This window comes from Dipodomys spectabilis, unplaced genomic scaffold, assembly GCF_019054845.1.
Source record: "Dipodomys spectabilis isolate Male_0828 unplaced genomic scaffold, ASM1905484v1 ptg000141l, whole genome shotgun sequence".
Lineage (NCBI taxonomy): Eukaryota > Metazoa > Chordata > Mammalia > Rodentia > Heteromyidae > Dipodomys > Dipodomys spectabilis.
The window spans coordinates 9,703,835-9,923,522 of NW_024870818.1; the positions used below are offsets into that span (position 1 = coordinate 9,703,835).

The following is a 219,688-nucleotide window of genomic DNA, read 5'->3' on the forward strand; positions in this document are numbered from 1 at the left end:
CAGCCAATTACTTTTCTACATCAAATTTCAAAATACAATTGAATAACCTCTGTCACCAAGTAACCTCACTGTTAAAACTTCTCGGAGAGTTTACTAAATGTGCAAGAATTGTCAGAAAGCTCACCAAGAGACAGACTTTAAACAAAAAGTCCTTGTGTGTAGGAAGGATGGGTTTTGCAAGGCTACAGAGGCACAGAAATAGTAAAGAGAGAATAGGTCAGAACAAATTAGCCCCCAGTGCAGCAGGACCACTCTTGCCTGTGTACAAAGTTACCTACAGTACACATAAATTAGGGCTTGATTGAAGCCTCTCCATGTTTAATCAGTCTAGTGATTTTTCTACATTTGGATATCACTCTCAAGTGAGAGCTGAGAATGGTAACATTTAAAAAAAAATAGCCTAAGAATTTCTTAGAAGGTATTTTACTCTTAAGTCTCCAGGGAACTATATAAGTAACTAAAATCTTTTAAATATTTATGCATAAACCTGGCCCTCCACCCCATCTCCAACACTGAATATATAATATGAGCCTACAAAAACCATTGACTCCCAAAATGATGGTTTTCATTTATCCCAAAGCTTGTTCCTAATCACAAGTCACATAAAGAGTTCTGAGATGCTGACATCCACTGATGCAATTTCTTTTATTTATTTATTCACTTATCTATTTATTTTATTTTGTATTTGGGGGTTTGTTTTGTTTTGTTGTTTTTTTGTCGGTCATAGGGCTTGAACTCAGGGCCTGGGCACTCTCCCTTAGCACTTTTCAAGGTTAGCACTCTACCACTTTGAGCCACAGCGCCATTTCTGGTTTTCTGGTGGGTAATTGGAGATAAGACTCTCATAGACTTTATTAACCAGAATTGGCTTCAAAACATAATCTTCACATCTCAGCCTCCTGAGTAGCTAGGATTACAGGCATGAGCCACCAGTTCCTGGCTCCTTTTTTTAAAAATATGTTTTTATTATAAAAATACTGTGCAGAGGGTTTACAGTTACATGAGCAAGGTAATGAGTACATTTCCTATCAAGCATTGTTACCTCCTCCTTTGTTTTTCCCCTACCATGCTTTCCCTTCCCACCTCCACAACTACACTCCCTCCTCCCCCCCCCCCCCAACCTAAATTGTAAAATTCGTTTTTCAACATAGTGTCTTGTACATCTCATTGTTACAATGGGTCAACCTGTATCCCTATTTAAGCATTTTGTTTTTCCCTTCCCCTCCCCAAATTAGAGAAGTGTATATACAAGATCCCATATGCAATAAGGTTTCCCTTATTTGCAATAACTAGTATATGTCTGGGACAAGCAGAAAAGATCAAAAGCTATGTACATATGACCAGATAAGATAATGTTAAGCAAAATGAACCCCAAGATAGGGACACAAGTGTTTTTTTTCTTGATTGCTATTGTTTTTAAAATGTACCATGTGATTTTTTTTTGTTTCTTTATATGTTCCTCCCCCACAGTATAACCTCTGTTTTCACTGTATTTGATGTAGGTGTCCTGGCTCCTTTTTTATTTCTAACTCCGGTAAATACATGTCACATGAAATTCACCATTTTAGTGCATATGGTTTTAAGTGTTTCACTGGCACATAGCAGCCCAGAATGTGGTAGGAGTATTGACACTACTTCATAGCATTTTCTGTACTGGAAAATAAGGTCATATCCCTTAGCACTAACTCCTCCCTTTCCTTTGTCACAAAGCCCAGTGGAGCTGTCACTAATTTATATTCTGTCTCTACAAATCTGTCTGTTCTGGACATTTCATATAAACAGGATCATACAGGATATGGTCTTTTGTGTCTGGCTTCTTTTACTCAGCATAATCTTTCCAAAGTTCAACAAGATTGTAGGATGTTTTAGTACTTCACTCATTTCTGTGCCTGAATAATACTTTATTCATCAGTTGATGGACATCAGTTGATAGACAGCTTCCACCTATAAATCCTTTTTATCTTGGTTGTCAAAAAGAAACTGATTCCATCCACTATCCATCCACTAATTTCACAGCTTAACTGATCCATTAAATAGCAAGTATACAAACATAGAAACAAAATTAATTCATAGGAACAAAACATTATAGCTTTGAGAAGCTGTCACATGAGAACTTTAACAGGTACAACCATCCTCACTAAACATAAAAATTTCATGCTTAATTAAAAGCTTAATGTATTTTGGAATGCAAGCTAAAGACACCATCCAAAATCATATCCAAGCATTAAGAGAAAGCCCTACTTTGTTTCAAACTATGCATGACTCCATCTTTCTGTGCCCCTTGAAAGTCATTGACCTCAACTAGTTCCCATAGTCAGGAATTATAGAAATGATTCATTCTCACTCATCATTATCCTTTTTATCTTAACAAAATTTGCTGAGACATTTCTATGGTGATTCTTTCCACCTCTTAACAGTGATGTAGTGTAAAAGAACCAGGAATCTAGTGTCCATTCTAATGTTTACCAGCCGAGAGATTTTGAACAAGTCATTTCAAATCTCAGTGTCATGCTTTCATTAGGTATAAAATGAGGATATTTAAGTAAGGTGTTTTTATAGCTTTAATTCCTAAATTAGGAGTGCATCAAGAGAAGACACATCTTTCACACATTGAGTACTCTTCAAATGTAGTAACTATTAGGAAGCATTGAACATTGGAGGAAGAAAAAATTAACAGCTCCCACTTAAAGACAGATTTTTCACAATGTGGGCTCATAACATGAGAATAAAAGAAATAATCCAAATCCACTGTAATTTTTTAAATTTTCAACATAAAATATTTCTTTTATTGTTCACTTCATTAAATTATATATTTCTCCTTTTTTCCACTGATACTAATTGAAATATGGTTCATCGTGTTAAACTAAAAGTCATTCTCCCTGTTTCACCAAGTAGAAAAAAATGCCAGTCATGGATTCTCACCGTTTGTTTCCTCAAGGAGTCTTGGTAACAAGGACTGATCAAGTTATTAGCATCTCTTCCCCATCTCAATGCTTGTAGTCTGAGCTCAGACTTCCATGCTCTCTAATTGGATGGAGTAATTTTCTGACAATGGTTAGGAAAGGCCTGTTGCTGCTTAATTCCTCCCAAAACAAGATAACTTCCCTCAACTGTCAGATTTTGTCCCTTAAACAGTTTCTTTCATAACCTGTAATCTCCATTCCCTCTGAATATAAAAGTCTCTCCTATTATGCAACTTTATTTTTAATGATAATAATGGGATTCTAGAACTTAGATATCATCTTGTCAAGCCTTCTTGCTTTGAAGACTTGCTTGTGTCACAAGATGTTGAGCCCGACTACTATGTCTAAAGTGCAAGTCACAAGATTTACATGAGATTTATGTTAGAGATTTTTTTCATTGACCATATTCTAAATTTCAACACCATCAAGCAACACTTTTCCTTCCAAACTTCTACTCTACATCATGAGCTAGCCTTGCAAGGCCCATGACAGGAAGTCACTGTACTTTGAATGGAACTAAAACAACATAGATACCAATCTGATATTGATTTACTGTTTCAATCTAAAGCTAATTATTTCTCTTTAACTCTAGAGAGACAGAAGTATTTTATACATTATATTCCTAAGCCCTACCAATGAAATACAAGAACCAATAATACAGATCTTACTAAACTTGTCATGACAGCAATTTTCAAAAGGAAAAAATAAAAACCTATTACTAAAGGTTTCTGCATGGAGAATTTTGAGAGAGAAAGAGAAAGAGAGATCTAATGCTGAATGAAACATTTAGATCCTGTCATAAGAATCACTGGAAGGTATGAAGTTTATGTAAAGAACACTGTCATCCGTGGACATGGGTAATATTCCTCGAGTTTTTTTTTTAACTCAAGAAAAAAATGTATACAATAAACATTTTTACCTTTTTTTCTTGTGTTAGAGACCTGGAGTAAAATATATCATTTAATTAATAACTCAGTCAACATTTGAGTCTTTAAATCTTTTGCAGCATGTTTAAATAAGTCAAAACTAAAAAGCTATTTTTTAAACACATAGATATAGGAGACTAGAAAACAGCTAAAAACAGACTCCACAAATAATAAATGCAATCATCTCCACCACCAAATCATGGAATAAAGAGATTGTTCAATATCAAAAGACCACCTGAACATAGCTCAGTGGGATTATTATTTTGAGAGAAGCTTCACAAATAAAAGCTTATTGTCAAACTTTGTTTCCATGACTTCAAACAGTTGCTTATATTTTGAATAGCTATATGTGCTCCTAACTTTCTAACTCTCCCTTTAAAATATAGACCAGCTGCTGGTTTGCTCATACACATTATGTATAAGCAGGAGATGAGGGACAAACTTTCCATTAATATGTCGAATTATTTTTAACACACTTATATTTCTATCCTGAATCATCATCCCTGAAACATGGCAAGTTTCCATCTTCCCAGCTGGGGGGAGCACCTGCAAAATACAAACTCAAAACTGTGACACATCTGGAACAAAAAAAAACAATCTTGTTTCATCTGGCCAACAGACTAAAATATCAAGATCATTGAACAGAAACAAGGCAAAAAGTTAACTGCCTCTTATATGTAGTCAACACAGATGTCTAGTTAAGCTGTTTATATTGTAAGCACATGTGTATGTTAATAGAGCACAGACCTCTTTAATAAGCCAGAGTTGGAATATAAATTCAGGAGAATTTTAAGACCCAAATGCAGTAATTCAGTTCTTTTTTATCTTCTAATAGAAACTAAATTAGTTTCTACAAACCAGCATTATCTTTAAACAGATGCCTATTATACAAATAGATGGGTTTTAATGAGTTCTTTATGTATCTCTAAATTGCTTATTTCCTTTTAATAACAATATTTCATGGTGGGGGGTAGTGTGTTTTAACATTTACATGTTTCTTTAAGTGGCAAATTACTCACACATGGTTAAAATCAGGTGTCTTGGTTTGCATGGTCCCCAAAACAGTTTTTGATGCAAGAATTAAATTTGGATACTTTGAACACTCTTGAGAAAGTAAGGAAAGTGAGTCAAGGAACGGAGAGATCGTAGGAAATGAGTTAATGAGCAAGCTATCTCTACAGGCAACTGGAGCTCATTTTTTCTGAGATCCTCTGAAATATCCTCTGGAACTCAACTCAAAAGTAAATATTCTACCAGAAGCCAAAGAGGCTGAAACTAATTACCTAGCAACTACCATCCCTCTGATAAGAGTTGCCCACACTGAAAGAATTGCCTATACATGGGTGAGCCCTCAAGCAGACGAGGGGACAAGGCCTAGATACACTACAACAAGCTAGAAACTTTTGCTGTAGCCCCCAGTAGACCATGGCTGAGAGAAAGTGAAAGAGGTGAATGCAATGCTTGGTGACTGACCGCTCAAGTTTGTTTTACTCACTGGCTTATTGCCTTCTTATCACATACTCTAAAACTCTTCCTCTACCTTTCACTACTCATTCTCCCATTTTTTCCCCTCTCTTTCCCTCTTTTTTTCCCTCTCCCTCTCTCATTTTTATCTGTTAGTTGTGGGGCTTGAACTCTGGGCCTTGGGTGCTGTCCCTCAGCTCTTCAGCTCAAGGTTAGCACTCTACCACTTGAGCCACAGTGCCAATTCCGATTTTCTGATGGTTTATTCAAGATAAGGGTCTCATGGACTTTCCTGCCTGAGCTGGCTTTGAACTGAGATCATCAGATCTCAGCCTCCTGAGTAGCTAGCCACCAGCTCTCAGCTCTCTTTCTCTCTTTTACTAAAATTTTCTTCTCCTCTAGGAACTACTGCCTCACACGTGCATTCATTTTAAAGAGTATTAAAATAGCCTCTGTATAAGAAAATATGGAGTGATCCAAACTCATGCAGACTTTACATGACACAAATTTGATAGATTTGACATTAAATTTGACATTAAAACTTTTTATGACATGATAATAAGTATTTATGACATCAAAGAAACCTTTATAAACCATCAATTGAAATATATAACCATATGAGGAAAATCACTCAATTTTTATTATATCTATAATGATTTAAGATTATTATAATTAGGCAGAGTATGTAGCCAAATGTATACAAAAAATTATCATAAGGAAGTGTTAGGAAGGCTAGAATAGTGGTACATACCTGTAATCCCAGCTGCTCTTGAAGGAAGACAGTTCAAGGCCAGCCCAGATTTAAATTTTTTTAAGTCAATGAGACCCTATATCCAGCTATGCAGGAGGCATAAGCAGAAGAATCAGTGTTCAACGCTGGCCCCAGTCAAAAACTACAAGAGCCTATATTAATTTTTAAAAAAAGAAAGTTTCAGAGTGTGGCTAAAGGGGTAGCACTCTTCCTAGCTAGTCAAAAAAACCTGAGTTCAAACCCTAGTACCAAAAGAAAAAAATTGATATGTTCTCAAACATTGTAATCTTTTCCATATTTATCAACTTTATGGTGATTTCTTTTGCGATTCTATATAAAAATTTATTTTGTGCATAATTTTGTACTTATAATTTTGCATTGCTTCTCCTGAAGAGAATCTCCAAAGCCTAGATATATCCCTGGTAATAAGAACCCAAAGATTCCATTGTGCTGATACACAATGTTGCTTTTGTGAAAATGAGAAAATGATACTTTCTTAAGTCCATTTGTTGTTGCTATGACAATATACCTGAGACCGGGTACCTTATTAAAAAGATGCCTTTAGCTCACAGTTTTAGAGGCCAGGTATCTCCCTCTATTTGGCCTCTGATACGGACCTTTTGACCCAGTCATAACATGGTATATGGCATCATGACAGGAATGACTACAAGAGTTTTATGAAAGTGACCATATGGCCAGAGATGAAGTAAGGGACTAAGGAAGGGCTGGCTTTACTCTTATAAGCACAGTCATTCTCTTAGGAACAAATCTGCTTCTGCAACATTCTGTGAAAATGGTATTGCTCCCTTTGTAAGGATGGCCTTCATCCAATTGCTTCCAGTAGGCTCTACCTCCTAAATATACCTTTCAATACCGTTCAATAGCTTTTCTTTGCCAATCCTGGGACTTGAATTCAGGGCCTGGGAACTGTCCCTGAGCTTCTTTTGCTCAAGGCTAGCACTCTAATACTTAAGCCACAGAGCCACTTCCAGCTTTTCTTTTTCTGTGGTACTGAGGAATCAAACCCAGGGCCTCATGCATGCTAGGCAAGCATTCTACCACTAAGCCACATTCCCAGCCCAATAGCATTACTTTTTCATACTATTACTTTGAAGATCTCTCAACACTTTGGGAACCAAATTTCAATATTAGTTTTATAATACAACTTCCAAAATATAGCAAATGCCTAAGCTAGGTCCTGAAATATTTGAATAGTTAGAAAAAGGTATAAGAGAAGGCCCTTTGCTTTACACTTCCAGCACCACATACAGATATTATTTAGTCTTGTCAATAGCAATTGTGTATTTCAAGGTAGTAATATTTCACTGTTTTTGTCTTACTTTTAAAGCGTGTATTATTATATTAATTGTAAAAGATTATATGGGCTAACACCTATAATCATAGTAACTCAGTAGGCTGAGATCAGAGAATCAAGGTTCAAAGCCAGCCTGGGAAGAAAAATCCATGAGACTCTTATCTCCAATTAATCATCAAAAAGCCAGAAGTAGCAGTATGGCAGAGTGCTAGCCCTGAGCAAAAAAGCTTAGGTACAGGCCCTGACTTCAAAGCTCCTCCCCACAACTGGCAGAATAGAAAAAGATAATGGATTTCATTATGACATTTTCATACATGTATTTAATTTTTTTCCATATTCATCCCCATTTCCCTCTACTTCACTCTCACTCTCTATTTCCCTTCCTTTTCCCTTATAGCACCCTTCTACTTTCATTTCTTTTAAAAAACAAACCTAGATTCTGCATATGACAGCAAAATGTGGTATTTGTCTTTTGAAATCTGGCTTATTTAACTTAACATAATGATCTCTAGTTCTCTTCTTTGTGGCTGAATCAGATTCTGTTTACATAAATATATATACATATCTCTTTATATATGTATGTATGTATGTTTACTGTGATAGATACATAGATACACAGATAAATCTACACCTATAAATACCGTATTTTCTTTATCCACCTTCTATTGATGAGCACATAGGCTCTTCCATAACTTGGTTAAGAGGAATGAGATTGAAGCAGTAGTAAAGTGTCCCCCAACCAAAACAATAACAGAAAAAACCCACACAAATCCAGGACTGGACTAACTGCTGCATTTCACTAGATCTTTAAAGAAAAACTGATATCAAAGTCTCTCAAACTACTTCATAGTCTAGAAAGAGATATCATGCTACCAAACTCATTTTATAAAGTTAGTATTACCCTTATACTCAAACCAGATAAAGACCCAACCAATAGAAACAATGGGCCAATTTCTTTGATAAATACCGGCACAATAATCATCAATAGAATATTTGTGCACTGAATTCTTCAGTGCACTAAAACACACACTCACTCAATTTTGTTTCTGTGCAGGAATGCAAAGATGATTCAACATATGCAAATTAATAAACATACACAGAAAATAGAATAAAGGAGAAAATTTACAAGATTACTTTGATAGATGAAAAAGCCTTTGAAAATTCAATTTCCTGGGGCTGGGAAGGTGGCTGGGAAGGTAGGGTGCTTGCCTTGCATGCATGAGGCCCTGGGTTTGATACCTCAGCATCACATAAGCAGAAAAAGCTGGAAGTAGTGCTGTGGCTCAAGTGGTAGACTACTAGCCTTGAGCTGAAGAGCTGAGGGACAGCGCCCAGGCCCAGAGTTCAGGCCCCACAACCAACAAAAAAGAAAAAAAAAAAGGAAATTCAACTTCATGAAAAAAAAATTCTAAACTGTGAATAGAAAGTCTTCTACATGTGGGTATCCAAGTTACCCAGCACCATCTGACAAAAATCTGTCTCTAACATGCATGCCTGTGGTGTATGTTTTGACATTGTTGTCAAGAATGAGATGGCTATAATCATGTAGGCTTATGTCTGGGTCATCTGTTCTGTTTTATTGGTATGTATATCTGGTTTGTGACAGTACTGTGCCAATTTTATTATAATGGCTCTGTAGAGCAATTTGAAGTTAGCTATTGTAATACCTCCAAGCATTGTTCTTTTATGCAGAATCACTTTAACTATTATGGGTCTTTTGTAGTTCCATGTGAATTTTAGGATTTTTCCCTCTATTTCATTCATCCATTCAATAATAATAGCAAAGTTACTGAGCACCTGTTATATATTATACATTGTAGCCTCCCATTGTGTTAAATGCTTTATGTGCTTTACAGATACAGCTCAGTGGTAAAGTACTTGCCTGAAATAGCAAGACTTGAGTTAAAAAAATTTTAAAATCAGTTAACTTAATGTATAAAGATTTCTTCTTAGTACCCCTAACATCACACAATGGGAACTAGAGATGACTCTAGTACCAAACCAAGATCACTCCATACCTAAGCAAGACACATAGGGGAGAGGTGAAAATTTTGTAATAGAGAAAACTAAGGCAGCCATGAAAATTAGTGTGAATTCAGGAAGAACCTAAAAATAATACATTAAGCAGTGAAAATCTCTAATTACAACTGAAATATAACCTTTGTATGATGTTTCTTGGGATTGCCAAAATGCATCTCTTTGAATCCAATAACCAAAGATGTATTAAATATAAAATGTAAATATTATCAAATCCTAAACAGGGCATGGAGAATATGCCTGTAATTCCAATACCTAGGAAGCAGAGGCAGAAAAAGCTGAAGTTTGAGGCCAGCCTTTGCTATATAGTGAGGCCAAGCCTCAAAAAATTTATTTAGTGCAGTAAGTACTTCTATGGATTGGAATGTATATTTAAGTGTACAAGACAAAACAATGGACAGAAACAGTATACTATTTTGTTAATACTATACTTTTTTGTATGCATTGATTAATGCATAGCTATTGAATAGCAGTTGCAACTTAACTGCATCTGGAGTATAAACTTGTTCAACCACTTTGGAAAGCAGTATGGAAGTTTCTCAAAAGACTCCACATAGAGCTCTCCTATGACCCAGCAATCCCACTTTTGGGCATTTACCCGAATGATCACAAACAAGACCATACTAAAGCTACCAACACAACAATGTTGATTGCAGCATTATTTACCATAGCTAAGATATGGAACCAGCCCAGATGCCCCTCAGAAGATGAATGGATCATCTTTTTTTTCCAAGCAGTAACTGTCATCATTTTCCCGAGATTTTTCAAGCACTATGATGAAATTATAGAAAGGAAACAAAGTAAGTGAGGTTGTTACTATTACAAACGGCAGTACGAAGTCTCATAACAGCCCATGGAAGAAGGTGAACTTAAACATCTATTCAAAGATACCAATGAAACTTTGTTGTTCCTTTGGTTCATTTTTAATGGTCTGAGTGCCAATTTGGAGATTCCATTTTCAAGTCTCTAAAATTATATCAAGATAGCCATTTTATTCAGTAAGAATGTTCAGAGGTAGGTAGGCAAGTTTCCATGTCTAATTAATCAAAGTAGATGATAAATAAAAAGTAATAAATGAAAAATGATGCAATACAAAGCTATTTGGCTCTGCCAGATGCTTCTGTAACAAAAAAGGAATCTCAGCAAGTCAGATACATGTCCTGTTATCGTCCCACTAGCTTCAATAGTGAGTTATTTGGTGTGGAAGCAAACTTGGGCCTCAGCTCTTGACAGTTTTATAGTCCTTGGTCAAACTTTTCAACAGTGTTTGGGGCAGGCGTGACTAGGCAGCTAGATTATACATACTGACTTTCCACTTGCAGATACACAATATTTACTTTTCAGGGCGAGCCAATAAACCATCTGACCAATTAGGCCATCGATTGCGGGGGAATTCGTGAAAGCTAAGCAAAAACTCAGAAACACATGCATGTTGGGATTTCATCTAATGTACATTCGTATAAGCTTCATGAAAATGACTACCAATAACCTAGTATCCTACATGATAGCCACTTATGTGTAAAATCACCAACTGTTCAACGTGGAAAGTTTAGCCCTGTGGATTTCTATGGACCTACACTCAGATAAATAGGATCAAATTTCAAAAAATGGAGGCAAAGTTTAACAAAAGGCCTGCTAAACTCTTCTACCCTACTAGTCATTTGGCCTGTCGTTCAAATTTTTCCACAATTAATTTTCTAATTTTTAAACCAATATTTCCTCAAATAATCCTCTATTCTAACCAGACCCATCTTCTCATGGTCTAAATAGGTACTGCACCTTCCTGCCGCTCTGCCTCTGCACAGACCATTAAAACACTTAGAATGTCCTTATTCTCCCCTTCCTATCTCCCTTTCCCCCATAAATCCCAGGCCTATCCCTTACTTGCCACATTTAAATGCCACATCGTATGAACATTTCTTGGTCACAGTACTTTCTCCCTTTTCTGATCTAAAAACAGAATTAATGGCTTTTACACTGATTTGATGCTTACACAGCTACATCATCATTCTCATGTCATTATATAACTTTTCATCTATGTTTGTTTTCCCTCCCCCCAAATTACTCAACTTCCAACTAACCATCATACTGTAAGTAGAACAAATCTACACACAAATCTGATTTTCAGAATCATCATCTTTATATTCAGCGAGTCTCAAGACTGTATAATCACTTTAAGTCTCCTTCTTTCCATATTTCCCATGCTTAGTCACCAGGACTTGTGAATTCTAGCATTGTTGTATCTTTGTAACTGCCCGCCTTTTCCATTTCCACTGCCAGCTCCCTTGTTTAGGCTTTTATTTCCTTGCCTGGACTATTTCAAAAGTCTTCCACTGGTCTCTCAGACTCCACTTTTCCCACCTCCAATCCAGTCCAATCTAAACACCCAACCAGATTAATCTTCCTAATACAGCTCTGACTCACATTATTTCTCTGTGTAAACACCTTCTATGGCATCCTAAAGCCTATCAAATAAAGTATAAATTCTTCAGCCTGGCATTAACTAGGTCCACTATAATAGATGCTTTGATGTGCAATTCAGATTCCTCCATATGGAGACATTTATTCCCTAAGATGTCAGCAATGTTGACTACTGACAGGTCACAGTTAAATCGCTCTCCAAAAATTGCCCTTGGCAACAGGAGCTGTTTGTCCCAAATTTCGATGCTTCCCCAGCTTCTGAATGTCACATGGGATCAGCAGAGGACCCTTGTGTGTCTTCCCCCTCTGCCACGTCCTGCCTTTCTCACTCTTTCCTAGACATAGATTTCAAAAACCTTCCCCAGGTAATTTCCTGCTCTAGAATCTGCACCTCAGAATTTGTGTTCAGGGACTACAGTGTAAGATTCCCAGCTATTTTTCTCTCATATTATTTTTATGTTTATTTTATTTATTATCTTTAAGTAGTTGTACAAAGGGGTTTCAATTCAATATGTCATTTATGAGCCCAATAAATCTTTAGCAATGTTACCCCTTCCCTCATTTTTTTTCCCCTCAAGTTACCTGGTTCATTTTTCACATATGTACTTGAATATTATTGTAATCACCAACCTTCCTCTCTTCATTCATCTACCCCCCTTCCTTTGACCTCTACCTCCTCATATTGTTGACGTCTATCTTTCATCTGTCTTATATTCCAGTCAAACTGGATGGCTTGCTAATCCTTAAAGATACTCCATACTTCACAACTCATTCACCCAAAAACTATTTATTATCTAAAATGTTATAGGCTCTAAGGAAGGTATCAGCATAAAGAAATATACACATGTAAACAGATAAATAGAATATATTATCATGGTGGAGCTGCTCAATCTTAAACGTCCAAGTTCTAAAACTATGAGCTAAATAAAACTTTTATTTATAAGTTTCTCACTTCAGGTATCTTGTTATAGTGAAAGAAAATAGAATAATACAGCAGTTATTTCCCAGACGAGATCAGAAAACAAGGGAGAACAATGTGCTACATAGAGAAGAACATGACCAGAGGTCCTGAAGGTATAAAAACTCACTTGACGAGTAGATGAACTGTAACCTCAAAACTTCGAAATGACTGATACTCAAGAGATTTGGGAAGTTGTGGCAAGCGGCAAGAAAAGGCAGCAAAAAGGAAAGGAGAGGAGCAGGAAAGGAAAGGAGAGAGAAAGAAAAAGAAGGCAAGGCAATGCAAGGCAAGGCAAGGGAAGGGAAAGGGAAAGGAAGGGAAAGGAAGGGAAGCAAAGGGAAGGAGAAAGGAAAAGGAGCCTTATATACAGATCTAGATACCACCTTTAGGTCAATGAGGAGACACCAACAGGGATTTAAGGATAACAACATAATGATCATATAGTGATCACACTGTTTTAGAAAAATTTCTCTGTTCTGTAAAGAAAAATGAGTTGGAGCAAAGTTTGAAGTAGTCACTGTAGGCAAAAGACTTGGAAAAAATTATATTAAGTGAAGTAATCCAGACCCAAAGAAACATAGGCTCCATGGTTTCCCTTATCTGCAATAACTAGTATATGTCTGAGACAAGCAGAAAAGGTCAGATAAGTTGATGTTAGGTGAAATGAACCCCAAGATAAGGACTCAAATGGTTTTTCTTTCTGGCTATTGTTTCTAACATATTTATAAGATGATTTCTTTGTTGTCTTTTATGTCCCTCCCCCATGATATAACCCCTTTTTCACTGTATTTGATGTTGGTATAATTTGTGGAGGGGAAGGGAAAAAACAAATTGTTTAAAAAGGGATACAGATGGGCCCATTGCAACAATGAGATATACAAGACATTATGTCTAAAAACAAACTTTACAACTTTGGTGTGGGGTGGGGGGGGAATGGGAGGGCAGGAATAGTAAGGGGAAACAAAGGAGGCAACAATGCTTGATAAGAAATATACTCATTTCCTTGCTAATGTAATTGTAATCCCTCTGTACGGTATTTTCACAATTAAAAAACTTATTAATTAAAACAAAGAAAATATAATGGTGAGTTGACCCAAGGTGATAGCAATGGAGGTAGAAAGACCAGGACAGATCTAAAAGAAATGAAGAAAATTAAATATAAAGAATTTTATGGTTGGGCTGGGAAGGTGGCTCAGTGGTAGAGCGCTTGCCTTGCATGCTTGAGACCCTGGGTTCGATTCCTCAGCACCACATAAGCAAAAAGAACAAAAGCCGGAAGTGGCTCTGTGGCTCAAGTGGTAGAGCGCTAGCCTTGAGCTGAAGAGCTGACGGACAGCGCCCAGGCCCAGAGTTCAGGCCCCACGACCGGACCCAAAAAAAAAAAAAAAGAATTTTATGGCTTATTATCCAGAGAGTGGTGGGAAGGTAGGAATCAAGATCATTCCGTGTCTCTGATGTGTTTCTTAAATAATCAGATTAACACAATTCATTGAAGTATAAAACTGAGGAAGATAAAGATTGTGGGGAAAGATAATGAGTTTACTTTTAATATGCAAAACTTAAGATATTTATGTAAGAATTAGCTATATAGGTGTGAACATCAAACAGTTAAAAGTATAGGGCTAGGGCTGGGAAGGTGGCTCAGTGGTAGAGTGTTTGCCTTGCATGCCTGAGGCCCTGGGTTCGATTCCTCAGCACCACATATGCAAAAAGAGAAAAGCCGGAAGTAGCGCTGTGGCTCAAAGTGGTAGAGCGCTAGCCTTGAGCTAAAGAGCTGAGGGACAGGGCCCAGGCCCAGAGTTCAGGCCTCAGGACCGGAACCAAAAAAAAGTATAGGGCTACACATCAGGAGAGCAGCCCAGCTGAAGACATAGGCAAAGCATCTTATATAGTCATGGAAAACTGAAGATGTGATTGAAAAGAGCCATCAGAAAAGCAGCAGGACATCCAGCAGATCCAGTCACAGGAGCCAAGAAAACACTTCAAGATGTCCAGCATCAGATAATGCCAGGTAAGCTAAGGATTGTAAAAAGTATAGATTGATTAGAGCCACCCCTCAGCCTCTGTTCAAATTATTCCCAAATTTGCAATATCCTTTCCTACCACCACAAACTACAAAAACATTTCCGTCTCTCAAGGATAAGTTCAAATTACTTCATACTGAATGGTGATTTACTGAACATCATCACAGGTTACCTCATTCACTGGCTGTAAGATTTTGAGGGTTAAAAACATCATCTGTGAATATTGGCATCCTTTTCAGCTCATTAAAACATGGATGTTGTAGGTCCAGAAAAGAAGCCAAATTTGTGGGGAAAAGTTTCATGAAAGAACAGAACTTGAAGATGGGAAGAGTTAATCCACAGGTCAGAACAATTGCTTGCCCTTGTTTACCAGAGGACACAGCAGGAGAAGCCTACTTGAGATAATCAGTCCTAGTCCTTATGCAAATCTAGTGAATGAACTGAGAGTGACAAGGCCCTCCTGGCTTTTTAATTATGACATTAATTTTGAGGACCAGTTAAGTGCTAGATCCCCCATCTTCTACCACCCTGGCTGACCTCACCCCAAAAAGGAGGCTGTGATATAGCCAGTGATAAGCAGGCATTCCTTTTCTGATTGGCTTTTATTTTTCTTTTCTAAGTGTAAACATCTAAAGAGGAAAGTCTATTTGAATAGGTGCAACTGCCAACTTCACTTACCCTCTCATTTTTAATGAGCCTATTTTGTTTTATGGGTACTTCCAAAGAGCTGACAGAAAAGAGGCAGTCAGAAACAGAAAACATGAAGCAACTTGCTCAGCAATCAATGTAAGGTCAAAGGCATGCTTCGTTGCACCCTTGCAGACCTATGTTTTTCATGACTCCCTTTTCAAACACACATGGGAACCCAAACCAGAAGAAGAGAAGTAGAGCAGGGTTATTTTTCTCCAAAGTTTCAACATAAAAATATTTCAAAGCACCTTCAAGGAGAAACAGCCACCAACATAGGAACAACCTGAGTGTGCAAGGTGGTGAAATGGTACAATGGTTAGATATCTTCAGACCAGAGCTCCGAAGTTTTTGACACCATGGCAGGGTCCATCCTTCCCCCTTGCTTAAGCAACATTCCCCTTAAGTTCTCAAGAGACCTTGGTATTTAGAACATTAGCAAATATTTACTTGATGCCCAGCAGAGTGCCTCAGGTATCATGGATCCTTGTGCTCAACCCTGGTGACAAATAGCAGTAACTTTTTATAAATGGAGAGATGGCAAATAATGAAAATAAATGTCAACAGATCAGCAATTGCTAGCAATGTGAGTCTGGAAAATGTTGCCTAAGAAAAGACAGTAGGAAGTTAGTAAAGCCATATGAACAGTAAGCACTAATGGAGCCCAGGTGGCCCCTCTATTCATCACCTCACTTTGTCATTTCAGGAGCGCCTCTGTATGAACCCTGCATATGATATTGCATACTACACTTCTGGATGCCTGTACCTTTACATTGTTGTTTCTGCTGACAACTGTAAGTGGATAAAAACAGATGATCACTTCCACGTTGATCTATCCTATGAGGGTCTAAGAACACAAGGCATCTTAAAAGTGGAACCAGCTATATACAAAAGGCATTTCAGAGGAAAAAATGAAAGTTACAAATCTGAAGCTCAGAAAGGAAATTAGACATTTATTCCAGTGCCAGCATTTTACATTTTTTAATGTAAACAAGCTGAGATGTGAGAGCTTTACCAAGATCACATCAATATAAGTGACTTCTCAGAATTAACTCTGTTGCCTGTGTGTTCACTCTATTTTTAATACCTGCAGTATTCCAATCCTGTTGCTATGTAATAGCATGTCCTATTTTATAATCTTTTATCATTGTACACACTACACACACACACACACACACACACACAGCACAGCACAGCACAGCACAGCACAGCACAGCACATAGAGTTTTAAAGTCTCTCAGACCTTCAGGAGGAACATGAATAGGGAGGTAGGAAATAGCTAGGTGGGAAAGAGCTTTCTCCAAACACTACTAAAATTAAGAAAGCTATATTAATTAAGTCAGAAAATTCTCTCCCAACAACTAAGAAATAATAATGATGGCAAATAGGATTTTTCAGATTATGAAACCTAATCCCACCAGTAATCCTATGAAATAGGACTATTCATTTTAGAAATGACAAAAACAGGGGTTGAAGAGGTTAAGTAATTTCCCGAGGTCCTGGAGGTCTTATAGCTGATAAATAAGATTTGAGTCTACGCTTTCAGGCTCTACAACTTCCTTTTCATTATTCTGTTATAGTATAGAAATTGGCTGAGCATATCAAAATAAACAACATGCATTGGACTTATGTGCAAACAGATTTCCCAAAGCTACAAAAAAAATTTCATTCTAAAAGCCTGGTGTGGTGATACACACACTCTGGAAGTAAGGGGAGGCAGAAGAACCAGAACCAGGGGTAAGGCCAGCCTGGACTACATATCAAGACCTTGCCTCAAAACAAATAAACCAAGACTTTCATTCTATAAACAATATTTTGGGGTTTTCTTCTTTTACAGTATCTAAAACAGTTACAGCAAGGCAATATTTCATTTTAAGCTATCTTTTCCCTGGATATGTTGCATTTTCTTTCACTAGCTAATTTTTAAACTAATTAAAAAGATTGTTTCCAGTTTAGTTATTATAACTGTGCAATTATGTTAAGATTTTTCAAGGATTGTATTTTTCTCTGGAAGATTTCTTTTTTTAAAAAAAGTTAAAGTTAGCATATGCATCTGTTGGTCATTATTTATAAATTTTTCCTATTTCTAATAATCTATTGGTGAAAATAATGCTTTATTTGGAATAAGCTAGGCAAATTGCAAATGCTAGCACTTTCTATAAGGTGAAATGAACATTTCCAATGATGACCGTTTATTTACCTGTGGGAAATTAATTATATAACTTCATATGAGCCCTTTTGAAAATGGAAGCAGAATATTTTAATTGTAAAAATAAAAGATGACCTCTTTGTCTTAACTCACACCTTTAAGCTAACCAGAATTCTCCAAACTATCAAATTATAGATCATTGTTACAAATTAAATTCATTCTCAAATTATAAAATAATGTAATTGAGTGCCTATAATTCAATGAAATTTATAGGATAATATAATACAACTATGTAGTTGATACCAGTCCCAAATAAGAGGTAAGGTCTTGATATGTAGTCCAGGCTGGCCTTACCCCAGGTTCTGATTCTTCTGCCTCCCCTTACTTCCAGAGTGTGTGTATCACCACACCAGGCTTTTAGAATGAAAATATTTTTTTTTTAGCTCTGGGAAATCTGTTTGCACATAAGTCCTATGCATGTTGTTTATTTTGGTATGCTAAGCCTATATCTATACTTATATGTTGGAAATAAAAGATTTACATACTGATTAAATGTTCGGCATCAACTTTTTTAGCTTTTTATATTCAGTTAACATATGAACCCCAACAGTTGAGTATCCCAGATGAGGTAAAATTAAAATTTGATTTTTGGAGTTTTTGGCAATTTATTTGATCCTTTATTAATAGGTTTCAAGTTGTGTGATATGACTGCCTGGACAAAAACAAATAGACTTAAAATTTTGAGAGACGCAGAGTGAAGCCAGGCTCTAATGACTCATGCTCACAATCCTAGCTATTCAGGAAACAGTGATTGAGAGGTGCTTGTAGTGAAGCGGACCCCTTCTTAGATGCTGAGAAGGTACATCAAAAACTTCAAAAACAAATCCTAGACAATTTTACCACCCTAATTGAATGTTGTCATTGCCACTCTGCATTGTCTTTATTCCCTTTCTAATTTTATGAAGGTATAATTTAAAATGTAAATTTCTACATAAAAAAGAAAAATAAAAAGCCAGGCTGGGAAGGTGGCTCAGTGGTAGAGTGCTTGTCTTGCGTGCATGAGGCCCTGGGTTCCATTCTTCAGCACCACATAAGTAGAAAAAAAAAGCCTGATATTTTGATGTACATTTTCAAATAATCACTATAGTTGAGCTAATTGTGGAATTTGAACATTTAAAAACTACTCTATTGGATTTTCAAGTATACAGGTAAACAAGTATTAAAATATATATTTTAACTATACATACAGAAATGTAGAGTAGATCTCCATCTGACTCAATGCCTGGACGCAGTAACATGTATCTGTTATTTCTGCTATAGGGAAACCCAATGTCCAGGTGCAGTGGCACATGCCTGTCATCTTCAGCGACATGGGAAGTGAAAGTAGGAGGATTGCAGCTCAGGCTAACTTAGCCATAAAGCAAAACCCTATTGAGAAAAATAAGAAATGCAAAAAGGAGCCAAGGACATGGCTCAAATGGTAGAGCACCTGTTTAACAAGCCCAGGCCCTAAAATCAGTCCCCAGTACTCACAAAAAAAAAAAAAACCTGTTTCATTTGTGCACATATTATATGAACATCCCCCTGAAATACAAAAAAACCCTCTCAATATTATCTTGTTTATTATGATTCAACAACCATTTTATAGTTCTGTAAGTCAATAACAAGTTTATTACAGTAAAAATGTGATACAGAACTATATAATGTCTAGCAAAAGACATCTCTTTAGGCATTTTTTTCTTATACTGACTGTGTACAGTTTCTGAAAATTATACAATTAATCTTTACTATTCTTTTTTTAATAAGTTTTTTGTTATGAAAATACTGTACAGAGGGGTTACAATTACATGAGCAAGGTAATGAGTACATTTCTTATCAAGCATTGTTGCCTCCTCCTTTGTTTTCCCCCTACCATCCTAGCCCTCTCATCTCCAGGACTACACACACACCCTCCCCCCGCCAAAGTTTGTTTTCGACATAGCATCTTGTACATCTCATTGTTGCAATGGGTCCACCTGTATCCCTATTTAAACAATTTGTTTTTTCCCTTCCCCTCCCCATATCATGCCAACATCAAATACAGTGAAAACAGGGATTATACCATGGGGGAGGGACATATAAAACAAAAAAAAAAATCACCTTATAAATACATTAGAAACAATAGCAAGAAAGAGAAAAACAATTGTGTCCTTATCTTGGGGTTCATTTCATCTTATCTGACCTTTCCTGCTTGTCTCAGACATATACTAGTTATTGCAAACTTTCACTGTAGTTTTACATCCATTGCCTCCACTGAGCATCATAACTACCCAGGAAATTTGATCAGGGCACTATACATAGGATAACTTGGGCTGTGAGGAAAATGAAGGACTTGTTCAAGGTGTACAACCACCTAGAAAGTAAGTCAGAAGTGAAAGCCATTTCTTAAAAATAAGTATCAGCTGGGCACCAATGGCTCACGCCTATAATCCTAACAACTCAGAATCCTGAGATCTAGAAGTTCAAAGCCAGGCCAGGCAGAAAAGGTTGTATGACTTCATCTCCAAAATAATGAGCAAAAACTATGTCTAGAAATGTGGTTAACATGGCAAAACATCAGACTAGCAAGTAACTCATGTGAGCACAAGACCCTGAGTTCAAATCCCACTACTGCAAAAAAACAGAAAGTCAGTTTTAAGTGTTTGAAGTCACTAATAATTTACATGATGCTTATTATGGAAGTATGTTTGACATGTGAGTCTGATCACTTGTCCTACAATATCACTCTCGAAGTATTTTAATAATTTCCTATTAACTTTAGAATTAAAGACCATGATCATCCATATTATGGTCTTCTGGCCTCTAGCTGATGTATTCCTAGCTACCCATCCTCACATTGTCTCATGCATCTTGTCTTCCAACTCTTCTGGTCCTTTCTCTCCATCCTTTCTATCACAATGGCCCTTGGCCTCTGCCACTACAGAACTGCTCATTCCACGCCCCAACCAAACAACTCTTCTTCTTTCGGTTTCCTCTCACTTCATGCCTGTGTCAAACTCACCTATTCTGTGCTCTAATAGTTCCCTATCCTTCCTTATTTTGGCACTTACTATTGATACAATTTTAACTTATTTGTGTGGTTATGTTACAGTGCCTGTCTTTCCCAATACACTGTTTCTTACTATATCTAGCTTTCTTCATCATTAGTCACCTTCATTGAACAATATGCCCAGAACAGAATAGACACTGTTCTCAACAAATAGCCTCAAGAAAACAAGCATATTTAAATTTGTTTATTGCTTATGACATACAGTGTTTTAGCCTCCTTTTTCAATGTCCATAGAGGCGGAAAATTTTTCACCCCAAATGAAGTCTTCACCACAGGAATCCAAAAAAAAGGTGTTGCTACCACTATCAATAGACGCTAGTTCCCCTGGGAGGGTTTTAAATTGCTATACTGGCAAGGAAAACCAAGATGTGCCTGTTAGTTGCATTAGGAGTTAATCCCTCTTCTGTTACTCTCTCTTGTGAAACTTAATCTCCACCAGCTAATTTAAAAGTTTCTGACCATCTGACAATAGTGATCTTTTGGCCTCTCTGGAAAAAAAAAAAAAGCTAAGCCCTTTTGATAGATCTGTTTTTTTTGTCTGTTTTTCAGCTGCAATTTATTAAGTTCAGCAAAAATATTTCAATTGGAGAATCCAGTTCAAATCCTGATCCACCACTCCCAGGAGTTATCCATCTCTTCATGGACTCCTTTAGAGTAGAAAAGACTTAAAAGGGATTATAATTCACTAGGCTGTGGTGTTTCACTCCTCTAATCCTAGCTACTCGCTACTCAGGAGGCTGAGATCTGAGGGTCGTGGTTAGCCATGGCAGAAAAGTCCATGAGATTCCTATCTCCAATTAACCAGCAGAAAGCCAGCAGTGGTTGTGTGGTAGAACAGTAGTAGAACACTAACCAGCCTTGAGTGAAAAAGCCAAGCAAGAATATAAGGCCCTGAGTTCAAATCCCATTACTAGCACAACAAAGCAGAAGGGATTATAATGTATCCCCTTTCACAGCCAAGACTCCAGATTATGCCCTCCCTGGAGTTCTCTTGAGCTACCACATTGTTCCACAGACCCTAGGAGATCTGAGGAAAAACGTCATGAAAGTCCTTTGGTAAAATACCAAGAAAGGGTTGTACCTCTCCATAAAGATCTAGAGAAATAAGAAGAGATGATGGGGGGGAGGAGGGGTAGGAAGCAAGACTTTGTGGAAACAGGAGTTGAGAGATAGATAACAGAGGAAAAAAACAACTAGAGAAAATAATGAAAATGGAAAAATTAAAAAATATTGGACACATGTACAAATTGAGATAACCCAGGATATGAGTCAGAAGAAGTATAGTTTAACAAAAACTACAACCAAAGAAAAATAAGAAAAATGAGATGGCTTTCCTTTTTTCATTGTTGTTCTCTTATAAATATAAATGGATAGTTATGAAACTAAGTAAGAACTGGACTTGTTACAATGTACTGTATGTGTAAGGAGTTCATTTTGAGATAAAATATGTGTCCATGAATATGTGTAAATGAAATGAAAAGATTCCAAATGCAAAATAAAGCATACTTACATTTGTTTTTAAAGAAATCACATTACAGAGCTAAGTAGATCCCTTCCAAAATGTTTCCTTTTCTTTTTCTGTATTGGCTTCCTCACAATGTGTTGACCCACACATCATGATGTTACTAGCACATAAATCAAGTCTTTCATAAAAATCAGAAATAAAAAAGTATATGAGTACAGGAGGTTCCTGATGTTGGCAAAATCTCAATCCACATATACTCCTGGGCTTGATCCAGGACACTTTAGGAAATTTCTTTGTCCTTATTTTAGTAATAGGAAAAGTGCTACTATCTTTAATTTACATATACAAATGTACTCTCTAAGAAGCAAAATTTTTCCAATAGATTACTTCAGACTTTTCACTGGGGATGATGCCACCAATTTGCAACCAGGCAATGTCTTAAGCATTACAAGATTTGTAAAATCTGGCTCAGTGTATTTGGGACTACCAAAGAGTCGTCAGAACCCCTGAAAGGATGTACCATTGCATTGGGTGTGATGTCTAAGCAGGAAACCATCCGGTCATAGGATGAGAAATTTGTCTGCAACATAGGCCTGAGCTGTACCTCAGGAAGATCTAATGCTGATCAACAATAAAGCAAATGAAAGTTCTCAACCCTTTCCACCCACACACACACAAAAAAAAATATTTAAAACTGACAAACTGTAGATCATATTAGAGTAATCTTAGCTGAAAAAAGATGTCTAAAAGGAGGCACAATAACTCCCTTTCTGCCAGAGGCTGACTCTCAGGGAGGGGCTCCCAGAGCAGTCTTCAAGTCTGTTGACTTGTTTTTTCAAGCTGTTAATGTAACTCGCAGCTACATTGGTTTGTTTTGTTGTTGTGACATGGTCTCCATAGATGTGCATTGAAATTGTGCCCAGCTGCACTGAAGCCAAAAACCATGCAATCTGGAGGTTGTGTAAGCAAGATTACAAGGCTCCAAGGTATCCAATGCCTGCACTGATCATCTCTTTGCTTACCTCGAAGCTCTGCTTACCCTGCCCCAGCAACTGAACACTGTGTTGGGACCAGATCCAACTGCTGTGGGAAAATGTCCACATTTTCAGAGAAGGAATAGAGCTTTATCTTTACTCACTACTTTTTTTTGCAAGTCCGGGGAATAGTCAAGGACAAGTAGAACCAGTTTGATGTTTTGCTGGTTTTGTTTTGGTTTGTTGGTTTGTTTGTTTTTTTCACTTGCCCTTCTTCCTTTCAGTACATAGACCAACTTGCTCATCTTTATTCCTCTCAGGAGCCCATTGCCCGTGTGTTTTCTTCGGTATTTATCCCTATCAAAAAATACTATTCTTAAGTCAAGCACCAGTGACTCATGCCTGTTTCTAGCTACTCAGAAGACTGAAATCTGAGGATCTCACTTCAGAGCCAGCCTGGGCAGGAAAATATGTTACTCTTATCTCCAATTTAAAAAGCCAGGGGTGAAGGGATGGTTCAAATAATAGAGCACCAGCCTTGAGCAAAAAGAATGTGAGGCTCACATACTTTTGTAATGGCACACACTGTGTGTGTGTGTGTGTGTGTGTGTGTGTGTGTGTGTATATATATATATATATATTTACATACATACATACATAGTTATATACACTTGGATGGAGGCATTACTCATGTAGTAACACCTATACTGCCTGGTAAGTGTAGAAGTCCATGAATTCAAACCCCAGCACCACCAAAAAAAAAGACAGAAAGAAAAGAAAAAGTACATTCTCAAGAAATAACTGGATCATCCAATCAAATATTAATTTCTGATAAACAATAATTTTCAGTGTAATATGTAATATTTGAAACATAGTTATACTAAAAATTATAGCAATACCAAAATTAACTATTGTTCACTTGAAATTCAAATTTAAATGGTTGTTCAATATTCTATGCACCAGCCATACATTAAAGTAGATGAACTGTGACATTTCTTCCTCTCCCGAGTTGTAAGTCCTCATAATGTAAGTCAAAATGAAAATTTGGAGATATTAGCAATGACCAAAAGAAAATTTATCAGGCAAATTGCTCATTGCTAGACCTAAGGAGTCACTTTTTTTTTTTGCATCATTAGTGCCTACTTATGCTACCAGAGATGGCCTCAAACCACAACTGCAATTCTCTCATTTCTGCTTCCTGTGTAACTGGCATGACCAACATGCACCACGACACCCAGATCCTAGATGGCCCTCTTCTTACTTTATTTTTTTTATTTTCATCAGTTAATTTTACAAGGGGATTTCATTTTGACATATCCATATATGCATACAATGTACCTTGATTGGGCTCGCCTCCTCAATTACTCTCCCCATTTTCCCTCTCATTTTCCATTTGCACACAAGCACCGAAAGTATTTTGACTATATTCATTCTCCTTCACCCTCTCTATTCGCCCTGCTCCCATCCACTAGCACCAACATGCCACACAGGACATATTATCCTTCCTATAACTCATTTTTAAAGTTCATGTTAATAGTTGAAAGGAGTTTCACTGTGGTATTTCACACATGCATGTGTACAGTACTTTAATCCGATGGGACCCCCACTTGCTCCTTTTCCCAACTACTCATACCCCAGCTTTCAGTGAGTTTCTGTTTGCCATGTTCATCCACAGATGTGATATATTTCAATGTTGTTCACTTTCCAACACTCTCCAACAGTCTCATAATTACAAGTATGTCTGAGATAGAAGCAGATATATGAGACTATATGTGTTTGTGTAAAGATTTATTTTTTTAAGTCTAACATCCACATATGCCTGAAAGTGACCATTGACCTTCTGTGCCTGACTTTGCTTAACATGATGCTCTCCAGCTTCATCCATTTCCCTGCAAACAATATAATTTTATTCTTCTTTTTTTTTTTTTTTTTTTTGGGTTCAGTCGTGGGGCCAGAACTCTGGGCCTGGGCACTGTCCCTCAGCTCTTCAGCTCAAGGCTAGCGCTCTACCACTTGAACCACAGCGCCACTTCTGGTTTTTTTCTTTTTGCTTATGTGGTGCTGAGGAATCGAACCCAGGCCTCATGTATGCAAGGCAAGCGCTCTACCACTGAGCCACCTTCCCAGCCCAATTTTATTCTTTTTTATGGATGAATAATACTCCTTTATGTATGTATACCGTATTTTCTTCATCCATTCATCAGTTGTAGAACATCTGGGCTGTTTCTACAGGATTGCTATTGTAAACTGTGCTGTGATGAATACAGATGTCTAAGTGCCTCCTTTGTAGCTGATTTACATTCCTTCATATAAATGCACAGGAGCAGTACTCTTTATAGTTTTGTGAGGAATCTACAAACTAATTTCCACCAATAGTTTACAAGAGATCTTTTACATTTTCACCAATAGTGTGGAAGAGTTTCTTTTCCTCTGCATCCTCACTACATTTGTTGTTGTTTGTGTTCTTAAGGATAGCTATTCTGACTTAATTGAAAGGAAATCTCAGTGCCATTTTCATTTGCACTACCTTTATGGGCAGGGATATTGAATATTTGGTCACGTATTTTTTTTTTCTCCAGACAACAATTCAGTTCAATTGACCATTTATTAATTTTGTTTTTTTATTCTATGGAAGCTTAGTTTTTTTGCTCCCTATATTTTCTAGTTATCAATCCTTTGCCAGATATAGAGCTGGCAAAGATTTTCTCCATTTCATATGTTGTCTATTTACTCTAGTGACTATTTTCTTTGCTATGCAGAAGCTTTTAGTTTGATTCAATCCCGTTTATCTATTGTTGCTCTTATTTGCTGAGCTATTGACACTCCATTCAAGAGGGTAGTGCCTATGCCAATAAGTTCTAATGTTTTCCCTATTCTTTCCTGCAGTAAGTTCAAGGTTTAAGGTCTTCTACTTAAGATGCTTGTTCTGCTTTGAATTAACATTACAGAGTAAGAGATAAGGGACCTAGTCTTAGTCTTTTGTGTGTGGATATCCAGTTTCATTAGCACCATTTGTTGAAGAGGCTAGCTCTTCTCAATGTATGTTTTTTGACTGTTCTGTCAAAAATAAGATGCTTATAGCTACATAGATTGATTTCTGGGTCTTCTATCCTGTTCCATAGTCTTTTTGTGTAATTTTGTTCCAATACAATGTTGTTTTTGTTATTATGGCTCTGCAGTTTAAGTTGAAGTATTGTGATAATTCTAATATTTTTTTTGCTCAAGATTGCTTAGGTTATTCAGGGTATTCTGTACTTCCATATGAATGGAAGTACTATGATATCATGGAAGTAATAATATTAAATCTATAGATCATTTTCATTGGTATAATTATTTTCATGTTATTAATTCTGCAAGTCCATGAACATATTTAATATCCTCTTCAATTTTCTTCTTCAAGGTTTTCATGGTAGAGGCTTTTCATCTTTTTGATTATGTTTATTCCTAGATAATTTTTGAGGCTATTGTGAATGGAAATTTTCTGATCTCTTTCTCAGCCTTTTATTGTTGGTATACCGAAAGGCTACTGGTTTTTGTATGTTGAATTTGTATTCTGCTTTCTTCCAAAAAGTATTTTAACAGATCTGCAAGGTTTGAGGTGGAATCTCTAGGGTCCTTTAAATATAGGATTATATTGTTTGAAAACAAACATAATTTCACTTCTTTCCTTCCTTATTTGGACCCCTTTTTATTTCTTTTTCTTGGCTTATTGTTCTGGCTAGGAATTCCAGTAGCACATTGAAGATGAATTCAAAGAGTAAATAACCTTGTCTCAATCCTAGACCTTGCCTCTATGAAAATTTGAATGTCTATGGGCTGGGAAGTTGGCTCAGTGGTAGAACGCTTGTCTCTCATGCCTGAGGCCCTGGGTTCAATTCCTCAGCACCACATAAGCAAAAAGAAAAAAGCCGGAAGTGGCACTGTGGCTCAAGTGGTAGAGCGCTAGCCTTGAGCTGAAGAGCTGAGGGACAGCGCCCAGGCCCAGAGTTCAGACCCCACGACCGGACCCCAAAAAAAAAAGAAAATTTGAATGTCTCTATCTCCATTACATAGAGCATAGCTTGATTCTTGCCTGGTTAAGATTAAAGCTACTGATTAATAATTACTTCAATTCAATGTGATTATTCATATGAATTGGTGCTCTATTCTTCTAAATGGAGAAAATATTGTTTTTCCAGCAATGTCACTCTGCCCCCCCCACCCCCGCAATATCAATTCCCATAACATCTTCAGTGGACTAAACATAAAAGTGGAGACAATTGAGTTTCCTAGGCCTCAGCTCACAGCTCATCAGCAGAAACTTTTTATATGCCACATATATTGGACAGAGCTATGTATAAATTCAAATCCTCAGAAAACCTATAGTTAGGGTCAAGGAGAGGGAGGGAGAGATGTGAAATAAGAGGATAATGGTGCAACAGAAAGATAATTGAGTATTTTTAAGCAAATGAGAGTGAGGAGGATATTTGAGCCAACTCTATTTGCATAGATCAGTTATATACTGGTGGCAGTTGAGGATCTCTGGGAAGAAGGCTATAGAAGATACTAAGAACTTCAAAATTCATTTCAAACTCTTTCTGGAATCCTTGTGGGGAAATCAGTCATGGGGTTTGAACTTGGCCTGAGCGCTGCCCCTCAGCTCAAAGCTAGTGCTCTACCACTTGAGCACAGTGTCACTTCCGGTTTGCTGGTTGTTTATTGGAGGTAAGGCGTTTCATGGCTTTTCCTGCCCAGGCTGGCTTTGAGCTATGATCTCAAATCTCAGCCTGCTGATTAGCTAGGATTACAGGCATGCCACCAGCACCCAGCTTCTGGAGTCTTTAAGATAGAGTCTTGCTATGTTGCCCAGGAAGATTGCTGGGATTATAAGACTTTACCATTATCCCAGACTGGAACACCTTGCACACCTTGTACACTGAGGCTAGTAAACGAAAACCTCTTTCTTTCTAGATTCCCAATGATTTAGTCTCTATCATCATATATACTTTTGGAACTTGAATTCAGAACTGAGCAAAGGCATGGATACAGATATAGAGTCCTTCTGGTCCTACAGACAGAATATTAGCTCCATTTTAGAAGAAGTGATGTTTTTTCTGATAGACCAATGCCAATAATGCAGTTCCCTCAATTGATCAGCTATGGTGAGCTTCAAGATTCCTTTCTGAAAGCTTCAGCCTGGAATATGTTTCTTCATCCCACAGACAGTTCTGTGCACGACTAAATATCTGGTTATTACCACATTACAGCTAGAACAGGGTCTGTTCTCTACAGTAGAACACTTACTGATCTAAAATGCTGACCTCTAAATATTTATGCCACTATTGTTCTGATCATGATTCAGAAATATTTTTTCCTCTGCCTAGGGGACCTGTGACAATGTCCAGAGACAATTTAGATTTCCATGCCTGTGATGACAGGTGAGGATGAGTGAATATTGCTGCCATTTACCAGGTAGAACCCAGACAAGTTGCTAAACATCCTACAGCAGAGTAGCCCAAAATGAAGAACTTTCCAGCCCAAAATGTCAAGAGTGACAAGAAACTCTTCCCTATCAGAGCACCCAATTTGATTTTTTTCAATATTATAATTTTAAGACATCCTCTTTGTCATATAAATTGCCATCAAAAGATACAGGTAACACTTTACTTTCAACTAATATGGTCTTACATTATTCTCTTTGTTCTAAAAATCTACATGATTTTCATCCTAAAATGTGAATATTTCTAATGCCATGTCATGTCATGACCTAAGATCTTTTAATGTTTTATTTCTTCTTACTCTCTTTTTAATCAAAAAGGTGTTAATAAATCTATAGTATAGCTCAGAACTGATAACATCTTGGAATCAAGGAAAAGTATAATGTTAAGTATACAAGTTCCTAAGGACTAGGACAGCTTGTCAGATCTCTCATGGAGGAGGGGTACTGTATCTTAGTCTCATCTCCAGCTGCACAAACACAATCATTGGGGTGCTTTTTGTTGATTTCAATGTGAGACCCAGGCATCAGTGTTGTTTCAATGTTCTTTGCAATTTGTGCTCAAAGACAGCTAGTTAACAATAAAGATCAGGGCCAAAACAAATTGGTGCTGCTACTAGGAAAGACAACTGAAAAGTCATCACAGAGAACAGTAGTTGGCTTTCCTGCCCAGCACCAGGCTTCCTCACTATTGCCAGGCAATTTGCTGACACTCCAGCCTTCCAGCTCCTGTGTGACTTTCACAAGCTCTCTAAGGCCCAAAGGAATCACAACTGGAAAACTAAACCTCTGACAAGAAGAACCAGAGTATGCTTTCAGAAATTTACTATCTTTGTCAACCCCAGTATTTCTATTTATTTTTTATATGTTTATAAAACTTCAAAACTGACAATAAATTCTGGTGTCCCCAAATCTCAGAGTATAGACTTCTAATGCCAGATGCTGGATGAAGCCTTGATACCATGCCTTTGCTACACTCAAAAAGTGCTCAGGAGACAGGCCTGATACACTGGGGATCAGTTTCAAGTAGTCCAATGTGAAGTCACAACCTTTTCGGAAATAATCGTTCTCCTAATTCCAGCAGAGTTTTCTTTTGTTTTACATTTATTTATTCAGAGACTTCTAAATATATGCTGGTCTGTTGAAACAGCCCATGGGCCCAAGTACAATGAAAACATTAATTAAAACACACAATTAGAAACACCCAACAGTGAGCCTGGAACCACATCAAATGATCTCTGCCACATAAGTGTCAGTCAGAAAAGATAAAACCTCCCACTGGTGACCTACAACTTGCCTGCCTGGCTTCTCTGAGGTTTTCTGACCTGTGCTGGGGTGAATGTTCTCTGTACATGGATGCCCACTCCCAATTAGTCTATTTCTCTCAACTGTTGAATTGGCACAGTCTCTACCTGCCCCTCCTTTCATCCTGCAGTAGGCTAATAAGACATTTGCAGCATCCCTAAGATTGGCAGAGATCTGGGTAGGAATCTTATATATATAACAGTTGGGCCTTGGCAGGACACCACCAGAAGGGCTGGGTTCCCTAGGCTAAAATGTGCTCTGTATTTTATAGGCAATGTCATTCTGTTCGCTTGCTTCTCAGTGCAGAAACCTAAGCAGCACTCAAATGGGACACACAGGGTTCCCATATGTAAAGCTTCAGTTTAGGGTGGGGAACCCAAAAACCAAACAGAAGTAGTAAACCTTCTCTCCCTTGATACATAGAAAATTCTCTAAATTCCAGATTTGTTTACACAGCTAATTAAGCATGAACATTTTGAGTCTAGCACAGGCCTGTTAAGAAGAAAGATCGTGTTCTATGTAGACAAGTTCTGTCAAGGACTTGTATCCTGTGAGAGATGTCATCAGCGGGAAGTATGACTTTATTATAACATGTATCCTTCCTTAAAAGTTAAGAAGTAAAATAAAAGCAAAACTAAGGTCTTGGCTCTCTTATGTATAATTTTCCTACAAACCTCTCATGTTAGAAAAACAAGAGAAGAGAGTTGAAAGAAAACAGTAGTATATCAATGCTAGGTAAGAATAGAATTTCAAGGGTAGCCTGATTATATTAGTTACTCTCCCACTGAATTCTGTATTATTCATTCTTCTTTGTTTTTCTTTAATGACAAATGTGCCAATATCTTATTATAATGAGGCTACCACCAAAGTAGATAAAGAAAAACTGCCTTTTATTATACATCTGGCCACAATTACATCTCTACAACCCCTTTTCAATCAACCATGGTGGGGGTTTTTTTTTAAATAAATTTGAGGTTTCATCAAACTGGGTGATCTCATGCCTGCTACTACATTCTGAAGGGCCAGGTTGGTATCTAAGAGGGCAAAAAAGAAGCTTTTTTTTTTCTCTCTCAATCTACATTCTGAATTCTCATGTTGAATTCAATCCCAGCTAATTAGTTCAAGAGCAAGCAACTTTAACCAAGAGTTGGTATTACTTTCCTGTTTCTGAGAGCTTGGCTTTCCCCAAATGTAGCTCTCCTCTTACCCCTTTGCATTTTAAATAAGCCATGTTAGAGCATAGCACTTGTTTTTTCATTAATATATGCATCCCTTGGGGCCACACTGAAGTTTGTGATGGCTCTCTGCCCACACTCAGGGCAACAGAATGTCTGTTAGATCCGGCTTTGTCCTGTAGTTGGCATTCAACGTGCAGCCCCAGATGAATAGAGAGGTTGCAAGTCAATTTTCTCTGAAATATAGTGTCTCTAGTACTCTGACATAGACCCAATCTTATATTTCACCAAGGGTCCTCCATTTGTTTTATACTAAACATTCAGTGTTTTCTTTACTGATATTACAATGAATAAAGTATTCCACAAAGGTAGATTTTTCAGATAACTGAAGATCATGTAAGAGTTTAATAGAACTTCTATGTTAAACATTTTTCTTGGGTTGCAAAGTATGCTAAATGCCTTTAGATTGTTTTTTGGTGAGTTAGGGTCATGCTTATATTATAGAAGTATGATGCCATAACCTCTATTACATAGCCCCAACCCTTAGGTTACTTCTTGGTTACTTGGAAAAAGCTTTATATTTTTTGTTTCCTTCCTTAAGATCAAATTATCAGTGGTAACTTTACATTGATGTCCATTGGTCAGCTTTAGAAATAAACTTTGGGTCCATTGCTTCCAGTTTCAGATGGCTAAAATAACAAACATAGTTCTGAGTAGTGTTCTGGGTCTCTGCCTTTGTCTCTAAATGTTTTTTTTCCCTTAATTTTATTTTATTGTAAAGTATCAGTGTCTACTTATGTTACACATTCATTCAGCTCTAGTTGCATACAGGCCTCTGAAACTTAATTCCAACTCCTCGTTTGTATTCCATGAGACATATTACTAGAGATTTATTCTGGAACTGCACAGTCAAATTTAGTAGTATCAATCAATCTGTTCACACTCAGATTACTTTTCTTTTTGTTCTTATCTTCTCGTTGCCCATCTGATTCCTGCTTAACCATTTCAGTAAGCATTGAATAACCGACCAGAAGAATGAAATCAAGAAAGCTCCTCAAGAAATCATTGAGAAAAAAAGACTTTTAATCTGTGCAAACTTTTTGTTGTTCTTGTTTGATGGGAGGAAGTGAAAGTACATTAAAATTTGAAATTTTGTGATCATTTTAGGTTTTCAATTTGCCTCTCATTAAAATGGAAGCAAGTAGGTTAGCTAATCTCACAGAAGTGCCTGCTAATCTTACATATAGTTACCTCTCCCCTTCCCCAGTTTTAACTACTTGATGCCTTGAACTAAAATTCCAGTAGCCATTTGAAATGCTTTTCTCAAATGATCCAGGCCAAACTGACTCAGTTTTGTGATATGAATATGATATGTCCCCCCAAAAAACATATGCATTATAGGCTTAGTCCTCAGCTGATAACACTATTGAGATGTGATAGGATCATGAGATGAAGGCACTAACAAAGTTGAACAAACTAGTAGGAGAAGGAATAGAGTTGGAGAAAGCAAGTCAGTGTTGGCATGACTTTGAAGGATATATTTCCAACTTGCTTTCTCTCCTCCTCCTCCCCCTCCTCCCCCTCCTCCCCCCTCCTCCCCCTCCTCTCCCTCCCCCTCCTCCTCCTCCTCCTCCTCCTCCTCCTCCTCCTCCTTCCTTCCTTCCTTCCTTCCTTCCTTCCCTTTCCCTCTCCCTCTCTCATTTCCATTCTCACTCTCTACCTCCTTCTCTGTGTCCTGGCTGATATTAGGTAAGCAACCTACTCTTCCCTATGCTCCTGCTGCCATAAGGCCCTACCTTATCTCATGCCCATAATAATGGAGCCAGCCAACCATGAACTGAAACCTCTGAAACCATGAGTTGATAAACCTATCTCTAAGTTGATTTCACTCAGGTATTTTGTCACAGTGACAGAAAACTGTCTAACATACTCTGAGTATCAAAGAACTCCCCAGAGATGAAAGCTCCTATTTAGCACTAAGCTAAGTATCACTATAGGACACTGACACTAGTTGAGAAAGGATGAATACCTCATCCTAGTTTGCTGACTTGAACCCAAAAAGTACTGTGCCTTGAGAGCCTTCTCAGTCCTAGGCAAATTGGGATAATTGAGTATCCTGCCAAGTGATCTCTCAGAGATCATTCATGTTTACTCAAGAAGGTCTTTGGTCTTTTAAGGCATTTCTAAGACTTCCACGCATCATTTTTCTTTTCTCTTTCTATGCAGTGCTGCTAATTCTTTATCAGTAACATGTCTAACATCAATCTCTTCTTTGATTTTTTTTCCACCACTTGAATCTTTACTATTCTAATCCTGGGATATTGTAAAAGGTTCATGAAACTCCCAGCTTTCATTCCAATGTGCATACTCTCACATACTAATCCTTTAACCATCCTATTTGATCCAAGATTCAGCTGGAATTCCACTTGCTCCATTAGGGATGGCATCTTCCCTGGCAGAGAGAAGAGTGACAAGGATAGGCGAAAGGAGAGAGACAAGAAAAGGCTGTTCAGTGCTAGAGTGAGTGTGGTGAGGCCAACGGAGAGTCTGACACTGCCAAGAAACTGATTTTAAAAATCAAGTTTTTTTTAAATGGGGAAAATGAGGAAGACCTATGGAAGGAATGGCATTGATCAAGATGTATTATACTCCTAACCTGACATACAGAATTGTAACCTCTTTGTACAAAAAAAAGTCAGTGCAGATATTCAATAGCCAGGATGGATACCTGGGCTCTACACACAAGAAGCAAGAGGGCTATACTGAACAAATCCTCTGGAGAACATGCTTCACCCCACAGATGATTTGAGGGAGAAGAGGAAAAAGCACACTGCTGTAGGAGAAAGTGCAGGGGCCAGCCTCCCTGCAGTTAGAAGGTACTAATTTGGAAAACTGTCTCTGTTTTAATGTATGCATCCCAGAAATGCAAAAACTACGTACTCTGAATTCCCCATACCCAACACACTGTGTTGTCAATAAGTATGTGATTTAAATGGTAATAAAATGTGTTCCCATGTTCTAAGGCCATGTGTGCAGGAAACCATGAGAAGCTTATAGCAACCCCGCTTCTTTTCAGGAAATCTGGAAGCCATCTGCCTAGTTGAAGTTTAAGATATACTAATCAGCAAGTTTAGAGTAAACACAAGTCTTCCCTTTTCTTAAAACTTCAGAGCAAACATTTACTCTCCTTTCTTTTATATTTTAGTTTGAACCTTAGGTACAAGATGAAGAAAAGTAGTAAAACAAACCTCCTTTCACCAAGATCCAGAATCCAAAATATCCTATGTTTTCATGCTATAGTGTTTATTAGTACTTGAAGTTCAACCACAGGGAGTGAAAAAATGATCTAGCTGTTTAGTTTCCCAACTTGAGAGATTCCAGCACACATGCTAAATCAAGTTTTGAGCGTATGTTGTGATGTGTGATGCTGAGAATCCCTTTTAAATGGCTCAATCTTAAAAACACTTTGCTAAGAACGTATTTTTCACTCACTAACACATTTTTAGATTCCAGTTTAAATGGAAGCCTATTAGGCTAGCTTTATGAATGCAATCATCTTTATTGACTGATTTATTAAGTCCCTTGAGTAAAGAGAGAGAAAAAAGTGATAGTTAAGATTTACAAGTAATATACTATTCAAAGTAGCCTGAAATAATAGCCTTATTTTAAATGCCAAAATAAACATCTGCAACTATTAAAAGGGGCTACTATATTTTGCTATTTTAAAAAAAAGTGTCAGGTGTAATTTTGGAGGGTGTTATTGTTCGAATATGAAATGTCTCCACAGGTTCACATGTTGAAGCATAGGTCCCCATAGAATGACTATTTGGGGAGGTGCTGGAAGCTTCAGGGTCTAGCTGGGGCGTGTTTGGGAAGCCAAGTCTTACTCCGCCCTCCCCCTTTTCCTTCCTGTCCCCTGGAGATACTAAGTACTGTGGGTTGAAATCTCTGCAACCGTGAGCTACAACAAATCTTCCTCTTTTTAAGTTTTCTTGGGTATTTATCACAGCCACAAGAAGCAAATTTAACAGTCTCTGAAGATAACAACAAAGGAAAAGTTAACCACCTAAACTTTGTGTGTTATCTAAATCAGAATTCCTCCATATTAGCTAATTTCCTGTGACATGGAGCTATGGCTCAAGTGGTAAAGCACTAGCCTTGTGCAAAACAGCTCAGAGACAGTGCCAGGTTCTGAATTTAAGTCCCAAGACTGGCTCCAAAAAAAAAAGCGCGCGGGGGGGGGGGGGGGGGGGGTGGGGGGGGGGAGCGGATAATAGGGTAGATTACTCCAGAAAAAAAAAAAACTGCAGATTATTTTTAGATTGTATCACATGGAACACTCTCAAGTCCAGTGTACAGAAAATCCAGTCTTAAAAAGTATCAATACTTAGCCGGGCGCCAGTGGCTCACGCCTGTAAACCTAGCTATTAAGAAGGCTGAGAGCTGAGGATCGCGGTTCAAAGCCAGCCCGGGGAAGAAAGTCTGTGAAATTCTTATCCCCAATAAACTACTAGAAAGCCGGAGATAGCGCTGTAGCTCAAGTGGTAGAGCTCTCGTCTTGAACTGAAGAGCTGAGGGACAACACTCAAGCTCAGAGTTCAAGCCCCATGACTGACCAAAAAAAGTATCAATATTTAATAAATGAAAAATGTAAAAACATTACTAACTTCAAGAAAAGTTAGGAATTGTGTAAGAAATGCAATTATAACATCAACTATATATACCATATATAAATATAAATTATTTTTGTATTTTTTAACTTTACACAGTATATATTACATAATTTATTGCATAACATACTATAAACATTTAGTGTATTTATTGTAGAAATATGTAGAACAAATTATACACTTAATACATAATATAAACTATTTATAATGTATAATTATATATTATAAATACATATATACATATTATATACACATATAATTATACTTGATGTATAATTATAAATACATAATATAAATTAGGCCATATACATATAAACTATATAATAATTATAACAAATCATTGAATATAGATTCATCCAAAAATTGTAATAGTAGTATTTTAGAATGAATTGAGTGAAGAAAGAAGATATAAGAAGGCCTAAATAATTCATGTCTTAAAATGGTGAATCAAGCGATAGCATTATATGCATAGCATTTTGATAGTAGAAGTAATCATTATACTAAAATAGTTAAAAAATTTAAATGGTTACCTGAGAGAATCTGTAACATTCAGAAAAATGGGAAGTAGAGAAATTAAGAGAGTATTATATTTTACTATAAATCTCTTAGCATTAATTTTTGTAAATCATATGATATTATAATCTTTTTTTTTAATTTATTTTTTGTTGTGAAAATACTGTACAGAGGGGTTACAATTACATGGGCAAGATAATGGGTACATTTCTTATCAAGCATTGTAGCCTCCTCCTTTGTTTCCCTTTCCCATCCCTTCCCAGCCTCCCTCCTCCCCCTTATCTAATCCTCCCCCCCCACCACCAAAGTTGTAAAGTTCATTTTCGACATGACAACTTGTACTTCTCATTGTTGCAACGGGTCCACCTGTATCCTTATTTAAACGACTTGTTTTTCCCCTTCCCCTCCACAAATTATACCGACATCAAATACAGTGAAAGCAGGGATTATACTGTGAGGGAGGGACATACAAAGCAACAAAGAAATAATCTTATAAATGCGTTAGAAACAAATGCATGAAAGAAAAAAGATATTATAATCTTTTAAAACTATATCAATTTTTATAAAACGGAAGAAAAGAGAAAGAAATTAAATTATTCCTTTAAAATAGATTTACATACATATTATAATACTATAAAAATACTTATGTAACCATAGATCTAGGAACTGTAACTATCAAAGAAAGTAACTTGCTCCTAACTTTTTCATTATGCAAACCTTACCCTCAGAATTGAAGTATTCTGGTTCAAGTTCAATCCAAGTAAGTACAATAAGCCCCCAAAATGTTGGCTGATGATTAGTGGGAAAGAACTTTAGCAATTATTTCTCACCCCCTATTCTATATTTCACAGGGGTTTGGATCATATTTTACCAATAAAATTGAGAACCTAGGACACACTTAAGTGTCTTAGTAAATCTTATAGTGCTTTGTGCATAACAGAAAATCTAAAATTTTAATTATAGGTATGAGTGTCCAAACAAACTCATAGATGAGAATAGGAAGATAACAATCAGTGCCTTATTCATAATAAAAGAAAATATATCATTCAAAATATCATTGCAAGCATTCCCAAGGGTAAGTATATGTCTTTGCTCCTGAATAATCCCAGGAGCAAAACAAACCTGTTATATAACTCTTATTTTTACCCTTTCTTAATCTTTTAGTAATTAACATGGAAAACAAGTTGTTTTCTGGGCCACTCTACAGACAAATAGTTTCCCAGCAGAAAGACACAGCAAATAAGCCCAGGCATGTGATGGACTTGGAAAGCAACAAATCTTAACACATTTGCAGTTCAATTATTCAACTACTGAGACTGCAGAGTTAAATGGAAAAGATTCAGATGAATAAATAGGGTTTGGTTACCTTTGTTTGGTTACCTAAGTTTGTTGCAGCTGCTTGTTGCCATGAGCATTAAATGTGAGAACTCTGCCATTTACACTGTATATTTTTTATTTGGAAAATAAGGTTTTATTTACATAGTTGAGGCTTATCAACCACATGAACTCAAGAGTGGGAGGTTTGCACACAAATTATTCATTTATTTGCAAACCCACCAATTTTGGATATTTTCAGATGAACTACAATATGGTGGTTCTTCAGAGAGAAGAATGGTGGTTCTTTTCAAGTCTTTCATTGCTTTTTGAACAAATATTTTTGAACATCAACAATGAGCTATATGCTATGTGCTCAAGGCTCGGTGCTATTAGAAGTGTAAAACAAAGTACTCAGAAAACAGGTTAGTTGGGCAATTAAGTAATCAAATAAGCAATTATAATAAAATGAGTTGTAGCTTGGAAAGTACTTAACAGAAACACTCCACATATCCTGGGGCTCAAGTGTGGGGAGGATTTAGTCAATGGAATTCCCTAAGGGAAGTAACACTGGATAGGACTTGAAGAGTGACTAGGAGTTGCTCATGCCAAGGAGGATGGCAAGGAGGCAGAAGAGGCTAAGGGAGGCCATGCATTGAAGAGAAGCACTGTTAAAGGAGGCTATTACAGTAATGGAGAGAACATACAGTGGTAGTCTGAACTTGGGTGATGGTAGTGTTGAAGAAAAAGAGATGCATCTGAGAGCTACTAGAGAGGCAGAACTGAATTAATAAGATTTCACAATGTATTAGGTATATGAGATAAGGAAGAAGAAGGAAGGAAATATGATTGCAAGTTTCTGTGGTGGATGTTCTGTGCTGATTGAGGGCATACTAAAGGATGGCTGAGAAAGAATATGTTGAGTCAGGGTGCATGCTAGTACTCATGTGGCAATCTCTCGTAGGCAGTGGGACTTCACAGTCTAGACTGCACATAGAAATTTGGAAGTCACTATCTCAGAGCAGACACTTAAAGCCCACAGGTTCAAAATAGGTCATCCACTGAAAATCTACAGGGGAGAAATATCAAAGGTCAAAAGGCAGACCTTAGGGCCTATCGATCTTTAGGAAACAGTATAACCAGGTGTTAAAGAAAGAAGCCTGGGGAAGAATAGACAGCAGAAAATGTGATCAAAACAAAGCCAACACCCCTTCCTCTTAGGTTTGATGCCTGGGGCCCTATAAATTGATAGACGACAAATTAACAGGAGAAGTGGCATCTAAGTTATATTTTATATGTAGAAAATGACACCAAAGACTTCCTACAAAAGTAGTGAAGACTAAAGAACCAAGTAATCCTGAGAGTTTACATAGCATCTTGGTGACAAAATATAAATTATAGAAATGTAGAGACAAAGAAAAATGTTTTAGACTTTTTAATGGGCAGCAAACTTTAGGAAGGGAAGTGAATAGAATAAACTAGTAAAAAAAAGATTGTTTTAGTAAAATTAGTTTTGCTTGTCCATTTCAATGATAACTTTCCATCCTCTTCATAGCCATAATACTTCCCTAGGACAAAGGATTTTTGGCAGTCATCACTCTCAGAAGTTTCTGCGTTAACGAAATAAGAGAAGTGCTCACAGCTGAAGGTGTGGTTCAAGTGTTAAAGCACCTGCCTAGCAAGCACAAGACCATGAGTTCAAGTCCCTGAACTGGCACACACACAAAAATTATTCAGGCTGGTAGAATGCCTACCTAACAAGTCTCAAGCCCTAAAATCAAATACTATTATTACAAAAAAAAAAACTTTCATTCAACAAATACTCTGTGTATGTGTGTATGTGTGTGTGTGTGTTCTACAGAAAAGGATTACAAACACAAAAAGCTACATGTGTCTACTCTAGGAACTAAGAAATAAAGAAATGTGATACTTCAACAGCACATACACGAAAAAAATAAAATAAGTCAGCAAAGGAGATAGTGCAGCAAATGTGGTTACAGGTAGATAGGTCTGGTAAAACAAGAGCTTAAAGAAGTTTGGATTCCATTCTAAAAGCAAAGGAACACTTTGAAGGATTAAAAAAAGGGAAGAGAGAGATATTATCTTATTTTCATTTTAGAAATCCTCCTGCTGTTGGATGAACAGACTTGAGCAGGAACAAGAGTAAAAGTCAAGAGACCAATTAGAAAGCTGTTGCCTTTAGAGAATCCAAGGTCCAGGGTGGGAGAGTAGCTGAAGTGGTAGAGGCTTGTCTAGCATGCATGGAGCACTGGGTTTAATCTCTAGTATTTCAAATTAAAGAAAAAGTGAACTCAGAATTTATTGAAAAATGCCATAAATAATAGAGACTTCCTATCAAAGTATGTCTGAGTATAAAATGAAACCTCTACTTGTAGAATTAATCGATGCTAATAGAAAATGTGAATAAAGATGTGAAGGGGAAACAAAGGAGGACGCTACAATGCTTTATAAGAAATGTACTCATTATCTTGCCCATGTAATTGTAACCCCTCTGTACAGTATTTTCACAATAAAAAAAGAAAATGTGAATAAAATCATGTCCAAGCATTAAGAGAAAAGAAACTTCTTTTTGTTATATATTATTAGCAATATTGTTTTATATATTATGATATTATATGATATACATTTTCTTATATAATTGAACATACATATTCAGCATCCATCTCTCTTATTAGAAAATAAGCGTAAAGAGGGTGGAAACTATTCCTAGCTGTGGGAGGAAGTAAAGTCTGTCTCATGGATTCTCAACAAGCATTTGCTAAACAAATGAACAGAACATATATTCAGTTCTATTTATTTATGCATGTTGTATGTATTTCTTTTATACGTACTGGGGACATCAAACCCACAACCTTATGCAAGCTAAGCAAGTGCTCCGCCACTAAGCTCTCATTCTTTTGTAATTAAGGGACCCTTCTGTAAAGCAAATCATCATCTTTCTTATAAATTGGGCCAGTCTGGAGCATTATACATCAACCAAGAGGAAAGAAAGAACAAAGCAAGCCAAATAAACTATTTTACTGAATTTAATTATCTCTGAGAATGTAAATCCCAGAAAGACAGAACCTTTGGATGTGTTCATTACATATTTTAATAAATTAATAAAATACTTGTCTGGGGTTTCTGGAATTGTATTCTTTTAGCAAATGATTAATAATTTTGCTTTTTAAGATGTATATTACATATTCATCAAAACACCTGACTAATTTTACAACTACCAACCCAAGCTGGTTGGCATGACCTAAAGAATAAAAAGCTTCTACTCACTTTGGAAATAAAACAGTATGTGGCATGGTCCAAAAAAAAGTGGAATGGTTCACCCATCCATTCATCCTTGTCAAAGCTTTCTGCTTCCTAGTCACAGAAACCCTTTAAGTAGTGAACTCTAGCAGGTCATCATTGAGTACCAAGATCAGAACCTCAGCAAGTTTTTTACCACCTCTAACTAAAATAGCCCCTGAGACTGTATTCTCTGTGGTCACCAAAACAAAATACACAAAGTGGTGGCTTAAAACAAAATTTTATTCCTTCAGATTTTGAGGCCAAAATCAAGATTTCTGAAGGTTTAGTTTGGTTTTCCTGGAGACTGTAAGGTAGATCTATCCTGTGTTCCTCATCTAGCCTCTAGGGATTCAGATTCATTGGCATTCTTGGGCTTGACCATGTGTTACCCACACCCTCCTCCCCAAGTTCTGCCTTGTTCTTTTGTTTTGTTTTTTGCTGATCCTGGATTGTACTCAGGGCCTAGGCCCTATCCCTGAGCTTTTTTGCTCAAGGCTAGTGCTTTACCACTTGAGCCACAGCTCTACTTCTGGCTATTTTGGTGCTTAATTAGAGATAAGAGTTTCACAGACCTTCTTGCCTGGGCTGTCTTCAAACCTCCATGCTCAGAACGCAGCCTCCTGAGTGGGTAGGATTACAGGCATGGACTACTGTTGTCTGGCTTTCTGCCTTGTTCTTTTCTGTATCTTCTCTGTGTGTCTTCTCTTCTGCTCTAAGGACACGTGTCATTAAATTAAGATCCCTTCTTTTCTGGTATGATTTCATCTGAACAGCCTTAATAATGTTTGCAAATATTATTTAATCCTTTCCACAAATGAGTTCACATTTACAGGTTGCAATTGGACATATCTTTCAAGGACATATCATTCATTAAACCAAGTTTAAGTTTTAATATATATTAATATATACAATATATAGTATTAATATACTATATATATTATGCACTTCTAGAAAGGCAAGGATCTGAATTACTATATATATACTATATATAGATTATATAATATACAATATTAATATACTATATAGAGAGCACTTCCAGAGAAGCAGTTATCTGAATTAATATAACTAGAATTAAAATAACCACAACAAGTTCTTGCAGGAAAAGGAGAAAAGTATTTGTTTTTAGTTTAGTTTGGCACAAGTCACAACTCTGGTGGGGTTTTTTTTCTTAATAGATAGAGGGAATATAAATATATTACTTAACTAATTCTAGTGGATCAATATCAATGGTGAAATCCCTTCGATGGCAACCAGGTTAAGGGGAGGGGACCTAACCATGGAACTGTAGGATATTCTAGAACCCAGCCCTTTGAAGCCTGCTGAGTGCATGAATGCTGTTCCCTGGTGTTTTCCCTGACCTGCTGAGTTTCCAAACTTAGTGTAGAAAAGCTTTGTCTAAAACTTGAGCTCTTTCCTAGATGAGGTACCTGACTAGCATCCTAAACTCTGGGTGTTGACTCCTTGTCTACTTACTTTATTTAAAGTGCTTGTACCAAACCACACCCAACCCAGGATGAATCAATCGGGGAAGCTCAAGTGAGAAACATGATCTTTCTCCAACCATAGAGGCACAAACCCCATCTTTTATCCTTGATGTATAGATGCAATACAATGTCCCAGACTCAACAGACACTTGGACAGTATTCAGAATCCTTTCCTTTACAATCTCTCTGGCTATCCATTGTAGAAGTAACAGCCAGCATTGGGTGACATTACAAGGCACACAAGGCAGGAAGAAGCACTGCCAAGATCTTGTTTCTGTTTTTGTTGGTCTCTACTGTAGTTTACATTGAAAAGAGCAGCTTTTAGAAGGTAAAATTGGCTTTCCATTGAAAAGAGCAGCTTTTAGAAGGTAAAATTGGCAGGGACACACTATGTCAATGGCTACTTTCAGCTTTGAATAGTACAGCTTTTTATCTTTCTGGGGGGCACAGTCCTTTGGAAGGCTGGATTTCATTTCTGGCCTACTTATTCGCTAGAATAAATTGTGCATGTTTAAAATTGTGCTTTTAATGTCATTTTAAATACTATTTTATAATTTCAATGAAACCACTCTCAAGTATGAGGTAGTACTGATTAATGGCACTCCTCTGGTACACCAAGAGCTCTCAGTGCTGCCTCATACCTTACTGCTCACCCGAGGCATCCAATTAATCACTGTTATGCCATAGTCCATCATTTTATATTGCTTAATTACTATTTCTGTTACTCATCAATCTACTCTATTAATCCCCATCGAACAAATTTATCAAACCTAAAGGCCCTGAAGCAAGTCACCCTAATATTACCAGAACCTAGCCCTAGAGGCAGTTGGGTTATAACCCTGCCATGAAAGGTGGGAGGACCTCAAGATTCTTGATAGACAAGACAAACTATACCCTAAAACACACGTTTGACACAAGGGGATGTTGTCTCCCTTTCTCCTTGTAGATTCAAACCTGACCCATCTTTCAAGGCTCACTAAAATCCCTATGTCCTCCAAGAATTCCTCTTTAATTACAAATCTTATTGCTAATATCATAGTCTACATCAATTACTTTATCCTACTCTTTGTGGTTTCAATTATAAACATTTATTCAATCAAACTATAAATTTCCCTAGGACCAATTTCATGTTAAATAGTCTCTAGTAATAATAGATAACACTACTACTAATAATGATTATTATTATTATTTGTTATACACTGGTATAGTTATTTACACAGATTATCTCAATGGGTTATATCAATAATCTTTCATGAAAGTACTTTTATTATCATCTTCAATTCAATGAGAAAAAATTGCCCATGTACATACAACTAATAAATAGTAAAAAGCAGTACACAGACCCAAGCAGCCTTAGCCTAAAGTTCTAGGATACTAACCAACACTGACCTTTCTCAAAACATCCACAGTGCCTGGCAGAGTGCTAAACACATTATTTATTACCTACCTGTTTAGGTTGGATGAAAATCCACATACTGCAGAATTGAAAGAAAAAATAAACATGTGAGTCTAAAGTATAATAAGGACAAGAGAAGGGAAAATCTAAGCCTAAAAGATTTTTTTTAATGAAAGACAGACTATTTGGAGTAGGAGAAAAGTATTCAAGACATGGGTGTGCAGAAAATCTACTTCAACAGAAGACGTTTAAATTTTTGGAAATAGGGGCATAGTAAAACCACAATGTAGTTCTTTGATAACATAATGTATTCAAAGGACACATAATATTAACTGACTAATAGACTAGAACACTGACTTATATCCAATATCTCCTAACCCTTTTCCTCATGGAGTCAATAATAACTAGACTTGTTGCCTCTCCTAGTGGAAAGATAGGGCAAAAATGCAGGAGCTCTAATATCTTGCTCTAAATATTATGCAGTAAGATGTGCCAAAATAATAATGTTCTTTTTAGTCAGAATATATTTTCTGTTATAAGAATGAGAAATCACTCATCCAAAATAACTTTTATATTTAAAATATTTAAAAGCTAACCTGGGGGTTAGGGGCTCATTCATGTAATTCTAGCCACATAAGTAGTAAAGCACCAGCCTAGCAAGCACCAACCCCCCTACCACAAAAAAAAAAAAAATTTAAAAAGTAGATCGACCAGACAAAGTAGTACATTTCTATATAATCTCAGCATCCTGCTGAGGGAGGATGATTATGAGTACAAGAGGAGTCTTGATTACATAGGAGATCCTGCCCTATCCCCAAAGAAAAGATCATATATTTATCTAAAATGTGTATTATATAATAATGTACATTATTTATTATGCATAATGATATAATATATATTACATATAGAAATTAGATACAAGGGCTGGGAAGGTGAATTAGTAGTAGAGTGCTTGCCTTGCATGCATGAGGCCCTGGGTTCGATTCCTCAGCACCACATAAGCAGAAAAATCCAGAAGTGGCACTGTGGTTCCAATGGTGGAGCGCTAGCCTTGAGCTGAAATGTTGAAGAGTTGAGAGACAGCACCCAGGCCCAGAGTTAAGGTTCAAGACCAAAAAAAAAAGAAAGAAAGAAAGGAAAGGAAGGAAGGAAGGAAGGAAGGAAGGAAGGAAGGAAGGAAGGAAGGAAGGAAGGAAGGAAGGAAGGAAGGAAGGAAGGAAGGAAGGAAGGAAGGAAGGAAATGAAGAAACAAAGAAATTAGATACAATGTATCTCTCTTTTTTGCCAGTGAACTCAGGACTTGGTTCTTTTGTGCAAGGCTAGCACTCTACCACTTTGAGTTACAGCTCCACTTCCAATTTTCTGGTGATAAATTGAAGATAAGAGTCTCAAGGATTTTCCTGCCCAGCTGTCTTTGAACTACGACCCTCAGACCTCAGCCTCTTGAATAGCTGGGATTACAGGCATGAGCCATCCTTCATATAAGTTATCAAAACAAATTATGTAGTGGTTGTCTTTATGTAAGTTGCCTGCTGCAGAATTTTATTTTCACCATCAATATTTTATGTCCCATTTTTGTGCATATATATTCATGTAAATACATTTACATAGAGACAAATTTCACCAAATTTCAATGGCAATCTTGGGGAGATTGGACTTCAGAATGTAATTATTTATATCATTTGAATTTTTATAATAGGCATATGTATCGTTTTACAAAAATAGTATATTTGAATTCACAATAGCCAAGTTATAGAGTCAGCCTAGATAGATGAATGGATAAAAAGCATATAATTTCTATATGATACATGCATACATATATATATATATATATATACATGCATACACATAGTACAGTATTGTTCCACCTATAAAGAAGAATGAAATCATGTCATTTTTACTGGAACTGAAAATCAGCATATTAAGTGAATAAAGCCATATTTTTTTAAAAGGTCAAGTCTTTTCTCATTTGTGGGATCTACATTTAAAAACAAACAAACAAATGACATGAATGTACAAAGAGTACTATTTGCTATTCTTTGCAGGAAGACTCATAGAAAGGGGGCAGGGGGTTACAATGGATGATGGGGAAGAAATATGATTAAAGTGCATTGTATACATTGGAAAAGAACATTATAATAAACAATCTGGGTGACAAACGTTCCACATCCTAATGGTAGGCTCAAAGATGGCCAACCCAAGGAGAGGGCAGCCTTTGGTTGGAATTCTACAGCACAAGGAAGAACTGGCCACATGAAGAAGGCAGGAACTTTGTAGCTGAAGAAATAGCCCCCACCCAAATCTGGAGGAGGTCAAGGTCATTTCATGCCATGGAAAGGTATTACTCAAGTGAAGTTCCCAGGGAAGCTGGGAAGAGCTAGGCTCCAGAGAAGGGAAGTGACAAAGCTGGGTCAAGTGCAGGCCATGGGACCATGCAAAGACTTGGTCCTGTCATTAATGGATGGCATTTGAAGAAGGTGGAGATGTCAGAGTTAGGACCAAGAGGATAGTATGGACTTAATGTGAGACTCACTATGTAGCTACTGGAGTGGTCCAGGCAAGGCTTGGTGAGGACTTGGAGTTAGCAGGCAGATAGTAGAGAAGGTCTATTCCCTAATGGGAGAAGGATCAGGTTTTGGAGGCCACAAAACTGGAATTTTTACCTGAACAGTTATAAGCTATCTGCTGATTTTTCAGTGAATCAACTTTTCCAGACCCCACTTTTTCAGAAACTGATTCTGTAAATCTGAACTCTTAAAACTTTTTTACAGTCTGGGGCCTCACATCTGTAATCCTAAGTATTCAAGAGGCTGGAGATCTGAAGATCAAGATTGAAAGCCAGCCTGTGGAGACAAATCCAAAGGACTCCTATCTCCAATTAATCAGCACAATGCTAGAAGTGGGGCTGTGGTTCAAACTTCCACAAGCCATAGGATGAACAACCAAGGCTAAAACCTGATTGATCTACAGGACATCCTTATAGTCATTCATTGAAAATGGTTATTTATTCATTGACTCATTCATCTCTAGTCAGAGGAATGGTTGAGGCAGATGAGATTCACTGTCTCTTAGAAGTTATGCTCTAAGAACTAATTATCAATAAATTAATGTGATAAGAGGAAAATCAACCAGGTTTTGCCCCTTTGCCTCCTGGGATCTCCTTAGCTCTGTATTCCTAAAAATAAATATGTATTGGCAAGTATGGATGTGGAGATTTCTATCACTATTTCCTAGAACAAATAAGTTAAAAAACAATTATTCAGCCAGGCACCAGTGACTCATGCCTGTAATTCTAGCTACTCAGAAGGCTGAGATCTGAGGACTGCAGTTCAACGCCAGCGTGAACATGAAAGGCTGTGAGACTCTTATCTCTAATTAATCACCAAAAAGCGAGAAGTGGAGTGTGATTCAAGTGGTATAGCACTACTATTGAGAAAAAGAAGCTCAGAGATACCACCCAGGCTCTAAGTTCAAGCTTTAGGATCATGCATGTGTATGCATACACACACACACACACACACACACACACACATACACACACACACACACACACACACACACGTACTCAACCAGCTCACTTTTTAATTTCTGGACATATAGGGTAGGGAGAGGGAGGACGGCAAGCCAAGGCCTTAACTGAGGCCCCAACAATTTCAACTGGGTGCCTGTTAGATCACAGTGACGTATTTTGCATGATTTTTGTGTGTTGGGTGGGGGTAGGGAGCAGGTTGAGCACACACGTGAGTCTCTGGTGTTAAGTGGCTGCCATGTGAAGTTTCTGTTTCATCCCTTCTCATTCTTGAGGTGAATCACTCAGGGGTCATGCTTTTGGCCAGCAAAGACAACTTCCTGTAAATGCAAGTCAGAAACCAATTGCAGGCTGCTTCTTTCTAAATGCAACATAAAAAATAAAAATAAATAAAAACCTGTTATTTGTAAACTTTTAAAAAGCTACACAAAAAAGTAAATAAAACCATACTTAGAAAAAGAGACATATAAAGATGACATTTCCCATTATGCTTTTGACTTAAGTGTATTCTTTTTAATTGTGAAAATACTGTACAGAGGGGTTACAATTACATGGGCAAGATAATGAGTACATTTCTTATCAAGCATTGTTGCCTCCTCCTTTGTTTCCCCTTCCTATCCCTTCCCATCTACCCCCCCCTCCCACCCCCTTTTACACTCCCCCCTCCCCTGCCAAAGTTGTAAAGTTTGTTTTTCGACATAATGACTTGTACTTCTCATTGTTGCAATGGGTCCACCTGTATCCCTATTTAAATGATTTGTTTTTGCCCTTCCCCTGCACAAATTATACCAACATCAAATACAGTGAAAGCAGGGATTATACCATGGGGGAGGGACATATAAAGCAACAAAGAAATCATCTTATAAATATGTTAGAAACAATCAAATGAAAGAAAAAACATTTGAATCCTTATCTTGGGGTTCATTTCACCTAATATCAACTTATCTGACCTTTAAGTGTATTTTAGACTAGTTAAAACTAAAAACTTGTAGATCATCAGATGTAATTGAAGCCAGTATTAGTTATATATGCCTTGTGTAAGAGGTAGAAAGATTATGGTTTTGTGGAGAATGCTAGAAAAGAAGTGAGAAGACTTTAGCTTGTGGGAGTGAGCTGAGGGTAGAAATACTGCCTAAAATGAAAAAGATCCTATTATGATTTTTTAAAAAAAACTATTACATTGATGTCAGAAACACCAATGATTATATTTGCCTACTTCATATTATTTTATATAAGCCTGAAAGTAACATTATCAAGGATAAATAGGGTCAACTTATTATTTAAACTTCAGATTCTAATGCTTATCAATTATAGAATTTTTAGAATTAGGTACAATATTTGAAAGTCTTCATAGAGACTAGAAGAATATATTCACCTTGTGGTAGATATGGCAGTTATTTTGCACATGCTCTCAGCAAATGCACTAGTTATAGAAATAGTATTCAGTATTTTGGTTTTAATTGCCTGTTCTATACATTATATTATTTTTTCTTAGTTAAATGTCTTCAGAATTGAATTGGATCTTAGAGAAGATCAGATTTGCCTAGGGTTCTTCATGCTACATGTAAGAGTGCTGGTCAATATAAGAGGCATTTTAAAATTGTAGTATTTTTATTTCTTTTAAATGGGTTTTGTTATGATTTTATACATATATTACATGTTGTGATCATTTCTATTGACACTTTAAGAAAAAAAATTACAAGTCCTGCAAACACAAGAAAATCATTAAGCTAAAAAATGCAATCCTACAAACAATTCCTGTAGACCTAATAAGTGCAGGGCATTGTGCTATAGCCACATTTTGCAAAGATACATAAAAATCTTTTTAGTCACTATCATACAAATGCACAACATCCCAGTGAAGTAATCAGCAAATATCATGAAGACCTGCAATAAGTAGCTAAGCCAATAGAAAAGACCTACTCTTATATACTTGGGAAGTAGTAGACCTTCTATCTCCCAGATTTATATTCTATCCTCTTCAGAAAACTCTCTTCAGTTTCAATCCTTATCCCAAAATCTACTTTAGTAGTAATTTATTTCAAGTGACTCTTGCATTGGCAGAATTAGAGAACCTCTGGGAAAACCTGCATATACAAAAAGACTCATTCAGAAGACCAATTCTAAATATAAAAAGGCTTTGTTGATAACATATCTACTTTGTTTCGATTCTATTCAATCCTTCTGTTTCTATAAAATTTTCTTTAACCTATAATTACTGTAGATACAAAATAGCTTGGGTTAGCTAACTTGTGCCATCTAAAGGCTACAGTGAGAACCATTTTGACCTAAAAAAATAATTTAAAATATCTATATCATTCTTTCTACCAAATAAACTCAACACAACAACTTATCTATGTGAGGATAAAATATAAAACAAATAATAAATGTATGGACAGATAGTATTGATATTATCTCATAGTGAGGTAAAAGAAAAAAGAAAATTCTGAGCTCTAGTCTTAGGACTATAGCTAATTGTGGGACCTTTGGCAAGTTATCTTAACTTATATTTCTCACCTTGAACATTACTTAAAAAGAAACTAAAAATATAATTTTTAATTTGTGTGTGTGTGCATGTGCGTGGGTGCATGTGCTGGTCTTTGGACTTAAACTCAGTTCCTAGTGCCTAGGTGCTGACCCTGAGCTTCCTCCCCCACTTCCCCACCCCCCTGCTCTAGGCTACCACTTGAGTCACAGTTCCATTTCTAGGTTTTTGGTAGTTTCACAATCTTTCCAGCTTGGGCTGCCTTCAATCTCAAACTCCTGAGGAGCTAGGATTATAGGCATGAGCCACCAGCTCCAGGCTAAATTTTTAATTAAAAAAAAAAACAAATTTAGGAATATTTCCCTGGGATTCAAGAAAATGATGAAAAGAAGAATTACTAAATTAAAACAAGCAAAATAACAGGATTTTGTAGTACATTTCACCTTTTCAAATAAAATATTGAACTTCAGAGAATCCCTCAGGGGTGTGTGTGTGTGTGTGTGTGTGTGTGTGTGTGTGTGTGTGTGTGTGTAATGTGTGTCTGTGCTGTATGTAAACAGTATAGACACTAGACAGCTTTCCATTAAGCTTTTTTCCAGGCATACACTGTGTACCCTTTCCAAGCTCCTTCACCGTTAGATGTCACATATGTAATCAAGCTCTTGTCATAGGGGAAGGTATGTGATCATAAGATGGAAATTAAACTGTATAGCCTATCAGAATTCTTGGGTTGTAGCTTCAGTTCTATTGTTAAAGAATTCTATTGTTAAGAATGCCACTTAATGTCCCCAAATCTCAGTGTTCTCTATCTCTGCCTATACTTTTCCCTCTACCTCTCCTTTCCATTTTGCTTCTCTCACTCACTCTCTCTTTTAAATGAGATATAAGTATTTTTCTTCTAGTTCTATAAATTCATATGATGTTCAAATATCTCCCTCTTCTCTCTCTCTTTCTCTGTGTGTGTATATGTCTCTGTGTGTGTCTCTATCTCTCCTTTAAAGGGGAGACAATGGGCAATTTGCATTTTTCCTTCTAGCCTTATAATTCCATATTCAAGTCTCTGTAACTTAATACCTGATACTTGGTCCTTCATGAAAATACAGACAATTCCATAACTTCCTTCTGACACGCCAATTATCTAACTCAAAAGCGTTCACTCGCTTTCTCAGCTCTTTCCTTCTCAGTTCTTTCTCAGCTCTCTTAGCTCTTTTCCCAGCTCTCTCTCTTTCTCAGTTCTTTCCCAGGCCTTTCCCAGCCGTGTGGAGTGCCAACCTGGCCTGGTCCCAGCAGGTCTACTGAATAAACCTACCCCTTACCTGAATACCACGTGCGTGCTGCTGTTCTTACTCCACTACCTCACCTAACATAAAAGGTGCCGTGACTCGGATAAAGGGGTTAAAGTCAGGATAGGTGGGATTTCTATCCAGTTTTTTTCCTCTTTTTTCTTTTCTTTTTTTTCCCCCCCTTTTTGCTCTGAGGAATACCCACAGTTCTGACGGCCTTTTGCGAACCGGTCTGTCTGCTGCGGACACAGCGCATCGATTGCTGGCTTTCACATCCACGTCCACACCACTTCTCTACTCTGGTGAGTGAAACTACTCTACAGTTCTCTGTTACTCAGTCTCTGTCCAGATGTGGTCCCTACAGCCTTTAGCTGAAAGGCCTGTCACCTCTGAAGCCGAGGATGCTTGGTTTGGGGGGCTTAGCCATTTCTCTCTAGAGGGCTCTGGGGGAAGTCAGGATGCCGCTTCTGCCTGGTCAGTTCTCCTTCACTCACCAGACTAACTCTCCTACACATTTAATGAGGTGCTGTAATCAAGCCCGAGTGATGAAACCCCTTTTCTAATGCCTCCTGCACTCCCTGGAAAGCCAGAGCACCTAATTTTTATGCTATTCTCAGAAGTAGACAGTTTTTGCCACTGCAATGGTAAATGGTCAGAAGTCTGTTTACTTTCAGGCTCTCTTTGCTCTCTCTCTCTGCCATTCATGTCCAACTTTCCCTATATTTCCCTTTCTCTTTTTTACAACATTTTGGCTTGTGCCCTGAAGAGTGCGATGCAGGCTGAGTCCCAGGGACCCCCCTCTAGGTTCCCTCTCAAAAGCTAGCCAATGCAGGCTTGATCTATTTGTTCAGGGTTTCTTTGCATTCTTTCAAAAATTTGCCATCTTGAGTTCGCCATCTTGGCCACATGGTGGGTTAAGGGTTTGGCCCTATCTGACCCTTAACCTTCCACCAAGCTTACCACTCCATCCATCTATTCTAAGGTGCCTTGCTAACAAGTTGCTCTTTTCACAGGCCCTGGTAAGTAAGGCCCAACCATCTGATGTGCTTTGTTAACAAAGACGTCTACACATTGTTGTCAAAAATTTTAGGTTTTGAGTTTTGCCTTTTTTGTTTTGTGTTGTGTATTCTACTACTGACTACGTGGTTCTGAAATAGTGGGCCTATCTGTGCTAAAATTCTCATCACATCTAACAAGTTTTGTCATTGCAGAATATTTGTTTGTCAATCCTTGATAAGGACCAGGTAAGCTCTATTCTATTTGATCTCCTTGTTGCTTTAAGTGGAAATAATAAAGGGCTTTTGTGACAAAGATTGCAGTTCAAAGCCAGCCTGGGCTGAAAAATCCCTAAGACTCCATCTCCCAACTAACCTGCAAAGAGCCAGACTGGAAGCATGGCTCAAGACTCTTATCTCAAACCAGCAAACACTGCAAGTGGTACTGTAACTCTAAGTGGTTCAGTGCTAGCCTTGAGCAGAAGTGCTCAGGGACAGTGCCCAGGGCTTGAGTTCAATCCTCCTTGAATACCAACTGGGACAAGCCATCCCAGCAACAAGCACCTAGACTCAGCCAGTCTAGGAAACAATGAACCATGGAGAGGAGTAAGAGGAGATGATGTCACATCAGCAACTTTGTGCCTGCCCTTTCAAAATTAACCAGAGCCGGAGGTCAATAGAAGAAAGAAGCCTGCCCATCTAGTGCCCATACCTGTCTACCTATTAACTGGACAGGAGTTTATATTCTTGCCTTTGTTACCTGACTTCTCCTCTACCTAGTCACCAGATGTCAGAAGTAGCTAGGAACATTTCTATCAACATTTTTCAGCCCCAAGTCCTTCCTCTTGCCATTTATTTGCTCTCTAGTATTTTCCAGCCCCTCAATGCCTCATGAGACTTCTCCAGACTTCATCTAAGGACTCATGCCACCAAGGGACAGCTGCTGCTCTTGGCCTTCTCTGGGAGGGGACAAAATTCCAGCATTTTACCCTAATGTCGATGCCGCTTGTCAGCAGGAAGTAGCCAGAGAGAATCCGCACCTTATTCCATGATTATTAAAAGGCTGGAATGTAAGGTCCGCTCCTGGATGTCGAGAAGACTTCACCCTCCTCCCAGCAAAGTCTCTACCCAGTACCTGCATTACCTAGGCAACTAGCACACCTAGAAGAGGTCACATCTGTATCCGCTGAGGTCACCTCTGAATTTGATGTGGCCACACCTTTCTCCGCCCATACCCTAGATAAGGCCTAGCCCAGGCCCAGATGCTCTTTCTCAACTCTTTCTCAGCTCTCTTAGCTCTTTTCCCAGCTCTCTCTCTTTCTCAGGTCTTTCCCAGGCCTTTCTCAGCTGCGTGGAGTGCCAACCTGGCCTGGTCCCAGCAGGCCTACTGAATAAACCTACCCCTTACCTGAAAAAAAAAAAAGCATTCACTCCTGGTATTTTTGTCATATAGTAAAATATATAACCAGAAACACAAATAATGCCAAACAGGACAAAAATGACCTAACACTCTGAGAACAGGTATTATAGGGAAGAATGTGGGATCCATAGACATTTGCAGAGAGCATCAGTAACTCACAAAAGCTACATCACTATTGCCTAGTAAGGTGTCTCTGGGAAAGGAAGTAGAACCCTAAGCACAGAAGAAATCAAGAAATTGCTTTACTTATGTAAAATACTCATTCCTTGATCCTGAAGTTTTTAATATTTAAAGACTAGAAAAAAGGTGTGATTTATGCATCAAGTAAGAAGGTACCCATTTGTTTCTTAAGCATATAGTAGATAAATATATGCATATGTGTGTATGTATACATACATACATATACATGTGTGTGTGTGTTGTGTGTGTGTATATATATATATATATATATATATATATATATATATAATTCTAGACCTTCTGTTTCTGTGCTCAGGAATCCAGATTACTGGAATCTTGTGAACAAATATTTATAATTTCTCTTAATAAATTTGTAGTGTGTCATTACAGTGTTATCCCTCAATGAATCGCTTCTAATGAATCGCTTCTTGCCACGCCACATACACTTGGTTGAAACTTTTAGAATGAAAGGTTCTGGACAGGAGTGGAGCCTGGCATAGACTCAAGCCCCAGGCATCCCCCAGGAGTTGGTGGAGAACTGGATTCCCTAAAAAAGACAATCTGGTCAGACTTAACCCGTTGTTCTCTGAGAAAGAGAAGTTCCAGTGTGACTGCTGCTCACCACAGTGACCCAGGGCCCAGTGGCAGGATGCCTGCCCTGTGCCCTGACAAGTCCCACCTGGGAGAGCGTCTGTCCTTCCTCCAGGCCAGTTCAGGCCTGCCATTGTATACAACAACTCTTGTTTCCTCCTCTAACAAGCAGCTCAGTATCCAACCACCATGGGAACCCAGTCCGAGAGGCACAATGGAGAGGAAGCTGCCGAAGCAAGCGTTTGGAAAGGAGCAGAGATCACAGCAGGCAAAGCAGCCATGAAGATGTGTCTGCAAGGAGTCCTTAGCTGGGTTCAGCAAAGAGAGGCCGGCGCAGGTGGGCGGAGCACTTCCATAAAGCTGCCTGTGGTGGATAGATGGCTTCTGATTTGACATCGACAACAGAATAAGGGACTGCAAGTTCAATGAATAGTCTCTGGCCAGAGAAACAAGGTCAAACGCTTATGTTTCTTCACTTCCAGTGGTTCCTGGTATTTCCAGCTGGTATTTCCACCAGTGGGTGTCACGCCACCTTCTGCGGAGTCTGCGTGAGAGATCGCGTTGGACAAAGAGCTTCAAGGAAGCATGCCCTCAGGAAGGGGGTGTTGGTTCAAGGCTTCCCATACACTTGGCTGCACCTTTATAGTCTCTACCTTTATTCTTACTATATTCTTCTTGGCTGTACATTCGTTGCCTTTATTCTCGTTTTGGCTATTTTTCTATTGATCCGCGAACAGAGCATGTTGTATTTTTCCAGTCCAATAGAGACAGCCTCTCTAAGTAATAAAGACTAAGGCCAAAGATTAAATGTGGGCAATGCCCCAATCAATCTATCATCTGATGTGACGTTGCCTCCAGAAACTCCTACAACTTCACAAGCGGTTTTGCAGCTCACACATAGTAAATATAGAGACTTAAAATTTCTAGATATGTCCAACAGACAAAATCAATAAATTAAACTAAGTTAGAAAGAGTTATACCAGTAGTTTAGAGAGTTCTAAAAAAGAAGGGACCTCTGATTATAAAAGAAAAAGAAAGATTCTCCCAACAGTTATGATTAAGTTTAGTCCAACTTACGTTATAGGGAATAGATGGTGTTTTCACACAAAATATAAAGTTAGTAACATATTTCCTGAACCAACCAAGAACCATTTCCTTATACAGGAGCTTATAAAGATGAAATTAGTTGGATATAAGTAAAATTAAAAAGAGTACAATGTAAGTACAGCCTTGTCTTAGGTTTGTTAATTATTAAACATAAAAAGGCTGAATAGATGACGTATTCTATTAAACAATATGCTAGACTTGTTTCGCACCACTTAGCTTAAACAGTTGGTGGGATAGTCATTAATTTTCATGTAATTCATCAATGCTTTGCCTTTAAAAAAAATGATTACATGCTTAAATAAACAAAGAATCTATGTCACAATCACACACTGTATAAAAATGTTAATTCTCCTCAATAAAGATACACTCAGATGCAACTCTTTTGAGTCTGTGTCTGTTTGTCACTTCGCCGACTCCTTTGCCCACCTATCCTGAGACCCCTGCCCCGTCGGTCCCAGTGCTCCGGCCGAGCTGGTCCGTCACAGCTTCTCCCTATACCTTACAGTAAATCTTGATCCTAACATAATATAGTACTACATAACCATTTCTCAAACACTACAATCATAGAAGGCTTCCTGTGGCATATGACTTGTTCTATCTGACAATCATGAATATACAAGAAGAGAATCTCATTTCTTTGGCTCAGGAAAGAGACAAAACTGAATAATCAAGAGACAAAAAGAAGTGAAGTTAGTTTAACACAAGTGGCTCACATCTATAATCCTAGCTAGTCAGGAGGCTGAGATCTGAGGATCATGGTTCAAAGCCAGACCAGGCAAGGAAAAGTCCTTGAGACTCTTAATCTCCAATAAACTACTCACAAAAAAGCTAGAAGTAGAGCTGTGGTTCAAGAGGGAGAGTGCTAGACTTGAGCAAAAAGCAACTAAGGGACAGTGCCAAGGCTCCTAGGACTTATGTGTGTGCACTTGGAGGCACACATGCACACAAGCAAGCACACATGCACACACACACACACAAATGGTTGGATAATAGTACACACCTATATAGTCAGTACTTAAGAGACAAAGGTAGAAAAATGTTAAGTTAGAAGCTAGCATGATGTGCATAGTAAGTTCCAGGCTATCCTGGGATGCACAGCAATACTTTGTCTCAATTCCAGGCCTAAAAAGGAAACTATCTTCCTATTTGATAGTTGTTTTTGTTTTTAATATTTGTAGCAGAAGCAAAACTAATGGAAGTATCCCAACAGGCAAAATGCTACTAATTCTCATCTTCTATGGAATTACTTAAACTCTGAATGGGAAATTGATTAATTTGCCCAGATTTTCCCAAATAGAAGCAGTTAAAATTTTGTAAAAACAAAACAAAAAAACTGGACAACCATCACAAAATATTTCTCTTAAAAGCTTTGTAATGCGAGGCACTGGTGGCTCACGCCTGTAATCTTAGCTACTCAGGAGGCTGAGATCTGAGGATGGCAGTTCAAAGCCAGTCCGGGCAGGAAAGTCTGTGAGATTCTTATCTCCAATAAACCACCAGAAAACCAGAAGTGGTGCTGTGGCTCAAGTGGTAGAGCGCTACCCTTGAGCTGAAGAGCTCAAGGACAGCGCCCAGGCCCAGAGTTCAAGCCCCACAATTGACCAAAAAACAAAAACAAAAAACTTTGCATACGGTTCTAATGATTTTAAGGGACAGCCCTGACTTCTTAAAAGCAAAATTATTTTGCAAATGCCAAGAGTGATTTTGTTGAAATTACAACAGCTACATGAAAACCCCACCAATCTTCCATGAAGTAAAGCAGCCAGCAGAGCAGCAAACTAAGCACATGGCAAGGCTTCGTAAACCTAACTTACATTGGGAAAAATAACGACAGTTCAAATTGGAAGGAGCTCAGAGACAAGCTTTATGCCCAAACAGAAACTCATTAAGCACATAGCGTACTAACCACAGTGTACCCTACAGGGATAAATTCAGAACTCCTGGCATATAAGATGTTAGGGCTGGAGTAACTCTGAACTTTTTTTTATAAAGGTATGAAAAACATGAGAGGCATGTCTCTGAACTGGAGCCAATTCATTAGGCTGCCATGCCCTCCTGTTTTGGCAAGAAATTGAAAAGCACTTAACTTTTGGGTGGTTATCTGTGCTCATCATGTTATTCTAATCTGAAATTCTGAAGTTAAAAAATTAAAGATAAAACTTGAATAAATGAGATTGGGTAAGGAATATCCTGGATCTAAATACAGGTTCATATTTCCAATTATGATCATTAATATTACCTCTCTTGCCCCATGTAGCAAGATATATAGCAGGTAATATAGATTTGTTTGCCAAAATAATGCATTGCAGAGGTCTGTTTTAGAAGGACATCCTATGTTTGAGGCACAAATGACACAGGTAATGATGTCTATTGGAAAAGCACAATAAAAAATGAAATGTAAACTATCGATTGAAAAACTAGAATAAACAAGTGAGTGATGAAATCACATAGTGATAAAACTATAAAGTCAGAGCAGGATGTGCACAGAAGTAAGAGAAAGAACATAGAGAAGGAAAGGAAAGAAGCAGGTATAAGAAGAAAAAACGGGGAGGGATGAGGAGTGGGGTGGAGGGGAGATGGGAAGGGATAGGTAGGAGAAACAAAGGAGGAGGCAACAATGCTTGATAAGAAATGTACTCATTATCTTGCCCATGTAATTGTAACTCCTCTGTACGGTATTTTCACAATTAAAAAAAAAAGAAAGAAAAAACTGTATAACTATTTAAACAACAATAATAAATATTTTAAATAGAAAGAACAAAGAAGAAAGGAAAAGAGATAACATGGGCACAAGAACACAAGATCAGAGAAAATGGAAAAGAATCATTAGTCACAGAGTAAGAACACACTTGCAGCCATCTCAAAATGACCCTGCATAATAAGACAAAACAATCTTGGAAAAATGTTGTCATTGAGTTGCTTTACAATTGTGTTATTTGGTCTGTATGAATTTTCTAAGATAAACTACACTAAATTGTGTTTATTTACTAGACAATCCAAGTCAGATCTTCTGAACTATCAATACGTAATTATCCCTCTGAACATTTTCCTTAATGATCATTTCTAGTTGACAAAGTCAAACTAAAGGTACTGTGATAAAATCGTATAAGTAGTAGGGGATATGTGGAATACCTAAGATTTTTTCCCCTGTGGGAAAAACAGAAATTTCAATAGAAGAGAGCACAGTCTAAGTGTCAAGGAAGCTTAATCTCAGTCTTGTGTATAATTGGAGGAAAATTAGACTCATGCCTAACTGGTCCATTTCTTACAGCATGATTCTCACAGTCATACTATTCTAAAGCTATCTGAATCATCAAAGGTCTGAACAGAAACACTACAACCAGCCATGGGAACAGATAAGAAAATACTGTAATATCTCATATCTTCTCAATGCAAATTTTGAAGCCAGCATTTCTTTTCTTAATTAACTTCTAAAATGCTATGGTAGACAGATTTTTAGTCTCTAAAATCTTTACCCAGTTTGTTCCTATGATTATGTTACATTACTTGGTAAAAAGATGATACAGATCTAATTGGGGTTTCTAATTGGCTAACTGTAACATGGGAAAATTATTCTGGATTATTCCAAGAGAGTCTTAAACAATCATTTTCTTTAAAGCAGAAAAGGAAGTCACAGAAATAGAGTCTATAAGAACTTACTGAACAATTGCCAGCTTAAAGTAAAAGGGTCACCTGGGAGGTAGGTAGAACTGGTTCTCCCCAAACGAGAAGATCTTATGTTTTTAAATGTACATAGTATTATTATTTAGGTACAGTGAGGCCAACAGGTCAGGAAATAATTGCTACTGAAAATATAGTTTATTCTACCAGAGGAAAACAATGGAAAACACTGGAAGATGTAGGTATGTACAACTAATTTTTAATAGGACTCCAATTTCTCAGGAAATAAGAGCAAGAGTTGATTGCATAAAATTAAAAAGCTTCTGCAAATCAGAAGAAACAATTATTAGAATCAAGAGACAACCCAGAGAAGGAGAGAAAGTCTTTTTTTCTTAGCCAACTATGCATGCAGAGGTAGAGAGCCCTTAATTTTTCATGCCAAGGGCCATTTGAATATTTATAACATCATTTGTAATTTATACAAAATTATCAGTAAAGGCAGAAGCTACAGACAGCAGAAGAAAAATATACTAGAAGCATATATATTTGTCCTGTCATGCACCAAATGATTTTCCTTCTGGCCCTCAGGCTGGACATTCCCCACCCCTAAAAGAGTTAATATACAGAGTATGCAAACAACTCAGAAAAAATTAAGCACCAGAAGAATAAATAATCTAATTAATAAGTAGGCCAATGAATTGGACAGTTCTCAAAAGACAAAACACAATTCACCAATAAACATATGGAAAAAATATTTAATATCTTAACCCTGAAAGAAATGTAAATCAAGATGATTCTGGAAATTCCATCTCAGAATCCACCCTGGTAAGAACAGCTGCCATCAAGGAAACAAATGACAACAGATGCTGCTAAAGATATAGACAAAGGAACACTTACAAACTTTTTTGGGGGGAGGGGGTCCGGTCGTGGGGCCTGAACTCTGGGCCTGGACGCTGTCCCTCAGCTCTTCAGCACAAGGCTAGCGCTCTACCACTTGAGCCACAGCGCCACTTCTGGCTTTTTTCTTTTTGCTTATGTGGTGATGAAGAATCGAACCCAGGGTTTCCGGCATGCTAGGCAAGCGCTCTACCACTGAGCCACCTTCCCAGCCCCCCTTACAAACTTTTGATGGGAATGTATACTAATCCAACTACTATGGAAATCCATATGGAAGATCCTGAAAAAGCTAAAAATAGAACTGATTTATGATCCTATTGATTTTATATCCAAAGATTTATAAGTCAACATACTTCAGTGATACTTACACTTCCATGTTCATGACAGCACTATTCTCAGTAGCCAAACTATGCAACCACCCACCCTGGTTGGTAGTATATATACCTCATTTTGTTTTATCCATTCATCAATTATGGAAATAACTGATGAATGGATAAAACAAAATAGGGTACATATACACAATGGACTATTATTCATTCATAAGGAAGAATGAAATTACTTCCTTTGCAGTAAAATGAATATAAGTGGAGAATATCATCTTGAGCAAGATATGCTAAGCTTGTAAAGCCATGTATCATGTTTTAATTATATTCAGAATCTAGACCTAAACTGATGATGATGATGATAATGATGATGATGATGATGATGATGATGATGATGGGACATGAGTGGACTGTCTGATAAGGGGAATCAGTAGGAGGGGGAAAGAAGAGAGTATTGCGGGGTAAACATGACCAAAGTATACATATGCATATGCATATGTATATATACACACATATATCATATGCAAATAGCATAATGAAATCCACTACATACGGTTTCAAAAAATGAGAGGAGAGACGAGGATTAACAGTGTAACAGAGTGAGTAAACTTGATCAAAATACATTGTACACATCTATGGAAATATAATGCAACTCTCTAATTATTTACGCTAATTAGAATTTTAAATAGACAATATGTTTTTTTCAATAGTTGACAAGAAGATGGAGAATGCAGCACCATGCAGGGACACACAGTGAATACTAGAATTAGTCAGGAGACAAAAACCTTTATTGTTATTATTGTTGTAATGGTGATATACAAGAGGTTACTTTAACATTAAGTCAGGTAATGAGTATATTTCATTTTGAACAGTCTCCCCTTGTTTTTTTCCCTCCCAACAAGTTGTTTAGTTCATTTTCAATATAGTGTGTAGTGAGTATCACTGCTGCATCAGTTCATCCTTTATACAGAAAGTAAGGCAGGTTAAGTAAGAAATAGGTTTAGAATTAGCTAGTTTGAGCTGGGTGTGGTGGTTCAAACCTGTAATCCAAGCTACTCAGGAGGCTAAAATCTCAGGATTGGGGTTCCCAGTCAGGAAAGTCTGTGAGACTATCTCTAGCAAAAAAGCCAGAAATAGAGCTGTGGCTCAAGTGGTAGAGCACTAGCCTTGAGCATAAAAATCTCAGGGACAGCATTGGAGCCCTAAATTCAAGCCCCAGGATATGCACAGAAAAATAACTAGAAGAATTAGCTAGTTTGAATAATTCTATTATGACTGGGATCTGATAGCTAGCTATCATCCCTGGTTACCTGGTTCCTAGCCACCAGGTAATTAGGGCAAAGTGAATAATGGCTTGAGAATATGGGAATCTGGTAACGGAAGTAGTTGAAGTTTTGATACACTCCAAGATAAGTCATTTACTTTCTCTAGGAATTGGCTATCAAGGTACCAGGTATGAAACACAATGTATATGGAAAATAAAAAAACGAGATTAACAAATCTTGATACGAATTCTTCTCCATGACTTCCAAAAAGAATTCATCCCTGCCAACACCTTGATTTTGGCATTGTGAGATACTAAACAGAGAATCAAACCAGTATGCCATCACAGACTTTCTGTTCCACAAATCTGAGCAGTAACAAATGTATACTGTCACGTTTGTAGTAATTTGTTACAGCAGCAAGAGAAAGCTAATACATATGCCAAGCCTTGTGGTGTCATTTTTCTTTCGTTATTTATTTTTTTTATTTGGTGTCATTTTTCTAATTAACTGTAGGCATGTTGTATTTTGCAGAACTTTCCACCACTTTCACAATTACAATCATATGGAAAAAAGCTAATTAGACAAAGTATCTTCAGCGCCTATTTTTGGCAGATTTCCATCAGGATAAATATAACGTGAAAATTTTAATGTTATCCACCAATAGAGCATGCAAGAAAATGAAATCAAGATGTGCTTATTAGGAAATTAGCTTGAGTTGTGGAGCTCAAATGCTTAAAACTTTTCAAAGCTTTTAAGGCTGTATGAGATGTAATGAGTACAGATAATTACAGCACATTCTGTCCATTCCTGTTAGGCAAATGGACAGCTATGTTAATTTAACCACAACTTCAGATCAAGATAATATAAATAAATACTTTGAGCTACTCAATATCAAATAAGCTCATAGTAGCAAGAGACAAAATATAAAAAGAGAATTTTTTGACAAATGTAGCTATCATACAAAAAGTTAAACATCTATGTCCATCACAAACCACATATTAATTCATTCATTCATTTCATTTAACAAGCCTTTAAATTAGCAATTATAGACATTGTTTCTGAAAAAGGAAACTATGATGAACAACACAAAGTCCTTGCCCCTTGTAACTTAGAAATCAAAAAATTGAAATACTAAGAGAAATACAAAGTAATAAACTAAGTTGATGCAGCAGGAAAAGGCAACTGGGAAATCACATCTTTAAGGGTAAATATCTCATGTGAAGCAGCAGACCAAAGCCATCTACTACTTGACGTCAAAGACTAGTACGGAAAGGAGGGTGAAAAGAGCTATGTCTTTGTACTTTCCTCCTAGTTTTTGTTGTGAACTTAAAATCTCTTTTAAAAATAATACAATGATATATTACATAATAATGACAGTCATTTTTAGTTAAAAATACAAGAAATGAAAATTATTGTTGAATTTTTTTAAACCTAGTAGATGAGATAATGGAATAGAGAGTTAATAAATTAGAAGAGTACTAAGGAATTTACTCAGATCCCATTCCACTGAGATAAAGAATTACAAACACATTACTAAAAGCAAGGATATTCCATTGGGAGTCTCCAACATATACTTAATGCAACATCACAGAAATAACATTTGAGAAAAGCTATTCAATGGCATAAAAAATTTCAAGATTAAAGAAATATAAAAATCTTTAAAGGTGTCTACTTAGTGTTACACAAGACAAATGGACAAATTTGTCCTACAATTGTTCCATTTTGTTGTGAAATGCACATATTTAGGGAGTTTTTTTGTTGTTGTTTTTTTCTTTTTGGCCAGTCTTGGGGCTTGAATTCAGAGCCTGGGCACTTTGCCTGAGCTTCTTTTGGTCAAAGCGAGCACTTTACCCCTTGAGCCACAGCACCACTTCTGGCCTTTGCTGTTAATGTGGTACTGAGGAATTGAACCCAAGGCTTCATGCATGTTAGGGCAAGCACTCTACCACTAAGCCACATTCCCAACCCACATATTTACCTTTAAAACTCTTAGAAATCTAAATATAAACTCAATGTCCAAAATTCGGTGGACACTGGATACCACTGATTCATGCCTATCTATAATCCTAGCTAATTAGAAGGCTGAGATCTAAGGATGAGCCAGTCCAGACAGATAAATCCATCACACTCATCTCTAATTATAACCTGAAATAAAAATACAGACGTGGAGGCAGGGGTAACATAGTAGAGCCTTAGCCAATAAGCACAACCCTGAGTTAAAGCCCCAGTACTGGCAGGAAAAGAAAAGAAAAGAAAGGAAGGAGAGAGAGAGAGAAGAGAGAGAGAGAGAAAGGAAAGAAAGGAAAGGAAGGAAGGAGGGAGGAAAGAAAGGAAGGAAGGAAGGAAGGAAGGAAAGAAGGAAGGAAGGGAGAGAGGGAGGGAGGGAGGGAGGGAGGGAGGGAGGGAGGGAAAAAGAAAGAAGGAGAGGGAAGGGAGGGAGGGAAGGAAGGAAGGAAAAAAACTCAAGCTGGTGGCATACATAGCTCAAAGAAGTTTGTTATCTCTCTTTCTAATCAGCACTGAATTGGAAAGACTCAGCCAAAAAGAAGAAATTAGAGGGAAAATATCATCATTTATAGATGATAATGACTATGCATAATTTCTAAAAGATCAAATGAACTGCCAAGATTTATAACACTATTTGACAGAGTCTATACTAAGGCAATACAAAAAATTTAGTTCAGTCAGGTGCCAGTGGCTAATGCGAGTAATCCTAGCTATTCAAGAGGATGAGATCTGAGGATCAAGGTTCAAAGCCAACCAGGGCAGGAAAAGTCCGTGAGACTTTTATCTCCAATAAACCACTCAGAAAACCAGAAGTGGTGCTGTGGCTCAAGTGGTAGAGCCATTAGCCTTGAGCTGAAGAGCTGAGGGACAATGCCTAGCCCAGAGTTCAAGCCCCACAACCGGCAAAATAAATTTTTTTTTTAAATGATTCATTAAGAACCTTGAAGGAGGGGCTGGGAAGGTGGCTCAGTGGTAGAGCGCTTGCCTTGCATGCCTAAGGCCCTGGGTTCGATTCCTCAGCACCACATAAGCAAAAAGAAAAAAGCCGGAAGTGGTGCTGTGGCTTAAGTGGTAGAGCGCTAGCCTTGAGCTGAAGAGCTGAGGGACAGCACCCAGGCCCAGAGTTCAGGCCCAATGACCGGAACAAAAAAAAAAACAAAAAACAAAACCAAAGAAACTTGAAGGAGACAGATAGAGCTGAGGTAGTTAGGAGAAGAAGAGAATGCTAGAAAGGGTGACACTGATCAAAATGCAATGTATAGTGAAAGAAGGGGGCTCATCCCTTTCATCCTATCTACTCAGAAGGATAAGATTTGAGGACTGTGGTTTGATGCCAGTCAGGGCAGAAAAGTCTGTGAGACTCTTATTTCCAATTAGCCAGCAAAAATGCTACACTGGGGATATAGCCCAAATGGTAGAACACCAACCATGGATGAAAAAGCTAAGTGAGAGCCCAAAGTCCTGACTTCAAGCCCCAGCACAAGTACAAAAATAGGAAGATGCATTGCACACATAAAATTGACACATTGAATCGAAACCCCTTGTACAATTACTTAAATAATAAATAATTTTTAAATAAAATCTACTACACTAGTTTTTAACAATGCCAGGTAGCAGGCAACATGTTTGGGGAGGGAGAGTGGAGAGAGGGGCCACAAGAATGGAGAGATGAGGGTGAGCAAATGCAGTCATTACATTCATTGTACATTATGTAAAAAAAAATGAACTATATAACTTGATGGTACAAAGAGGGGAAATGGAGGAGGTGGATGGGAGAGGTAGCATTGATCAAGATGCATTGTACACATAATCTGACATATTGAGTGTAATCTCTTTGTACAAATACTTAATAATAACGTTTTTATCTAGTCCATTATACTTCCCAGAAAAATTTTAATTTTACAAGAAACATTATGTACAATAACATTAAAAATTGTATTAGGCACTGGTGGTTCGTTCCTGTTATCCTAGCTACTCAGGAGGCTGAGTTCTGAAGCTCACAGTTGAAAGCCTAAGCAGGAAAGTCCAGGTAAGACTCTTTAATAAACTGCTCAGAAAAATCCAGAAGTGGCACTGTGGCTCAAGTGGTGGAACCCTCACCTTGAGAAAAAGAATCTCAGGGACAGTGCCCAGGCCCTGAGTTCAAGCCCCAGGACTGGCACACACACACACACACACACACACACACACACACACACACACACACACACACAAAATTACATTAGAGGCACTAGGAACTTAAAGAGATCTTTTTTGAAGAAAACATTAATAATTCAGCTCCCACAACCCCCAAAAAGAAAAAAGATTAGTAAATTATTAAACCCATTATACAAACCTGACTAGACAGAGGTAACAGATTGGTTCCTGATCTTCAACTGAAAACTTTCAGCATCTAAATTTAGTATGATATTTGCTGTATGTTTTTGTAACTATCAACCCTTTAGTTTGGATGTCCTCCAAAGATCCACAAGTTAAAATATTGTTATGAAAATGCTATTTTTGGGATTGGGAACGTGGCTCAGTGGTAGAGTGCTTGCCTTGCAAGGATAAGACCCTGGGTTCAATTCCTGAGCACCACATAAGCAGAAAAAGCCAGAAGTAGCATTGTGAGTAGTAGAGCACTAGCCTTGAGATGAAATGCTGAGGGACAGCACCAGATCCAGAGTTCAGGCCCCACGACTGACAAAAAAAAGAAGAAAAAGAAAAGGAAATACTATTCCCCAGCATGGTGCTATTGGGAAGTGAAGGAACCTTGTAGGAAGTTCTTCAGTCATTAGGGACATGCCCACAAAGGAGATTTGGGGACCTTTGCCTATCCTATCCAACTTTTTCTCTTCTTACATTTTAAATTTTTGGCTACTTGGCCAAAGAGGTGAGTGGTTTTGTTCCATCACATTTACCTACCATGATATCAGCTCCTTATCAAAGGTTCCAGAACTATGGGCCAAAATAATGGTTTTCCCTTTATATATTAATTATCTCAGGTATTTTGTTATAACTAATAAAATCCTTTATTAGTATGTTTCTTTCTGTTCCTTGTTTGCTAAGAGCTTTATTTGATTAAATCATAAATACTAAATTTTAAGTATCTTTATTTGTGTCTACAAAGATAATCATACGATTTTTTTCTCCTCTAATCTTGTAACATAGTGAATGGTACTAATGGTTTAACATTCAACCATCTATGTCAGTATAAATTCAACTTGACTGTGATCATTATGAAGCCTACCTTATTTCTCATATTTTTGTCTTAAAGTTGCCATTGTGTGACATTAATATATACATTTTTATTTTAGTTATTATTTGTGTGGCATCTGATTTTTGTATACCCTTACCTTCAACTTTCCAACCTTGGTGAAAAATCTAAGTTGAAAAACTCTTGTTTCTCAGACTCCATTGGGGGCTGCGGTAGATGCCAGTGCAAGAGTCAACAGAGAAAGCAAATGAAGGCAAATAGCGTTTTAAAAAAAAAACACTTTATATGTTTGAATGAAAATAAAACAGTGAAACCTGTTGGATGAGGGAAATGTCACAATGAATTCTGCCTTGTACAACTAGCAAACAAAAATCTTTTTTTAATCCTTATTTCTAAACTGGAACAGTTAGCCTATACTGAATGTATATGTTAATATAACTTATTCTGATATTTTATTTTGTTCTACTTTCTTCAATTCATCTTCAAAAATGTTGGGGGGGGGGTGAGAAATGAGGCCCAGAGAAACAATGTAGTGTAGAACAAGGCAGAAACATAGAGCCATCAACCCATAATTCAGTTTGCCTGAATACTTTATAGCATACCTTCTTGCCATGGAAAATCCGTGTGCTGTACAGCCCACTGTTAGCTTTGAGGGTTATGTAACTGAATGTCAAGAAATGAGCTCTAGAGACATGCGAGTGAAATAAGCAGCTGCTATATTTTTAAATGTACGTGAGGAATTTTGGTTTTCTTTCCTTTAGTCTTGACCAGACTCTGCAGTAAAGAGGAGAGTGGGGAGATGCACAGAAGACAAAAAGCATAGAAACTTTTTAAGTTTCTCAAAAAAATATAAATGATATAAAGATGCATTTAGAATAAAAATTATCCAATGATATAGAATGTCATTAAACTAGTATTTTTAAATATTTTCAATAGCAACCTGTCTAAATTTAATCAAGACCTCATTTAGAATACATTAATCCTATAACTAGTAAAATAAATGTGCCTATGTTGACACAAATGTTATTAAAGCATGGGAAAAAATTTAATCTTTCAACAAATCACATTATTAAGCTGTGCTGAGAATGAAAAGAAGTTTAAGTGTAGCTTGAAGACTAAATTGAGAAGACAGAAAAACACTCCATTCATCCTCTACTGCATTTTAGTCATACCAAAGAATACTGAAATCTATTAACATATGTAAAATAACCAATTTGTAAGAATGAGGGCAGCCCATGTACTTGTAACCCCTCTGTACAGTATGTTCACAAATAAAATAAAATTAAATTTAAAAAAAAAAAAGAATGAGGGCAGCCATGGAAAATGTTTTTCTAGAAAAATGTGATACCAACTTTAAAAGTGTTTCTAGTTTTAGTTGGTCTCTAGTTTACAGAATAGCAATCTGTATGTATATATATACTGTAGACTAAAACATAATTGATATACATTTTTCTATCTTTTTTAATGTCTTTCTTTGCAGTGCTAGAAGCTGAACCCAGGACCTTGAACATATCAGGCAAGTACTTTACCACTAAGATACATCCTCAGCCACAGATAAGGTCCATTTTCTTAAAATTATTTATTTTAGATTCAAATGTGAAAAGTCAAAACTGATGTGAAGACATCTGTTCCCAATTACACTTATTTTGACAACTGCAAATGAGTAAACAAACCAAAAATAGTTTACTGTCCTGATCAATGTGGCTCCTTAATACTAAATTAAAATTGAGCTTCAGATGGGTATCAGTTTAAGAAACAATTTTAATGTTTACTGAATGTTTTTCATATGTTGGTAGAAACTACTGTGAAATACTTGAGACACCATTTAATCTTTGATTTTGTTTTTTACATGAGAATTTAGGACTTTGACTTTGGCTTAAAGTGGAGCAAAAAAAATCGAGGTGTTCTTTCATTTTTCTTTTACAATTCCCAACACATATACACATGTGCACATGCACACACCCATGATCTTATACATGAAATGAAACAACATAGATTCAACACTTATCAACAGATAAACATTAGCTCTATCATTATCTCTGAAAAACTTATAGTAATATAAACCATTTGTATTTTTTACTAAAACATATGAAGAGGGCTGGGAAGATGGCTCAGTGGTAGAGTGCTTGCCTTGCATACATGAGGCCCTGGGTTCAATTCCTCAGCACCACATAAGCAGAAAAAGCCAGAAGTGGCGCTGTGGCTCAAGTGGTAGAGTGTTAGCCTTGAGCTGAAGAGCACAGGGACAGCATCCAGGTCAGAGTTCAGGCCCCACAACCAACTTGACAAAAAAAAAAAAAAAAAAAACCATTTGCTGGATGCCTGTGGCTAAGGAAGCTGAGATCTGAGGATTGTAGTTCAAAGCCAGCCCAGGCTGAAAAGTCCCCATGAAATTCTTATCTCCAATTAAGCATCAGAAAATGGAAGTGGCACTGTGGCTCAATGTGGTAGAACACTAGCCTTGAGCTAAAAGAGCTTGGGGACAGCCCTCAATCCCTGAGTTTAAATCTCATGACCTACAAAACAACAACAAATGATTCATCCTTTCTTCACTTTTTTTTGCCAATCCTGGGCTTATACTCAGGGCCTGGGCACTGTCCGTGAGCTTCTTTTGCTCAAGGATAGCATTCTACCACTTGAGCCACAGCTCCACTTCTGGTTTTTTGGTAATTTATTGGACTTCCTGCCTGGGCTGGTTTTGAACCCTGATCCTCAAATCTCAACCTTTTGAGCAGCTGGGATTATAGGCTTGAGCCACCGGAGCCCAGCAAAAGTGAGTGTTCTGAATTAAAAAGAAGTAAAGATTCAAAGGCAGTTTGACCTTACATAATGTTCTACAACACACTAAAAACCCTGCCTGCTCCCAGACAAAAAGCTCATAGATCCCTGTGAGGCAGTATGTTTTCATCCTAGTTCAATTTCATACAGATTCAATTGACGTGATACCACTTAAATTGTCTATTAATTTGTTGTATTAGTAGACTTTCTTTGGGATAGGATGCTAATTCTAAGATTTCTATTATCAAAATATGGCATTTTATTTTCATGCTAATTATTTTCCAGCAAATAATATCTGGCCAGGAGCTGATATATAAGGGTAGATGATAAGGAGCTATTTCCAGTCAGTGATCTCCATCCTTACCATAGATACATAAGTTGGGGAACAGATTCATTGCATAGACTATTTCCTAAAAGCAAATCTTGTGCTATTCTGAGGATGAAGTGCTTAAACAAAGAGACATTATACAAGGACCTTGGGACAATAGAGTACCAAAGAACTTTATTTTCCTACTTCTACATTTATATCCTAAATACTTTTCATTGCCAAAAGAAGACTTACAGCATAATAATACTGCGGTATGTACCAGAAGAAAATGACACATTAAATATATGCTTTTCCATATATAGGAAAGAGGCTGTCTCTTTCAAATTGTGTGCCTTGATTTCTGACTTCAAGTTAATTTTGCTTATATCTAATTCCTTATATATGCCATCATGTAGCAGGCTCGGTATAAAATGTGAACAAGACTATTCCACCCTAACACAAGCAATCAGACTAAGGACAGAGAGGAGCAAGAGAAGTAATCCTTTCATATTTCTAAAATGAAACCCAAGTCTTTCCTATGTGAAGTGTCAAGCCACCCCATGGACTAACATTAGGATCAAAAACAGATGGTTAGCCTGTTTAAAAATTACCCTGTTTTCCTAAGGGGGAAAAAATGCACTCTACTTGGAAAGAGCTATAATCAGCTTTTTAATCTTAAAAAAATCCTTTAAAGAAAATATTTCACACAAAAAATCATAATTTTCATAAGTGGAAGAAAAAGGGATAATATGAGCATAAAAGAGAAAAAAATCTAGGGTTGTGTAGGGCATAAATAATTTGAACTTTATAAATGGATCTTTACCATTACCAAGTGCTCTGCTGATCTTCTAGGGGAAGAGAAGAAATGAAGCTAAGAGTGAAAAAAACATATTCAGGATTGACTAAAGATTAAAGCACTAATTCCAACACGGGTGGAGGACAAGATTCAGAAATACTGGAGAGCTTTGTTTTCCTCAGTCTGTATCTTGGAACCACCAGATCAGAAGTTGGCAACTCTAGATTAAACATCATAACAGCTGGGATGAGGCCACCCCAAAAGTCAGGAATGAAAAAATGCTAGAGGAATAAACACAAGGAAATCCCTCAGGAAAACATATCTGGCCACTGGGTGGGTATCAGCTTTGTGTCATACTTGGTAGACACTGGAGTTTTCATCATTTAAAATAAAGATATGTTCCCTTTTCAAAATGCTGTTTGAATTTTAGGCATTTATTACCCATCTTTCACAAAAACCTCAACATTAAGTATACTGACCCCAAATCTTTCTTTTGAGGGGAAAAATGAGCCTAATCTTCTGATCTAGGGTTAAAACATTGCTAATAAGAGTCACTAGATAGGAAGAAAGAGAGACATGGTGGATAATTTTCTCTTAAGAAGATTGTTTCTCATAGGTCCCATGGTTTCCCTTATTTGCAATATCTAGTATAGGTATGAGTCAAGCGGAAAAAGTCAGATAATGTGATGTTAGGAAAACAAAACCTCAAATATGTATTTTAATGTTTTTGTTTCTTTCATGCATGTGTTTCTAACGCATTTATAAGATTATTTCTTTGTTGCTTTGTATGTCCCTCCCCCACAGTGTAACCCCCGCTTTCACTATATTTGATGTCAGTATAACATGTGGAGGAGATGGGGACAAACAAGTCGTTTAAGGATTCAGGTGGACCTGTTGCAACAATGAGAAGTACAAAATGTCATGTCAAAACCAGCTTTACAATGTCGGTGGGGGGGGGGGGGTATGATTGGTTGGGAGGGAGGGGGGAGGCTGGGAAGGGAGGTGAAGGGTAAACAAAGGAGGAGGCTGCAATGCTTGGTAAGAAATGTATGCATTATCCTGCCCATGTAATTGTAACCCCTCTGTACAGTATGTTCTCAAATAAAATAAAATAAAATTTAAAAAAAAATAAAAAAAGAAGATTGTTTCTGCCAGATGCAGGTAGGTCACACCTGTAATTCTAGCTACTCAGGAGGTTGAGATCTGAGGATTGCGGTTGGAAGCCAGCCCAAGCAAAAAAGTTCCCAGAGACTCTTATCTATAATTAGCCACTCAAAAACTAGAAGTGGTGCTATGGCTAAAGTGAGAGAGCACTAGCCTTGATCACAAAGAGGCTCAGGGACAATACCAAGGCCCTGAGTTCAAGCCCCACAACTGACCAAAAGAGAAGAAATGAGGAGGAGGAGGAGGAGACTGTTTCTCTGCAACATCAATTACCCTGAAAAGCTTAATTATTGTCCTGGCATGTCTCTTGCTAGAGGTACTACAGCTATCCTACTTGCATTCTGCATCACTTCTCTATGCCTCAGTCTACTGCCTTGGCATTCAATGCTCTGTCATCTTTGCTCCTAGATTACAGGTTTTGTAAAACATTAAAAAAGCTATTTCTATATAAGAAATCTGTATGAAAATTGGCCCTGAATGGTTATACTTTTGTCTTAGCATGTATTTCCCTCTTCCCATTGTCTCATGACTTGTTATGACCTCCATATGGTGTGAAAACTGAGAATATTTTAAAAACACAAAAGGGGGAGAATCTAACCCAGATAAGGTAGTCAGAAAACCCTACAAAATATTGACCAAACCAGGATTAAAATCAAGGACAGAAAGACAATCCAGGGCTGGGAAGGGGAAAAACAAATCATTTAAATAGGGATACAGGTGGACCCATTGCAACAATGAGATGTACAAGTCGTTATGTCGAAAACGAACTTAACAACTTTGGTGGGGGGGGGGGGGAGCGGGGAGGATTGGGGAGGGGAGGATGGGAAGGGGAAACAAAGGAGGAGGCTACAATGATTGAGAAGAAATGTACTCATTATCTTGCCCATGTAATTGTAACCCCTCTGTACAGTATTTTCACAATAAAAAAAATTAAAAAAAAAGACAATCCAGACAACAAAAGAAGTTTTAATGAGCTTTTTAACCTTAAAAAGAAGTCCAGAAAAATAAAGCACTGATATGTAATGTGCCTTTTCCTTGAAAACTAGTGCTAAAACAAGAATCAAAATCAAGAACAGTAAAGAGAATCTAATTAGGAAGCTAAAGTACCGCTCCTTCCCTGAGCTTTTTAGCATTAAGAGAAATTCATAAAAATAAAATCTTTATACGTAATTTGTGCCTTCCAACATTCCACTAATGAACAATTAATTAATTCTCTAAATAAATACAGGAGAAAATATAATGAATGACTAATCTTGAGTTGAAGTACATTTAAGTTCAAGATATTTATTAAAAAATTATTGTTACTGACTTTAGGACAACAAAATACTGAGATATGGCATTAAAAGATCTCTTTGTTGAGCTGGGAAGGTGGCTCAGTGGTAGAGTGCTTGCCTTGCATGCTTGAGGCCAAAAGCCAGAAGTGGTGCTGTTGCTCAAGTGTTAGAACGCTAGCCTTTTGCAGAAGAGCTGAGGGACAGCACCCAGGCCCAGAGTTCAGGCCCCACGACCGGACCCAAAAAAAAAAAAAAAGATCTCTTTATAAACTCTGAAGAATCTATGCTAGTTAGTGGACAGAGCTTTCTGGAAAAGGTAGATGAAAACTCCTTTGAGCCAAAGAAAGACTGTGTAAAGTATTTGAACACTGGCTTTAGGATGTGAATTCTGCTTCTACTGACCACCATACCAACGATCTATAAGACTTGGATTCTCAGCTATGAAAATGGAGATAATATTGGCCTCCTCAAGAGTCATTATGACCCAATTCACTCAAGCTGATTCAAAACTTTGGCAAAGTAGCAGGGTATAAAATTAACCCTCAAAAATCAATGGCTTTTCTGTATGCCAACAATGAGAAAAGTGTGGCTGAAATTAGGAAAGCAACTCCATTTGTAATAGCCCCACAAAAGATAAAATACTTAGGAATTAATTTAACCAAAGAAGTGAAGGACCTCTATGATGAAAACTTTAAAACCCTGAAAAAGGAAATCAAAACAGAACTTAGAAAGTGGCAAAAACTCTCATGCTCCTGGATTGGAAAGATCAACATCATGAAAATGGCAATACTTCCCAAGGCTATCTACAAATTCAATGCGATACCTATCAATATTCCAACTTCATTCTTCAAGGAAATAGAAGAGACGATCCAAAAATTCATATGGAACAATAAAAGACCCCGAATAGCAAAAACAATCCTCAACAGAAAGAACACTGTTGGAGGAATATCAATACCAAATTTCAAACTCTACTACAAAGCCATAGTAATCAAACAGCTTGGTACTAGCACAAGAATAGACCTCAGGACCAATGGAATAGAATTGAAAACCCAGAAATGAACCTACAGACCTATAGCCATATAATCTTCGATAAGGGAGCTAAAAAAATAGAATGGAAGAAAGACAACCTCTTCAGTAAATGGTGCTGGCAAAATCGGTTAATCACTTGTAGAAAACTAAAGCTAGATTCTTATATATCACCCTGCACCAGAATGAACTCCAAATGGATCTAAGTCCTCAAAGTCAAAGCAGACACTCTGAAAACATTACAAGATGGAATTGGAGAAACCTTGGCACAGGCCAAAACTTTCTTAATAGAGACCCGGAAACACAACAAATCAAACAAAGGTTGGACAAACGGGATTGCATGAAATTGCAGAGCTTCTGCATGGCAAAGGACATAGCTAGCAAGATCAATAGAAAGCCCACAGATTGGGAGAAGATCTTCACTAGCCATACAACAGACAAGAGTCTCATATCTAAAATATACCTGGAACTCAAAAAATTAAATCTCCCAACAACAAATCTTCAAAGAAACAACTGCCCAATAAATAAGTGAGCTAGACTTAAAGAGAAACTTCTCTGCAGAGGAAAAAAAGATGGCCAATAGACACATGAAGAAATGCTCAACCTCCCTAGCCATAAAAGAAATGCAAATCAAAACAACATTGAGATACCACCTCACCCCAGTTAGAATGGCTATAATCAAGAACTCTAATAACAGATGATGGAGGGGATGTGGACAGAAGGGAACCTTACTGCATTGTTGGGAGTGTAAATTTGTTCAACCACTTTGGAAAGCAGTATGGAGGTTCCTCAAAAGACTCCACATAGAGCTCCCCTATGACTCCACATAGTGTTCCCCAATCCCACTTTTGGGTATTAACCCAAATGATCACAAACAAGACCACACTAAAGCTACCAGCATGACTATGTTTATTGAAGCACTATTCACCATAGGTAAGATATGGAACCAACCCAGATGCCCCTCAGTAGACGAATGGATCAAGAAAATGTGGTATATATACACAATGGAATTCTATGCCTCCATCAGAAAGAATGACATTGCCCCATTTGTTATGAAATGGAAACACTTGGAAAAAATTGTATTAAGTGAAGTAAGCCAGGCTCAAAGAAACATAGGCCCATGGTTTTCCTTATTTGCAACAAGTAGTATATGTCTGAGTCAAGTAGAAAAGGTCAGATAAGTTGATGTTAGGGAAATGAACCCTAAGATATGTATTCAAATGTTTTTTTCTTTCATGCAATTGTTTCTAACATATTTATAAGATTATTTCTTTGTTGCTTTGTATGTTCCTTCCCCATGATATAACCCCTGCTTTCACTGTATTAGATGTTGATATAATTTGTGGAGGGGAAGGAAAAAAACAAATCGTTAAAACAAGGATACAGGTGGACCCATTGCAACAATGAGATGTACAAGTCATTATGTCGAAAACGAACTTTACAACTTTGCTGAGGGGAAGGAGTATTCATTGGGGGGGTGGGGGGGGCGCGGGGCAGGGAGGATGGGAAAACAAAGGAGGAGGCTACAACGCTTGATAAGAAATGTACTCATTATCTTGCCCATGTAATTGTAACCCCTCTGTACGGTATTTTCACAAAAAAAAATAGTTACTTTAAAAAAAAGAGTCATTATGAGTATTAAAGGAAATAGTATGTGTAATTCTGGCACATAAAAAAAACAAATAGCAGTAATACAACAAATCAGCACCAAATTCTATCTAGTGATTACTAAGTGCCAGATGTAGAGCATATGGATTCCTAATTCAATCTTCATAATAATCCTCCTACAGCGTGCAGGTTATTTGTATCTATATTTCACACATGAGGAAACTGAAGTAAAATGATTTGCCTGTACTCCTGTTAAGAAATAAAAGAAGTAGGAATCATATCCAAGTGTTCTTGCTCATTCACCATGCAATTGACTGCAACTCTGCTATTACTATTAGTGTTGCTACTACTGTTCTTTATTCATCAATACATCCCAAGTACTTAGCACAGCTTTGCATAATTGGCACTGGACAAATCCTCTTGAGTGGAATTTAATCTTTCAACATTTCTTAGCACTCAGGAATGCAATAAATGGGTAATCTACTCAACCAAATAAATTGTATTAAAATGTCATGTCAAAACCAGCTTTACAATGTCGGTGTGGGGGGGGGGGGTATGATTGGGTGGGGGGGGAGGGGAGAGGCTGGGAAGGGAGGTGAAGGGTAAACAAAGGAGGAGGCTGCAATGCTTGGTAAGAAATGTATGCATTATCTTGCCCATGTAATTGTAACCCCTCTGTACAGTATGTTCTCAAATAAAATAAAATAAAATTTAAAAAAAAATTGTATTAATATCAACCATACCAAAAGGCAACATTTTTATTGATTTGTTTCTATTACTTTGCACAAACTGAATGGAGCTAAGTAGTGTACAATCTAATATTCATGAATCTCATAAAAACAAACAATAAACCAGTACTACTTATGAATATAGGTATAAAAATTTTCAAAGACAAACTAGCAAAACACATCCAGCAACAAATAAAATAATTGTACAATATGACCAAGTGTGGTTTATCCCAGGGTTGTAATGTTGTTTTACAGCAAAAAACAAAATCAAGGTTATCATCATAAGTGGCCTCCAAAATAGGAAATGCATTTTGTCATCTTTATTAATAAGTAAATGTGAGCCATACACACAGGAGATCAGTATGAAGATGAGTCAGGTGTGCACACCAGAAAAGAGCTCACTGAAAGTCTATCTGTCCTTGCCTATGGGTCATTCTCTTTATAGTAACCCCTATAAATTCATGAGAGGAAGACTTCTTGGTGATCAACACACACAGCAAAAGTACTAGCCATGAATTTGGGGAACACATAAATACATGGGACTAATGCCTAGTAGACATCAAAGGTTTACAATATAAAAGTACAAAAAAGTAACAAAATATTATGGTGCAAACTTTCTAAATACAATTCATCTTTTTTTCTTTTTCTTTTTCTTTTTTTTTGTCAGTCATGGGCTTGAACTCTGGGCTTGGGCGCTGTCCCTGCATTCTTCAGCTCAAGGCGAGCACTCTACCACTTGAGCCACAGCACCACGTCCCATTTTCTAGAAGTTTAATGGAGATAAGAGTCTCACAGACTTTCCTGCCTGGGCTGGCTTTGAACCGTGATCCCCAGATTTCAGCCTCCTGAGTAGCTAGGATTACAAGCATGAACCACCGGCGCCTGGCTACAATTCATCTTTATCTCATAAATGTTCTAAGTTGTGACAGTTCATAATTTCCTGTTCGTCTTGAGAAATTTTCCTTTTCCAACATAGTACAAGCAATCAAATATCAAACTTGCCATGATAATAGGACTTAAAATGTGCAAGCAGAAAATATGAAAGTGCTTTGCATTGTAACATTAACTTAACCACATTTCAGGGTAAATATTATGTTCTTTTAACATCATAAGAGCTAACGAATGACACAGAAACAGCATGTGGATTCTGACTAAATTAGTGTTACTATGGAAATGTGATTATTTTCAACTTCCTGACACTTGAGGTTGATTTCAACACTACAGTGTGCAGTGTTTTCCATTTTGCTGCTATAGTTTAGTATGATATAAGTGCATGCTACAAATCAAAGTTATTAGAGACTTTACAACCAGGATAACTATATTCTTCGATAGTCTTCTGAAAACCATGTTCAGACAGACTAGATTCTCTTAAAAAGTTCAATCATGTCATCGATGGTTCACTCCATAACCCAAGTCCTCATCTGGCTTGTCTTTATTTTTCCCAAGTTTTCTGGCCAATTCACAAACTCCAAATAATTAGAATTTTTCCACTATTTAATTCTGAATTGGGCAGGGAAATTCAATGATGAATCCCTTCCTACCTCAAAAAAAAACCTGTTTTCCTTTATACAGTTTACTTACCCATACTCAAATCTGTAGACTAGTGAAACAACATCATTTTATTGTGTGGATGCTTCCATTATTCCTGTTTTCCAGTAAATCAAATACAGATTAAATTTCAGTATCTGAAATTTCAGATAGAATTAATCAGGCTTTTCCCAATATGTTCCATGTTAGATTCTTCCCAGGCCATCTGAGGAGAAATATTATAGGCCTTATCACTATGAAGAGGATAATCATTCATAACCTGACTTTTAAAAGTCCCTTACAGGGGCTGGGAAGATGGCTTAGTGGTAGAGCGCTTGCCTTGCATGCCTGAGGCCCTGGGTTCAATTCCTCAGCACCACATAAGCAAAAAAAAAAAAAAAAAAGCCGCAAGTGGCACTGTGGCTCAAGTGGTAGAGCACTAGCCTTGAGCTGAAGAGCTGAGGGACAGCGCCCAGGCCCAGAGTTCAGGCCCCACAACCAGACCCAAAAAAAAAAAAAATTAAAATAAATAAATAAATAAAATCCCTTACAATAGTAGTCAGTTCTTTAATACACAACTTAATTTACTCCACTACCTGATTCTTTTTTGTTACCATCATTTCACAGACCAAGCAAACTTTTAACAAGCAAATTTGCATAGAATTTCTAATAGCAGAATAATTTAAACAATTTTTTTAATTTTCTTCACTATGCACAGGTAAATAAAGGGTTTTATTATCCAAAAAAAAAAATCTTTCTCTAGTACTTTGTTTCTTACTTTTCCTACTTAAACTTCATCCCAGTTACTCTAACTACCAAGTCTACCTTCAATTACAAACATGTTCAGAGTCTCTAAAGCTTATTCATTCAGTTTTGAAATTAATGCCAAGGAAGTGACACACCATGAACTACCTTGTTTATTTCATTTAGGTGCCTAGAAACAACTTATAATTTCTACTTGGAAAAGAGACAAACCTCGGTTATATATGGACTTAACTATGGAAATTTCTTAACATTTCTTTTTCAAGCATCACTTTTAGTTTATGTGAGGAAATTTGCCTCCGGGGTATTCTTTTTTTTTTTTAATTTTATTTTATTGTAAAGATGCCGTACAGAGGAGTTACAGTTACATGAATAAAGCAATGAATACTTTTCTTGTTGAGCATTGTTACCCCTCCTTTGTTGTTCTCCCACTATCCCTTCCTTCCCCCACCTCCTTCACTCCTCTCCCCCTCCCCCAACAAAGTTGTAAAGTTCATTTCCAATATACTGTCTTGTGGGTATCCTTGTTGCAATGGGTCATTCTGTGTCCTTGTTTCAGCATTTTGTTATTCTTCTCCCTTCAGTGCTAGAGTTGGCTGAAACTGTTGATCAGCCTCTGTGTGGTGATTAACTTAACACTAGATCTTCCATCAGGTACCTTGTAAGGGTTCTTATGAGGGCTTCCCCAGGACATAGTTTCCTATTATGGGAGTACAGGTCCACCTTGCTCTTCTACAGCCTCGGTTGCTCCCCTTGACATTACCCGCACAGGCTCTTGAATAGGGTACTGGAAATTCAGCTCAAATCTGGCTAGCTCCCACAATGGTCCCTTTACACCCTAGGAGGCCCTCCAACATCACCACACCACAAGGTGGCTACAGGATCCTCTACTGCCTAACTTCTCTTGACCTCATATCATTCAGTTCTTCATTCCCTTATTCTTATAAACACTACAGTATGATTGACTGATTGTATGGTTAACAAATAAGATTTTGTTCTCTTCCTTTAGTCACAGTCTCTTTAGTTGGCCCTCAGAGCCATGTCTTTGATTTCAAAGAGAGGAACAACTATTCTTTTCAGTAGGCCAAAAGGATCATGACTCTAACCACAAATCTGTCTCCCCTTGTCTAGCCAGAAGTTCAATGGGCATAGGTATGAGGAGTAGATGGGTCTCAGATGATGGTTAGGGAAATGAAAAGTCAGTTTATCTGATTCATTAGGTCCTAGAAGTGGTACTGACCTCCAATATGAGATGTTTGATGCTTTTTTATCCTTAGTTTTGGATCTCAGTGGGTAACTATATACTCCATATTCTGAACTGTTAGAAAAGAGAATTTGGTATGGTAGAAAGAACAGGATTGTCATCTCTCCCTATACTATTATGGTAGTATTTTAATTCTCCAGGTACACATTTTATCATTTTAAATGAAAATATCAATTACTTTACTACTTGTCTTCATATATATACATGCTAAAAACAAAGAATCATATTATTTTACTCAATAGTTAGGGTGTATCTATAGAAAAGCATTCAGTAAAAAATAAATAAAACAGTTATTTAGTTATGTCCATTTCTGAGAGCTAATTTATAATCCTAGCTTGTCACATATATGCATGAGGTAACAGAACTATTATGAAGACTAGATGTGATCATACATGATGAAGACTTGGCAAAGAATAAGTGTTCAATTGATATTATCCATCATTATCATTGTCTCCACAACCTCAGACAAGTCATTTAAACTCCCTGAGTCTCCATTTCCTCATTTTTAATTGAGGTGAATAATAGAGTTCTGAAGAATCTCTGAGATGATGTTATCTGGAAACAATTATAAATTTCCTTGAAAATGTTAGATATTATCTCTGAAACAAAGATGCTGGATTTTAAAGTATTTTCTTCTAGAAAAGCATTTACTCTTTGATAAGAAAGAAAGGAAAAAGGTTTCAACAGGGTGTGTTGAAGTCATTAATAAATAAATTCAACAAGCACTATCTCATTTTATCCATGAACTCACAATTTCCACAGCGTAAGACTTCCTGCTATCATTTTCAATATTTATCTGTCCTCCAAAAGGTTTTACTCCCTCAATGTGTAAATTTCAAGCACCTTCCCAGAAAACAAATAACAGGAATCAATGAAAAACTACCAAAGAATCAACCAATAAAATTTAGTTGGAGAGGTTACTTATTACAAATCTTGGCAGCTAAGAAATTTTCTTTTACTTACTTTTAAATATGAATATTGACATCACAAATATATTAGCTCCATTTTGGAAATTACAAGTACTGTCATATTTCTTACCTGTTGAATAAATACATTCAAAAGCTAAAGTTGTTTTTAATAATCTTATTCATGTTCATTGGTCAACCATTAAAAACTTCCTGACTATTCCAACCAATGAGTATTTTTTTTTGATCGGTTATGGGTGCTGTCACTCAGTTCTTCACCTCAAGGTGAGTGCTCTACCACTTGAGCCACAGTGCCTCTTCCAGTTTTCTTGTGCTTTATAGGAGATAAGAGTCTCACAGACTTTTCCTGCCTGGGCTGGCTTTGAACAGCGATCCTCAGATCTCAGCCTCCTTAGTAGCTAGGATTACAGGCGTGAGCCACCAACGCCAGGCCAGCCTATGAATATTTGAAAGAAAAATAGATATAAGTCTCTGTTGACACAATATATAATTACTAATTGTGACATCTGCATACAAAACTAAGCAAACTCTATATGTATGTCTTTAAAGAATAAAATAGTAATATATTTGGCTACTTATAATATTCAGATTCAAAATTATTTCTAATTATTAGTCTTGGAAATGGGAGATTATTTGGGTAATAAAATTTGCAAGTGACTCAAGCAAGCAAGCAAGGGAAAATACCTTTTGAAAAGTTTACCTATATGTTTAGTCCTTTACCATGTGAAAAGAATTTTCCCATCTATTATTTTACTTGAGGTACACAATTCCCTGAGGGCAAGGGGAGCAGGTACAGAAAGGAAAATGAGTCTCAATGACGGTCAGTGACTTGCTGAAGATCAGAGAAACTAGCAGGACAAAAAGGAGAGAAACTAGCAGGACAAAAAGGACAAAAAGGGTTTGATTCCTCAGCACCACATAAGCAGAAAAAAAAAAGCCGGAAATGGTACTGTGGCTCAAGTGGTAGCGCACTAGCCTTGAGCTGAAGAGCTGAGGCCCAGGCCCAGAGCTCAGGCCCCACGACTGGACCAAAAAAAAAAAATTTTTTTTTTTTAAAAAAGGAGAATGTGGGTCTCCTGATTTTCAGCCTAGGAACTCTCCCATTCTAACAGTATTCCATGAAGTTATCTGAAATCTTGAGAGAACATCTATCTCCTCCTGCCATTAAAATTATGCTACAACATCTTTATGTATTCATTCGAAAGTTATGTATTGAAGACACACTATGCTCCCAGTTGTGTTTACAATAGTAACCTAGAAAGTATTTGCTCTCCTGGAGGTTACAGCTCAGTTGTGGAGACATACTATACACATAATCACACAAGTGAATATATAATTTCCAAATCTGAGGAACACTATCCAGAATGATTAGAGCATGATTGGAAGCTATCTACCAGGGAGACTTCACTTCCAATCATCATCAAGGATGGCTCAGATAAAAGGAAAGGGGAATGAAGAGATGGAGCATCCCAAACCAGAGAGTGACATACCAAGCCAATAGTCCCAGGGCAGGATGAAAAGTTGCACTTATTTTATTGTAGCAATTTTATTTAAGCAAACAGGGGAAATTCTAGGAGGAAATACACCAAACTATTAATGATGCTTTCTTCTGGGAAGGGAATGGCAGTGTTCATTTTCTAATTTATGCTTTATTGAATGTTCTAAATTTTCCACAATGAAAAAAATACAAGCTTTGTACTCAGAGGGAAAAAAGTAAGAATAGAAAATTCTGGCCCCCAAAAACCTTCTAAGTCCAGGAGCTACAGGTTGACTTTCAACAGTTTACAAACATAATTCTCTTTTCCAATTTAAAAGGAACCTAATTTCCTAAAATATATAAAACTTTGAAGGAATTAATGTGTATCACAGCCTATAATGTGGCAAGCACTATCCCTTTTTGTGCATGGTCCAAGCTATTTGGGGGGGAAGAACTACCAATGGTAACTAACAACAGTGTCTAATTTTCACCATTTACTCTCTAATTGTGTCCTTTTCTCTCAGACTGACTGAGGTAGGTATTTTAATACTCAGTTTTTAAATGAAAAGGAAAATAGAGTTCAAGTAATTGACTCAAAGTCAGACACCTATTATATAGGAGAACTAGGATTAAAATTAAAAGGTCTCTAGCTCTAAAGGAGCTCTCAGAACATCTATCACCCAGGTAAATAAGACTGGAGATTCTTTCTACTAAATTTTACCTATAACAATTAGAAAAAGGGCCACATTGGTGGCTCACACATGTAATTCTAGTTACTCAGGAGGCTGAAATCTGAGGATCACAGTTCAAAGCCAGCCTAAACAAGAAAGTCCAATAAAATACCACAAAGTCAGAAGTGGAGCTGTGGCTCAAGTGGTAGAGTGCTAGCCTTGAGTAAAAGAAACTCAAGGACTGTGCCCAGGCCCTGAGTTCAAGACACATGACTGACAAAAAAAAACAGAAAAAGGATAATAATGATGAAATTGTTGTTGGAAAAAAAGCATAGGATTTTGCTGGTAAGAGGGTAGGAGAACTGGGCAAAGCAGTTCTCAACTAGTGTCAAGAAGTGGGGTAGAGGGCTGGGAAGGTGGCTCAGTGGTAGAGTGCTTGCTTTGCATGCATGAGGCCCTGGGTTTGATTCCTCAGCAACACATAAGCAAAAAGAAAAAAGCCGGAAGTGGTGCTGTGGCTCAAGTGGTAGAGCGCTAGCCTTGAGCTGAAGAGCTGAGGGATAGCGCCCAGGCCCAGAGTTCAGGCCCCACAACTGACCAAAAACAAACAAACAAAGAAGTAGGGTAGATACGTTAGCAATTTTGTATTATTTATCCCTTATAACAATTTATAAGTATCAGTATTAACCCTTGATGGTTAACCCTTGATGGAAGCTTGATGCAAGTTGAAAAGAGACTAAAAATCAGGTACCATAAAAAGACAGAAGGAATAACTTCTGGTGTTTGGCAACACAGTAGGGTGGCTATAATTCATAATAAACTATCATATTTTATAAAAATCTAGAGTGCTTGCTTCGGCAGCAAATATACTAAAATTGGAACGATACAGAGATTAGCATGGCCCCTGCGCAAGAACGACACGCAAATTTGTGAAACGTTCCATATTTTTTTATTGCAGCATTATTCACCATAGGTAAGATATGGAACCAACCCAGATACCCCTCAGTAGATAAATGGATCAAGAAAATGTGGTATATATACACAATGGAATTCCATGCCTCCCTCAGAAATAATGACATTGCCCCATTTGTTAGGAAATGGAAAGACTTGGAAAAAATTATATTCAGTGAAGTAAGCCAGGCCCAAAGAAACAAGCCCCATGGTTTCCTATATTTGCAACAACTAGTATACGTCTGAGACAAGCAGAAACAGTCAGATAAGTTGATGTTAGGCTAAATGAACCCCAAGATAAGGACTCAAACATTTTCCTTTCATGCGATTGTTTCTAACATATTTATAAGATGATTTCTTTTTTTATCATCTTCTTTTTTTTAATTGTGAAAATACCGTACAGAGGGGTTACAATTACATGAGCAAAGTAATGAGTACATTTCTTATCAAGTATTGTTGCCTTCTCCTTTGTTTCCCCTTCCCATCCCTTCCCATCTCCACCCCACCTTATAAGATGATTTCTTTGTTGCTTTGTATGTCCCTCCCCCACGGTATAACCCCTGTTTTCACTGTATTTGATGTTGGTATAATTTGGGGAGGGGAAGGAAAAAAACAAATTGTTTAAATAGGGATACAGGTGGACCCATTGCAACAATGAGATGTACAAGATGTTATGTCGAAAAACGAACTTTACAACTTTGGTGGGGGGGGGGGGAGATGGGAAGGGAAAACAAAGGAGGGGGAACAATGCTTGATAAGAAATGTACTCATTACCTTGCTCATGTAATGGTAACCTCTCTGTATGGTATTTTCACAATAATAAAAATCTAGAAGACAGGACCTTAAAGGTTTCAAAGATAAAATAATTTTTAAAAAATAAATGATAGTAAACTGGGTGCAGGTGGCTCACATCTGAAATCCTAGCTATGCAGGTGGCAGAGATTGAGGGCATTGTGATCATATGCTCCAGGGAAAATATCTGAAAGGCCCTCATCACAAGAGAAAATACTGGATTGTGGTGTTATGCACATGTCATTCTGGCTATCATAGTAAGCATAAAAGGAGGATTATGCATAGCCCAAGCTAATTGGGGCAAAAAAGTAAGAAATTACCTTAAAAATAAACAGAGCAAAAAGGTATAGATGTAGAAAGAGAGCATCTGCATACCATATAGATGGCACATGAAGTAGAGTACCTGCCTAGTAAGCACAGATCCTTGAGTTTAAATTCTAGTACTGTTGAGGAGCAGGGTGAGAGGAAAGAGAAGGAAAAGAAAGGAAAAAAAGAGGGAAGGCAGGAAGGCAGGGAGGAAGGGAGGCAGGGAGGCAGGGAGGAAAGGAGGGAGGGAGGAAGGAAGGAAGGAAGGAAGGAAGGAAGGAAGGAAGGAAGGAAGGAAGGAAGGAAGGAAGGAAGGAAGGAAGGAAGGAAGGAAGGAAGGGAGGGAGGGAGGGAGGGAGAGAGGGAGGGAGGAAGGAAGGGAGGAAGGGAGGGAGGGAAGAGGGAGAAAAGAGGGAGGGAGGGGGCAGGCACACATACATACAATCCTAGCTACTCAAGAGGCTGAGACTGGGAGTATCATGGTTTGAGGGAAGCCCAAGCAAATAAGTTTGTGAGACACCAGATCAACCAAGAAAAAAATGGATGAGATGGCATATCCTAGTCATAACAGCTATGTGTAAAGTATAAACAGAATACTGTGGTTTAGGACCAGGAAAACCTTATCAAACAATAACTTTTAAAAAGGGGGCTAAGGGCATGACTCAAGTGGCAGAGTTCCTGCCTAGCAAATGCACTCTGAGTTCACACCCTACTAAAACTGTGGGGGGGAGGGGGAGGGAGAGAGAGGGGAGAGAGAGAGGGGGAAGAGAGAGAGAGAGAGAGAGAGAGGGAGGGAGGGAGGGAGGGAAAGAAGAAGACAAAGAGAATAAAATACTAATTTCCCTGATTTAATCAAAGTACACTGTATGCACATGTTCTTTGCCCCATTATACACTTTGCCCCATTAATAAATATAATACACATTAATAAAAAGATACATGCTTTCACGCTTTTTATTAAATAAAATTTTACATCTCCATTAAAAATAAAGAGAAAAAGAAAAAGTACTTTCTCCATGACTTTCACTCACCTGAAATTCTGAGACTTAACCTAGAGAAAGTCTATTCCTGATTCTTACAGAGAGAGCTAGCCAATAATAAATAGATTATTAAATGATAAATAACATCTAGGCTCTTGTTGCCCCAGAGCTTGTCTTGTGAAACCAAATGTCTAGCCTAGTGGTTCTCAAACTATAGTGTACATCAGAATCACTCAAGAAACCGAGAAGATATGAACTAAGAACCTTACCCCAAGACATTCTGATTCAGGAGATCTGAGGCCCAAGAATTTACATTCCACAAGTACCTAGGTAATGCTGGTGGTGTGAGTAGATAATAACACTTTGAAGCTGGGCACCAGTGGCTCACACATGTTATGGTAGCTACTCAGGAGGCTGAGATCTAAGGATCACTGTTCAAAACCAGCCATGGCAAGAAAGTCCATGAGACTCATTTCTTAAAACAACCACCATAAAGCCAGAAGTGAAGCTGTGGCTCAAGTGATAGAGCACTAGCCTTGAGCAATAAAGCAAAGTGACAGCATCTAGGTTCGAAGTTCAAGCCTAAGTACTAGCACTAGATAGATAGATACATACATACATACATACATGAATAATAGATAGATAGATAGATAGATAGATAGGATAAATAAATAAGATAGATAAAATAACACTCTCAGAACTGTTTGTACAGCTTAATAGAAGGGAGGGCTCACCAGTGTCAGCACCTTGCACTACTACTGTGAAACTGAGAGTCCTCACTCATTACAGACCCCCTCACTCTATAATCTGGTTCTAGAATATCTAAATGATGGAAAGGAGGGTTTGATAGGTACCAGGTGCTTTCAACCCAGAAGTGTCTGATGAAAAAACAAAACCATCAATTTGAGGGTCATAAAAATTTGATTTTTTTCCCCCTTTTTTCTTTCTGGAGTTCTGATTGCAGTCATTTGGGCAATAACTTTTAATCTTAAATAAAATACGTATATTAAAGCTTTAAAATGTTGGAGTTACCTTAATGCCAAAAATCTCTAAGTTTTCCTACAAAAGTGAAGAACAAAAGTTTTATTTACAGTTGGAGTTACAGTGGAGGTTCCTGATTTGAAGAGGTACATTAAGTAGCACCTGAGCGCCCTCTACTGCATACTAATTTCTCTACTGTCCAAAAGCTGCCAAGACAAGCCTAACAAATTAAATGAGATTTCTATTCTAGTTTTTAACCCTTTAAGGCTAATAACTACCCTGTGTTTTGAAGAAAAATATAAAGATAAAAGGGTGGCTGAGAAAAATATTTATTTACTGGGGCCTGTTTGTTCTTATGTTTACCCTTGGTGTTTGTGAGGTGTGTCCCAAGCAAAACTGCTAGGTTAAGACCAAAGATGAGGAAAATAATGCTCAGGGAAAGTGTAATTTAGTTAAAATGAAATGTTTTGTAACTTTTATGAAATGTATTATTTTAGCATTTAAGAACATAAAATAACGTGTATTCAAAACTCCTTTAGAATTAACAGAAGTAATTTATTAGTGTTTATCTAAAAACTAGTTAGTGCTTACTTTCATTTTTCTACTGAAACCCTAGTTTTTATCATACATTTTACATAATGAGAAGTATCTTATAAATACTGTTGACTCATAACAAATGGGTTGTTTATTTCTGGTGGGGGTGTACAGTCATGTAGCTTGAACTCTGGGCCTGGGCGCTGTCCTTCAGCTCTTCAGCTCCAGGCTAGGGCTCTAGCCCTGGCTAAAGAAGTGGAGCCACAGCGCCACTTCCGGTTTTCTGAGTGGTTTATTGGAGATAAGAGTCTTACCAATGAGCGAATGAATGAACAGTGCGATGTGTTACAAACAAAAATTATGATAGGTTGTCAAGGCCAGTCTTAGATGTGATGATTATTAAAAGGATTCACAGGCTCCAAAATAACCATTTGGCTCACCATTATGATTTGCCACGCAAAAGGATACAGATTTAAATCAGTAAGGAGAAAATCAAGCACAAGTTTCTAATTGTCCTCCCCTAACGGAATCTCATGGCTGCCACTTAATTCCCCACAGTAACAATGTGTGACCACATATGCAAAGTGTTTACAATTAGGAAATTCCCATCTTTTGTTCCCAGGAACTAACTGGGAATCAATCCTGTAGGCATGGAGCACCTCCATAACTGAGCTTCATTACAGCTTCCAGCCTCTCTCCCAGAGGTCAAACAAATACAATGTGACCTGGGACTCCAGGCATGTAAAATAGGCATTTACCATTACTCACACATGAACTATCTGATGTGACTAAAAATCTTATGTATATGAAAATCTTTTATTGTAAAGAATAGTTGGCTCCAGGAAATGGAAACAAGGTTTTTCTTTCTTGTATGTTTTTATTTTATTTTATCTTATTTTTGTCTTGTTTGCTCATTTATCTGTCTTTGGGGGGACATAGGGGCACAGAAATGGATGGATAAAGGGTAAACAAATACAGCAGTGATACTAGATATTATGTTGAACATGAACTATACAACTATGGGTGGAGGTGGGAGGGAAAAACTGAGAGAGCGAGGGACATTGTCCGAAAAGAAATGTACTCTCTACCTGAATTATGTAACTCTCCTCCCTCTGTACATCACCTTTATAATAACAATAAAACACTAATTTTTAAAAAGAAAAAACTATCTTTAAGTAGTTGTACCAAGGAATTGCCATTCAACAATGCAGTTTATGGGTGAAAGAAGTAGTTTAAGGCTTCAGAAGTTATATCTCTGGAAATATTGAAGGACCAGCGATGAAGACCTTTATAATATGAAGAGTTTGGAAACTGAGACTTGCTGAGTTAACCCTTTGCTGATTACAGAACTGAGACGTCTAGAGTAGGCTGAGGGAGGCCTTGCAATGGAAAGGATACCTGAGGTACTCACTGAGTGCTTACTGCTATCCAGCAGACACAGGTGGTAAACAGTTCAAGCCCATGTAGAAACAATGTGAGTAAAATGTGAGTAAAAAAAATGGCTGAATGAATGAATAAACAAAAGAACACATGAGAGGACTGAAAGCAGCTAAAGTCTACTCACAGATGTTCAAATGTATGAGGAGTCTAATATTGCCTCTCCTCAACCTGAATTTATTCACTGAAACTTTCTTTCCATAAACAGAATAAATGGTATCTATGTATTTCTGTATTCTTCCTCATGTGTTTTTAGTGGCATGCAGAATTTATGCCCTGAGTGTTCACAAATAATTTCTTTCAAAATATGGCCTGCATCTATTTTGAACTGAAAAATCTAAATATTACTTTCCTTTTTTTATTTTTATTTTTGGGGGGTCTGGTCGTGGGGCCTGAACGCTGGGCCTGGGCGCTGTCCCTCAGCTCTTCAGCTCAAGGCTAGCACTCTACCACTTGAGCCACAGCTTTTTTCTTTTTTGCTTTATGTGGTGCTGAGGAATCGAACCCAGGGCCTCATGCATGCAAGGCAAGCACTCTACCACTGTGCCACCTTCCCAGCCCCAAAATATTACTTTCTTTTTTTAACAACTTTCCCTAAATTGTAATGTACCCTACTTATTGTTTTCAATGGGGAAGAAATTATATGGTAACAATATATTAAGAAAGAAGAATTTGTTTATCTAACGCATAATCTCACTACCTCTTCTCCTTTCAAATTTTCCAAGAGGACAGAATCTTCCATACCATTTGAAACCTCAGTAGCACATTGCTCATGAATTTATGTTAGAACAAAACTACATGACTATGCTCCCTATTCTATACAATTAAGTTAATGATTTAGTATTTTTAACAAACATACTGATTATATGCAGTAAACAATACTTATTAAAACTGAATTTCACTATTTTAAGGACTATTTCCAAACGTACTTCTCATTTTAAAAAAAACTTGTTTTGTCAGAAGGAACAAGAATCGCACTATATTTAAAAGAATTAACCAGCATAAATTTAAATAACATCCCAATGTTCACTCAGTTAGACTCCCATACATATAAACACATTTTTTTAATCTAGTTTTAAACTGATTCTGGTTAACACAAATATGTAGAACTTTCTCTGAGATATTTCTAACAAGGTAGAAAGGCATCAGGATTGTGGTCCATACAAGGAAATCCATCCACTAAGAAAAAGAACAACTATTAGTGGTAACAAATACTTTTTTAAAAAAATAAATAAAAAGTAAATTTTTAAAATTTATTTAGGCTTTTTAAATAATTGTAGAAAGGAGTTGCCATTTAACAAAGCAGTTTATGAATCCAGTGCATATTGGTCAATGTCACCCAAAAGTAATTGTTGTTTTTGTTTATTGTTTGTTTTTTTTTTTGTCATGGGGCTTGAACTGTGGGCCTGGGCGCTGTCGCTCAGCTACACAAGGCTAACACTCTGCCACTTGAACTACAGCGACACTTCTGGTTTTTGGCTGGTTTATTGGAGATAAGAGTCTCATGGACTTTCCTTCCCCAGGCTGTCTTTGAACCTCAATCATCAGATCTCAGCCTCTTGAGTAACTAGGAGCCACGGGTGCCCGGCTCCAAAAGTAAATTTTTTAAGGTAAAAAAGTAACAACTAACCAAAATGGTAATGGGCCATAGCATGACAGAGGGACACCAATGAAACTACAGATCTGGATAGTTATCTCATCCACCATACTATCTTGGAAATTAAGGGCTTACCCTCTATGGACAGAACTCTTTCTTATCTCTTTTATTGAGATTGTACCAAGAGGCAAAAACTGCATAAAGGGGGTTTTCCTATTCCTTATTCCCCAAAAAAGAATGCAGCAGCAAGTATTACATTAGCTCAGCTACTGTTACCCTCCTAAGATAAGTGTGGTCATCCAAATAGTCCAGAGGTATTCAGTTTTCTTGGTTCTATAGAAAAATAGGAAGGCATGTCCACTAACTATACCATCAAGTCTCAATCGCCATTCCAAAGAAAGAAAACGTTGAACTAAGTAACTTAAGGGTAGAGATGGCAGATGAAAAAAATGGGAGAATGATGGAAGTGATGACATTGATCAAGATAGATTATATTCATAATCTTGCTTAGTTAACGGAAACTTCTTTATACTACTTTAATAATAGTTTTAAAAATAAAGAAAACAAAAGTAACACCTGTTATTACTTTCCTCCAGCAGAAATTGCAGGCCAACAATGATATCTAGTGACAGCTTTTAAATGAGTCAATGACAATGAGGAACAGATGGTTTCATTTCACAAATAAAAAATAGATTATGGAACAGCCAGATGCTAGTGGTTTGTGCATATCTATAATCCTAGCTACTCAAGAGGCTGAGATCTGAGGATCACGGTTTGAAGACAGAAAAGTCCATGAAACTCTGATCTCCAAATTAACCTTCAAATAGCCAGAAGTAGAGCTGAGGCACAAGTGGTAGAGTATTCATTTTGAGCAAAAAGGCTCAGGGACAGCACACAGGCCCTGAGTTCAAGCCCTAGGACTGGCCCCTACCCCCAAAAAGTATTTAGTACAAAACAGGAAGCATCGCTTTCAGATTTTTTTTTTACTATAGATGAACATAATTGTGTTAGTCCTCTGTGTGTGTGTGTGTGTGTGTGTGTGTGTGCGTGCATGTGTGTGTGTGTGTGTGTGTGTGTGTGTGTGTGTGTGTTGATCCTGGGGCTTGAACTCAGGGCCTAGATACTGTTCCTGAGCTTTATTGCTCAAGGCTAGCTAGCATTCTACCATTTGACCTACAGCTCCACTTCTGGTTATTTAGTTCATATTTGTAGATAATCTCACAGTTTAATCTGCTGGGGCTAGCTTTGAACCACAATCCTCAGATCTCAGCCTCCTAAGTACCTAGTATTACAGGTGTGAGCCACTGATGCCCTGCAAGTCTTTTTTTAACTATAATAAAATACAACAAGCAGGGTAACTTTATAAAGAAAAGAGGTTTTGTGTGAAGTTTATAATTTTACAGTTTCAAGAGGCATGACCCTCAGCTCTAGTAAGGGCTCTCTTGGCTATGTCACATCAAGTGAGAATGGGCACATCTCAGAGACAGAGCCCAATTGGGATCTCACAATCCCTCCTAAGGGCTATCCTCAACTGACTAAAAGACCCTTTACTAGTTTTCTTTTAAAGGCTTCTTTTCTCTTCCGAATTCTGCCAACCTGGGAACAATCCTTAAACACATGGGCAACACATTAGACAAGAAACATTTAAACCATAGCAATACTCTTCTTGGTTGTTCCAAATATGCAATCTATTTGTACACAGTACAACCTGGTCTATATTATATATATAATCCTTATGGAACTCTGTGCAATTGACATTGTTACCTGTGTATACAGTTGCCATGGATTATTTGGAACTGTCTCACAACTTTGAAATGATTCCAAGAAGTTACATAAGCTTGCAAAATGCTGGGTTTTGTTTTGGAGTATATACTCCCCTCCCTTTGAGAATGCAACATCTTAGCAGATCCCATCTGTGAGAACTGGAAGTAAACTTACCGTCCCCTTAGGAAAGTTATGTCAAATCTTATCAGACCCTCCAAATGTGAGTTACTGACCTCAACCACTGGACTTCACATATTCATAAAACCAAGAATTTGCCTGACACTTTGAGAGCTTAGGCTGTAGCAGGGCTACACTCTTGACTATTTTTTTGGGAGGTCCGGTCGTGAGGCCTGAACTCTGGGCCTGGGCGCTGTCCCTCAGCTCTTCAGCTCAAGGATAGCGCTCTACTACTTGAGCCATAGCGCCACTTCCGGCTTTTTTCTTTTTGCTTATGTGGTGCTGAGGAATCGAACCCAGGGTCTCATGCATGTAAGGCAAGTGCTCTACCACTGAGCCACCTTCCCAGCTCTGTTGACTATTTTTGCAATGATGGATAAACTGTGACAAGATGCATTTGCTGTGCTATGACAAGATGCACTCTGTCAGTAGCTTTGCACACAGAGCTCAGGGTATGGCAGGACACATGTGGAAAGCTATGTAGCTCTAGTCTTACCTTCCCACACCAACCATGCAGATCTCTGCTGTTGGTCTTCAGCCTTGCTAGACCAAAACTATTCCTATAAGGGACAGCTAAATTTTAGCTAGACTTTATGTTACACATAGGCCTGTTTCATCCTAACTGGACAATTTGAATATGTGTGTGTGTGTGTGTGTGTGTGTGTGTGTGTTAGGGCTTTGGGTTGTTTATTAAAGAGTCTCACAGAACTATCCTGCCCAGGCTGGCTTCAAACCATGATCCTCAGAGCTGAGCCTCCTGAGTAGCTGGGTTTACAGGTGTATGTGATTCATCAGTGCCCAGCTTGGACAATTTAATTTTAATAGTTTTGGAACAAACGCATTATGTGGTTACTGTGCTTCACCTACAGAACAAATTTCCCCATGCGATTTATTCACATTTTTACCCCTCTTTAAACATTATGAACCTTAAAAAAATCTTTCTATATGACAATAAACTGCAATATATGCAATCATCCTGTAATCACCTCCTTATTTCTACTATAGACAGAAACCCTTAGCTACAAATATCAGAAGCTCAACAAAAAATAATTTAGGCTGGGTATCAGGGACTGAGGCAGAAAGATCAAGAACTCAAGGCCAACCTGGGCTATATAGTGAGATTCTATCTCACAAAACCAAAAATAAAAAATTAACTATTGATTCACAAATAAATTGTCCATTAACTGATGCATAAATAAGCCATATTATACTGCTCAGAATGGTATATCGCTATTTATGGGATTTTTTTCCTGTGCTAGGAATAAAACCCAGTGCTTCAAGTGTGCTGGACAAGTGCTCTACCATTAAGCTACATCCCTAACCCTTCTTTTTTTTCTTTTTCTTTTTTTTATTGTGAAAATACCGTACAGAGGGGTTACAATTACATGGGCAAGGTAATGAGTACATTTCTTATCAAGCATTGTTGCCTCCTATGTAGACTAGGTTGACCCCATACTTTCAATCCTCTTTTCTCTACCTCTCAATTGCTGGGATTACAGGAATGTACCACCAAGCCTAGTTCAGAACTTTCCATTTAAGACTTTTAAACCATAGTCATCATCAGGTAACTGAAATAATGGAAAGCAAAGCTTCAGTTATGGAAAGCTACTTTTTTTTATCATTCCTTTACCACTCATCTATGATCACTGTCTATATTAGCTTGGATTCTCATAGCAAAATACAATAAACTGTGCATGTTATGTGTGTGTGTGTGTGTGTGTGTGTGTGTGTGTGTGTGTGTGTGTACTTGTGTGTGTGTTTGTCAGCTTTCTTTTTTGTGTAAGAATGCCTCCAATAATCAACTTAGAAGTGGAGAGATGAATTTTGTCTTACAGTTTTGTAGGTTCTAGTTCACATCGTGTTGACCACTTGCTTTTGAGCCTGTGACAAGGCAGCACCTCAAGGAAGGAAGTACATAGTAGAACAAACTTTTCACTCCATGCACAGGAAAAAGCTAGACTCCCATGATCCCCTTTGAAACCACGCTCCTAAAGACCTAAGATCTCCTACCAGAACCGATTTTATAAAGGTCCATTGCCTCCTGAGAGCACTGAGCTGGGAACTAAGCCTCAACACATGAAGATCTGGAGGATAGGATAGATACAGACTATAGCAGAGTGACTTAAACAATAGAAATTCATTTTCTCATAGTTCTGGAGGCTGGAAGCACAGGCGATTTCCAACAGGTACATTCATCCTGGCTTATAGATGGCTGCCTTCTCACTGTCTTCTCAAGATAAACAAGAGAGAAATCCCAAAATCTTCTCTGGTGTCTCTTCTTTAAAAAATACTAGTCTAACAGGACCCCACAATATGACATTATTTAACTCTCAGTAGTTCCTTACTCTAAATACAGTTACTCTGAAGGTTAGGGCTTTGGTACATGAATTGATAGAAGCAAGTAGAGAGAACAAACACAACTGGGTCCATTGTTCCTATAAAATCCAACTCTATATCAATTCTACCATTCAGTTTCCTTTATTTCCCTTGAAATTCATGATCCTCAGTCTCAAGGGGAATGAAGCAATATGTCACACCTGGGAATCCCACCAGAATTCTTAAGTAGATTTATATACCATCTCCAATAATAACTGTCAATTAAACATCAATGCCTCCTCTCCCTTTTCTTCCTCTCAGGTGCTATCCTTGTCTCAAATTTCCTAGATATTCCTTTAAGCAACGTTCAACCTCATCTGCATTTATGCCCAAATTCGTATTTTTCAGTTTAATAAAGGAGATTTATCTCCTCTGTGTAAAACAGTGTATTGTATGAGACTTCTCAGGTTAAGGTTCCAAAACTGAACAATGAATTCTGAGGCACTGAAGATGTAATAATCATGGAAAGCTGTTAGTTAAGGCATGAAGCAGCACAAAGAAACAGTAGTATAACTGGAGTAAGAGCTCAAACCACGCAAGTGAGGTCACCTGGCAGGACTACAGTGGAAGAGGAATGCGATAATTACCATATCATATGGAGCTATGGGTTCCTATCTTTTTATTTTTGTCTCTTCTCATACTCTTCTGCTGGTGTCTTCCACTGGCGCTAAACCCAAAGACAGATGGCCAGGGAGATGAGGTGTTGCACTCTCTCAAGATTCATCCCATGACACATAGAGCAAAATGGTAGTGAATGCAGAGAAACAAATCAAAAATATATTGTATATCACATACTAGCTCTTTCCTCTTGTAGCTGGCTACATCTGCATCCTCAGTGTTCAGACCCAGGTCCTCTTTTTCTTTCTCTATCCTCTTTTTAGTTGATACCATGCATTTTCATGGCTTGTGATATCACTGACATGGTCTGTTTACTTCCATAACATAAGATGCCTTTAAATCTGCATAACAACCCGAAGAGGTAGTTATTGTTATTATTCCCATGTTAAAGTGAGGCGATTGAAGCATGGGAAGAGTAAAGAACTTACCCAGGTTCCATGTTTAAAAGAGAAACAAGTGAGTTTGAAACACAGGCAAACACAGACAGCTCTTTTAAACAAGGCAATAACTATCTTCACTTCACTTTTATGGATGAATTAATGTCCACATAAATAAGTTAATAAAATGGAATGGCAGGCATAGAGCTTATCTATAAGTCTGCCTGGAGACTCAATTTGCCAGACTGACACATCTGAGAAACCACATGCTAAGCACATAGGCATGGAGCAAAAGAACAAGTTCAGTTTACTTGGAGTATGAGGAAATGGAAAGCTATTTAGAGAGTAAATAGAAGTTAATGAAACTAACTAGGAAAGGAAATGCTCATAGACCATCAAGAGCCAATCTACTTATTAAATAGATTAAAGACTTAGAGATGAACATGGTGGCAGATCCCTTTCATCCTAGCACCTAGGAGACAGAAGCAAGAGGATCTTGAGTTTCAGTTCCACATATGCTACATACCAATATCTTGTCTCACACATACACACACAAAAAAAAAAAAAAACAGAAAAAAAGTAAAAATGAATGACAGGACCAGGCAATGGTGTGGGAGCACCAGTGGGAGTAGAGAGGGTGAGTGAGGGTGAACATGAGCAAAGCACTTGATATGCATGTATGAAAACAGAGCAATGAAATCAGTTGAAATTGTTTTAAGAAGGGGGCAGTGAGAGAAATAGAGGGAGTTTTCTGTTACATCACATGTATGCATGGAAATGTCACAGCGAACCTTTTCCTTGTAGTATTAATATGTTCTAATAAAACAACTTTGAAGAAAGTAAACATAAACAAAAGAAACAACTGAGTAAAATAAGAATAGAGACACAATTATATTTTGACTTATAAAACTCCTTTTGACAGTAGTGTAAAAACTGTTTCTTAAAGTTGCATGGACAACATTCAAGAGAAAACATTAACATGTACTCCTCAGTGTCAGCTGACACTTTTAATTATAATGTTACTTAAATATCCACAAATACATAACAAAGTATAAACTCTTGAACCTTTTATAGTCATAAATCGAAATAAGGGTATACATACTTTCTGAGCCAAAACCACCAAATTATACTTTAATTAAACATAATTTAATGACTTGGTATTTTTACATAAATGCTACTCAGAGCATGAAGTTTTATTAATTTTTGATGCAGGTTCATTTGAGTATGAAAAAAGAAAAGGAGATCTGAGAAATACTGCTTAGATTTAAATCAAATGGCCTCTAACATCTTCAAGAGTGGTAGAAAGAGAGCTTCCAGTTTTCTTTCATATATATTGCAATTGATCAGAAGTGTATTTCTAGAATGTGACAACTCTTCAATGGCACCTTGAGTATATAGCATCAATTGATATAGCCACAAAATTCAACACTTTACATTTTCTTTTCTATGCTAATCTAAAATTGCCTAACATATATGTTAGATTATTTTATACTTTGCCAAAAAACCACACAGACATCCAGGTACAGAGAACAAAGAAAGGTTTATTGCCGGGAAAGGGGCTGGCAAGACTCCTTCTCACAAGGGAGAAGTGAGAAGTGGTGCCCATTATTGTCTGAGGTGACCTATATAACCTAGCAGGTTTAGGAGGGGCCAGAAGGGGCCAGGAGGTGGAGACCCTGGTGTGGATGTGGGGTCCAGGGGCTTCATCATGGTGGACTAGGATTTATGGCTGCTGTCCAAATAGTAGATAAGGGGCCCTACAGCTGCCCAGACCTGAAGGTCACTCTAAGGGGCTCTTTTTGCCTTATATGGTGATAGCTGCCCCAGAGAAGTGCCATCCGAAGGTAAAGGGGGTTTATTTACTGCCTTTACTAAATGGGCTAGTGTTGCCTAGGAAGGGAGCATGCTAAGCTATGGAGAGGAAGTAGTGTACTAAGCTATGGGAAGGGAGCCTATTTTGCTAACTATACATATCATCAGTATGACTACTTTGTAACAAAATTCAGCAACAAGAGTTTAATGGCTACATTTGCTTTAGAGTTTATAACTGAATTACTACTAATTATTTTACATTGATCTAGGGGGACAAATGTGAACTAAATATGTAAATGTTCAAATATTTCCAGCTGAATGAATGCTGATTCAAGGGGATCATGAAGGAAATGTTGCACAAAAGAAACTAGAAGGAAATTAAGAAAAAGCTAAATCAAAGCTGAAGCTACCATTTTTTCAAGTGTTGATAGTGTGTTGGGTACTATGATAAATATCTTGAATTGTCTGTGACATTTAATCCTTACAAACCCAGTGAGATTCATCTTATTGACCTTTTTTTGTAAGATGGAAAGGGTGGAGTTTAGAGAGACAGGGTCATAACCACCTGAGATAAGATCAGAATCACCAGGGACTAACTCAACGTTTCTACTCTAAACTGTTAAGCAATACTTCCTGAGTGAATACAATTAAATAGTAGTTAGTGCATTCTGGAAAGGTGAGTTTATGTTCTTAACTCTATAAATCCAAAGTCGTGTTGAATTGTGGCAGGAGATTCTTATAGATTTGTTTTTGTGTAAGAAGTTTCAATGATGGATCTTGAAATCACAGAAGCAACTAAAGATAAAGTCAAAAATAAAGAGGTAAAAACTAACAATACCAGTAAACAATGTTAATATCATGTCTTTTATCAGCATGGAAATCCCAAATCAGTAATAACAACTCATAAAAGCTTGACAACAAAATCATTTGTCTGGGTTTTAGGTCAACATTTTTCATTTTTAAAACAACATTAGTATTGGATTTTTTTAATTGTGAAAATACTGTACAGAGGGGTTACAATTACATGGGCAAGATAGTGAGTACATTTCTTATCAAGCATTGTAGCCTCCTCCTTTGTTTCCCCTTCCCATCCCATACTCCCCCCATCCCCCCTAGAACTGGATTTTATGCCTGTTTATTTTTATATGGGCGATGACCTTAAAAGAGAAATACAATTTTTAAAAATATGATCGGTGATTCAATGAATAAACTACATAGTTTCAAACACACTGTCATTAAAGAAGTGAGGAAAATGTATCCACCCTTAAAAATTGTTTTAAAAATGTTTTCCACTTTACAAACCATTTATTTTAAATATTAGCTGGCATTATACATTTAAGAGTTGGTTTACAAAATTAATCTTTAGCCAAAGGGGCCAGGGAAATGAATTAGTAAACTAACACTGGAAATGAAGATAAACCAGAAGTGATGGTAAGGACACACTTAAAATTATGTTAATGAGAAAATTGGTTTATTTGAAATATATTAACACAACTCTTTGAAGTAACATTTGTTCTCTGAAATGCGTAAAATAGAAACTAGGGTGGATGGAGGAAAGAGAGCGTACTCCCTCTTCTCATGGCCCATCACATAAATCCCCCTAATTCTTAGTTCACAAAATCAATAAAAATAATGTCTTACCCAGTGGCTTCTATTATTGCTGTATTTATGTATAAAGTTATTGCTGCATTTAATTGTTAAATTTGTTCTAAGACTTTCTACTTATGGCGCACACACACACACACACACACACACACACACACACAATGCATTCGCAGACGCAATCTCATTCTTGTAAGTTTGACCCTTTCTGGTGCTCGTAGAAAGGGGCCATTGCAGCAGCTTGCGCAGCGTCCCCAGGTACCGCGGAAACGAAACTGCACCAGGCTCCGCCCCTGGGTTTGTGGAGTCAGCCAATCAGGGCACAGCCCGGGCTGAGCTCGTGCCCAGTGTCATGGCGGCGTGCAAGCAGTGCTGCTCACGCCTCCGGCCTCTGGCAGAGGGGCCCCTTCGTCTGCCAGGGCGGAGTCGGGCACTCAACTCCTTGCTTGTGCGAACTCTGTCGTCTAGCGCAGGGTCCCGATCCGTGGCTGTGGACTTAGGCAACAGGTAAGAAGAGCGTGCTCTCCCTCTCTGCACTGTGATCTGGCCGCCGGGTGCACTGGTCTCCCTGGGTTAGAGCCGCAGCCTGTCCCTTTAACCTCTTTTTACTCATCCTCAACTCCAAATGTCCCTTTCCGGGTTGGAGTCGACCCCCGTGGACTCGCTCCCTTCCTACGCTGCTGCCCTGGGCTTCCCGAACCTCCTCCTGCACTCCGAGCTTCCTCTCTCCACCTAGGCTCGTCTGTCCACCTGACAGCCTTTCACTTTACTTTTCGGAGACCCGTGTGCCCCGAAGTGGGAATCATTTCGCCTTGAGATGACCAAGTGTGCGCACGCCATCAAATCCCAAATCCCTTCGTGTGGCCAGTTTGAGCCTGAGTCGGAAGGGTAGGGAAGTGTCAGCTAGATCTTCTTAAGCCTGTACGCTGCAGAGGCCCCACTAAAACGTTAGATTACTTTCTCAAAAGCCATCAAAGCTAGCGTTATGGAACTTGATGGACGCTGAATTGGTGTTTCTAGCAAAGCCTGTACTTTTTCTTAGGAGGTTGTCAGTATTCGTGTTAAAAGTAACTTTTTTAAAGCTTTTATCTAAATCGTTTAAAAATGTAACTACTAATGCACATTTTGTATATCTAAATGTTTAGTGTGCTTTCAATTTTTTTGATCCTAGCTCATACCAAAAGCAATAATAATATTTGAGTCCAGGCCTTTCTCCCAGACTTAATGAGTGACTGACTCATCTTAAATAAATAACTTTACAGTTTACTTTAGAAAAAGGAGGAGAATGTAGTCAGTGAAGAGTCTGCAGACTTCTGTAAAATGGTCAGATAGTATTTTTAGGCTTTGTGGACTACATGCTGTCTCGGTTACATATTTGTGACGGAGTGTGTGTTAAAAAACCCCTTAAGTGGGGCTGGGAAGGTGGCTCAGTGGTAGATTGCTTGCCTTGCATGCCTGAGGCCCTAGGTTCGATTCCCCAGCACCACGTAAGCAAAAAGAAAAAAAGCCGGAAGTGGCATTGTGGCTCAAGTGGTAGAGTGCTAGCCTTGAGCTGAAGAGCTGAGGGACAGCGCCCAGGCCCAGAGTTAAAAAAACAAACAAAAAACCCTTAAGTTTAGGAGTGTTCTTAGTTGAAGAACTGCAAGAAATATGCCATAAGGCTGTCAGTTTAGCATATTCAAGAACTACACATTCTTTTTTTTTGGTCGGTCGTGGGGCTTGAACTCTGGGCTTGCGCGCTGTTCAAAGCTAGCGCTCTACCACCTGAGCCACAGCTCCACTTCCGGTTTCCTGCCAGGGCTGGCTTTGAACCGGGATCCTCAGATCTCAGTCTCCTGAGTAGCTAGGATTACAGGCGTGAGCCCCCGGCGCCTGGCCTAAGAACTACACATTCTTGTCTGGAAAAAAAAAATCATTCCAAGACATTTTATTCAAAAGACACTAAAGGCAATAAAATGCTTTTCCTGCCCTCCATATTTTTCTCAAGTAATCTGCTTTGAGTCTTCATTAATTAATCTGGACTTCTTTTATACTCTCCTTGTGTCAAATAAGATTCATAAATATCAGACCTGTTGATAAATCAATCTGTCTTTGCCTTAAGTTTGTCATTTGTAACATTTATTGAGTATGACAGGCATTATATCTGTTACAATTCTTTATACACCCTGGTAGATTCTGATAGTTATTTTCCAGATAGTATATTCAGTGTTACAGTGGTCTTTGAGGCAAGTGTTTAATTTTTACTTAAGCCTCCCTTCAGCACCTGTCATATGCAAAGCACTAGAGTTAATCAGGTCTGACAAAGGAAATAAACACATATTCAGCTGCAGGAAAAATTACGCTGAGAAAGATATGGACATGACACTAAAGGAACACAAATATTTACCTGCAGCTTTCAATTAGTGGTAAATCTTAATCATTGGGCTTTTCTCATTTGAGGGAGACTATAGATAATGCTACTGTGAAATTTCATGTACAAGTTTTCTTCTTTACCATATACAAGTTTTTATGTGAACATATGTTTTCATTTCCTTGAATTTTTACCTAAGATGAAATTGCTAGGTCACAAAGTAAATTTAATCTTAATTTAATCTTTTTCAGTTACTGCCAGATTGTTTCCTTAAGTACTATTTTATATTCCCCCAACCGTATATGATGGTTGTGTATCATCAGCACTAGCCTTGACTGAATTTTGTGAAGTTAAGCTCTTAAAATAGAACATCTTCCTCAGTGTCTTCAGGCATCACCATCTGGGTTTGGCCTCAGCAACCACTTTTGCCATTTGCCACAGAAACAGAAATAAGGCTCATATAGATCAGCTTGATATATATAATTCACATGCCATACAATTTAAAGTGTATAATTCAGCAGTTTTCAGTTGTATAGTATTCAGAATTTTGCAGCCATTACCACCACCCATTTTAGAACAGTTCTACACACACACACACACACTCACTAACCTTGTACCTATTAGGGGTCACTTAACTGTTTCACCCTAGACTACAACTAATCTTTTCCCCACTAGTCCTGGGGCTTGAACTCTGGGTCTGGGCTCTACCCCTTAGCTGCTTTTGCTCAAGGCTAACACTCTACCACTTAAGCTACAAATCACCACTTCCAGCTTATTCTGAGTAGTTTATTGGCAACAAGGTCTAGGATCCATTCTGAGTTTTTATTTTTGTATAAAAAACTCCCAGTATTTTTTTGGGGGGAGGGGGCAGGGGGATGGGTCATGGGGCTTGAACTCTGGGCCTGGACACTGTCCTTCAGCTCTTCAGCTCAAGGCAAGCACTCTACCACTTGAGCCACCGCACCAGTGAGATAAATGTCTCACAGACTTTCCAACTCGTGCTGGTTTTGATCAGCAATCCTCAGATGCTCAGCCTCCTAAGTAGCTAGGATTACAAGCGTGAGCCACTCGCACCTGGCTCCAGTATTTTTTGTACAACTGGATTCCCAGTCATCCCAATACTATTGATTGAAAGATAATTCATTCACTATTATATTGACTTGGCACTACTGACAAAAATGAAAGTCTTTGTAGGCAGTTTATATTTTGTCCTGAAAGCAGTAGGGAAACTTTAAAGATTTTAAATGGGGAAATGATCCAGTTAGAGTACTAAAAAGACTACTGTAGTCAACAAGGTAGGAAGTGACAAGAGACTGAGCAGAGGCAATAAATGGGAATTAATGTTTCGGAAGGCAGTTTCTTTCTCTCTAGAAATAATTTCTGTCTAAATTACTTTTGTACCTAGGTTTTTATCTTATTATGCTACAAAATTAAATTCCCTTTGTACTTTTGATTATGAATTCTATCTGTTGCTGAGGGAGAAGGGCATGTAAGGCTTGATAGCCTTTAGTTTCTTACTAAAAATAAAAACTTAGATTGTGTGTACTAGTATGAGAATTGTACTGATATCATTTTGTTTTGAATTTTTGTTTATCAACAGAAAATTAGAACTATCCTCTGGAAAACTGGCAAGGTTTGCAGATGGCTGTGCTGTGGTACAGGTAAAATGTCCAGGTTTTAGAGTTTTTAACTCCTATGTCCTGCATGGGGATTAGGAAATGATTCTCTTCTCCATTTTTCTCTACTTTAACCCCATTCTATTCCTCCCCACTTTAAACCTGTTAAAATTGAAATAAATCCTTCCTAAAACTTAAAAAAAAAGTTCAAATTTTATTTTTTGTTTCATTTTTATTTTTTACTAGTCCTAGGACTTGAATTGTGTGCCTAGCCACTGTCGCTGAGCTTCTTTTGCTCAAGGCTAGTGCTCTACCACTTGAGCCACAGTGCCATTTCTGGCTTTTTCTGTTTATTTGGTACTGAGGAATCGAACCCAGTGCTTCATGCATGCTAGGCAAGTACCACTAAGCCTATTCCCAGCCTTAAATTTTTTTATCTTAAAAATCAGTTATGGGAACCGATATTAAGTAACATAACTTAGAAATATGGTAGTGGTATTTAATTCAGATACTAAGATTATTTCTAGCACCTGAACCATTCCAAATCATTGGGGAGTTTGAAAGTTGGATATGTTAAAAGATCTCTTTTAAACTTGGGCTTTTAGCAGAAAAAGCTGGAAGTGGGGCTGAGGCTCAAGTGGTAGAGAACTAGTCTACAGTCAACAGCTGAAGAGCTGAGGAACAGTGCCCAGGCTCAGAGTTCAGGCCCCAAAACCAACAACAACAAAAAAAAGAAAGAAACAAACAAACTTGGGCTTTCATTTTATTCTGTTAATAAAATCTGTTTTGTGCTTTTCTAAAAAAAATTATTTCATTCTCTTCAGTAATACTTGGGAAATTTTCATTATATAAAATCTAAATTTCCTCATTAGAAGTAGAAAATAAGCTGAGTGCAAGTGGCTCACACCTGTAATCTTGACACTTAGAAAACTGAGATCTAAAGATTGTGGTTTGAAGCCAACTGGGGCAGAAAAGTCCATGAGACTCTTACCTCAAAATAACCAGCAAAAAGCCAGAAGTAGAAGCATGGCTCAAATGGTAGAGTACCAGTCTTGAGTGAAAAAGCTGAATGAAGCCAGGTGCAAGTGGCTCATATCTGTTATCCTAGCTACTCAGGAGGCTGAGATATGATGATCATAGTTCAAAGCCAGCTGAAGCAGGAAAGGCTGTGAGACTCTTGTCTCCAATTAACCACAGAAATCCTTAAGTGGCACTGTGGCTCAAGTGGTAGAACGCTTGCCTTGAGCTGAAGAGCTCAGGGACTGTGTAGGCCTGGAGTTCAATCCCCATGACTGACCAAAAAAATAAAAGCTGAATGAGAGCAGAAGGCTCTGAGTTCAAGCACGCACACACACACACACACACACACACACACACACACACACACACACACACACACACACACACACACACACACACACACACACACACACGGCTGTTTTTAAAGTAAAAAGTATGACTCAGCTATCAGTGAGCCTTTTCTTTTGTAAAATTCAGTGATCATTTAGAAAAGGGATCAAGAGTAGACTACTTGTGAATTATTAAGTTTCATTATAATCACATGGAATAAATCTCTTTTCTTGAGCTTAATTAGAGTGAGAATTCATTCGCTCAGTTGCTATTATATGTGCATATCTGATTTCAACAACATTTACTGATATGGTTGTTTATGTTTAAGTCAGGTGACACTGCAGTGATGGTTACAGCAGTCAGTAAAACAAAACCTTCACCTTCCCAATTCATGCCTTTGGTAGTAAGTATTTGCTGATTTACCTGAACCTATATTGTAGCAATATGTAGAATTTATAATATTTTTGTCTAGTGTCTTATGAATGCATGTAAATTTAGTACAAGAAAGGATTTTCCTGAACTTTTAGTGTCCTGAGACATTAAAAGAATGTAAACTGGGCTGGGAAGGTGGCTCAGTGGTAGAGTGCTTGCCTTGCATGCATGAGGCCCTGGGTTCGATTCCTCAGCACCACATAAGCAAAAAGAAAAAAAGCCGGAAGTGGCACTGTGGCTCAAGTGGTAGAGCGCTAGCCTTGAGCTGAAGAGCTGAGGGACAGCGCCCAGGCCCAGAGTTCAGGCCCCATGACCGGACCCAAAAAAAAAAAAAAAAAAAGAATGTAAACTAACTTCTCATGCTAATAGTATACATACTTTAGAATGCCCATGTATACAAATGAACAAGTCAGTGTGAAATATATAATTACTTTGGTGCTGAATAAGCAATGAGTTCATGCCTTCATGGGTTTCTCTTCAGTATGAATGAACTATATGTTAAATGAAGAATTTATTAGGATTATATGGGTTCTTTCTTAGGATCATATGAAGTTATATCTAACAGTTTCAAAACAGCCAATGAAGTTATATCTGAAAGAGTTAATTCAAAAAAAGACTTGACCAGAGTAAGCTAATGTGGAAAATTAGTGAGGCTAAAAAAAACATCTGACTATATAATTACAGGCTTTTAAAAATGAATTGGCTAAACATCTTTTTACAAACTCTCCTTCCTCTGAGAGATATAAAATGCTAACATTAAATAAATTGTCCTCTACTCATCATCTAGAAGATGTTATTAACAGCATTAGGAAAAATACTATTTGTGTAGTGGTCCTAGGGATATAGTTTGTTACTAAAACAAATCATACAAACTTCATTTTTTTTCATGCTACTTCAGGTTGACTACAGACAGAAGGCTGCTGCAGCAGGTAGAATTCCTACAAACTACCTTAGAAGAGAGCTTGGATCCTCTGATAAAGAAATTCTTACAAGTCGAGTAATAGGTAAGATATTAACATAAAGGCATTTATCTTTTCCAATATGCCAGTGTTAGCATCTCTTCTTTACCACCTGTGTTCTTCAGTGTCTCCTAAATCTTCATTCATTGCATGAATGCCATTGGACATTAGTAAACTCTTTTCCCTCTCTCAAAGCTGGGATCCCTGAGACCAAAAACTTTTCTTTCTTCATTGACAAATCTCCGTATCTTGTATACTATACAGTATATACATATACTATACATGTATATACAGTAAATACATCTTGACTGAATTAATCTCTGTTGACATGAATTCCATGGCCAGTGCTCTAATATTTTCATTTTTATGTTCAGTATAATACCTAAAAACATTGTATCTATCAACTATTAAATTAGGTGTCTAATCTTTTGTGGAGGGGAAAGAGGGAGGGAAGATTCAGTATAGTAATGGAGATTAAACCTAGTCCTTCCCTAAACAAGCTGTCTGTTCCACCATGTTATATCCATAGCCCAGAAATATTCCAAATCTTTTTTCCTTGTTTTGGCACTAGTAGGAATTGAATTCAGGATCTTGGCGCTTGCAAGGCAGGTGCTCTCCCAGTTGGACCATGCCTCAGCCTCTTTATTCCATTGGTTGTATTATAGGTAGGCTTATCACTTTATGCCATCAGCCTGGGCTATGCTTCTTCTACTTGCACTTGGAGATAACAAGAGCACACACCACTGCACCCAGCTATTGGCTGAAATGGGTTCTATTGAACTTTTGTGGCTGACCTCAAACCTTGATCTGTCATCTCCACCTCCCAAGTATCTAGAACTTTGGGCTTATCCAACACACCTGACTACTCTTCCAAATCTTTGCCATCCATAAATATTGTGGGACTATTTGTAGTTCATAGCTCTTCTACCAAGAAATGGCTAATTTGTGTATATTTATATGTATTCATCAGAAACAAAATACCAAGCAAACATTTTTTTTGGGGTCTGCTGTTAGTCTTAAGTTTCTTTCCTCTGCTTTGTTATTAAGTCATGATATGTATTAATTGAAGCATTGATATCACTCTTTCAAATAAGGCTGCCATTTCTGTTTGGTTGGTTGATTGGTTTGTTCGTCTTTTGACATGCTAAACTACTAGTTTTATTCAAATGTTCTGAACTGTAAAGCTACTCTGTCTGAATTTTACAGTATCTTTTTCTTTCTTTAACAGATCGTTCAATTAGACCTCTTTTTCCAGCTGGCTATTTTTATGATACCCAGGTAAGTTCTACTTCATTTACAGATAATAATTTACTTAATCTCTGCAATTCTTTCTAGGCTAAACATTGTAAAGAACTGTGGTGATGCTATTATATTTTACTTTAAATCATTTATAAAAGATAATATTTGTAAAAAGCTAACATTGATTCATGCCAATTTGATCTGACACGCAGTAGGAGTGAGCTGACCAAGAGTGTTAGAAGCAGCCCACATTCCATATGGATGGAATGTGAAGCAATAAAACCTTGAGGCAGGAAAGAAATGGATAAGTTTGAAAGAAGGTCAGTGTGTTTGATCTCCTGTGGATCAGATCAGATGGCTGGACCTTGAATAAATAAAGACTAGGACAATCAACACAACCAGTTTTTATTATCTGCCTTTATTACTGGATCCTCAAGCCTCTTACTTATATTTAATACTTTGAGTCCATTCTCTTAGTGTAATGATTCATATGCTCTAACTAAGTATATGTAAATAACCGTTTTATTTGTTTGCAATAAATATTCCTTGAAAACATATCTTTACAAGGATGGCATAACCTCAAGGAAAGTATTCTCTTACAACATAGAGGGGCAGGCAATGGTGATCACTTCTGTAATTCTAGCTACTGAAAGGCTGAGATTGGGAAGATTGAAAAGATGGCTGAAACCCTTTCTCAAAGGAAAGCTGGACACATTGGCACAGTCCTGTTATCCTAGCTGTAAAGAGGAAACCTAACATAGGTGGCTCATGACCAGGCACATGCCTAGGCCCAAAGTGAGATCATATCTCACTTTGGGAAACAAAACAAAATAGGGTTGAAGGAGTGGCTTAGCAATAAAAGCATGTGTCTAGCAAGCATGAGGCACTGAGTTCAAATCCCGGTACTACCAAGAAGAGAAAAGAATCAAACATAAGCACATTATTCACAATTGTAGTATAAAGTAACTCACTAGTTTGTTTCGTGATTACTTATAAAAGGAAAATAGAAAAGCACGCCTAACATATACTGAATACTTACCACCTGCCTAGTATTGTAGTAAGTGTTTTACACACAATTTTTTTTAGTTCTTATAAAGATAAGAGAATTTCCCTGGGTGCACAGTTTATACCAATAACCTAAGCTATATAGGAGGCAGAGGTCAAGAAGATCACAACTTGAGGCCAGCCTGGACCAAAACTTAAGACCTCATCTGAAAAATAAGCAGAAAAAGAATGGAGCATAGCTCAAGTGGTGGAGCACCTGCCTAGTAAGCATGAGACCCTGAGTTTAGATCTCCTATATTAATTTTTATTTAATATAGAAATTTTGAGGGCATATTAAATGACAACTCAGATCAGAGGGTTTGGCTACAAAGCCCACGCTATGAGCCATACAGTACTCCTATATTTTAGCCCACATTGTTAACCTAAATTATAATCCTCCCAAATAAAGTAGATTTTTTTAAGTGCTTTCAATTTTTTTTCCTTGTACTAGGTCCTTTGTAATTTGTTAGCAGTAGATGGTATTAATGAACCTGATGTTCTAGCAATTAATGGAGGTAAGTATGAATATCAAGATGAAAATTATCACGGATGGGGCTGGGAAGGTGGCTCAGTGGTAGAGTGCTTGCCTTGCATGCATGAGGCCCTGGGTTCGATTCCTCAGCACCACATAAGGCGGAAGTGGCGCTGTGGCTCAAGTGGTGGAGCGCTAGCCTTGTGCTGAAGAGCTGAGGGCCAGCGCCCAGGCCCAGAGTTCAGGCCCATGACCGACAAAAAAATAAATAAATAAAATAAAATTATCACTGTTGATTTTTCTAAAAGCAATTAAATATTTAATTTCAGTTCTTTTTCCCTCCCTTTTTTAAAGCTTCTGCAGCCCTCTCATTATCAGATATTCCATGGAATGGACCTATTGGTAAGTTAACTTGAAAATTAAAACAAGTATTAGGTTCTTCAGTAAAACTAATGAGCTTGTTATTATAACAAGAACATAGATTGGCTCTGACAGATTTTAGTTGAAAAATTAAAACAAGTATTAGGTTCTTCAGTAAAAATAATGAGCATGTTATTATAACAAGAACATAGATTGGCTCTGATAGTCTTTAGGGAGTTGAACTAGATGGCATTCTAAGATCCCTTGCAGGTCTTTTAAAAATGTTTTCATCTTTGCCTTGGGTTTGGTTTCTAATAGTATGTATTTTTGTTTGTTTGTTTGTTTTTATTGTGAGAATACCGTACAGAGGAGTAACAATTACATAGGCAAAATAACGAGTACATTTCTTATTAAGCATTGTTGCCTCTTTGTTCTTTCCCCTTCCCATCCCTTCCTATACTCCTCCCCTCCCCCCACCAAAGTTGTTAAGTTCGTTTTTCAACATAACAACTTGTACATGCTAACAGTATGTTTGAATGCTATACATATTTTATTCTTTGATACTTTGACTCTCTATTTTGTACTGGGAAATTATCGGAATATACTAGGATAAAACAAGTACATGTTGTAACTTACAGAGCCTATAAGTTGTACTCATACAGTACATAAGTAAATAATTATCCAGTGTCCAAAATGCTAACTATATATAAGGCTGAGTTCTGGAGGAATAAAGGTAAACTACATGTTAGCAATATAGAGATTAAAGAGGCAGTTCTTGCTTTCAGCATAAGTTAGGGCATGAAACAGATATTAATTTACAAAAGTGTTATAGGCATAGTCGAGATGCTAAGAAAATGAGAAGTATAGGTTTAGTTTTGTGGGTCCAGGTTGTCAAGAACAGCTTCTTAAAGAAACGAGAGTACAGCTGTACCTTAGTAGGATCAGATGTAAGAATCTGCTCTGAAAGTGTATTGCATAGACAAGACAACTGGAGCATAGATAAAGAGGTGTGACAGATGGTATACTTGTACAGTTTGGAGTGGTCCACTGCATCTGGAGAGTTACAAAGAATATTCTGTGGGCCTTAACCCAAAGAGAAATGGAGAAATAGGAACTTTATTCTTTTGTTACAAAGCTGAAAGATTAAAGCTACAGCCTGAATAATATGAAAACTGGAAGTTTTAAGCAATTGCTGATATTTTCATATATCATAGGGGCTGTACGAATAGGAATGATTGATGGAGAATGTGTTGTTAACCCAACAAGAAAAGAAATGTCTTCTAGTACTTTAAATTTAGTGGTTGCTGGAGCACCTAAAAGTCAGATTGGTAAGTAGTTTAAATACCACATGCAAGTTCTGGCTTTTTAAAAATGCATTTAAACTTAAGCATATGTTTTGTCACTAGTTTTAAAGATGTTTGCTTTGCTTTATCTCATGTTTTGGCAGTGCCCTTCATAACAGGTTATGCCTAAAATTATAGAATAATGCATAATTTTAATTGAGATACCCAGTGTTATTTGTTTAAATATTTTATCTGATTAATCATTACAAGCCTGGTTTTTGAGTTCTATCTCACAGTATTTATACTGTGGGAAAATATCACATGTAGAGATGTGCAACTCAAGTTTAATACTTCATTGTTCTAGTTCTTTGAAGATGAACATCAAGGTTTTCAAAGTGCCCAGAATATATCATGCAAAACAAACATTGCTACATAACTGTAATTTTTTGTTGTTGTTTAAATAGTCATGTTGGAAGCTTCTGCAGAAAACATCTTACAGCAGGACTTTTGCCATGCTGTCAAGGTGGGAGTGAAATATACCCAACAAATAATCCAGGGCATCCAGCAGTTGGTGAAAGAAGTTGGTGTTACCAAGAGGACACCTCAGAAGTTATCTACCCCTTCACCAGAGATTGTGAAGCATGCTCACAAGTAAGATTCATGGGAGAACTGACCATGTATTACTTTGTAGATGGCAGTGTTTTAAAGTATTGTCAAAAATATGCAAGAAATACATCACAAATATGACTTTAAAAAGGATAAATCAACCCATGCCCCTCTTTCACAGCATAATGGTGAAACTCAAAGGGATAGATAATTATTGGTTGTAATTAGATCATTTCTGTATCTTGTACAAGAATAAAGCATTAAGATATTTGCATATCTAAGGAGACCCTTAGAATTTCTCAAAAAGAAATTTAAGTATAACCACCATTATATGCTCAGTGCTTAGAACACTGCCTAGCACATAGGCAAGCACTCATTAAAAATGAATGACTCTAAGGTGGAGTTAAGTAAATACATTAGAGATAAGAAAAAGGAAGGCCACAGTTCCATGTGTGATTTTCCTTAAGAAATGGAAAGAAATACACTTGTGTACTATATTACAAGTAGTAAAAGGTTAGTAGTGATAAAGAGCAGCATATATATTATGCTTTATGAAATTATTCAATTTATACTTTATTACTACTGGATATTTGCCTTGTTTACAATAAAAGCTGCCTCATGTTTCAAATATTTTTATGCTAACATTATTTGTACTTAAAATAGACTTGCCATGGAGAAACTCTATACAGTTTTCACAGATTATGAACATGATAAGGTAGGTATACTTAAAGATTATCTTATATAACTGTTCCAGAATTACTTTTTGTCATTATTAGTGTAGTTTTGTGTATGAATATTAGTCTTGTGTTTATATTAATCTCAAGACAGAATTGGGATGTAGCTTGGTGGTAGTACACTAGGATGCACAAGGCCCTAATTCAATCCCCATCCCCTAGGGTAGGAGTGGTGTGGGATGGGGTGTTAGAACTTAACCTAAAAGCTTTCCTGTTTGCTTATCTATTATACTTTGTTTAAATAATAAAACGAATACTTGTTTTTATTTTTTATTTATTTTGGTGTGTGTGTCAGTTCTGGGGGCTTGAACTGAGGGCCTGGGTGCTGTCCCTGAGACTTTCCTGCCCTGGCTGACTTCAAACTGCAAATCTCAAGGTTGTTAATCCTGGGTAGCTAGAATTATAGGTATGAGCCAACAGCAACCAGCACTAATACATATTTGAGTGAATCAGGCAGATTTTTTTTTTGTAAATTAATAATGAGTTCTGATCTTTTAAAGAATGTTAATACTGCAAAAATTGAAGTATTCTTACAATGGGTTAAATATAATAAAATAGGAATGTAAAATGTCATATGTATATATATTAACTAATCCTTAATTTTGTTTTAGATCTCCAGAGATGAAACTGTTAACAAGATTAGATTAGATACAGAGGAACAACTAAAAGGTAAATTCTTTTTTGTTGTTTTGTTTAGTTTAAAAAAAAAAATTGCGGGCTGGGAAGGTGGCTCAGTGGTAGAGTGCTTGCTTCGCATGCCTGAGGCCCTGGGTTCGATTCCTCAGCACCACATAAGCAAAAAGAAAAAAAAAGCCGGAAGTGGTGCTGTGGCTCATGTGGTTGAGCGCTAGCCTTGAGTTGAAGAGCTGAGGGACAGCGCTCAGGCCCAGAGTTCAGGACCCATGACCAGACCCAAAAAAAAAATTGAGCCAGGCATCAGTGGCTCACTCCTGTAATACTAGCTACTCAGGAGGCTGAGATCTGAGGATCACGGTTCAAATCCAGCCCGGGCAGGAAAGTCCATGAGACTCTTATCTCCAATAAACCACTCAGAAAACCAGAAGTGGCGCTGTGGCTCAAGTGGTAGAGTGCTCACCTTGAGCTGAAGTGCTGAGGGATAGTGCCCAGGACCAGAATTCAAGCCCCATGACCAATACAAAAAAAAGTTGAAAGGAAAAAAATTTTTTATTTCAATTGTAAAGTCTCTAAGAAATCCACTGGTCCAGTTGCTCCTCAGATTTCTCTTAAGTAAATTTGTGATACTGATATATTACCAGGATCCATTTCTTATGTTCAGATTACTTAAAAGTTATATATTGTTGAATAAATCAAACACTTGAAAGAACACACTAACTTGGTATAAATTAATTGATATGGTGGAATAACATCACATTTAAAAAAGCAAGAGCCTTTGAAGCAGCTAGGTCTGTGCTCAGGTCAAGCTGTCATATTTCCTATCTATCTGTGTGCTCTGTGAGTGCAGGACTGTTACTTTCTCGTTTATAGTAAAGGGGATTAAGTCCATGGCTTTGTATATTAGGCAAATGCTATACCATTGAGCTACACCTATAGCCCCATTTTACTTCAAGCCTCAGTTTTTTTCTCCTGTAGGTTAGAAATTAAAACAATTTTCCTCATAAATTTTTATAAAGATCAAATGAAGCCAGGCACTGGTGGCTCATGCTTGTACTCCTAGCTACTCAGGAGCTGAGATCTGAGGATTGTAGTTCAAAGCCAGCCCAGGCAGGAAAGTCTGTGAGATTCTTATCTCCAATAAATCACTCAGAAAACCAGAAATGGCACTGTAGCTTAAGTGGTAGAGCACTAGCCTTGAGCTGAAGAGTTGAGGGACAGAGTTCAAGCCCAATAACTGACCAAAAAAAAAAAAGATCAAAGAAATTAAGAAATAAATCTGTGAAGTGCCTAGTTCCTGAAAGCATTTCATAAATGTTAGCTTAAAATCATTTGGTAGAGGGCTGGGAAGGAGGCTCAGTGGTAGAGTGCTTGCCTTACATGCATGAGGACCTGTGTTTGATTCCTCAGCAAAACATAAGCAGAAGTGGCCGTATGGCTCAAGTTATAGGGCTCTTGTTGAGGGATAGCACCCAGGCCCAGAGTAAGGCCCCACGACCGACAAAAAAAGAATCATTCCGTAGAGATTTGTAATGTGTTAAAACAAACACACACACACAAAACTTTCCCCAATTTGCAGATTTGAATAAAAGTTCCCAAAGCAAAAGAATGACAGCTCTTATCAGTAAAACCATTTCACAGTATAGTTGACTAGATTTTCAGGGTAGCATCATAAAATGGGAGCTGATTGCAAAGCATTCTTATTCTGGTAAAAAGTAAACTAAATTCTTAGTAATAACTTGATGTATTCAATATTTGACATGTCTCACTTGCTTAAGAACAGTTCATCTACTTTATTTGCCTGAGGACTAAATGTTCAAAGTCAACTCCTTTGATTTACTTCTGTAACTTTAGAGAAATCCTATTGTCCACAAAGAAAAAAAAATCCTTCATTTTGCTTTGTCTCTTTCTCTAGAAAAATTTCCAGATGTCGACCCATATGAAATAATAGAATCCTTCAATATTGTTGCAAAGGAAGTTTTTAGAAGTATTATTTTGAATGAATACAAAAGGTAAACATTTTTTGTATACTTGAAGTTTGTGTACTCTCTGCAAGTTGCAGAGTGACAACTTGCTCAAAGGGAAGAAAGTGGTTTTTAAGTGAAAAGTGAGCAATTATATTTTATAAATGGATACCCACTGAAGAAAGAATATGTAGATTGTATGGATTTAAGTTTCTCTCTTAAGCCTTGTGTGTAGAATGATGCAGCCATGACTACACATCAAAATTACCTTCAGAGAGTTTAGCAACACCAGTACTCTGATTCAGTGGTTCTTAGGGTGTATATTCAGTTTTTCAAGTCCTAGAAGGAATTATGATATAAAGCTGGAATTTTAAGAACTTCCTAGTAAAGAGATATGTGATTTTTCTAACTTTAACATGGTTTTGACACTTTTTTCCTTTATTATTATAGGTGTGATGGACGAGATTTGACTTCACTTAGGAATATAAGTTGTGAGGTAGATATGTTTAAAACTCTTCATGGATCAGCATTATTTCAAAGGGGACAAACACAGGTAATATGTGTAAAAAGTTACAATTGTTTAATTATGTGAAACTATTGATGCCAAAGGTTTTATCATATGGAATGTATTGTTTATTCAGAAAAATATCAGATTTTTTTATGTAATTTTAACTTTGTTTTTGAGGTCTAAATTTCTACATAATTATATATTTAAAGTGATTTAGTAATTTGACAAGCTTTTTTCATTTATAAAAATGGGAAGCTGTTACCTTAATCAAGAAAACAAACAATACAATCACCCCTAAATGTCTTCATGCCTTATTGTAATCCTTTCTAACTACTCCTTTCACCAGATGGTAGTTTGTTTAACTTGAATTTTCTACTGTTACTGGGTATTTTAAGTCTTTTTTTGTTGTTGTTGGGGTCGTCGGACTTAAACTCTGGGCACTATCCCTCAGCTCTTCAGCTCAAGACTAGCACTCTACCACTTGAGCCACAGCACCACTTCCCATTTTTGGGTGGTTTATTGGAGATAAAAGTCTCACAAACTTTCCTTCACAGGCTGCTTTGAACCTCAATCCTCATATCTCAGCCTCCTGAGTAGCTAGGATTACAGGAATGAGCCACCAATGCACAGCTTCTATTTTTTATAAAGTAGTTGTACAAAGAGGTTACAGTTCCATATATGAGGTCTGAGTACAACTCATCTTGATCAATACCCCCACCTTCCATTATAAATTTTTCTATTCCCTTCAATTTATCACATATATCATTGTTGGTCTACTCATGGCCCTTGTCTTCTCCAGTTAGCCTGAACCTCAGTTCTATTCATTTTCTTTTCATGGGTATGCACTCACTGGTATTTCATACACATTCTTCTAGTTTATCTTTTGTTCATGTTTACCAACACCAGAACCTATTAATCAGTGTATAGTGTTATTCCTTATACCTCTTTCACTATTTAATTTTGACAGTCTGATAGAACAAAGTTTTATCTCATTGCTTTAATTTGTATTACTAGTGAGGTAGAAGATCTCATTATAAAAAGCTGATGAAGCCAGGCACTGGTGACTCAGGCTTATAATCCTAGCTACTCGGGAAGCTGAGATCTGAGGATCGCAGTTCAAAGCCAGCCTGATCAGGAAAATCCATAAGACTCTTAGCTCCAATTAACCACCAGAAAACAGAAGTGGAGCTATGGCTCAAAATGGTAGAGTGCTAGTCTTGAGTACAAAAGCTCAAGGACAGCACCCAGGCCCTCCCTGAATTCAAGCCTCCCAAAAAGGCAGATGAACAATGATTCTTTATAAACATACCTTCGGAGACCAGAAACCTCTAGGGCATTTTTTCACAGACAGTTGTATAATCTGGTAACTCTGGGGACAAGTGTACTCTTTGTGAAATTTCTGTCCATATCCTTGGATTAGTTTTTTGTATTTTTTTTCTATCTCTATTATAGTTTAATATGTTCTCACTGCCATTTTGGAATCATTTTTTTTTGTGTTAGTCCTTTTCAGTAACAAATTTCCATCTTTGTTGTTTACCTCTAAGCTTTGTCTATAATAGAGTTTAATATATGTAGAATAAACTTGAAATCTTTAGTTTTGATCCCCTTTTTCACTTTTGTAGGTTTTATGAACTTTAGAACTTGGGAGGGAGGGGAATCCAGTGAGGGAAAAGGGGAGAAAATAAGGGAGGGAGTAACAGTGTTCAAAAAGAAATGTACTCATTAACCTACTATGTAACTGTAACCCCTCTGTACATCACCTTCACAATAAAATTTAAATTTAAAAAGAAATGAACCATTCCTTAATATTCATACCCAAGTCACTAATAATGTTACTATGTTATCTGATAACTTGTTATCTAAGGATCTGATAATATCAGGTACAGTAACAACTTTATTAACATAATATCTAGTAACATAATATCATAATGCCTTCAGTATTAACCTATGATCTTCTGACAGATTGTTATATTTTTAATCTAAAAGCATTTTAGTCTTCAATGATTCTTTTTTCTGTGTACAGAATTTTGGATAGATTTTTTTTTTTTCTTTTAACATCTTAAAGATGTCATGATGATTTTTTCTTCTGTTAAGGATTTATTCAAATTTTTTTTTTCATGAGAGTGCTGTCAAGATTTTCTCTTCTTTGGTTTTCAGCTGTGTATGGAGGATGTATGGCTGTCTATTGCTTTATCCTGCTTAAAATTTTCAAGCTTTGCTGAGTGCTAGCAGCTCAAGCCAGTAATCCTAGTTACTAAAGAAGTTTACGTATGGAAGATTAGATCAAGGTTTAAAGCCAGCCCTTTCAAAAACATTCCTGGAGACTGACTTTATCTCCCCATTAACTAGCAAAACATTGGGCTAGGGGCATGGCTAAAGTGATAGCACCAGCCAAACAAGTATGAAGCCTTAAATTCAAACCCTAATACCAGGGGTAAAACAAAAAAGCCAGGTTTTGGGGGGGGGGGGGGGGGGGAAGGGGCACAGTAATTTTAAGCTTGAATAGGCTTGTAATTGCAGCCATTATTTCTTCAAGTATTTTTTTCCCTGCCTCATTCTCTTGTTTTCTCTCTTTCTGTTAGTCTTTTTGTTATTATTCTACCAGTTCTTGAGAATGTGTTTTACCCTCTTTGAAAGATTGAACTCTCTTCTTTCCTCCTTCTCTCTCTTCCTGCAATTCCTTCTGCTTTGTTTTTTCTCTTTTTTTTCTTCTGTTTTTGCTGTGCTTAGTTTTTAAACCTAGGGCCACATTCCTATAAGCACTTTATCACTGAGCTACATGCAGAGCTACATGACTCCCTAGTCAATTTCTATTCATCTGTCTTCATATTCATTGACATTTGTCTTCTTTCAAGAATGAGATAATATGTTTCTCCAATTCGTTGATTTGTTTTTATATTCTAGAATATAATTATAATAGCTGTTGAAAGTTGCTAAACAAACATCTCAACTAAGGATCTGTCTTCAGCCATCCTTTGACTTTTCTCTTTAGAGTCTTGTTTCCTATTTCATGTACAGGGTATCCTGGACCTTCCGAGTGATACATTGTAGAAATTTTGGTTTACAATACAACTCCCCAAACAATATTAACTTTTTCTTTAAGGCAGTTTATTGTCTAAACTGTGGGGAGGGTACATCTATGAAGTAGTATATAGTTTTCTATGAAAATTTCTTTCTCTTCCTAAGCACTCTTAGTACAATGATTTACTTAACAGTCTATATGATGTCAGAGCTTTTGATTTTTGGGATTATATACAGCTCAAATATTTATAGAATGGATAACTATTTACTGTATTAAGATTATGACTAGAATGTACATATAGCCATTGTTTAATATTCAGTGCATTATTCAAATATTTTTAGTTTGGAGTGAAAGTGTAGCTCAATGATAGAACTTATGCAATCCCCAGCAACAACAGATATATGGCTTGTGTGTTTTTTATCTTTGTTGTTAGTATATTAGAGTCTAATAACATTTTTTGTTCCTGTCTTTAGGTGCTTTGTACTGTTACATTTGATTCACTAGAATCTAGTATTAAGTCAGATCAAATTATAACAGCTATAAAGTAAGTTATATTTTTATATTTTATGTTGTTTTAGTATATAATTGAAACTCATATGGCATACTATTAGTCATTGTATTATTATTGCCAGTACTGAGATTTGAACTCAGGGATTAACACTTGCTCATCTTTGCTTACTTAGATGGAGCTCTACCACTGTAGCTATGCCTCAGCCCAGCTCTTGCTGGTTGGAGATGGGGTCTTGATTTTGAACTTCAGTCCTCCAGATTTTAGCCTCCTGAGTAGCTAAAATACAGGAGTGATCTGTCAGCACTCAGATCATTTTTTTTTTTAGCCTGTATTTCTGAATTTCCATTTCTCTGTTTATATAGTAAGAAGTTAGAGGGATTTGTGTGCGTGTGCTGTATTACCTTCTATATCTTTGGTTTGTATCACATACTTGTAAAACATTAAATTCTTTCATGTTAATCTTTTTAGATTGTTTTCTGTCTCTAGAACAATTCCTCAAGACTAACTTCCTAAGTTTTTTGTTTGTTTGTTTGTTTGTTGCCAGTAGGACCTAGGGCACTATTCCTGAGGTTGTTTTGCTCAAGGCTACCACTTAACCACTTGAGCCACAGCACCACTTCTAGCTGTTTCTGTTTATTTTGGTACTGAGGGATTGAACCCAGGGCTTCATGCATGCTAGCAAGCACTTTTACCACCAAGCTACATTCCCAGCCCTCCCAGGTAATTTTGAGTGGACAGCTTTTCATATTGTAAACAATAGAACAAATTCATTGGCAGAAGGCTCAGTTGCTAAAATACAATCTTGAGTCTATTAATGAACACCTTTGTCTAATCCTAATCCACATGTGTTTTGTATATAGCTAAATACTTGGAAAATCATGTTGACAAATTTTAGTTGATCAGTCCCCACCAGCACTGCTGGTACCAGTTTTTTCTTTCCTTAGCATATATTACAACTTCATTCCTTTCCCTGGTTAATGGTCTGAGAACATACTGCCTAACTGATGAGCGTAATCATATTTTCAAGATAGTCACACTGATTTGTTTTTCATGTATCTGATAGATAATGACAATGCAGTAGTGACTCACACTTGTGATCCTAACTATTCAGGAGGCTGAGATCTGAGGATCATAGCTCAAAGCCAACTCCAACAGGAAGGTCTGTGAGATGTTTATCTCCAAGTAAGCACCAAAAATGCTAGAAGTGGAGCATTAACTCAATTTGTAGAGCACTTACCTTGAGCAAAAAAGCTTAGGGACAAAGCCCAGACCCTGGGTTCAAGCCCTGTGGTGAGCAGAAATAAACCAAAAAAAAAAAAAAGACTTCTGTTATATCTAATAGTCTTTTAGGTGTTTTTTTTTGGGGGGGGTAAAGGGGGGGAAGACGGGGCAGGAGGTTTTGCTCTTATAGTTTGTCTCTTTTAAAATTATTTATTTATTTAATTTCTTAGTTATTTTGTGTGGCCAGTCCTAGAGCTTGAACTCAGGTCCTAGGCACTGTCCCTGAGCTTCTTTTGCTCAAAGCTAGCACTCTACCACTTGAGCCACAGCGTCACTTCCCACTTTTTCTGTGTATGGGGTGCTGAGGAATCAAATTCAGGGCTTTATGCATTCTAGGCAAGCAATCTACCACCGAGCCACATTCCCAGCCCCCTGTCTCTACTTTTTATTCTGATCTAGACAGAACTTAATAGCTTTGCCCTTCCTTAGACTTTTTTTCTTTTAGAACTGTATAAGAAAATATAATGAGAAAGAACAGTGAGGCTGTGGAAATAGCTCACTAGTAGAGCACTTGCCTACCTTGCATAGGGCCTTGGGTTCAATCCCTACAGTCATAAAACAAAAGAACACTGGACTTGATCTTTGATGTTCTTTTCTTGAAAAAAATCAGGTATTGCACCAGAGGTCTTTGTATTCCTCTCAGACTCACAGATCCATGATTCCTTTAGTCTTGGGAAGTAATTTGCCCTTTAAGTTTCTTTTTCCAAAGCTGCAGTTTATGATTTGCAGCTTCTGTTCAATTCTAGGACTTTTTTCTAAATTCTCGGCACAAAGAAGTATCTTTTGTATTCAACCCAAATAGATTGCTGTCTTAACACTGTGACCCGCTTGTGTGCCTGTCTTTTCATAGATTTTCACCTGTTTTCTTACCTCTTCTTACTTATTTCTTCCCCTTTTTATTTTTCCACTTTTATAGCAGTTCTCTTTTCAAACCCTAAGAGATTTTTGTCTCTCAGATCTTATGGTTGCTCTCACTCACATGGTATCAATGAGTTACAGATCTTTATTTCATATGTTGACATGAGAGAAAGATCATAACTATGAGATTTAATTGTTGTTGTAACATTAGGATTTATTCAGTAGTTATTAGTGCTTAAAAATATATGTCTGCTGAGCCAGGCACCCGTGGCTCATGCCTGTAATCCTAGCTACTCGGAAGGCTGAGATCTGAGGACTACAGTTCAAAACCAGCCTGGGCAGGAAAATCTGTGAGACTCTTAGCTCCAATTAACCAACAGAAAGCAGGAAGTGGTGCTGTGGCTCAGTGGTAGAACACTAGCTTTGAGCTGAAGAGCTGAGGGACAGAGCCCAGGCCCAGAGTGCAAGTCCCCTGACTGATTAAAAAAAAAAAATGTGTCCACTGGATATTTAAGATCTTATATTTGAAGCAGGACTGTTTTCCTTAATCTGTATAAAATTCATTCAGAAACCCTGGGAAAAAAAACACCATCTCTCAACTACTTGGGAATCTGAGGCGAGAGGATTACTTAAGCCTGGTTGTTCAAGACTTAAGCAACATAGCAAGTCCCTGTCTCAAAACAAAACAAACACCTCATTCATTTTCTAATTTCATGTTTTTTGTTTTAGGCCAACTGGCATTAGTACCCAATTGTTTTTTAAAATCCCGTTCTAAGTTTTTAATTGTCTGTATGATAAATTTGTTTATATCCCTGTTTTTAATATTATACCTTTCATTTGTAGTGAAATAAAAGATAAAAATTTCATGCTGCACTATGAGGTAAGATGATATGTTTCTCAGCATTTTATTGTGAAAATTTCCTAGAATACAGCAAAATTTAAAGTACTTTACAGTGACTACCATATATAACTAGCTGAGTTCTTCTATCAGTTTATTGCTAGATTCTTTTACATTTTATTATATATCACTTAAGGTTGCATACAGTTGAGATTTAGATAGATAAGTAGACACTTTCTGTTCAGTTATTTCCTGTCCCAAGTCATACATAAAAAATAAAGAAAGTGGGCTGGGAAGGTGGCTCAGTGGTAGAGCGCTTGCCTTGCAGGCTCGAGGCCCTGAGTTCGATTCCTCAGCCCCACATAAGCAAAAAGAAAAAAGCCGGAAGTGGTGCTGTGGCTCAAGTGGTAGAGGGCTAGCCTTGAGGTGAAGAGCTGAGGGACAGTGCCCAGGCCCAGAGTTCAGGCCCCATGACCGGACCCAATGAATAAATAAATAAATAAAATAAAGAAAGTATAGCAAAAATGTTGTTTTAGTCAAGAGTTAGACTTGTTTACCTTACCTATGTGGCAAACAAAAGTTGGGCTTTTCAAAAACCTCAACAGACAAATAATATTCTCCTGTCAGCTCATTTAAATATTCCTTTTTACTCAATTGGTTAGTAGTAAAAGAGATGAGGTATTTAACATTGTTACTTTATTTGAAGTCATTGTATATAATTAAGCTTGTGGTGGATTTTTCTTACAACTTTCCTAAGAGACCATAAGTTAACAGATGGTACTTTTATTACTTAATCATATGCCATGAAAGGACAAGCAGAAGTAGCAAGTCATTTCATTTTTGATTAATACTGTTGGTTGCCCAGAATCCCAACACTTCAGTTTGTTGAACCTGTTGTATTCTACAGAAAACATTTTTTTTAGTATTTTTATTTTTTTATTTTTATTTATTTTGGGGGGGGGGGAGGGGGGTCTGGTAGTGGGTCCTGAACTCTGGGCCTGGGCGCTGTCCCTCAGCTCGTCAGCTCAAGGCTAGCACTCTACCACTTGAGCCACAGCGCCACTTCTGGCTTTTTTCTTTTTACTTATGTGGTGCTGAGGAATCGAACCCAGGGCCTCAGGCATGCAAGGCAAGCGCTCTACCACTGAGCCACCTTCTCAGCCCCCAGAAAACATTTTATGTAAAAAGTATATGTTATAGAATATCCACATGGATTGTGAATCCTCTATAAATATCTCATTTGGGATGTTTTCATATGCTATAAAAAAGTTAGAAACTGAATGAAGCACATCCTTTGTTATGAGAAATTGTGGAAAATACAGTTTGGACTGAATACTGCATTTCCAATGAACATTCAAAGATTATTTAGTTTATCCATTTTTTTTACATTTAAGTCTCTTGATCTATACATTTCTTCTTTTCTTGATAATCTGTTGAAGCCCCAGTACCATTTGACCTATAGGTCCCTAAGTCTGGAATTGCTGATTGCACAATAATATGCAGTTCTGCATATTCCTCTGTCCTATTTCCTGCAATGACTGCTAGATTCAAGAACTTGATCAGATTCATGCTTCAGTGTGAAAAAAATTTTTGGTTAAACTTGAATTCCAAATTTTTATGGAAGTTCTTCCATTTACGAAATGATCAGTACTTTTTTTTTTTTTAAGATAACATAGCTATCACAAAGCAGTTTATACCCTTTGGCTAAATAAAACCTTTATCAAAATGATCTGTATTTCTTCAGTGTGTACTTTTTTTTGGGGGGGGGGGGGTACTGGTCTTGGGCCTTGAACTTAGGGCCTGGACACTCTTGTGGGCTTTTTTTTTTCTTTTTTCTATCGGTCAGGGGGCTTGAACTCAGGGCCTGGGCAATGTCCCTGAGCTCTTTTGCTCAAGGCGTGTGCTCTACCACTTGAGCCACAGCTCTACTCTCAACTTTTTTAGTAGTTTATTGGAGATAAGAATCTTACACACTTTCCTGCCCAGGCTGTCTTCAAACTATAATCCTCAGATCTCATCCTCCTGAGTAGCTAGGATTACAGGCATGAGCCACCAGCCCCAGGCCAGTGTGTACTTTTTTAATATGTTTGTTTCTGTTTTTTTGTTATTGCAAATATATTTTGATATTGTAAGCAATTAAACAGTATGGAAGTTTATGGCATAACTTTTCATCCCTAATTCATTGTCATACTACAAATAGCTACTTTTAATAATGTGGTATATACATTTTATATTTACAGCAGACATTTTCCCTATTTATGTGTCTGTGAATTTCTGTGTATTTGTATATATATATGAATGTATGTTTCTAAACAAATTATACTATACTGTCTTATAACTTATTATTTTGGTAATATCCTAGGCATTCTTCTATGTCATGTATATGTGCGTGTATGTATATTATATATATATATGCATTCATGTATGTGTTTATTTTCTTTTAAGTTTCCTCCTTATGCAACTAATGAAATTGGCAAAGTCACTGGAGTAAATAGAAGAGAACTTGGACATGGTGAGGACAATTCTTTAAGCTTATATGTTGTTCTTATGGAGACTTAGTACATTTTTAGTTCATTGTTTTCTATTCTCATTTAGGTGCTCTTGCTGAGAAAGCTTTGTATCCTGTTATTCCCAAAGATTTTCCTTTTACCATAAGAGTTACCTCTGAAGTCCTAGAGTCAAATGGTATGGTTGGAAAATATTTCTTCCCTAATAGAAAGACTAGATTCCCTGTTACATCCCAGCTTTTTTAATGTGTTACATTATGTTTATTACTTTCAGGACCCAAGCCTAGCCTGATAAAGGAAAAAAAAAATTAATGATCCAAATATTATCTTGAATCTCTGTTCTTGGCTAATGAGTTGCTTAAAAAGTGCTGTAAAACTAGTATTTCTCTTTTGCATCTGTTATAATAGATCCAATTTGGATTCATTATTTCTTATAAATAAGCCACAGAGAAAAACCAGCTTGGGGAATGTAGGAGCCAAAAGAAGGTGATCCATTACATGGGGACACTGTACCATCACTTACCAGAGATATATAGGCTGATACCCCAGAAGGAAACTAGGCTAAAAGGTGAAGCTTAAATTATAAACATTCATGGAGTGAGATTATTATAAAGCAAGTATTTTTCTTTTGATAGGATCATCTTCAATGGCATCTGCATGTGGTGGAAGTTTGGCATTAATGGATGCAGGTAAAAGAATTATATATTGGGGTACTTGCCTAGAGTAACTGCATACAGCTCTGCATTTGATCCTCAGAACTGCAAAAAAAAAAAAAAAAAAAGCAAAGACATGTTATTGCCAAGTACAGTGGTTACATGCTAACATTATTTTAAGTGGCATTATTACAGGCTCAGTAAAAAAATGTGATAATCAGAGGACCTGTTAAGACTTTTCAAATTCAGCTTTGATGATTGTCAATCTTAGAAAACACCTTCCCTTACGTTAGAAGAAATTTCAAGAATGGGCACTGATAGTTTACACCTGAGAGGCTGAATTTGTAATGACCAATTTGAGGCACCGGGCAGTAAGTTCACAAGACCCCATTTCAACTAATAATAGCTAGGTGCAGTTGTATACACCTGTCATTCAGCTACATGGAGGCTGAGATTGGGAAGATTATGGTTTCAGACCAACCTAGACAAAAAAAATTTGTGACACTTCGTCTCAACAGAAAAAGCTGAGTATGCTTGTATACACCTGGCAATCCAGTTATGGTAGTAAGTATAAATAGAATGTTCACAAGCCAGACCAGTCCAGGCAAAAAAATAGGTATCTCAAAAAATTACCAGGATAGAGCCAGTGCTTGACCTGTAGTCATACCTACTCTAGGCGACAGAAATCACAGTTCAAGGCTAGTCTGGAGCATGAGGCCCTGAGTTCAAACTCCAGTATGGCTAGAAATAACCACAGCATAAGAGCTAGAGACTTGGTTTAAGCAGTAGAGCCCCTGCCAAACAAGAGTGATACCCTGTTCAAACCCTAGTACCACCACCAAAAAATAAGTACTAACAGAATGACAAGTATTCCTGTCACACCGATAACATACAATAAATCTCAAAGCATTTTTTTTCTTTTTTAATTATAGGGGTTCCAATTTCATCTGCTGTTGCAGGTGTAGCAATAGGATTGGTTACCAAAAGCAACCCAGACAATGGTGAAATAGAAGATTATCGTTTGCTGACAGATATTCTGGCAAGTATATTACCAGTTTCAAGTATTTCATAGTGAAGACTATAAATACTTTACAAGTCTGCTTGGTTGTATGTGCTTAGAAGAATATTAGTACTATAAGAATAAGAAGGCCACGGTCCTTTTGCTCCTCAGATTTTAAAGGATATGTTAAAAACATATTACAGTGTAAGTATCCACATGGCTTTGAAGAAATAGTAACTTATGAGACATTTCTTTGTTCCTGACCTTATTTTTTTATTTTTTATTTTTTTTTGTTTTTTGGATCCAGTCATGGGGCCTGAACTCTGGGCCTGGGCACTGTCCCTCAGCTCTTCAGCTCAAGGCTAGCATTCTACCACTTGAGCCATAGCTTTTTTTTTTTTTTCTTTTTGCTTATGTGGTGCTGAGGAATCGAACCCAGGGCCTCAAGCATGCAAGGCAAGCGCTCTACCACTGAGCCACCTTCCTAGCCCTTTTTTTTTTTTTTTTTAATGGTTCGTTGTGGGCCTTGAACTCTGGGCCTGGGCACTGTCCCTGAGCTCTCTTTCACTCAAAGCTAGTGGCTCTATCACTTGAGCCATAGCACCACTTCTGAGACATTTCTTTGTATTTGTTTTTAGAGGACATGGTTTAATCTAAAGTTATGTTTTAGAATTCTTCTACAGTGACTATGGATGAATTTTGTTTTGTTTAAAACTTTATTATTATTTCTTATATTGCTGAAGGGAATTGAAGATTACAATGGTGACATGGATTTCAAAATAGCTGGTACAAATAAGGGAATAACTGCATTACAGGTATTTTTAAAGTTCATTTTGTTTCATTATAGCAATATTTATGTCGTAACTCAATGGTGATTTATTTATTGCTCTTCTATATTAGGCTGATATTAAATTACCTGGAATACCAATAAAAATTGTAATGGAAGCCATTCAGCAAGCATCAAGTAAGCCAGTTTTTCCTCTCATTTCTGTCTCTTTGTTAGGAATGTCTATAATTCCCGTTAGGCTTATTATAAAATAATGTTTTATAAAGTAGAATTTCAGCATTGGTGGTTCACACCTGTAATCCTAGCTAATAAGGAAGCTGAGATCTGAGAATCGTGGGTCGAAGCCAGCCCAGGCAGCAAAGTCACTGAGACTCTTTATCTCCAATAAAACACCAAAAAAGCCAGAAGTTGAGCTCTGGCTCAAGTGGTTACATACTAGCTTTAAGCAAAAGAAGCTCAGTGACAGCACCAAGACCCTGAGTTCAAATTCCAAGATTGGCCAATTAAAAAACCCCAAAACAAAAAATAGTTGGTTAACAGAGAAGTTCATATAACTTAATTTGGGTCAAGAAGTATTCACTATTGGACACAGGACTACTCAAATGGAAAACCAAAGATTTGAATTTTTACAAATAAAGCAACTTTCTAAGGTATAATTTGTAGAAGAGGGAATATGAATGTATTTCAAGATAATTAGGATATGGGAAACTTTGATCATTAAGCCTAAAAAGTTTGGATTTTACTCCAGAGAAACAAGAGTACAGTTACTCCAAATCACATTTTTCATGTGCAGTTATAACTTGCACTGTATTTTTATCTCATCTAGTGGCAAAGAAGGAGATATTACAGATAATGAACAAAACTATTTCAAAACCTCGAACATCTAGAAAAGAAAATGGACCTGTTGTAGGTAAAACATTAAAATTATTACTGATTTCATGATAAAAGTAAATATAAATACATGAAAGTATACTACTACTTCAATTTTTTCCCATACATGAAATAGAAATATTTAAGTACCTTTAAAAGATTTTCAATGTTAGCCGGATGCCAGTGGCTCACAGCTATAATCCTAGCTACTCAGGAGGCTGAGATCTGTGGATCACAGTTCAAAGCCAGTCTGAGCAGGAAAGTCCATGAGACTCTTATCTCCAATAAACCACTACAAAACCAGAAGTGGCGCTATGGCTCAAGTGTTGGAGTGCTCACTTTGAGCTGAAGAGCTGAGGGATAGCGCCCAAGCCCAGAGTTCAAGCTCCACCACTGACAAAAAAAAAAAAAAGATTTTTCAATGTTGTTGGTATATGGAAATGATAAATGTTTCAGAAGATAAATATATTTACACTGATTTAAATATTATACTATGTATACATGTATCAAATCTGGGGGGAGTTAGCCAGACTTTGATGTCACATGCCTATAATTCTTGCTCTTCAAGAAACAGAGATCTGAGGATCACAGTTTGAAGCCAGCCTAGGCAGACAAGTCTGAGAGACTCTTATATCTAAATAACCTGCAAAAAGCCAGATATAAGGCGTGGTTCAAGTGGCAGAGCATCAGCCTTGACCAGATAAACCTAGTGAGAGCCTAAGGCTTTGAATTTAAGCCCCAGTAATATAAAAAACATAAAGAAAAACACTTTAAATTCAGGAGCATATTTTGATTTTTTTTCAGTACTTTTTAATCACTTAACAAACTTTTTCTATCTCATAGCATAAAATATTTTTAAATAGGTCTTACATTCATACATACTTGGTTATATATTTGTTCATACTGCATTTCAGAAACTGTTCAAGTTCCATTATCAAAACGAGCCAAATTTGTAGGACCAGGTGGATATCACTTAAAGAAACTTCAGGCTCAAACAGGTAAAGTCGTATGATGTTTGGAGGTCTTATTGAATGTACTGTGTAAGTTTGCTATTTGATCACTACTGTATTGCTCTGAAAACACATATTTAAGAAATAAGATAAAGACCAAAAGATATCAAGTATAGTACTTTACAGCTGTAATCCCAGCTTTCCCGGAAGTGGAGATCAGGAATATCTTGGTTCTAGGCCAGCCTAAGAAAGAAGGCACCAGGCCCCATCTTAACCAATAAAAAGCTGGGCATAGAGGTAGGAGCCTGTGATTCTAGCTACATAAGATGCTGCAATAGGAGGATCCTAGCATGAGACATGTCTGGGTAAAAACACAAGACCCCAACTACCTAGAAAAATGACTAAGGGTATTGCTCACCTGGTAGATAGGAGGGAGGGAGGGTAGGTATAGAGTATAAGATGTCTTCATAAAGGAGGGAAGGATGGTATGAAATAGATGACATTTCTGTGTGTGTGTGTGTGTGTGTGTGTGTGTGTGTGTGTGTGTGTGTGTGTGTGTGTGTGTGTGTGTGTGTGTAGGTATAGAGTATAAGATGTCTTCATAAAGGAAAGATGGTATGGAATAGATGACATTTCTGTGTGTGTGTGGGGGGGGGGTTACTGTGAGTTTTTCTCTATGTCTTTTTAAATAAGCAAATGACCATCCTATAATGCCTATAATCCCATTACTTGGAAGGCTGAGTCAGGAGATTACAAATTTAAGGCCAGCCTCAAATACAGAACAAGTCATTGTCTCAAGAAAAAATAATGACCAAGAATTCATCAAGTTTTTTACATTTAACTTTTTTAAAGAGTATATGTAGAAGTAGTTGGTTTCAATTTACTTCTTGTGGAAACAATGTTTAGGTTAGCTAGTACCTAACAGCCAGAGTCGTTTTAGCAGGTTATTCAGAATAAGAAACTGGCATGATTTTTGTCCCTCATTCATCCATTCCCTCTAAAGGGTAAGAGGAAAAAACAAGGTGAGAAAAGTTGTAGTATAATTTCTAGTCTTAAGGCAGCCAAACTAGAATCTCAAAAATTAGCCCTGGTATGCTCAGACATTGTTTCATTATTGTATCACTAGGACTTTGTACATTGCCAGATACCTAGCAGGAAAGTAATGTGTGCTTGTTGGTGAATGAATTCCATAATTCCCAAAGTGGTGATTAAATAAAGTATATCCCTACCCATCTGCTTTTGAGGTCCTTCACACAGTCGTCACACTGAATTTTTAGACTAATCTACAATAGAATTAACAAATATATGTACTTAACTGTGAAATTAAATGATTTTTTTCTGTTTTGGGGGGGGGGTTAAACTATCTTTTTAAAAGGTGTAACTATTAGTCAGGTGGATGAAGAAACATATTCTATATTTGCACCAACACCTAATGCCATGCATGAAGCAAGAGACTTCATTACTGAACTGTGCAAAGATGATGTAAGTAAAGATCTTATTCTAACTGCTTTTTCTATTGTTTTTTCTGTTTTTGTTATGAACTTTATGTCTTATTTTGCATTTACAGCAAGAGCAGAAATTAGAATTTGGAGCAGTTTATACAGCCACAATAACTGAAATCAGGTAATAGTAATTATGGTTTTTATTATAAGTCCAGGTTAACTTCACATCATAAGGCATTTAGAAGTCAGTTTGCCATATAATCATTATTGTTTTAACTGCAACCTATTTTATTTTTTGTATGCCAGTTTATAGACTTTTGATAATACAATTCTGTGGTTGTAATTGTAATACATTCTTCTAACAGAATTGTTTTATTTAACCAAATTTTCTACTATACTAATTTTCTAAAAAATAATAAATAAATAAGCAGGCCCAAAATAGACAAAGTAATTCTTTCTTAATTGCTATAGCTCTTGTCTTCTTTTGTAGATATTTTATGTTTATCAGACTTTCAACCTCAAAGCAGATTTTATGTGTTAAAATGATCACATAATCATATTTTAAAAAAACTACCAGAGCTGGGCCCTGGTGGCTCACGCCTGTAATCCTAGCTACTCAGGAGGCTGAGATCTGAGGATCGAGGTTCAAAGCCAGCCCGGGCAGGAGAGACCGTGAGACTCCTATCTCCAATAAAACACCAGAAAACCGGAAGTAGCACTGTAGCTCAAGTGGTAGAGCGCTTGCCTTGAGCTGAAGAGCTGAGGGACAGTGCCCAGGCCCAGAGTTCAAGCCCCACTCTACCGACCAAAAAAAAAAAAAAAAAAAAAAACTATCAGAAGGGGCTGGGAATGTGGCTAAGTGGTAGAGTGCTTGCCTTGCATGTATGAAGCCCCAGGTTCGAATCCTCAGTACCACATAAACAGAAAAAGCCAGACATGGCGCTGTAACTTAAGAGGTAGAGTATAGCAAAGAAGAAGCTCAGGACACTGCCCAGGCTCTGAGTTCAAGCCCCAGGACTGGAAAAAAGAAAAAAAAAAAAAACTATCAGAAATACTTAATGACATTTCAAGAATTTTGGAAATTATAAAAGAAAATGCAAGTAAATGTATATTCTAAAAGTTTTTCTTTTCTTCATCTTTTGATTCACAAGTACTTAAATAGTACTTTGTAATTTTAGTTGAAAAGAATCTAGGATAAACAAAAGAATCTGGGCTTGGAATATGGTTTAGTGGTAGAATACTTACATAGTATGCGTGAGGCTCTGGGTTCATTCCCTAACACTGTAATATAAAAAAGTATATTTTAAGTAATCTTAACTTTTGTAATTGTAAAAATATATAATAAAGTGAGTTTGTGGGGGTATTACTTGCATTAAACAGGTCTATTTCCCTTTTTTGTAGAGACATTGGAGTAATGGTAAAGCTCTATCCAAATATGACTGCAGTACTGCTTCATAACTCACAACTTGATCAGCGAAAGGTAAAATGAAAGATTTTATTTTTTTATGTGCTAAAATAACTACATTGAAATTGCTTAAATTGATGAGATTGTGTTTTACTATAACTAAAGTTCTGAAAACAAAATGGCAGATACTGTTATGAAAAGGATTTACACTGTTTATCAGAGTTATGTTTCTCCTTCTGATTTCTTATTTTGTTTTAGGGGAAGGTTTATTCCCCATACCCTATACCAGAGTTTGAGGGTCCTGCACTTGTCAGCTATGCTTCCACAGCTAGCATATCACTACTGCCATGCCTCTGCTCCAGCCTTGCTTTTGTACTGGCTATTTTGGAGGTGGAGTCTTGACTTTTCTACATGACTTCAATCTGAAATCCTCCAGATTCTCAGCCTCCTCATTAGCTACAATTACAGGTGTGACCCACCAACACGTGTCTTCCTAAGTATTTTGAGGTAGAACCATGTCTGGAGCTACCACAGAGTAGTTACTACATCTACTGATAGCCACATTTTCCCAGTTTTCTATTGACCAGCCTATCCTGAGGTAATACTTGGAACATTTATACATTTAATCTTTATTATAGTCCATATCTGAAAGACTTAAAAATATGACTACACAGCTGAGTGCTAGTGACTCAGACCTGTAATCCTAGCTACTCAGGAGACTGAGATCTGAGGATCATGGTTCGAAGCCAGCTCCAGCAAAAACATCCTGGTGAGACTCTTATCTCCAGTTAACCACTCAAAAACCAGAGGCAGCAGTGTGGTTCAAGTGGTAGAGTACTAGCCTTGAGCACAAAGAAGCTCAGGGATATCACCCAGGCACTGAGTTCAAACCCCATAACCAACCAAAGGGGGGAAAAATACATACACACAAACACACACACACACACACACATATTTATTTATTTAATTTCACAATTAAACACATTAATTTATTCATTCTATTGGAGATTAGTTTAAAAACTCAGTGTGAGGACTGTGTGAGGGACCTCAAAAGCAGATGGGTAGGGTTATACTTTGGGAATTACAGGATTCATTCACCAACAAGCACACATTACTTTCCTGCTAGGTATCTAGCAATGTACAAAGTCCTAGTGATACAACAGTGATAGATAGATACATAGATAGATAGATAGATAGATAGATAGATAGATAGATAGATAGATAGATAGATAGATAGATAGATAGATAGATAGATAGATAGATGTATAGACATGTATATATACACATATTTATATGTACATGTACACACATATGAGACTACCCAAGAAAATTATGAGGGTCAGAGGGTAAAACTGTGTACAAAAATTATTCAACAAATCACTGGCTATCATAAAGTAGAATCTCCAGTTTGATAAGTAGCCCAGGTCAAACTCAAACACTAATCCTCCTGCCTCAGCCTTTTCTTTTTTCTTTTCTTTTCTTTTTTTTGTCGGTTGTGGGCCTGAACTGTGGGCCTGGGTGCTGTCCCTTAGCTCTTCAGCTCAAGGCTAGCACTCTACCACTTGAGCCACAGCGCCACTTCCGGCTTTTTCTGCCTATGTGTTGCTGAGGAATCAAACCCAGAGACTCATGCATGCAAGGCAAGCACTCTACCACTAAGCCACCTTCCCAGCCCCTCAGCCTTTTCTTAAGTGCTAAAATTATAAGCATAGGTATGTTCCACCATGCTTGTTATTTTCTTTTCTAGAGCTTGAACCCTGGACTTGGGAGCTGCCACTGAACTTTTTTGCTCAAGGCTAGTACTCTGCCACTTGAACCACAGCTCTACTTCTATTTGATAGTTAACTGGAGATAAAAAGTCTCCAAGCTTTCTTGCCTCAGCTGGCTATGAATCATGATCCTCAGATCTCAGCCTCCTGAGTAGCTAGGATTACAGATGTGAGCCACCAAGCCCAGAAATACTTTTCATTTTTATACCAAAGTCCTATATTTATTAGACTTAAGTGTTTTAAAAGATGGCAGGAAATTTAGCCTGGTGCCAGTGGCTCACGCCTGTAATCCTAGCTACTTAGGAGATTGAGATCTGAGGATTATGGTTCAGAGCCAGCATGGGCAAGAAAAGTCCACGAGACTCTTATCTCCAATTAACCACCAGGAAAGAGAAGTGTGGCACTGTGGCTCAAGAGGTTGAGTGTTAGCCTTGAACTGAAGAGCTCAGGGACAGCACCCAGGCTCAGAGTTCATGCCCCATGACCTACAAAAAAGAAAAAGAGGGGCTGGGAAGGTAGCTCAGTGGTAGGCACTTGCCTTGCATGCATGAGGCCCTGGGTTCGATTCCTCAGCACCACATAAGCAAAAAGAAAAAAGCCGGAAGTGGCGCTGTGGTTCAAGTGGTAGAGCACTAGCCTTGAGCTGAAGAGCTGAGGGACATCGCCCAGGCCCAGAGTTCAGGCCCCGCAACTGGACCCCCCCCCCCCCCAAAAAAAAAAGAAAGAAAGAAAAAGATGGTAGAAAAAAGGAAATCTTAAATGTGAGTTACTAGGAAAAAAATATGCATATTGTATCATCTTATTTGGGGATTTTTCTTAGTTTAACATTCAATTCAAAAAAATAATAACAGATAAAATTTGACTTCAGGATTTTGTTTTTGTTTTTTCCTCAATACTGAGGTTTAAACTCATGGCTTTACATTTGTTAAGCAGGTGCTGTGCCAATTCAGTTGTATTCCCAATCCTTTTTGGTTATTTTTCATATAGGGCCTCACATTTTTCCCAAGCCAATCTGAGATATAGTTCTCCTATTTACACATCCCATATAGGTGAGATTACAGTTACAGGCCATTATGCCAGCTTTTATTGATTAGGGGTGGGGAGAGAAAGGGGTCTCCTGCACTTTTTATCTAAGTTGTCCTCCAACTGCAATTCTCCATACCTCTCCTTCCTGAGTAGCTAGAATTACAGGCATGAGTCAGTCTCATTTTTTTATTATTATTATGTGGCAAAAATCACAATAATGATAAAAGACAAGTAAAAATTTAGGGAGAGTGAGCTTTTTGACAGAGATAAGAAAAATGAGTATCGATAGAAAAGTGAGCAGAGAACATGAACATGGATTGGGATTTTCTGTTTTATTTACTTTTTTCTTTAATGCTGAAGGTTGAACTCAGGGCCTTTATGCTAAGCACATGTTCTACCACTAATCTACACCAACCTCAGCTGTTTTGAAAGCCAGCAATTTTTTAAAGCACAAATATATGTAACTTGAAGATGGAAATTCCTAATGTGGGTAAGAGAAATGGCCCATTTTTGTAAATGCAACATTTATACACTACACATACTCACTGACAATAGTTATCTACAAGTAGCAGGTTTTCAATGATTTTTTTTTTTACCTTATTGTTTGTCTTTTGAGTCCTCGTAATTAATAGAAAATAAGTATAGCTGTTACCCACTTGGAAAAATAATGTTTACTTCCATGGTTATTAGATAATTATGCACAACTAATAGATTAGTATATTTTCTTTCAGATTAAACACCCTACTGCCCTAGGATTGGAAGTTGGCCAAGAAATTCAGGTAACTATGACCTTTTAGCCCTTAAAATATAACTTCAATATTATTTTCCAAAAGTTGAAAGAATAGAATGATAGTGATGTGCTTTATTTATATGCTGCTTCTTGATCCTTGGGGTTAACTAAACAGTTATTAGTAATTCAGGGATTTACAGTTTATCTAAAACAATATTCATTTTTAAAACTTAAAAAAATATATGATCTGGGTACTAGTGGCTCACGCCTGTAATCCTAACTACTCAGGTGGCTGAGATCTGAGGATCATGGTTCAAAGGTAGCACAGGCAGCAAAGTCCCTGAGACTTTTATCTCCAATTAAACTGGCAGTGGTGCTGTGGCTCAAAAGTGGAAGAATGTTCTCCTTAAGCTGAAGAGATCAGGGACAATGCCCAGGCCCAGAGTTCAAGCCCCATGACCCACAAAAAGAAGAAGCCGGGTGCTGGTGGGTCACGCCTATAATCCTAGCTACTCAGGGGGCTGAGATCTGAGGATTGTGGTTCAAAGCCAGCCCAGGCAGTAAAGTCCATGAGACTCTTACCTCCCATAAACTATCAGAAAACTGGAAGTGGCCCTGTGGCTCAAGTGGTAGAGTGCTAGCCTTGAGCTGGAGAGCTGAGGGACCAGTGCCCACACCCAGAGTTCAAGTCCCATGACTGGAAAAAAAAAAAGAAAAAAAATACATATACATGAGTATATTAGCTGGGCAGAGACACAAACTGATAACTTAGTCACAAGCATTGTTGTCATCTTTGTCATCATGTTAAGACTTTGTTTCTCCATTATATGACCATAAAAGTGTTTAAACTGGATAAGAGCCAGCTTGATAAGAGCAAATTTCTGGTGCAAGATTGTGATAACAAATTGACCTTTGGCCCTTTTATAGTCCTTTATGGTAAATGAAAGAACTCATTGCTAATCTTAGGTTTCTTGGCTGCCATTCCATTCCAGTTATACTTAATACTTATGACCTGTGTAACTGAGGCACCTAGTTATTCTAGTCTGTAGTGTCATTGTTCAGGTAGGCTCCAGGCAATGAGAACTAAACTAACTCTGTGTAGGTTTTGTTTTTTTTTTTTAACCAGGAAAGACTTTAAATATGCCACATTTTTCTCTGACATCTATTTTCCATAGTGAAGCCAAATGAATTCTATTGTAGTGTGATGATCCCTTGAGCATTAGTGAAAATTGTAGTTTATATCACAATTATGTTGAGAAAGTCCTTGTCCAGAATTATTCAACATGACTTTGGTCTTTCAGTTTAGGGAACTGAAGAGAATAAAAGGCACAAATGATTTTAAGAAGATTATAGTAGGATAACTAAATACCTGGTGCCTTTTTTTTTTTTGGTAATAACTACTTAGCCTAATATTTAATGAATCAATGACTCCCTGTATCACTCAGTGAACAAAAAGAAACTTTAATCTGTGCCTTATTTGTACCTTGCAAATCTGAATGTCTTTTCATTTGGATGACAGTGTGTCATAACTTTAAACTGTTTCATTAACACAGGTGAAATACTTTGGGCGTGATCCAGCAGATGGAAGAATGAGACTTTCTCGTAAAGTACTTCAGTCTCCAGCTACAAATGTTGTCAAAACTCTAAATGAAAGAAGCAGCATAGTAATGGGAGAATCTGTTTCACAGTCTTCATCTAATTCTTCCCAGTAACTTATTTTTTTAAAAGACAATTTTAGGGTGATAGTCCATAGAGCAAAATTTTAGCAGTGTCCTCTAATGTGTGAACTTGTATAAATGTATTCTAATTATTTTTATTAAAAGACTCATCTACATATGCCTTTTTATTTCAAAAGTAACCTATATTTTCCTATTTTTACTTAGATTATAAATCAATAAATATTTATTAAAAGCCATTTATATATCTTTTTTTTTTGGGGGGGGGTCCAGTCGTGGGGCCTGAACTCTGGGCCTGGGCACTGTCCCTCAGCTCTTCAGCTCAAGGCTAGCGCTCTACCACTTGAGCCACAGTGCCACTTCTGGCTTTTTTTTTTCTTTTTGCTTATATGGTGCTGAGGAATCGAACCCAGGGCCTCAGGCATACAAGGCAAGCGCTCTACCACTGAGCCACATTCCCAGCCCCCATTTATATATCTTAGATATATTGCACCAGTAATTCTCAAATATCTTAAAAACTTAACAGATGTTATATGTGATCATAATGCATCTCTTCCTACATCTTTTTCTTCTTCATAATTAGTGATGGTAATTTTCTCTTAGCTCTTTGCTTGCCTACGGCTACTTCACAAACTAAAACTTTCATTTTCAAAACTAGAATCTATTTCTTCAAAGTAATTACCAGATACAAGGAGTTGAATGGCCCTTTTGTGTACTTGGGCTTGAATATAGGGGCTGGGCACTGACCCTGAGCTATTTTGCTCAAGACTAGTTTTCTGGCTTTTTTGGCAATTAATTAGAGGTAATAGTCTCATGGACTTTCCTTCCTGGAGTGGCTTCGAACCTCCTTCATAAGATCTCAGCCTCTTTATTGGCTAGGAGTATTGATGTAAGACAATGTCTAACTGATATAAGACTATACGTAACTATTAAGAAAAAACAGCCTGAGAAAATGCCAAGATACTTCAGGGCAATTTTAAAAACAGGTAGACAGAAAAATGGTGGGTAGAATATGGAGGAAAGAGAACTAGTTACAACTGATTTCTGCCTGAGGATCTATGGCCTGCATAGGAAACTTAAAGGGGAAAAATGGCTTTGAGGAAACGGTGTCTCATTTAAATATGACTATGAAGTCATCAATATAGAGGTGATTTTTTAGGCTAATTTTAACTAGAGTAGGCTAATTCTTTCTACAAAGTAAAATTTGAACTAAGGCCATATTTGAGCAAACTTTTAAGGGATGCTTATAAAGTAAAAGGCAAACTTTGAAGTAGAAATAATTTTAACAGCGGATAAAGAAGAATAAAAACAAGTCAGGCCTTATGCAGGGAGCTCACACCTGTAATCCTAGCTACTCAGGAGGCTGAGGTCTGAGGATCAAGGTTCAAAGCCAGCCCAGGCAGCAAAGTCCATGAGACTCTTATCTCCAGTTAACCTCTAGAAAACCAGAAGTGGCCCTGTGGCTCAAGTGGTAGAGCACTCACCTTGAGCTGAAGAGCTCAGGGACAGCAACCAGGCCCAGAGTTCAAGCCCTAAGACTGACCCCCCCCCCAAAAAAAAAAGTCAGTGCTTGCAGAGTTTTAGATATTATACTTGAACCCTAAAATTTGTTCTACAAAGGATGGGATGCATTGAAAAGTACCCCATGTTTATGAAACCAAAATTAAGTAATTGGCCATAAATAGTTCTTTTATATTGTGGTAATAAAATTTAATCCAGACCTGGGAAGGTAGCACAGTGGTAGATTACTTGCCTTGCATGCATGAGGCCCTGGGTTCAATTGCTCAGCACCACATAAGCAGAAAAAGCCAGAAGTGGTGCAGTGGTTCAAGTCGTAGAGTGCTAGCCTTGAGCTGAAGAGCTGAGGGACAGTGCCCAAGCCCCGAATTCAGGCCCCACGACTGACCAAAAAAAATTCATCCAGTTACCAAAGTCTGGTAAGTTAGAAGGTAGGATGTTAAGGGCTGGGAAGGGGCTCAGTGGTAGAGCGCTTGCCTTGCATGAATGAGGCCCTGGGTTCGATTCCTTAGCACCACATAAGCAAAACGAAAAAAGCTGGAAGTGGTACTGTGGCTCAAGTGGTAGAGTGCTAGCCTTGAGCTGAAGAGCTGAGGGACAGCACCCAGGCCCAGAGTTCAGGCCCCATGACCGGAACCCCCCCCCCCCCCAAAAAAAAGAAGGTAGGATGTTGAAAATTTTTATTTATTTTTTTTTTGTCCGCCATGGGGCTTGAACTCTGGGCCTGGGCACTGTCCCTCAGCTCTTCAGCTCAAGGCGAGCGCTCTACCATTTGAGCTACAGCGCCACTTCCGGTTTTCTGGTGGTTTATTGGAGATAGGAATCTTAAGGTCTCTCCTGCCCGGGCTGGCTTTGAACCTCGATCCTCAGATCTCAGCCTCCTGAGTAGCTAGGATTACAGGCGTGAGCCACCAGCGCCCGGCGGATGTTGAAAACTTTAAAGCCAAGCATAAAAATGTATAATCATAATTTATGTAAAGGTACAAACATCTTTTAAAAGAATAACCATATCACTACATGCAGAAGAGGTAATATAAATTTCAACTTTAAAAAATGTAAGAGGGCTGGGAAGGTGGCTCAGTGGTAGAGCACTTGCCTTGCATGCATAAGGCCCTGGGTTCGATTCCTCAGCACCACATAAGCAAAAAGAAAAAAGCCGGAAGTGGTACTGTGGCTCAAGTGGTAGAGCACTAGCCTTGAGCTGAGGGATAGCGCCCAGGCCCAGAGTTCAGTCCCCACGACCGGACCAAAAAAAAAAAAAAAAAAGGTAAGAGGAAACGATATCACTATGTGCAGAAGAGGTAACATAAAATTTAATTCCTAGCCAGTTTAAAGTATTAGAATATGTCTTAAACTAAGTGGTATCAGAAATTAGAAACAAGTATACAACACTGGAAACATGGACATAAAAGTCAAGAACAAAACAAGAAGCAACACTATTATATTTAGAAGCTCTGGAGGTCCTAATCAATGTGCTGTGCTTTAAAAAGAGTGGGACACATTTCCAGACCATCTATAAAAAGTTTTTAAATTGTTACAAAACTGCTTATGAGCTGGGCACCAGTGGCCCATGCCTGTAATCCTATTCAGGAGGTTGAGAGCTGAGCTGAGTATCTCAGTTCAAAGCCAGCCCAGGCAGAAAAGTCCCTTAGACTCAATAAACTACTCAGAAAATACTGGAAGTGGCCCTGTGGCTTAGGAGGTAGAGCACTAGCCTTGAGCACAAAAAGGCTCAGAAACACCACCTGGGCCGAGTTCAAGCCCCAGGACTAGCCAAAAAAAAAAAAAAAAAACTGCTCATAGCAAAGATGTACACCAGTAATTGCAGCTCCTTGGGAAGTAGAGATTGTGAAGATTATGATTCAAAGCCAGCCAAGCAAACTTTAGCAAGACCGCATTTCTGGTGGTGCAAATCTTTCAATCCAGCCACATGATAGGCAGAAGTAGGAGAATTGCAATCCATGGCTAGTTGACATAAATGTGAGACCCTATCAGAAAAATTAACACAAAATAGGTTGGTGGTGTGGCATATTTGGTAAAGCACCTATCTAACAAAGGCAAGATGCTAAATTCTGCTAGTACTGCCCTCCCCCCCAAAAAAGGAACAAAACCATTTGGACTAATAAGCAGTAACCACATAATCATGCTATTATACATAGCTATCTTCTCCATGAGCTAAAAGCTGCTGTGGTAAGAGCTCATTTCCCCTCAAGTATCACTCTACAAGCTTTAAAGAGCTAACCCTGGAGTGAGTTTGCCCCACTCTCTGGAGTTGTTCCCCTCTCAAAAAGTGCCATAGTCAATGAAGTCTTATTTATCTAGACTTAGTTTCAGCTTCTTAAATTGAGTACTTTCAAAATCCATTCCCAAATGCACCCTTCACTCTTCACAGTACATTCTGATTTATATTGCTTCAGTAATCTGTCCTCCTTTTTCAGGCCCAGCAGTATCCATATAGGTTATGCTGCGATTTCAACCTATGACTTCACAAGTATAAGAAAAAAATCAGAGGGCTGGGAAGGTGGCTCAGTGGTAGAGTGCTTGCCTTGCATGCCTGAGACCCTGGGTTTCATTCCTAAGCACCACATAAGCAAAAAGAAAAAAAAGCCGAAAGTGGCGCTGTGGCTCAAGTGGTAGAGCGCTAGCCTTGGGCTGAAGAGCTGAGGGACAGCGCCCAAGCCCAGAGTTCAGGGCCCACAACCGGACCCAAAAAAAAGAAAAAAATCAGAGCAACTGTAGAACATGACTTCCTGTAGTGAGAGAAATGCTCACTCTTCCTAGGAGTTATGAGTTATTTCTGCAAACTCTGAGGATCCATTAAAACAAAAACCCTAAAAGGCATACTTTTCTGAACCAGACCTCACAGTGGAGCAGAGGCTTAAGCTGAGCATTCTGTATCTTTCAAGTTCTGTGATCATCAAATCCCAACTCTACTATTCCACTGAAAGAAATAAGAGCCTCTTCATTGCGCTCCAGAAAGGTCCCCTGACTCCGAAGTTTAGCTGGAACTGTGAAGTGCCTTCTCCTTATTTGCAGTATGAAAAGTATTATTTAGTTGGGCATTGATTTATCTCATTTCTTTCAAAAGTCTAAATTGCTGTGTAGGCAACATGATTTCCTTGATATGTATTCCTAGACCACTACTGGTGAAATCTTCAGCTTCCGAAAGTCCTCTATGCCAGAGATGGAGTAAAACCATTTCCCAAGGCCAATCTTACTGCTGCTTCTTTCACCACTCTGCACCATCCATCAGTTCTGATTCTCTGAGAAGCAGATGCCAAAAAGGGATTACCAGTGGCCCTTTATATTAATTAAAGCATCTGCATTCAAACATTCAACTAAGATTGCATCTATATGAATATAGACTTTTTGTTACTATTCCCTAAACTACTTAAAAAGCACTTGTATTTCAATAGTAATTATTAATACTCGAGATTATACTAGATGATTACTAGGTTATATGCTATTTTATATAAGGGACTTGAGCATACACTGATTTTGGTTATCCACAAAAGTCCTGGAACCAACCTCCTAGTTACCAAAAAAGACTGTATGCACCATACATAAATACATTATGTATGCATACACTATCTCTAGGATTGTATATGCTTTGTGAGGCCCAGAACAAAAGAAAAATGCAAGACCTTGGTTCAAAAAAATTTCAAGATGGTGAGAACAGAAGTCAAGTGTCGGGGCTGGGAAGGTGGCTCAGTGATAGAGCACTTGCCTTGCATGCTCAAGGCCCTGGGTTTGATTCCTCAGCACCACATAAGCAAAAAGAAAAAAGCCGGAAGTGGCGCTGTGGCTCAAGTGGTAGAGCGCTAGCCTTGAGCTGAAGAGCTGAGGGACAGTGCCCAGGCCCAGAGTTCAGGCCCCACGATCGGACCCAAAAAAAAAAAAAAAACAAAACAGAAGTCAAGTGTCTTACTCCAGGTATCATATTCAAGAAGCTGACCCTACTTTGGCAATGTACACACACACACACACAAAATGGAATAACAATTCTAAGAAGAAAAGTTACTTTTTCCATTACTTAATATGGAATTGTAAGTTCATTTAGGTAGAACGTTTTAGAGTTGATTTTTGATGGATACCTGAAGAAAAGTGAAGGCATGGTAAAGTAGATCTGTAATCCCAGCTAATTTGGAAGGAGGGGAGATAGGATCATTGTTTAACGAGGGCAAACTTCAGAGACCCTACCTCAAAGATAAGACTCTGTTGGCATTAACACACGGTAAAGTCGTCTATTTAGAAGGCAGAGGCAGGATAAACACAGGAATGCAAGGTCAAGTTCAACCCTCATCCTCAATAAAAAAAAAAATAGGGGGCGGGTGAGGGGGGAACTTACAAAAACGTGGTTATGGTGCAGTTCTACTCTCGGGCTGGAGCAAGCGGTTGGCCCTGCTCTGGTCTCCTGTCACTTCATCTCCCACTGGAGTGAGGAATCTATGGAATCAAGGAATACACGTACGTATACCTGGAGCCCACTCTACTTTCACCCAGGAATTCCCTACACTAAGGCGGAGACTGCTTTTGGGTCTTCCCAGTACTTTCCCCAAGGTCTGCTCTCCTGGGTAACCACACAAGGTTGGCTGTATTTAGGAGTGTAGTTGTTGAACTCGAACTCAAAAGCTGTCTAAACTTTCTCTGACCTCTACAAGATGCATATGTTTTTTCTAGTCTCGAAATATATCTCTCTACATTACTAGTTACAGTTACGTATATTATAAAAAATAAAAGCACATTTTCTGAAGTCTCCTCTTATAGTTGAAGAAAAACAACGAGTCTTCGTTTTTAAAAATTGTTTTGTTTTTTTTTTTATCATGCGCCTGCTCTGAGACACCGCTCCACCTCTCCGTGTACTGGTGAAGTGTTCACACATGACTCATCTAGTCAAAACATAAGCACGTTTTAACAAGCCCAATGATAACTAGTCACTACAAGTCCCAAAATGCACCGCAGGGTCAGCCTGCACCCTGCGGGCCGGCTTTTCACCTCTCGGGCCTGAGAAAGACGAGTTGTACGTAAAGAACGCGCAGTCGAACCAGCCGAGGGACTATTAAAGCATGAATGAGGGGCTTGAAACCCACAAAGCTACGACGGCCCTGAGTGACTTGTACCCGCTGAGCGACGAGTGACAAGGTGACTGCCGGGACGAATCTTCCTGCGCCTACTCAGTGCCCACGACCGAAAGCTCGGGAAGTGCCCACGAGAGCACGGCAGGGCTGCCTGGTGACGGGGGTTAGGAGGGCAGACCTCCCGGGCTCACCTGCAGACTGACTCTCCCAGCTTACACACACGCGCACGCGGGCGCGGTGCTTTCACCAGACAGGGGCTACTTTCCGCGGCCAGCTACTACGAGGCTAACGGTAAAAATGCCGTGGCGGGAAATAGGAAAGTGTCCGCACGCCAGCTGGGAGGGACACTCGAGTCGACCGAGGTCTCGTCCCCGGGCCGGGCTCAACTGTAACCGGCTCCGAAACGGTGGCGTGTGTACAGTGCGCTCCGCTCCAGCCTGTCGTCTGCACAGAACGAGGCTCGCTCCTCTCCTCTCCCCTCAGCCGCCGAGGCTGTGCGGGTGAGTGTCCGTGAAGGCAGGCCGACACACTTCCTCAGGCTTCACCCTCTTGGAGGATTCCTCCCTCTCAGGCTGACTTTGCCTTTTTGGTGTGGTTTTTCCTCCCTCCCAACTCGTTTCCGGCGCTCGTCACTCTCCGAAGTGCCAAAAAAACGACGCCACCCATGCCGTCCAGCAGCCGGGCTCTCGCCCACTCGCGGCCAAACCGGGAAAGCTCGCGAGAACTTGCCGGCCCCACGGCGCCGGGAGGCAGGCCGAGAATGGAGGAAGTCCTGACTTAGACCCGCCCATCGGAGTCTCGGGTTACTTCTCGCGAGTGCGCCGAACCTTCAGGCTCCGGAAGCGCGTGCGGAGCAAGTGGTGCCGCGCGCTGGACTCCTCGGCTGCCGTAGCCCCTGCTAGGCCAGCCCGTGCGAGGTTGCTGGAGGAGGAAGAGAAAGGCACCGAGAGTCGGGTTACAAGATGGCGGGCCTGTAGTGTTACCGCGGTGGCGGCGGCGGCGGCGGCGGGAGAGCGAGCGAGCTCTTGGGGGGCACAGGGCGGGGCGGGTGGGGGCGTTCGGGGGTGAACTGAGGGTTAGCGGGGACTCCCAGCGGAGGGGTCTCGGTGGCTCTGGTCACCCCTTCTCGCGGCCGAACCTTTGGAGCCATGGTGAACTCGGGCCTCTCGAGAGCCGCTGCCGCCGCCGCCGCCGCCACCAGCACCGCCACCGCCGCCGCCGCCGCCGCCGCCTCCGCAGTCTCCTCTCGGGAGTGAGGTGCACCGACGGGGCGAGCGGGGAGGCGGCGGCCGCCGCGGCGGGCACCGCAGCCACCATGTCGGACACACGGCGACGAGTAAAGGTCTATACCCTGAACGAAGACCGGCAGTGGGACGACCGAGGCACCGGGCACGTCTCCTCCACCTACGTGGAGGAGCTCAAGGGAATGTCCCTTCTGGTTCGGGCCGAGTCTGACGGTAAGGTGGTCGGGACGGTGGGATGAGGGGGTCCGAGGCTCGAGTTTTCGGGAACAGGGCTGAGCTTTGGGGCCCTGGGCCCCGGGTCCTCTCCTAACCAGCTCCGGGGACCGCGCGGTGGTCTGGAGTCTGCCCTCCGGTGTGGTTTAAACATTAAAAAAAAAAAAGAAAGAAAGAAACACAAAAACTTGTAGGCTTTACAACCTCGGTCAGACGCGGGTTCTCTGTTCCTCCGCCCCCCGGACCCCGTGAAGAATTTGACCCCTTCCTTCCCAATCCATCCTCCTTTGTAGAGGTCCGGGGTGTGAGAGGGTGGGGTACAAGTATTCAAGATTGTGATCTCGCCCGGTGGAACTGACACCCCCCTCCCCCCCCCCCCGACCCACACGGTCCCTTTAGCTACAGTCTTAGGCATTCTATATATAGTATGTATAGGGCATGCTATATAATGTCTATACTACATAATATGCACAGAACGCAATATAATTTAGTGAAACTTCCTTGGGCAGCTTCTAAAAAGAAAAACCGGCATTTTAGCAACGGGTCTCGCTGTTCAAAGTCAGCAGGTGCCGGAAAAAAAAAACAAAAAGACACCTTTTCTTGGGCTTATTGCAGCCTGTTGCCACAGTACATGCGCGCACAAGCACTTGAGTCTTGGATGCCTCCAGGCTGCCTTTTATTATAGAGGGTGCTTTAGAAAAGTGGATACCTTACAATCTAAACAAGTTAGGACACCAAAGTAAATGATAAGCTTATATTCGTTAATTGATTTTGAGTCATGTGAAATATTTTTGAAGTTTTTTTTTTTTTTTTTTTAAAATGGAAGCCTGGCACTTGTGGCTCGTATCTGTAATTCTAGCTACTCAGGAGGATCACAATTGGAAGCCTGTTGGTGCAGGAAACACCAAAAAGCTGCTAGTGGAGATGTGGCTCAAGTGGTAGAGCACTGGCTTTGAGTTCAAACCCCAGGAATGGTATCAAAGAGGAGGAAAAAAAAGGAAATGCAGTAAAACAACTTCTGTTAAATAAAGCTGAGCTTGAAGTGGTCATTTAGAGACCTTAAAGTTTTCATTTCATTTCTTTTTTTTCCTTAGGGCATATCGATGGGGGGATAGGATAAAATCGAAATTTAAATCTAAATTAAATATGAAGCCTAGATCTGAAGAAATCGTGAATTTTAATACCTTCTACCGCTTCAAATGTTCAACTGGATGAAGAGACATGAGAACTTTCTTACTCAGAGTTTGCTGCTGTTGTTGTTTTGAGACTTACATTACTTTTTAATCTTTCAGGATCGCTACTTTTGGAATCAAAGATAAATCCAAACACTGCATATCAGAAACAGCAGGCAAGTAGTTGTTTATCTTTAATTTGAAAAGCTTCTACTGTGATCCTGAAAGTAGTAGTCTTGAGTGTTTTCCTGACAGAAAAGTTTGATTAAAAAAAAAGTTACAGGTGATGTATATTTCCCTTCCAGGATAAAAATTTTAAACTGAAATGTCAGTTTTATTATGTTAGCAGTAATATGAAATAAGCCACTCATATTACAATAGTATATATAGTAGTCTTATTTTAACTATGCCATTTGTATACACTTAGGCTAAACCTTTTATTCTGAATCATATTTAAAGAAAATGGCATAAAAGAACCTTCAGAATGGTACTTTTAAAAGCAAGGACATCCTGTTTGTGACATGGGACTTTGTCATTTGATGCAAGAGTTGGAAGCAGTAGCATTTAAGTGTTTTTCTTTAATGTATTTATATTTTTTGATGTAATCAATGGATTTCTCACAGCTATGCACACTGCCAATGATACAACATCTTTGTCTCTATTACTACGTTGGAGAAAAAAAATCTGTTTTTTAACGTGCCCAAGTAATATGGAAATAGTAGCAGTGCTTAGACCATTTTTTCTGTGAATGTTACCATTTTTATTAATGAAATATGTCTAAATTGAGGGACTGGGAATGTGGCTTAGTGGTAAAGAGTTTGCCTTGCATGCATGAAGCCCTGGGTTCAATTCCTCAGGACCACATAAATAGGGAAAACCCGGAAGTGGTACTGTGGCTTTAAGTGGTAGAGTTCTAGCCTTGAGCAAAAAGAAGCTCAGGGACAGTACCTAGCACTGAGTTCAAGGGCCAAGACTGGTTAAAAAAAAAAAAGAAATCTGTCTAAATTGAAAAGTATAGAATATAATGGGCTTCATTAACACCACCAGATTAAATGATGTTAACATTATGCCATACCGTGTTTGTGTTAAATCTGTCTTGCTCAAAATTATTGATAGAGTTAATGCTCACTTTGTGTTCATCCATTTTGTCTAAAATCTGCCATCCCATAGGTAACCAGAGTATGAAATTTATTTTTTCTGAACATACTTTTGTACATTTTCAGTATTTGTATATATCCATAAATAATTAGTCTGTGTTTTTAAACTACAAAGTTGATACTGTACTTAACATATTCGGAAACATACTTTTTTACTCATTTTTCTGGAGATTTAATAATGTTAACAATATAGACCTAGTTTTGTTTTTACACTATTGTGATATAACATATACCTATTAGAAATTTGGACTGTTTGTGTGTGAAGTACTTTTCTAAGGGAAGTCACCATTTAGGGGTTATGTCAAATTAATTTCTTTGTAATATTCTTTCATATTTTCACCAAAATCTTAATTTGCACTTTCTTGCAAAGGTGAGATTTCTGAATATATTAATTTTTTGTGTGTTTATGGGTTTTATGTGTATGTGTATACTAGAGATTGAACTCAGGATCTCAAACTCTCAGATTTTTTGCTCACAGCTGTCTCCCTACCACTTGAACCATGCTTCAGTTTCCAACTTTTTGTTGGTGAACTGGCAATAAGAGTTACTTGGATTTCTCTGCCCAGAACGGCTTTGAATCTCAATCCTTCCATGCTGTACAGAGTTGGGGAATGCATTGGGATTCAATGAAGACGTTTAGATAATTAGTAATTTGGCATTCAACTCAATCTAACTTGATTTGAATTTGAGGCCTTTGTGCCTGCTGGGCAAATGTTTTTCCTACCACTGAGCCATGCTTCTAGCCTGATCCAAAAAAACTTAAGTATTTAAACAAACACACTGGAAAGAGAAGACAGTGACTTTTAACATGGTATGAATGAGGTGCCTTTGTATGTTTGTCAAAATTTTAAAGTTATTTAAAATTAGTTCTACTGATTTTAAGTAAATCAAATTACTGTTAACAAGCCGGGGCACCGGTGGCTCACGCCTGTAATCCTGACTACTCAGGAGGCTGAGATCTGAGGATCGAGGTTCAAAGCCAGCCCAGGCAGGAACATCCATGAGACTCTTATCTCCAGTAAACCACTAGAAAACCAGAAGTGGCACTGTGGCTCAAGCAGTAGAGCGCTCGCCTTGAGCTGAAGAGCACAGGGAGTGCCCAAGCCCAGAGTTCAAGCCCACAACCTACCAAAAAAACAAACAAAAAACAAATTACTGTTAACAGTGCAGAAATAGAATTAAAATATTTAGCACACTTGTGTGTTAATTAGGTTCAGGAGAAAAGCATAAGAAAGTCCTTGCCTCAGTTTATTAGACAAAATACCCCACCTGAAATAATTACAGAATAATAAGTAATTTTTTAAACCACGAAAACACTTTACAAAGAAGCAAAGAAGACATAAACCCACACAAAACACTATATGAAGGGCAAACTTTTATTCCACAGCCTTGGGCAATAGAAAATGAGAGCTGGCAGATAATGATAGAAAATAGAATCATTAAGAAAAACTCTTATGGGTGGCGATTGTTGAAGGAACAATAAGAAAACAATATACTACTACAGAAAGTATTGAGCTTATTTGTAGAAGTTTCTTGTTTGAGAGCTTGGTTTATGAAGCACAAGGGAGTTATTGTAGGTTTTTCTGGGTTCCTAAAATGATGAAAGTGATACTGTGTTTAAGAAATCAGTGTGATAATGTTATGAGAAATAAATGAGTAGAATAATAAATGAGCAGAAGAGTTTTGGATCGCAAGACCTATTATGATAATTCAAATTTTAAAAAAAAGGCTAGTAAATGACCTTGAAAAACAGGAACAGACCTTTAGTACATTTTCAAGAACATATTAGAATAGTAGATGAATTACTAAATATAAAAAAGAGGTTCAGGCCAGGTGCTGGTGGCTCACCTGTAATCCTGACCACTCAGGCGGCTTAGATCTAAGGATCATGGTTCAAAACCAGCCCAGGCAGGAAAGTCTGTGAGACTCTTCCAGTTAGCCACCAGAAAACCAGAAGTGGCACTATGGCTTGAAGTAGTAGAGTGCTATCCTTGAGCAAAAAATCTCAGGCACAGTACCCAATTCCTGAATTCAAGACCCAGGACAAGCAATGCATGAGTGTGCATGTGCACAGGCACACACACCCTTACACAGAATTATAAAAGTACTGATGTTTCTTTTTTACCCCAAGCTCAGTCCATATTTTCCTTTGGTAAAAGCCACCCTCTTTACCAGTTTCCTACAGATCTTCTAAGAGATATGCAAATGTAAACAAATGTCCACAATCACACATATATTCTTAAATTGACAAAAAAAAAAAAAAAAGCATAGTATATACTATTCTATACTTTTTTTCGTTTAGGCTTTGAAGTGGTTGGGAAATAATTGAAAAGTTTGATAATCATTAGTGGTAATGATCATCAAATGAATTTTTAGTTGCCAGATGGGACCTTCTTTGAAGTACCTAAATTAAAAGAATAAAGTTTTAGCATAGTCTGTAAGACTGTTGATATTTATCCATTTGCCAAATAACACCTGGTTGAATATTGCTCATGGGCTGGTTCCTATCTGTAGATTGGATTTTTTTTTCAATGCAGTTTGACAGTTCGTGAAGTTTTAGCAGAGGAATGTTTTGTTCCAAATCTTAATAATAGAAGTATGTAGAATTGGAGAGAGACACATAGAAGACTTCTTGAGAGATTTATGTTGTCCAAAGAAGAGATTGGATTATGATGGTGGAATTGTTCAAAATGGTGGATGGATTTAAGGTGTATTTTAAAGATAAAATTAATTAAGCATGCTGATAGATTAGGCTTTGGGAATCAGGAAAAAGAAAGATCCAAGGAAGTAGAAGAGCAAGTACCTGGCTTTATCAGCCAATCTGAAAATGTGTTATTTTTTCAAACCGATAGAGAACAAGATGTCAGTAAGTTAGGGCCAGTTGACAAATGATTATTCTACATTCTGAAGCATTAAGATTTCAGGCTTGGAACGTGGCTTAGTAATAGAATGCTTGCTTAGCATGGGTTTGATTCCTCAGTACCACATAACCAAAAATAATAATGAAATGTGCGCGCTCTCTCTCTCTCTCTCTCTCTCTCTCTCTCTCTCTCTTTATATATATATTTCCCTCCCCCCCCCCCCCCCATGGGGCCTGAATTCTGGCCTGGTTGCTGTCCCTTACTTCTTCAGCTCAAGGCTAGTGCTCTATCACTTGAGCCACAGTGCCACTTCCGGCTTGTTCTGCATATGTGATGCTGAGGAATCGAACCCAGGGCCTCGTGCATGCAAGGCAAGCACTCTACCACTGAGCCACCTTCCCAGCCCCGTGAAATTATATTTTTAAAAAAATATTTCAAAGATTCTAAGTTTGGGTTATAACGATACAGGACTTGTTTTGTTTTGGTCGTGGGGCTTGAACTCGGCATGGGCACTGTTCCTTGAGCTTTTATGCTCAAGGCTAGTGCTCTACCACTTGGAGCCACATCTCCACTTCCAGTTTTCTGGTAATTAATTGGATAGAAGAGTTTCACAGGGGCTAGGAAGGTAGTCCAATGGTAGAATGCTTGCCTTATATGCATGAGACCCTGGGTTCGATTCCTCAGCACCACAAAAGCAAAAAAAGCCAGAAGTGGCTCTGTGGCTCAAGTGGTAGAGTACTAGCCTTGAGCTGAAGAGCTAAGGGACAGTGCCCAGGCCCAGAGTTCAAGCCCTACGACCAACCCCCCTCCCCCCCCCCCCAAAAAAAAAAAAGTTTCACAGACTTTCTTGCCCTGGCCGGCTTTGAACTGCAATCCTCAGATCTCAGCCTCCTAGAGTAACTAGGACTACAGGTGTGATCTACCAGCACCAAGCAATAATAAAGTGTGGTGTTGGTTTCTTTGTTGTTGTTGTTTGTTTGTTTGTTTGTTTTTGGCAGCACTTGGGATTGAACCTAGCGTCTTATCCATGCTAAGGAAGTACTTTACCTCTAAGCCACACCATTAAGTCCTGTATTTTTTTTTTTCTGCATGTATACTGGTGTTAGGGCTTGAATTCTGGCAAATTAGCTTTTCACTCAAGGCTGGCACTCTAGCACTTGAGCCATACCTCTACTTTGGGCTTTTTGGTGTTTAATTGAAGAAGAGAGTCTTCACAGACTTTTCTGCATGGGCTGGCTTTAAACCTTAATCCTCAGACCTTAGCCTCCTGAGTAGCTAGGATACAGGAATGAGCTACCAGTGCCCAGTTTTATCTCATAACTGGAAAATGTGAAAAGTTGTGAGTTCAATCTTAATGTTTGAAATAAACTAGTAAATATAAAAAAAACTAGTAAATATATATTTTAAAAAGATTTTTACAATTTTGAGTATTGACAGCATACATTTGTAATGTTCTCTGTTCTTGGAGTGTAGTTCAGATGCAAGAGCAGAAGAGTAGTTTTTTGTTTTTTGTTGTTTTTTTTTTTAAGTGCAGAGTGATGATTTGGAACAGGACCAAGGAAGAATTTTAGGGGAATACAATGGGGATCAGTCTAAATAGGCACTTAGTTAAATATAATGTTGCAGAGTAAGAAACAAGGAAAATTTGTGTTCTTTTAGAATTTTCCCACATTCATATGTAACAGTATAACAGACCTAAGGAGTCTGAACTTGAACATTCTTAAGTTTTTAGTTCAGAGAATTTCTAGCAATATAAAGCAAATATTTTCTGAACTTAATGTTTTGTTTTTTGAGAATCTGACTATGTATCTCAGGCTGGCCTCAATTTATACCCTTACACACCCTAGTCTCAGGGTGCTGGGATTACAGACAGGAGCCTCTATACTCAAATCTCTGTTTGTTTTTAGTTTTTATTTAGCTATAGAGGATTTTATTGTTACATTTCCGCATGTTAACAATATGCTCTCATCAGTCTCACCTCTATTACTCTCTTCCTGCACCTTTACCTTCTTCCCAAAACAATGTCAATAGTAAACCTTACCTTTTAAATGAACATACTGCTTATTTCATGTGTAATAATTGTGACTTAACATGAAAAAATGGTATAGTATCTGATATATAAGCTCAATAATAACTATTTACAGCCATCTTTACTAGTACTGATACGGTCAGGATTTTCACGTTTTCCAAAGAGAAAGCAAAAGGTAGAATTTTTACCGAAGGCCACAGAAATAGTGAACAGTGAAGCCATGAGTAGCACTCTGGCCCTTATTCTACTCTACACTTAACTCTTAATAGTACCAAAATATATCACAGACTTGAGAATACAAGACATTATTATTGTGAGCAATGTCATCATATATCTTGGACTATATATTTTACTGTATTATATTTTTAAAATCTCCTTCCAAAGAAGTTTGTCAAGGAAAGGAACGACTGTACTAAAGGGATAAGTACATAATTTGCAGTCTCACTCATTTTCAGACTTTCAAATTCATTTTGAACTTGCTGGTACTTTGTGTGGAGAGAGAGAGAGGGAGTGTGTGTGTGTGTGTGTGTGTGTGTGTGTGTGTGTGTGTGTGTGTGTGTATTCATATACTTCTCTTCCCCTCCCCTTGGAAAACTTTATCTCTTTCCAATGAGATTTGTTTAGAGTGGTTATGGCCAAAGATAAGGTTATTCTGGCTAATAGTAGATCTCTGACTCTGAAGTTAATTCACATTAATGTAGTAGGTCAATATTAAGGGGAAAAATAATATCTATTGACTTACAAGTTTTTGTTTTTTTTTAATATGTTACAGGTGGGGCTGGGAAGGTAGCTAAGTGGTAGAGTGCTTGCCTCACATATGTGAGGCCCTGGGTTCGATTCCTTAGCACCACATAAACAGAAAAGGCTGGAAGTGGCGCTGTGGCTTAAATGGTAGAGCGCTAGCCTTGAGCTGAAGAGCTGAGGGACAGAGTTCAGGCCCCATGACCGACCGATTAAAAAAAAAGTTACAGACGCCTATGAAAATTATTTAAAACTGGAAATCCTTTCCTCAAGGTATTGCACACCAAGTTTTAAATATAGTTTCATGATACCATATCCATCAGGCACCAATAGCTCACACTTGGAATTCTAGCTACTTAGGAAAATGAGATCTGAGGATCATGGTTTAAAGCCCGCCCAGTCAGGAAAGTCCCCATCTTATCTTTTTTAAGTTATCCACCAAAAAGCTGAAAGTAGAAGTATGGCTCAAGTGGTAGAACACTAACCTTGAGCAAAAAACTCAGAGCCCTTAATTCAGGCCTGCCTATCTTGAAAACATCTATTTTTCTATTTTGTGAGACTGTGCAGTTCACTAAGGGCTAAGTTAAATTGTCAAGCTAACCTAGTCCTTGTCCTCCTTACTGTATTCTGAGGTTGAACATGGACATATTTTTCACTAAATGTGAATTTTTTATTTTTGGTTTTTCGGTTTTGTTGGTTAGCCATGGGGCCTGAACTCTGAGCCTGGGCACTGTTCCTCAGCTCTTCAGCTCAAGGCTAGCACCCTACCACCTGAGCCACAACTCTACTTCCACCCTTTTTCTTCATATGTGGTGCTGAGGAATCGAACCCAGGGCCTCATGCATGTGAGGCAAGCGCTCTACCACCGAGCTAACTTCCCAGCTCCAAATGTGATTTTTAAAAGGTAGACTCCCTATGTATAGCCCAGGCAGAACTCTGTATCCCTGCGTGCTTGGAACACTGGGATTGCAGACACTAAAGTTACACCATCATTCTTGTGTGTGTATTAGTTTCTGTAACTTTTTCTGTTATTCTTGCAAGCTCATTGAGATCTAGTTTCTATAGGAACACAGTAGTAATTAAATATTTCAGTTAGGAAAACTAACCTGATTTTAGTTTAAAGAGACACTATATGAGAGAGATGAACCCATTTGCTATGCACAAATGGGCAGATGATGTAACACAGAGTTACAGTGGTTGAAAGTCCACTTTGTTTAAAAAGAGACTTTCGTTGTTGTTGTTTTTGTCAGTCGTGGGGTCTGAACTCGGGGCCTGGGCGCTATCCCTCAGCTCTTCAGCTGAAGGCTAGTGCTCTACCACTTGAGCCACAGCACCACTTCCGGCTTTTTCTTTTTGTTTATGTGGTGCTGAGGAATCAAACCCAGGGCCTCATGCATGCAAGGCAAGTGCTCTACCACTGAGCCACCTCCCCAGCCCTAAAAAGAGACTTTCATGTGAAGAACTGAGGTTGGTTATATATATGTCTTAGAAATTTGTAGGAAACTCTGCTATTTGACACTTTATATTATTTTTTGTGTTTTTTGTTGTTTTTTGTTTGTTTGTTCGTTTTGTGCCAGTACTGGGTTGGAACCAGAGCGTGGGCCCTGTCCCTGAACGTTTGTGCTCAAGGCTAGCTTCTACCATTTGAGCCTCAGCTCCACTTCCAGCTTTTGGTGGAAGTCTGAGATGAGTTTCAGACTTTTCTGCTTACATCTGTAATCCATCTACTTGAGAAGCTGACATTGAGATCACAGTTCATAGGTGAGACCGTCTTTTTTTTTTTTTTTTGCCCCAGTTGTGGGGCTTGAATTCAAGGCCTGGACTCTTTTGCTCAAGTCTAGCACTCTACCACTTTGAGCCACAGCGTCACTTCTGTTTTTTCTAGTAGTTAATTAGAGATAAGACTAACCAACTTTCATGCCTGGGCTGGCTTTGAAACATGATCCTCAGATCTCAGCTAGGATTCCAGGCATGAGCCCTGGCACCTGCCTTTTAATTCTGTTTTAAATATTTTTTGTATGCTGGGCGTCAGCAGCTCACACCTGTAATCCTAGCTACTCAGGAGGCTGAGATCTGAGGATCGAGGTTCAAAGCCAGCCCAAAGCCAAAGCCAGCCCGGGAAGAAAAGTCCATGAGGCTCTTATCTCCAATAAACCACTCAGAAAACCAAAAGTTGCGCAGTGGCTCAAGTGGTAGAGTGTTTGCTTTTTGCTGAAGAGCTAAGGAATAGCGCCCAGGCCCGGAATTCAAGCCCCATGACCAGCCAAAAATAAATATATTTGTACTATTCTCTTCTTTGAGTCTTTGATCAATGGAATTAATACTTCTGCACAGGCTTCTTCTGAGTGCTTAATTACTGAGAAGTAAGAATGGAAAAGATAGGGTAAAATTTCTCACCCAATTAGAGTAGGACCCTACAATGAAGACAAGTTTTACCACATTTTAACTGAAGATACACTAATGTCCATTCTTAAATTTGGCTTATCAGAAGAGTTAGCTGGAGATGGGTATTTGTGCCTTATATCTTTAATCCTAGCTAATTCATAGGCAGAGAAATGGGATCAAGTTCAAGGCTGCCAGATGTAAAATATTTGGGAGGCTATACCCATTGGTGACAGCACAAATAAAGAGGGATCATAGTCTTGGCCCACCCAGATATAAAAAAAGATCCTAAAAACAACTGAAAAAGGGTTAGTAGAGCACCTCCTAGCAAGCAGAGCCCTGAATTAAAACCTCAAGCCAGGAAAAAGGAAAAAAAAAAATATGTATACATACACACACACACACACACACAAATAAGGATTCTTTTTTTTGGGGGGGGGGGGGTCCAGTCGTGGGGCCTGAACTCTGGGCCTGGGCGCTGTCCCTCAGCTCTTCAGCTCAAGGCTAGCACTCTACCACTTGAGCCACAGCACCACTTCCAGCTTTTTTTTTTTTTTTTTGCTTATGTGGTGCTGAGGAATCGAACCCAGAGCCTCAAGCATGCAAGGCAAGCGCTCTACCACTGAGCCACCTTCCCAGCCCCCACAAATAAGGATTCTTAAAGCTTACGCAAGACCTGCTGCTTGAGACAGGCTTGGGTCATTCCTCTTCGAATTGAAAAGCGACTTTTAAATGTAAATTCCTATTAGTTTCTGGGATTTTGATTGGATCAGAAGAATGAATGTTAGGTTATTAACAGGAAAGTATAAAACAAGGAAATTATGGAAAAGAGCACTCTATTACCTTAACTTATGTTTCATTGTTTATCTAGACATTGTCTTAGAGACAAAATAGAAAGGGCTTTAGATCCCAATGTGAACAGTTTTTGGATTCCATTCTGTAGTACTTATGATCTCTGAAATGGATTTGAGAAGAAATCAGGGTCTTCTTTGTTTGTTTGTTTTGGTGGTGTTTCTGGAACCTGAACTCAGGACCTGGGCACTGTCCCTTGGGCTTTTTTGCTAAAGACCAGCACTCTACCACTTGAGATATAGCTCTACTTAAGGTCTGTTTGATGGTTAAATGGAGATAAGAGTCTTACAGGGGCTTTTCAGTGGAACTGGCCTAGAACTGTTGATCTCAGATTTCAGTGTCTTGAATAGCTAGGATTACAGACATGAGCCCACCTCACTCTGGGTCTGTACTTTGTCAGATTTTTTTGTTAATGTTTACTAACTGTGAGGTGACTGAATTAAAAAAAATACATGGCATTCTGAGGGGAAACTAACATTTTTTATTGTGGATTGCTGTAGCCCAACTATTCTGATAACAGTGGATGAAGTACCTTAAAAAGGGTTGCAGCTAAGTGCAAATGAAGTTATTGGTCAGACTGGTATTTGCACTCCTAGTGTTAGCTGTTAGCCATGTGAGTGAAAGGTAATAGCTCTGAAAAAGAGCTAATACTCCCAAAAAGTTGAGTTATTAAAAGGATAGTTATAAATCAGATTTGTGAGCTGGGCACCAATGGCTCATGCTAGCTACTCAGGAGGATGGGATCTCAGAATCATGGTTCAAAGTCACCTGGGCAAGAAAGTCTCTGAGACTTACCTTCACCAAAAAGCAGAGAGTGGAGCTGTGGTTCATGGCTCAGGGACAGCACCTAGGATCTCCCACGCTAGAAAAAAATAATTAAAAATTAGATTTGTATTCATTGATATTAATGGGTATATTATGCCCTAAGTTTATATTAGATTTTAAAATGTTAACTATTAATATGGAGCTATTATAGTTCAAACATATTATTTTGCTGTTATATAATCCTTTTACATTTTAGTGTATTTATAAAAACTATTACTTTACTAACATTCATTTATATAATACACTGTAAGTTGACGTGCACAATCAAAAAAATCTTTGGAGACTACTGTTTATGAAGCTCTTTTGAAGCCTTGTAAGAAGTGCCCTAATGCTTTAGCCAACTCTGATGAGAGAAGCATTTGGTTTTATTTATATATATATATATTTTTTTTTTTTTTTCTTTTTTTGGTCGGTTGTGGGGCTTGAACTCTGGGCTTGGGCGTGTCCCTGCGCTCTTCAGCTCAAGGCAAGCGCTCTACCGTTTGAGCCACAGCGCTACTTCCAGTCTTCTAGTGGTTTATTGGAGGTAAGAGTCTCATGGATGTTCCTGCCCGGGCTGGCTTTGAACCGTGATCCTCAGATCTCAGCCTCCTGAGTAGCTAGAATTACAGGTGTGAGCCACCGGCGCCCGAAGTAGTTTTATATTTTTTCTGTACATGGAATTTCTTAGTAAAACTATGTTTGTAAAAACAGCTCTATTTTTGAGTCATGGTGGGAGCAATTGAAGAACCTGGTAAAATTTTACAATGATAAACTTGGTGACAAATTTATCTGTCAAAAATAGAAGGAAAAAAAAAGAAAGAACACAAGATTTCAGCTATTCTTATCTGAACATCTTTTAATTTTAAAATTGAAACAATTTTAAATTTTATTGTATGTCCTAAAAATTGTTTATTTACATACCTACATAGTGCTTTTAGTATTTTATTTTAATTTAAATATAAACATTTCTAGTAACAGGAATTTGTAACCTTTTTCTGAAAGTATAACCTTTTAAGAGGGATATAATTGAGGAAATTCTATGAAAAGTAAACTTTGAGTTAGTATTTCTATAACCTGGCCTGCCAGTAGAAAGTTTAGCTTCACTATTGTAATTCCTAAGATTCTATGAGCCACCTTCCCAGCCCCCTAAGATTCTAAATATCTTTTTCCAATTAAAAAAAAATACCGAAAGCAATTAAATCATAGCATATTTTCAGATATTAGCCTACTTGTACTTAGTTGACAACTGGCTAAACAGAAAGGATAACATGGCTTCCTTAACTGTGTATGTGGTTGGAATGTCTGCATTGTAATTTTGACCACAAATAGCTAATTCTTGGCAATATAAGTCAAGATCTATGAGCTTCTTTATATTATAAATATATACGTATATATATTATATGTGTATATATAAGTTCATAGTGTATTACATGTTACAAAACATAGAATGTAATGTGCAGTATATTATAATATTTATAATACATAGCTTTGCAGTGTCAGTGACTGTTCCTTGTGCTTATCAGAGTGCTTTTATCATTTTTGTCATTTGCTACCCTATTTCCAATTTTCTATATTTTCTAGGTATATCCTTTCTATTGTCATGATTTTTTTTTTTAATAGGATACATTAATTGTTTGGTCAGAAGCTGAGAACTATGATCTGGCTCTAAGTTTTCAGGAAAAAGCTGGCTGTGATGAGATCTGGGAAAAAATTTGTCAGGTAAGGTTCTTTTTATGTTTATGCTTTGACATTCTTGATTTCGTTTTTTTTCCTTCCAACTTCAGTAATGTATATTAGAATATGAAAGGGCTGGGAATGTGGCCTAGTGTACTTGCCTAGCATGCATGAAGACCTGGGTTCAGTTCCTCAGTACTACATAAAAAAAAGGCTGAAAGTGGCCCCTGTGGTGAGCTAAAGAAGCTCAGGGACAGTGCCCCAGCCCTGAGTTGAAGCTACAGTGTTAGCAAAGAAAAAAAAGAATGTGGAGAGCAATATATTAGTATGAAATTTTGATAACCTAGGCTCTAAGGAAACTAGAGTCTCATGTAAAGTAGGCAAGCACTCTGCTACCAAGTTACATATCCAGCCCTGAAACTTTTGTATATTCTGCAACTAATTCTTTAACATAAAAATTCAAAAACAAAAGCCAACTTTGTCATAATTATTTTACTACTTTAGCTTTTTTTTTGTAATACATATCCAGCCCTGAAACTTTTGTATATTCCACAACTAATTCTTTAACCTAAAAATTCAAAAACAAAAGCCAACTTTATCATAATTATTTTACCACTTTAGTTTTTTTTTTTTTGTCAGTTGTGGGGCCTGAACTCGTCCTGGGCATTGTCCATTAGCTCTTCAGCTCAAGGCTAAAGAATCTACTGAGGAATCGAACCCAGGACCTCATGCCTGCAAGGCAAGCACTGTACCACTAAGCCACCTTCCCAGTCTACCACTTCAGCTTTTGATAGCATAATAAATATGATACAGAATGACAAGAGCTTTTTTAAAAAATGGAAGAAGATAGTAAGATCAGATATCTGGATTTCTTTTTTCTTCTAATATTTGATCGTGTATTTATCTAATTTTGTAAATACCATGTGCCTGGCATTAATTACCAAAAGTAAATCATGACTCTAACCCACATGGAACTTTTAGTGTAGCAGAATATGCAGTAACTCTTAGGTAGCTTTATTTTTTAACATTTTTATTTTAGAACATTAAAAAATTAACAGATAATACACTATTACTGAGTACTTCTTTAAGCTCCTCAAATTCACATATAATAGTAGGATTAGCATCTCATGTTAGTATGAAACATTTGTTGCAATTATTAAGCTAATTAAGGGTTTTTTAGTTAGTTTTATGGATCTAAGCACAAAGTTTTCCCCTTTAGTTCTCCCAATAATAGTATCAGGCAATGTACTAAAGTTGCTCAAGAAAATTTAATACGAATCTGCCTGTTCCCTATGACATGTAAACATGGATCTTTTCCTAACTGGAAACAGATGGTCTACCTCTTTTCTAACACATCTTAACATTCATCATGTTACTGGAGCATTATTAATATACATTATTAAGCAGTAGAATTCATACATTTTCTTAGAAATTTTTGCTGAAATTTGTCTCTTAACTGTTTTTACTCAAGTAGTTCAGTAGTTCAAGACCATCTCAGGTTCAGTAATTCATTGGAAAGTGTCAACTCATCAAAATTGGCTGGTTACAGTTCATTACAGTGAAAAGATACAGATGAGAAATACGAAATGGGACAAGGAGGCAGGATTCCAAAGAGCTTAGGTTTCTAGTTGTGACTCCTTGTAGAGTCATACAGACAGCACTTTATCCAGCAATGATAGGTAACAGCATACATGGTTAGTATTACTAACCCAGACAGTTTATCCAAACATTTGTGTCCAGGGTTTTCATTGGAAATCAGTCATGTAAGTTTGGTTGATGTTGACCTTTAGCTTCCCACATCTCTAGACTAGATGTTAAATTGTAGTCTAAGCTCCCATCAAAAAAAGACTTAGCATGGAATAAGTGTACTAGCCCAAGATCCTCAGGTAAAAAGTCATTCCTGTAAGACAGGATATTCCACGTGAAGAGGTGCTACCTTTCATAAACTAGGCAAAAGCCACACCTTTGGGCAAGGCACAAGAGCATCTTGTCAATGATCATATTTGTCTATTTAGTGTTTCAATTATATGACAGTAATATCACTATGAATAGGCCTGAAATTTGAAGGAGCTAGTGTGGGTTAGGCAAATAACTAATCTGTTCTATAAAGCCATCACATTTTTCTATTAATTTGATTACTCATTTCTTTCCTTGATCTATTGCAGTATGTACCATATAGTAAGTTGGTACAGAACACTTTGGCATAGAAATGAGCCAACAATTGACCAAATCCAGTTCTTCCTTGGACTAGTCATGTTTCGTTCATTTGTCTTTTTCAGAGAGAAGGAAGGTTGGTTGGTTGGGTTTTTGTGTCTTGTGTCTCAGTACTATGGCTTAAACTCAGAGCCTCAAACTCTTGGTCTGCTTTTTCTGCTCAAAACTTGGGCCACACCTCCAGTTAGAGCTCTTGTTGCTGGTTAATGGAAATAATAGTCTTATGGATTTGTCTGTCTCAGCTGGCTTCTAATTGTAATACTCACCCAGCACTAACCATAGCCACCAGCACTCAGCAAAGGCCAATTGTTTTCTGTTGGTGTTAAATCCTCAAGAAGCTTTATTGAAATTTCCCAGTACATTTGACCATCATTATCAATATAAAATTTTTGTTCAATAGAAGGAAGTGAATCAATACCATGGTTTTACCATATCATAGTATTGATAATAGGTATAACCTGAAAAATAAATACTGGTATTTTGTAAGACTTCTACTCAGACATTTTAAGTCTAATGCTTCACATTGTATGACAAAATGTTCCCCAGAGCAATGTCATTCCTCAAAGTTTACAGCCTCTCATGCCCTAGTCCATTCTGAGACAGTAAAATAAACATGATTTCACTCTTCTAAGCATCTGATATAAGTGTTCACATTGTATGTCCTTTGTTTTATTACCCATGTGTTTGTTCTTGTGACCACTATACTATTTTCACTTTTGGAAGGGTTATTTAAGTTCCTAGGCAACTTAATCTACTAGGATTAATTCAGTTTTTACTGCAAAAATCAATCATTTATTTTGTAATATTTGTTACTGCTGAATATACATTGAGTTTATTCTAACTACTGTGTGGTATTCTAGAGAACTGTAAACTATGTTTTATTTTTCAACTCTAGATTGAGTTGGTTTTTCTCTATTTTATCAATTATTAGTTATTTTATCAATAATGTGTCCAGTTTGAGACAGCAGGGAACTCTGCTCCTGAGGCCCTCTTAGTCACTAAACTGATAGAATTAATGTTAATGTTTCTAAGCTCATTGCACAATGGGAAAAAAGGACGGCATACCAAGAACTCTGGCTTTTAACAGTTCCATACAAAAATTATAGATCTTGGGCTGGGAAGGTGGCTCAGTGGTAGAGCGCTTGCCTTGCATGCCTGAGGCCCTGGGTTCGATTCCTCAGCACCACATAAGCAAAAAGAAAAAAGCCGGAAGTGGCTCTGTGGCTCAAGTGGTAGAGTGCTAGCCTTGAGCTGAAGAGCTGAGGGACAGCGCCCAGGCCCAGAGTTCAGGCCCCATGACCGGACCCAAAAAAAAAAAACAAAAAATTATAGATCTTTTTTGTTTACAAAATATTTCATGTAAGTAATTTCACTGAGGCAAAGAACTCATTTCAAAGGGGACAGAACCAGAAATAAGTTGACTGGCATGCTTATGGCATGAATGACAGAAACAATGATTTGGGGGTAGAAACAGAAGTGTAACCTTCCACCAAATTCAAATTTGTTAGATATAGTGGTGGAATTATTAAACAGTTACTCAATATTCTTACCTGATTTGCATGACTGACTGTAGGTCTGCTTCAGATCAGCTGATTGGTTAATTTGAAGTTATAATTTGGAAATTTGCAGGTGAAATATCTATAATCATTACTTAATACTAAAATAACTGACTCTAAGCTTGGTATATGGCAGCCCCACCAACACATTTAATTAACAGTGACTATATTACTACTGTTCATTCAATTTTTATCAGTTAATTTATTTCCAGCATGTTGAGTTTTTTGTATTCTGAGATTACCAGCTATACTTTGTTTCAAAGGTTCAAGGTAAAGACCCATCAGTAGAAGTCACCCAAGACCTCATTGATGAATCTGAAGAAGAGCGATTTGAAGAAATGCCTGAAACTAGTCATCTGATTGACCTGCCCACCTGTGAACTCAATAAACTTGAAGAGATTGCTGACTTAGTTACCTCAGTTCTTTCCTCACCTATCCGTAGGGAAAAGCTGGCATTAGCCTTGGAAAATGAAGGCTATATTAAAAAACTACTGCAGCTGTTCCAAGCTTGTGAGAACCTAGAAAACACTGAAGGTTTACACCATCTATATGAAATTTTTAGAGGAATATTGTTCCTAAATAAGGCAACTCTTTTTGAGGTGATGTTTTCTGATGAGTGTATCATGGATGTTGTGGGATGCCTTGAATATGACCCTGCTTTGGCTCAGCCAAAAAGACATAGAGAATTCTTGACCAAAACTGCAAAGTTTAAAGAGGTTATACCAATAACAGACTCTGAACTAAGACAAAAAATACATCAGACTTACAGGGTACAATATATTCAGGACATCATTTTGCCTACACCATCTGTTTTTGAAGAGAATTTTCTTTCTACTCTAACATCTTTTATTTTCTTCAACAAAGTTGAGATCGTCAGCATGTTGCAGGTAAGCTTCACAATTCTGTTCCATAATACTTTGATCTAGTGTTCAAAATGATTTATTTATTTTAAAATTGTACTGTGAAGCATAGAAAATGTAACTTCATTTACTGCTTTATTCCTCTTTCGTGGTACTGGGGTTGAACTCAGAATCTTGTGTTTTCTAGGCAGGCTGTCTACCACTTCAGCCATGCTAGTACTTTTTGTGTTTATCATTTTCAAGATGGGGTCATGCTTTTTGCCTAGGCCATGATCCTAATTTTGCTGAGATAATAGGTGTGCTCCACTATGTCTAGCCATTGGTTAAGATGAGCCTCAATTGAAATTTTAATTACAATAGAGTTGTCAGTTTTTCATTATTCACCAGTAATGGATGTAAAAGGAGTTAAGTATATGCATTAGGTTGGTTCCTTTTATGAAACATGGGGCTTTGTCAGTCTGATGCAGGGTCTTGCTACATGGTCCCTACTGGCCTCAAACTTACAACCATCCAACCTACTCAGCCTCTCAAGTGCTAGATGCACCATCACATCCAGCTTTTTCTTTTTTAACCATGCTCTGTATTCTAGGATGTTATTTTACTTAATAATAGCAAAACAATTGCAGTCTCAAGCCATTATGATAAATTAGTCATGTTCTAGTTAATATAAAGGATCCAGTGTCAGACTGTCAATGGTAGCTTTCACATGACTGTTCTTCACTCTTTTTGTTGGTCATGGGGCTTGAACTCTAGGCCTAGGCGCTGTCCCTCAGCTCTTTTGCTCAAGGGAAGCACTCTACTACTTAAGCCACAGTGCCACTTCTGGTTTTCTGGTGGTTTTATTGGAGATAAGAGTCTCACGGGCTTTCCTGCCTAGGCTGGCTTTGAACCACAATCCTGAGATCTCAGCCTCCTGAGTAGCTAGGATTACAGGCATGAGCTACTGGCACCCGGTTTTCTTCACACTTTTTTTTTTATAACTAGCTTTTTTAACTTTCTTTTTTGTGCCAATCCTAGGGCTTGAACTTAGGGCTGTCCCTGGGCTTTTTTGCTCAAGTCTAGCAATTTAACACTTGGGCCACAGTCTCATACTTTGCTCTCAAGGCTTGCTTCGAACTGCAGTTCTTAGAACTCAGCCCCTGGAGTAGCTAGGATTACAGGCAGGAGCCTGTTGTTTGTTTCTAAATCTATAATCATAAGTCATAAATATGTTTTATATTTGAATAAATTATACAAACTAAATCATAAATATTTGAAACAATTTGTGTTAATGTATAAACAAAAATGTGTATGAGAGCTGTAATATAAATCAAGAACAACTTTAAAAAAATATTTTCTAGTACTTGAGATGCATTTTTTTTAATCAGCCAAACACTGTAAGCTAAATTATATTTTCAAAAATATACAAGAAGGAAAGAAATTAAGGTAATGACCAATTGCCAACTACTCAGCGAAAAGCCAGAAGTAGAACTGTGACTCAAGTTATAATGTGCTGGCCTTGAGTAAAAAAACTAAGCGATAATACTCAAGACAGAGTTCAGACCCATAACTAACACCAAATCCAAAACCAACAGGTGTCGATGGCTCATTTCCTAAATGGCTCATTTCTACCAATTCTGTGTAGAAATTTTTGGCTAGGTTTTAGGTGTTTCCAGACATTCTTCTCTCCATATGACATGCATACCTCTGGATTGTAAGATGAATTTAATATACTGTCACATGACTGAGGTAAGTGAAAATTTACACATTTTATCTATCTGGACTAAAATAAGGTAGAGCAAAATCATAAAATGTACATGGGAATAGTTATCCTAACCATATACCTAATTTCAAATTGAGCAACTGTGCTTAGAATTAAGAAATAAATATTTGTTAATATTTTTGTGCTGGAGGTTGAGCTCAGGGGCTCAACTCTTGCTTGGCTTTTTTTCCCCTCAAGGTGAGGGCTCTACCATGTGAGTTGCCTCTACTTCCAGCAATTTGCTGGTTAATTATTGATGAGTCCCATTTTGGGGCTGGGACTTTGGCTTAGTGGTAGAGTGCTTGCCTAGCATGCATGAAGCCCTGGGTTCGATTCCTCAATACCACATACACAGAAAAAGCTAGAAGTGACGCTGTGTCTTAAGTGGTAGAGTGCTAACCTTGAGCAAAAGAAGTTCACGCACAGTGCCCAGACCCTGAGTTCAAGCCCCAGGACTGGCAAAAAAAAAAAAAAAGAGTACCAGGTGTCTCCATGGGCTAGCTTTGAACTGCAATCCTCAGATCTCAGCCTCCAGAGTTAGCTAGGCTTATAGATGTGTAATCACCACAGCCATACTTTGCAAAAATGAATTCTTAAAATCCAATAAAAGAGGCTCAGACCTGTAATCCTAGCTACTCAGGAGACTGAGATCTGAGGATCGCGGTTCAAAGCCAGACGGGGCAGGAAAGTCCATGAGACTCTTATCTCCAATAAACCACCAGAAAACCGGAGTGGTGCTGTGGCTCAGTTATTAGAGCACTTGCCTTGAGCTGAAGAGCTGAGGGACAGCACCCAGGCTCAGGAGTTCAAGCCCCATGACTGACCACCCCTCACACCCTCCCCCCCCCAAAAAAAACACCAAGTAAAATGTGGTTATTTCCATCTAGACAGCTATAAGGTATATGTTTTTTAAGACATCACACATTCTATCTAACTTAAAGGAAACCTATGAGGAATAGTTGTTCTTTTTTTAAAATTTGTTGCTCTCTTAATTTTTTAATTATCTTCAGTTTTACAAAGGAGTTGCCATTCAGCAAAGCAATTTATGAATACAATGCATATTGATCACTTGCTTATTTTAAAGCTGGAAGTGGTGCTGTGGCTCAAGTGGTGGAATACCTGGCCTTGAACAAAAAGCAGCTAACGGTCTATACCCTGGCCCTGAGTTCAAGACCCAGGATTGGCAAAAAAAAAAAAAAAGAAGAAGAAATTTCTAATTTCATTTACTAATTGAATATGTAAAATATTTAAATCTTGTGGTTTTTTTTTTTTTTAAAAAAAAAGCTGTTATGTGATTCTTAGTTCATACAATATTTTGAAGGACTCATATACAGGACTTAATATATTTAATCTTGTAATTTGGTAGACAGAGTTTTTGTTTTTTTGCCAGTACTGGTTCTCGGCCTGGGTTCTGTCCCTGAGCTTCTTTTGCTCAAGGCAGGGTGCTCTAACACTTTTACTTGAGCTATAACACCACTTCCTGTTTTAAGAATCTCACAGTTGCTTGTAGGCTGGCTTCAAACCGCAATCCTCAGATCTTAGCCTCCTGAGAGGTGTGAGCAACCAGTGCACAGCTGTATATGAAGTTCTTGTCTGCAGAATCTGTGTTACTGTTACTGGTAGTCCTAGGCTACTAAGAGGCTAGTCCATCTATAAATACTGAATTCTGCAAGAAAAAATTTAAGTGGAAAATTGTATTTAGCATGGAGTTGACATTTTTTCCTCTGAAAAACTTAATCTTTTAATCAGGAAAGGATGAAGATTTAGAAATGTGGGAAAAATTATAAAATTTTTAAAGATTTGATCATGGGAAACATGTACTTCCTCCTGAAAGTATTTGGGAAAAGTGGTTGAAAGGACAAATAAAAAATCACCTATACATTATGATCCTTTATATCCATAGTTCATAAGGTCCAAAAGGCAAATGAGGTAAATAAGAAAAAAAAATGCCACTGAGTCCAACTAATGAAAAGGTTTATTTCTCAGTGTTTATCTTTGAGTAGCACCTATTTAATGTCCAGTGGGAGCACTGGACATACTTACATACTTTTCTATAATTACACCTAGTGGTTTCCTTCATGGATTTTTTTTTTTTTTGCGGGGGGGGGGGGGGGGGGAGTTGGTAATGGGGCTTGAACTCTGGGCCTGGGTGCTGTCCCTGGGCTCTTCAGCTCAAGGCAAGCACTCTACCACTTGAGCTACAGCACCACTTCCGATTTTCTGGTGGTTTATTGGAGATAAGAGTTTCACGGACTTTCCTGCCCGGACTGGCTTTGAACCGCGATCCTCAGATCTCAGCCTCCTGAGTAGCTAGGATTACAGTCCTGAGTAGCTAGGATTACAGGCGTGAGCCACCAGCGCCTGGCTTCTTCATGGATTTTTTTTGTTGTTTTGTAGTACTGGGATTTAAAGATCAGGACTTTGAACTTTCTAAAAGACAAGAATTCTACCAGTTGAGCCATGCCTCCATCCTGCTTTTTGTTGATTATTTAGACTTTCCATGCTAGCTTTGAATCTCTATCCTCTTGATCTCAGCCTCCTGAGAACCTCAGATTAAAGGTTTTTTGTTTATTGGAAGAGTTTTGGACAGTACTAGAGTTTGAACTCAACTTTGCATAGTGGGCATTCAAGCTGCCACTTGAGCTATGTCTCCGGCCCTCAATCATCAGTTCTTTATAGGGAGGTTTAATTATATGTTTATGTATTACTAGATAATAATATAATCAAATTTTGGGAAATGACAGCATAAATATAACCTGTATATTTGTTTTATGAAGAAAATGTTACTGAATTTTAATCTTTAAGTGAATATAACTTCAAATGTTGATTAAAAATTTATAATTCTTATGCAGGAAGATGAGAAGTTTTTGTCTGAAGTTTTTGCACAATTAACAGATGAGGCTACGGATGATGATAAAAGGCGTGAATTGGTAAACTGTTGTCTTTCTAAAAATTGTTTTTGTTTTTAGAAAGCTCTTACAATGTTCTGAGATGTGTGTGCCCATTTCCATGAGGGAATTTGAATGGCTTATAAATCCCGAAATCAGATAGAGGGCTTATATAAAGACAGATTTATAAACTCATACATAGTTGTAGGTACTTACATAACAAAGATGCTTTTTAAAAAGACTTAAAGAAATGCTTCTTACATGGATGAGAAATTGTTTATTAGAAATTTTTTAGTGTGTTTAACTTTTTCTAAGATATAAATCATATTAGAGAAGAGAATAGTGATAATTGGTACCAAATGTTTCCTCATTTCCTCAAACAGATTTGGAAGTTTATAAACTAATGAAAAATTGCTGACTTAAAATGATGCAAGCCATATGTGATGTAGTTATTAAGAACCTACTCAGTTTTCTGATTTGCAAAATGAGTGTTTTAAACTAGAGAATTTTTTATATTCTAATTCTTAGAATTGTGTCATTGTCACAGAGACTTTGGGGGGGGGCGGGAAGTAAGGTCCTTTCCTGGTGCTTGAACTTGGCCTGGGTGCTGTCCCTGAGCTGATCTTTTTTTCAAGGCTAGTGCTCTACCACTTGAGCCACAGTGTCACTTCCAGCTTTTTCTGAGTAGTTTATTGGAAATGAGTCTCACAGACTTTCCTGTCCATCCTGGCTTCAAGCCATGATCCTCAGATCTCAGCCTCCTGAGTAGCTAGGATTATAGGCATAAGCCACCTGCACCCAGCTACAGCCACATTTTATTACAAGATTTCTGTGCACTATGCTGCATTTCAAGAGAATCAGTGTTGAGGAATAATGTAGAATTCACTTTTAATGAGGTATTGGTATCTTTTGTTTTTAAAGTGACTATTTTTTATCATCATACCTCAGCCTCCTGTGTACTGGGATTATAAATAGGCACCGCCACTCATGGTGCTAGTGTTTCAGGTTTAGTTTTTTTGTTTTGTTTTTGTTTTAACTTGGGTTTTGTGCATATACTGGATTGAAATCAGGGCCCAGGCATGTCCCTTAGCTTTTCCATTCAAATAGTGCTGTGCCACTTGGGCTTATAGCTCTACTTCCTGCTTTTTGTGGATAAATTGGAGATAAGAGTCTCCCAGACTTTCCTGCCTGAACTAGGTTCAGGCTAGATCTGATCCTCAAATCTCAGCCTCCTAAGTAGCTAGAATTACAGGCATGAGCCTCCAGCACCAGCTTTGGAACTAGTTTTTAATAACAGTTTTCTGGCTTAATATGATATTCAGTGTAAATTTTGAGGAGGCAACATAGTATGAAAAGACAAGATCCTTTAGAAGGGTAAATTCCAGAGTTTCAGGTAATATTGTGTGTTTCCAGTTCATGGAGTTCATTTTGATAAATAATAATTTTATATTAGCAGAGGCACATAGGAATTGTACCTTTGTGTTCCTTTCCTAAGATTATCCTCCTTTGGTCTCACTGTGTGTGAATGCCTAAAGTTCTGTATGTTTATTTTCTAACTATAATTTTTAATATTATAGGTTAATTTTTTCAAGGAATTTTGTGCATTTTCTCAGACATTGCAACCTCAAAACAGGGATGCATTTTTCAAAACTTTGGCAAAATTAGGAATTCTTCCTGCTCTTGAAATTGTAATGGTAATTATGTCTTCTCGTACTTTTAAAATTGTAAATTTGTGATAGATTTATAATGTGGGTGGGATAATAATGGAATTCATTTTCTTAGTTTATTATTCACTTGATACTGGATTTTACCACAAAAATTTCAGTTGTCAGTTATACTAATTTGTCATGTCAATATGTAACATTTGTCTATAACATGGCTTTAGGTGAATAAAAATCTAATTTTTTAAAGACTGTGAGGATATTGTGATTTATTGAAACCAATAAAATTTTAAGTGGAGTAAAGATGGATCTCATGGCTACTGTTGCAATATGGTTTTTAGATTTCAGTTATATGAGTTTTATCCATTGGTATATACTGTCTGAAAATTTAAAATGAGATATTTTTAGGGTATTTATTTCTTGTTTCTATTCATTATTCTCTTATGCTAATTTTTCTTTTTCTTCAACTTCCCCCTGCCTCCGCATCCTAAGTGTTGCTATTAGAGGCATGCCCACCACACTCAGTTCTGTGACAGTTCTTAGATTTAAATTCTCCAAAAATTTATTTGTAAATTATTTTTTTAAAAAATTTTTATTTATTTTTTGTCGTGAAAATATTGTACAGAGGGGTTACAATTACATGGGCAAGATAATGAGTACATTTCTTATCAAGCATTGTAGCCTCCTCCTTTGTTTCCCCTTCCCATCCCTTCCCAGCCTCTCCCCGCCCCCTGTGAAATATTTCTATATGTACAAAACAGCAGAAACTTATTTGCAAGCTATCCCAAAATCTTAATAAAAACAAAGGAACAGATATTTTACATTTTGTATGCATATATGTTTATATGTAGTCTAGTATTCAGGGTCTTGAACTTAACAGGCAAACACTTTATGAGCCATGACCCTCAACTGAAGAGATAACATATTTTGGTTATAGTATATTTTGTTCTTTTGTTATTAGGGATATCAATCCTAGGGCATTTTACAGGCTAGGAAAGCTCAAGATAATGATGAGCAAGATCCTCACATCAATTCAATAGCTTAATCCAAAAATTTGAGAATACATGGATTTGGAAAAAGGGGGGGATTGCAGTAATAGTTTTTGTTAACTATATCTGAATAACTTAGCTTTCCTTTTATCAGGGCATGGATGATTTGCAAGTTAGATCAGCTGCTACAGATATATTTTCTTATCTGGTAGAATTTAGTCCATCTATGGTTCGAGAATTTGTAATGCAAGAAGCCCAGCAGAGTGATGATGTAAGTAATAATACTGTTGTTCTTTGTAAATTGCCTGTGATATGGTGTTTGTAAATAATATTGTTTGAAAAAATCGTCATCAAAATTATGGAATGTAAAATTCTGATCAGTTGTGATATGAACAAGCTCAGTGTAAGTAACAGTTGATTTATTGGAAAAAAAAACAACTTGCAGGACACCATTATAATCAATAAATCCATTATACAGTTGTGTTTGGTTGGTTTTGTTTCTTTGGTGGATACCAAACCCAGGGTTTTTATACATGAGCAAGTACTCTGCCACTGGCCTACATCCTCAGCCTGAGCTACAAAAGAATTTTATATGTAGAGGCCAAGAAAAATCTGGTGTTTAGAACCAAATGATACTTGGTCTTGCTTGTCTAACACTCTAAATGTAAGCCTGAAGGTCCAACCTAAAATGATAATCTGTTAGAAGCTCCAGTGAAAGTGTCACCGATGATTTCTCTCTTCCACTTCCCTATAAGCTGGTTTGGGGTAGGTAAAGAGAGAATGTTTATTTATTTTTTTGAACTTTGAAAAAATTGGAATGAAGCCGGGCGCTGGTGGCTCACGCCTGTAATCCTAGCTACTCAGGAGGCTGAGATTTGAGGATCGCGGTTCAAAGCCAGCCCGGGCAGGAGAGACCGTGAGACTCCTATCTCCAATAAAACACCAGAAAACCGGAAGTGGCGCTGTAGCTCAAGTGGTAGAGCGCTCGCCTTGAGCTGAAGAGCTGAGGGACAGTGCTCAGGCCCAGAGTTTAAGCCCCATGACCGACCAAAAAAAGAAAAAAAGAAAAAATTGGAATGAAAATGTTTAAGCTCTTCTATTCTGTTTTTTTTTCTATATATGATTCTGATTTTTTTTTCATTTGGTGTTTGTTTTATTATATCCAAAACAATTTCTAATAGAAATGTTTTCTTATAGGATATCCTTCTTATTAATGTAGTAATCGAACAAATGATCTGTGACTCTGATCCTGAACTAGGAGGTGCAGTCCAGTTAATGGGACTTCTTCGAACTTTAATTGACCCGGAGAACATGCTGGCTACAAGTAATGTAAGAAATTACTCTGAGATAAAAAATGTTTCTGTCTAGTCAGGTTTATAATAAAGTTTTGAGAAGCAAATTTATTCAACCAGCATTAGTATTCCTGCATTGAATCATACGACACTAAATGCAGACTGTACAAATTGTATTTTTGATGGTGGTGGTGGTGGCGGTCATAGGGCTCTAAACTCTGGACTTGGGCACTGTCCCTGCACTCTTCAGCTCAAGGCAAGCGCTCTACCACTTGAGCCACAGAGCCACTTCCAGTTTTCTGGTGGTTAATTGGAGATAAGAGTCTCACAGACTTTCCTGTCTGCCACGCTTTGAACCGTGATCCTCATATCTCAGCCTCCTGAGTAGCTAGAATTACACACGTGAGCCACCGATTCCCGGTTTTCTTTCTTTCTTTTTCTTTTTCTTTCTTTCTTTTTTTTTTTTGAGAGAGAGAGAGATAGTTTTTAGTAGTAGGGTTTGAATTCAGGGCCTCTGATTACTAGGCAGGCACACTACCGCTTAAGGCCTACATAAAACTTTTTTGCTTTTGGTATTTTTTAGATATTCCACATTTATGCCCAGGACTGGTCTAAAATCAAAACATCCCAATCACTGCCTCTTGGGTAGCTAAGATTACAGATATCTGCCATCACACTCAGCCTTCTTAAAACCCTAATAAAATATTGGAAATTTCTACATATGGCCCTTGACCTCTGTAAATTAACTTCCAAAAAATTTATATGTAGCAGTATGAATATGTTAACATTACTGAACTCTATGCTTTAAAGTGAGCATAAAATGAAAGTTCTTAACTATAGTCATAAAAGAGTTTGATTCCAGTATATTAGTAATGGTTATCTCAGTAAAATTCCTTACAGAAGCTGGATACTGGTTGGCCCACATCTATAATCCTAGCTACTCAAGAGGTTAGATCTGAGGATCACAGTTCAAAGCCAGCTCTGGCAGGAAAGTCTGAGACTCTTATCTCTAATTAACCACCATAAAACCAGAAGGGCACTGGGACTCAAAGTCATAGCTAGCCTTTAGTGAAAAAGCCCAGGCCCTGAGTTCAAACCCCCACCACCAACAAAAAACAAATAATTTCTTACAAAGAAATGTTCACATTATTTTTCAATTGTTACTAATTTGCTTGTAGGATTGTATAACTAAAAAAAAAAAAAAAGCATTACTTTCTAAATTTCCAAAATCTAAATTTTAAAATTTATAGAACAAATTAAAATTTCATTTTTCTATCTAATGGTCTAGTAATTATTCAAATTCAGATAGGTAGCAAAATCTGGGATTCCAAACTTCATAAACAGTTAACTTGGCATTACATATTACATAGCCTGATTGTTTGGGGGGTGGGGTGTTGGAAAAAAACTCAGTGAGGGAAGGGGTGACATTGATTGGCTCTTCATCGCATTTTTGATTACCACCATCTTCAAAATAATCTTCTTGTAAATATCCTTGGCAAAATATTTTATGATGCTATCTGATCTTTTCCTTGCTTTCATTTTTATTTAATATACAATAGAAAATAGGCAATTTGCATTTCTGAAGAAAAAGTGAATATATTTAAATTTCTCCTTTCATAGTATATAGCTAGATTTTTGTTTTCACAATAAGATAAGGTACCTGTTTTTCATTTATGACATACAATACTAATTCTTGAGGATGCTTTTTTAACTTAGAAGACAATAAAGTATTCTTTAAAATTTCTTATTTGGTTTAGAAAACGGAAAAGAGTGAGTTTCTAAATTTCTTCTACAACCATTGTATGCATGTCCTCACTGCACCACTTTTGACCAATACTTCAGAAGACAAAGGTGAAAAGGGTAGGTTTTCATCCTTGTGCCTTCATTATTTCTGTTTTTAAAAATGTGAAATAATACTAAAAGTAAGGCTTTCTCCATGGTGCTTTATATGACTATTGCAGATTTGAGACTATTACCAGTCATGCTATTTCTTGTTTCTGAATATAAACACCTACCAATATATAGAAGGCTTTTTCTTATATTCAGTAATTAAATTTTATATATTTTATTGCATTCATTACACTAGTAATTTATGAGCTGTAAATTTTACTTCAAGTTTATTGAAGTGAAATGGTTGCCTAATGTTATTTTTGAAGCATTCTGAACATACTCCTCCAGATAGCCATAGTTGTATATCTAATTATTAAATAATTTTTAAGTGGTATTTTGCTATATTCAACTTTGCCATATATAATAACTCTGTTAAATTTTATCAGTTTGCAGTGTTTGTATTATCATAATCCATGCTTAAACAAGTGACTGAAAAATATACAACTCACTTGGTGAAATCAGAAATGTGGGAGCATACTAGAACATTAGCTACTATCTGAAAATGTTGATAATCAAGAGAAACTAAGGCAGTACGTATGAAACTAATGTTGTGATGTAGGCATGCACACCTGTATAATATCAATTTTTTTGTGATTATATATATACTCTGAGGAGTGTTTTTACATTTGAATGGCCAGCAAAGGAGTGTTACTGCATTATTCCTGGTCAGAAAACCAAGTGTATTCGTATGCTAGACTATGGTACATCAGTTAAAATAATTGAATTTCAATGTATTAACTTAAAATATTTTTGAAAATATACAGTTGAGTAGATACAGAAGCATCTTCCAATAGATTTTATTGAAGAATGATTCCATTTATAATACATCATGTTTAATGTTCATTTTAAAATACTTCCAGCATATACAAGTATGTAGATAATTGTATAATAGACATTTATACTCCTCTGGCTCTATTAAATCTAACTTGCCTACTTCTTTATTTAATTTACTTATTGCCAGTCCTGGAGCTTAAACTCAGGGCCTGGGCACTGTCCCTGAGCTTCTTTTTGCTCAAGGCTAGCACTCTACCATTGAGCCACAGCTCCACTTCCGGTTTTCTGGTGGTTAATTAGAAATAAAAGTCTCATGGACTTTTCCTGCCCAGGCTGGCTTTGAACCACAATCCTCAGATCTCAGCCTCCTGGGTAGCAGGCATGACTCACTCGCACCCAACCCTAAATTTTTTTTTTTCGGGGGGGGGGGGGGGTTCCGGTCGTGGGGCCTGAACTCTGGGCCTGGGTGCCTGTCCCTCAGCTCAAGGCTAGTGCTCTACCACTTGAGCCACAGTGCCACTTCCAGCTTTTTTCTTTCTGCTTATGTGGTGCTGAGGAATCGAACCCAGGGCCTCATGCATGCAAAGCAAGCGCTGTACCACTGAGCCACCTTCCCAGCCCCTCAACCCTAAAATTTTTAATTAAAAAAAATACATAGCTTTGTACTTTTTTACAATAACATTCCCACCTTATATATCCTATGCTCTTCCCTGGCATCACTTTAAAGTATTCCAAATCTGCAGTCTTGTATAGTATTTCTTACATCAATGAATATTCTGCAGTTTAGCCTGCTTCTAATATAACATTTATTTCTAGATTTTTTTGCTATTAACACATGATGTTCTGATGCATAGTTTTGTATTTCCCTATGAAGATATGCCTATATGTGCCATGGGATATGTACCTGGAAATTTTCTTAGTAATTTTATTGCTTATCAAAAACCATATGGCCAGATGCCAGTGGCTCATGCCTGTAATCCTAGCTACTCTGGAGATTAAGATCTGAGTTCAAAGCCAGATTGAGCAGGAAAGTTCATGAAACTCTTAACTCCAATGAACTTCTAAACAGTCAAAAAGCGGAACTGTGTGGCAAGTGGTAGAGTACTAGCCTTGAGCACAAAAGCTCAGGGACAGTGCACAGGCCCTGAGTTTAAACCCCAGGACTGGCACAAAAAAAGATGAATTGTAAGTAACTATGATAATTAAACAAGGAAAACTTCTGGAATTATTTGAGTATTGAAAGTGATAGAGTGGATAACTGAAATATATGTAAAAATGTGTGGAAATGTAATGATGAAATCCTCGTCTTTGTAATTAGTATAAGGTAATTTTAAAATAATAGTTTCCTTAGAAAACATTATTGATGTATTTTGAAGTTTTAAAAATTCCTGTATGTTTTGCTTCAAATATGCTATTCAAAGACATACACTAATTGTTGAATAATAAATAGGAAAACTGTAAAAGATGTATCAAAGTATTAGTAGTCCCTGTATTAGTATTCCTTGAACACAGGGAATATTGATTTGTTTTCTAAAATAAAATAGGAAGCATGTGTACTGAGTCAGATAAAAATTTTCTTATCAAATTTCAAAAAAACGTATCAGTCTTCTAATTATAATCTCACTTATATTTATTCCACATCTATACCCAGTTCCATAAAAGAATACAAATAGTTGTATCATACTTGACCACAGTAACCACCTCTTAATGATGTTATGAAGGTGAAAGAAGACTGACAACGTATTTTATGTATTATAAACTATTAGGGAGATGTGTAAGATAACTGAAATAGTTTAATTTTTTTTATTAGATGATATAGATGGATCTAACAAAAACAACACAATTTGTCCTGGTAAGTATAAATTCTTTTTCTGTAAATTTATAGCTTGTTTTCTGACATTGTTTCTAGGCATCATTGTCTGTAAATTGAGGATTTGGAGGGTGTTTTTTGAGACAGTGTCTGGAGGTGCAGTTCATGTTAACTTCAAACAATGATCTTCTTGTCTCTACCCTCCCAAATGTTGCAATTACAAGTGTGTACCACTACACTTGGCTTTTTAACTTTTTAAATCTAACAAGCTAAGATCTGTTAGGAACTTAATGACATGTCAGTTTATAACAAACATTACACATAGTATTCTTAAATCCAAGTCATAACTCTGTTCCTCTGCTTACCAGGTACAGGCCTGACGATGTAGGCACCTAGTTTAATGTTTTTTCTATCCATCTCATCAAATCTCTGGGGAACTGATTTCAGTTTCTTTATGGTTTAATATTTCCTTCCCGAACGCATTTATAATAGAGGGTGTTTGTCCATATAACTCCTTAATCACATTAAAATTTGATGTTCAAGCAGCAGTTCAAAATTGTTTCATGAATTATTTCCAGTGGCTCACATCTAAAATCCTAGCTACTTAGGAGGCCTAGATCTGGAGGTTTGAAGCTTAAAGCCAACTTGGGCACAAAAGTTAATGAGACTCCATCCAATTAACCAGGAAAATGCCAAACTGGAGGCATGGCTCAAGTGATTAAAAAAAAAATAGCTATGAGTGAAAAAGTGAAATGAAAGCTGAAGTCCCTGAGTTCAAGTCCCAGTACAAGCACACAAATCCTTTTCATGGACCAAAACTTTTTGGGGGAGTGTGGGTAGTCTATTTCAATTGGCCAGTGGATATCATAAATTTATGTTTAAAATTATTTTGAACACAATTCTTTTTTTTTTTTTTTTTTGCTGTCCCTCAGCTCTTCAGCTCAAGGCTAGCGCTCTACCACTTGAGCTACAGCGCCACTTCCAGTTTTCTGGTGGTTTATTGAAGATAAGAGTTTCATGGACTTTTTTGCCTGGGCTGGCTTTGAACTGCAATCCTCAGATCTCAGCCACCAGTACCTGGCAAACACAGTATTTTTTACTTGACACTGAAAATAGCCAACAATATAATTTGCTTGATGTGTTTAAAAGAAAACATGTTAGTTCTTCAAGAAATTTAAATGATCCCCTTTAGACAAAAACTGGGACATAGTTTCTCTTTACTATGGGATGCTTTATATAAATGAACTAATAATTAATAATAAACATTTAGGAAACAGAAACCAAAAAACTCAATGAAATGATGGTTGTTTATCACATGTATAGATTTACATTTAGCTTTTCTTATTACTAATTTTTTTTTTTTTGGTCGGTCATGGGGCTTGAACTCTGGGCCTGGGAGCTGTCCCTCAGTTCTTCAGCTCAAGGCAAGAGCTCTACCACTTGAGCCACAGTGCCACTTCCAGTTTTCTGGTGGTTTTTATTGGAGATAAGAGTCTCACGGATTTTCCTTCCCTGCCCATGCTGGATTTGAACCACAATCCTCAGATTTCAGCCTCTTGAGTAGCTAGGATGACAGGAGTGAGACACCGGCACCTGGTTATTACTAAGTTTTTATACAAATAAAATTCTTAAACGGTAGTAGGTAACTGATAACACATCACATGCTCAATAAAATAATAAAAATCTACAGTCTTTTAAATTGCTATCAAAAGTAGGAAATACAATTTAACTTATGCTCTAGAATATTATGTTGTATTCTGTGGTGTATTGCAGTATTTATATTAATGAAATGACTTTCTTTTGTAGATAATTACCAAACAGCACAGCTACTTGCCTTAATTTTAGAGTTACTCACCTTTTGTGTGGAACATCACACATACCACATAAAAAACTATATCATGAACAAGGACTTGCTTAGAAGAGTCTTAGTCTTGATGAATTCAAAGCACACTTTCCTGGCCTTGTGTAAGTAATAAATTTAAATGAACATTCTTGTAAAATTATTTAAGAAACAGCATTTTTAGCACAGATGAAAAGTGAAGTTGCCTTTTTAGCTGTATGTATGTTATTAAAATTATGAAAAATCCTACTTGTTTTTCCTTTTTTTTAAATTGTGAAAATACCATATAGAGGGGTTAGAATTACATGGGCAAGATAATGAGTACATTTCTTATCAAGCATTGTTGCCTCCTTTGTTTCCCCTTCCTCCTTTTTGTTTCTTAAAGGGCAGAAGGAATCTTTTATAGTGGTTCCTCCACCCACATACACATTTAGAGTTCAGAATCAGTTAGCCAAACTTGCGTGCATTGGCAGCATTTTGCTAGTAGAATCTGTTTTCTTCTGTTTTCCATCTTCTTCATCAGACTGTCATTAATTCGTAACTTTCAATCTCCATTCATTCATTGCTCACCCTGGGGCTTGAACTCAGGTCTGGGCACTGTTCCTGAGCTGCTTTGACTCCAGGGTAGCACTTTTATCACCTGAGTCATAGTGCCACTCTGGCTCTTTCTGAGTACTTTATTGCAGATAAGAGTCTCACAGAGTTTCTTGTGCAGGCTGGCCTCAAACAACAGCCCTCAGATCTCAGCCTCCTGAATAGTTACAATTAGAAGCATGAGCCACCAGCACCTGGCCTCTCCTTTTATTTTTATGGCCTTCTATAGCCAGTGTTAATTGCCTACAATATTTCTGGTGATAGTTTGTTTTACGGATTTATATTTGGGGCGGTACCAGGGTTGGAACTCAGTGCCTTCATGTTTGCTAATGAATAAAACCATATTTTTCCCACAGAATTAAAATAACACTTTGGTTATATAGTAAGATAACAGATATACTTGTCTGGTATTTCTGAACTGTCTATTCTTTAATGTCATCAGGTGAAATGATGGCTGTGCTTATTCTTGCATCATTACATAGTATTTCTGTTATAAGGGTAAAGCTTACTGAGTCCTAGCATTCTCACTTTTCTCTTCCATCATAATTTGGTTATTTTAATTATGTGTTCTTATAAATTCAATTAAAATAATTTTATTCTGGGTGCCTGTGACTCATACCTATAGTCCTAGCTACTGGAGAGACTGATATTGAAGAGATTGAGGTTCAAGGCCACCCTGTGCAATATAAATTAAATATCTCACTGAAGAGCTGCTCATGCTGGTGTGCTGCTATCAACCTAAGTACCAGGAAAGCCTGCACATGGGCAATCTCAAAAATACAGAGCAAAAATCTGGGCTACATAGTAAGCCCAAGGCCCTAAGGTCAAAAACCCCAGTACCTCTCCCAAAAAAAATCCTTCAGTGCATCTTGATTAAAATTAATTTTGGAAGCATTGATATTTTCTCGGCAGGTTGACTGTAGAGTTCTCCTTTAATGTACATGATTTTCCAGTATTTATATTTTTTCAGGATTTTTTTTTAATTGTGAAAATATCGTACAGAGGGGTTACAATTAATTGGGCAAGATAATGAGTACATTTTTTTTATCAAGCATTGTTGCCTCCTCCTTTGTTTCCCCTTCCCATTCCTTCCCAGCTCCCCCCTCCATCCCCCCTTCCCCCCCCATTCAGGATTCTTATCTTGAAAAAATATAAATACTGGAAAAGCAGTGTTCTTGTAACTAACTTTGTGGGCCCATCAATTCATTTACCAGTAGTATATGAATATATTGTCTCACATTTTTGTCATTACTTATTACTTTATAAGTAAATTACTTCTTCTGAAACAAAATCAGAAAATCAGTATAGCACTTCTTTCCACACTTGTTTGGTGTCACAGTTAATATACATTTGTACCTTAAATGGCTGGTAAGAGGTACAACTTCCTTTAATGACCCCCTCCATCCTTGAGCAGTGTTGAAATAAGAGATTAACCTAGGAATCGGAATCCTTGGCTTAGTGGTATCTATGGAATAAGTCTAAACTACATGGGAAAGATACAAGTTAAATCAGCAAGATAAAAATATTAAATTTACCACAATCCTTTGTGTTTCATAAGAATGTTAACAGTATTGCTAAATTTATTAAGGAGTAAAAGTTTTTTTGTTTTTTTTTTTTGGTGCCTATGATAGGGCTTGAACGCAGAGTATCCACTGCTGACTGAGCTGTCTTCACTACATCCATCAGTTCTGCATTTATACAGTTATGGCAAGATACATATAAAATAATTAATACTGGTTTATTCATTGGCTTATTCTTTGTATTATTTTTAATTAGGTGCTCTTCGTTTTATGAGGCGGATAATTGGCCTTAAAGATGAATTTTATAATCGTTACATCACCAAGGGAAATCTTTTTGAGCCAGTTATAAATGCTCTTCTGGATAATGGAACTCGGTACAATCTGTTAAATTCAGCTGTTATTGAATTGTTTGAATTTATAAGAGTGGTAAGTTTATACTGAAGACCTATGTAATTACATGCACAATTATATGTAAGATAAAGAGCTATATGAAAAGGATTATATGTAAAGGTAAATTAGTTACATATAAGTAATTTTTTCATTCTCATTTTCTCCTGACTTTATTTAACATGTTTTAGAAACTATGTCTAATAAGCTGAAATGTTAACTATCAGTCACTTTTATATTCGTATTTTCCACAGTTAAACAGTTTAGGTATACTAGTATTGTTCTTTTTGGAGTTGGTACTGAGGATCAAAACAGGGTCCTAATACATGGTAGTCAAATACTCTTACAACTGAACCACACCCTGGTCCCATATTTTAGATTGTGAGAAATCTAAACATGCAATTTTTATTTCTTTTAACCCATATTACCTCAGTTTTCTTATAAGGATAATAAAAATAACTAGGAAGATTGAAAAATAATTCCTTTGATAGACCTTGCTATAAGATGCATGAAAGGTATGGAATCCTGAAATTTTAAGTGGAAGAGACCAGAAAGTTAGATGCACAATTCCAGCTACCTTATTTTTATTAGTTGAGGAAATCAAAACACTCAAATGATTCATTATCCTATTTACAAGCATTCAAATTTATTCCCAATAGGCAATAAAAAAAAACTTGTCATAAGAATTAGGATAAAATCAAACTTTTCTAGTTATTTCTTTTGTTTCATTCTCATTTTTTGTTTCACTTTCTAGTTTTGTCTTTTACAAGTCAAATTTATAATCATTACTTGCTATTCTCATATGAAGATTGCTTGGCTGACTAGATTGTTTTCCTAAGGGGGTCACCTATAAGAATATAGCCTTTTCAAAGGATGAAAAGGTAGAAGTATGTCTTTAATCTTAGAAAAGAAGAATCAAACCAGGTTCCAGTGATTCATGCCTGTAAACCTAGCTACTCAGGAAGCTGAGATCTAAAAATTGGCATCTTAAGCCAGCCCAGGCAAGAAAGTCCATGAGAGTCTTCTGATTAACTACCACAAGTCAGAAGTAGAGCTGTAAATGAAGAACATTGTTAATAAGCTCAGTTAGCATCTTCATCCAGGTTCATAATACAATGTTCTAATGAATCAAAACTTTATAGGTTATAAACATTTTATTTCTGTATTTTTTACTTTGAAATTTTAGTGAGATACTGATAAAAATAAATTGTAAATTTCATGAATGTCCCTATTCTTTTGATTGAATCTACATTTCTCTAAAAATAAATTTGAAAGTTTGAATGCATTGAATCCCAAAAGTTAACCTGACTTTTTTCCATGTACCTCAGTATACTGCAGGAATAGGTAGGTTTCAGATCTGTATATGTAATATATTCAAAAGAATCTGTTGTTTATTTAGATATAGCATTTCATTTTGTTAGCAGTTAAACCAGTAATTCTTTTAAGTAGTGCATGTTGAAAATAGAATTGTAACATCTGCCCTTTAACAAGCTGTGTGCTCTGGATCAAATCATCCAACCTTTTAGAACCTCAATTTGAGATTTTGCTTTGTTGTTTTGTGGGTTTTTTTGCAGGGAAGTGTTGGTTTTGTTTTTAGTAAAATGGGTATAATACAACTTCATAGAATTGTCAGTTAAATGAAATTACATGTAAAACTGCTTTTTAAGATGCTATATGAATGACAAAGATAGAAGACATAAACTAAATCTATTTACTTTTCAAATGTTCTTTATAGTCCCACAAAAGGGCTCCAGTGAATTGCTTCTCCTTTTTTCCAAGTTTTCTGTGGAGTTCTGGCATGTATAAAGAAACTAGGACATTTATTTTTGGAAGGTGATTTTGAAAAATGTTTTTTTGATCAGCTTTGGAACTATAAAAATTTTTAAATTTTTTTCCCGTAACAAGCATTGTACTGTGTTTGAAATATAAATTTTGTGCTTATACAGGAAGATATCAAGTCTCTTACTTCACACATAGTTGAAAACTTTTATAAAGCACTTGAATCAATTGAATATGTTCAGACATTCAAAGGATTGAAGACTAAATATGAACAAGAAAAAGACAGACAAAATCAAAAACTGAACAGGTATTGTTTATTGTATTTGTAGCCTACAAAATTGACTCCACAATTGCCCATAGTTTGAATCTTGTATGTGAAGTTTACCAATAATTTTCTATCAATAGATAGATAGCACAGTATTCTGTAAGGAGGTAGGTCATTTGACCTACTCAAATCCATTATATGATGAATACTATGTGGTTACTGAAGGTGAACTTTTAGTTTACAGCATCCAAAATTATTTTGGAGAGTTCTCAGGATGTTTTATGCCATGATATACAATATACTTTTGGCATCCAATTATATGGTTCCAAGGAGACTACTAATTTACTTAGACCATGCATATTCCAAATGGAATAGGTGACATTATTGTCACACCAAACTGCTCACTAAACATTAGATCTTATTTCGTACTTGATTCAAACACTGAAGATGCTTAATTCATTTTTCTTATAATGCTGCCCAACTTCCACTAAATCAAATCTAAAATTTTCACTTTCTCATTTAAGCATATTGAATGCCATTTTTAGCTTGGAAAATTGCCTTTTCTCTTGCTTTTTATGGGGCATATTTTCACAAAATTAGGGGCAAGGAAACACTCAGCTGATCACATAATATAAATACAAGGGAAAATAATACAGGATTGACTGGGACCGTCTTTAACATTCACTAAGTTATGCAATACAAAAGTTTTGGTTTGAGATTTCTTTCTTTTTTCTCTTTTTAATGTACATGGTCAGAACCTCATGAAATAAAGCCATAAATAAGATGGACTTATTATATACATAGTTAAAATTACTTCAGCTCTTAGCTACACATCTTTTTCCCTTAAATATAATCTGATCATGAAAGCATTACTCAGTATTTGTGATATATTTCTTACAGTGTACCATCTATATTGCGTAGTAACAGATTTCGCAGAGATGCAAAGACTTTGGAAGAAGATGAAGAAATGTGGTTTAATGAAGATGAAGAGGAGGAAGGAAAAGTGGTTGTGGCACCAGCTGAAAAATCTAAGCCAGAAGATGATTTCCCAGATAGCTATGAAAAATTTATGGAGACTAAAAAAGGTATGAAATTCTGAATTTTTGTATAGTACCTCCTCTTAGTACAATGAATATTCAGTTCTTCAAGAAGGTTAGTCGTAGTTTACATAACATGAAGGACCTGAATTTTGTGCCTTACGTAGAAATTTTGTTTGTTTTGAGTCAAGGTTTGTCTGTAGCCCTCACTGGCCTTAAACTTTGAATCCTCCAGCTTCAGCCTGCCAAGTGCTGGGATTTACACTATGCACTGCCATACCCAAACTCTTACTTAGAAATTTCATTGGGGGGGGGGGGGGGAGAAATTTCATTGAGTACTTAAACTTCGATTTACTTTGTATGAAAATCCCACTGTGAATTTTTATTTCTGTTATACTGGAGATTTCTGTTACTAAATGTGAGAGTTGCGTTCCGTTATTATTAACAGACTATATAGATCTGTAAAAACCTTATATAGTACTTTATCTGTACTTTGTAACAGATAAAGTAACCTCAGGGAAGTAACTTTGTGAGCCTGGGTGCTTACAAAGTGGATCACAATTTGAAGCCAGACTGGGCAGACATGTCTGTGAATACCTTATCGTAAAACAAGCAAAGAGTTTTCAGTAGATGTGTGGAAAAAGCCAACTGAGAATATTAGCCCTTAAGTTCAGCATTTAGCGTGCACCCCCCAAAAAAAGTAACTCAGTGTTTTGACAATTTAAAGCTTACAAAAGTTGCATAAAGACATAATAATTAGGAAAACCAATTTTAAATTTACCATGTTTTCAAATGTATTTTTTTTCTTAAATTAAGCTCTTTATGACCTGTGTAATTAACATTTTTGTAATTCTGTCCTGCAAATAACAAAATTTCATATGTTGTTGGGCAGCAAAGATGGCGCTGAGAGGGAGTTGAGTGGACAGAGCCCAAATTTACTGTAGAGCACATGGGCAGCAAAGATGGCACTGAGAGAGAGTAGAGTGGGCAGAGCCCAGTTCACTTGACGTTCAGTTCGTAACCAGCCCGTGAAAGCTTAGGTGCATGATAGGGTGTGACCTTGACAGTGATTGGTTCCTCTTCCTCCCCTGCCATGCCACCCGCCCTTTTTGGCTTTTAAAAGGGTTGCTCTCTTAATAAACGAGTTTTCTACCTTCTGGGGAAAAAAATATTTGTATGTTGTAAACCGGGCACAGAGGCTCATGCCTATAATCCTAGCTACTCACCTGGAGGATGATGGTTCACACAGCCCAGGCAGACAAGTCAAGACTCTTACCTCCAGTTAACAAGCAAAACGTTTCGTGTATATTATTAGCAATTTATTTGTTGTAACCAAAAGAATTTCTTGGACTTGAACTTAGAGCTTTGTGTTCTTGCTTGGCTTTTTTTCCACGTGGCTTTTTCTGCTCACAGCTGATATTCTTACCACTTGATCCTTGTCTCCACCCTAGCTTTTTCCTAGTTAACTGGAGATAGAGTCTTGAATAGTAAGTATGATTGGTTTGAACCTCATTCATTCCCAGATCTCAGCCTCCTGAGTAACTTAAGGATTATGAGCATCAGCCACCAGTATGCAGCCTTGAGCTTAATTTGAATGTCATACTTTCTAAAGGCCTATATTAGAAATTCATTTAATTTGATTTATCATATTTCCCTTGAAACTGTTAGTTTTGGTCTCATTTGCCACTTGCTCTGGTTTGTTTTCTTTGTTTGTTTTGTGCATTCAGTACTGGGCTTGAACTACAAGCCTGGGTGCTGTCTTTAAGCTTTTTCTGCTTAAGGCTGGCACTCTACTACTTCAGCCACAACTTCACTTCAAGCTTTTTGCTCTTAAATTGTAGAGAAGAGTCTCATGGACTTAACTGCCCAGATTGACCAAACCACAACTTTAAGATCTCAGCCTCCTGAGTAGCTAGAAGTATAGGCATGAGCCACCATTACTCAGCTTCTATTTGCTGTTTTACTCTTTTTTTCAGTCTTGGGGCTTGAATTCTGGGCCTGGGTGCTATCCCTCATCTCTTCAGCTCAAGGCTAGCTAGCACTCTACCACTTGAGCCACAGTGCTACTTCTGGTTTTCTGGTGGTTAATTGGAAATAAGAGTCTCATGGACTTTCCTGCCTGGGCTGGCTTTGAACTATGATCCTCAGATCTCAGCCTCCTGAGTAGCCTAGATAAGAAGCAATAAGACCATACTTGAGATACTGCAACCACTATGGTGTACCATGCTGCCAAGAATCATATACAAAAACTACAAGTAACCAGATATTAAAAGGGATTAGACATATATGCCATAAAAGAAATAAAGGAACCTGTTAATATTTAGAATATGAAAGACTGGGGAATATTTATTGTCTTTAGTGTATAAAATGTTACTTGCTGGGAAGGCTATTAAGTTTTTAACAAGGTGTAAGGAAATGTAAATCAGAATGAAAGTCTAAATAATAACAGTCCACTAATGAATCTTTTCAAGCAATACTACAGCAGTGTAGGATTCTAGCATTGAAGTGGCTTAAAAAATGTTACCTAATTCTTCAGGTTCTTTCTAATGCTTAGACTTATATAATTCTAACTAATAAAGATTTATCACTGCAAACCACAAACTTCACACTGTACTTGGCTCTTAGAAAACAAAGGCAATATTTTATGCTTTTAATTTTTTCAGATGCTTTGGTTTAGCAATATTTATTAACATAGGTTAAATTTTTTTACTTTCACTTTAGCAAAAGAAAGTGAAGACAAAGAAAATCTTCCTAAAAGGACATCTTCTGGTAGCTTCAAATTTACTTTCTCCCACTCTGCCAGTGCTGCTAATGGAACAAACAGTACAAACAGTAAATCCGTAGTGGCTCAGACACCACCACCAAGTTCTAATGGGTCTTCTTCCAAAACTACAAACTTGGCTGCATCAGTAACAGCCACCAAGGTATGTGAAATAGCTCTACACACACACACACGCTTTGCCTTTTCTGTCTGTAAAATTGCTTGCTTATTGAGTAATCAAAATAATTTCAAGGAAGAAAAATAGTCATTGACAGGTAACATTTTATTTACCCTTCAAGTTTATCTGACTCAATTGTATCTGACTCAATTGTAATCTATAAATACCTTTATTAGAGTTTTTATTGGCTTTTAAGAATTTTTGTTACTAAAACATTGTCAATGGAAACAATTCAATTTTATTCAGTTATAATATTTGTAAGTGCACAACTTCCAACAGTTGGATCCATCATGAGCTGTCTTCTAATCATACAGATATAATGCTTTTAAAGATATATGCCAAAGGAGTAGAGCTGGGGCTCAAGTAGTAAAGCACTAGCATTGAGCACAGAAGCTCAGGGTTAGTGCCCACGCCAAGAATTCAAGCTCTAGGACCAGCACCATAAAGAAAAAAATACACTAAATAAACTGTAGGTGGTTAATTCACAGTATATCTCTAGATTTTTTTTCAAAAGGTACAAAAACCCTTAACAACTTCCCATATCTTAATCCATATAGTATTCCATATACAGAGATGGATCTGACTCATTTTCATGTTATCAGAATAATAACTTTTTAAAGGTTATCTGGAGGAAATGGTCTACTATTCCAACAGAATTTAAGTAAATGACAGCATATTCATACTGTAGACTACAGATTTTTTTTTAATGAAATGGAACTTGATGTACTAACATTGAAAGCTTCCTACAGTATTTTTTTAAGTGAACTTGATTGTGTAAGTGTAGGTGTAAAGTCTTATGTTTTATACAGGTTTCTAGGTACATCTAACATGTAAGCAACTTCCTACAGAATGCATTTGGAGTAACAGGTCTTTTTACTTCCAACATTTTATATTGTATTTTTTATTGTAAACATTTGAAGAAAATGTACATTTGCTTGTGATGCATATTTACATAGAAAATATAAATAAAATTCAAAACTAAATTGTGTAAATGAGTTCTTAAGACAACTTATTAATCGGAAGCCAAAAAATCATTTCAGATGTTTAACCACTTGGGATTGAAATGTTTGTACATTATAATATGCAATCTTAAGCACAATTAAAACTTGTATTGGTAACTCAGTTATCTTTACATTTATAGATCGGTGCCATTTTATACTACAATTCTTTTTTTCTCCTCTCAAAATCTGTTTAACAGTGGCACCTGGCACCTAACAGCACTTACTGAACACTACATACTAATTACTGTACCAGAATGCTTTACATTTTTTGTTTCTAATTTTTAAAATACTTTAATGGAATCTAAATGCTATTATGGAGATGGAGAAACTGAGATTTAGGTACATTTTTAAAACACTTGATGGATTTAAAAAAAAATAGCACTGTAACTTGAAGTCTCTCCTTTCAACAAAATCTTAAGTTTGCAGTGGTGCAAACCTAACTACTAGGGAGGTGGCAGCATTCAGGGGATGATACATTTCAAGGCCAGCCAGGCATAAACATTTGCAAGATTCCTTCTCTATGTGGGTATGGTGGTATGCACCTGTAATGTCACTGACAGAGGGAAATAAAAATACAAATAAGACTAGTCCTAGACTGTAATCCTCATCAGCATCAGGCATAAAGCCAGACTCTAACTTGGGGCTGGGGAGGGTGCGTGAGGGTGGGGCAAAAAGGGACTAGCAGAGTAGCTCAAGAGGTAGAACCTTGCCTGCTTAGCAATTGAGGCCTTGAGTTCAAGGCCAAATACACATCATTCTCTATATACTAACACCAACCATACTGCCCCCTGCTAATGTAATGATGTTTCTGTTACTTAGCTGAGCAAGAAATGGATTCTTATAAGCATGTTTTATTTAATAGACTTCCTGATGACTTGATGTTCAGAGGCCTTTAGTTGATAAATACTGTTTTATAGTCTGGCACTAATGTAAGATGCCTAAGTTCAATAGGTATGAAGCTCCTAGAGTTAAATTTCCTGGACCCTATAGAGATCTGAAGGGTTTGAACTAGTGTTTATAGTAGCTCTCTTGAAGTTGATTAAAAATGAATATAATCAGTCGTTTTGTATTGTTTTCTGAAAAGCTCCCTATCAAAAAAAAAAGCTTAAGATTCCCAAACGATCTATTAACTCAGAAGGTCCAAACTAAGTCATTTCATCCTTATTTTTAGTTACTTTTTAAGAACTATTTCAGGAAGTGGCGTTGTGGCTCAAGTGGTAGAGCGCTCGCTTTGAGCTGAAGAGCGCAGGGACAGCACCCAAGCCCAGAGTTCAAGCCCCACCACCGGAAAAAAAAACTATTTCATGAATTATCTTCCACCATTTATTCAAAAGCAGAATGAAAACTGGTGTATACTTAAGGATGAAATATACACATGGACAGAGCCTACAGAAGGCCTACAGAGACCTATTTGTGAAGTGAGTGTAAGAGACTAGTTCATTTCCAAGATTCCTTCAAGCTTCCATTTGTTAAGATTTTTTTTATCGTAGTATTTGGGGTGGGGTGGGGGGGTTCTCCATTAGGTTTTTTTGTTTGGCCAGTAATGGGACTTGAACTCTGAGCTTGTGCTCACTTAGTTTTTTCAGTAGGCTTTTTCATTCATGACTGGAACTCTACCACTTGAGATACACTGCCATTTTAAGCTTTTTTTGCTGGTTAATGTGAAAGATAGTCTTCAAGTGGGGTGCCAATGGCTCACACCTGTCTGTAATCCTAACTACTCAGGAACCTAAGATCTGAGGATTGCCATTCAAAGCCAGCCCATGCAGGAAAGCCCATGAGACTCTTCTCTCCAATTAACCACCAGAAAACCAGAAGTGGTGCTGTGGCTCCAAGTGACAGAGCATTAGCTTTGAACTGAAGAGTTTAGGGACTCAGAATTCAGAGTTCAAGCCGCATGACCGACAAAAAAAAAGTCTCCAGTTATTTGTCTGCCCCAGCTACCTTCAAATTACAATTCTCAGATCTCAGCCTCCTAGTAGCTAGGATTATAGGCAAGAGCCACTTCCACCCAGTTTATAGTGAAATTTTGCTGAATTGAGTTCTGAAATTTCATTTATAAAAATTCAAGAAGCAGTAGAAAAATTGGGTGCCCAGTGCCACCAATTAGTGTACACGTTCATAATTCAAGTAGTTCCTTTTATGTTGAGATATATGTGACTTAGTAAAACAGCCTCTATATCCTTCTAATGAGCTGTTTTATGATGAGCTAGGATTTTCTACGTTATGAATGTTACAGACAATTTTTTCATTCTTGAATAGGGGAGTTTGGTTGGCTTAGTGGATTATCCAGATGATGAAGAGGAAGATGAAGAAGAAGAAACATCCCCCAGGAAAAGACCTCGCCTTGGTTCATAAAATATTTGCTGGGGACCCCCAGCATGTGGTCTTACTAAAATGCTGCAACTGTTCAATGAGCTGAAAATCTCAATCAGAAAGCTTTCTCACTTGAACCTATAAATATATACAAGGAATAGCAGACACACAGTGTATCACCTAGGAGGGTTTAGTTGTATAAGAAAACATACCAGGCTTCCCAGGAACTTAATTGCTTGCTAGTAATTAAGGGGTTTAACTTTCAGGCTGTCAAAAAATAATAATGGTTAGTTAACCAAACCTGGGGGATTGCTTCTCAACAAGGAAAGTCTCAGGTTTTGGGACGGTTTCGGGGAGGGAAAAGTTGATAAAATAATATTAATGCAGGGTTGTTCCAAGGGGTTAACCAAAACAGGAAAAAAAAATCTAAAGCTTCAGTTGCAAATCCAATAACATTACTTATATATAATGGTGCTGGCATGGTGTTTTAATCAGTTGCCTCTTTTTAAAAGGAATTTTTAATGGAAAACATTGAACTGTCATAATATAAGAAGTGAAATCAAGTTATTGGGACCATTTCCTTGAAGATTTCACAGAAATTCAGCCTTTCGGATACTTGGAGGGAAGTACACCCTATACATATAACAGTACATGTTGAGTTCGCTATGTCAGGAATGTCACTACGTATTTTGACTAAATCAAGCGGGATTCAAAATGAATGAGCTAGTATTATTTTAAAATCAGCACTTTTAGGGGATAACCACAGTCATGAAACAGTTCAGTAGTATTCCAAATGATCCTCTGAAAACCTGAATGGGGTAGAAGAGGATGTTTCCATCCACTTACCAGTACAATCTTTTGTGGAAGGTAAAGACACTTTCTGTTCTGTCAGTAAAGTTGTATCTCTCTTGAGAGCTTCAGGCAAGTTTTAAAGTATCAAGACTAATAAAGAATAGTGCTGAATCAAATGGCATTTAACATCTAGAGGCCATTTTGATCCATAGTTACTTAGATATCATAATCACATGCAGCACATGAAGCTTGTTCAGATACAAAAAGGGTGTAATATGAAAGCTGCTTTTTTTAAGAGTAAAAGCACATTCCATGTACGTGAAGGAATTTAAAATAATAAATTGAGGCAAACAGTTAAGAGGTTTTATTTTTAGAACAGCAAGTTAACTGTAAATATTTTAATGTTAGTTTGCTCATCTATGATCTGAGATCATGCTGAGATGAAGAAAATGTCCCCAAACTACAATTTAACAAGACGCATTGGGAAAAAAAAAACAAAAACTAAAAAATAGTAATTCCAGCTAGTCTTTAGATCACCTTTTGTAATGTGTTATGGGTCCATTTTCCCAGAGTAGCTTAAACTGAAGCAGTTTCCCCTGTTTGGAAATTTTGTAGTTAATTTTAATTTTGGCTATTGTTTGGAAAAGATGGGCTGTCTGTGTAGATATGAAGTATAGTTTTTTCCATAAAACAGATGTTTATTTTGTATTAAAAATACCACTGTACTTGTTTTACACCATTTGTATACATGTGGTGATATTAATGCTGAACTGTAAAATTCAGGAATTAAAATGTGACCCTGTAATTCCATGATTGATGCTTGTGTTTGGTTTGTTGTAAATATGTTCATTTCCATTTTGAGATATGTCCATTTTATATTACCTTTAAAGGCCAATAAAAAAGTCACCACCTCATAACACAAGTAGGCCATAAATTTGTAACCTACATCGATAGTTTCTATTATGAATACACTTTGGAAGGTTTTGGGGTCTTCTAAAGTAAGTAGGCCAGTCCTAAAACACTTCAACGCTTTTTTTGGGAGTGGGAAAGGAAGGCCACTGGTCCTAGGGCCTAACCTCAAGGCCTGAGCATACTGTTCCTGAGCATTTTTTGCTCAAAGCTAGCACTCTACCACTTGAGCAAATTCTGGCTTATTTTGAGTAGTTTATTAGAAATAAAGAGTATCACAGACTTTACTGCCTGGGCTAGCTTCAAACCATGATCCTCAGATCTCAACCTCCTGAGTTGTTAGAATTGTAGGCTTGAGCCATCTGTGCCCAGCATTTCTTAGCTTCATTCAGGAAGTTCCAGTACGAAGTAATTACCTCTCTACCTTATGAAAGGGTTCTCTGAAGAACTGTCATAAATCTTAAAGCTTCTAAGTAATCACCATAAAAATCTTAAGGTAGAAATAAAGGTTTCCTTAAAATACAGCATGACAAGTCATGATCACTCATGTGCTTACAGAACAAAATACACTTTGAAATAGCATTCTAAGTTAGCTGCTGTCTTAAGTGACCATCCCTGAGCAAATAAAAGGTGTTTATCAGATTTATTATAAAGCTATACAATACAGTGTAACATAAGTATAGACATAAAGATCAACAGATCAGAATTGAGAATCCAGAAATCCTTATGGTTAACTGATATTTGAACAAAGGTACCAAGATAACAGAGGACCTGGTGCTGGAAAACTTTGATGTTCACATGCAGAAAGAACTTAATCCTCATCACCAATAGATATTAGTTCAAAATAGATTGCAGTAAGGTGTATGTATCTGTAGGCTTTTCTCAGTGAATTAAGCCAGAACTCATTAAATAGCTTTAAAATATCTACATATAAGTACCTGATATGTTATTTTTAATAAAATCTTTGGTGAAATATATTTTAATCACTACATTTTTGGGGTGTGTATGTGTGTCCTGAATATATTTTAATCGTGTGTGTGTGTGTGTGTGTGTGTGTGTGTGTGTGTGTCCTGAATATATTTTAATCGTGTGTGTGTGTGTGTGTGTCCTGGAGCTTTTTTTTTTTTGCTCAAAGTTAGTGTTCTACCACATAAGCCACAGCTCTACTTCCAGCTTTTTGTTGGCTAAATTGGGAGATTGGAGTCTCATGAACCTTCCTGCCCCTAGTTTCAGAGAAATCAGCCTTCTGAATAGCTAGGATTACAGCCATGAGCCCCAGAGCCCAGTTTAATGACTGCATAATGATGAAACTGTAACAAATACAGAAAACGGGGTTTTGCAGGTCGGTGGAACTGTAGCTAAAATTTGCAGATTGTTAAGCTGGGCTGGTGTCTTTTAAGTTTTTAATTGTAGATTTATGAATTATAAATTTAGCATGGATACGAGATGTTACAACATACAAGTTTTTGAAGAAAGATTTGGTTAACTAGAAAAAAAATAAGGACTTAAGATCTATGCCCACTAGTTAGCATTTCCCTCAACAAGTTTAGTAGTTTTTTGTTTTCAGAATAAGTTTTATAGGAAGACTGGATATTTTTAACACTCACCACCTCCATTTCCCCACTCCTGACTGAACAGGAAATGACTCCGCTTTACCACTCCCCAGGGACACCTACTCTTCTGACTGAATTGCCTCATGCTCAACAAACTCGACTATTTTGGTTCTCCCACTAGTATCCATATGGCAAGCACACATCATTAAAAATGAAAAGAATTTTCTGTAATCACTATCATCCATATTGCAAATTTTTAAATGAATAAATTTTGCACAAAGTTCTACAGGATCTCACCTACCTCTTCATATACTAACCCTCTACACTCATATAACTGCAGGTCAAATCTCCTGCTTCTGGACCTAAGTTATAAACTTGCCTGTTGTCCATGTACTCTTCCAATCGGCTTAAAACATGAACTGAAGGAGGTTTAGCCAGCTTTTTACCATGTTCCTTTTCTTACCTTTGGGACCTTTTTTAGTAGCCTCATGAAACCAGGGACCCAGTCAATCTATAACTACAATCTTAATGCATAGTATATAATGCTTGACATAAGTGTCAAATAAGAATAGTGTACATCAACTAGTCTCCTTCTATACTCTCTTTATAAAACATCTCAAAATTTGTATTAAATAACACTTAACTGCCTTCCCTATTGCCTTTCTATGGCAAATATTTAAAATAATGTACTTACTTGCATTTACAGAAGTATTTACTTCAAACTAATAGTTTTTGGATTAAATAATTTATTTTTAAGAAAATTTGGACTTGTGTTTTGCTATTTAATTATTACTTATTAATAACTTCTTCTTTAAGTTTCTCTGCAAGCAATCGCCTCCTTAGTAATGTCTGCTTCTCCTCTGCTGTCATTTCTGGCTTCTCTGTCATTTCCTTAAAAAAGAAAAAGAAAAAAAATTGACTACAGTAAACAGTGAATCTATGAATCTGGAATTCTGTACACACACTGCTCAGAACAAAGATTTTAAGGACATTTTTAGGGTGCGTGGAGGAAGCTAGATATAGCTCCCCTAACTATAGTCAGATATAGGTTCCTTAAACCTGTAAAACCTCTCTGGGAAAGCCTTTGTGGAGGTGGTGGATGGGGTACATTTCAAATCTTTTAGATCAAGTGAGACAGACCACTAATCATCCTTAACTCAGCAAAGGAAGTAGAGAAAGTGTTTATAATGAAACTGCTATTGTTGTACCTCCTACAGCTCTTAGAAAACACTTAGCTGCTGTTAGACTAGCAGAGTGGTTAATATTAATGTATCTTGCACATACATGGATTTGGAGAATTCTACTTTTAGATGTACAAAGTGTGGTAGATTAGAGCTAGCCATACCTCTACCTCACCAGTAGGTTTTCCTTTCTGCTCCACATTCTGGATCTGCTTACTCCTTAAATCCTTTCTCATAGAAAGCAGTTTATCTCTCTTTTGCTTGAGATAGTGTTCTCGTTGCCGCAGCTCTTCTGCTCCAAGTGCTGACAGACTCTACGTCAAATAAGTGAAGGAACTAGGTAAATTCATGTTCACATAAGAAGTGGCAAAGACACTTAGTTCCTTGATTGCTGCCTCAATTAAGTTCAATTTAAGTTTCAGTTCAAGCTAGGCATGAATGGTGCATATGTAATCTTGGCACTCTGGAGGCTGAGGAAAAGAAGAACCTTGAGATCAAAGCCAGCCTGAGATACACAAAAAGACTTATCTCAAAAAATAAAAATGTGAGTTCAGGATCTTAACAAAAACCAAGTCTATGGCTGTTTACATTGCTACTTTCCAACACCTGTCATAGTTCTTGAAAGTAGTGACTTTGACTTACTGCTATTGGTCCTTCAATGCCACCATGTTCTAAACCAGGAATCTTCAGGCCTCTTTGTGTGAGGGAGGAAGTGTCAGAAAATGGTTCCATCTTTCTTGCCAAGGATTGTGCTGACTGATTAGCAAAATTCACTTCTGGCAGTAATAAGATAATGAGACCAATTAGGACAATATAAGAAGAATTAAGGCAGGCTCAAAATGATCTTACATTAGTATTTTCCCTCAATGAATCAATACATATTCAGGACCTACACTACACCAGCCACTGGGAAAGAACAAGCAGTCTGTTGTAAGGGCTATAGTTTTTCATGTTATGAATAGTGACATTTCAGCAAATACCAAGCTCCTGCTGTTTGCACTGTACTATCATTACAAAATATGTAACCCTGTTTACAGATTAAAACTACACTGTGATATAAAACAAGGCTGCTACACAATCCAAATAAGCAGTACACTATTATTTATTAATAATCCATACTTTTCCTCGCAGGTAAAAAATAAGAGACTGCAAAATCTCTAAAGCTGCATTTTTGTTTTGTAGCAGTAAATGATTTTTGTTTGCAATTCATATTGAAGATAACCATAAACCTACCAATACACTGAGAAAATGTTTTTTTGGTTTTTAATTTTTTCTTGTCAGTCCTGTGGCTTGAACTGGGGGCCTGGGAGCTGTCTCTGAGCTTCTCTGTACACAAGGCTAGCAAGATTATTTTTAAGTGGAAAGAGCTTGCATTTTTTTTATCATCTTAACTACACTAAGATTTCCATACCTATATATATTTTGATCTAATTCACACTCTCTATTATTCTCTTAGCCTCCTCTTCCCTTTGTAATATTTATTTTTGTCTGTATGGGACTTGAACTCAGGGCCTCATGAAAAGACTAGTTAATTTGCCAGTTATTTTTAAGACATTTCTGCCGAGACTGAACCATAATCTTCCAAATCTCAGCTTCCTGAGGTAACATGCATCCCAGCTCCTCTCCTCTACTCTTTTGTTAACTTTCAACAGATAAGAAAATATAAAGATCTCTGACAGAACCTAAAAGCACATATAACATAAGCACTCAAGTCTTTCCAGTAACTGGTGATTACACGGAGACATGATTAACTTCTAATTGCTCTTCTGAGCTATTTTTTTTTATTATAAGATTAGAAGATTTAACATTTTCACCTTAAGTACAAGGGCAATGAAAGAAAACTGAACCAAAGACATTCAAATGATACAACGAATTAAAAGCAGGATGGGAAGAACATGGTATACATGTCCAAAGGATTAATGATCATGCCAATACGCCAAAACAGGAAAGAAAACTTGGTAGGAGGTAAGAGCACCTTCTGCTCAATTTTGTTGTGAACTCAAAGCTCTAAAAACTAAAGTATATTAAAAATACTAAATGGTTTCCTTATTTAAAAAGAAAAAAACCTGTACAGCATTTTTACAATAAAAAAACATGCAAAAAAATAAAGAAAAAAAGCACTGATGTATATCTAATCAGGAGGCTGAGATCTAAGGATCGCAGTTCAAAGCCAGCCCAAGCAGAAACGTCCATGAGACTCTTCTAAATAATCACCAAAAAAAAAAAAGCCAGAAATGCAAGTGGGGCTCAAGGAGTAGAGTCCTAGCCTTGAACAGAGAGCTCAGGGACAGCGCCCATGCCCTGACGTCAAGCCTCACAACAAGAAAGGAAAGAAAGAGAGAGAGAGAAAGGAAAGGAAGGAAGGAAGGGAGAAAGAGAAGGAGAAAGGAAGGAAGAAAGGAGGAAAGAAAGAAAGAGAAAGGAAAGAAAGAAAGGAAGGAAGAAAGAAAGGAGAAAGGAAGGAAGAAAAAGGAAGGAAGAAAGGAAGGAAGGAAGAAAGGAGGAAAGAAAGAAAGAAAAAGAGAAAGGAAGGAAAAGAGGAAGAAGGAAGGAAGGAAGGAAAGTCATGAATTGTAAAAATTCCTTTTGTTTGCTTGGGTTTGGTATGGTTTGTTTTTCAACCAGGTCTGGCTATGTAGCCCAGACTGGGCTAGAATTCACTATATAGCCTAGGCTGGATTCAAACGCCCAATCCTGCCTCAGCCTCCCAAGTGCTAGGAATAAAGATGTACCTCTCCACACCTAGCAGAAATTTCTTCTGGGTGTGGAAGAACATAGATCTGGAGTCAGAAGGCCAAAATAAGTCACATTTTACCATTTACAGATTCAGTGACCTTGAACAAATCATTCAGCTTCCTTGGATTTCTTGTTTTTCAAAACCCACACAGCCGGGCCCTGGTGGCTCCCGCCTGTAGTCCTAGCTACTCAGGAGGCTAGATCTGAGGATCAAAGTTCAAAGCCAACCCAGGCAGGAAAGGCTGTGAGACTCTTATCTCAATAAACTACCAGAAAACTGGAAGTGGCGCTGTGGCTCAAGCTGTAGAGCGCTAGCTTTGAGCTGAAGAGCTGAGGGCAGCGCCCAGGCCCAGAGTTCAAGCCCCACAACCAACATACACACAAATAACCAAATACAGTGGTTCATCCCTGGAATCCCAGCTACTCAGACGGTAAAATGAAATCAGCCCAGGCATAACGCCTCATCTCAATAGAAACAAGTGGGCATGGTGGTATATGCCTGTTGTCCTAGCTACAATGATTAAATAAAATAGAAGACTGAAGTCCAGGCACAGGCTAGGCAAAAAGAAAGACCCTATCTCAAAATAACCAGTACAAAAAAGACTGGAAGATGAGGAAGAACAATGGGACAGGTGACACTAATCAAGATTCATTGTTCTCATAAACTGACACACTGAGTTGAAATGCCTTTGTATGACTATTTAAAGATAATTTTATTTATTTACTTTTGTCAGGTCATGGGGCTTGAACCTCTGGGCCTGGGCGCTGTCCCTGAGCTCTTCAGCTCAAGGCGAACACTCTACCACTTGAGCCACAGTGCCACTTCTGGTTTTCTGGTGGTTTGTTGGCAATAAGAGTCTCATGAACTTTTCTGCCCAGGCTGACTTTGAACTGTGATCCTCAGATCTCAACCTCCTAAGTAGCTAGGATTACAGGCATGAGCCACCAGCGCCCGGCTTAATTTTAAAAATTGTTTAAAGGGAACTGGGGGTGAGACTCTGGTAGAGCACATACCTCTAATAATAGTCTACATAAACATGTAGGGTATGACTTACTCCCAAATATATTCAACCTTCAGAAATCTTGGCAGTGTCTATGAAAGAGCTTTAGTTGAAGAGAGTGTTATCATCACTTTTCCTGTGACAGGGTTTCACAATCCAGGCTGCCTTTTATTCCACAGTGCTGAGATTGAGCCCAGGACCTCACACATGCTAGGCAAGTGCTCTATTCCTGAGCTACATCTCAGCTCCCCATAATTTTACATGAAGTCTACATGTTAAGCAGTGAGCAGAGCTCTTGGAGGCACCTGTTGGGTCATAGCTATAGCATGCATGATGTGTTCACACAGCATTCGGTATTCTTTCTCTTGCTCACAATTTTATGGTGTTGCTGAACTTGGAAATACAATATTAAATTATTTTCCCAGTGAATTAAAATATGGCTAGAAAAAGGAAGAACAGGACTGGGAAGGTGGCTCAGTGGTAGAGCGCTTGCCTTGCATGCCTGAGGCCCTGGGTTCGATTCCTCAGCACCACATAAGCAAAAAGAAAAAAGCCGTAAGTGGCGCTGTGGCTCAAGTGGTAGAGCGCTAGCCTTGAGCTGAAGAGCTGAGGGACAGCGCCCAGGCCCAGAGTTCAGGCCCCACGACCGGACCCCAAAAAAAAAAAAGAAATTTCGTTTTTATAAAATTGATGAAAATCTTCACAGGAAATGTTAGTGGATGAACTTGTTCAGTATAAGGTAAATCTCTACTTCTAAAATTCTCTAATTTTAGTCTTTGTTTTAGTCTTTTGGGGTGTGTGTGTGTGTCATTGTTTTAGTCTTTTGGTGTGTGTGTGTGTGTGTGTTGAACTCAAAGCCTTTGGGTGTGTGTGTGTGTGTCTTTGGGGTGTGTGTGTGTGTTTTGGGTGTGTGTGTGTGTTTTGAACTCAAAGCCTTTGGGTGTGTATGTGTGTGTGTGTGTCTTTGTTTTAGTTTTTTGGGTGTGTGCATGTGTGTTTGTCTTTTAGTCTTTTGAGGGTGTGTGTGTCTTTGTTTTAGTCTTTTGGGTGTGTGTGTGTGTGTGTGTGTGTGTGTGTCTTTGTTTTAGTCTTTTGTGTGTGTGTTTTGAACTCAAAGCCTTTGGGTGTGTGTGTGTGTGTCTTTTAGTTTTTTGGATGTGTGTGTGTGTTTGTCTTTTAGTCTTTTGGGGGGGGTCTTTGTTTTAGTCTTTTGGGTGTGTGTGTGTGTGTGTGTGTGTGTGTGTGTGTGTGTGTGTGTGTGTGTGTGTGTGTGTGTGTGTGTGTGTGTCTGTTTTAGTTTTTGGGTGTGTGTGTGTGTCTTTTAGTCTTTTGGGGGGGGTGTCTTTGTTTTAGTCTTTTGGGTGTGTGTGTGTGTGTGTGTGTGTGTGTGTGTGTGTGTTTTGGGGTGTGTGTGTGTGTGTCTTTGTTTTAGTCTTTTGGGTGTGTGTTTTGAACTCAAAGCCTTGCCTTCTAACACAGGAGCCACATACCCAACCTGTTGGCTTTCATTCTTCTCACAGCCTGGGTACTGTCCCTAAGCTTTTTTGCTCAAGGTTAATGTTCTGCCACTTTAAACCACAGCTCTGCTTCTGGTTTTCTGGTGGTTAATTGGAGATAAGAGTCTCATAGGCTTTCCTACCCAGGCCTTTCCTGCTTCAAACCATGTGCTTCAGATCTCAGCCTCTGAGTAGCTAGGATTACAGGATGCATGAGCCACTAGCACCCAGCTGGCTTTCATTATTCTTTCAAAAAAGATGTTGCCTGGACCATGATTCTCTTAAGTATTGATGAAATGACAGGCATTCACTATTGTACCTAACTTGAGATATGTGTATCTCAACCCATGTAGATGGAATCTCATGAACATTATGCCTGGACTGGCCTTGAATCATGATCCTCCTGATCTTTACCTCCCCCATATCTAGGATTAGAGGTGTAAGGTAGGGCATCTCACTGATGATAGGAGGCTAGCCTCCTTATGATTTCTGCCTCTGTCTCTCAAGTGCTAGCATTTAAATGCTCTGCTATGCCTCCAGCCCTTTTTGCATTTTGGTGATCTTGTTTTTTGCCTAGTCTGACACAGAAATGTGACCCCTATGTTTCCTTTGTATAGGGATTTTTATATACATACATACATACACACACATATATGTATATAAAATATAATTGTATATTTTTATTACATTTAATATATATATTGTATATACAATATGTATATCTGTATATCAAATGGATTATATATAATGTGACTATAGTTTACGCTGCCATACGGGCTTGTTGAGATAGGGTCTTGATAACTTTTTGCCTCCCAAGTAGCTAGAATATGGGTGTGAGCTACCATGCCCCATCCCTTTACCAAATTTTTATAATGCTTAAGAAATGAAACAGTGCTGACACTAAAATTGAATCATGATTGTGAATGAAGTTCATTTTATTCTGGGATTTCTGTGGTTTTAAATGTCCTTTTCTAAAAACAGGTGTGAGGTAAGGCAGTTATGAGTAGAGGAAGCCAGTGTACTTCAATAAGCTTACCTGGGGGTGAGGGTGAAGAATGTCTGCCCCTTCCTTGGGAATTACTCGCCTTTGCAGTCTCACCAGTATGCACTGAGGGGTCTTCTGTTTGAGTATCGAATAACTTCAAGATGTCATAAGAAAAACGATAACAATATACAAAATAATTTTGACTAACTCACTACCTTTAAAAACCAAAGGTGTTATTAAGAAATTCTGACTAGGAAAAAAAAAATTCTTACTAGGCCAAGTGCCAGTGGTTCACACCTGTAATCCTAGCTACACAAGAGACTGAGATCTGAGGATCACAGTTTCAAAGCCATCTCAGACAGGAAAGTCCATGAGACTGCTTTCTGCAATTAACTACCAAAGAAACAAGAAGAGGGAGCTGTCATTCAAGGGGTAAAGCACTAGCCTTGAGCAAAAAAACTCAAGACAGCACCCAGTCCCTGAGTTCAAACACCAGGACCACCCCTCCCCCCAAAAAAACTGACTAATGAACAAAAGATTTTATTTTCCCTAAACTCTTAAGATGTTACTAGTATTTTCTAGCTCATAGGTTTTTAGGTATGTAAACATTTCATTTCAAATCATACACTGTTAATGGTATCTAGTACGGTTAGGCTTTAGAACTCAGAAAGAACAGATCCAAACCCAGGCTTCACCCCTGTTCTTCAAGACAACAAAAGATACTATTAAAAGACAGAAAATTACTGAGTTATAGTACTTTTCACTTAAAATATATGACATTGATTTGAAATCTCTAAAATAGCCACAAGTTGTTTTATTTCCATTCCTAAAATGAACAACAAAATCATTAGTCCTAGAGGAAAATAAACTAATGCTATTTCATATTTCCTTAAAAAAAGGAAGAAAATCTTATCATATATAGATTAGATAATTCATGGTATCTAAATCATCAGGCTCTATAGGCCAAGTAACAGATACATTGGCTTATTATTACCATCTTTACTTTTGTAAGTTTAATATTTCCATAATAAAAGATCTAGAAAAAGTTTCTTCCAGAAAAAAAAAATCATCTCTAAAATGTAGTATTCAAAAAAGCTTACTATGGTCTCCCTATAAATCAGAAGGTTAAAACTACTGTCTTTTCATAATAATTTTGAGCAAGTTTCTACTCTACACCTTTTATGTTTAAAAAGCTTCATTAATACCTAAGAACTTCACACCTCAATTACTAAAGATATTCACCCAAACAGAAAACAGTTCTTAACCCTAAAACATCTCTTCTGCTCTTCATTTGGTTTTGCCAAGAGAATACATAATACAAGGATATGTCAGGACAATATGAGTAAAAAAGGAAATGACCTTGAAGTCCTGGACAGAGAGTTGACATTAGGTTTCCTTTGCCCTCCAGGGAGATAGGAAAACACAGCAAGAGGAGCAGCCAGAAAAGAGGACAGGAAAAGACAAATGCTAGCTTCCCTTACCTCTACCAGATCCATGTTTAATTTACCCTTGGGAAAGACAAATTCACAGAAATGGTTCTTTTTTTTTTTTTTTTTTTTTTTTTTGGGGGGGGGGGGGGGGGTCCAGTCATGGGGCCTGAACTCTGGGCCTGGGCACTGTCCCTCAGCTCAAGGCTCAAGGCTAGCACTCTACCACTTGAGCCACAGCCCACTTCCAGCTTTTTTCTTTTTTGCTTATGTGATGCTTAGGAATCAAACCCAGGGCCTCATGCATGCAAGGCAAGCGCTCTACCACTGAGCCACCTTCCCAGCCCCAGAAATGGTTCTCTATAGAACTGTATACCAGACAATGTGATGCTGAATTTAGTTGACAATGTTAAAGCCTTCAAGGAGCCTTTAGAAATAGCTACTGTGCTCTGTTAGAATAATAAAGAGGTCAAGGAGAATGGAAAAGTAAATGTTTTTCTTAATCTTCTTTTATACCGAATAGAACATAGGAGGATTTCCATAAGGAACTCCTCAAAATATGACATATTATTTATACCTTTTGGGATTGATGGTCTTGGTTTTTATCATGGAACTTAAAAAATAGGATGCCTGATGAACTAGGAAGTCATAAACAGTAACTGCTGGGGGATTTTGTTTGCTAGTTTGGGGTTTTTTAGCATTTGTTTTGAGGATTTTTTTGTGAGGGGAATGGTGGCAGGGGATGGTGTTGGCTGCTGTTATTTTAGTGCTAGAGATTGAACTCAGGGCTTCATACATACTACATACATGATTGGCCATATACTATTTACTACTGATCTACATCCACAGCACGAATTACTTTCTTTTTAAGAATGTTTAAGTCAGATGCTGCCTGTCTCATGCCTGTAATCCTGGCTACTCAAGGAGGCTAAGATCTAAGAATTGCAGTACAAAGCCCAGGCAGGAAAGTCGGTGAGACTCTTATCTCCAATTACCAACCAGAAAACAAGAAGTGGGGCTGTGGTTTAAAGTGGTACAGCACTAGCCATGCACAAAAGAGCTCAGGGCCAGCCTTCAGGCCCTGAGTTCAAGTTCCATGCCTGCCAAAAAGAACAATGCTTAACGTATACTCTCTTGTAAGAAAGTATATACTTTCTCTACAAAAAAGAGATAAAATACGAATATAAATGCCTAGACTTGACCAGAACATATAACACTATGAGGCTCACATAAGTTTACATGTTAATAGCAAAGAGAAGGTAGATTATAAACAATAAGATTAACAATGAAATATGCCTGTTTTATTTATATGTTCTAAAGGTACCTGTTTTGTTCTCTTTTTCTCTTCTTCTTGGTCATATTCCTCTTTTGATTTTCTGAAAGATACAAAAATAAGTTAGAAAAGTAAATTTTCTTATTTGGTCAAAAGATAAATATTTAACCAAGAAATATGGTAACTTGAGATTACATTATGAGCAAGATGTTTTATACATAATTGAAAATAGCCATGTTTTACTCTAAAGTGGCTTACAAACAGTAGAAGCACAGGCAAAGTACTGCAGAACTAGTAACATAAAATAGAGGCTTATCCAGTGAGCCACCACTGCCCATCTTAAACCAAATATTCATACCTTTGTGAACTTATGAATTCAAGCAACCTGTTTGGTGTCCTGAGAACATGTTTCCCTGCCAAAAAAGGTAGGATCTGGCAGAAAAGGGCTAGATTTACTGGCTCCCCTACCCACAGTAACTGAAAGCCCATGAAATTAAGCACTAGGTCCTGGGACTCCTGTCATAGTTTCCAACGAGGCCCATCCTTTTAACTACCATCATGTCCACTCTGCAGGTGACATAAATGAAGGCAACTATCTTTTCTCCCTAAACCTAGAATATTCTCACAAGCGTCAAGTGCTACCAGGTGCTTGTAGTTCATGTGTATATTCCTAGTTACTCAGGAGGCTAAGATCTGAGGATCACAGTTCAAAGCCAGCGTGAGCAGGAAAGTCCCTGAGACTCTTATCTCCCATAAACCCGAAAGAACCGGAAATGGCACTGTGATTCACAGTGGTAGAGTGCTAGCCTTGAGCAAAAGAGCTCAGGGACAACGTCCAGATACTGAGTTCAAGCCCCACAAACAACAACAACAACAACAACAAAAAGATTAGGGACAGCACCCAAGCGCTAATGTTCCAGCCCAGGACCAGATTAAAAAAAAAAAAAAAAGTGAAAAAGATGTCTGGAGGCTTGGCTCAGTGGTATCATGGCAACCTAGCAAGTGTGAGGCCTTGACTTGATAAGCCCTTTATAAACCACCAAAAATAATAAAACCTAAAAGCAAAAAGGACTAGAGGCATGGCTCTAAGTGGCAGAGTGCCTGCCTAGCAAGCACACACCCAAGTTCAAACCATTCCCAAAAAACATGTTAAGCAACCCCAATCTAAATATCCAAAATGCTCAAGTATGCAAAAATCTTTGCATGCCAGTATGATGTTCAAAAAGTTTCAGTCTCTGGAAGGTTTTGGATTTTAGACTTCCAATTAAGGATGAATATTCCATAATAAGAGCCATGCAAATGTTTTAAAATCTAAAAAAAGCAAAAAGAAGAAAAACTTCAAAATCTGAAACACTTCTGTTTCTAAGTATTTTGAGTAAGAGCTATCTGTACATGTTATAAGTGATAAAATATATCAACAGTCTTCAGTACCGAATCTAGATATTTTACTGGTTCACAATACTTTCTTGTTAAAAAGCATATATGTACATATCATATTATACTACTAGTTATTCATTGAGAAATAATCAAAGTACCTAAGAACTTCTCTCAGGATTTTCATCTCTTCTTGTTCAAGGTCACTGACCACATCAGACCCATCAGTTAAGCAGTCAGGTAGTACACCTGTTCAAAACCAAACACCATGAAAGGGTATCAACTCAACTGAAAACACTTTTCTCTCATTGTTCGAGTTCAATAAGTACAAATTCATTTACAATTTATCACTTTAAAAAATCTAAGTTCTTCTCACTTTAACTATTGTCTGCTTTGTGTAACTTTCATGTAAGGGTGTAAGCCCCACCAAATTAACCATGATTTTTCATAGAAATATCTCTCAGGCCAGATAGCAGTGGCTCCTACCTATTCAGGAATCTTAGATCTGGAGTATCATGGTTTAAAGCCAGTGACATAAAAAAATCCATGAGGGGCCCAGAATGTGGCTCAGTGGTAGAGTGCTTGGCCCAGCATACCTGAAGCCCTGGGTTCAATTCCTCAGTACCACATAAGAGAAAAAGCCAGAAGTGGTGCTGTGGCTCAAGTGGTAGAGTACTAGCCTTGAGCAAAACAAGGGACAGTGCCCAGGCCCTGAGTTCAAGCCCAAGAACAGGGAAAAAATAAAAATTTTTTAAAAATCCATGAGACTCTGTCTCCAAAATAACCAGCAGAATTCCAGGCTGGAGGCATGGCTCCAGTGGTTAAGTATCAGCCAAGTATGGAAGCCCTCAATTCAAATCCTTTATCACTTTGCCCTCCCCCACCCCACCTCAAAAAAAAAAAAAAAAAAAAAAACAAAAAAAGAAATCTCAGTACCTTCCTTGGTGTTAGCTATTGAAAATATTAAATATGGAGCTAGTAGTTCAATGGCAGGGTACTTAGCTAACATGTATTAGCTCTAATGCCACAAAAAGTAAAAGCTGTCTGGCAAAATTAACCAGAAAAGGCTAGAAGTGGAAACATGGTTTAAGTGGTAGAACACCAGCTTTGAGTGAAAAAGCCAAATGAGAATAAGAGGACCTGAGTTCAAGCCACAGTTTCAGCACAAAAACAAAAGAAAAAAGAAAAACAGCAACCATGCTTATAAGATGATCCTTAAATGGGAAAAGAGTTTACAAAAGAAAATAATATTCCATTAAAACAGCACTTAATATTCTTCTTCATTCTCATTACAACAAATGTTACTAATAAGGGGGCCCTGATTATTATGTGCAATAAAAACATAGTATGAAGCACATCAGAGAAACAGAAAGATGAATAATAAAAGTTCTATCCTTAGAGCATCTGTTCAGATATTGGTCTAATAATTATAAACCACAATAGTTCTAACTTAGGCCCAAAGCAAATAAAAATTCATAGGAAGTAATTTTAAATGTTGGTCTAATTTACCTTATTACTTCTATCTTCCTGATAAGCAGGAAGACTAGTAAGTGTTCCATTTGTATCTATGATAATTACATTCTATAGCATTTGCATAAGGTTGCTTCAGCTTCACTTTCCATTTCTTGATCCACATATGACTATGAGAGTATAGATCTACCCTCAACCAGTTTTATTACTGTAATCCTTTTCACACTTAGATGCACATTTTCATATTAAACACTTCACTTTGAGGTAATTGCATACTCACATGCAATTTCTCCCCATGGTAACATTCTGACAACTACAGTATAATATCATGACTTGAAACTGACATCTAACGCAGCTCACCAATCTGAAGTGCAACTTCATTAGATTATTCTCCTGATAATCTTTCTAAGGAAAATGAAAGGAATAAGGGAGGAATGATGCAACAGCATGAAGTACTTCAAAAATATAAAATAATGTTCTAACTTACATTTTCCTCAAATTCTTTTATAAGATACAAAAAACAATTAAGGATCCAAAGCACCTTCAAATTTTGCTTAGCATAGCACAAAGACAACTTCCAGCCAGGCTCTAGTGGCTTACACCTGTAATCCTGGTTAGCCTCTCAGGAGGCTGAGAGATGAAGCTCCTAGCTCGAATTCAGCCCTGGCAGACAAATCCAAGAGACTCTATCTTCAATTAACCAGTAAAAACCTGACAGTGGAGGTGCAACTCACCTAATACAACATGATAGCTATTGAAGACCTGAGTTCAAAACCAGTACCAGCCAGGCACCAGTGGCTCACATTTATAATCCTAGCTACTCAGAAATCTGAGGTCTGGTTCAAAGCCAGCCTAGGCAGAGAAGTCCCCAGGAGACTATTATCTCCAATAAACTACTCAAAAAAGCTGGAAGTGGCACTGTGTCTCCAGTGGTAGAGTGCTAGCCTTGAGCACAAAGAGGCTCAGAGACAGCACCCAGACCCCAGGACTGGCAAAAAAAAAACAAAACGAAAAAATAGTATCAGCACAGGAAATTTAAAAAAAACTTCCAAACAGCCTGTTTTAACTGTCATTGATCTACAATACTTATCCTTTGACCTAAATTAAGCAACAATCTTAAATACAAGTATTAAAAATTCTTAAGCAGAAACTTAAGCATTAGCTCATGCTTAAATGCAGAAAATTGTTACACACTGTGGTTTGACAGTGTAACAGGTAATTGTAGCAATTATTCTACATCATTTGCCACTCTCCCTTGACAAATACAAGCCAGGTTTGTGTGAGTCACCAAGCAGCAATATTGAAGAAGCTAGGCCCACACTTCTCAGCAGAATGGCTCTGGATTTAAACCAATAATAATGGTCTCATTCCTCTATCCATATGATTTAAGAAAGGCAATTAACTCCAGTTCTGATCAATAGGACCTGAAAGGAAATCTTCTGGAAGGCTTCCATGGAAGTGCTGTCTTGCTAACAAAAAGAAATGTAGAGAAGAAAACATTCCTTTATTCCATCTAACACTGTTGAGACTACACTGAACATAGCCAGAGTCTAATCATGAGAAAAGATACTAAGAATGGTAGAATATAAAGATGAAAAGTGCCCATTATGGTTGTTTTCTTTTTTCCAGATAACTAGAACTACTTGAGCTATTATAACTACTCTCCTTTTTGCCCCCTCCCCAATTCATTTGTATTTACTTCGTTTTGTAGCTAGAGGAATGAGCTATCTTTACCTGAGCTTTCCTCTGAGCAAAATTCATCTGTCTCTCCCTCCCAAGTAGCTAGGATTAGAGGCAGGGATCTTTACACAGCTGGCTTCAGGGTCCTTGATAATATTTCACACCGGGCCACTGAACTGATAAACCCTGTTACCTATCTTTCTTCACTTTATTCCTCTGGATTTCTTGTTGTGAGATAAAAACTTCCACCTCCTTAGGACATTCTTGCTGGCATGTTCTGTTAATGGCAGTCTGAAATATACAGCTTACACAGGTTTTAGGTATTTGTTCCTGTTTTATTAAAATGTATTAAAGGTGCAGTTTCTAATTGCAAAACTAGAATCCACTGTTAATCACTATCAAACTGATCCTCTTCATCCTACAGGTCAGAATAAAGCATAGTCTCAAGAATACTAAGGAAATAATTTTATAGAACAAACTAAGCTCTTCCAAACTTATTTAAACCAAAGTAATTACACTGTGTTATGTACTTTTCAGGGTCAGGGTGGTAATATCTCCTATACACAGACAATTCTGTTTACTGTGGAAAGTATTTTAGATTTTATGATGGGTGGTGGCTCTCATATATATCTCTATTAATATCAGACAAAAGAAAGGAAAATCCTCAACAAGAGTTCTACAGCATTCTATATTTACCCTGAATCAACAGAAGCTCTATCTCATGTTCCACACATTTAAACACAAGTAATACATCAAGGCACAGTGGCTCAAACTTGTCATTCTAGCTACTTGGGCGGTGGAGATGATGGTTAAAGGACAAATTAATCATAAAAGTTGGACAGACTCCATCTCAACCAATGGCATGCATGGATTTTGAGGGAAGCACAATGGTTAGGAAAAGTAGTTTATGTCTGACATCCTGAGTGATGTGGGAAAACACAAGAAGGATCACAGCTCAGACCAGTCCAAGCATAAAGCAAGATCTTACCTCAAAAATGACTAAGTACAAGGGCTGGAATGTATCTCAATGGGAAAGCACTTGCCTAGCAAATGCAACATCCTGGGTTTGACTCCCGGTACCAAAAATTAAAAAAAAAAAAAATGACCAGCACAAAATAGTACTGAAGCTGTGTCTCAAGTGGTAGAAAAGCTTGCCTAGCAAGAGTGGAGCCCTGAGTTCAATTCTCAGTACCCACCAAAATATATATTTTTTAAAGCAATTAATGCAACTAAGCTATAGCTTTCAGATAAGGTCCCACTGCCCAACTAAGATAAGATATGGTAAAGATTATAGTGGCAGGCAACCTATTGAACAAAGGAAAAACATAAGACTTAAGACGATGTCAATAGAGCCAGAAATCGGAAACAAGAGATGAGAACCAAGTTTTAAAAGGACAAGTACAGTTACAAGTAATTAATTAAAATTTTAATGTCAAAGTTCAAACAAAAGCAGGAATACTAGAGAGTGAGTTTCAGCCCAGGAATAGTCAAAAGATAAAACTAAAGAGGATCAGTAGAATCATCCTTCTGTTTTCTCTTCCACCTAATACTGCCCAATGTGTAATGATTCTAAGTGTGGTCCCAAAACCAGCAGCTTCAGTATCACCTGAAAACTTGTTAAAAATGCAAATGAAAGCCAGGCACCAGTAGTTCATGCCTCTAATCTTAGCTACTCAAGAAACTGAGATTAAGGGTCATGGTTCAAAGCCAACTCAGCATCAAAAAAGCCAGAAGTGAAGCTGTGACTCAAGAGGTAGAGCTTTAGCCTTGAGCAGAAGAACCTCGAGGGCAGAGCCCAGGCCATGAGTTCAAGACCCAGGACTGGCACCAAAAAAAAAAAAGTGAATTATCAGCTCCCAACCTAGACATACTCAATGAGAAACTAGGAACATTACCATTTGTGTTTCAAGCCTTCCAACTAATTTCAATGTTCTCTAAAGCCTGAGGACCACTGTCTCTTTCTATGATCTTAACAATGATAAGACAGGATAGAATAAGATAGTTACTTCTCTCAGTAATAACTATAACCACTCGATAACACTAACTTTCATAAATACAGTGGATGGGCAGAAGCTCTGAAATGTGAAACATTTCAAGCTTTACATTGTAAAACATCATTAAATCAAATGCTGGGCTGCTTTCTTTCAAATACTCACTGATCAGAAAGCTTATGCACTTAAAATTTCTCATAGCAGCCAAACACAACTTGAAATAAATGTACGCAAGACAGCTACATTTAAGGCCTTATTAGAATCAGAATAGGGGCCGGGAAGGTGGCTCAGTGGTAGAGCGCTTGTCTTGCATGCCTGAGGCCCTGGGTTTGATTCCTCAGCACCACATAAGCAAAAAGAAAAAATCCAGAAGTGGTGCTGTGGCTCAAGTGGTAGAGCACTAGCCTTGAGCTGAAGAGCTGAGGGACAGCGCCCAGGTCCAGAGTTCAGCCCCCATGACTGGACCAAAAAAAAAAAAATTATGTATAGAATCAGAATAGTCAAACCTACAAAACAAACAAATGTATTTAACACATAGATTTCTAACATCAACATTTTACCATTTCTCTCTTGAATTATTCGAATGGCTTGCAGCTGCATTTCAATGTTTTTCTGGACCATCATTGCTTTGAAGATAGTAAAATCTTCTGCTGCCAATACGGGCTGCAAAATAGCCTGTGGAAAGAATCAAAGCAAATCATTTCCACTGAAAACTAGCATTCATGAATGTCACAACTTATTTATGGCTAAGTGACACAAATGGACAATTTAAAGAAAAAAAGCTTTTTGAATCAAGGCCTCTACATGTAGCCCAGGCTGTCCTCAAACTCATAATCCTTCTGCCTTCAGGTTTCTCAAGTGTGTGATGAAGGTGAGAACCATCACAGTTTTGGTTCAAGATTTAACTCTGAAAGCCTTTGAATAGGGTTCTGAGGAGGCTGACTCCAAATCCTTATGCCTCTAGGAAACTAAGGGTGTCAGAGATAACATTTTCCAAATGAACCAGTGCTAAATTACTCTGTAAAAAAATTCAGAATTATGGCTTCCTTTTCTAGTCACCACTTCATTTCCTAGATTGTCTTTCAGCCAGAATGATGTGTATTTGGTTTATAACCTGTCACATGACTACCAAATTGAATTAAATGGCCAATTGAATTAAGTGGCCACACAAAATCATGATGAGGTAACAAAGAGTCATGGAGACTACCTCAACAAAAATTTCATCAAGGAATCTACTCAGAAGAGGAAGATGCCTTTCTTCCTGTAACTAACACATTCTAGATGTGTCTAGTATAAAGAAACATAGAAAAGGTGCAAAACAGTTCTCAGAGACCTCTAGAGAGTCAGTCAGCTATGAAAAGAAAAAACAAGTGAGGAACAGATGACTCTCATCTGTAAACCTAGCTATTCAGGAAGCTAAGATCTGAGGATCAAGGTTCAAAGCCAGGCCAGGCTAGAAAGTCCATTAGACTTTTATCTCCAACTAACCACCTAAAAGTACAAAGTAGAGCTGTGACTCAAATGACAGATTACCAGTCTTGAACAAAAAAAATTCACAGTGTCCAGGAACTGATTTTAAGCCACAGGACCCGGGAGGGAAGGAAGGGTAGGTAAGGGGAAAAGGAGAGAAAGAGAGAGAGAGAGATTGGGGAATGAGGGAAAAAGAAAGGAGAGAGAGGGAGGGAGAGGGGGAAAGAGAGAAAATGACATGTTTCTTTTTTCTTAATTCATAAATACTGTCTAGAAAGCCCCAGGATAGAAGATGATCTTCCCTAAAAGGGAAATAACTGTAGGTAGTTTCTGTGATTGCTTAGTAACGTCTGTCAGAATCCCTTTTATGGAATTATGCTACCATAATTATGTGATGTTCTGAGGCTTCTTAGACTTACTAATAACACCAAGTACTTTATCCTCATCATTAACACTTGAAGGGCACTGCGACTAATGGCAAAGTCAACCACAGCATCTATCAGCCAGGCAGAGACTGAACTGATAGTTAAGAACTGATAGTTAAGTTCTAGAAGCCTTGATCCCTTTTAATAAATGCATGAAAGAAACATTTTTCTTAAAATGAATATTCCTTGACTTTTCCTCAGACATAAGAAATTTTAATCTCTGGATTATGAGTGCTCAGAAATCTACAAGTAATTCCTAAAAGAATAAAGTTTGAGAAATATTTGTACATTGGTGAAGAAAAGAGGACGGTAGCAGAAGCCTGCCTTGAGTCTCACTATACCCCAGCAGCTCTGTAACCCTGGACATCACTTAATCCTTATTCATCTATGAAGTTAGTATAATAAAGTAACAACAATATTTATATAGTACTTCATTGACTCTAAGGTTAAATAAAACACTGTCACTAGGAAAAAAAAAAAAAAAACTGCCACAGGCACCTGCTTAAGTCTGTAATCCTAGCTATTCAGAAGTCTGAGATCTGGGGATCATGGTTCTAAGGCAGCCAGGGCAGGAAAGTCCATGAGACTCTTACCTCCCATTAAGCACCAAAAAACTGTAAGTGGAACTTCTGTGGCTCAAGAGGTAGAGCACTAGCTTTGAGCAAAAAAGCTCAGAGACAGTGCCCAGGCCCTGATTTCAAGCCCCAAGACCAATACAAAGAAAAGAAAAAGAAACAGAAAAAACTGCCAATTATATATTAACACAATTACAAAATGCATTCTTATTTTAAATGCATCATCATACAAATTTTTGCATCAGAGAAGAAATGCAGTAACAATTTTCTCACTTAGTATTGGGATCAAATAAAATAGTAAAGTATTTTATATATTGAAAATATCTATTATAAAAGTAGTTGTTCTGGTTCTCTTGCTGGTGGTTAATATTGATTAACCACCACCCAGATTAAGGAAAACAAGCAAAGCTACACTACTAATAAAAATGACAGGGGCTGGGAAGGTGGCTCAGTGGCATGCCTGAGGCCCTGGGTTCGATTCCTCAGCACCACATAAGCAATAAGAAAAAAGCCGGAAGTGGCGCTGTGGCTCAAGTGGTAGAGCACTAGCCTTGAGCTGAAGAGCGGGACAGCGCCCAGGCCCAGAGTTCAGGCCCCACAACCAGACCAAAAAAAAAAAATAAAATAAAAATGACAAACTTTACAACTTTGGTGGGGGGGGGGGGAGGGTTGGGGGGGTTGGGGGGAGGATGGAAAGGGATGGGAAGGGGAAACAAAGGAGGAGGCTACAATGCTTGATAAGAAATATACTCATTATCTTGCCCATGTAATTGTAACCCCTCTGTACAGTAGTTTCACAATAAAAAAATGAAAGAGGAACTATCACTGATTCAATAAACATTAAAAAGATAACGAAGAAATACTATAAGCAACTCTATACCCACAAATCTACACAAAAGCTATCTACACAAAAGCTATCAATTCCTTGAATGATAGAGCGCTAGCCTTGAGCTGAAGAGCTGAGGGACAGTGCCCAGATCCAGAGTTCAGGCCCCACGACCGGACCCAAAAAAAAAAGTTAAGAAAGTAAAACTGTGCCAGACCTCCTGAGCCTCTTTGCTTAAGAATAGCACTTTACCACTTGAGTACTAACTCTCTACTGGCTTTTTGCTGCTTAACTAGAGCTAACAATCTCGGTGTTTTCTGCCCTGACTGGTTTCAAACCATGATCCTCAGATACCAGCCTCCTGAATAGCTAGGATTACAGGCATAAGCCACCAGTACCCATCTTAAAATTACTGGTAGTAGTAGGAGTAATAGTAGCAATAGTAGTAGTAGTAAGTTCCTATCTCTAAACTAGTAATTACAAATGCAAAGAACTAAAAATATCTCAAAGAATCTAGTAGAACAAACAGACTTGTGGGAAACTATAATTCAAGGCAGAATAACAAAAATATGGATATAAAATTACTTGGTGAGGTAGAATGAGTTCTGGTCTAAGTGCAGGGAGCAGCAAGGTGCAGTAAGAAGTAGCATTTCAACTGAGCCCCAATGATGTAGATTTTCTTAGGTAAAGGAAGGGATGGTAGATTGGGTACATCTAGGTTAAGAGACAACATGCACAAAGCCAGGTGTATGGATGCTTTTGAGTGGTCTGGAATACATCTGTATATAATATATTGGAGAAGTATAGCTAGACATCAAGTCTGGAAATATATGAGGTAACACCAAAGAAAATCCTCACTATCATCTTGGCAAGAAATTATAAACACAGTTAATTTGGTAGAGAATGGGAAATCAAAGTGAATTTCTGAGAAGGTATCTTGGCTAGCAGCAACAAATCTTCAACCTCTGAGCAACTGTTGTTCTCAGTTATACTGCCTAAGATTACATATTAGATGGACTACTCATTAGCTGTGCATGTCTAAGTGCTTAGTATCTTTACGCTTTAGTTTCCTCATTTACAGGTGAAAGATAAACAGTACTAATATGTAAGAGGTGTCAAGATGCTTAAATGAGATAATACATGTCAAGTATCTAGAACATCAACTAGCCTGAGCCTCAATAAATACATAAACATACATAAATTCATATACATATTATCTATGTCAGCCCAGTACAACAGAACTAATAAGACAATGAGTTCCAAGAAAAGAAATCCCTTTAAAATTAGAAAAAGAACAACTACAGAATTATCAGAGATCTACATAAATCAAAGTCATCTGGATAAAACTTGTGATCTTATAATAGTTCTGAGTTCAGAAAGTTTATTTTTAATTTTGTCTGCTCACTAATGCCTCAAATTATCATTTCTCTAGGTTGTTCTAAAAAAAGAATTCAAATGTAATAATTATCTTCTCACCTTTCACTGTGTCTAAAATATTAGTTAAACAAATATAAGAAATGTAAATGAAGAAGGCTGCAATGCTTGGTAAGAAATGTACTCATTATCCTGCCCATGTAATTGTAACCCCTCTGTACAGTATGTTCAAAAATTAAATTAAATTAAATTAAAAAAAAAAAGAAATGTAAATGAAACGAGGGTAATTTTTGTGATGTAATTATACATAAACAGAATAACACAAAGGCAAAAACCTGAGATGTATGTGTCTTCGCAAGAGGAGAGGTACATGCTTCTTGAAACTGATCTTCATTAATTCCAATTTCCTTGAGGTAATTTTCTAACAGTTTCTCAACCTAAAAAGAAAAAGTTTAACATTTAAACTTTACATTAAAAAAAGCCTAAGTGACAGTTTGTCTATTAATTCTGGAAAAGTATAATCAAATGCCATTTTACAAATATTGATGTACATTATATTATTTATTACATGGCTGTAAAACTGTCACAAAAAAGAAAACTAAAAAGAAGGGTTTGGGTTTTTTTTTTTTTTTTCAGAGAATCATATGAGATTTTATTTCTTCTACAAGAGTCAGAACCATGAAGTCAGAATCACAGTGAGATTATAAAAGTCAAGATTATGAACCTTAGTGTGGTAAAATTCTCTAAACTCCAAGGAAGTGTAAGTGTAAGTGTGTGTGTGTGTGTGTGTGTGTGTGTGTGTGTGTGTGTGTGTGTGTGTGTGTCAGCACTGGAGCTTAAACTCTGAACAGTGTCAACGTTTTGTGCTCAAAGCTAGAGCTCTACAACTTGAGCTACAGCTCTACTTTCAGCTTTTTGGTGGTTAATTGAAGGTAAGAGTCTCATGGACTTTCCTATCCTGCCCAGTCTGTCTTCAAACTGCACTACTCAGATCTCAACCTCCTGAGTAGCTAGAATTATAGGTGTGAGCCACTGGTGCCAAGTAGTCAGAAATTTTTAAGAATAATAAGACAAACATAGCTATGGAAAACTAACACTTTACTGGAGACATCAGCTAAATGAGAATAAAATTTAAAGATTAAATACAAGATCCTTACCATTGTGGTAAAATTATTCCCTAGATACAAAAGTAGAAATTTCCTGTCTATTAAGATGAACATACAGTCTATCTAACTGTGAGGGTTAAATGGATTTTGTGAAATTAAAAGAATTTTAATGAAACAAAATACATCGTTTTCTCTTAGAACAGCAATATTATTTCCCTAATTACATCTAAAACTCAATGAAAAAAATACTCACTAGTTCTTTGTATTCCTGATGAATCTCTGTATAGGTTAATTTGCTTTCTTCTTCATCATCAAAAACTATATTAATAAGAAAAACATTACAGTATAAAAACAAATCAATTCATTAAATGCAAATTTTAAATCTACTCCTTATAAATGGAAATATTAACAGTCTGATAATCTAGCTTGAATTCCAAGGCTTTTTTAACACACACACACACACACACACACACACACACACACACACACACACACACACTGATACCTGAGTATATAATATTAACTGCTAACAAGTTTTTCTCCTATTTAAGAAGGTATTTAAAGCAAATTTAAAGCAAAAACTACCTCCTATTTAAGACTAGGGCAAACTTTCCAGTTTTCTTCTTTCTTATTTTCCTACTTTTTTTCTTTCTTTGAGATGAGGTTTTATTATGATGTTCAGACTATTCTTGACTCCTAAGCTCAAGTGGCCCTCTCACCATAGCCTCTTCAGGCCCATCAATTTGCCATTTTTTGATCAATAATGTAAGGCAACAATGGGCTGGGAAGGTGGCTCAGTGGTAGATCACTTGCCTTGGATGCATGAGGCCCTGAGTTCTATTCCTCAGCACCACATAAACAGAAAAAAAAAAAAAAAGCCAGAAATGGCACTGTGGCTCAAGTGGTAAAGTGCTAGTCTTGAGCTGAAGAGCTGAGGGACAGCGCCCAGGCCCAGAGTTCAGGAGGCCCCACAACCAAAACCAAAAATAAAAAAAAGTAAGGCAACAATTTTTTCATAAACTTTTAATGTAACATTATTATACACTGAATCCTTTTATAACAGACTCCAGATTCTTTTACTGTACTGCCACTGTGCTGATGCAAATTTTACTGAAAGTGACTAGGTAATTCTTGTTGCCATATATCAATGATAAATTAAAAATAAATACAACCCAAATAAATGTTTACCAGTTGATTTTATGTATGAAACAACAGAAATTGAGGAGATACTCCCACAAGAAGCTAATACCTAATTAGGAGAACAGGATAATTAAGGACATAATTATAAACAAACTTTTTTTCATTCTCTAAGAATAATCTTCTTGAAATGCAAACTCATTTCTTTAATTTTCTGTTTAAAACTCTTCAACAACTGTTCACTGCCTAGAGAAGAAGTGCAAAATCCTCGGAAAGTAGGCAAAACCCTCCAAGATTAAATACAATCTCATCTCCCACTACTCCAAATTCCGAATCTTGCCCTTTTAACAACAAACAACTGTGTGGCACACCTCCAAATACCCTCCATCTTTTACTCAAACTTTTCCTCTGTGTTTTCATTTTTTCTCTATTGTTTATCTCCCTTTCCCTTAAAGATTCTTCAAGACATTGTCCAGTGGCTCATTCTCCATGACCTGCTACCCACTCCTAATTCCCAGGCTGATATATTCCTTCCTCTGATCTAATTATTTATTTTTCAGAGAAACAAAATTGTCTATTTCATATATTTATAGCCTGTTTCCATATTTACGTAAATCATACTATTTTTATTTGTTTTTTAACATTTTTTATTATCTTTAAGTAGTTGTACAAAGAAGTTCTCATTCTACACAACAGTATATGAATACAAGGTGTCTGACAGCATTGTCACCCATCGCGCCTTACCCATCCCTTCTCTCACTTTTCTAATTATTTATTACCATGCACTTATCTTGTTACAGCACCTGCATTTTCTTCTTTTTTCCTGATTGTTGTCCACCATTAGACTATAAACTTCTCAAGCTCAAAATACCATTATTCATTTTTCCAACCCCAGCTTCTAAGACACTAAGTTTATTGAAGTGTTGATGTTACAAAGTTGTATAAAACTAAACTTTAAACTATCTGAAATAAAGAACAACACATTAATAAGCCAGGTTGTGAAGTATAAACAATTACTTCGAGTGTCACTTTGCATGTAACTTTTATATATCCTACATTTATTTTTCCTATATAATGTATGTTTAGTAGTCATTTGGCATTGTAACCTCTATCCTGCATTTACTCTATGTAACACTAAGCACACATTCAATAAAACAGCTAACTAGGCTGTTTTCAGTTAATTCTAAAATCACTATATAGGACATGTTTACAAGGCTGAGGATCTGCTTCTCTGTAAATTAACACAATTCAGGTATGTTATGACTGAGATGTAGCCATTTTTGATATCTGAAAATAAAATGATGAATAATTCTTTTTCCATTCAACATTTTGTCTCAGTAGCATAAATGGAATCAATGGATGACATAATTTCTTCTAAATGAGGTCAGGATTCCACCGTCTTTATCAGTCTCATAATAGCATTTTAAACCCTTAAAAGTTGCTTTGTTTTTGTACCTCCTTAAAGATTACTTGTAGTAAACTAGGACATATAGTGCAACTATTTAAATTTTGACTATGACAATAAAAATATAATGAAAAGTTTCAGTGGTCAAAGGAAATCTCATCTTTACCTGATTCATGGAATCTGAGAGAAGTCTTAAAAGATAATTCAGGAGAAGGAAACATTTAACAGTTGACTCTTCTTTGAGGTCTCCATAAAGTGACTCTCATATCCAATCAAACACGAGTGCCTGGGGAATTGATTACCATTTCAGGCAGCCCAACTCATCGCGGATATATTGCTAGGCAGTATTTCTTTCACAGAATTTTGTTTCCCTGCAGTTGGTACCCACCCACCCCAGCTCTATCCAACTGATCTTAATCCCTCCAACATAATGCACATTCAAATGATCGATGGATTATTATTGCCCTCAAAGTCTTGCTCAGCTAAATAGCTTCTAGTTTCTTCTCTATGAAAGGGGTCCAATTTGTCTCGAAGACTGACTGCGGAACTCCAAGAGTATGCTGATCAGAAAACCCCAGTGTCCATCCCTCAGAAGCAGTTATAATGCTGCATGTGAATGCTTCATTTGTTGGGTGGCGGCCGCTCCTTCCCCATTTTTGGTAGAATTGAAGAGTCAAGAGAGCTCAACATGGGGGAGGGGGGGGTAGTACAATCATGGGCAGAGGTAACCACATGCCCTCTTAACCTTGTTAACTGTTAGTGTAGCTGAATTTTTCTTTTCCTAGGTTGATTCTACAGGCCTTTTTTTTGTTTTGTTTTAAATACTAGGGATCCGAAGGGACTGGGAGACAGAGTGACACTTGTCAAGTAACTGGGAAAGCGTTGAAGAAGCTCGCCCAAACTGTCCACCTGCCCAGAAAGACGTGTGTTAGGGTGAAAGAAGGAACATAAGAGTCAAGACTAAGGTTTGTAAAACACGCACTGGGAAGGAGGGGGGCTGTAATCTCCATTTTCAGATCTGCCAGGAAGACCACCAGTGAGTTCAATTCCTTTCCGTGTAACTACAGAGGACCGTGTAGCTGGGAGACGGTTAGGGTCAGTTCAGGCTGGGGCGGCGCGGGGGGTAGTTGGGTGGGGTTTTACCTTCACATTTCTGCTCCACAAAGTCCAGGATGGGGATAGACCAGTCTGGGCCTCTCAGGAACCCCGCGATGCTCTCCACCACCCACTCCACTTCGTCCTCCTCTTCCGCAGCCATCACGCCCCTCCGCCCCCTACGGGGCGATGCCGATCCCTAAGCCAGACTCCTCCGGGCCTGCACAGGCCTTCCGGCCGCAGGAAACCCAGAGAGAACGGGGGAAGAGCGGCCCACCGCAGTTACCAGGCCACAGGGTGGGAAAAAAAAAACAAGCTACACACCAGTTAACGTAAAACGGTCTCCATGGCAACGTACGCGGCCGCCCCGGGCTACGACCCGGAAGTGAAGCCAGCTTCCCGAGCCTGCGCACTTGGCAGGAAGGTGGGAGGGGACCAGGAAGTCGGAGAGGAGGAGGGAGTGTCATTTGAAGAAAGTTTCCGATTGGCCAGTCAACAGTAGCGACTGAAAAAGTAGCCCTTCCTTCATTGGCTTGACGTTGCTAGAGCTGATAGAAGAAGAATAGCGATTGGCTAGAGATCCTAGGCAGACTCTCAGGGTTCCTCTCCGGAGGGTGCCTGGAATCAAGGTTTAAAATGGCGTGTGGAGGGAAGGTCGGGGCGTCCCAGACTTCAGTACACGGTTGTAACCGCACAGCCTCAGTCCCAAGCATTGTCAGACCCACAAGTGTTTATAACTCAGAGGTGGCCGGAAAATACGAAGTTGAATATGTAGTTATGTGAGGTTTTCTTTTTTTCTACAGTCACTACCGTGTATCTTCATAGAGATAACCAAGGAGCTTTTCATGGGCAAAATCGAAGTTCAAAGTCGTTTAAATGAAGTGTTTCATAATCAGACTTCATGCCAACTTAACGTTTGGGTTGGGGTCCACTTTGCAATGGGTGTTCATAGGTCACTGTCGAGGTGCTTAGAGCCCCCAAATAGCTTCAAGCAACCTGATTGTAATATAGACAGACAGACAGACAGATAATGTAATATATATCATTTAATATATATAGACAGATAATGTAATATATATC

The 219,688-nt window shown here is 37.6% G+C and overlaps 3 protein-coding genes and 1 pseudogene across 7 annotated transcripts; 3 read left to right on the top strand and 1 right to left on the bottom strand.

Moving 5' to 3' along the window:
* The first annotated feature begins 83,917 nt into the window (after positions 1-83,917).
* Positions 83,918-84,017, top strand: LOC122117529 (annotated as a pseudogene).
* A 15,694-nt stretch (positions 84,018-99,711) lies between these two features.
* Positions 99,712-136,404, top strand: Pnpt1 (polyribonucleotide nucleotidyltransferase 1). The gene is made up of 28 exons (XM_042691188.1): positions 99,712-99,878; positions 103,322-103,382; positions 105,016-105,090; positions 106,018-106,123; positions 107,307-107,356; positions 108,813-108,876; positions 109,188-109,235; positions 110,408-110,521; positions 110,941-111,127; positions 111,746-111,797; positions 112,428-112,485; positions 114,365-114,461; positions 114,864-114,966; positions 118,417-118,487; positions 121,437-121,473; positions 123,877-123,943; positions 124,027-124,116; positions 124,574-124,627; positions 125,524-125,630; positions 126,335-126,406; positions 126,492-126,555; positions 127,205-127,288; positions 128,163-128,246; positions 129,574-129,680; positions 129,766-129,821; positions 131,042-131,120; positions 134,572-134,619; positions 136,124-136,404. Exons 1-28 carry the CDS (start codon positions 99,724-99,726, stop codon positions 136,280-136,282), a joined length of 2,349 nt encoding a protein of 782 aa, XP_042547122.1. The 5' UTR covers positions 99,712-99,723; the 3' UTR covers positions 136,283-136,404.
* A 7,481-nt stretch (positions 136,405-143,885) lies between these two features.
* Positions 143,886-190,929, top strand: Ppp4r3b (protein phosphatase 4 regulatory subunit 3B). Of its 3 annotated transcripts, none has more exons than XM_042691186.1 (16): positions 143,888-144,299; positions 145,592-145,647; positions 157,921-158,019; positions 162,008-162,631; positions 167,198-167,275; positions 168,811-168,927; positions 170,038-170,154; positions 171,081-171,212; positions 172,933-173,035; positions 175,650-175,691; positions 177,456-177,614; positions 179,860-180,029; positions 181,937-182,076; positions 182,956-183,119; positions 185,793-185,995; positions 189,274-190,929. In XM_042691186.1, the coding sequence occupies exons 1-16, from the start codon at positions 144,158-144,160 to the stop codon at positions 189,367-189,369; spliced, it is 2,442 nt and encodes an 813-aa protein (XP_042547120.1). In that variant the 5' UTR covers positions 143,888-144,157; the 3' UTR covers positions 189,370-190,929. The 3 variants fall into 3 exon arrangements, with proteins under 3 accessions (XP_042547121.1, XP_042547120.1, XP_042547118.1); XM_042691184.1 differs by having other exon boundaries at positions 143,889-144,299; positions 182,935-183,119; XM_042691187.1 differs by lacking the exons at positions 181,937-182,076; positions 182,956-183,119; positions 185,793-185,995; positions 189,274-190,929 and adding an exon at positions 181,726-181,895 and having other exon boundaries at positions 143,886-144,299.
* A 2,435-nt stretch (positions 190,930-193,364) lies between these two features.
* Cfap36 (cilia and flagella associated protein 36) lies at positions 193,365-218,926 on the bottom strand. 3 transcript variants are annotated; one of them, XM_042691264.1, is made up of 10 exons: positions 218,657-218,926; positions 215,225-215,289; positions 214,201-214,302; positions 209,756-209,870; positions 204,216-204,303; positions 202,732-202,783; positions 200,032-200,134; positions 194,405-194,454; positions 193,927-194,076; positions 193,365-193,472 (listed from the first exon to the last, which is right to left on the bottom strand). In XM_042691264.1, exons 1-10 carry the CDS (start codon positions 218,769-218,771, stop codon positions 193,371-193,373), a joined length of 942 nt encoding a protein of 313 aa, XP_042547198.1. In that variant the 5' UTR covers positions 218,772-218,926; the 3' UTR covers positions 193,365-193,370. The 3 variants fall into 3 exon arrangements, with proteins under 3 accessions (XP_042547198.1, XP_042547197.1, XP_042547196.1); XM_042691263.1 differs by having other exon boundaries at positions 194,405-194,535; XM_042691262.1 differs by having other exon boundaries at positions 194,405-194,538.
* Between the last annotated feature and the right edge of the window lie 762 nt (positions 218,927-219,688).

Bases quoted from the DNA above. Each gene is read 5' to 3' on its own strand.
- Cfap36 (XM_042691262.1), bottom strand. From the start codon at position 218,771: ATGGCTGCGGAAGAGGAGGACGAAGTGGAGTGGGTGGTGGAGAGCATC. The intron at 209,871-214,200 runs GTTTTTGCCTTT...TTCTTTCCACAG, and splicing joins CGAAGACACATACATCTCAG to GCTATTTTGCAGCCCGTATT. The intron at 200,135-202,731 runs GTACCTTTAGAA...GACATCTTGAAG, and splicing joins AGAAAAAGAGAACAAAACAG to TTATTCGATACTCAAACAGA.
- Pnpt1 (XM_042691188.1), top strand. From the start codon at position 99,724: ATGGCGGCGTGCAAGCAGTGCTGCTCACGCCTCCGGCCTCTGGCAGAG. The intron at 114,967-118,416 runs GTAATATGTGTA...TCCTGTCTTTAG, and splicing joins TTCAAAGGGGACAAACACAG to GTGCTTTGTACTGTTACATT. The intron at 124,628-125,523 runs GTAAAAGAATTA...TTTTAATTATAG, and splicing joins TTTGGCATTAATGGATGCAG to GGGTTCCAATTTCATCTGCT.
- Ppp4r3b (XM_042691184.1), top strand. From the start codon at position 144,158: ATGTCGGACACACGGCGACGAGTAAAGGTCTATACCCTGAACGAAGAC. The intron at 180,030-181,936 runs GTAAGTTTATAC...GTGCTTATACAG, and splicing joins TGTTTGAATTTATAAGAGTG to GAAGATATCAAGTCTCTTAC. The intron at 185,996-189,273 runs GTATGTGAAATA...ATTCTTGAATAG, and splicing joins CATCAGTAACAGCCACCAAG to GGGAGTTTGGTTGGCTTAGT.